Source organism: Eutrigla gurnardus, assembly GCF_963514095.1.
Source record: "Eutrigla gurnardus genome assembly, chromosome: 24".
Classification (NCBI taxonomy): domain Eukaryota; kingdom Metazoa; phylum Chordata; class Actinopteri; order Perciformes; family Triglidae; genus Eutrigla; species Eutrigla gurnardus.
Genome location: NC_139935.1, coordinates 770308 through 1050870, shown reverse-complemented (window position 1 = coordinate 1050870; position 280563 = coordinate 770308). Strand labels below are relative to the sequence as shown.

The 280563-nt window shown below is 44.3% G+C and overlaps 18 protein-coding genes and 1 long non-coding RNA gene across 47 annotated transcripts; 14 read left to right on the top strand and 5 right to left on the bottom strand.

Annotated features, from left to right (window-relative positions):
* Positions 1–39734: 39734 nt before the first annotated feature.
* Positions 39735–43792, top strand: LOC311009924 (uncharacterized protein). Of its 3 annotated transcripts, none has more exons than XR_014596712.1 (5): positions 39735–39794; positions 40084–40370; positions 42639–42901; positions 42980–43132; positions 43206–43356. XR_014596712.1 is itself a non-coding variant. In XM_084004370.1 (5 exons), the coding sequence occupies exons 2-5, from the start codon at positions 40097–40099 to the stop codon at positions 43364–43366; spliced, it is 855 nt and encodes a 284-aa protein (XP_083860496.1). In that variant the 5' UTR covers positions 39735–39794; positions 40084–40096; the 3' UTR covers positions 43367–43792. The 3 variants fall into 3 exon arrangements, 2 of the variants coding, with proteins under 2 accessions (XP_083860496.1, XP_083860497.1); XM_084004370.1 differs by having other exon boundaries at positions 42639–42905; positions 43206–43792; XM_084004371.1 differs by having other exon boundaries at positions 42980–43348.
* A 1015-nt stretch (positions 43793–44807) lies between these two features.
* On the top strand, positions 44808–56050 carry gart (phosphoribosylglycinamide formyltransferase). 2 transcript variants are annotated; one of them, XM_084003948.1, is made up of 22 exons: positions 44808–44864; positions 45066–45151; positions 46466–46619; positions 47251–47346; positions 47415–47589; positions 48458–48569; positions 48870–48938; positions 49040–49165; positions 51173–51260; positions 51347–51432; positions 51505–51673; positions 51918–52149; positions 52360–52454; positions 52552–52661; positions 53139–53673; positions 53830–53982; positions 54202–54405; positions 54505–54663; positions 54802–54932; positions 55147–55288; positions 55376–55491; positions 55568–56050. In XM_084003948.1, the coding sequence occupies exons 3-22, from the start codon at positions 46475–46477 to the stop codon at positions 55763–55765; spliced, it is 3141 nt and encodes a 1046-aa protein (XP_083860074.1). In that variant the 5' UTR covers positions 44808–44864; positions 45066–45151; positions 46466–46474; the 3' UTR covers positions 55766–56050. The 2 variants fall into 2 exon arrangements, with proteins under 2 accessions (XP_083860074.1, XP_083860075.1); XM_084003949.1 differs by lacking the exon at positions 44808–44864 and having other exon boundaries at positions 45041–45151; positions 53139–53337; positions 53422–53673; positions 55568–56049.
* Positions 56051–56123: 73 nt separating this feature from the next.
* Positions 56124–57718, bottom strand: hemk2 (HemK methyltransferase 2, ETF1 glutamine and histone H4 lysine). The gene is made up of 6 exons (XM_084004321.1): positions 57376–57718; positions 57020–57106; positions 56833–56923; positions 56669–56752; positions 56447–56588; positions 56124–56360 (listed from the first exon to the last, which is right to left on the bottom strand). Exons 1-6 carry the CDS (start codon positions 57510–57512, stop codon positions 56254–56256), a joined length of 648 nt encoding a protein of 215 aa, XP_083860447.1. The 5' UTR covers positions 57513–57718; the 3' UTR covers positions 56124–56253.
* A 3774-nt stretch (positions 57719–61492) lies between these two features.
* als2b (alsin Rho guanine nucleotide exchange factor ALS2 b) lies at positions 61493–76667 on the top strand. 4 transcript variants are annotated; one of them, XM_084004692.1, is made up of 35 exons: positions 61493–61627; positions 62024–62072; positions 62388–62533; positions 62779–63755; positions 63896–64220; positions 65629–65803; positions 65956–66052; positions 66165–66242; positions 66324–66536; positions 66709–66880; positions 66964–67153; positions 67235–67300; positions 67398–67560; positions 67671–67802; positions 67894–68022; positions 68158–68181; positions 69572–69642; positions 69735–69801; positions 69884–70086; positions 70169–70234; positions 70318–70416; positions 70549–70713; positions 70805–70916; positions 71294–71371; positions 71491–71624; positions 71720–71884; positions 71966–72083; positions 72435–72592; positions 72696–72812; positions 72894–73070; positions 73148–73205; positions 73415–73476; positions 73570–73719; positions 73871–73967; positions 74056–76667. In XM_084004692.1, exons 2-35 carry the CDS (start codon positions 62059–62061, stop codon positions 74092–74094), a joined length of 5037 nt encoding a protein of 1678 aa, XP_083860818.1. In that variant the 5' UTR covers positions 61493–61627; positions 62024–62058; the 3' UTR covers positions 74095–76667. The 4 variants fall into 4 exon arrangements, with proteins under 4 accessions (XP_083860818.1, XP_083860816.1, XP_083860817.1 ...); XM_084004690.1 differs by having other exon boundaries at positions 63896–64265; XM_084004691.1 differs by lacking the exon at positions 68158–68181 and having other exon boundaries at positions 63896–64265.
* Positions 76668–77304: 637 nt separating this feature from the next.
* Positions 77305–86414, top strand: LOC311010132 (MAGUK p55 subfamily member 4-like). The gene is made up of 22 exons (XM_084004657.1): positions 77305–77624; positions 78617–78738; positions 78817–78938; positions 79033–79110; positions 79217–79300; positions 79563–79694; positions 82066–82147; positions 82562–82647; positions 82764–82838; positions 82912–83108; positions 83233–83291; positions 83401–83418; positions 83520–83561; positions 83655–83675; positions 83799–83813; positions 84217–84258; positions 84367–84540; positions 84690–84770; positions 84900–84993; positions 85174–85282; positions 85379–85513; positions 85684–86414. The coding sequence occupies exons 2-22, from the start codon at positions 78681–78683 to the stop codon at positions 85870–85872; spliced, it is 1893 nt and encodes a 630-aa protein (XP_083860783.1). The 5' UTR covers positions 77305–77624; positions 78617–78680; the 3' UTR covers positions 85873–86414.
* A 118-nt stretch (positions 86415–86532) lies between these two features.
* LOC311009745 (transmembrane protein 237A-like) lies at positions 86533–90809 on the top strand. Of its 5 annotated transcripts, none has more exons than XM_084004095.1 (14): positions 86533–86724; positions 86975–87040; positions 88114–88145; positions 88260–88273; positions 88359–88424; positions 88732–88860; positions 89021–89114; positions 89255–89412; positions 89490–89622; positions 89710–89901; positions 90011–90084; positions 90181–90268; positions 90353–90474; positions 90577–90804. In XM_084004095.1, the coding sequence occupies exons 1-14, from the start codon at positions 86704–86706 to the stop codon at positions 90639–90641; spliced, it is 1254 nt and encodes a 417-aa protein (XP_083860221.1). In that variant the 5' UTR covers positions 86533–86703; the 3' UTR covers positions 90642–90804. The 5 variants fall into 5 exon arrangements, with proteins under 5 accessions (XP_083860221.1, XP_083860223.1, XP_083860219.1 ...); XM_084004097.1 differs by having other exon boundaries at positions 86975–87010; positions 90577–90803; XM_084004093.1 differs by having other exon boundaries at positions 90011–90268; positions 90577–90809.
* A 475-nt stretch (positions 90810–91284) lies between these two features.
* cyp20a1 (cytochrome P450, family 20, subfamily A, polypeptide 1) lies at positions 91285–96267 on the top strand. The gene is made up of 13 exons (XM_084004409.1): positions 91285–91457; positions 92095–92144; positions 92309–92475; positions 92602–92747; positions 92839–93006; positions 93160–93238; positions 93772–93884; positions 93993–94047; positions 94589–94709; positions 94981–95092; positions 95281–95345; positions 95493–95582; positions 95668–96267. Exons 1-13 carry the CDS (start codon positions 91386–91388, stop codon positions 95816–95818), a joined length of 1389 nt encoding a protein of 462 aa, XP_083860535.1. The 5' UTR covers positions 91285–91385; the 3' UTR covers positions 95819–96267.
* A 591-nt stretch (positions 96268–96858) lies between these two features.
* LOC311009901 (abl interactor 2-like) lies at positions 96859–112190 on the top strand. 8 transcript variants are annotated; one of them, XM_084004332.1, is made up of 11 exons: positions 96859–97019; positions 99870–100037; positions 100148–100324; positions 101397–101500; positions 103810–103956; positions 105373–105497; positions 105736–105936; positions 106881–107045; positions 108131–108214; positions 109161–109349; positions 109666–112190. In XM_084004332.1, the coding sequence occupies exons 1-11, from the start codon at positions 96903–96905 to the stop codon at positions 109839–109841; spliced, it is 1653 nt and encodes a 550-aa protein (XP_083860458.1). In that variant the 5' UTR covers positions 96859–96902; the 3' UTR covers positions 109842–112190. The 8 variants fall into 8 exon arrangements, with proteins under 8 accessions (XP_083860458.1, XP_083860457.1, XP_083860460.1 ...); XM_084004331.1 differs by having other exon boundaries at positions 108128–108214; XM_084004334.1 differs by lacking the exon at positions 103810–103956 and having other exon boundaries at positions 108128–108214.
* A 369-nt stretch (positions 112191–112559) lies between these two features.
* On the top strand, positions 112560–117832 carry LOC311009835 (lymphocyte function-associated antigen 3-like). The gene is made up of 7 exons (XM_084004244.1): positions 112560–112769; positions 113621–113776; positions 114794–114922; positions 114990–115150; positions 115236–115320; positions 115397–115483; positions 115926–117832. Exons 1-7 carry the CDS (start codon positions 112694–112696, stop codon positions 115955–115957), a joined length of 726 nt encoding a protein of 241 aa, XP_083860370.1. The 5' UTR covers positions 112560–112693; the 3' UTR covers positions 115958–117832.
* Positions 117833–119100: 1268 nt separating this feature from the next.
* LOC311009952 (uncharacterized protein) lies at positions 119101–148033 on the top strand. 8 transcript variants are annotated; one of them, XM_084004406.1, is made up of 43 exons: positions 119101–119347; positions 135402–135943; positions 136833–136913; positions 136987–137046; positions 137238–137313; positions 137772–137822; positions 138673–138812; positions 138892–138909; positions 139042–139248; positions 139325–139351; positions 139432–139494; positions 139577–139660; positions 139743–139793; positions 139873–140004; positions 140089–140142; positions 140243–140287; positions 140397–140459; positions 140660–140791; positions 140920–140985; positions 141071–141097; positions 141190–141288; positions 141380–141415; positions 141622–141705; positions 141886–141918; positions 142029–142064; positions 142150–142209; positions 142609–142686; positions 142805–142840; positions 142918–142971; positions 143094–143165; positions 143257–143322; positions 143499–143529; positions 143634–143687; positions 143773–143807; positions 144369–144494; positions 144587–144734; positions 144897–144961; positions 145051–145179; positions 145268–145300; positions 145381–145965; positions 146069–146266; positions 146408–146517; positions 146601–148033. In XM_084004406.1, exons 1-43 carry the CDS (start codon positions 119248–119250, stop codon positions 146806–146808), a joined length of 4395 nt encoding a protein of 1464 aa, XP_083860532.1. In that variant the 5' UTR covers positions 119101–119247; the 3' UTR covers positions 146809–148033. The 8 variants fall into 8 exon arrangements, with proteins under 8 accessions (XP_083860532.1, XP_083860531.1, XP_083860526.1 ...); XM_084004405.1 differs by having other exon boundaries at positions 135399–135943; XM_084004400.1 differs by lacking the exon at positions 119101–119347 and adding an exon at positions 128340–128833.
* A 413-nt stretch (positions 148034–148446) lies between these two features.
* On the bottom strand, positions 148447–150729 carry LOC311009941 (PI-PLC X domain-containing protein 1). The gene is made up of 7 exons (XM_084004388.1): positions 150462–150729; positions 150174–150310; positions 149690–149815; positions 149398–149553; positions 149170–149282; positions 148985–149055; positions 148447–148917 (listed from the first exon to the last, which is right to left on the bottom strand). The coding sequence occupies exons 1-7, from the start codon at positions 150568–150570 to the stop codon at positions 148661–148663; spliced, it is 969 nt and encodes a 322-aa protein (XP_083860514.1). The 5' UTR covers positions 150571–150729; the 3' UTR covers positions 148447–148660.
* Positions 150730–153863: 3134 nt separating this feature from the next.
* On the top strand, positions 153864–156254 carry LOC311009931 (four and a half LIM domains protein 2-like; the record flags this gene model as incomplete). Its single annotated transcript, XM_084004379.1, has 5 exons — positions 153864–154019; positions 154199–154373; positions 154727–154896; positions 155122–155308; positions 155917–156254. 5 exons carry the CDS (start codon positions 153864–153866, stop codon positions 156066–156068), a joined length of 840 nt encoding a protein of 279 aa, XP_083860505.1. The 3' UTR covers positions 156069–156254.
* A 519-nt stretch (positions 156255–156773) lies between these two features.
* Positions 156774–163161, top strand: cUnh7orf57 (chromosome Un C7orf57 homolog). The gene is made up of 8 exons (XM_084004778.1): positions 156774–156891; positions 157796–157861; positions 158098–158271; positions 159099–159189; positions 159515–159641; positions 160370–160434; positions 160539–160639; positions 160743–163161. Exons 2-8 carry the CDS (start codon positions 157804–157806, stop codon positions 160799–160801), a joined length of 675 nt encoding a protein of 224 aa, XP_083860904.1. The 5' UTR covers positions 156774–156891; positions 157796–157803; the 3' UTR covers positions 160802–163161.
* A 1641-nt stretch (positions 163162–164802) lies between these two features.
* LOC311009591 (plakophilin-4-like) lies at positions 164803–190433 on the top strand. Its single transcript, XM_084003868.1, is given in 23 exon segments — positions 164803–165165; positions 165797–165923; positions 165925–166005; positions 173076–173188; positions 173716–173750; positions 174293–174403; positions 175274–175428; positions 176716–177157; positions 181425–181598; positions 182212–182413; positions 182534–182666; positions 183455–183668; positions 184611–184794; positions 186073–186190; positions 186413–186607; positions 186693–186866; positions 187003–187153; positions 187434–187626; positions 187725–187809; positions 188210–188327; positions 188414–188545; positions 188652–188725; positions 189045–190433. Coding segments are annotated over 22 exon segments (3390 nt in total). The 5' UTR covers positions 164803–165165; positions 165797–165875; the 3' UTR covers positions 189303–190433.
* Positions 190434–201430: 10997 nt separating this feature from the next.
* Positions 201431–213529, bottom strand: LOC311009592 (kinesin heavy chain-like). Its single transcript, XM_084003869.1, has 26 exons — positions 213393–213529; positions 212197–212284; positions 212046–212119; positions 211855–211959; positions 211552–211600; positions 211364–211419; positions 211191–211278; positions 210731–210855; positions 210545–210649; positions 210312–210460; positions 209738–209886; positions 208817–208998; positions 208547–208615; positions 208230–208436; positions 207941–208093; positions 207666–207863; positions 207325–207442; positions 206593–206663; positions 206400–206509; positions 205944–206045; positions 205792–205852; positions 202578–202649; positions 202390–202494; positions 201977–202193; positions 201788–201895; positions 201431–201664 (listed from the first exon to the last, which is right to left on the bottom strand). The coding sequence occupies exons 1-25, from the start codon at positions 213516–213518 to the stop codon at positions 201810–201812; spliced, it is 2865 nt and encodes a 954-aa protein (XP_083859995.1). The 5' UTR covers positions 213519–213529; the 3' UTR covers positions 201431–201664; positions 201788–201809.
* A 1212-nt stretch (positions 213530–214741) lies between these two features.
* orc4 (origin recognition complex, subunit 4) lies at positions 214742–218523 on the bottom strand. The gene is made up of 13 exons (XM_084004227.1): positions 218490–218523; positions 217731–217808; positions 217572–217648; positions 216847–216937; positions 216689–216764; positions 216461–216546; positions 216177–216377; positions 215932–216105; positions 215753–215839; positions 215555–215663; positions 215381–215476; positions 215211–215278; positions 214742–215072 (listed from the first exon to the last, which is right to left on the bottom strand). The coding sequence occupies exons 2-13, from the start codon at positions 217788–217790 to the stop codon at positions 214890–214892; spliced, it is 1308 nt and encodes a 435-aa protein (XP_083860353.1). The 5' UTR covers positions 217791–217808; positions 218490–218523; the 3' UTR covers positions 214742–214889.
* Positions 218524–220114: 1591 nt separating this feature from the next.
* On the top strand, positions 220115–240465 carry mbd5 (methyl-CpG binding domain protein 5). 3 transcript variants are annotated; one of them, XM_084004437.1, is made up of 10 exons: positions 220115–220232; positions 224740–225295; positions 227306–227408; positions 229109–229280; positions 229403–231811; positions 234654–234874; positions 234969–236090; positions 236412–236485; positions 237118–237193; positions 237274–240465. In XM_084004437.1, exons 2-10 carry the CDS (start codon positions 225183–225185, stop codon positions 237334–237336), a joined length of 4353 nt encoding a protein of 1450 aa, XP_083860563.1. In that variant the 5' UTR covers positions 220115–220232; positions 224740–225182; the 3' UTR covers positions 237337–240465. The 3 variants fall into 3 exon arrangements, with proteins under 3 accessions (XP_083860563.1, XP_083860564.1, XP_083860565.1); XM_084004438.1 differs by having other exon boundaries at positions 220196–220331; XM_084004439.1 differs by lacking the exon at positions 220115–220232 and having other exon boundaries at positions 223777–225295.
* Positions 240466–240828: 363 nt separating this feature from the next.
* On the top strand, positions 240829–243454 carry LOC311009899. 2 transcript variants are annotated; one of them, XR_014596709.1, is made up of 2 exons: positions 240829–242788; positions 242865–243454. It is a non-coding gene; the product is annotated as an uncharacterized lncRNA (long non-coding RNA). The 2 variants fall into 2 exon arrangements; XR_014596710.1 differs by having other exon boundaries at positions 240829–242794.
* LOC311009898 (activin receptor type-2A-like) lies at positions 243149–278974 on the bottom strand. 2 transcript variants are annotated; one of them, XM_084004328.1, is made up of 12 exons: positions 278090–278974; positions 262100–262307; positions 260788–260921; positions 259299–259453; positions 255275–255298; positions 250883–251026; positions 250309–250452; positions 247976–248121; positions 247762–247876; positions 247280–247418; positions 247059–247189; positions 243149–246861 (listed from the first exon to the last, which is right to left on the bottom strand). In XM_084004328.1, the coding sequence occupies exons 1-12, from the start codon at positions 278142–278144 to the stop codon at positions 246667–246669; spliced, it is 1590 nt and encodes a 529-aa protein (XP_083860454.1). In that variant the 5' UTR covers positions 278145–278974; the 3' UTR covers positions 243149–246666. The 2 variants fall into 2 exon arrangements, with proteins under 2 accessions (XP_083860454.1, XP_083860455.1); XM_084004329.1 differs by lacking the exon at positions 255275–255298 and having other exon boundaries at positions 278090–278967.
* Between the last annotated feature and the right edge of the window lie 1589 nt (positions 278975–280563).

The following is a 280563-nucleotide window of genomic DNA, read 5'->3' as shown; positions in this document are numbered from 1 at the left end:
GATTGGTCTACGGCCACACAAAAACCACAATGGGACTTATTATCAAGTTATAAAGTTTAATGCCATTTAGTTTGTGTGTTTATGTCGATTATGATGATTGTTTTGAACACAACCTTTGCAGCAAATCGACTCGTATATGGTGAGAAATGTGACTTTGAGGTACTTACTTCCTCTAACGGTATTTCTAATCATTTCTTACCTCATATACTGTGAGACGGAGAATCCATTGGAAATAGTGTGTGACTGATAAAAGCACTGAGGGGTATTGGAGACGCGGTAGGTGATTAAATCCCTCTTAACTTTACAGTTTATGTTCCTCATCCTCCTCCCTGAATCTATAAAAGTCATCTTTAAGTCGCCCTGCGTGGAAACCTGATATTCACTCTGCAGGACGAGCTCGGCTCCCATCTCCTGCTCCTGTCGTTTTTATGGATATTCATGACTATTATCGGCTTTTTTACATGTTTCTGTTGAAGTGAAGCTGCAGTCGGTCGTGAAGGAACACCTTTTCAAGTTTCTATGTAGATGCTGAGGCTGGTGGCCTGTTAGCGTAGCTTAGCATAGAGGCTGAAACTACTGCAGATATGCACGTTTCCTCAAGTTAGGGTTCGGCAATGAAGCTCTTTTCCCCTTTTTCTTCTTCCGGTGATAAAGTTCTGAGATTCATTGTTTGTTGTTTGCTTCTCAGAAGAAGTGTCGTTACAATCGACCCTAAAGACCCTGATCTCATAAGAATTATTAAGAGTTAGATTATAAACCATAACCTTTTCTGCCACCTCACTCCTACACTCTTGCAAAGGTAGTTATTTGCATAATGAGCTTACTTATTTGCATAACTCATTTATTGATGATATTTACTGTATACTATAAGTAGTTCATTGGTTGATTGATTAGTTTCTTTTTGGCTTTTAAAACTGTGAATTAAGAAGTATTATTAAATATATCATGACCATTTAAACAACATAATGTGAATAATGTGATACCATTGGCTAGCCCATATTGCTGGTGTATGACTTTAAATATTTTTAATATATTTCTATGTGCTCTTTAAACATTTAAGCACAGCTTTATTTTCTCCGGGGTGAAACGAGTTTATTTACAGTTCCTCTTTTCATTTTGGAGAAAAGTCGAAGGAGTGGAGGAATTAATTGAGAAGCACCACTATGTCCACTGCTCTTTCCACCCCAATCTTTATCTCTATCTTCCACATTACTCTCTCTCTGTCTCTCTCTCTCTCTCTGTCTCTCTCTCTCTCTCTGTCTCTCTCTCTCTCTCTCTCTCTCTCTCTCTCTGTCTCTCTCTCTGCTGTCAGTCCACCTCCTGTCCTTTCACATCATCTATCTTTCCCTCCTTCCTCTCAGCAGGGAGTCACGCCTGCGGCTTTCTACTTCGATTTGATCTTCACTTTCATCACAAGTCCATTCTTCCAGCCTCGGCTCCTCGTCCTATAAATATTCCCAACCAGTTTAGCCGACATGCTAAATCACGTCGTCTGCTCTTCGTGTGAGGCTTGACTTGACAGATTGCAGTTTTTATTTTAACACTAACAAGTATCCCGTCGGGAAACGATTTAGATGTCAGCGTGCTTTTCAGTAACAAACATATTTTTGTATCTGGACCGACTGATGTGTAATTATTGGAGCCTTTTATTCCCTTTCATACAAGTTTAATCAGCTGATTGTTTGTGCAGCAGGTTACGTCTTTAGTTGACATTAGCACCGTGGCGTTATGGCTTTGTCTAGGACTCCCATCAAAATACATTTTAATGTTGCGCTTGTAAAGCTTTCTCCTTCCTGCTGCTGTAATTTGGACTTCCAGACCCAAAATGGATTTTGTGGTTTATTTAACATGACAGTAGTTGTACGCTACACACTCATTATCAACCTCAACGCCACCACGAGGAAACAAAGATGTGCATCCCAAACAAACACATTACCTGCCTACCGCATTACCAAAATCACATTTGACCATGAGACCTTTTTTTTATAAATAACCCCCTGGAGCGTCCGAGTCACCGAATCAGCATCCAACATCTGCTTGGGTGGGCTTCCAGCCAGCTTCAGCTGGGCGAATGCAGCGCTCTTCTTGTACTCCACCGGCGTTCCTGTCGTGGACGGCGTCCTCTCCGGCTCATTTCCTCCCCGAGCCCCACGCCGAGCTGCCTCTCAGGCCTTCTTGGTGAGCCAGCAGCCTGCCAAGCCAACCCCGGGGTCACACGCGGTCACGGCTAATGTGACAAAGCCAGCTGCTCATCATCGCCCAACCAGCCTCTCGCCAGCTGTGATTGGATGTAAGGGGTCGCCCAGCCTGGCCCATAGGGGCCCCCCGGGGCAGCAGCCACCTCAGACATGTCCTCTACACCGAGAAGAGCTGCACCAACTAACCGAACTCTGAAGAAACAGTAGTGGGTAGTTTATCCTTCTGTCTTTGTGGAAGTAGATGAGAGACGAAAAGGTCATGAACATGAAATATAACATCCTCCAAATGTAGACTGATCTCTCCAAGCAGATGTCTTAATATTTCAGGCAAGTAGTTTAATAAGAACCACTTTCTTATACACAGATCTCATCCATGTGAATCCGTAGTTTGAGTTTTGTCTGAACCCAGAAAGGATATTTGTCAAGGTTCCCTTCAGGCGCTGACAATCAGGATGGAAGACAATAGTCAGACAAACCAGCCCAGCTGCCCAGGACGCCACTCTCAAAACAATCAGCCACAACAGAGGCGAGAGAGAGAGCCCCCTCACCGGCTTTGATTGTTAATAAGGGGTTTGGGCATAATTGATTTCTTCTTTCATTCAGTTCCCAATTTGCTCCTGTTGCGCCGGTGTTTGTGTCCCTCGGGTCTAATTTAACGTTTCCGTTTCAACCCGCAAATGTTTTTGCAGCAAACAACCCTGAGGAGGAAGAGGAGGAGGAGGAGGAGGAGGAGGAGGAAGGGAGGAGGATGTTGAGCTCCACAAACCAGCTGTATTTCATATGGAAATGTCAGAGGGCCTGGGAGACTTTGTTGCACGTGGAGGATGAAGATGTCGTGTAGTCTGAGTGTACGTCTGCGTGCATCGGCTGTCATCCTGCAGCTTCGTACTGTGCTGCATCACATTAAGTGGTACTACAGGTAATTCATGTAAATCAGGTTGGGTTAGCCGACTACACAGTTGGATACCAGGCGCCTGGGGTTTGTGCAGCTTAAAAAGCTCATCATATGCATGATATGCATTTATCAGCTGCTTGTACTAATATTTGACCCTAATGTTTTGCAGCAGGAAGTTGCAGTTTTGCACTAATGAGCTCTTACAAACAAAGCCGTTGAATTAATTGAACACAAATGTGCATTTAGAGCTAGTTAAGAAGGCAAACATGTTGATGATGATATCTCACATCGACGACACGTTGACATCCTTTGAGTTTCATGTCAGATTTGAAACAACATATTGAATCCGATTCAAAGCACTTCCTGTTTGTTTATTCCTCCTTAGACATTGGTTTGGATGAAAGAACAGCTGTTTTAGTATTTTATGCCGTTTTCCTGCTTGGGGAGGGGGGATTCTGAAGGAGGGTTTTCCTGAGGGGCCGGGTGTAACTGGGAGCCAGATGCTTCTCTAAATCTGTTGAATTGTGCTTGAGTTCTTTTGAGATAAGGCGGCGAGCTATCTGGGAGCCGCCACACATAAACAAGCCCGGCGTACATGTGTGTCGATAAGCAGCCCGGCCTTCTATCTACCTTTGCTGTGCTTTATCTCCGTATCGCATGAGTGTGTTTAAAAACAGGCTTATTTTTCCCATTATTTCAGCTGTATTTATCCCTCTGTTCCTTTTTTCTGTTGAGCTGCTCACTTCGTGTTGGAAGCAGCGACGTGAGGTTTTGATGTAATTAACCTATAGATAGATTTGACTCGTGCTCTTGGATAGCCTGACTCATTTGCTGAGTTATCCATGTGAATCACGCCCTGTAATTACAATCAACACAAATGCATTCATCACACTATCAGATCATTTAATTGAGGCCTGGAATAAATAGAAATGTTCATGGTGTCTTAACCTAATTGAGCGTTTTATGGTTTCTGTACCACTTTTGATCCCCTCAGTAATAATTAGGCAATGGGATATTCTGGATATGAAGAGTAGAATAAATGCTCCAACAGATGAGGCTTCTTGTCATTTAATTTCGAGAAGTTAGATTTACTTACTGTCTGATGTAATAAATTAACAACATTAAGATTTAGCTGAAGGAATTGAGAGGATTATGGCTCATCTATACAAGCTCTATCTAAAAATTCAAACGTTAGGAAGTAGAATCTGTTGGCTTTCATCTGGTCAAGTTTTTATATCTAAATCTTTCACAGTAATATTATGGCATTATGCAAAATAACATCGAGGATCCAACTTGGAATTCATAATAAAACACAACAGAACCACACAACCGGCAGCAGTAATAAACAATAACGTGCTACGTACCAAACTCTGTCTCCTACGAAATCACGTTCCCATCAACTAAACTGAACTCTCAAGCCTCTTCTTGGTGAGAAGCCCCCCAGGATGTTTACATGGACGCCTGCAGCAACAAGCAGCTCTTTTTAAGAGTCTTTGATGCAAAGTGAATTCTTTGTGCACAGACGGACCTTAACTAGAGCTTCGATGAACACGGGGGAGCACAAAGTGCACTCATGAATGTATTTGAGGAAGATCAAAGACGGGTCAAAGTGCAGAAGATTGCTCCTTCGTGGCGAGCTCTGTTGCAAATGAATGAACGGTCTTATAAAAGGTGTTGGAATCCTGCCCTCTCCCTTCTTCCTCTGAAGACCCACGTTAAACAAACCACCAGCTCGTCTCCTGGGAGCTTGTTACTCATTCGCTCCCTGGAAGATGGAGGTCAACAACCCGTTTTGGGGAAATTGAGCACCCTGTGGCGAGCTCATTTTGCCAAAGCTCCGACAAAAACAAGATTTCCTTCCTCCTCTCTTTACCAGCCAAGTCGAATAAAGAAAGAAAAGCCTCAGAGCCCTGTAACAGTAAGGCATTGGTATTCAAACCCACGTAATTAGATGAATTAATCATCATTCATGCTGCTACATCTCCTGGGAGATGCCTTTTCATCTGCTCTACAAGGCACCTTGATAAGATATATTATATATGTATGTATACCGTAACTACCTCTGCAATAACTCATTGTGTTGCACTAAATCAATGAAATGCTGCATGTACTGTGTGTACAGTTACCTTGATATTGTTATTCTGTGATCCAGCTTGTCCGTGCATCAAATGATGCGTTTGTGTCCAAACCAGTGTTTCGACCAATCGGCGCCCCCTGCAGGCAGCTACTAAAATGCTCCTGTAGCATCGGTTAGACCAGAACAGGAGAGCGTTGCTTGCTTGAAAGAAGAGCAACGTTGGAGGTCAATGGAAAACATGTTTTCACTTGACGGGTTTGAGTTTGATTGACAGATGGTTCATCCAATCACCTGCCAAGTCGTTTTTTTCGTTTATATTTAAATGCCGGCCCTTTTCCAAACGGTTTCCAATCACGGCTTCTCGGATGTTCTGTGTAACAAACCATCTGCTGCGTCAGGTTGCACTTGAAGGGAGGCTATGCAAATTGTTTCATTGCATATTTAAAGTTGTTCATATCAAACTTTTAGCTGCCAGCATTTTTTCAGCATTGCATTCTGTGATTGCTTCTTTATATCGTAGAAAAGGGGAAATCCAACTCTCCTGCACAGAATGCTTCATTCTTGACCTTGGAAATAACAGTTTGACAGAAAATATGTTCTGTCAACACACACACACACACATATATATTATATATTATATATGATATATTCGATATGGTGATCACCGACAGGGGTTTTAATTACAGAAGTCAATTGTCTGGTGTAAAAGCTAAAGAGAGCTCGGCCTGAGTGGGCGATGAGGGGTCAACAGGTCAGACAGAGTCTGAGTGGGAGATTTGATTTTCTGTTAACTAAATTCAGAATAATTCACTTGTTCCTTCTTTGCTCCATGGTAACCATAGGAACCATACACTACTCTGGAGAGTTCCTGATGTCCCAATCATAGTTTTCCAAGGCTCCTCTTAAAGATCCGGCCTTACTCGCAGATAAATACACATTTGCAAGGGCTTCGCTTTCAAACAGTTGCACTCCTCGTTTAAGGAGCTTCTCTTTCCCCCCGCCAACGTATTCATCACACCTCCTCCGGCGTCCCCCGCGGTCCGTCTCCTCCTCCAGAAAACGGCCATCAAATAGTGTTTGCTGCAGCAAACACTAGCAGTATACGTCTGCGTTGTTTATGCCTCCCATTGTTGGAAATAATGGGAATTGAATGGGTTGGATGTAGCTGTCAACTTTATATATATATATATATATATATACTGTATATATATCTCCTCAGGTTTCATTATCCCCAGACCATAGCAGCACAGCAGCAGAGAGTTGCAGCGTCTGAGCATTCATTAAGGGGTTGTCAGAACAGATGGTGAGTCTCCCTGGCCGAGGGACAGACGATGCTTTTTATCTGTTTTGATAACTGATTTGCTGAATTGAAAATTGCGCGAAGCCACATTCATATTGAATGTTTTTTTTTCCTCTGGTGGCGACGCCTCGGGGAGTGCTCTGAGAATGTGACTCCCTTAACTTCTTTGCATCTTGTTTTGAAGAATGGGATGCAGTTGCTATGGCAACCCGGCCCGGCGGAGGACAGTTGGCCAGAGTGGAAATAACCTGGAGTTTGCCTCCGTGAGTAGAAGAGGGGAACTATCAGATTCTCACCAACAGCAGGTTTCTCTTTGCTTCGAAGGGGCAACCCTTTAGCAGGATGATTCAATCAATAAATCTTTTCAGATGGAATTGCCTCTGAAAAACATTCCCCTGCTGAAACAAAACATCTATTGACAATACAAATGCGGGGCCTGTTGAAGGCTTTCCTCGCTCTCATGGGAGCCACTCTGAAAAGAAATTACTTGCTGAGGTTGGAGGAGGAACGCCACAAGAGACCAAATTAAAGGTTTTGCCTCTCAACATAAGACCCACATTGCATGAAAACAACGCGTTACTCCTTTTGATGTTTTCATGCAAAATGCCTTAACGCTTAAAAAAAGTGTTTATCGTCAATATGTCAGACATGGCGTGCTGATTGGGAGCGTAATGTTCGGGTTGTCGGTTAAAACATAGGAGACGTCGTTTGTGCCGGTTCACTGGGTGCAGTTGTGTCATGCATTTCAATACAGACACTCCATTATCTCTGAATGTGTATCATCAGTTTGCAAATAAGCCAATTAAACAACATGAAATGGACTCTGCTGTTGTACAAACAAGTCCATCCCAAGCTTTCGCTATCGCAGTCTATTCACTCCTCATTAAGGCTCAGCGGGGATTTTTGCCACTTGGAAGCGTGGCCTGTTTTTTTTTGGTGCAAAGCAACGGCTCCTGTGTATCTCTGCTCACGTCTAAAGGCGGCTAAGCTTCCTTTCCTCTAAGCAAGGAGAGACGGGGTTTATATATATATATATATATATATATATATATTGCCTCTGTGGTGATCTGGTGTGCAAGTAAGACCCAAGCCGGGGCTTAGCCTTTCTGTGCTCTATTACAGAAAATGGACGATCCTATTACATCGCTGGTAATCTCACCGGGGCCAGACGGGGCGCGGGGGGATATCCCATCCACCCCTTCGCCTCCTCTGGCACCATCATTGCCCGCTGACCTTATGGAGTCCATTTCCCAACAGCAGATCCCGTCCACTAGTAATTTCTTTGAGGCTGCGGCGGTGCTCCGTGCAGACCACGCCATCGCAGATATGATGGGAAATGTCGGACACTCTGAACTCGTGAGATGTGAAAGTCGAGAGCAGTTAACTGCTGTGATACGACACGGACAGAACCAAAGGTGGGCAAGCCACTATGCAATAATATATTTTATTATCTGCAAGTAGTTATTTTGCTGTAAAGTCTTCCTTGCTCTTGTATTTTTTGCACAAGGAAAGGCTGCTGAACTTCTCCTGCCACTGAACAGTGTTGAACTGTGCATATCAATACGGCCTGCCCTCGTGTTGAGCATCTTAATTCTCCTCAGATAGTGTATATCCTGAAATATGACAAGTGTGCCAAGGGATTCCCTGGTCCGCCTCCTTACAGTAGCAGATGGCACGCTGACTTACATGTGAAAATCCAAATGTGAAGCTAATGATACAACATTTTGGCAGCTTCGGCAGACGATCCGGGCCATGAGATTTCACGAGGATTAAATACATTTTGCTTGGAGTTGTAATTAATATATTGGGTTAAAAAGGAGCCTTGATTGTACTTCAATACAAGCAACAAAAAAACGATTTGTAATCGGTTGCGTTTGTGTGTTTTGCACTTTGATATGATCCAGTAAGAGAGCGCTTGGTTTTGAGGAACCGTCTTCATAAAAGAAAAGCCTCTTTGATTAAAAAAACATGTTTAATCCAAGATGATGGGTCCGGATCGTTCTCAGGGGGGCACTGAGTCTTATTTATTCAGTTTCAAACTCCTCAGGCGTTTTATAAATTATTGATAAAAGGTGTTTTAGTGTTGTGATTTGTCTTAATCACACCAACATGCTGTACTCCTTAAGCAAACAAGTGTTTTCTCTGTCGATTCTGCTGGATTTCTTCTGCAAGTATTATCTCATCTGACAACCTGTGTGTTTGTGGGATTGTTGTGATGCCCCCCCCCCCCCCCCCCAGCTCTGTGGATGACCCGACATCAAAGTCCAAAATCGAGTCATTCGAGTCATGCATTTTAGATGTGAATCTTCCAACACCATGCACCCTTTTGACAGAAACCGCCTTTCCAACGGCCACCTTGTTGTCGACACAAGTGAATATTTATTTGTTCAAGCAGGAAGTGCAGCTCGTCCCACACTCATAATCTCTGATGTCACGCCAGCGTGCGGCGCACCACTCCACGGGGAATCAATTAGGAAAAGTGTGAGTTAAGACTTTGATACTAAGCAGGATGACGTCGGAGGGGATGTGAGAGCGTTTCCTGGCTCAGCCTCGGCGATGTTAATGAAGAATTAAAAGCTGCAGTGATAAGCCTGTAAATTCCTCTGTGGACTGGAAGGAGGGTTTAAAGAAAAAGACTGTAAAGAATATAGGTGTAATTTGAATAATTCTTTAAATTGAGGTGCAGGTTGTTTATGTCTGTTGGTTTACATGGAGCTGCCTGCCAGCCTCCTTCTATTTGAATCCAATGAGTTTTCTTCCCGAGGAAAGAAAAAGCTCATTTGCACTGTGAACATTACCTACAGATCCCAGGTCTGCATCGTGGAGAAATGACAGCGTCTGACAACATGCACTGTAGAATTGATAGCAATGGAAAACCTAACTGGCAGCCACCGGTTTGGTCTCCCTCATGTAAGTCATATTATTAGCCAGTTCAATGGACTGGTTAATGACATAGTGGTCTATTACACTCCTGTCTGTAAACAGAAGTGTATGTTGCTGCTGCCAGGAATCTGCCCGTCACAAGTTTGGTACTTTATGATGGGAGTAAAGAGCTTGTTTCATAAGAAACATTTCTAAAAAGCCTCCGACGTGTACGTCAAATCACTTAACGAAGAGAAGTTTGTAACTTCCTAAGGTTTATCTTCCATTATCATCCATTTGAAGATGAAAGCATAATTTTTTAGGATATCAATTCATGCATTTTCAGTCAAACCTAATTCATAGTTGAGAGATCAGACCAGAGAAGTGGAGGAACATCACCATCAACATTTCAGTATAAATGTCTTTATAGCACTTTTGCTTTCTAAGATATTTTAAAGTAAAAAAAGAAGATGAGAAACCTGAAATAGAAGCGGGCAGTAAAGGTTTTTTACATGGTCTGTCCACACTTTACCCTTTCAGAGAAATGTCTCCATACCTCTGTGTCTGTGTACGTCTCTGTGAAATAGTGCTATCACCCCCATAAGTCAAATTAATAACTTCTGAAACAACTGTTTCCAAACGCTGACCTAACATTAAATCTCCTCAGCTGCTCTCAATTTACAGTATATTTCATTGTGGTTTTTCTTGCCATTTACAATATGTAGGGCCATTTAAAAAATAGTATCCTTCACAATGGAGGCGATCTATCACCTCTGGCTCGTTTTTAATCGCGGCTGACTGAAACATCTGTCAGGATGACTGAATGTCGATGGAGCAGGGAGGCAGGAAGCAGAGAGAGGAGGTGGTGATGATGCAGATGCAGTCAGGAGTGATGACTTTGAGACGACGAGGATCTCATCTAGATGTGATGAGTATCACTCAACAGCTAGCTAGCGTGTGTGTGTGTGTGTGTGTGTGTGTGTGTGTGTGTGTGTGTGTGTGTGTGTGTGTGTGTGTGTGTGTGTGTGTGTGTGTGTGTGTGTGTGTGTGTGTGTGTGTGTGTGTGTGTGTGTGTGTGTGTGTGTGTCTGTGTGTGTGTTACATACAGGATACAGGAGACACACAAACTTCACAAAATACATTAATAGACTCTCGTTTTTCATCTGATGGATGTTTTTATCCACAACAATGTGGTGACTGGATGTATTAAGGTGGAACCAACAACCCTGGAGGAGATAGTGTCATATCCACTGATGGTATATGGGACCCCCATGGTGCATTCGAGGACACTCAGAAAAGTCTACTCTACAAGTAGAGCCCATGTTCTGTCCCACAGCACATTTCTTAGTGATGACATATTGATCTAATTATTTTTGTGGTTTATTTAAATGTGTTTTCGGCTCTCAAGTTCATCTGCCCTCATCTCCGCTTTATGACGTTTCCTGCATGACTTAGTGCAGCTTCTTCCTCTGAACTTCCCGCCTCTGATGTCTGAAATGTAATTTAGTAAACTGTGTGAGTTTGGGGAGAACTTTGCTTTAACACTCCTGCTCCGTCCCTCGTGTAGATCTGCAGGCCGGTCCAGCACCGAATCCCCCAGAGTGCACTGCTAAGCAGCGAGCTGGGTGACCTGTGAGGCAGGAAGTGAGTGTGTGGAGGTCCCAGTGGTGGGTGGATGTGTAGCACATTCAACATTCATGACTCTAACCGAGACCCTTCCGTAACCTTTAAAGCTGCCCTGTGGGGGGTTTCTTGTAAAAAAACAAGTTATGTTTGGATTCAGTGTTTCTCACCAAACTAATTGTGCGTATCCTTGAGCTCTAACCACATTTCCTTCCTGCATGAAACTTTTTCAAAGCAGATGTTTAACTCCTGCATTATTTACATCCATATTTGCTCGCTTGTTAGCTATAAGGATGAACTTAAAGGCATATTTCTCCCACAAAATGAACCTTTGAATATCATTTACTCACCGTGTGTTATCTTGAGTTACTGTAGCAGACTGTGATTTTGTCTGATGCCTTCATGGTCAACAAAGTTTTCCAAACTAAAGGACAAAAATGGAACCACTTTATTGAGGTGGTAGGATCTATTATCTTCATGGTTCCAATAATAACCATCTATTTTAAGTGATGCCCATAAAGGAGAGGCTTGTAAATGTCATGACAGGAACAGAATGAATGTTTAAGATATGTAGGACGCCTACAGCTGTCTCACTCACACTGTTAATTGATTAATTGGTTTTCTGTGTCTGTAGTTGAAATATGAGTCTACCGTTCATTTAATTTGACAACATGAGAAACATAAGCTAGTAAACCAAATAACAAATGTCCGCTATTAGCATCATTGCAATGATGGATCATATGTGTCTATTAAAGTAAACTTGTGGCATGGTCGTCCAATCTGCTCTCACAATAGCTGAGCTGCAGGCTTTTTACACTCGTCATCAATTAACACACACACACACACACACACACACACACACACACCTGCGCGCCGTGTCTTTCATACGTGAGTTCCTCTGGTCAAACCGTCACGTGTAAATGTCAGGAAACCAATTTGCTCAACCGTTCGTTAAGATACACCGAGAGAGGATGTTAAAATTCCAATTACACTCAACATCGCCACAACCTGCCGCCCCTCCCCATATCTCCAACCGCTTGCATAATTGATTAATAATAGTAATTGCTTCTACATAATGGATAATAATGTAACCAAGGACACTTCCCACCCCAACCACAGACTCTTTACCCTCCTCCCCTCCGGCAGGCGCTTCAGGTCTCTCCGTTCCCGGACCAGCAGGTTCAGGAACAGCTTCTTCCCTGCTGCTATCACACTGTTGAACTCTAAACCACGGTGATAGCAGGACTCACTCCACCCATAGCACCCCTATTTATTTAGCTATTTATTCTGACCATAATGTACATTCTTGTTCACTGGAAATCATATTCATATTAGTATACTCTTAAAGTGTTTTCCATTTATTAGTGTATTCATACTGCCTTAACTTAATAAATGTATATATAGTGTATAATACTGACATAGTATATTCATATGTAAATAGTGTAATCATACTCACCCAGCGTACTTAGTGTTATAGTGTATTTTTCATACTGTTTTCTGCCATATTGCACTCGCACTCATCTAGTGCACCTCCCATACTTGTTCCTAAACTGTATATTTGCACATACTTGTACATACCCCACTGCAATACTCTTATTCTTATTTTTACAGTGTACATTTGCACATACTCTGCACTTTACTGCTGTTTTGCACTTCTGGATGGATGCTAACTGCATTTCGTTGTCTCTGTACTTGTACACTGCACAATGACAATAAAGTTGAATCTCATCTCATCTCATCTCATAATAGTAAAATGATAATTAGCGACGAGAAGGCCTTCAGCAGGTTCAACTGTCATTGAAAAGGGTTGTGGATACAAAGAATGGAGAGCATATTTAATGGCATATTATCTCAGAAAGGATGTCGTTTTAAAGACTTATCTTTGCTAAAATGTGAAAGATTGTATAGAAGAGAAAATGATCAACTTAATAGCACAGGTATCTATAAACAGATGGAGCTGACAGGCATTTATTACGTCAAGTCAATACCTGAAACATTTCCCAAATAAGAAAATGTTTTGCATTGGCAGCATGAAGAACATGGACCGTATAAGAAAGTGGTTTCATGTGATTTGTTCATGCAGTCTCCTTTAACATTTTGTCAGATCTTCCAGCGTTGTGAGTGTATTTGCCTGGAGGACAGGATCATGTTGGATCATGTTGTTCAGGTCCAGAATTTAAAAGACCGCAGGGTCTTGAGGGTTAAATCGCCACCTTCCCATAACAAGCGTGTTGGAGCAGCGGCATCATCCGAGCTGATTAGCAACCCAAACAGACTGCTGCTCGCTGCCCGGCACACCTTATAAAAGTTGTTAAAACCTCAATAAAGGTGAGAGGGAACGCTGCCTGGATGCTAAAGTGGCCCGGCCTGGAACGCCACCTGCATCTATTCCTGTCTTCTTTTGCTTAATTAAGATACAGATGTCGGTTAATGAGAGCGGACGCCGCTAATGAGTGATGCTAAATCCAATGGGTCACAGTTGGCAGTGCCACATGCGCTGGCTAGTCTCTCTGCCTCTGGAATTATACAGAAATGATAGCCATGCCAGGCTGTTTGCTTACTAATTTATTTATTCATTGTTTGTCTAGTTTAATTTTCCTTCCATTGCTGCCTTTTTTTTCTCCAATTTGGTTGTATTGCTGGCGTTAAATCACAATTATTTGCTATTTTAAATTCAGTATTTTGTCACCAAAACTCCTGTCCCGCACATTTCCAGCCGAGCAGCTTCATTTGACAGGATAGAGAAACTCATTTCATTCCACCTCTCACACAGAACATCGGCATTAAATGACTTCTCCCTTTTTAAAGCCCGGCGCAGCACTTTTTCTTTACTCTGTGTATTACTTTTTTTTAATGGAAAACAGTAAAGTTGATGTAAGTATTACATTAAATTGCCTGTAAATGTACGCACGAATGCATCCAGCCGAGATCCCCGCCGACTCCCAAGGTGGAGAAATGAGGAATTCATTTTTTTGGGGGGGACGAGCTGTTAAACCTGCGTTTGCACCCTTTTCTGCATTCCAGACACTTCCACGCTGAACTAAACTGTGAGATGGCATCACGATGCACATGGCGTCCCGCGAAGCACGCACACAACTCCCACTATGCCGGAGAGTTCTGGCTAATCCAAAACCTTCATGAAGCATGTGTTGGGCCTTAGCGACACATCTGTCATTCTAGCGTGGTCTGGACTGTCAGTTTCTAATCCATCTGTGCTCTGCAGAGGAAGTCTGCTGCCAACTGGATCTTTGCTAAGCCTTTGGAGAAGCTGACTGAACAGCAGCTCCTGCCAACTTGCTGAAAGTTTTTATTCCTATCTTACCACATTTCACCTATCCCTGATTCCCCCCCGTTTCTTCTCGATCTTGAACACTTGTCCGGTTAAGTGAGTGTGTTGACAAATGTTTTCCGATGCTTTTGCTATTTGCTTTGATGTTGCCTAGGCGATCTGGAGTCCATGGAAAGAGGCTAACTTTAATCCCGAGCACCAAAGGCAGAATCAGGCCAATGACTTTGATCTCCCTCTTGCAAAAAACCCCCAGTAATTTTCCACTGCAATGCCACCATGCTGGTAATATTGGATTAAAAACTCCCTCTTTTCTTCTGCTGTCCGCTCATGTATGGCCTAAGGTGTGGATGAGGTCTGTCAGGGATGCTTCACCATGCTGCACAATAGAGATAGGGAGTGAGAGAGAAAGGGAAGTCATTTGGACAGAGCCACGGTGAGACAATTCAGCACCGGACAGCTCCCTTTTCATACCTGTTGGTGCTATGTTGCCTCTTTCAGGCTGCATCAAGCTATAAAGTGGAGACGTATAGAAAGATACATGTATGGATTTCTATGTTTGTGACTGTAGGAATCACGGGCTTCTTTTTTTCCCAAGCAACACTCGAATTCTTGTGAAATTCTCCAGCCGGGGAGTCAAAGGGTCACAGCAGTGTGACGTTCAGATAATGAGTCATTATGGAAAATTAACAGCCGTGGTGATGGGCCATCGAATAGCAGACGATGGATCCGCTAATAGGTTCTCAACAAGTGCTCATATTGTCATAACCGCTATAAGCATCTCGTGCACCGCTCAACCTCGGAATGGTGTGGATATGAAAAGAGCCAGTTCTGCAGTTCACTTCTCTGCCAAGATAATGAAGACAAAGTCGGAGGCTCTACTGCTGCAGAGTCCTTGTCTTTAGAAAACCACTTCCAGCTGCACTAATGAATATTTATATATTGTTGATGGATGAAATGACTGTGTAAAATAAAAAGGATCTCTGCACTCATTAACCTCATTTGCAACAAGTTCAGCTGAGACACCCACTAGTAGTTTTTACAGTTCCTAACCAGAACCATATAGGACCTCTAACCCTTGAGGATCCTTTATTTCTAAGGCTCGGAGTGGAAATGTGCATGTTTTATACCTGGAGCTATATGACTATACTTACCATACTGAAACAAAAACACAGCAGGAGGTAGATGAGTGAGCTACTTGAGAATCCAGGTAGTAATTTAAACTGTACTATGAATTGATTACCATCTATGATTAGGTAGCGTGAAATTAATGGTTTGTGTAAAGCTAACGTTGACGTCATCTGGTGGTTGCCTAGCAACAATGATATAGAAAAGACGTCCCCAGCGTATGATTTGCCTTTTTATGTGTTTTGTCTCTGTCAAGATATTCACATTCAGACATGCAGCCTCACTGCAGATTTCACTTATCTTTTTAAATATGTCTGTCATCCTTCCATGCTCGGGTCTGATATCCAACATCAGATTTCAGTATCGGATGTTTAAAACAAGATCAGTCATCCGTCACGGTTGCCTAAGTGATCACAGATCTGCGTGTCCGGTGCAGACGAGCTCCACGTCGACGTGAACAGATGGAGATGTACTCGATGTTTGTTTATGTAAAGATGCAGATATCTTTTTGGGGCTATACCGTGTGATCTGGTTCCCAAACATATGGCTGTGAAAGTCGAGTATGTATTGTGGCGCCGCATCAGTTGCTTCTCAGAGATCCGCACAGAAAGAAATGACAGATTGCATTTGAGGGAGGAAGAGACTGAGAGGCTTAGCCTCTGACACGGCGGAGGTACCGAGAGCAGAGCAATCTCTCTTCAGGGTGAGCGGCTTTCCTTGTTTGGGGTGGAACAAAGATTCAGGGGTGAAGAGGAGGTTAAAAAGGGTAAAAAAAAAAAGTCAGAAAAGATGTGGCGGTGTGAAACAGAACAGGATTTGGAGTGGTAAGTGTTTGAGACGGCGAGGAGAGAGGTGTGACGGAGTGCAGCCGAGACAGAGATCAGGTCATATTTCATCACTGTGTGGACAGAGAGAGGTGGAGGGAGGCCATGACGGAGGGTCACTGTGTGTGTGTGTGTGTGTGTGTGTGTGTGTGTGTGTGTGTGTGTGTGTGTGTGTGTGTGTGTGTGTGTGTGTGTGTGTGTGTGTGTGTGTGTGTGTGTGTGTGTGTGTGTGTGTGTGTGTGTGTGACCCGTTCACAGAGAGAGAGGGAGGACTCGTCAAACAAACGGATGTATTTGCTGAGTATCCCCAGACACCCTCAGTGTGTATGGTTATCTGTGTGTGTGTATTTGTATATATATATTTTACAGGGATAACAAATGAATTGCTCACGTGTGCAGTAGTGTGAGATCAAGTGTGTTTACTGCTTTGAAATCTCAATGGAGGAGCCTCAGCGAGGGCTTAATTATAAAGAGAGCAGTGCAGTTAATGAATGAGGAAACGCTTTAAAAGTAGCTCACATGTTGTGATCGCATTACGATGAGATCTATAAATCTTAACACCGCTGCAAAGAATTCAAACAATGGGTATTTTTATTCAGAAATGCATACATTTCATTTATGCAGATAACCTTTGGATCAAACTCACTAATGACGTATCGTTGTAAATTAGCTGTGAACAAAAATGAATTCTTATAAATAAAAGTCATGGACATTTCAAGCTTTCTCTGTGGACATTTGGTGTAAAGTCAGAGAGCAGGGTCTAAATTTATCGCTGTGTGATTCCATAGCCAACCATTTTTCAGTGTTGCCCCCCCCAACTCCATATCTGCCCTCATCGATCACAGCGCATGGTTTGGTCCAGATCCTCCCGCCTTTAAGATGGATGAATTTGCTTTCCTCGGACCCTGAGAGATATGGTTTATTCCATACCACATGAAACGAAACAATCGATGGCACACACACAGACACACACTTTATTCCTCAGTCCTGAGATGGAATCTACACACCAACATCCCACATGTGTATTCTGGGAGAGGAGGTAAAAAAAACAAAGTGTTTTGAGCAGCGTTTTGATGTTTTGACTTTCCTCCCCGTCTTTCGGCTGTGCCGCGTTGGCAATGACGAGAGGCAATTTGTTGGCGAGCAGCAGGTGGTTGGGTTAATTGCTGACAGCGCCGGTCGGAGAGAAAGTGTCTCGCTGAGTGTGGAAGCTCCTTCTGCAACTGGCAGAGCCGGAGTCTGGATAAAGCAGCGAGCGCATTGTCGTCTCCCACCTCGCCACCCTAATCAGCGCCGCTATGCACTCCCATTGTTCAGCTGAACTGGCTCGCTTCCCGGGGGAATCCTCTCTGTCTCCTCCATCCCACCCACATCCTCTTCCTTTCATTCCCAAATTCACTTCCTCCATCTCGGTTGCTAATGCCACTTGATCTCCGATTTCTCCGGATCAATCCTCCCTTTGCATGCCTATTACCGTTCCTCCTTTCTCCCCTTACTTCCTGTTCAGGTTCCCCACCCGGCTCCTCTCTGGCCTTTCTTTTCATCTTCTTCCCAGAGGAGCAGGATATTGATGTAAACACACACAGAGCCCTGAGTGCTTGTTAAGCTGCTCTGACCGATCCAGAAGAGACTTGATCTCCAGCAGACTTATCCCACCAGTCCTCCCAGTGCCACGTCCATAAGAGATGGACTGGATGTCCGTGGGGGTCGGCTGGACTGTCGGTGTCACGCCTCCGCCGTGGTAATGGATCAAAGAGGCGAGGGCGGCGGGCGAGAGGCAGCACTGTAATTAAACGTTTGAGAGCACACTGGCAAAGATAGAAGCAGAACTAAAAGGACGGTCAGGGCGATGACGGCGAAGGGAAGTGACCTCACGGGAATCGAGTCAAACTCTGAACGCAGGTTATTCACGAGGACAAGAATAAGGTAGAGATCGTTGATCCTTCAGCTTTAATGATTATGTGAAAGAGCTAAAAACAACAACTTTTCTGTGGTGAGAAATCCTCCCTCTGTAGCCACGGTAACGCAACGTCACCAGACATCCCAGAGAGGAGTTCAGGGTCAACATGGTGATTGACTTTGACATGACTATGCCGTCTATGCAGTGCTTTTCTAACCTCAACCGTGACTCCAATCTTCTACTTGCTTCCCTTCAGATTTCTAACCACTCGGTCTCCCAGTTGTTTCCATTTTGATGAGAAGTTGTTGTTTTTTCTCACAAATCTGCCCTCCAGAGAGTCATTCCCAGTGTTTTTTGTGATTGTTTATTGACAGTATTGAGATGTGGCTCTGTTACATTCACTACAGTGTTTGTTGGGGTGATATGTGGTAACTTCTATTTTACGTGTCCACAGTAAATAGTTTCTTATTCTATATGGGATTATCTATGTCATTTGGTATAATGTAAATGTTTCCTTGAAGGAAAAGCTCATTTAGTTGAATATGGAAACCATATTATTCAGTGTATTGAATTTGATATGTGTCAGTTTGGAATTATTTAGTCATTTTGGATGTGAGGAAATGTGAAATGTGTAGAGACAAGAACAACATCTGATGCTTTCACTGTGTATTTGTTGTCGAGACTCGCTGTTTGGACGAGGATAACGATGGGATTTGGCGTACAGCATGAGGACGGTGAAGTGTATCACAGGAAACAAGTTTGAACAAGTTAAAGGACTGTTTGTACTCCAGTGTAGTGTATGAATCACAGCTCTGGCTGCTCAATCATTTCATTTATTCAGAGAGACTCCCACTGGGAGAGCCAACACGTTTGCTGCCGGCCTGGTGGAAAGCATTTTGAAATACTGCATAGAAATATCTTGTCCTCCTGCCAGTTACATTCCTGAAAGTTATTTAAAATGTATGCATTTAAAGAAATGCTGGCAAACAAACACTTGGATCTTTATTTTACATCCATTTAAGATTGTCTGCATTGCAAGTGTCCAGTATTTAAATCCCACTAATAATGTTTTTAATAGCAGCATTACATTGCTTTTAAAATAAAAATGTATTTCAGCCATACTTATCTGTGGAAACATTGCGATCTTGACCTGAAGCTGAAGTTGTGTGCGGTATGAAAGCATGGTGGGCATGCTCCATGCATTTGTAATGTGGCGGTGGGAAGAGGGGGCAGACGAGGTGAGAGTTGGGACAAGGAAAGTCCACAACTACCCCAACATGTTTAGATTTTAACCCGTTAGCGTGTCATCTTTTAATGCTACAGCGGCAGTTAGCTTCCCATCTCCACCTGTGGATGTTTGCTTGTTTATCCAGGCCTGAATGTACCTGCATTCTCCCCCTCACTCTCTATACATAGTAGAGACTGCAGACGTATTTCAGGACATGTCTGACATTTCTTGTCACAGCAGATAGGGTCTGCGTTAGTATTGATGTTGTTTTTTTTACTTAACACTTTGTCTCGGTATTTCCCTCCCCAACCTTTCGCTTCAAAGTGGCACATAAGGCAGCCGTCATCTCTGACGATCAAAGAGCGACAGCCAAAGCAGAGGGTCTCTGTGTGCCGCTGTCAGCTTTGCTGTTTTAAACAACAAAACAACAAGAGACCTTCAAAACTCACGGCCACTCTTGATGAACACGCAGTCGCTTCACGCGGTTCCACTCTGGAAATCTCGGCCTTGTCTCAGATTTATATATATATATATATATATATATATATATATATATATATATATATATATAGTGAATCCTGCCTCTCTTCCCCATGTTTTCTTGAGCATTCAAAGGCCACAGCTGCAGTTTAACATTGTTTCCATGGCAATAAAACCACAGTGTTTAAGCCCCGGACATGAGAATGAGCCTGGCAAAAACATGATAAAACCTCCACATTTGCACCAAAAACAGTTTGCACACACTTGAGTTTACAGGGTTTTGTTATTGTAACATGTCTGATAGTATTTCAGAGGCCTTTTCTTCGTTTGCAGAACATTTTGTCTTCAAAGCTGAGGCATATTTAGCCGTTCAGGATGTGCTCCGCCGTGGTAATGCGAGCGTTGCTTGTCGTGGATGTCACGGCGTCGGTGAGGCTGTCACGGCGTCGGTGAGGCTGTCAGCGGCGGCTGTCAGCGTCTGCAAGGACGTGGACTCGGCGAGCGCGGATCGTCCACACCGCCAGCAGCCGGACTGTCAGAGATGCATCAGAAGGGGATTGTGTAGCTCTGACGGGGACACAGAGGATAGAGACATGCTTGAAAGGTTGAGGTATTGAATTTTACTTCCCGACAGCTGAGTGACCTTTCGGCTCTCAAGGGGGACGAGACAGAGATGGATTTCACAGCCGTCCGCCTTCGCTCCCGACCGCTCCTCCCACAGGGTTAAGAATTAATGCTCCTCTCCACCTCTCTGCTGAGCAAGGCGGCCTGAGCTCAACCACATCTACGAGCATCCGTGTGCGACGACAAAAAATCCACCTTACAAGTGGTTATTCTCATGTGAACTTAGGCAATTAAAGGAGAATCGTATGAATACGCTCGACATAAGAGCGTTTTCTACATTTGCATTGCAACAACCGTGCACGCTGTTGAACCTGGCGGCGTCGGAACAGTTCAAGAAGGAGGGCAGAGCACCCACACAGCTAATTGCACCCTGTTCTCACCGATGCCCCCGTTCCCCTCTTCACACCTCAACAGGAACTGCTATTCATAAATATATGCAGCATGACTGGGCCGGGTCCTGTGCTGCTGCACAGAATACCAATGAGACTCCCGGTCTTGACTCTGAGACTGCGAGGCAGCTCTCTTCTTCTTTGGTGCCTGGAGGCAGAATTTACAGTCTCACATCCTCTTGCTGGTAGCTGCGAGGTGAAAGTTATAAATCACAGTTTCATCAGACAGGGACCCGGCTAACTCTCTACAGGATCACCTGGTGTCTTTAGGACATACGAGATAAGAATACGCCTCGATAAACAGACTTGTTTTATCTGGGCTGTACTGCAGCGCTGCCTGTTGCTGGCGCCGTCCTGCATGTTCCAGGGAACGCCTCAGTCACGTCCCGCTAGTCCTCGTGGCAAAGTGACCAAGTGCTGAGAATGATAGAGTTGAAATGACAGCAAGTGATTTCTTTCTCTATCTATCTTTCAAGGCATCACATGTGGCGGGGCCAATGGCGTGGCAGCTCTGTACGCTCCATTAGTCCAACTGGCCAATGAGCCATCTGCATGAAGGGCCTCATTGATTCCTCTTCACTCATGCTTTGTGAAAATATACCGAGTCGGGCGGCGTTAAATACTGATACATCAAGAGGCGGCTCACTGGACGAAGACAAAAAACGCAGCCGGCGGAACGACAGAATGCTGAAAACACTCTGTTCATAATGTCTTTGTGCTTTTTCATCGGGGATTTAATTGACGGAGCGCTGAGCCCGGTGCTGAGAGATGGAGTGTCTTATAGGACGCCACAGCAGGATGTCTGCTCGCCAGCACAAGGGACTGATCCCAGATCATCCAGCTGAAAGGACACTCCGCCACCGCTGCAGTGTTTACCGCTCTCAGAATCCACCATACATTCTTCATGTCAAAATGTTGTTGTGAAAAAAGCCACTTCTATATGTCGTCTGCTGGAATATCCATAATTCACACATTAAAATGCATGCATTCTCTCCTGCACAACTAATGTGTTGTACATTGGAAGTACTTTGTTATAGACGTCGGACATTAATGTGTTTAACATCACGGCAGCCAGCCATGATAAATATGGATAGGTGCTAAAAGGTTTTCATGGTAATATGGAGGCAGCTGATCAGAGTGTACTTCAGTTTAATTTGTAGCATTTATTTTCCCCATCGCTCTCTTCATCTGCACCCTTTGCAGCTGCGTTTAATGAGAGTGTAAGGAGCCAGCGACAAGGTGTCAAGTATAATGCCACCTCAAACTGCCCTCAGAATAACCTGCCACCCCCTCGGCGACCCGCTCATCCCCGAAGCTGTGAAGGCCACTTTCCTTGCGCCATGAAACGTGTCCGATGGAAGGTCAAAGGGGAGGCTGGGAAGATTGACGGGCCGTCTTCGTGGGGAAGAGAGGGAGGATTCTCTGGTGTTTCATGGTTTTTTGTGGGTGTGGAGGAGCTCGATCGGAGCCCTGATGCCCACAGGAGTGTCTGTTTCATGACCCGCTGTCCATCCGTCATATTTCATATTTCTCAGTCTTTATGCTGATGCAGCGTCTTTCTAATGTAATGTAATGAATAAGTCATTTATTGTTTCACATGTTTGATCTACCGCTCTACTGCTCTCAATTCTATCAAATCAAATCTACCAAATTCTATCCATTCAAATCAATAGAAGAAAGGAGCTACAGAGAAGAGCTACAGTACCAATCAGGTAAATAATAAATGTTACAGTTATAATATCTCAATAAAGGTAAAGCTACTGGTCTTTTAATTCACTGTTAACAGAAATAAGTCATTAATGATGGGGATCAGATAATGAACAACAAAGATGTCTTAGTTTTCATCCATAACTGTATGCTGTGCATTGATTACTCTAAACATTATGATTTGACTTTACTGTCACTCTTTCTATAATGTAATAGTTTATACCTCCGAGTACAGGACGTGAACCTGTGATCTTTAAATCAAATTAAATCTCATCCCAACATAACCGTCTTGTTGAGGCAACTTTCATGGTGGTTTCATTATTTTCTTTAAAAAAAATCAAACCGAGCGTAACAACAAAGGCTTCTGCAGAGCTGCGTTACATAATAACTCCCTTCAACATAATGACAAAATACTCGGTTCACTTCTGCTGCTCGTGAAACACAATATTAAGAGGAAGTGGTTTATGTAAAAATCCTTTGATTTAAATGTAATTCTATAGTTTCATGACAAATGGCGCTGTCTTTGTTTCTTGAACTCTCCTTTCTGACATTTTTTTTAATTTTTTTTTCATCCCCGGAGCCCTGAAACATCCGTAATTACATTTCCCCATCTGTCTCCGCACACAATCCCCCATACATCACCATCACAACAATTCCATTAAGTCCCGCTGCGTTAAATGAGGAGAAAAAAGGGAAGAGGGAGCATACATAAACATAAGAGATGATGCCATTGATGAGGTGCGGCCCTCGGAGCCATTTGTTTGGAGATATCTGGAAAGCGATGCTATTGTAGAAGGGAAGAGCATTCAACCCCGTGCTCCCTCCTCCGTCTTTGTCTCGGTGCCCTTGGCTCCGACAAAGTGTGAAGTCATCGCGGCGGAGCTTAAAGCGTCAAGTCTTCCAATAAGTAACCAATAATTACCATATTGTTTAAGACTAATGAGAATCTCCTGATGAATTACCGTCAAGGTTTTTAGGACACAAATCCACACATGCAGCTCCCCGTAGTGTTCCACTTGCTTCACGTCTTCTCTGTGTGGATAGATTTAAGTATTATAACCAACACCTGTTTTAAATCAACGACACTCCAAAGTGGCTTCACTAGAGACGAGCATCCCTCCCTTGTTAAAGCACTGGATGGTCACATCAGAATAATCAAACATAGTAAGCTTTTCCATTGCTTTAAATTAGCTCGGCCACCTTTCATGTAAAGGATAGATGGATACTGTAAATGTAGAATCACGTGATTTCTCCTCAGAGCAGAATATGAAATGTTAATTTCAGCGCTGACCCTCATTAGTGATGTTGCTAAGGAAACAAAGCATTTTCTATTAAATTTCCAGATTTCTCCGGTTAGTCCATACATTTTAAGTGGCAGCCCTCCAGAGTTTAAGAGCATTCAGGTGAGGTGTCGAGCACTAACGAGGCGTTTTGGACCAATGGAAATAAATGTGTCGCTCATTTGCTGTGGAGAACAAAAGAACTAAAAATATCTTAGATTAGATTTCAGAGTGTTGTATGCATACACACTGTTGCCCATAAAGATGGAATATTTTTGTTTTCAGACACAATCCTCTGTCTATTCCTATTTAAATGCATCAGTAATCACTTTAGACCAGGTCCAATGATTACATTATGTGTCCCAATCAACCAGGTGAAATTAAGTCATGCAAAACATTTGTTTGTCTATAAAAGACAAGACATTTGCAAATGATTCCAACTTGGCTATATATATATATATATATATATATATAGCCAAGTTGTAATATATATATATATATTACAACGATATACACTTACAGCTACCTTCCCTATCTGTTTTTTTCAGAGGTCCATGAGAGCATCAAGGCTTAAACAGGTGAAAAACAAACAACATGCATCACACACACACACACACACACACTTGTGAAATCACACACATGCACAGCGGTGAGCGAGGCCCGGAGATGGATAGTTGGCTTTATATAGTGTGCTTTAGACAAGGAGGGATGGGGTACAAATTGGAGACGGATGTACAGTCTGAGCCAAAATCAATAATAAAGACTTTCATTTCCAAACCAGATGAGGCGCCGAGGGTTGATGTATAGACGTGGAGCTGATGTACGGACTTGGCTCCTGCACGTCCATCAGAGAGAGACGGGAAGCCAGACCTGCGCCCGACGTATGACAAATGACTGACGGAGCCGATGCAACATTAGCTCCATATTGGTAATCGGATCAGAGTGGAGGGAGAATAAACACAAAGCTTGTTTACTAAAACATGCAACATCATAATGGCTGTCTTTTGTGAAGCTCATACATATATAACCTGTCTGCAGTGACTGATCATGCTTTCATGCTACAGGCAACATAATCAAGTAACATCACGATCCTGCAGAGCAGAGATTTGTTTTGATCAGCTGTGAGATGTAACCGCGGTAACGCGTACCAATACAGCGATACAAGTATTCCCATGGGCATAAATATGATTTGACTTCATCTTTCTGTCTAATAGCAGGATGAATAAAAGAAGTCCATGAGTCACAGTTTTCTTTAGATCATGTTAATGGACAAAAGTAAAGGTAATATCAATATGCAATTAGCAGCAGGAAAACACAGACTTCTGCCAATTAATCCAGTATTTTTATGATTAGTTGATTCATCTACAAGATACATTTTCCTCCAAAAATAGATACATTTCAGGTTATTTTATCTCTGAGAACATTTTGGATGTTATTGTAAGGCAGCACACAAGAAAACGCCTGAAATCTTAAAAGATAATTGGGAAATCATTTCAAATCAAAATGTGCTCCCCATTATTTCTACAGTACACTGTTCCACATCAACATGGACAGACAAAACACGCCGGCTCTGTGTCACGGCGGCGAACAATGCTGCTTTAAAAATAATAAATACATAATAATTGGCTTTGGAAATGAGGGGAATGCATTCAACACTTTTGTTGGACCTCAAGGATACACACAATGCAAAACAACATAACTTTTTTTGTGTACAAGAAAAACTCCACAGGGGTCTTCAACCAGAGTACACACATTCAGGGCAGTAAAAACACCTTTTTGTGTTTTTCTTCTTCTTGTTACCATGAAAATCCAACTGGAGGTCCTGGCAAGGCTGGAAATAATATAAATAATGATCAGGCTATGAACAATGTTCAAACTTTTGTGAAAAGCAGACTGAATCCACAATCCAATATCCAAATAATGCTTGACATTTCCAGCGTTTTCAATAATGTGAGTTATCATCATTTCCTCCGTCTCTAATTGTGTGTGTTGCTCTCTGTTTCGCAGCAGACAAGACGTTTGTCGTAGCTTTTTAAAGCTTTCCACTCAGGCACAACTTTTATTTCCTTTAATGGCTCCAGCAAATATGCGTCTTGTCCATTATTGTTCATTGACTTTTCTCCCTCTTATTTTTTTTTCTTATTTATTTTTTTTGGTGTAAATGCAAGTCGTACATTAGCAGCTCTCTGTATTAAGTGCTACATTAAAAAGCACATTTAGACAGGAAAGTCAGTACATTTTCACAGTTTTCTTTACACTTATGTCCTTATTGTCAGCCACTTTGGAGAAATGCCAAATGGATAGAATACAATATGATCGCCACATGAAGCTCCGCAGCAACGCACATGTTCAAAGAGGTTTTTATGTCACACAGTCGTAATAATAGTCATCTGACGGCCTGCGTAGTTGGACATGAAAACTCTCTGCAATCGTCTTGGAGTGATTTGAGTCATTTGTGAAATTCAACGTGGAGTCTGACATTTGGAGGGTGTGGTGGAGTAATTCCAGCTCCAGCCAGTTTTATCCACGCTTAACAGAGATTAATAAGATAATTTCTGCATGCGGGGGAAATTAATTAATGTACAATGACCTCGGTGTCTACAACCTCTAACATCCCGGAACACAGCAGGCCCTTGAATTACATCAGAGAGGCTCTTTTCATTTCCTGGATCTTAATGATGGCAAAATTAGATTCCAAGTCGCAATTTCAGCTGCTTCTCACGTTTGTGTTTCTTTTTGTGTGTGTTTTCGTTCTGCTAACACCGTGATGATTAATCCCTGCACCCTTTCCTTGTTGTTCCTCGTGCTGGCATTTCATCCCGCTGAATCAGAAACAGAGTGTTAATAAAGCTTCACAGAATGTTAATGTTATCAGTGCAGATGGATGTATCCTCGTCCAAAAACGTCTCATTACATTCTTGTGTATATATCCCACATTAAACTTACTATTTAGTGTTTGTGTCATGCATGTTTAAAGTATGCACATTTTATGTGGGGGAAGGGAGGCTGAACAGTTTTTAAATTCTTCAAAATGCATGATTTTGAAGGAATTATTGCACATTTTGGAATATTATTGGTCGATAAGTCAACCTAAAGCCAGTTAGCCTGATAGTCTGGAAACGGGGAGTCTGATATGTCTGAAAGTATCAAAACAAATCATCATTTTCTGTGTGGTTATGTGCTGAAATATTTAATATATTTACATTCTAAGCACTGCATTTTGTCTTAACTCAAAATGTTAGACATGAGAGGAACTAGATTCCTTGTGTATTTAGTCTTCGTTTCATTATTCAACCCTTTCCTGCTCTCTCATCCCTCCTCATCCTCCTCCAGTCAGATATTCATCCTTTATCAACCACACATTCAGCCCGCTTTGTGATTGTTCTCAACTTAAACAAACGCATGAATCTATAAAGGCTCCCTGCAGTAAAGCATGAGTTCAGGGGTCATTCTGCAGCGGTAGGCAAAGTGCTGTCAGCAGCAGCTGTAATTATGGTGAAGAACATCTTGAAGGTTGTTAACACATAACGAGGCAGCGTGATGCTTCAGTGTTCACATGTGGAAAAAAAGCAGAAAGAGAAATTAACTGTTTTTGCACAATTCATAACGCAACGTCAAAACAAATCTGAATAACTTTTATCACTATTATTGCTTAATGGGACAACTGGGAACCCAATTTGGAGATATTGAATCTGTATCCAGTGATATTGTTTCCATTAGAGAGGTGTACGTGTGTTCGTTCTGGTTTACAGGGATTCTGGGGGGGAAAACTCATTTCTTTGACAAGGATTGTGTGATAAAAATTCCAGTTTTAAATGAAAAGTACCTGCGGGAGAGTGAGGGTAATGTGATTAAAGTGTGGCAATTAAGTAGGTTGGCTTAAATACCCACCACACTTAGAGTTAAAACCCGGCCCCTCTGCACAATGAATGGCTGTTTCAAGTGAAATGAATAATCTTGTTGTTTGCATTTGTTAAATCTGCTCTCGACAAAAACACCCTGATCAGTACAAAGGCATGAGTACTATAGCGTGTTTGTGCCACCCTCCTCACCCTCCTCACCCTCCTCACCCAGCCACTCCACACACTCCACACACTCACACACACACCGTATTACTTCCATAGTGCTCCGTATCGCGTTAAGCCTCTCATCCCCATTCAAACCCAGCCTCCTTGCTCTTTTCCCATTTCAATCTGCACTCACTGTAATAGAGTTCGCTATCACCTTCTCCCAATGGGGCAACTTTGCCTCCAAGCCAATCTCTTTAGCTCTATGTTTTATACTGTCCCTGGGTGTGAGTCAGGGGTCAACAATGAAGCTGTGAGTACCCCCCCTCCCCTCCTCCTCCCCCTCCGTCGGCGCTCCGAGACCCCGGCGCCTCGCCGAGCGTGGGCCGCCCCCATGTTGGATCGTTGGAGCGCTACAGAGTCAACAAACCTCTTCATGCTTTGTGGAGGGGTGAATAACTCCGGGCGTCCCAGCTGAGCTGTGTTTTACTTAGTCGTGCCGTGGTACTCCACCCCGGAGTAATCTGCAATGATGGAGCTGTTGTGCTGCAAACAAAAGACCTCCAGTGCTGGTGTCTTTTTTTTTTTACTGAGATTCATGGAGAACTGCAGCGCCAGAGACAAAACAACACTATATAGATACCAAGAAAATACTATATTTACTCTCAGAGGATGCAGAGATTTAGAAAAGGAATATAAATCCCCATAACTGTGATGAAGCGGTTATTTTTCTTCTTAGCAAAACGTCCTTTTGTGAATTTTGCTGTTTTATATCATGAAATATAAATATATGGTAGGAATAAAATCACATTTTGAAGATGTGATCATTTTCCGAACGATTAATCAGGAAAATAACCTGCAATCACTGATGGAGATGACTGTTAGCTGCTGTAATTTTGATCAAACACACCCTCTTAATTCCTGTGTGTTTTAATGGAAGAGATTAAATTAATTCCCTGAAAGTTTTATGGTCTTCCAGTGAAGCTTCCACAGCAGATGAAACACTATTTAATGGGTTTCTGTTCTTTCTACGTGTCGGTGAAGTGTCTGGTTTTCTGATAGAATATCACCTGTTTGCAAAAACTTTCCCCACATTGGGCAGAGTCATGGTCATCTGGCAAAAAAAAATCCCCCAATTTCAGATGTAAATCTGATTGGAGGCTTTCCGGAGGGCGTGACAGAGCGGAGGCAGTGAAGCAGGCTGATTGGAAAGATTTGATGTTGTTGCAAGTCGCTGATGATCAAAACCAAAGGCCACGCTGTGATGCGTTAATCAAACCGTGTGTGGAAACGGGGGACGGAGAGGTGTTTCCATATCCATACAAAGCCAAAATAAGGAATAAATGCAGCTTTTATTTGGACGTCGTCGTTCAGCACTTTGATCTGGAATCTCCATTTGTGGAACATCTGCGCCGCTTGTTAATGGCTGCTTTAAAGAGTGATATTTCAGTGTGAAATGCTGATTTAATCCCATTAGAGTGCTTATAATGAACACCAATTCCCACTCCTATTTTCGGGATTGCATTATAATACAGCAGCGATATAATATGTAGCTTAGTCTGCACCCAGAAGGCTCTCTTCACACAATATGGAAAGCTGCTTTTTTTCTCTTCTTCACATCTTTGTGCCAAATATAAGTTGGACCATGTGTTGGATTCTCAACCGAGGCATATATAAACACTCGTCTGAAAATGAAGTGTAATATAGAAGTCATCAGCTAGAACGGTAATCCTTTCAAAGGAGTGAGATTTCCTGTTAGTCAAGTCTGATTACCTGCAGTCTGCAAATAAAGTATGAATACATTCAAACTCCACATTTACCAGCTGCAACATTATAAAGATACATAACACATGAATGCATCATTAATTAGAATACAATATGTATTTTAATGTATCTATCAAAATGAATTCTCGACATAACAGAATGCCCCCAAAAGGATTCATTCGCATATTAAAATCACTAAAAATGTTTATCCAGACTTTGGAGTGAAACCCCTCAAACCCGCCTGTACTTCCTCACCTCATGGCGATTAAGCCCATTAGTGTCAGGAAGTCTCTCCAACAGGCAGTCCAGTCTCCTGGCAACACGTTATTCTTTTCTATTAGAGGCTTTGGGATTAATAATTACACTGTTTAATCGGAAGTGTGTCCAGTCGCTGCAGCGCCGGGCTGCAGAGGGTTCAGGTCTGGAGCGGCCGAAGGGCCGCGGAGGGTCACGCAGGTCTCCGATGCAGTATCTGTTTACTAAATGTCAACGGCTGGAGGAAAAAAAGCAAGAGGAGCTCCAAATAAAACAATTTACACACAACTGGGGACCTTGACTCAAATCCTCCGAGCTCGGAGCTAATTAAAAATGTGACCTTGCACAAAGGGAGGCATAAACATTTTTTATCTCCTTTGCTCTGGTGCCATTTCTTTCTCCTTCTCTTCGACACACACACACACACACACACACACACACACACACACATTAACTGTGTGAGTCTCGGGGGAGTCTGGCTGAGAGAAATGAATTACTGATTTCACTCTGACAAGCAGCTAAGTAGCTTACAGGAGCAGCGGCTGCACTCTTTAGGCTGCAGGGTTTCAGCAGAGGGGCTCTCACTGATCATTGTCATAATTAATGTCTCTGAGTGTATTTAATTTTTGTGGAAAAAGACACTCTGCACAGAAAATGTTATCGCACAGAAAAACTCTTAAGTTCTCTGAAGTTACTTCCCACTGTGCTTTTTCCCACCATGAAGTAAATTAATCACAGCAGCAGCCGGTGTAAAATGGGTCAGTTGATACAACGTCGAGCAAAAAGCTTTTGGGGGAGAAATATTGGAATTTGTCTTCCTGGATAACTCCCACTGGGGTTGATTGTAAAAGAGAGGCTGACATTTGATGAATACCTCCATCAAACGAGTCGATTGAACTGGATTCTGGTGCATGTGAGAGGCTTTGATGTGTCCGGCACACTTTGTACACGTGAGTTGTTGAGGCTTTGCTGACTCGCTGAATGTGGAGCCCTTTAATGTTCTGCTCAGCTTGTTTGGGAGACGCCGTATAGAATATAAAAATGTGTTGAGCTGGATTGAATTTGCATCAGAAAGAATGTAAACAAAAAATAATTCTCTGGGCGGCAAACATGCCCGACAACATCACGTTATCAGGGAAATAATAAAAACTACTGGTTATACTACTAATTTCATTCATTTTCACTAAGCAGGAGATGCTTTGTATTTTACTTGGAGGCCTGTGGCTGCATGAAACAAACAAACAAAAAAATATATTATTTCCCAGAAATGAAAAATACAAAGAAAGAAAACAGTGAGGAGAATGAAATCTATTCCAGGATAATCGTGACTCGGTACTGATCAGTGTATCCTGCTGGCTTTAATGTTTTACAGATACGTAGCTGTCTGCCGGAGTGATAGTGGCGAGCAGGAAGCGGCCCGTTGTCCCGCTGAAGGACATTTTGGAGAGGATAAACGGCTTTTGATGGATACACACTGGCTGTCGGCTGGGAGAGAACCTGTGACCTTTCCCATAAAGGAAGGTCTCTGTCGCCACCCGGCCACCTCATCTCCTTTTTATGGACAAGGACCAAGGTCAAGAACATACAGGTGTTCAGGGCATGCATACTGGAATTTAACACTGATCTCTGTACAAATAGGACGAATGGCTTCCCACAAAATATCTGCACAGGATAGATAATTACCAGTAGAGGGAAATAACTAATTCCAAGACTCTCTTTACTTAAATTAAGTGCATGTTTTATGAATTACTTCATAGGATAATTCAAATTAGTTGTAGTTTTCTGAATTACATACTTTTACATCCAGAGCAAGGCTATAAAATGCTTTCTAAAATAGCTATCTTTTCTTGACCACAGTATGTTTAAGGTTTGGGGATGATCCCCATTATGGTGACATGAAGTCCTGCTACTCATCCGTCCACCTGCACCTCAACCTCCACACTATTACTTTCCACCTTGGGAATGTAAATCTCAGGAGACTCAAAATGTTACCATAACCAATGGAAATGATGGAGGAAACCATAAAAATCAGATCTGTCATGAACCAGCACGTCTACTTTGAGGAGGATTTATTAGCCCTTCTGCCCTGGATCATCATTAAAGACAACTTTGACCTTGAGTACTTACTTTTTCCTGCCCATACTCTTTCTTTTGTGTGAAAAAACCTCATTAACATTGACATGATCAAACGGTCTCCATCTTTGGCTATTCTGGTGTCTCATTCCCTCACGCGGGATCTTTTAATTCTAGACATTTGAGCTACAGCGTGCACCGTGATGAATCACATCTTTTATTGCGGCCGCTCTAACTTACCTGTCTTTGTTGATTATTTAGATGGCCTACGATGTGACGTCTAGGTCGAGGTTGAGGAAAGTCATCGATTATTAATGAGACTTTAAGTGGAGGCAGTTTTGAAATGTCCATAGGTGGGGCTGCAGCCTAATGAGACACCCTGTTAGTAGAAAGGAAGGCAGTGGGAGAGAGACAGCAATCTTCCACTGAGCCAAAGATCTCAGCAGCAGCCTGAGAGGCGTCACTCCTCTGACGCTCATTAATCATGGGACTGGAATGAGGTTAACGACGCTGAGTGGCTCACAAACTGCCATCAGCAGCGATGGTGTGATGTTGATCAGGTTTTTGAGATGTATGTGTATCTGTGATTTGAAATGAATGTATTCCTCTAAAATGACTGACAACAACAGATTAAAAGTTGTTTAAATGGTATGAATGTCTGGTTGACGAAAAACAACAGCAGAGATATGTTTCTAGTCTAAGAATCAATGTCACAAAATTCAATAAACAAACAATTAATATAAAATGAGTTAACAGCAGTGGATGAGAAATCATAAAGTAGTGACAACCACTTCAACCTCTGAATTACATCAATCATCTCTGATTAGTTCAGCTCATTCAGAAGTATGTATATTAAATATAGTCTGTTTATTGTGTCACCCTGTGTGCTCATCCTCCTCTATAATTGTCTCCGTTAATCCAATCCACCTTTCATGGACATGACGGGGTTTTTTTGTGCACATTCTTATATTTGAAGTGTCAGAGTTACATGCTTTATTCTTATGCTCTCACGCTCCTTGCTTATTTGCTTTATGTTTCTTAATGCATGACATCAAGTGGAAATTTGCTCATCCAGGCATAAATTATTGCCTCAATAATTTGCATTTTATCCTACTTTGATTTTAATCTGCGAGGGCGGAAATGAAGGGCTGTAATTTATTACTCCTACATATCGGTGTTGCTTAATCTGATTGTATGGATCATATTGAAGATGGAATCTGGGATATTTTTTGATCGGCCAACGGTGTGTTTCAGCTCGGCTCTTTGCTTCGGGTATACGTCCAGCAGCTTTCCTGTTTTTACTCTTTTTACTGTTCCCGCTGCTCTCATTCCAGATTTCAGCCAGAAAGCTCTAAGAACCCACTAATCACTCGTCCAGTGTAGCCAAAGCGTGCAAAATGGGAAAGACTTAATTGGGCTATAACAATCAGCATTGGAGCGAAGAGTATTATAATAATGCAGCAGATTATGACTTTAAAACTGGACTCTCTGTCTAAGTTTTTAAACACTGTTATGGATCCTGTCACACGGACGTAGTTCAACAGCACACGACCAGAACATGCTTCCTGAAAAGCCTTTCACGGGGCCGAAGTGGGCCCTGGACGGGACTGAAGTACCACTGAGCTACAGTACCTCGTGCCGGCGAGACCATCTGAGCACGTAATTAACTGGAGGAATTGGCTCCCTTGCACTCGCCACCAATGGCACGAGTTCAAACTTCTCCTCTGTGCATGTTTGCATAGTGATAAGTAACATCTCACTGAAGGTGTGATATGGTTTCCCCCCCACGCAGGATGGTGGCGGCTCACATCAGGACCACAACAATGTGCAGGGGCAGCGGCGTTGCTGGTGCTGCAGGCGAGATTGCCTTCTCTCCCATCGGCGTCTGAACTCATGCAGGAACACGCGAGTGAAATAGGGGTCATCGCACTTCTTTTAGTCGGTCTGTCTGTGTGAGAGTGTGTGAAGGCACGAGTGTGTGAAGGCCAGCAAGTGAATGGGGAAAATGCGAGGCAGCAAATCTCTGAGCAAATCCTTTACAGTCTATTTATATATTCTTTTGAAAATCCCGGAGCTCCTCTCTCTTCCACTTTCATGCTAGACACGGCCCAGAAATGTAGCGCCGCTGCAATTCTGCTCAATCGACTGCTCCATACTATTTTTATGGAGCAACAACCGCTAACCATCGCGGCCAGCAACCATTAACGGCAATGGCACACATGGTTTTGGTGCTACGTCCCCCGTAGCGGTCGATGAAAGGTGCTGCCCGCTTGAGCAACGCTGCAACAAGCAGACGGTGATATCCGTTACCTGCATGATGCTTCGGGCGTCGGCGTAGTGGCCAAGACATATGAGCGCCCGGCTTTCTGCCCCATTGGCTAAGGGGAACATTCCCCCGCAGTCCCACGATTACTTGCCCCCCCCCCCTGCGAGGTGTTATTCTCCCCTACATCTGTTTGTCACGGTGAAGTATCGCCCTGCAGGCACACGCGACTGCACTCAAAATGCATCACATGGTTTGTCAGTTGGGAGGAAATACGAGCATATGTGGTGCTTTATGTGTCGCTGGGCTGCCGAGTGTAGCGACACCTTAAGCCAGGCACTGCCTGTCCACGCCGAACAATGGCCGCTGCTCGAATCAGGTCGGAGCATTTGCATAGAAATTGGTTCTAGATGGGGAGATGGGCCCACAAAAATGCTCTCTCTCCTCCTCCTCTTTCTGTTGCACACACACACACACAAATAAACATATAGAGAGTCTGTCCCTTCAGAGGCCCAATCACTTCGACACATGGAGCGCTCCTCAATGAAGTCAGAAGGGAGGGCATGATGAGAAATAGATCTAAGGACGACCCTTCATGTTTACCAAAAGGGTGAGTGGCAACCGGAGAGGATTTATCAGGCAGAAATTCATTCTCTCGGCATTCTCTTTTAAGATATCTGTAATTTACATGCCTTTGGTCCTTCCATTCCCAGTTGTTTCATATTCATATGTGGTTATATAAGAAGGTCGTTAGAGTTTATCAGCCTTTAACAGCAGATATGTCATGGCTGCTTTCTTGGAGAGTAAATAGAGGTTTGTCTGGGCAGAAAGGGGAGAAAGAGAGCCTTTAGCAACAAATCCTACAAAAGTCTGTTTGTCATCGCCTCCTATAATGACATATTCATGTTTTTTAGACATCTCTATCAACAGTTTCTGACACTTCTATTGTTGCAGACATTTTAGAAAATACGCTTACAGAATACCAAATTTGCTTTCTTGCTGAGTTTGATGAGAAAATCTCTTATCTGTCTATTAAATACAAGACTATAGACTCCAACAGCTGGTTAGCTTAGCTTATCACAGTTTTCTTTGGGCGTCCTCTGCGCTCCCTGCAGAAGAGAGCAAGCAAGAGCTTTCCCAAAGCCTTCAACTGCTGCCTTCATCCTTCACTCTCTTTGCCAAACTCACAGGCGACTGGTGCATCATCGCCCCAATTAGAGCTTTTTGACCTTCTGACCTTTCACCAGTTTCATTCTCTGGAGAGTGGAAGCACGTCGGAGGCAAGCTGATGAATGTCAGAGGTTGGTAGCTAAACTGTGGACGGCGTCGAAGCAGAAAACGAAGCAGGGAAAATGGCCTTCTGCAGCGCAGACACTCAGCTGTGGTGACAGCGGCCGCGGCGGCCATCGTGAGCCGACGCCGGCGCCCTGATACAAGTGTCTGAACCTGAAAGAGCACCTTTCAGTCACCTGCCGTATCGGCGCGTGGCGGCTTCGCCCATGTCCGAGTCGAAGCGGGGCTGCAAGATGGAGAGTTGTCTCCTCGCTCTGTGAATGTCACATCTGTCGTTGGGGACCGCGGGCCGACTATTTTTGGCTGACATCTTCAGAAAAGAGCTCATCACTTTTTTTGTGCTGTGATATATGAGCGAGGAGCAGGAATCGTCCCGGTGTCAGAGAAACCTGACAAATAGAGGAAAATCAGCCGGCTCAAGCATCTGTATGGAACATTATCTGCCAAGGACAGTTTGTTTTTGTAGATAGGTGGTGATGTATAGCGTTTCACGGCTGAGACGAGACGTTTCTTCAGTCTTTCTGCGAGGTGGGAGTTGAATCTGATCCTGATTTGACACAGTAATGGGAAATCTAACCTTTTTACAACAATATGTACAAAGGCCTTAACAGCAGCTGCACCTCAGCTACACGAGGCATTCATTAATAATGACTTTACACTGCTTTCATTCATGTACTGTATGCAAGACATAATAGTATTTGATAGTAATAGATAGTGGCATACAATTTGATTTGTATTCATGGACGCGTCGTGCAGCTGCTACTTCTTGTTCATGGAGAAGTTCAAGTATATTCCCGGACAAAAGCAACTCTGAGAAAAAGCATGTCTGCTTTTTTAATTAATTGTAAGCCGTTTACATCCCCCAGTGGCTACATGTTATCATTATTAGAGACACTTTCCAGGACTAAAGCTGGGAAAGATAACATTATTCCAACTGGATGGATTTTTTTGGAGGGGTCAATATAAATACACATAATTCATCTGCACTGAATGTCTTAAGGTGTTATGTACCATGATTGAATGAGCTATTTCTGAGGCTGACACCCAGCATGCTGCTGCTCACAGAACAGTGGGATAGCTTCTCAAATAAAAGAGCAAGAAACGGGCAGGAAGCGTCATTAAAAGAACAATCTGCTGTAATCACTTGAGAGAACAGACCATTTTGAATAAAGTGAGCTTTTGAATAAAACTAAATCTGACACCTGAGCTTTGCAGGTAAAGAACACCTCATACCCTGTTGCACACTGTGATTATCATTAAAGGCAGGTGGGGATTTGTGCTCTTATTTGACTTTGATTACAGACCTGTAGAGCTGCCACTTACATGTTTCCTGGGGTGCAAATGACTCGTTTCTATGTCTAATAAAAGACAAAATGCTGTCCCTGCAGGAACTAAATGCTCTTTCTTACTAATGCACTTGTCTTTTGAATTCCCAGAAAGCGTTTAGACGTTAAGAGCAGGAAATGAGGCTGCCTGCTGTCATGGCCCATATAAATGTAAGTTACAGCGTGACATGTTTCACGGACGCTTGAAGAGCAGAATAGAATCACACACACCTCCTGGCTTTGTATTACATTTTTGTATGTAGAAAAGTTGAGCGTGGCGAATGTGAAGGGTTCAGGTGAATTCTGCTCCAAGATGGATGCCTTCCAGCTCCCTGAAAAAATGCTCTCCTCTGCTCCTCCTCTGCCAGCGAGTCAGGATGTTCCCTCTGTTGACACTGGTGATGTAGGCGTCGGGGACGGGCCAAGTGCGTGCCCGAGTCCCTCCGGCAAGCATTCAATGTTTGTCTCTGCGACCCAGAACTACCTTCTGACAAAACACTCCCTCATTTCAATGCTAATGTGCTGTTATGGGTATTTCCAAAGCGTTGCTGCTATTTATTATGAATCAGCTTACCTGAGAGGCGCCGCTTAATCCTGCAGATCCCTGCACAGCTGCTGTGTGCCAAGAGGTCACGGAGATGGTGTTTAAATAGACTCCCTTGTTATTCCAAGGGGGCGATTACAGACCTGCACACGGCTGACAGGTTCACTATTTTCTGCTTTTTTCCCTTCATATCCACTAAGTGGCAAAGAGGTAAAGATCAAATAAGATGCTGTTTTCACATAACAAGACCTCCATGTGATTATATTTTCTTATTCAAGTCTGTGGAAGCGTAAAGAATCTTTTATGGAGAGCAAGCTGTCAAAACCTGGAGGCTCACAGGAAGCTATCATCGTCAATGACACTTTGAGAGCAGGTTTTGAATAGAAGACAGTGAAATATAATGAATACGGACACTGTGTAATGGAAGGAAAACACAATCTCAAAGGGCCGCCGGCTATTTACTTTAACAGACATGATGATATTGGAAAATAGCTGTGTGGACATGCCTCCAAGAGTCGATGGACGAGTGGATCTATTTGGCAAAATGTCAGAATAAAGTGAAACAATTGATTACATTGGTCGTTGTAGTCGGCGTAACATTTAGATGTCACCAAAACGGGAAGTCTTCATCCACCAGGAGGAGGGTTTTTTCAAGCATTCAAAGAAATCACTTATTTATGATCAGTGTGGAAATATCTAAATAAATTCAGTAGTAGTAATACAGTTTGATAGCTCAGCAGCGTCTACCTGCAACCGTGCCACGTTGATTTGAAGAATTTGGTGTTAAAGATAACAGATTGTGGCGATTAGAGCAGAGATGGGAAGCTTCAGCATCCCTCAGACATGCCGGTTAATTAGTCCGCTAAGTGTTGAGTGGCACTCTGCTGTTTGAGGCTCACACCGACAGCATTCACATTATCCATACGCCTTTTCAGAGGGATATTGATCTGTATACTTGTTGACAAATTCTGTATGACGACTTCATAGTGAGAAAACTCCCTACAGTGCTTTCATCTCTTCTCCATGTCTGCAAAAAAGCAAATGTTGAGGTGAAGGCTGCCTGTGAGCAACGCGGAGACAGCCTCTCTGTTTCCATCTTTCATCCCAGACATGTGGAGACATCCCCTCCCACCTCATCTCATCGTTGACGCGCTTCATATCTGCTGCTGGATCACGTTCGGAGAGCTGCAGTCAGTTGTAATCACCGCTCTGCTCTTAGTGCTGCGGCCGTCGCTGCAGCTGTGGACGGGCGGGGGAGAGAGAGAGGAGGCGAGGCGAATACCAAGTTCATGATTACAAACTGATCCTGGATCCTGCACGGATAACGTAACTGAGGAGGAAAGATCAAAGCAAGGTGGTCCAACCGACTCTGAAAGTGTTTTTTATTTCCCCTTCCACCACCAGATGGTGTTACGCACTGACTTGACCTATACTTCACTAATTCAGCCTCTTTGGGCCTCATTTGTACAATTTATGTCAGAAATAATTGGGGGATAATTGTTGTCGAGTTTTGGAGGATTTGGAACTAAACAGTCTGTTTAATTTGTGCTGCCCTAAATCATTATAGGCCCAAATTGAAATCTATTGAGTCGCCACGAATAAACCATTGTTCAACTTCAGTACGTTTGCTACAAAACGTATAAATGGAAATTGGAATTGGTGTGAAAATGGGAAACTGCAGAAAAAGGGAGCAAAACTAATGAAACATCCTCCTTTTGGCGTTTCTTGGAGAGCGATTGTGCCTCAGGAGAACCGAAGCATCCAGCAGGTCTGCAGCTCTGTGTTTGTTTCAGCCTGATGCCTCCTTCTCGTCTGATTCCCATGCATGACGTGAAGAAGGCAGCGGCCGTCAGCAGCACGCCTCAGGCTGTTTCACCAAGCATCAACCATGGTGACAACACATTTATAGGCTACTGTACGTGTCCAATGTAGCAACACTGACATCTCTTGGCCTGATGAGAAACCGTCAGGACAGTTGGGATGAATCATGGAGGAGAAGTCTTTATCTCTGGATCTGCTTTAACTGGGTTTGCATTATGTTTGAGCGTTCTCTATGTGATCTGAGATATTATTTTTAATATTGGAGACTTAACTTAAGCCTGAAATTCGAAGTTAAAAACGGTGGGTGTATTCTAAACTCTTGTGCCCAAAACAAGCTGATTACTTCTTAAAAATACAATAAACCGAGCAACCTTTAGATCTTTGTATCTAAAGTATCTGCTGTATTTGATATAGCTTACATATCGCTTTTTTTATTTGAAATAATGTTTCTTAATACGTTTCCAGTACTTTTCTCTCTCTTTGTAATTGTTAAAAGCGACCAGCAGGGGCGCTAGTTATCACGTTGCCTCTCGGTCCAACCGATAAAGAAAGCGCAGAGTAGAGTCGAACCACGTGTAGTCTGCGCATGCGCCGTGAGCGCTGCTTGTTTGTTATTGTCCCTGCCGGCTCCTGTCACTTTTGGAGATGGTAAGAAAGATTTATAGTTACTGTTTTACGGTAAATTTCACTACTTATTCACATTGAAACGATGCAGAGACGTTTGTTAGCAGAAGTGTCTTTGAGAATCATCACTTAATATTATTTAGGACCTGCTAATGGGATTTAGTGTGGTTTTAAACACTTTACGTGGTTAAATGTAGCTCATATTGAACTGTAATGTAATGCCACGCTACATGTACGTCACACAGAGGCTCAGGATGTCGATAACGCGTGTGTGTGTGGAGTTTTAATTAAATTGTAACCCCTCTCTCTGCAGCTAAGGCTCTCCTATGGAGGCGGTCTGTGAGCAGCTCCATGGAGGTGATGAAGAGGAGGAGGAGGAGGCAGGAGCAGATGAAGCCATGCTGTGGTCCTTCAAGGAGGCTCTGGAGAGGCAGACCCTGCAGATAGGAGCGTCAGCCTGCGGGGCCACAGCTGTGGTGGACGTGCTGAAGGCCCTCGGCGTGGATGTGGCCCCCGAAGACGCAGACCGCTGCGTCCAGACACGCCTGAGGAGGACCGAGTCCCCGCTGCCCGACTACCTGCTGTCCCGGAGCGAAGCCGGTAAACGTCCGGATGTACAGCCGGGGCCAGCTGTAACTTACATCTCCTTAAATACACATTCAATGTGGTTGCACTTTCTGAAAGGGGGGAATCCAAACGTGCCTTAAACCTGCATCCTCTCAGCTGGCCACCAGGGGGCGACTCCTCTCTGGTTGTATAGAAGTCTATGAGAAAATGGTCCTACTTCTCTCTGCTGGCCACCAGGGGGCGACTCCTCTCTGGTTGTATAGAAGTCTATGAGAAAATGGTCCTACTTCTCTCTGCTGGCCACCAGGGGGCGACTCCTCTCTGGTTGTATAGAAGTCTATGAGAAAATGGTCCTACTTCTCTCTGCTGGCCACCAGGGGGCGACTCCTCTCTGGTTGTATAGAAGTCTATGAGAAAATGGTCCTACTTCTCTCTGCTGGCCACCAGGGGGCGACTCCTCTCTGGTTGTATAGAAGTCTATGAGAAAATGGTCCTACTTCTCTCTTGATGTATTGTCTCAGTAAACATTGTAAACATGAGTTTATGGTCTCAATCTCTAGTTTCAAGTCTTCTTCAATCCAGCATGATGTTCATTTAGTACATTATGGTCCATTTAGAGTCCACCAGACCAGAAAGCAGGGGATGCTTTAGGGGGCGGGGCTTACCTGCTGATTGACAGGTCCATTTAGAGTCCACCAGACCAGAAAGCAGGGGATGCTTTAGGGGGCGGGGCTTACCTGCTGATTGACAGGTCGCTACCAATGCAGTTAGCTACTAAGATGACGTTCTATGCTCTGACCAGAAGATGTCTGATTACTGGACTTGATTGGCATCCTGGCATCCAAATCAGTCTCTAGGACTTTGAATCATCTCCTTTTTTAAAATTGGCTTTCTGCTTTGAGCTAATAAAAATCTAATTAGATGCTTCCATCCAAATTCTCTTCATGTATGCAGAGTCGGTTCTCTTCCATTCAAAGTCATAATAGCGGTACCATTCCTCCTTTTCAAATCTCAAAGTAACCTTCATTTTACCATTTATTTTTTAGCATATTTTGTGGAATGAGATTTTTTTTTCCGTGAAGCTCTCATTCAGTCTGAATATAATACCTCTGTTTGACTCTGACAAATAGGCCCTGAACACTTCTTTCATATCTAGAGGGTCACTTTTAACGACTTATCAAAATAATGACACAGTTCTAATCAAGGCTTTGCTTTGCCAGAACATATTTATCTAACATTGGAGTCCTAGCCAAGTCATTTAATTAGTGGGATATAAATGAATGCATTTATAATTCTGCTAAATAGTTGAACTGCAATTTTTATTATTTGACTCACTGTTTATAAATGATCCCAGATCCTTATTGCCTAATACCACCTGATTCCATTAGTGACAATTCAATATCTTTCCACATGAAGCAGATTCATTTAATTATCGTCATTAATTTGTGCAAAGTAGAAGTATTCTTTAAAATCTGGCACAGCGCTACCTCCACCGTCCTTTGGGAGTTGTAAAGTTTTACGTCTAACTCTCGGGAGGGTTTCTCTGCCAAATGAGCTGGGAAATAATTCCATCCCACGCAGAGAATTGTTCAGTGGATATTTCTACGTGGGAGCTTGAATTAAAAAAAACAAATTCTCTGATTTTATTCTAAAACATTTAACAAGACAGACTTTTGATACTTAAAGTACATTTTCTGATCAAACTTTTACTGAAGTAATCAGGACTTTTTACTTGTAGTGAAGTATTTTCACATTTAAAAGGATTTATTACATTGTTTGACTTAAGTGGACTAAACTATTAAATTGACAGATATTACTCTTTAAACACTTAAGTTTGAAGCTACCCTCTCCAAACTGCTCTGTGACATTTCAAGTAATGAAATATTAATACATAAAGCGTGACTTTGTATAGGTGGCATATCTTAACTGGGCTCCACAGACATTTCAGGTGTCACAGATGCTCGCCGAGACTATAACTTCCCCCCGCTGAATGAGGCTCTGTAATGTCTTGAACCCATAAGTGCGGTTTCTTGCCAGCGTGACAGCTGGCTGCACTGCCAACCAGGCAGATTCAAAAGTACCCTCTTGAATTAGACAAAGAGTTTTATGCCTCTCGGAGGAGCGACTGTAATTGACTTTTTCAGCTCTGTTACACATTTTTTTTGCATTGATATCTCAGGTGTTTCGGCTCAAGCTGTCGTCTCACGTGAGGCTCTGAGTGGAGAAGAAACACACCTTTAATCATTGATTTCTACAAGTAGAACACACTAGAATAGAAAACCATATTATATCTTCTTGTAGGTGCGACACACTGTCAGCTCATCCAGGGAGCACAGGAGGCCAGCGAGGGGAAGGTCGCGGGTCGCTTCTTCCACCTTCACCCTCGGAGGCTGGTCCGACTCGTCCCCTGGCTTGCACGCTGGATCCGGAATGGCGCCGTCCCCGTGGCGACCATGAACATGCAGCTGGCCGTGCCCGAGGGCGAGGAGGTGCCCGACGCGTGGCACCATCAGCTCATATTTGGCGTTGCACCTCATGCTGTTTTCATGACCAATCCTCTGGATGTAGGTGAGTAAGGGGCAAAGAACACCATGTCCCCTGATGCATTTTAAACATATAAATATATATTTATGTGTTTTCAGGAAGTGAGGAAGAGGTGCACCAGAGACTCTGCAGTGAATCGGTGTTGCTGATTCGTCGAGAAGATGTCCTGCAGAGACTGGCGCCAGATTGCTGTCTGTCCAGCTTATCAGACAGCCAGTCTGACCCCCGCTGGAAAGCCCTTGATATCGAGGGTAGAAGCAGTTAATTAGGGTTTAATTTATGTAGATGTAGGCAGATTTCTCACTCTTACTTTCTTCCTATTAGGTCAAGTGAGGCAGATTGCCCTGGAAGAGGAACAAGATGGAGTGAAGTCAACACACATCACGATCCCCGCGGCGTACAAGTCAGGCATCACACTCTTTGCCCTACGAGAGTCCGAGTTAGGACGAGATCTCCTCAGAGCTCCTGAACTCCCTCTATTGTGACTTATTTTTTAGATCTTTAGGTTCAGCAGATATATCCACCCTCTGCTTTCCTGGAAGAGATGCAAAAACAAAGATGTGAAATTTTATCAGGCAGGTTGGAGCCATATGAACCACATAAACATTTGCACAGTGAGAGAATGCATTACAGATGTGTGCAAGTGCTATAAAGGGACTATGAAATCATGCTCCACAGAAATCAATTGTTGATACTCATTGTTATTACAGCAGCTGTTCTCTAACCTCAGCTGCAGAAGCACCCTCTCACACCTTTTGCAGCAAGTGCCCACATGTGGGGCTTCATTTGCCAGCTGCTTTCCTGCCGTCAAACAGCTGCAAATATTTTCACCAACACACTCGTGCATGATCATTTCTATCTCTGATGCCTTGTTGTTCTGTTTTCACCATGCGTTATTATTAGTTCTGTGTCGGTTAATCACTCAAATAAAGGATGTTTAGATAATGAGAGGAGCGTTCAAGCTGGCTGTCTTCTTTTTGCTTCATCATCTACTCTTGCATTGATTGTTGTAACTCCCTCATTTGCTCCTTTCTGCATCCAGACTCTGAACTGGAGAGCAGATCCCATCAGTCCCTATTTGGCTACTTCACACCGTCTTCCACTTAACGTTAAGATTGACCGTCAGAACGTATTGATTTCTTTAAAGCAATAAATGGCACAGCTCCAGCTTATATTTCAGAGCTTGTTATGTCCCGATGGCCAGAAGCTTATATCAGTAGACCCAAATACTGTGATTGCTCCAAAGGCCACATTGAGCTGGAGGTGGACAGTCGTGGCTGCCAGGCTACTTAGGTGTTGGCACAATAAAAGAATAATATCCATCTGTTCTTCCATACTTAATTCTGTATTATGTAATCTGTATTATATAAATGTGCCAACAATTGAATTTAGATATTCACCATAAGGATGGCAAAGCCACTTTATTTATTTTTGATTTAACCTTTATTTATACAGGCAATCTGTAGGATTTATTGGATGATTAATTATGTTTTTTTGTGTTTTTAAGCTTATTTAGTTTACTTTATGTAACTGTCCATTTAGAAGCTCGTGTTAGGTTTAGTATGTAAGTTAGTAATTGCTGTAAATACATGTCGTGGAGGAGTCAAACTATGAAGTAGCACAAAATTACTCAAATACCTCAAAATTATATTGCAGTACTTTAGAACATGAACAAAGTGTCTCTCAGTATTTGTGCAGTACAACTGGGGTTATTCTGCCAAAATGATCAATATGTAGAGCAGATATGGCTCTTATTTGTTGTAAATATATTCAATACTATTTAAAATATTTTGTGCCACAGGATGACACAAATAAACCATTAAAATATATATAAATATATTGAAAGCGAGGTATTGACCAACGCTATCGGTAATTAACTACAATTCCCATGATGCACTCGACAGTGACACCCCGAGGAAGTTGAAAACCCCGAAAACCCTCCCAAAAAAGCTTGCCAAAAAGTCTCTTGTGCATCAAACGAAGGTAAGACACGTCAACGAAACAGGAAACAACGTTGAGTTTGAATGTTTTTGATTCTTTTTAGTACTTTTAGCTAACTTTGCGTAGCGTTTTGTCAGCGCACGATGGACATCACGTTATATTGGATCCACGTGGTGTGTGTGTGTGTGTGTGTGTATATCATGTGTGTGTGTGTGTGATAACACAGTTTGCATCCGCGGTCAGTCAGCAGGCTGAGAGCAGAGGAGACTGCAGTCCTGAACCGGGCTCCGGCTATTTCCTGCATCACACGTAAACCACTAAACACACAGGTAAGCGTCCAAACAGCATGCTAGGTTGTTACTTTCATGTGCTAATGTTGCTAAAAACAGAGCTAAAGTCGTCATTATGTTCATGCAAAAGTATATAAATAAATGCATGCCGCTTATGTGCTTTACTAGCTTGACAGGAAAAGTCATTAAAGTTGGTTGAATGTTCCTTTTTGCGGATGTAGACGGCACCGTTCCTGCTGAACTGTACAATAAGTGCATGTACAGTCGTGCATGTGCAGCCATATTGATGCATGCTGTTAGTGAAACGCTTGCATCACCTCATTGGACATCTTTTACACCAATAAGCTGCAGTAAATGATTTGTAGGTGTAGAAACAACCCATCGCAGTGATATTAAAAAGGAACGCTGTTAAAGTCCCACATAAAGCAGGTTTCTAAGGAACATGCATTGTTGGACTCATGCATTTGATTTTCCCTGTGACATGTGAGTCACATGAGCAGTGATCTCATGAAAGCCAGTGGTTTTTGACTAATTGTAGAGCATGTGCACCCACTATGCAACACTCACCCCTTTGTACTGTATTTGTGTTCAGGGCAGATAATTATCTGCACATGCAGGGCTTTACTATAGGAATCTCTTACACAATCCACAGGTTACTGCAGACTGGGCTGACCTCTGACCCTTTGTTTGAGTTGATGGGGCTAAAGGGTCCTTGTTTTTTAATGTATAATGTTATATGGTGGAATAGTGTTTTCTTAAGTAATGTTTTGGTTTTAGTCTTTTTTATTTTTTTTTATTTAGGAAGTTCGGACAACAAATAATCCCCAAAACCAGTCAAATAATTCAGGCTTTTCCCAATAATGATATTACATTGATCCAGATGTGTGTCATGCTCTCTGTTGAGTGCACTGTGTGACACCATGAGATACGAAATCCTTTAATTATTGAATCCATTTTTACACGGTTGCAGGGCTCCAGAAACAAACGTGATGCAGTCTTTGTGTTTGGGAGATGACGCACCCAAAGAGGGAGAACTTTACTGTATATCAACCTGATTATGGCTTTGTTTTTCCATGCAAATGAGCCCGGTGACCATGCCATTTAACTGTAGATGACTTGTGTTTTTGTTCTAGTTAATTGGATCCGTGTTAGTGTGGCATTACAAGATAATGTAAGACCCCGGGCCTCGTAAAAGGTCAGCGCTTCGCCACAGCTTCGAGGACTCCTTTAGTTATAGGTCATTCTTCGCATGCAATTAAATGGCTACTTTAGGAACGGCCGGCTGAAGGAGAAGCGCTGGAGGCTCTGCAGAGTCGCTGTGAAGGTGTGACGTGTACTATATCTTCTCCTCAGTCGGGTGCCATGGCAGAGAGGGTGCTGGTGGTTGGCGGTGGCGGACGGGAGCATGCGATGGCCTGGAAGCTCGCCCAGTCGCCGCAGATTCAGCGGGTCCTGGTTGCCCCGGGCAACGCCGGCACGGCCAACTGTGGGAAGATCAGCAACTCTGGTAAATGCACGCACCACGTCTCTTTTAGTCCAGTTCACTCCTAATTTTAGAATTAACAACTTTTAATTACATTAAAAACATTGAATCATTTAAGGCTGGTTATATTTTTATTATTTTCTTCATGAATCAATAAACTGTGTGGTCTATAAAATGTCAATAATATTAACATTTTAGGATCTGGAACGAGTCAATTACTTCAAGACTGGTTGATTTTTTTTATTGTAGAATGATATTTTGAGAATACATTCATTGGCTTTCTTGCTGAAAAATAATATGCTACTCCTGGTTAGCGTAGCTTAGCATAAAGACTGTAAATGGGGGGAAATAGTTAGCCTGCATCTGTCGGAGGGTACAAAACCACTGATTCCAAAACAGTGACATTTTTACACTTTAAACAAACGTTTGGGTATTTGTCTGTTAATCTATATTGTCTTTACTATTAAAACTCCAGAATAATAGAAACTAAACAACACAGGTTCCCCCTATGAAGAAGATGAAAGATCATCCTCAGGATTTGTATAAATGTATTCATGGCACCTATGTGAAGGTGAAGAGATGTGCATTAACACATAAAAGTGTTAATTAATGCACCCGCATCGGTGTTAACGATCCTCTCGCTTCCTCCCTGCAGAGGTGTCGGTGAGCAACCACGCCATCTTGGCTCAGTTCTGTAAGGACCACCACGTGGGTCTGGTGGTGGTCGGACCTGAGCTGCCGCTTGCAGCAGGTGAGTAACTCCATCATGTTAGCGGTGGTTCTTTCTCCGTCGTCTCTGAGCTTTAACGTCTTCTCCAGGTATGGTCGACGACCTGACGGCGGCGGGAGTGCCGTGTTTCGGCCCGTCGGCCAAAGCCGCTCAGTTGGAGGCCAGCAAAAGCTTCTCCAAGGCCTTCATGGAGCGTCACGGCATCCCCACGGCCCGTTACGGCTCCTTCACGGACCCCCAGGAGGCCTGCAACTACATCCGCACGTCAGTAGATGGAAGTTCCCTCCTTTGGGAACAATTTACCATTTAAAAAAAGGCAAAGAGGGTCCCACCTAGATTAGTATTTGTCACACACACAGTAGGAACATAGTCCACACTGAACAATGAAATTCTCTTTTTGAAGTTTGCCTTCACACAGTGACCTCAAATAGAAAATATAAACTAAAGATATAGTAAATACATGTGTGCGTATATATATATATATATATATATATATATACTAAAAAGGCATGAACGTATAAACATATGTACAAAAGAGCAAGAAGGAGTATTCAGTTTTCAATATTTGTATGAGTCTGAAGTTATGGATAAAATGTGCAAATATACAGTTCAGATTAGTAATTAGTACTAAATGCATGGTTGTCACTGTTTCTGCTTAAACAATAACATACTTTTTATCATCACCATCAAAGCCACAGAGTTTTGTTTTCACAGCCATTAAACACAGAATTTTGCACGGTAATAGAAAATGATATCTCCTGTGAGGTTTTGTTTCTCCGATGGTTTCATGAGTTAATGGTCTAAGATGTGATGATTGCCTTCCATATGAGAGCTAACGGTCCACAATAGTTGAGTTGCATCTCTTCCACACAGAGGACGTCAGTGAAAGTGATTTCCTTTGGTCATATAAACCATCTTGGGCAGAACAACAGCTGCCATATTCTGCCAGCCTGCATCCATAAAACGATATCCTGCGCTGCAAATGTTAAATGGTCCAAACAAAAAAATAATAAAAAAAAGCTCCGTATCAGCGATGCAGCATCTGTTCCAGATGTGTTGTCTGTGGGAGAAGATGGTGATGCTTATTGCACATTACACTGAGTGTAGCTCATTGTTTCTGGGGGGTCTCCAGGGCTGACTTCCCAGCGCTGGTGGTGAAGGCCAGCGGCTTGGCGGCGGGGAAGGGAGTCATCGTGGCCGGAGACCAGGACGAGGCCTGTCAGGCTGTGATGGACATCATGAAGGTAGCAAAGACTCCATCATCATCGTGGCCGGCAGTATTTAGTAGAAGTAAAAGCCTCTTCATCATTTGAGATCTGGCAGCTGACCACCCAGCCGTCCCACTAGAACACATGTTGCCAGTTTGTTTTTAGGCTGTTTAACTTTCCCCCAAACCGGTCTGCGGTTTCAAACCACCTTCTTCTCTTGGCTGGAGTTTATGCATGGTGGTTGAATTCTGCAGTGGATATTATTTTCCTAGCCAATTAATTGTTTGAAGTTAACATGGTGCTCACTGGGTGAACGAGTCTCTCTGTGCATTACAGGACCGGGCTTTCGGCTCTGCCGGGGACACGGTGGTGGTGGAGGAGCTGCTGGAGGGAGAGGAAGTCTCTGTGAGTTGAAGCTTTTTATATCAGAATGGAAGCAGCTTTACCTCGAGGTACGACTTAGCAGGAAATTGGCAGGATGTTAATCCTTCGCTCTCCTTTTGTAGTGTCTGTGCTTCACCGACGGCTCCTCGGTGTCACCGATGCCTCCAGCACAGGATCACAAACGGCTGCAGGATGGCGACCTGGGGCCCAACACCGGCGGCATGGGGGCCTACTGCCCCACCCCTCAGGTACACCCGTCCTCTCCCCGTCTTCTGGGTTTATACTTGTTTGCTGCCGTGTCTCGATGCCGTGACTCAGCCGTGTCTCGATGCCGTGTCCTCGATGCCGTGTCTCGATGCCGTGTCCTCGATGCCGTGTCTCGATGCCGTGTCCTCGATGCCGTGTCTCGATGCCGTGTCCTCGATGCCGTGTCCTCGATGCCGTGTCTCGATGCCGTGTCTCGATGCCGTGACTCAGCTGTGTCTCGATGCCGTGACTCAGCCGTGTCTCGATGCCGTGTCCTCGATGCCGTGTCTCGATGCCGTGTCTCGATGCCGTGTCTCGATGCCGTGTCTCGATGCCGTGACTCGATGCCGTGTCCTCGATGCCGTGACTCGATGCCGTGTCCTCGATGCCGTGTCCTCGATGCCGTGTCCTCGATGCCGTGACTCAGCCGTGTCTCGATGCCGTGTCTCGATGCCGTGTCCTCGATGCCGTGTCTCGATGCCGTGTCCTCGATGCCGTGTCTCGATGCCGTGACTCAGCCGTGTCTCGATGCCGTGTCTCGATGCCGTGTCCTCGATGCCGTGTCCTCGATGCCGTGTCCTCGATGCCGTGTCTCGATGCCGTGACCTCGATGCCGTGTCTCGATGCCGTGTCTCGATGCCGTGACTCAGCTGTGTCTCGATGCCGTGTCCTCGATGCCGTGTCTCGATGCCGTGACTCAGCCGTGTCCTCGATGCCGTGTCCTCGATGCCGTGTCTCGATGCCGTGACTCAGCTGTGTCTCGATGCCGTGTCTCGATGCCGTGACTCAGCTGTGTCTCGATGCCGTGTCTCGATGCCGTGACTCAGCTGTGTCTCGATGCCGTGTCTCGATGCCGTGACTCAGCTGTGTCTCGATGCCGTGTCTCGATGCCGTGACTCAGCTGTGTCTCGATGCCGTGTCTCAATGCCGTGACTCAGCTGTGTCTCGATGCCGTGTCTCGATGCCGTGTCCTCGATGCCGTGTCTCGATGCCGTGTCCTCGATGCCGTGTCTCGATGCCGTGACTCAGCTGTGTCTCGATGCCGTGTCCTCGATGCCGTGTCTCGATGCCGTGACGATGCCGTGTCCTCGATGCCGTGTCTCGATGCCGTGTCCTCGCTGCCGTGTCTCGCTGCCGTGTCTCGCTGCCGTGTCTCGATGCCGTGTCTCGCTGCCGTGTCTCGCTGCCGTGTCTCGCTGCCGTGTCCTCGCTGCCGTGTCTCGCTGCCGTGTCTCGCTGCCGTGTCTCGCTGCCGTGTCTCGCTGCCGTGTCTCGATGCCGTGACTCAGCTGTGTCTCGATGCCGTGTCTCGATGCCGTGTCCTCGATGCCGTGTCTCGATGCCGTGACTCAGCTGTGTCTCGATGCCGTGTCCTCGATGCCGTGTCTCGATGCCGTGTCTCGCTGCCGTGTCTCGATGCCGTGTCCTCGCTGCCGTGTCTCGCTGCCGTGTCTCGATGCCGTGTCTCGATGCCGTGTCCTCGCTGCCGTGTCTCGCTGCCGTGTCTCGATGCCGTGTCTCGCTGCCGTGTCTCGATGCCGTGTCTCGCTACCGTGTCTCGCTGCCGTGTCTCGATGCCGTGTCTCGATGCCGTGTCTCGCTGCCGTGTCTCGATGCCGTGTCCTGATGCCGTGTCTCGATGCCGTGTCCTGATGCCGTGTCTCGATGCCGTGTCCTCGCTGCCGTGTCTCGATGCCGTGTCTCGATGCCGTGTCCTCGCTGCCGTGTCTCGATGCCGTGTCCTCGCTGCCGTGTCTCGATGCCGTGTCCTCGCTGCCGTGTCCTCGCTGCCGTGTCTCGATGCCGTGTCCTCGCTGCCGTGTCCTGATGCCGTGTCTCGATGCCGTGTCTCGCTGCCGTGTCTCGATGCCGTGTCCTCGCTGCCGTGTCTCGATGCCGTGTCTCGCTGCCGTGTCTCGATGCCGTGTCCTCGCTGCCGTGTCTCGCTGCCGTGTCTCGATGCCGTGTCTCGATGCCGTGTCTCGATGCCGTGTCTCGATGCTGTGCAGGTGAGCCCGGAGCTGCTGCAGCAGATCAGAGAGACGGTGCTCCAGAAGACCGTGGACGGGATGAGGGAGGAAGGGGCTCCGTATGTGGGCAAGTCCAGAGGAGCTGCTTCTGTTCTCATGTTTGTGATGCTGAGATCGTAGTTTCAGGTGAATAACCTGTGTGTTTTTCTCCAGGTGTGTTGTATGCAGGGCTCATGTTGACCAAGCAGGGCCCGAAGGTCCTGGAGTTCAACTGTCGCTTCGGAGACCCCGAGTGTCAGGTGGGTTTCTTTCCTCATAAATCTCCTCATAAAAAAAACATATATTTATTATCTCTGCTGTCGCTCTGTCAGGTGCTGCTGCCCCTCCTGCAGAGCGACCTACATGAAGTGATCTTGAACACCATGAGCGGCAAACTGGTGTCCAGCGCCCCCGTGTGGCACCCGGACAGCTCTGCGGTCACCGTGGTGATGGCCAGCGCTGGTTACCCCGGCTCCTACAAGAAAGGAGTGGAGATCACAGGTACGCCGGAGGGAATCTTCACGTTACTTTATTAATCTGCCATGCATTGGAGATTTAATCCAAATTAAAATGTTTGTGTCAAGTGTGCAGAAATGTATCGATAAATGCAGTTGATTTAGTTTGTTTCTTCAAGTACGAATCGATTAAGATTGTTTGTCATCATAGAAAAGCAACAAATCCTTACATTTAAGCAGCTGTTGGAACAGGTCTGGTTGGAATCTTTGTGTGATCTGTTCATCCTCAGGCTTGTCCCAGGTCCAGGACTCGGGGGTGCAGGTTTTCCACGCCGGCACGGCTCTGAAGGAGGGAGGTGTGGTCTCCAGCGGCGGGCGGGTCCTGACCGTCACCGCGGTCAGGCCGTCCTTGGAGTCGGCGCTGCAGGCGGCCAATCAGGGCGTGGCGTCCGTGGGCTTCCCCGGCGCCGTGTACCGCCGTGACATCGGCCACCGGGCCATCGCCCACCTAAACCAACGCAGGTGTGTGTGAACGAGAAGCACACTAAGCACTACAGCATTCCCTTTTGTATACGATATCCATGAATAATAAACGTTGGGATGTACTCGTGTCCTAGTGTTTCTTCAAGTCCACAACCAGATACATGGAAGCCTCGCTGTAGCTTCATGATATAAGACGGGGACGTAGCAGCTCATCAGCTGAGTGAGTGTATTTCACTGTGTCTCTGACAGAGGTCTGACCTATAAGGACAGCGGGGTGGACATCGCCGCCGGTAACAAGCTGGTGGACATGATCAAGCCGCTGGCCAAGGCGACGTCCCGCGCAGGTAACCCAAATACTTCTAAATGCAGATCATTAGAGTAACAAACAAGTAGTTGTAGTTTGACAGGATGAAGCTGTAGACCTGATGTTTGATTTCCCAGGGTGCAATGCAGAGCTGGGAGGCTTTGCTGGGCTGTTTGACCTGAAGGCAGCAGGTTTTGTGGACCCGATCCTGGTCTCTGGGACGGACGGAGTGGGGACCAAACTCAAGGTGGGACTCATCCCGTCTTTTGAAGGAGAATATGGAAGATTTGCAACGAGAATCATTCTTTTCCTCGTCATTTCTTTTCCATGTGCAAATACGTGGCAGCCTTTGTAAATGTAAAGTCCCGGAACAAATGAGAATGAAAGTACTAAAAACCTCGACTCTCTCCAATTTGGCTTTGGTAGACGCCAGATCGGCCAAAATAATACCCATGCCAAACTGGATCCAGATTGGGCTCAGATGTAATGGAGCAGCGGGGGGCGTGGGGATAATGCTCATCTGTAAACGGATTCAAAGGCCTCTAAAAAGCCTGAACAGAAATACAAATGTAATTAATTTAAAGTGAAAGATCCGGGATTCTTTCATGAACTCTTGGAGGCAGGTTCAGCTCGTTGTTGCAGTTCTAATCTGTCATGGTGTCGAAACCAAAAATCTGTTGGAAGAAATGAGTTTGTTGTGTTAAATGCTCACCACTGTGGTCAGATCGCCCAGGCGTGCGGCCAGCATGGCGGTCTGGGTCAGGACCTGGTGGCCATGTGTGTGAACGACGTGCTGGCTCAAGGCGCCGAGCCGCTCTTCTTCCTGGACTACTTCTCCTGCGGCAGCCTGGACGTGAGCGTGGCGGCGGCGGTGGTGGGCGGCGTCGCTAAGGCGTGCGAGCTGGCCGGCTGCGCTCTACTGGGTGAGGGAGGAGGAGAAGTCCTGGTTCAGGGTCATAGTCCTGATGTGTTGGGCCCCTGTCTGAGTTCTGTATCTTCCCTTGCAGGTGGGGAAACGGCAGAGATGCCGGGCGTCTACGCTGCGGGCGAGTACGACCTGGCCGGGTTCTGCGTGGGGGCTGTGGAGCGCGGGGGTCTGCTGCCCCGGATGGGGGACATCGCCGTGGGGGACCTGCTGATCGGACTGGCCTCCTCTGGGGTCCACAGCAACGGCTTCAGCCTGGTCCGCAAAGTCCTGGAGAGGGCCAACGTGGGCTACAGCTCCGCTGCTGCTTTCGGGAAGTCGGGACAGACCGTCGGTAAGCCACACAGCTGGAATATTTCTCTTTAGACATAAAAAAATGCCCAAAAGTTCCAGCGTCTCAGATGTGAGTTTTTTCCACTACTTTCTGGCATTTCCAGACGAGTGGCCTATTTAAGTTAACCCCACCGTGTGACTGTATCTCTGCTTCCAGGCGAGGTTTTGCTGACGCCGACAAAGATCTACAGTCGTCTGCTGCTGCCGATCCTCCGCAGCGGCGCTGTCAAAGCCTACGCTCACATCACAGGGGGGGGGCTTCTGGAGAACATCCCCCGGGTGCTGCCGCAGGAGCTGGCGGTCGATTTAGGTGAGAAGAAAGCACGCTGACACTTTTCCTCTTTTTTTTATGATTATGAAAAAGGAACAAAGACTGTTTGGTGTGTAAGTGAAGAAACCGCCTGCTTTTCCTCGTCGGCTTAGTTTCCCTCCGCTCTGCAGATTCTAGCAGTCTTTGGATCATTTCAAGGTCAAGTTAGAGGTCACGTTGTGTTGAGGCCCTCATTAATATGTGGTGTTTCTGACTCAGACGCCTCCCGGTGGAGCATCCCCCCGGTGTTCTCCTGGCTCCACAAGGAGGGCGGTCTGAGTGAGGAGGAGATGGCCCGGACCTTCAACTGTGGCCTGGGGGCGGTGCTGGTGGTGGCCCCCCTGGATGCTCAGAGGGTCCTCCGCCAGCTCCAAGCACACGAGGAGGCCTGGATCGTGGGTTCGCTGGCCCACAAGCAGCAGGGTGAGACTCTGAAACACCGATGCTGTAATGCAATGAAAACAGTAATACTTATTCTCATTTATAGAATGGAAAACAAGTTGTTTCTGTTCATCCATGCAGGGGCAGAACCCGTGGTGGTCCGCAACCTGAAACCCAGCCTGCAGAATGCAGGACCCGCCTCCAGCGGAGAGCTGGAGGTCGGGAGGAACGGTGGTTGCCATGACAACAGCGTCACGCCACACAAGAGGACCAGAGTGGGTGTTCTTATCTCTGGCTCAGGTTTGTTTGTATTAATCTCACATTTAAACACTTGCATTTGAGTTCCTCCAAAGTTCTTTTAAAGGAGTAATTCAACATGTTGGGAAAGCTCTGTGCAGCATCGATAGACTTCCTCATGATGACGTCGTTTGTCACCAGGCACCAACCTCCAGGCGCTGATGGAGCAGGCCAAGCGTCCGTCCAGCTCTGCAGAGATCGTGGTGGTGATCTCCAACAGACCTGGAGTTCAGGGTCTCAAGAGAGCATCGCTGGCCGGCATCCAGACACGGGTTTAAACATTAATACTAATCCTTAATGTCTTATTTAAAGTGCAGGAACATGCACCAGGCTTTTTTTGTATGTATGACAACTTCATCTTCCATCATTTAAAGATATTTCCAGATGGTAAAAACAGAAATGGAAGTTCTTGAAAGGAATAGGCTCTGTGATTACAGTATATCATATAGTGAAAGCCCGAATTAAGTGTGTGTGTCCTGAACTCAGGTGGTGGACCACAAGCTGTACGGGAGCCGTGCGGAGTTCGATGGCACCATCGACGGCGTGCTGGAGGAGTTCGGGGTGGAGCTGGTGTGTCTGGCCGGATTCATGAGGATCCTCACGGGAACTTTTGTCAAGAAATGGACCGGTGTGAAAAATGCATGATTATTATTAGCATTCTGAGGACGTGGTGGGGTCATACGAGGGTCTTTCATGCGGTGTGTTATTGTGACAGGAAAGCTGCTGAACATCCACCCATCGCTGCTGCCCTCGTTTAAGGGGGTGAACGCTCAGAAGCAGGCTCTGCAGGCCGGGGTGCGGGTCGCCGGCTGCACGGTCCACTTTGTCGCAGTAAGTATGACATCGACATCAAACCAAAGAACCGGATTAATCTCCCCCTGAACTGATGGCTTTGTTCGTGCTTTAGGAAGAGGTGGATGCGGGAGCCATCGTGGTGCAGGAGGCGGTGCCGGTGCTCAGCGGCGACACGGAGGAGAGTCTGTCCGACCGGATCAGAGAGGCCGAGCATCGAGCCTTCCCCGCCGCTCTGGAGCTGGTGGCCGGCGGCGCCGTCCGGCTGGAAGAGGACGGACGCATCACGTGGAAGAGCAGTTCACAGAGTTAAAGATTTACACTATTACCAGCCATAAACTGGTTTTATGATCCAGAAGAGACACTAAGGTGTAGATTTCATCATCATGGGATTCCTAAAGCTCGCAAACATTCATAGATTAAATAGCATTTCAACTTGTCGTGTGAAGAAGTATCATACTTAAACAAAATGACATTCCAATGGTAGCTTTTTCTTTTTTTACACTGGAAGAAACCTCCAAATGTGTCACGCTGTCTGGACGGAGTCAGAGTATAATTATGAATGTTTGAATGTCTGTGAAGCTGAAACTGTTATTTCATTATTAAACCTGTCTGGTTGAATGCAAGAAGTCATTGTGTCATTTGTTTTATGTATTTATTTAAAAAGTGTGCCAGTACATCAGCGGCAGTACTAAATATATGTTTGGTGCATCTTCCAGGAAACATTTGTCCGTGCTTGCAGATAAAACTGCATCCTGATCATATTTCTTCTTATCGGCTCCTGTAATCCTTCCTGCACAGTTATCTCCGATGGAAGCGCAGAACGGACAGCCTCTCGTTTCCAGCTCTCGTCGACATGCACGACTCTCCCCTCAAACCACGTTGGCCCAGTAAACGGATGATCTCATCTGGGGAGAACAAAGGAATATCACTTTAGTTTTGAATCCAGAAGGTATCCTGCAGTAAAACATGAATAATATGAAAGATAAATCACCTGGATCGTTCTCTGCGATGGTGATGAGGTAGAATAAGCCGTTACTGGAGAGCAACGTTGCCACCAAAGGCAGGAACTTGTCAGTCACCTCCCGTCCTCGCCGCCCGCCGGCCCAGGCAGCCTCGATGCCCGTGCTGCCAACCTGCTATGGGGAAAAGCCCACATTGATCACATGCTCATCATCTGTGAGCTGAAGATACCTGCAGCAGAGAGCTGGACCACCTCTTCTGAAGGCGTGACCACGTAGGGAGGGTTGAAGAGGAGGACGTCCACCTTCCCACTGAGCCGGGGCAGGAAACTCTCCACCTACAGTAAGGACAAGAAAGCAGCCTTTAGATTCAACATTGCAATTAATGCACGTGAACACCTGAAGTGTGGAGTCTCACCAGTGACGTCATAACGGGCTGCAGTGAAACGCTGTTGCAGGAAGCCGTCTTTGCTGTGCACTGTGCTGCTGCAGGATTCACATCAGTGCACCTGAAGGAGGAACAGAGATTGGTTTGCCTTTTCTTTGCATGCATTTGCAAAAAAAAAAAACCCCACAGAGGCCGATTGTGTTTGTTTTGAACTCACAGATACAGAGCTGAAGGTCCCACCACTGATGCCAGAAAAGCCGAGACCACCCCCGAGCCGCTGCCCACCTCCAAGCACACCCCCGGGCTGCAAGGCGCAGAGGAAACCCACATGTAAAAAGAAAAGCCACATTCATTGACACGTGTTTTCTCTGAAAGTTTAAAACCCGGGGTGAAAAAGTACAAAACGCCCTTGCGTCTCGTGTACGTGTATACGGTAAATACGCATATGATGATGTCATAGCCCACCCCTCGACCCTCCAGCCTGACTTCTTCAGAAGATTGTCTTAAAACGACGCCAGGGAAAGCCGGGCGGTTCATAGAAATACATGATCCGCATCCGGGATCCAGTCTGACCTCATCAGCTGCAGCCGCTCCGCGTCTTTCTCCAGGGCGTCGATCAGGAGGAACGAGTCCTCCGCCGGCTCGTACACGTCCCGGAAGTCTCCTCGTCCCGCATGCGAGTACACCGGCGTCGGGTAACTCGCAGACATGTTAGCCTCGCGAGCAGCCCGCACGTGCTCCCAGCTCCCTCACCAAGCATTACGTAGTGCTGCTACACTTTGACGTCACTGCTGTTAAACGCACAATGTTTACACGAGGTGCTAATAATCATAAAAGTTGTCAAGCTAAGATATTTGACGAAAACGAGCGTGTTAGCTAGAGCGTCCAACAATCCACTTCCTTGTATACAACCAACGTCACGATGACGTGTGGGGGGCGTCACCGGTAATCTGCCGTTTCCGAACATCATTACAATATTTTAAACAAATACTAGTTCATATAAATACTGTTTTGTTTCATTGTTATTTGTTTTATGTGCGAAATAAATCCTCCATTCTGTATGCCGTGTTGTTGATGTACTGTGCGATTGCTGCCACCAGGCGGTGCCGCTGAGTAAATATACTACTAAATTAAATAGTAGAAGAAAAGATTCGAAGAGGGCCCGAACGGTAAGAGGTCCCACTCCGTTAAGTTTGGTGGACCACGGGATTGGCTGGTCACAAAGTTTTTATTTATGCCTTAAAATCTGGGAATATTTCTACAATGTTCTGATATCCAGATGTCTGCACACAGCCTGTACCTGTTTAATGACTTTTAATCATGTTTGTACAACATTGAGTGACTTTGTTTGTGAAAACTCACTTTTTAAGTGTTTTTTTTTTTTCCTTTCTTTGCATGCCAGTTGTGTGTTTTCTCCCCCTGTATGCCCATCATCAGCTCATTTGCTTTCCTGTGGACGATGATGTTGTGCCGACGGTACATGTACATATATATATATATATATATTTATTGTCTACCGCTGCTGTACTTAATGCCTGTAGCCACCAGAGGACTCGACACTGCCCTCCGGTGGTCACGGCGCGTAATTACACGTCGTTGTAGTTGATTATGTATGATTCTAACTGCTTGTATCGTCTACCTTGATAACACCACTGATGTAATAAACGGCTGTGGCCACAGGAGGGCGTTAAAGGTCATGATCTCAATCTAATTTGAATTAATATAAGATTGGTGAATTACAATACTTGTAGCTAACGTTAGCTAATAAATGACTAGTTTACCTTTAGTAGAACATGACGTTAATAGTATTTATTGTTTAACTCTTCGGTCAGAACGTTGTGGTCTTTACAATCTCACGATTAGCTTACAGCTAACCGGATGTGTTCTCACTGCTTTGAGCTCACAGGGCCACCGTAGTGCAGGACGATTAGATTACATTAGCCGAGGCTAACAAAAGCGTTCGCTTCCCCCTCCCGCCACAACGGCGTGGGGTTCTGTTCTTTTAGTTAGTCGAGAAATTACGTTTGATATAATATATATTAATTATCGGTCAAACATTCAAATGAGAACGACATGTTTTTAATCTCGGTTGTACGCTGTAATGACAACTCTTCTTTTATTTTGAATGACTCAACAGGAAGTACTTCGTGTATGTAATCTGTCTACCTTGATAACACCGCTGGTGTATTTACCGGCTGTGGCCACAAGAGGGCGTTCAAGCTACATTAATGACTGAATTAACAGTTGGAGGCGAAAAAACTCAACAGGAAGTACTTTGTGTATGTAATCTGTCTAACTTGATAACACCGCTGATGTATTTACCGGCTGTGGCCACAGGAGGGCGATAACGTTCATGATCTCAATCTAATTGGAATAAATATAAGATTGGTGAATTAGAATACTTGTAGCTAACGTTAGCTAATAAATGACTAGTTTACCTTTAGTAGAACATGACGTTAATAGTATTTATTGTTTAACTCTTCGGTCAGAACGTTGTGGTCTTTACAATCTCACGATTAGTTTACAGCTAACCGGATGGGTTGTCACTGCTTTGAGCTCACAGGGCCACCGTAGTGCAGGACGATTAGCTTACAACATTAGCCGAGGCTAACAAAAGCGTTCGCTTCCCCCTCCCGCCACAACGGCGTGGGGTTCTGTTCTTTTAGTTAGTCGAGAAATTACGTTTGATATAATATATATTAATTATCGGTCAAACATTCAAATGAGAACGACATGTTTTTAATCTCGGTTGTACGCTGTAATGACAACTCTTCTTTTATTTTGAATGACTCAACAGGAAGTACTTCGTGTATGTAATCTGTCTACCTTGATAACACCGCTGGTGTATTTACCGGCTGTGGCCACAAGAGGGCGTTCAAGCTACATTAATGACTGAATTAACAGTTGGAGGCGAAAAAACTCAACAGGAAGTACTTTGTGTATGTAATCTGTCTAACTTGATAACACCGCTGATGTATTTACCGGCTGTGGCCACAGGAGGGCGATAACGTTCATGATCTCAATCTAATTGGAATAAATATAAGATTGGTGAATTAGAATACTTGTAGCTAACGTTAGCTAATAAATGACTAGTTTACCTTTAGTAGAACATGACGTTAATAGTATTTATTGTTTAACTCTTCGGTCAGAACGTTGTGGTCTTTACAATCTCACGATTAGCTTACAGCTAACCGGATGGGTTGTCACTGCTTTGAGCTCACAGGGCCACCGTAGTGCAGGACGATTAGCTTACAACATTAGCCGAGGCTAACAAAAGCGTTCGCTTCCCCCTCCCGCCACAACGGCGTGGGGTTCTGTTCTTTTAGTTAGTCGAGAAATTACGTTTGATATAATATATATTAATTATCGGTCAAACATTCAAACGAGAACGACATGTTTTTAATCTCGGTTGTACGCTGCAGTGACAACTCGTCTTTTATTTTGAATGACTCAACAGGAAGTACTTCGTGTATGTAATCTGTCTACCTTGATAACACCGCTGGTGTATTTACCGGTTGTGGCCACCAGAGGGCGTTAAAGCTCCATTAATGACTCAATTACCACTTCGAGGTGAAAAAAAAACTCAACAGGAAGTACTTCGTGTATGTAATCTGTCTACCTTGATAACACCGCTGATGTATTTACCGGATGTGGCCACCAGAGGGCGTTAAAGCTACATTAATGACTGAATTAACACTTCGAGGCGAAAAAAACTCAACAGGAAGTACTTCGTGTATGTAATCTGTCTACCTTGATAACACCGCTGATGTATTTACCAGTTGTGGCCACCAGAGGGCGTTAAAGCTCCATTAATGACTCAATTACCACTTCGAGGTGAAAAAAAAACTCAACAGGAAGTGGTGTACCGGTTCACGGTCTCGCAGCTGGTAGAGGGGGCTGGACTCGGTCTGCCACGGTGGGGGCTGGACTTGGTCTGCCACGGTGGGCGAATGGTCACATTGGTATTATTTATGCCTAGCATAACCGAGCCTTTAGCATAAATATTTCTACAATACTCTTATATCCAGATTTGAGCGGGATTCCTGCACATTAATAGCCTTTACCTGTTTAAAATGAGAACATACTTATTTGTATTAACTGACTACATGTGTACGCTAATCCTACGTTATTAAAATGTCTTCATAGACCCGCATTCTCTTACTTATTTAGTTAATTTTGCTCAAACGCCTTCAGTGGAGAACTGACACATCCATTTGCAATGACCCATTTGTACCACACGAGGGAGCCACTGCTATTCACCGCAGCCTGGAACCACATCATAGCTCCACCGTATGAGATTTATACAGCGAAGAAGACTACAACCAAAACAATATTGCACTCAACCGAAAGTACCACTATATTTTTAAAGAAGTAAAAGTGCCTACTGATGAAACATGTTTTCTACGCTGCAGTGTTCATAATTTAGAAAATTAATATGAATACTTTTTGGTGCGAAATAAATCTTCTAATCTTCTAAACTGTATGCTGTTTTTGTTTATGTACTGCGTGATATCGGCCACCAGGTGTACCATTGAGTAAACCTACTACTAAAAAATAGTAGTAGAAGAAGATCAATTCGAAGAGGCGTTAATAGTAGGAGGTCCCACTCCGCTGAGTCTGGTGGACCACGGGATTTGTTCGGTCTCGCTGCTCAGCCAGCCTTCTCCTTATAGACGATCTTTGGCTAGCGACGCCTCTTTCTCTCTGTCAACATCAGAGATGAACAACAAACCAGCGGCAGTTAGCTGCCCAACGACTTAACGGACGTGTGTTTTTCTTGCCTGTCTGAGTGAACACATCAAGGAGTGGTGTGTGGAGCCAGCTGGTAAGAACGGGGGTCTTTTATCGTAATTATTATCAATAAAATGAAGAGGAGACACCTGTGGTTTGAGCTAGCTGCTTGGCTAGTAGCGACGCTGATTAGCTAACGGTAGCTAACGAGATTAACGGTCATCTAGCCAACAACAGTTAGTGGCAGATGGGCACACACCAGTCAGGTACTGCATGATATACGTTTGTGGATACATTTAGATGTTAGAAGTGTTTTAAAACACGCATGAAATGAAACCATAGCTGCTTCTGTTTGTCTGGTTTTTAGTTGGATGTGAACTACCCTAAAATCCAGACAGCCGTTTGACTTTGTTTGCTTTGACATTCAAATGTCAGCTAACAAGAGTGTTTCCCAGCTGCCAGCTAATGAGTGTGTGTGTTTGCTTACCAGCAGCAGCGCCAGAGATGGAGACATAGACCCCGCTGATGGAGAGGAAGAGGTATCCAAAGTCCTTCTACAGAGGATTATTGTTGCTCAACTGTTGCTTTCAAGTTTCCAGGCTTGCAGCAGCTGGATGTGATTACCATGTGACACACAGCCTGCAGATGGAGGTCACTTTCACCCACAAAACATCTGTTGTTCACATGTGTTGCACAGGAGAGAGAGGGTGGGAGGGGGGTGAGGTGTTTCTGAACATTATGTGCCTTTTACATATTATTTTTTAGAAAAGACAAATGATGATGATGAATAGTGTTTGATCATCATCTGATCAACCTTTCCTGCTCATTATGTTTCCGATTGATCGATCCTTCAGCTCTGGGGATGATGCTGGTGGAGAGCGAGGTCTGCTACACACCTGGAAGGGGTACTCCTGCAGCGTCACCCCAGAGAGGGTGCTCCTCCCCGGGCCGGTCCTTCAGGTCGCCCTGGGCACACGGCATGGTGTGCTGCTGGTGGAAGGTAACTTAATTTAGTTTTTTTCAACTACTTTTGGGGTATTTTATTGCCTACAAATTTGGGATGTTGCATCATGATTGGAGTAAACATATCGAATAACATTTATTATGATGGCTGGTTCATATGATAAGTAGTCCAGATATTGCTGTAGTAGTAGTTTCCATTTTTCCACAACTGAGGAAACTAATGGCCATGTTCGTCTTTGATTAATGCGCTTTAATTAATGCGTGTTTGTGCCCCCAATTCAGGAGGGCAGGTGTACAGTTTTGGGGAGTTGCCATGGAAGCAGAGTCAAGTGCCCGAGCCGGCAAAACCCACATTGGAGAGCGCGCTCAGTGGACAGCGCGTGGTCGCCGTTGCGGCCGGAAGCTTCCACAGCGGGGCGGTGACCGAGGACGGTGGCGTCCACATGTGGGGGGACAACGGCTCGGGACAGTGCGGCTTGTCTGGCCTCAGTACCGTCCCCAACCCGACTCCGGTCGCTCTGGTGGACTCCGACACCAGCCCCCCGCAGACCGTCCCCGTATTGGAGCTGTCCTGTGGGGAGCGGCACACCCTGGCGCTGTCGGTCCAGCGGGAGGTGTGGGCCTGGGGCAGCGGTTGCCAGCTGGGCCTCAACGTCACCGTCTTTCCTGTCTGGAAACCGCAGAAGGTTGAGCACTTGGCGGGCAGGTATGTATTACAGGTGGCCTGCGGGGCCTCGCACAGCCTGGCTCTGGTGCGCTGCTTGGGCCCTCGTGACATCCACCGGCCCCCTGTAGACAAATGCAGACAGTGTAACCAGCTGCTGTACACCATGACGGACAAAGAGGACCATGTCATCATCTCTGATGGCCACTACTGCCCCCTCGGTGTAGAGCTGACGGAGGATGACGGCAGCCTGGAGGCGCCTGCTCTGACAAAAGGGCTCACGACATCCCCGTCCGAGCCGGTCTTGCCCTCCTATACCTGCTCCTCAAACCCCCCAGCACCCTCTAAAGACGCTGATCCCTCATCTGACGCCACACAGGACTCGGACAAAAGGGAATCTGCTTTGGCTAATGGAGCGCTGCTGGCCTCGGGCTCCGAGACACCGCCTCAGTGCAGAGGTGGTGTTGTTTTGGGGGTCAAGAGTTCACCGTATCCTGATGAGCAGGCTGTCAAAGAGTACCTGAAGAAACTGTCGGACAACACGCAGGCTGAGCAGACAGCGAAGGCGACTGCTGGAGGATTTCAGGGTGCGCTGGTGAGTTGGACTGTGTCACATGAAAACGGAAACATAAAACATCAGTAGGGATCTCATCTGATTTGGAGTGCCAACACTGATGCTGCCAGAAAGACTTATACCTGAGATAAAAAAGTGGGTCTCTTTTGTTTGTGTTACAGCTCTCAGCAGAAGGACTCACCTCCTCCTCCCACAGCTCCACACTCAACAGCCTGGTGGCCTCCTGCGCCTCTGCAGTGGGCGAACGCGTCGCCTCCACCTACGAGGCCTTGTCCCTCAAGAAGATGATGAACTACCTGCCCTCAGGAGTGGCGAGGTCAGGCGGCCCCATGGGGTTTACGGGTGTTATTGGCGACAACACGACAGAGCGTGTCCGCCAGGAGGACTCCATGCAGGCCAAGAAGAGCTCCAGCACGGGGGACATCCGCGAGGAGGAGGCTGAGGGTCTGCGGCGCCGCCTCTCGCTGCCGGGACTCCTCTCTCAGGGTAGATACGCTGTTCACCTCTTATCCTCCTCCTATGCGCTGCTGCGTAAGTACTCTTTACGCATGTGCGGGTTGATGTGTTTGACTTTGCTTCAGGCTTCCTCATCCGGCTTGTAAGCACGTCTTCACGTCACACACTTTTTTTATTCAGAGTATGTCACCTCCATCGAGCTGGATACATGAAGTTGTGAGCAGTATGTTGTGAAATTTCTTCCCCAAAGTCCTTCTCAGTCGTGGTTTTTATTTATGCTGCCCTTGCTGTCCCTGGTCAAACATGACATTTTTAGGGCTGCAGCTAAGGACTATTTTCAATATATGTTAATTTCCAACTTGTGTCAAGACAGACTGGAGACCAAGCCATTTTTAAAATGCTCCGAACAGGAAATCACTGCGTTGCCAGCTTCCTCAAATTACTCCTTTAGAAATCTGACTCTGGCACACAACGGCATAATGAAACGCCAAATTCTCAATCTTCGTGTCCTGCTTTGTGCCTGCGAGTGCTGCTCACTTGTGGGTCCAGTGTGAGCAAAGTGAGCCTGTCTGAATGGTTGCCTTTGTGTGAGTTTTAAAACCACTCCAGGAATGCAGATTGATATTTAGCTGCCAATTTGACAGAGATCTTTTTAGAGATCAAGAAAACATAGAGAAGGATTAAGCAGGTTTCATGGAGCAGAGTGAAGGTGTTGGGAGTGAACAGCTGGTGCATTATGGGATGTCTGTGTGAATAAGGAATAAGCAGGTATAGGAAATAGGTTGAAGGATGGACTTTTACACCTCCATCAACACATCTCTTATAGATAGAGATTATTTGCTGTGGATTTCATCACCTGTGTTTGTCTTCTGGGTTATATGAGGCTTTAAGGCTAAAAGATCAGACTTACGCCGGCATATTAAGCCCGTTGTTTAACATCAAATGAATATAGTGTCGGGGAAGGGGGTGCATTACTGTCTGAATTTCCACGATAAAGTTGTACATTTCCCCCAAAAAATATTGGATATTTTCTGATCAGTCCTTTAGTTTCCAGCAGGAAGCAGAAAGAATCTCATATGTGTTTTTTTATCGTCCGTCATTGTTGCTGCTGCTGCTGCTGCTGCTGCATGTGTTTGAAATGACCCGGCTGATCGACACGGTTCCTGCACGGCCATGTTGTTTTTAGTTTTTGTTCTAACACTCATTGATTTCTTCAGCTGAACTTTGCACCTCAGATACATTCAGGTCGAGTTCGTTTCCATTGCTTTGGCTCGAGCACTTTTTACATTTTACTACCTTGCACGGATATAAACTAAGTGTTATATCTCACCACACACATGTTATATGCAGTGATAGCTAATGACACTCAGCCTGAAGCTGATTAAACATCTTCCAGTGGAGGAATGAACTTTCTTTTTTCCTGTCATTGCACCCACAGTGTCCCCGCGGCTGCTGAGGAAAGCCGTCCGTCCGAGGATGCGTGCCTTCGCCCTCACCCCACTGGGAGGGGCGGTCCCCGAGGCCCAGGAGGTGTTTCCCACCCTGCAGACGGAGGTGTGGAGTTGGGGCCACGGCGAGCAGGGACAGCTGGGACATGGAGACAGTCTGGCCAGGTTGGAGGGAGTCTCTTGGCAATGCAATTACTTTTCTGACACAATGATATGATAATATTGGCCCAAATATAAGATTCCAACACCTGCTTTTTGGATGATACATAAAACACTAAATATAACAAGAAGTCAAATATGAATATATCTACTTGTAGATTACAGCCGCTGTGCATCAAGAGTCTGAACAGTAAGGAGGTGGTGCGGGTGGCGGCTGGTGCTCAACATTCCCTCGCTCTGACTGCTCAGTCTCAGGTGAATCACTTTATTCTTTTACTTGTACACATTTTTGCAAGACCCCTGAAGAAACAGCTGCATGTTTGGGGGGTTTACTTCCAACGTTTCTATCCTTGTGTGAATCTTCCAGGTGTTTTCATGGGGAAGTAACAGTTCTGGTCAGCTTGGACACATGGAGTCACCCAGCACTGTCCCCCGCCTTGCAAAGGTGAGTTGACCTCCAATATTGTGCAAACACACATAGAGAAAGCCATAAAAGGTTCACGTTCTTCTTTTCTTTCCTTCCCAGCTGTCCGAGGGCATCCGGGCCTGGGACATCAGCGCCGGACAGAGTCACACCCTCCTGCTGGCAGACGGAGACTGTTTCCGGCCCATCATTTATTACAGCGGACAGCAGGTGAAAGAGGAGGCGGAGCAGGGTCAACAGGAAGAAGGGGAGGAAGAGGAGCAGCGGGCGGGGGGCTACGCCCAGCAGCCTGTACTGCTGCCTTTCTGCATGGACGTAAGCACAAATGCAGATTTAGAGAGTTTGAATGCACATAAATATGATGAATGATGCAGAAACCTACTTTTTGCTTTGATTATATTCCCAATATTCCAATAGATGATGCAACATGAGAGGTCCTAACCGTAATATATTACAGATATTCTCCGTTATCTCCCGTGTCTTCCAGCTCGGTTACGTGAGCAACGTGTTTGCGGGCGGCCAGCGTTGCGTGGCGCTGTCGGACAGGAACGTGATGGGCTTCATCGCCAGCCTCCACGAGCTTGCCTCCGCCGAGAGGAAGTTCTACTGCAAGCTGTGTAACATCAAGACACAGATAATACGCCCCCTGCTGGAGCTGGGTATGTTTAACTTCAGGGAGTCTGGATTTTTAAATCGACATCTTTATCTTTATCTGTTTTGTTTGTGTGCCGTCCTCCTCCAGAGTCCCTGAGTTCGGTCCTCGGCCAGGTGGCCACCGGGCTCCTGCACACTCTGGCCGGCCGTTTCAGCCTCTTGTGTCACCTAACCGGGCAGCACACCGCCAGCCTCACCGCCAACCTGCGCAGAGTCCGAGACGTCAAGAGCCTGCTCATCCTGGACCACGCCAGCATCTTCCTCGACTCCTACAGCGAGTGTGTAATCGCATCGGCATCATTTCATCAGTTGTAGATGAAACGATAGATTTACTTCTATTTTTGTCTCTCTCATCAAAGGTATTGCAGCGCGGTGGGCAACTTCCAGGTGATGGGAGGTTTCCAGACCCTGACCAAACCCTCACTGTGAGAACACACACTACTTCATAAGTAGTACTATAACAGCCAAAATCTACAAAGATAACACATTACTTATTTTGAAGAATAATTTCCTTTTTTGAAGAGATTTCTTTGGGAAGAGTCCCGAGCTCCTTAAGAGGCTGTCGGAGTGCAGCGAGGAGAACCCCGCCCTGGCCGACCTCCTGGTGGCGCTCTTCTATCTCCCGACTCGCCACCTCCACGAATACGGACGGCTGCTGCTCAAACTGGCCACCTGCTTTGAAGTGGTGGGTGAAACAAACACGAGCCTCAGTCAGAATGATCATTTACTAATAAATGACATAATAAACATAAATAATATATATGTGTGTGTGTGTGTGTGTGTGTGTGTTGCCAGAGCTCCAGTGACTACCAGAGGCTGCAGGACAGCTGCTCCAAGTTTGAAGCGTTGGCCCTCCAGCTGAAGAGGAAAAGGAAGGACGCCGACTACACCTGTCATTTCTGGAAGAGCTTCCCTGGCAAAATGACGGTAAACTTGTGTGTCCGTGTGCTTCGCGTTGGGTCCTCGAGGTGCCCCACGATGTCATGTGTTGCTGAACAGTGTCATTGCGTTTCACCAGGACTCTCTGCGGAAGCCGAACCGCCGGCTGATCTGCGAGAGCAGCAACAAAGCTCTGACGCTGCAGAACGCCGGGAGGTTCTCCGTCAACTGGTTCATCGTTTTCAACGACGCGTTGGTCCACGCACAGGTCAGCTCCACACACACACACACACACACACACACACACACACACCACTTTTTCTATCGTAAAGCCCTCCATGTATCAGACACTGTAACTTGGTGTGTTTCAAGCGTTTGTGTGTGCTTGCCTCCGTGCTGTCAGGGCGTGGCGCCTTGTAAAAATCTTGTAAGTATTCGGCCAGAAGCAAATATCAGCACAGCAACCTGCTCTCTTCCCCGTCCCCCTCCCCACCCTTTCTTGTGTGTGTGTGTGTGTGTGTGTGTGTGTGTGTGTGTGTGTGTGTGTGTGTGTGTGTGTGTGTGTGTGTGTGTGTGTGTGTGTGTGTGTGTGTGTGTGTGTGTGTGTGTGTGTGTGTGTGTGTGTGTGTGTGTGTGTGTGTGTGTGTGTGTGTGTGTGTGTGTGTGTGTGTGTGTGTGTGTGTGTGTGTGTGTGTGTGTGTGTGTGTGTGTGTGTGTGTGTGGCTTAGGGCTCTGTGTCATAGGATTCAGCCCTTGATAAACAGAACACATGACAAACACTGGTGAAGTTATGTTGAACGGGGCCACCAAAATATGAATGAGGTCTTGTTCACAATAATTAAATAATGAAAGTGATGTTGGCAGATATTTGAGATTATCTCCAGTTTACTTTTGATTATATAAACTAATCTTGAGCACATGTTTTGGGGTGGGTGGGGGAGGTATACAATACAAAAAAGTAAATTAAATACCTGACAAATTAAGGTAGTTCATCAAATTGATGAAAAATAATAATAATTCTGAAATAGGAGATAATATCCAGTGTTTTTAATTGCGGTTTTCTTTTCTCTTTAGAATAAAACATATATAGCTGATATTTTTAGCTGTCTAGAATACTCCAAGCTGCTTGAATTGAAGTTTGTAATGCAGAATATTTTCTGAAACAGTATAAGCAGGCTACAACTTAATCGTGTCCAGTGATACCCAGCCCTATCCCCACCTTCGCCCTCTGCCTGCTCTATGAGACTGCATGGAAGGATGAACACACTGTAACCAAGGCTCAACCTGTTCTAAATTCATTTCACCTCTATTCTTTTACATTACTGTTCTTGTTTGTCATTTTAACCAACCCAGCTTGAAATCCCAAACTCAAAATAAACCTGTATTCTCAGTGTTGAAGCCTTGGTTTTTATTGTTGGTTCACATTTAATGCTATGTGTAGGATTTGAAAGGAACCAACAGTTTATGGTTCACCTTTCCAAATATTTCCTTCCCTCTCTCCCTGTTTTCTCCCTTTCCTCTCAGTTCTATTTGCATTTCTGTTCACTCCCCCTTCCTCTTTTATTCTGCACCAGTCCTGTGGTTGTCCCGCACACTTCCTGTAGTCTGTAGTTGTAAACATTAAATGGTCTGAAGGTTCAGTTTGTGCATTCCACTTCCTGAAGCTGGTTGTAAAGTCGCTGCTGAGGAAGAAGTGACAGCGGTATACTGTGATCGTCCTGTTTTCGTGAATCTGTAAAGAAGTGTCGGTGAAAAAGAGAATGCATGCTTTCCCTCATTCCCTCCTCCTTTTCCATTCTCCACATCTGCTCCTCCAGTTCTCCACCCATCATGTCTTCCCCTTGGCCACACTCTGGGTGGAGCCCATCCCGGAGGAGAACACCGGCCTGTAAGTGTGCTTGATATATATATTTATCATGCATGTGACCTTATATGGTGACTCATTATGTGCTGACAGTAAAACTGTGTGTGTGTTTACAGACATGGATTAAAGGTGATCACACCAGAGGAGACGTTCACCCTGCTGGCCTCCTCTCCCATAGAGAAGGTAAATCTTTCGATGCGACGGATCTTTTGATGCTCATCCTGTGTGATATCCTTCTTAAACGTGTGCTCGTTTCGTTTCCTAGACCAAGTGGCTCCGTTCCATAAACCAGGCGGTGGACCAGGCCTTGAGCGGGGCGGGGCAGGACTGCACATCAGTCGGCTCGGGGTCGGGGCAAAAGCTGGAGCCTCCCATCTCCAGGACGGCCTCTTACACTTTCTATAAGGACGGACGGCTGAAAGACGCAACGTATGAGGGACGCTGGCTGGCAGGGAAGCCCAACGGCAGGTTGGACACACATTCTTCAGGTCTGCATTTTCATAGAATGTTTTAAACACTGATACGTAGTGATGACTGGGATGTTTTTCAGGGGAGTGTTAAAATGGCTTGATGGGAGAATATACACCGGGGCGTTCAAGAACGGACTGGAAGACGGGTGAGTGCACATATTCAATGTTTTCAGAGTCAGGTGATCAGAGTCAGGCGTCTGGTTCTTCATTCATGTTTGTGTTTTTGTAGCTTTGGTGAGTTTGTTGCTCCCAATAAGACGCTCAACAAGAACGATCACTACCAAGGTCACTGGAAAGACGGCAAGATGCACGGCCTCGGGACATACAGGTAAGTGTGTGTGAAAATGGTGAGCTTCCTACTTATTCACATATCGGCATGAAAGAGAGAGGATGTTCAGCAGGACTCAAAGCTGTGGATTGGTCACTTGTGAGAAGAGAATTAACACCCTCACGTCTGCAGGTATGCCAGCGGCGAGGTTTACGACGGGTCTTTCCAGGAGAGCATGCGACACGGACATGGCATGCTGCGTAGTGGCAAGCTCAACACCTCCTCCCCCAGCGTCTTCATCGGCCAGTGGCTGCAGGACAAGAAGACCGGCTACGGAGTCTTCGACGATATCACAAAGTACGCAGACCAGGAAATGCTGACAGACGACCATCATCATCACTAGTCCCAAGGCTTGTTGTTTTATAGAAGTGTCTGTTTTTCCGTCCAGAGGGGAGAAGTACATGGGCATGTGGCAGGATCACGTGCGGCAGGGCACCGGCGTCGTCGTCACTCAGTTTGGCCTCTACTACGAAGGAGCCTTCAAAGATAATAAGATGACGGTGAGCGCTTCTCTCTCCGATCGCATTCAGTGGAAGCTTTAATAGCTTGGACAGATAGGTGGAGAGGATCAGTAACTGGGACTACAAAATACATTCGTGCTCACTTTATTTACAATATTTGTACGATATATCAGATAAGATTTGTGGTGATTGTGAAGCTCTCAGAGAGAGAGTACCAGCATTGACTTCTGTTTTTAGTTAATCAGGATTTTAGGACAAAAGATACTGAAATGATGGTTGTTAATCGTCAGTGTCTTGAATATTTGGGTCTGTTCTGCGTTACAAAAACTTCACTCCACGGCTCCTAAAACGCTGGAGTGCCACTTAAGGTAATCGAGTCGGAGAGGGAATTAAAGGGAGATGCCGTCTGTATTTAGGGCACTGGGATCCTGCTGTCAGAGGACGACACCACGTACGAGGGGGACTTCTGTGACGACTGGACCCTCAACGGGAAGGTAACCAATGAACATAAAGTGCCTGCATGTTTGAACCAGCATTACATCATTTCAGGACTGCAAAGAGGCAAACACATTCAGTCATTGTTGTTTGATGTACTGATTGGCTCTCCGCTCAGGGCATGCTTACCATGGCGAACGGTGACTACCTGGAGGGCTCCTTCAATGGCGAATGGGGCTCTGGCCTCAAAGTGGCGGGGTCCTACTTCAAACCACACCTGTTCGACAGCGACAAGGAGAAAACCCGCGCCGTGTAAGCTCGCAGAGTTCCTGAAATGTGCAGGAAATGTATTATCATAATGAATTCACATGTCCGTTGTTATATACTTTTGTTGTGTGCTATGGCAGGAAACTGGGCCGTCTGTGTGTGTGCGCGGAGGATAAGTGGCAGGCGGTGTTTGAGGAGTGTTGGAGTCAGCTGGGCTGCGAGGCACCGGGTCGAGGAGAGAACTGGAAGGCCTGGGAGAATATCGCCGTGGCCCTCACCACCAGCCGGCGACACATCCAGGACAGGTACACACACACTTTTGACATTTATAGCATCTTTAGTGTCTTGTGAGCAAGTCAAAGAATAGATTTTGTTGTGTCTCCCAGTCCGCAGATGTTGTCTCGAAGTCACAGCAGAACCCTGGAGAGCCTGGAGGTCATCCCGCAGCACGTAGGACCGATCTCCATGGAGAGATATCACACCGTCCACCTCTATCTCATCAAGGTAAGCCCAGCACGGCGCCTCACCTCCAAGAACGCATACATCGAGCTCAGTCGGAGCTTAAAGGTGTAATCCTGTCACCTGATCTCATACTGCGCATGGAGAGAGTAGATCCCCTGCGACTGCCACGTTCTGTACTTTTAATGAGAAGCAGCAGGAAATGTTTTCTATTTAAATGTTATTCATATTTACTTCAGGACCATTCTGTGGAGGTTGGTGTGTTTTTAAGCTCACCAAATGATCCATGTGTAAAATGATGTCTGTCTGTCTCACGGTTTTACCATCTAAATCAAATACTGCTGAACACAGGAGTTACTTTGACCAGTACCAATAATCTTTCTCTCCTTCCTCCAGGCGTGTGACACCCCCCTCCACCCGCTGGGCCGGCTCATAGAGACCCTCGTGGCGGTCTACAGGATGACTTACGTGGGCGTTGGAGCGAATCGTCGGCTGCTGCCTCAGGCCGTCAACGAGATCAAGTCTTACCTCAGCCGCATCTTCAAGATCGTCAGGTACAGTAAAGTTCTGATCGCAGCTTAATTTCAAAGTAATGTACAAAACAAACACAGTATATGCTTGTAGCTTTATTTACGTGTGCTCTTGAATGCTCTGCAGGTTCCTTTTCCCAGACCTGCCAGAAGAGGGCGGTCTTATTCCTGAGCCGACAACCAACCCCCAGGACAAGAAGGAGCCAGGCTCAACCGATGCCCCACTGGAGTCCCCAAAACCTGGGTAAAGACCAGGCAATGTCCCCCTCCTGAAGCCTCGGTGGTCCTCGGTTGGATCACATTAAATTCTGTTGTGTCTCCTCAGTCGCGTGGTGAGCAGCTCAGCTCTGCTACTTCCTGTCCTGCTTCCTCGTCTCTACCCGCCGCTCTTCACCCTCTACGCTCTGGACAAGGACAGGGAGGACGACGTCTACTGGGATTGTGTGCTCCGCCTCAACAAGCAGCCCGACCTGGCCCTGCTCGCCTTCCTGGGTGTTCAGCAGTATGTCACAAACCGCTGCAGTATGGCCATATGATGATATGCATTTAAATCTTAAACGATTTCTTCCTCTCCTTTAGAAAGTTTTGGCCAGTTTCCTTTCCCGTCTCTGTGCCTGCACTGGGGGAGAAGCAGCAGGTACGGTTTCAGTTCAGCTTACTTTTACGTACAAGAAAACAACAAAATCCTGTTATTTTATTTACAATTCAAATCTCTAACTCTATCTCTTAATCTAATGATTGTGAGTTAAACAAATACAATAGTGGATGTCCTTGTATAATACGGCATGTGACAGTCCGTCCACCACGAGTACAATGATGTAGTCTTTGTTCTGGTCTCTCCTCCAGGTCCTCTCCAGCACTAAGGACGCCTGCTTCGCCTCTGCAGTGGAAACGTTACAACAGATCAGGTAGGGCTCTGCTCAGCAACGAGTTGAAAACAAAGTGCTATCGTGGATAAGCTGCGCTACATTTCCTTACAAGTGCTCTTGTTTTATTTGCAGCACCACGTTCACCCCGTCGGACAAGCTGCAGGTGATCCAGCTCACCTTCGAGGAGATCACCCAGGAGGTTCAGTCGCTGCTGAAGCAGGACTTCCTTTGGTCCATGGACGACCTTTTCCCCGTCTTCCTCTACGTGGTGCTGCGTGCGCGGTGAGGCCCCGAATTAAACGCATCACTCTGGAAATTATAACGGGCATTTTTCTGACATATAACGTATAACGAAGAGATTAATCAATCATGAAAATAATTGTAGTTGAAGCAGTTTAGTGCAGAAAACAAGAAACCATTTTTTTGTCCTCAGAATCAGGAATCTGGGGTCAGAGGTCAGCCTGATTGAAGACCTGATGGACCCCTGCGTGCAGCATGGAGAGCATGGAATCATGTTCACCACGTTAAAGGTGGCAAGCACACAAAATAAAAGCATTAAACCCACCATGCACTGGTCTGCAGGTGTTTATATTTACATGATTTCTTTGCCACCTTCAGGCTTGTTACTACCAGATCCAGCATGAGAAGATCACTTAATGAGCGCGGTGTTACTTCCTGATGTCCCGACTGTACCACATCACAGCCAATCACGGGGCCTGGATCTGCCGACCAATGGGAACGGGAGGTTCATATAACAGGTTGCCAACAACTACATCTGCTGCTGTCATGAAGACGAAACCACCTCCTCCACACGCTCTGTCCCCTTTTTAGTGACCTACCAGCTTCTTATCCACTGACCATGAAGGTACACATGTGAATGTTGTTACACTGCCAGAGATGAGCCACTTCATACCGTCCTGTTTCAGACAGTCCCGTGGGAAATCCCCATGTAGATGAGCCGTTACCTGGGAGAGATTCAAGCTTCATACTAGTGTTTTTTGTTTGTTTTTTAGTGCCAATGGGAGTGTTTTGTTCTCTGGTTTCTCTGCTCACAGTCGGCATGCTGTGAGACACCACAGGTATATTTCTTCCTTCATAAGAATCAACTTTTTTGGCAAGAAAAGCTTTTTTAGCCAGCAGTGTTTGGGGTCATTTCTGCCTCTCGTTATTCACCGGACACAAGCATGAAGAAACGGACACAACAAGGAAACGATCTTCTCAGCATGCCACTTTATTGAACTGACAAACGTTTTATTATTTAGTGTCATTATCATGTGAGAATAGTGACACATGGGTGAGATTCCCGCTGTAACTACAGTTTAAACGTTTTACAACAGAGAAGCGATGAGCACTGACTCGTTTAAACTCTTCCGGTTAATTTTCCAACCTCGCAGCTGCTTCCCTGAGCTTCTCTACGGAAACAATAGGGACTAGTTCACAGCGGGGTTCGATACTGTATTATAAATGTAAACTGACTTGACTCTTAATTATGCTAATATTCTCCTGTTACACCAGCTGACAGCGGAATAAAGCTAAACCTAGTTAGACAGATTGTTTCTGAAGCCGAACACTTTAAAGAAAGCACATTTATGTTTTTCTTGGACTTATACAGCATCACAGACATTTACTTCCCTCAGCTAATTCTGCTTCTCCGAAGTTGGTAGTTTTTCATTTTACTCTGAAACATTGAAAAACTAGCTGTTCCTTTTTACATAAAGCTAAATAAACCACTTACATGCTTTGTCATAAAGAAAACAGGGCTGTTTTATTGGTCCTGAGAAGATTTGGAGCTTCATATATTTTTTTGTTTCTTTCCTGTTGCACTCATGTTGTTGTATGCAATCTTGTGACCTGCAATCATGATTATAAATCTTTCTCTTTATTTTTTTAACAGTGTGGACAGATTAGTTGAACTGCAGGTTGACCTTCAGAGATAACCTTTATTCTCACTGACATCCAGTAGAAATAATCTCAAGAGCTTGTATTAATTGTATTGTTGTGGATAACACTGTTTATTGCATGCAGGCAGGGAGAGAAGTCGGCACAATCTTTGTGAAACTCACCACCGCATCAAATGTTTATCTGTAAAAGAGAATCAATGCAAAAGGTATACTTTAAGGTTGTACTTTATTTTGCAGTGCAGGTGGAGTAGAGAGCAGAGAGCTTAATGCAAACACAGTTTTCATAACTGTGATGTTGAAAGCTGGTTCTCTGCTCCATCTGTTAACGCTGTTAGCTGTTCTTTTTTTAAACCATTCACAGAGCTAACTGTCTGACATCGTTGCTTATTTGTGATTTGCCAGTTTATAAAAGGGCTTAAGAGAGGATTCAGAGGATGACCAAGCCTTTTTTTAATATAATGGCTTTTTGTTTTCTCAGATGGTTTAACAATAGAAAAGCCAGTGGATCAGAGGCCTTTTTCTCAAAGGGACTAAATTTAGGTGAAGCTGCTGTTTTGTTTTTTCTCCGTTGAAATTCTCGCAACAGAAAAGCAGCAACTTTTCTCTTTGGCTGTTAAACCAAGATTGATATACGGTTTTTATTTGGAAATGTTGGGGAAAAGTTCACTCCCAGTAATAATCACAAACAGCCTCTTGTTGACTCTCTTCCATCCCTGGTTATGAGCTCTTGTTACTGCTGAGACCGTATGTGCCTGACACTTAAAAAAGTGACGCAATATTGTGTAGAGAAATATTGTGTGTAAAAGAAAAACGTTCTCCAGGTACAATAACATTATTTTGTCAACCAGAGACTCTGAAGTTTCCTGCTATTCTTTAAAAAAATTGTTAGCTGACTGAAAAAACGAGGCTGCTTGTTCAGTGTGTCTTGTACGTGTGATTTGGGATTCAACCCTATTTTCAACACAACTGACTTTGCAAAACCAAATCGCAAAATACAAAACGGGGACATTTGTTTGTTGTAACGGTTTGTTCCTTAACTGACTGACTCACTTACATGAAGTGTTATTTTAAATCCAAACTGAATGGTTATAAAGAGAAACTGAAGATAATATCCATAAGCTCATGTTGGGTTCATGTCCTCAACACGTGTTTACTGACGTCCCACGCAGGTCACCATGTTGTATTGTGTGTTTAAATGGCTGTTTACTAGTCGACATGTTTGTGTTTCAGCTGGCTGACGTGAGTCCCACCTGTGTGACTTTTTCATGAAGTCAAATGTGTTGTACCTTTTAAATAATAACGGGGCAATAAACTCATCCGATGGACGTTGCTAACTAATCTGCTCCCTCAGTTTTATCCTCAAACTTCTGTGTTTTATGATTGAAGCTTTGAGCCTCAATAACTCAATATGAGAAATAGAAAAGAGTTGTGGGAGAGCAAGAGAGGGTTTCAACTCTTAATTGTAAATGTTTCTTTGTGCAGGTCACGAGGAGCTCTGGTGTTCTTCTGACAAAATCCTCTCGGTGTTCTTCTTTTGAGACTTAAGGGTGAGATTTAGTCAACAAAGGTATATTTAAATCAAGTGCAAAGAGATAATCTGAGTGTTTGTGGGCCCAATAAGTCATTTTACGCCTTTTCAGATGGAGGGAGGGAAGATTTTGTCGTATTTCCTTGGGAATGAGATTACCAATCAGGAGATTACCCTCATTCCTGACAGATTTGTGTTTGAAAGAGACGAAAGATTGTTGATCCGATGTCCACTCTCCATTAACCACAGCTGGCGAGGCAGATTAGCAGATGCTTTGATTACCCCCTAATGTCTTTTTTACAAGTGTTAAATCACACATCTCCCTTTCCAAGAACAGGAAGAACAAAAATCCTGAGGAACGTTTATCATCTTGTAAGTCTTCCTCCTGACACCTAAAGTCTCTCCTCCCCGGTCAGAGTCGCCTCCTCCCCACACGGCTCCTCCTGCGTGCTGCAGAAAGCTGAAAGAGTTAAGAAGATTTGGCTGCTCTACCGGCCAGCCGGTGAGGGAGTAACTGGTTTCCGGTGGCCAGAGGCGGGCACTTGCCTGGGATTAAGTGGGATCGGGAGAGATTACAGCCCTCTCTCTCTCTCTCCCTCTCTCCCTTCCTGCAGCTAGATGAAAGTGTAGCGCTGCGTCCAGTCTCCAGGGAATAGTTTCCCATCATATGCACATTTCCCTGCACAAGTGTTGGTGCTCAAACCTGCAGGAGCTGAAGGATAGCAGCTTGTAACATCCCTAAGGATCCAGACGTAAAGGTAAGAGGCTTTTTTTACTGAAGAGTGAAGGGCTTCAAGGAGGGCCACAGGGATCAGCCTCCCCCCACCTTTCACAAGCAACCACTTGAGGAGCTGCTCTTGTTTTATTTCAGATTTTAACAGTTTGATGCTTTAATACATCAAAGCTTTTCAATATAGTTTAATCACAGCCATGATTAAGGAAAAAGAGGTGCCTGAATTTAGTTTATTGACTTAAGGAGAGTTTTTCTGTTCCGGTGTGTCACAGAGACGTCCTTATATGTCAAATTGCTGAATTATCTCCTTAGAAATAACATATTTTAGTTGATGGCGGTGTTTGCGTTCTCCTAATGGTTTGCAAACCGGAGATTAGGGTCTGCACATTTCTGTGTTTACATCACTGTTGCTCTCACAAGCCGCCGTGAAGTGTGCCATTAACCCCTGACCCCATTCACACTAACTGCCGATGGAGTTGTGGCTTCACCTCCCTACCTGATCCGCCTGCATGCTCACGCTGGATGAATGAAGTGGGAACCAAGTCTCGCATCATATCAGACGGTTTAGTAAATAAATAATGTCACAGCTCGTCTTGTGCACTGGTTTTAAGACTTCTTATTTTTAAAACATGGTGCACATTCACAAATGAAATCAGTCAAGTCACCACAAAGACAGACGGGGCTTTATATAATGGGAATGTGAGACAACAGGTTTATGTATTTAATTAGAAGGTGAGGAGGATCGATCAGGGTCCAACATCAACAATTTAATCTGGGAGAAGAAAAATATTAATGTAGTGATTTCAAGATTTCTGAAGAGGAGAAAACAAACCAGAAAATCATTGTTTCTCATGTAGATTTCAGAAGAAGATGCTTTTTGATAATCAAGTATTATCATTTAAATAATTTTGGTGTGTTTTAAACTGTTGGCAGAACCAAACATTTGAAAATGTCACCTGTGGGAAATTGTTATGGCCATTATAAAAGTGAGTGACACCGTTCCCTTCACTTTTCCAGGTTTGTCCTGTCCTTGTTAGCGGTCAGCGGGTAGTTGGGGTCAAAGGTCAGGGGTCCAGTGACCATGAGGCAGGCGGTGGAGGCTCAGGTGTTGAACCCCCACTGTGAACTCGGAGAACAAGGTCGGTATGGGACTCTGCAGGTGCATTTCGTGCCGTTCTTCCTGTTCGTGCTCTGACGACCCTCCTGGTGCGTTTCAGGTCTGCGTCAGATCCTCACTGATGTCATTGATGAGGTGAGGAAGTCCGTGAACCAGGACATCGATGGAGCTGAGGTCCTCCACAGTCTGCTGAATGCATCCTGGCTGCAGTCGCTGCTCAAGGTCTGGAAGCTCACTTATTCTTTAATTAAAAAATTTAAAATTTAATTTAATTGTTCACTGCTTTTGTTATTATAGTTTTAATCATTGTTTTCAGGTTTATGACCGTCTCCAAAGGCAGCTGAGAGATTCTCCAGCACCATCTCTGGACTACGCATCAGGACTGTCACTTCAGGTGACACTTCAGATTGTGTTTTAGTCATCATTCATTGCTTCCATCTGTTATGTGGAAGTCTTTTTTTTTTTTTTTATGGTAAATGTGTGGTTTGTTGTCTGCGTAGCTGCTGATCGACATCAGAGCGTTGCCGGGCTGCTCTGAAGAGGCCAAAGAGCTCTACCGCCTCCTGAGACAGCCGCACCTGCAGGTGGGAAGTCTTTATAGTAACATAACTGTATTTCTTTTTCCTGTGTAATATTTTCACTGATCATACCAAAAGATTTGTACATTTTTACACACACCTGGGTCATTCTTCTCATAATTTGGGTTTCTGGCAGCCTTATACTTTGTTATATTGACACAATGATGAAAAGACTTATAGATGAGCATGCTGAAAAAAGGGAACCATGCATAACCTGAACTACTTCCAGATTTTAATTAAAAAAAAACAACTGTTTGATGTTTTGTAGGCTCTCCTCTCAGCTCACGATACGGTGGCCCAGAAGGACTACGAGCCGGTGCTGCCGCCGATGCCAGATGACCTGCCGGACGATGAGGAGGCCACCAGGATCGTCTGTCTGGTCAAGAACAAACAGCCTCTGGTGAGCTGCACAGTCTCCTTGTCGCTTAAAATGTCCATAGTATTTAGGCCTCCGGTGGATATAAAAAAAAGATTTTGTATTTTGGTGACCTGACCCTTAAAGCTGCTCACAATATATTTGTGTGTTTTGAGTATATTTAGAATAAACTATTCACATTTTCAGTTGTGTATTTGTCTGTAAAACATACACATATTTCAGTATATAAACTAGACCATAATAGAATCGAAGCAGATGCTCGTGGATATATATATATATTTTTTTTTTTCTTTTTTTTTTAATATGTAGGCTTGTTTTTGTTGTTGCCAAATATAAATCAAACAGCTGACTGCATCCAACGGAGGCCAGATGCTTGAATTTCATAATCTCTCATTTGAGTAATTGTCTGTTGATGCTACAGATTTTCCTACAGATGGAAGGAAAGGAACTGCTGAAAAAGATGGATTTAAAAAAACTAGTTTGGAGTTCATTTATAACCAATGTCTCCAAAGTAAGTTGTACGTTGTCTTTTGGGTCTTTTATAACACAACTCTTTTAAGGGAAAGTATTGTTGTGAGACTGATAAGCGATGATTGATGAAGCTGTTTTTTTCCAGTGGTTTTCCAAGTTCTCAGTCTCTACTTCCTGTTTTGAACTTGTCTCTCTACCTTTGAGTGACTCTGTTGTCTCGCAGCCTCCCAACCACAGAGTCGGACTGCCGCTGCTCATTGCTTCCCCCCCTCGTGCAGAAAGCTCCCGAGGGGGGATCCACAGTCACTGGGACACCCTGAGGCATCTAACCCAGCGGAGGCTACACCAAGGCGGTGCCTTCAGGGTCCAGAGCCCTGCAGCTGTGTGCCTGGATGGCAATGATTCGTCGTGGTGTAGCGTTCGCAGAGGCAGCTACCCGCCGGCCGAGCTGCTGTGTCACGCAGCAGCAGCTCGGCCGGACCCTCCACCTCGCTACAAGCCCAGTCGTAGCTGTCAGATGTGCTGCAGCAAGACGATGAGCCGGTGTAGAGTCTGTTACTCCAACCTGCTCTGGGAGCAAAGTCTGAACCGCTCGGCGCCGGCGGTCTACAGCTCCGTCCTGATCGGTAAGAAAAGTTTCATCAAGCGGCATCAGTCTTCATCCATCATCCATCACAGCTACTTTTTCATGGATAAGTAACGCCTGTTCTTTCATTGGAGACAACGTCATCGAAGAGCTAGACAGTGGAGATGAATATGAAGCAGGAGAGTCCAGCAGCACTTCATCGCCACATCCCACAGCCCGGCGGTGGACTATGTCTCCCCCGTGTCTCACCGGTCCCGACTACTTCCATCCGGGTCTGCCTCCCCGGCTTCGAAGCCAAAGCCCTCGCATCCACACTGCCCCACCAAGCCCCATGCGCCCTCGCCGCGTGCTGGATTTGCCCCCCGTGGAGCTCGCCAAGCAGGAGAGTCTGGACGAGCTGAGGACGACGGTGCAGCTGGCTGCCTGCTCCATGGAGAGCAGCACCAAAGACATCAAGCTCCTCGGGGAGAAGATGGCAGCTGCGACTGAACGCATGTCAGAGACGGTCCAGGACAACTCCCAGGCCTTGGCCCTTCTCACTCAGGTGGTGGATAGGCTGCAGACGCTCCTCGCCGCCACCAGGGCTGAGACCAACACCCCGAATCCTTCTGAGCAAGACGGCACACCCAAGAAAGGCCAAACTCAGAAGCGTCCGTCTCTGACACACCAATCCAGATGTTTCTTCCCCTCGCTTCCTTCCTCCTCCTCCAGCTCCCTCGGCAGCTCCCTGGAAGCACCGTCCACCTCTCAGGGGACGAGCTGTCTGTCCGTTTCCTGCCACGGGTCACCCCGAACCACCCTGAACACCAAGAATGCCCCTTCGCCACAGAAGAAGCACCCTGAGCTTCAAGCGCCCAAGCACCTCCTGATGAACGGCCGGCTGGATGAGCCCAAGGAGACCAGCCACGCTGTGAAAGGAAGTCGTTCCAACCAGCGGAAGAAGAGGAGGAAGAAGAAGAAGGCAACGTGAGAGACACCGAAGAGTGTCCAAAGAGTGGACTTCTTGGGTCCTTTCAAGTCGTCTCTGCCGAGTGGCTGACCTGCAGACGCACGCGGTGGTAGCTGACATTTATTACCTACTTTTTGTTGCATCTCAGCGTTTTCGTCCATCGTGCTGTCGGCCATTTCATTCTGGATCCCTCATTTCAGGACCTTCATCAGCTTCCATTTGTGTCATTGCTATTTTTCTGCCTACACCGTCATAATTTAAACCCTCCAATCTCATCCTTGAGTCTTTAAATCCTGTTTTATTTGTCTTCATTTGCGTGTTTGGGTTTGACCTCTATTGCACATTACAGCAGCTTTATTTATTCTCTGTTTTCATCCTTTCTGTTCCAGGGAGCGACTATAAAGAGGAACGAGATCACAGGGGAGATTTTTGTTGCCCGGGTGATTCACGGAGGGCTGGCTGATCGAAGTGGTGAGCCTGTCATCTCCAGGATAATGTCCTCAATTCACTGTACATGCCAGCTTGAACTAGAACGTTTTAGACTTGTATTTTATTTAGAATATGTTGGTGATATGACACGGTAACAAATACAGTACTGACTTTCGTAGTATTTAGAGCATCAAATTAAATTCAAATTGTATTGTTTCCTGTTGATTATGCACATTTATTTTATCTTATTTGTTCTCTCTATTCTAATTAGAACATATTATGGTATATATGAGGTAAAAGGCAGTATGATATCAAGAGTAAGGTATACATATTTCTGTCAATTTAAAAATAACCAGGTTTTTGGAGATGTTCACGCCCTGAAAGAAGCAGTTTAAGGTGAACAACTTGTCAAGTTGATACCATTATTTAAATGTAAGGTTTTGTGTGTGCGTGCAGGTCTGCTCCATGCAGGGGACCGGATCATGGAGGTGAATGGTTTTCCTGTGGATGGGCTGGAACCTGAGCAAGTCATCCAAGTTGTGGTACGTCTTTCCTGGATTTCATTTTTTTGTCAGTGCGCTGAATCCATTTTCCAGAAAGTCTAGGAGTTGTCAATATCTGCAAACTAATCCATGTTTTTTTTATTCCAACCAATCAGCAAGCGAGGTCACAAGGCACCATTATGTTCAAGGTCATTCCCATCACAGAAAGGCCGGTCCACAACCGGACGATGGTAAGTCATCATCCATACACACATTAAAAAAACACATGTATATGTCATCATAATAAAGCAACGTCTCTGGTAGCTCTACGTGCGGTCCATGGCAGACTACAGCCCCCAGCAGGACCCGGCTATCCCCTGCGCTGACGCTGGTATGAGCTTCAGAAAAGGTGACATCCTGGAGATCGTGGACCAGACAGACGCCCTCTGGTGGCAGGCCAATAAACTGCCCTGCAACACGGGCTGCGCCGGCCTCATCCCCTCCGCGAACCTGCTGAAACGGTCAGGAGAGTTGAGATGTCTCTTATTTATTGGCTTATATTTCACTAAAACCATATACATGTATGAGCAGTTAGTGTGTGATGTGGCATCCATCATTTGAACGGTAATGTGCATGTTGTACCAGGAAGCAGAGGGAGTTCTGGTGGTCTCAGCCTTATCAGCCACATGCCTGCATACACACCTGTAAGTTCCCTTCACTTAAAACGTCGTAACAGTGTCAGAGTTGACGGCCTCTCTACAACCGGGTTTCACATTTGAGTTTCCGTTGTGTTTTACCCCACGCTTACTGAAGTGAGCACTGTAGAAGAAGGTAAGGAGATTACACTTCATGTAGTGTTTGCATCGTATAGTTTTAAAATTATATTAATTACATGTTATAGATGTAACTTTATTTTCATTCTCCACCATCAGAGGAAGACATGATGGCCATCGATGATAAATGCATGGAAGCAGGTAAAGCCCCATATGATCTTTGATACGCAGACTTGTCCGCATCTTTGCTGCTCTGTGATTAATTTCCCTCATGTGTTGTTTCCTTTCTGCCAGATGAGGAGGCCTTTGAATCTGGTAGGTAAGTCTTTGTTGAACTTATCTGGTTTGGAATTCGGTGTCGCCTTGTCTACTGTTCTTCATCTGCAACATTTCTTATTGCTTCTTTTCCAAACTCTCTGGCTGTCGGGGAAATGTCAGAAGAGCTCAGAGAAGGTGAGAAAACCCCAGTTGTTTGTCCTTTTATCTGCATGTGGAGAGTGAACTCCCTCATTTAGGAGGTCAATGTTTCAAATTTGATGCATTGGATTATGGGAATTGTAGGATAGACTTTGTTTTGCCTCTGCTGCTTCAGTTTCAGTCCTACAACTTTACTTAAGTCCAGTAGCAGCCAGATTCCTGGAACAGCCTTAGCCAAAATAGTGTCACATTATTGATTAACTCAAAAATATTGCATAATTGTCTAGCTCTAATTTAAACTGTTAATTCTCAGGAGATCCGCCCCTTTTATGGTCATGAAATGACAGTTCACACTTCCTGTTATATAGAATATTTTCTCGTTTCTGTATGTATTTCTGTGTTTATCTTTTTACCGTCTACTCTGCTTCTCTTCAACCAGAGGAGGATGACTTCTGCAGCAACTCTCAAGGGATCTACGTAGGTAAGTCTGAGCAAAGATTTGACACTCACCTGCACTGATACGTGCATCAGAAGTCATTTATATATAAGTTATGTTGATTATCAGGGTTTTCTTTGATTTTTCTTTCAGTGGGCTTCCGGCGCAGCATGCGTCTGTGCCGGCGGCGGTCTCACAGCAACACCCAGCCGCCCTGCCACACCCGCTGCCCCAGCAGCTGCCACAGCACCCTCAACAGCCCCTACGAGGAGGTGGTGCGCTACCAGCGCCACCCGCAGGATGCACACCGCCTCATCGTCCTCTTAGGTACAGCTTCAACACTCACATCCTAGTTCCCCTACAGTCTCTAAAAACACGTATTTCTTACAGAGCATGTAAATATATTTTAAAAAACTACAGTTTCATACATCAAACGGAAAATTCACTGTGATTAAATCCTTTTTTTCTATTCCCAGGTCCATCCGGCGTGGGCGTGAATGAAGTCCGGAGGCGATTCATTGAATTGAACCCCAACATGTTCCAGGGAGCTGTACCTCGTACGTACAAATCATCATCATCTTTTTTCTGTATCGGTTTTTTTTGTTTTATGATGATCATTCGTCAGCTGTTGAGTGATTGTTTGTCTCCAAGAGAAACAAGAACAATATATTATCCCCCTTCACCAGACACCACAAGAGCACCCAAAGGATACGAGGAGTCTGGCAGAGAATATCACTTCACCAGCAGGGAAATCTTCGACAACATGATGTATAACAACAGGTGCAAATGTCTCCCCTGTGAATCCATGAATAATGAATGACACCCACTGAAATTCTAGAAAGCTGTGATTGTGTATATCACAACTAATACATATTTCTCTATATTTATATAATGTATTCAGAAACATCAAGTACTAGTCATTTATGTGTGTTTGATTAAAAATACAATAATGTCCTGCAGGTTTTTAGAGTACGGGGAACACAAAGGGAACATGTACGGCACCACCATCGAGTCTGTGAGGGACGTTTTAAACAGCGGAAAGATCTGCGTCATGGACATCGATGCGAATGTAAGAACAGCGATGATGTCACTGTCCTCTTCCCAAAGCACCACTAACTCGTATCACTCTGAGGCTTTAATTTGTATGTGTCACTTCTCCTATCAGGCTATTCACGCCGTGAGGACTCACGAGCTGAGGGCTTACATCATCTACGTGAAGCCTCCTCCATCGGAGCGCCTCAGAGAGACGAGAAAGGACGCCTGCATCACCACCAACTACTACACCAACCGACCGTTCAAGGTAAGTCCAGATTTTATCATTAATATACGTTATAAGCTGGCATTTTCACCTGAAGAAGACCTGATAAAGGTTGCCAGTAATTATGCTTACATTCCATACATTTCCACAACAATCTATTTTAAGATACTCTGTAGTATGGAATCAGTTTTGACTTTTGTTTCCTCCAACAGGACGAAGACTTCCAAGAGATGGAGGAATCCGCCCGCAAGATCGAGTCTCACTTCTGTCAGTACTTCGACCACGTGATCATCAACGATGAGCTGCAGGACTCCTGCGTCCAGCTGCTGACGGCGGTGAGGAAGGCGCAGGACGAGCCGCAGTGGGTCCCGGCCAGCTGGATACGACCCACCAGCACGTGAGAGAGGACGGAGGCGGAGACAAAGGGGACGAGAGAAATGTGACCCTACTATCATGGCAGCAGTTATTGTCTGTTTATTTAACAGGTTCCCCATTGTAAATTATTGGCATGTTTAGGGGAGTAGGGCAGGAAAGGAATCTAACTATTTAGATCTTGATGTTACTTGTGTGTTTGATCTGGTTCTCAAATTAAGAAGGAACTTGAGCCATAGCTCTCTCTCTTATTACTGTAGTACTTTATTATTGGTGCAGCTTTCTTGCCCTTCTCCCCCACTGTTTTACAAAGACTTGCAATAAGGAATGTGATATTTCCCAATTCATGTTTACATAAGCAAAGAGGTTTCATGATATATATTTTGTTTTTCATTCTGAATTTGTGTCATTTCTTTTGTGGATTGCTGTAGCCTAAAATATGTCATTGTATGCCAAAAGGCACAGAAATTACACTTTGTGTCCTTATTTAATAAAAAATAATGTGATGATATGCAAAAGTGCAAGCAACTATTATACTAATATTTTAATATTTGTACCTGTTTGTGAAATTAATAAATTACATCTGATAGTTAGTTATTTATTCATGAAGTTTATTTCATCCGTGTTATTGCTATGAATGGGAGCTCTTATTTTGAAGTTACCGGAAGTATTTTGTGCTACGCGGAAGTGCATCCGGGTTACAGCTCTCATCTTGCAGACCGTAAACAAAGCAAATAATCATAATAAGAAGTAGTTTACTCGCCTTTTAACGGCTCTAATCGTTCAAATATACGTATAGACTGAAGATCGTTTAACTGACTGAATATTTAAAGGTTATTTTGTAGGAAAAATTACATAGTATGGATACGAGAGACTCGAAGGTAACTACTTTTCATTAATAACGGTAACTTAACGGTAACGGCAGCTTTAACTGTAACAGTTATTGTAGCTATAGCGATAGCATTCAGTGCTATTTCGAGGAAATTGTAATATTGTGCAAACTTTTTATGCGTGATTTTTGGTGTAAACTGACTCAAGCTAACTGCCGATTAATTGCCTCAGACTAGTCGTAATAAGTTAAATGTGGGATACTTGTAAACTGTTAACATGTTTTCTGTTTTTCTGTGATAGAAAATGCGACCCAGGGAGCTGCCGCCTCTTCCGCAGGTAAATCCGGGTACTCCAGGTGTTATTACGGTAACCTAATGTTTAAGTAATTGCAAGTTAACGTTACAATAATAACCTTATCAGCTCATAACCAAACCATATACATGTTTCACAGTTCAAATTAAATGTGTACTGTGTCACATACATACATGTATTGTGATTGTTTGTGGATTTGGACAAAATAAAGCAACAGTTTAAAAGTGACTTCATTTCTTACGTCATCTAAAGAAATATACCTTCTTATACATTAATTGTCACCTCACAAAACCTTTAAAGGTAATTTAGCAGAGTATATCAGGCTGGTGTTTACAAGCATTGTCAGGAAGATTAAAACGGACTCCACAGATCAACACTTTCCCCTGGACATTTCACTCACACACACTCTAAAATGTTTGAGACGCATGACCTCTGCCCTGAGTAATCCCCAGGCCTGGCGGATGTATGAACACAGATTTAGCCGAGGATCAGGATTTAACAGCCACGGCCAGGATGTTACGTGTAGCCGCTCTCCACTCTTATATTGGTTCTTTGGTGAAATGACCAGAAAGACATCAGTACAGTCTTATCTGACTGTATGCTATACAGCTCTCACGACATCTGAATTTTAATCTCTTCTTTGCATCCTGGTGTATTGCATCTGACGAGAGGTAATTTGTTAATGTCTTTATGCTTCGTTTGATTAGACCTTCTCAATCCAATTTTACCAACCGTAAAGCAGATTTCTTATGGTTGTGGGTTGTAGAAGTATAATAGGTCAACTTGTAATATTGTTGTACAAAACTTAATTTATTCCTGTTTTCTTTGAATAAAAGCTTTAGAAAAAGGCTGAAATCAACTATTTTTTGTATTACTTCATCCATCCATCCATTTTCTGCTGCTTATTCCATGTCATGGATCATGAATGATTAGCGATGATATTATGAATTATTGTTATGAACTACTGCGACGTATTGCCCTCTATGTGGTATTACCTTGGTTAATGTGCTGAGACGCTGTTAAATCACAAAAGTAACCAAAAGAAGGGAAATAAGGTAAGGATTGAGGTTATTATTCAAACACAAAGAACAAAACTTGGACTCACACTTCTCTTTTTGTCTCTTAAGCAAGGACAGAGAGCACTTCCAACAATGCCGAGGTAAGTAAAAGTGTCTTTCTATCGTGATGTAATATATGAATCTACGGTATTTATGCCGAACAGTCAAACTAAACCTCTTCTTCTCTCTTATATCTGGCGTGTGGAAACATGAAGTCAAGACACAGCGGGTGAGTCAGGATTTGGTAAATTCACCTCATCTTTTACTGACAACTTAATGAACTTTTCTTGATTTCTCACCTTGTACATGAGAAGTACCAGCACTGAAACAGAAGAAGAAGAAGGTTCGAAAGGAGACGAATGGAGTCGATGATACGTTCGGTGCGTAACACATAAATGCATCTTTGCTGCATCATAAGTGTGTTTGTGTATTGATTAATGGGCCAGTTCACCCCAACATGAAGGCTCACATGGTCCTTTAAGACTGACTTAACAATACTTAAGATACTTAAGTAGGCCAGTGGTTTGAATCACTTCTCACATGAAGTTTTTTTTTTTAAACTTCAGTTTTATCATTTAAAAACAAAAACATTCAATATAATGTAGCTTTGAAATGTAGAATCACATTTAGATCATGGACTGCTGCAAGGGAGCAATGTCAGTTGTACTTCTGCTGTTTCCTGTTTAGATCACGGGGTGGAAATGGGAGGACTGGGCAGCCGGACGGAATCTGACATCGGAGAGCAACTTACCCTTGAACCGGCGACAGATGCGCCACCTCAGAGGAGGAGGAAGAAAAAGAAAGCTGCCACTATAGGTAAAGACCGAAAATATAAGTTGACCTGTTTATGCTTTTCGGCCATCACAAGAAAACAATTTCCCTCAAAAGGGTCTTTCAGACTGATCTCTGCGTTGGTAACTACGAGCAGCCCAGGGTTCATCATGACATATAAAGATGTGTGATTTCATGGTTTCAGATCTTGATGATGACCAAACCGACCTGGTAAACGGAGATGCAGCAGATCAGACCACTGACGGAGAAGAAGTGGTCAGAAAACCCAGAAAGAAAAAGTAAGAAAATAACACTTAGTAGAGTTATCATTAAGTCCAAGTCCCATGGACAAGTGTAGGTAAGATTGGATATGAATTCAGAGAAAAGTATTTCTTATATGGTACATTTTTCTCTTTGACCATTATTCTTGTCATTTCAGGAAATCCAAAGTTGTTGAATCTCAGCTTCCTGATGAGTTGGACATAGAAGATGATGATATTATCACCGACACCCCTCCTCCTATCCCCCAGCATTCCCTTTTCTCGGCGCCACATGGTCAGAGCCAGCCAGTGGGAAAAGTCTTTGTCGAGAGGAATAGTGAGTAAAAACAGAAGAAGATGTAGTTGCGTATGTTAAATAGCAAAATGTGTAATTCTTGTGTGTTCGCACTGCAGAGCGTTTCCAGGCTGCTGAGCGCTCAGACTGGAGGAAAACCAGCGACCAGACGGAAAACATGACAGATTTCCAGCACATCCAGCCGCTCTGGACCACCAGAGACGTTTCTCTCAGAGTGCACGGAGGCTTCAGGTGAAGGAAAGGTGTCTTATACAATGAAAATAAAATGCCTGCGGCCCCCTCCCTGAATGTCTCTCCTCTACTTTCTATGTGTTGCAGGGTGTTCGGTCTGTATTGCCATGGCTTCCTAGCGGGCTACGCCGCGTGGAACATCGTAGTGGTGTACATGTTAGCTGGGCAGCACCTCACCACTCTGTCCAACCTGCTGGAGCAGTACCACAGCCTGGCCTACCCCTCCCAGTCTCTGCTCTACATGCTGCTGGCCATCAGCACGGTGGCCGCCTTTGACAGGTAAAGCCCCCAAATAAAACCTCCGGTGAAGCTGCTCGGTAAAAATGTATTTGTGTGTAAAAGTATGAAGAGGAATGACGCTGAAAACGATCAAATCTTGTGTTCTCAGAGTGAACCTGGCCAAAAGCTCCGCGGCTCTGCAGGATTTCATCACACTGAACCCGGTTGCTCTCGCCTCATTCTGTGAGTCCACACTATTTCTTATCGCTTCAACACAGGTTTCTAAACAAAGCTGTTTCACTTCACACTATTTGTTTATTTTTCTCTGGGTTCCTCCAGTGTATTTCGCAGCGTTGGTCCTCTCTCTGAGCCAGCAGATGACCAGCGATCGAATCAACCTGTACCCAATCCTCAACACAACAGTATGGTGAGCTCGCTGGAATCAATCGATATTTCTGTCTTACTATGAAGCCTGGATGTGATGCATGAAGCACCCTTTTTTCTTCTCTAGGCCACCAGGTTTGGAGCACCAGATTCTCCACCCATGGGTGACAGTCAACCTGGTGGTGGCTCTGCTGGTGGGGCTGGCCTGGATCTTCATCGCCACCCAACCAGACACAGACTACACTCAGGGTAAAAGGAAATAGTCTGTGTTGAATATTTCAAATCCACCTTGAATATTATTTTTAAAAGCGAGTTTTATGATTGTTTTATTATCATGTCCTTCTTCCTCAGATTGCCTGAATGACATGAGGATTGAGCCTCCCCAGCCAGAGGACAAATCAGAAATGATTGCCTGACAAAGAAATAATCTGTTCATCTGCTCTGACACGTACTAGTTTTGTTGTCATTTTGCACATATTTTTGCACTGTATAACTCTGAATGTGTTTTAGATTATTTTTGTATTTTTAAAATGTGAATGTGTCATCTCTTTATAAATATTTATCGAAGAAATCCAACGACTCTTTATTACATACTGAAGGAATTATGTGAAACCTGTTCAAACATATGGGAATTGTGATTTTATCATACTTACTTAAATATTTACGGTATATCTCCTATAGCCTATCATCATTAGATGCAATAACTATATGCATAATTGTAAGAATTATAAGATGCATGGGAGCATCTGTATCGGGCATCTGTATCGGATGCCCCCTGGACGCCTCCCTCGGGAGGTGTTCCAGGCATGCCCCACCGGGAGGAGACCCCGAGGAAGACCCAGGACACGCTGGAGTGACTATGTCACCCGGCTGGCCTGGGAACGCCTTGGGGTCCTCCCGGAGGAGCTAGGGGAAGTGTCCGGGGAGAGGGAAGAGAGAATAAATCAATTTTTATTTAATTGTATTCAATATAATTGATCCGCTGGATCTGATCCATCGATTCTTACTGAGTTCGATTACTTTGCTCTGCCTCCGCTCCAGGCCGTGTAGTCAAACACAGAGTCAATCGTGCCCGTTCAGGTTCTGTTGACGTGGTAACTGTCTATTCAGATATTCATGAAGATACGTTAGAAAAGTTGTGCTATTATAACTGATAAGTCATGCTGGACTTTGCTATCTTTGCCGTCACGTTTGTCATAATTTTGGTCGGCGCTGTTTTGTATTTGTACCCGGTAAGTCGCTGCAAAAGTTAGCTTCAAGTTAAGGCTAACGTTAGCTACGTAGAAGTTGTTGCGCCAATAGCCCCTCAAAAAAGTGTTGATTCAATTTCCTTTCATAACCGGTCAGCGAAAACGTGTCTTATAATATCATTCAAGGTCTTCAACGAAATGTGACAATTCTGTTCTCATTTCGGCGTACCTCCAACACACTAATAGATAACTTGGTTCTGTGAAATACATTTGCAAGGATGGGTGTGGGCGGTAACGAGCACCCATGATTCCTTTACCCAATCTAGCCATTTCCGTTACATTTTAGAAAATATATGGTGTAAAGTACGCCATTTGTATGCCGATTTCACCCAAAGACCTTAAGTATAGATCAGATGACAATGGTGATGTATCATACAATGTGTGTGTTAGTTTGTAAGCGAGGAAGTATTAAATCGTCATGTTATTCAATGAGATTCCATACTACTGAATGGCACAACAACTTTTCCACGCTATTGGGAAAGGAATAACCAGTCAGTGTTGGAAGTACACTATATTGTCTGTATAAATAAATAAATTACATTTCTACTCTTGTTTTTAGTCACCCAGAAGAGTATTGTCTGTATAAATGTATAAATATAATGTCTACTCTTCATTTCAGTCATCCAGAAGGGTATCTGGCATCCCGGGTCTCAATCCTACAGATGAGAAGTAAGTCTTCAGGATGATATGAAGTCAATTACATCAAAACAAATAAAAATATTGTGTCAAAACTATTATTGACAAAACATACATGGCATATGGGGCAGTGTGCAGTAAATGCACATAATCGGTTATTCACATTAACCTAACACTATGGCTGTCTGCTCCCTCAGGGATGGGAACCTGCAGGACATAGTGACCAGAGGCAGTCTGCACGAGTTCCTCGTCAGTCTGCATCAGGAGTTTGGTTCTGTGGCTTCGTTCTGGTTCGGTGGTCGGCCGGTGGTCAGCCTCGGCTCTGTGCACCAGCTACGGCAACACATCAACCCCAACCACGCCAGTAAGTGCACCGGCATTTTCCATGCAGCTTGGATTTGACTGTTGTCCAACTGAGTGAAGATGTCACAGAGACTGTGTCTGTGTAGTAGACAAAAATAAACAAAGCCTTGCTATTTTTGCTCGTCAGCTGACTCCTTTGAGACGATGCTGAAGTCGTTGCTGGGTTACCAGTCGGGAATGGGAGGCGGGGCCTCCGAGACAGTAATAAGGAAAAAAGTGTATGAGAGTGCCATCAACAGCACACTGAAGAACAACTTCCCTCTTGTGCTCAAGGTTTGTATCACACATGAAAAGACATATTTACTACTGCAAACCGCTACGAAGCATTCAGATGTATTTCCAAATACACCCTCTTTTTACGTAGCTGGTGGAGCAGCTGGTGGGGAAGTGGAAGTCATTCCCAGAGACTCAGCATACCCCTTTGTGTGCCCATCTGCTTGGTCTGTCCATGAAGACTGTCACCCAGCTGGCACTGGGCGAGAGCTTCAGGGACGACACTGAGGTCCTCTCCTTCCGCAAGAACCACGAGGCGGTGAGATGGAAAAGTGACAGTGTACTAGTTGAACAGTCTCATTTTACTTCTTTGGGGTTTAGAAATACCTATGGACCGTTTCTTTGACCTCATAATGTTCTGCTGAGATGTATCACTTAATTTTTTGTTTTCTCTCCTCTGCCATTTCATCAGATCTGGTCAGAAATTGGAAAGGGTTACTTGGATGGCTCCCTGGAGAAGAGCTCCAGCAGGAAAGGACATTATGAGAAGGGTGAGTGAGGTTTGCATCATGTGTTTTCTCAGCTTCAACAGAACTGACGTAATATATGTCGAGTTGTTGACGTATTTATGGACACTAGCTTCTGTCCTCTTCAAGTTGAGCTGTTGTCTCAGCGTCCTGCTGTGTGTTGACATGCAGGAGCAGGAGGAAATCTTTGCAGAGGCTCAGACACAATCTGTGTGGAGCAGATTTTTATAAACAGACAGATAACAGACCTTGTGCACAACCAACCCATTCAGTATTATTGCCTTAATCAGTAAACAGCCACTGCTTTGGGGGACTGTTATTGATTATCTGCCAAGGACGGTTGTTCCTGGGGCTTGGTTCTTGCTGGAGTTAATTTCGGATGCTGCCTGAAGAGCTGGAAAGCGAGACGTATGCATCAAATTCAGTCTTTTTTTTTAACTTGTGACCCCAGTGTGAGTTTCAGGCAGCTGCCAAAAATGTGGAAAAAGTAACTGAAGTCAAATGACAATGCTTTTTTATTTTGTATTACTTTTTTTGCTTCCTGCCTGGATGTTCAGCTCTGTCAGAGATGGAGTCTGTGCTGCTGTCGATTGCGAAGGAGAGAAAAGCCCAGAAGAAGCAGGTGGCATTTGTTGACGCTCTGCTCCAGTCCAGCCTCACAGAACGACAGGTGAATACTGAATGAGGTCATGAGTCTAGTTTAAAACCCAAAAGGCAACTGAGGGATCGTCTTGGTTACCAAAAACGCACTGAAATATTTTTTTCATATTTGTTTCAGATCATGGAGGACTGTATGGTTTTCACTTTGGCTGGATGCGTCATCACTGCCAATTGTAAGTTACAATCATTAAAAAATGTGGTCTGTCTGTTAATTAAATAATTCCATCCATCCATCCATTGTCTTCCGCTTATCCGGGACCGGGTCGCGGGGGCAGCTGCCTGAGCAGGGACGCCCAGACTTCCCTCTCCCCGGACACTCCCCCTAGCTCCTCCGGGAGGACCCCAAGGCGTTCCCAGGCCAGCCGGGTGACATAGTCACTCCAGCGTGTCCTGGGTCTTCCTCGGGGTCTCCTTCCGGTGAGGCATGCCTGGAACACCTCCCGAGGGAGGCGTCCAGGGGGCATCCGATACAGATGCCCGAGCCACCTCAACTGGCTCCTCTCGATGTGGAGGAGCAGCGCCTCTAATTAAATAATTGATTAATTAATTATTTCAGGCGGCAGTCAACAACTATTTAAATTAAATTACATTTTAAATGGCACGCAACAGTCAACCCATGTCCATAAATAGCAACTAAAGTATCTGAGAAATCAAACCCCAAAACTCTCCTTTCTCAATTCTCTGAAGCTTAAATGTTAAATGTTTCGTTGACAGTGTGTATTTGGGCTCTTCACTTCCTGTCCACCTCAGAGGAAGTTCAGAACAAACTGTACCAGGAGATGGAGGAGGTTTTGGGTTCGGACCCAGTTACCTTGGACAAGATCCCTCAACTCAGGTAAGACGTTTGGACCTGGCTTAACATGTAATCCATAAAATGTCCCATCTATTCTATCTCAGGGTAGACACTTGGTTTTGGTGCACTTTTAGAGGAAAAAGGAAAGATAATGCATTTAAAAAACGACATAGATATGCCAGGAGGAGGTGTAATAATTCAAGATTATGATTTCAAAGATCCAAAGATACTTTGTTCTTCATATTTTTGAACATCCGGGCACAGTTGTTGTGTTCGATAACCTTGATATTATCACATTTCTGTCCTTGGAAAGATACTGCCAGCAGGTCCTCAACGAGACGGTGAGGACCGCCAAGCTGACCCCCGTCGCGGCTCGGCTTCAAGGAGTGGAGGGCAAAGTCGATCAGCATGTCATCCCCAAAGAGGTATCTGGTTTCCTGCTGCCTGTGGCTCTCTGTTGATCTATTTCTCTTCAGCTCATCACGATTATCTCAGCCAGACAATCAGACAAAGACAGAATGCAAATAATTATTATGCAGGTGATAAAGAAATTGTTATGAGGTTATGATAAGAAATGCAAATCATTGTGAGTTTTATTCTTTCCATATTTCAGACTTTGGTAATCTACGCTTTGGGAGTGGTCCTGCAAGATTCTGACACCTGGAGCACGCCATACAGGTTCACTCTACATACATTTGCTATTGACATGATCAGTAATCAGTATCTAATCTGTATGTCCATCATTTACTGGAACCGTTGTAAAAACGAAATCCTGGAACATAGGAAACAATATATTGATTTGTCAAATTTCTGATAATCCCTCAGGTTTGACCCGGATCGGTTTGAGGAGGAGTCAGTCAGGAAGAGCTTCTGTCTGCTCGGGTTCTCTGGGAATCAAACGTGCCCAGAGCTCAGGTAAAGACTAAAGCATCAGGATTAACTCTCTTTGTTTGGGTGTCTTCAACGAAACCGTCACAATCAATTATATTTGGTGTGACAGGTTTGCCTACACTGTCGCCACTGTCCTGCTCACCACGTTGGTGCGCCAGCTGAAGCTTCACCCGTTGAAGGGACAGGTCATGGAGGTCCGATCCGAGCTGGTATCCACGCCGAAGGACGAAACCTGGATCACTGTCAGCAGAAGAAGCTAGAACTAGTTTTTAAAAACCTCTGCAGGCAGAAGACCTGACGAGTTCCCTTTTATTCAACATCTTAAAAGAATTACCAGCAAAACATTTCTTGAATGCAGCAGAAACATAATTTCTCACATTAACTCGTGTCTTTTTAAAATAATGATAGATGCCACTTTTTTAAAATACAATTCTCACCATTTTTCAAGGCCTTTTCCCCAAATTGGTGGATTTCTTTTAATACACAATCATATTTGCACCACACCGTATTCCCACAGTTGTCATAGTTTTTAATGTACAGCAATCTTGAGCATGTTATGACCATGTCTGTTCACAAGTACAGCTCAAAGTAAAAAAATCCTGATAACATGGGACTTGTTTGTCCTTTTATATGATGCCCACATGGCATTTACACTTTTCATAAACACAGTTACATCTTACATGTTATTAAATATGTATGATGATTGTGAGGCTTTGTGTCATGTTTTTTCTTTTAATTTCCTCCAACAAACAATTTTCCTACATCAAATACAGCATTTTGAATTTGTGTCAGTAGGAAATGGGATCATCACTCATTACAAATTAGGTTTCAACTTCAATATGGAAATTTAATTAATTATTACAAATGCCACTTATAGCATATATATATATATATATATATATATATATATATATATACAGTATAGCATTATACGTAATGTAATATGTGATGTAATACATCTTCTTATGAAGGGTGCTTGGCCATATTTCCACACATGATTCAGGCCTGTTGCTCTGTAACTTAGCAATGTGGGGAATGAGGGTTAAAACAATAAAAAGGTATTTCCCTAGGGATATGGATATAGTTTATTATTATTCTCTGGCTTGATGTTAAGGTGCAATATACTGGAACTGATGTATTTAAGTTCACTACTTAATTAAACCTATTTAGTTAATCCCGTACTCACAGTAAATAGGGAGTATGCTTTAATATTGTTTTAAACATTAATTTTGGGAACCCCAGCTGCTGGGAGAGTCCCTGCAGTACCACACACCGCCGCGGTGGCGCCAGAGAGCACGCACACACACACACACACACACACTCCGCTCCGCTAAAGATGTGAAAATGGCGGAGCTACAAATGCTTCTGGAAGAGGAGATTCCAGCTGGACGAAGCGCACTACTGGACAGTTTCACCAATTTGGAAAGAGTTGCGGAGTACTGCGAAAGTAACTATGTCCAGGTAGGCAGCCACGTGTGCGGAAGAATAAACGGTGTAGTGTGTTTTTTGAAGGGTGTCACGGTGGGGCGAACTGATGCTAGGCTAGCTAGTTGCTAACGCTGCCGATGCGATGCAGTCGCGTTCGCTAGCTAGCCTCGGCTAAAGCGAAAACAACCCACTAGCAAGGCATTAATCCGCGTGTTTGCCACCACAGTCGTGTAAAGGGGTTTCACCATCGCGCGTGGGTTGATATTGCTATCCACATGACTGCGTGTGTGACTTGTACATCTATCGTGGGCTGTGGCGTTAGCCGGATAGCTTGCTAGCCAGCATCACCCCACGGGTCTAAATAACCACACAGGCACTATGGGAATCGATGTATCCGCTCCTGTGTGGATCGATCCCGGCCGCTACAGCAGCCAGCTGATCGTGTGCGCGCCCGGAGATTTGTAGGACGTGATATCAAGGCAGATTAATCTGCGACGAGTTTTGGCTTGGACAGGAGATTAACCGTCGTGACAATATCAGCAACAAGCGCTGCTTTATGATGTTGCTCTGAACGTTGGACGATCCACGTGATTTATCATTTTAGCTTGCATTAAAAAAAAACATTCATGCATGCTGTTTATGGGGCTGTTACGTTGATTCTGTCAATATATTTACGTGAACGATATGATTTAGTTTGCACAGCAGAGTGTTTTTACGAGTGTAACCCAGAGTTTTTGATTTGATAGTGTTCTGCAGGTGGGAAGTCCGTTATCACAGGGGTTTAGATTGTGTGACCACACTGTTATTAGGGAGAGGCTTTTGACAAAGGTGTGAAACTGAAACGTGACGTGATGAACGGGGCTGATCAGGTCTGACAGGTTGGCCCCGTGAAGGCAGCGACGGCCCTGGATGTTGGCTGCTTGCTGTCTGTCTGCCCTGGTTTCCTTCTCGCACTGCAGGGCTGCTGTCAGATGGGTATTACCACTTATAGATCAGCTGGACTCAAGTATTTGTCAGGGGGAGCGATATTTACTGCCCCGTCATATCTATGAAGCCATGTGTCATGTAGGACACTTGTTGAACTTTAAGTTATATTTAGGTAGGTAGTCATTTGTTACCTTATACTGTACATGAATTGTGATTTTTCTTAAATCTACCCAACCATTACTAACTGAAATTACCCGCCAGATCAATATACGGTTCAATACTGACCTTATTAAGGGTGGAGTTTACGCCAGATGTGGCCGATCAATATTAAGTGCTGTTTCCGAATGCTGAATGCCTTTTTAATCTTTTTAGATCACATCCCCTCATATTGTGCATCTATTCAACAGCATGTGCAAAATGTAGTGTTTTTCTTCCTGGAAAACAAACTATGACGCTTGCTTACATCAGCTAGTACCAACCAATAATATCATAATATCCATCCATCCAAATCAACCTGCAACTTCGGCTGTGTGCAGAGACGGTCACGAGCTAATGTTTTGGATAATCAAATCAAATTCCTCCCAACATATGTCCCGTCTGCTTGTCCTTTTTCACTTGGAAATATATCACCATACGGAAGATAGATGCTCTGGAAATTCAGATTCTTTAAGCAATGACTTATAATTCAGTGTTTCCTCCCATCAGTTTAAGGCGTCACAGGCCTGCATATCAAATATGTTGAAAGCAGCTGCACTCCTGACATTTGCCACATAACCTGTTTGTCTTCATACTCGAGCAATGCTGCACCCTCCACGCACCTTTTAAATGATGCTGTTTGTTTGCAGACTGTGTTTACCGAGTTGTTGGGTAGCATTTCAGATTTATCTTGCATCACAATTTCACATAAAAGAGGTCACAACAGAGGATGCTGCTGTAACCTTATTGTGCTGCCTCTTATTATTGTTTTTTTTTATGTTCAGTTTCATAATTATTTAATATCACTTCAACCCCCCCAAAAATCATCTGATTCTTAAGTTATATGATTGAGTTTCATGTTTTCATTATCTTGGATTGGAAATACAAAGAAATGTATAAGAAGCTATAGGGGGGCTATCCTCACAGTGAAAAGGTGTGATTTTAAATAGAAAAGAGTGGAATAAAATCAATCAATCACTCCATATCCAATCACAACCCAGAGGATGCTGTGGTCTGGAGTGTGTCGTAATCAATCTGCTGCTGCGCACTCGGAAGGAAATGCATGCTGTTTAGAAATAGATAATGAATTGTTTTGTTTCAGGGCCACAATTAATTATAAGCCTATCGTTTACTCTGCAGCAGACTATTTTAAATTGATTAAAACATTAGAATATAGTGGAAAAGGCTCACCATAATTTTCTTTGATGTGGCTCATTTTGTCTGGCCAGCCACCAGTCTAAAAACCAAAGACAATATATATTTTTTTAATGTTATCAATAATAGATTGGTTCAGCTTGCTTACAACAGTGTACTCGTAGTGTACTCATATTCTGTACTTCAGCCTTGCATGCTGGGATACATTCAGTCAGGAAAGAACACAGTTTGCCAGCAGAAACATTTGCTGATCCATCTGCTCTTTGATGCTCTGGTTGATGTGCCTGTGCTGCCTCGAAAGTCTCACTTCCCATTAAGGTTTTTTTTTTCACTTAAAATGTTACTTCTTAGCACTAAAATCTTTGCAGCATGTTTGCTCCATCCTTCTGCCACAAATTGCATTCAGGTTCCCGTTGGTGTTTAATTGTTTAAATGCATTATTTGCTTCAGGATCATGTCTACACGGCAAGTAAGAGCATGTGGTCATAGTTTGCAGGTTTGCACACTATATTTTCACCCACTTCCCTCTGGACAGATGGCTTTCTTTTGCACATGATAAAATGAAGATGTATCTGTTTAAAAGTCAAACATCTTTCTCCCGTTCAGTCTCCAGACAAGCAGAGGGCGCTGGAGGAGACCAAGAACTACACCACCCAGTCTCTGGCCAGCGTAGCCTACCTGATCAACACGTTGGCCAACAATGTCCTGCAGATGCTTGACATCCAGGCCTCACAGCTCCGTCGCATGGAGTCCTCCATCAACCACATCTCACAGGTTACACATTCAACATTACATCCTCTAAGTTAACTTGCACATAAAGTCAAGCACGTAACGTTACAAAAATACATGACATGAAATAAAATACCTCTGCCTCTTGTCCTCAGACGGTGGACATCCACAAAGAGAAGGTAGCCCGGCGGGAGATTGGCATCCTCACTACCAACAAGAACACATCCCGCACACACAAAATCATCGCTCCAGCCAATCCGGAGAGGCCTGTGCGCTACATCCGCAAGCCCATCGACTACAGCATGCTGGACGACATGGGCCATGGAGTCAAGGTGGTCATTTTGTCCCCCCCCCCCCCCCCCTTAGTTTGATCAGGTTGACTTAATTGTGTGTCTGAATCGCTGCTGCCAATGGAAGTAGTTTATATTAACTGTCGACAAGGCAAAGAAGGGTCGAGAACCACCGTGATCTTGCATTTTAATACACCTTTTTAACTTGAAAGTTAAAAATATTTCTGGAAGGATTGTTGAATCACAAAAATGGGTTTGTGTTGTAGCATTAATGTGGGTTATTCTTTGCAGAAAATCTAATGAAAAGGACTCTTAGAAGTCAAACAATCCCTATTGGGGTTTCAGTATCACGTAATGAAAGAAAAAAATTAATTACTTTTCAGCATGTTGGGAAACTAATGTCACCCAGGACATAAATGATGTGGTCGTAAATCTCCTCACCTCACCTGCTACTGCTAACAGGTCCCTGTGCAATTATCTTTTTATTTAATAAAATGGTGAAAGTAGCTGATTTTGAAAAGCTAGTTTTCCCAACGACTTTCTGAATAAAGAGAAGCTTCTGTCCCAAAAAATCAAATCCTTCCCTTCAACCTCACAAAGGTCTCAAAGAACAAATTCCTCAGATTTTAACACTGAGCCATTGTTGCCTGAACCTAATCGGCTGAGCTTCATGTGCCACATGCATGAATAATTGTTTTCCTCTCCTCCTCTACACACTAATCCTCTGATTTCTTCTTCTTCTCTCTCTTTTCCTGCCTGCCTAATTGCTTTTGTTATCAACCATAGTGGTTGCTAAGGTTTAAGGTAAGACTTTCAAAGTAAGAGACTCAAAGAAAGAGAGGAGTTTTGGTGATTTCTGGTTAGATTGTTTTTTCCTTGTTTTGAATTGCTGTGAGAGCTGTCTTTTATATTTTTATGTATTTCTTTGTTTGTTTGCTGTTAAAGGATTAGTGTTTCTTTTGGGAGATATGCTAATTTGTTTTATTGTTGAGAGTGAGATGATTAGATTGATGCTTCTTTCATTTGTGCCATTAGTGAGCAATAGAGCTGCAGGAAGTAGTTGGATCTTGTTGCCTTTTGACAGATTTCTACAACAATGTTCTCCTCCCAATAGGCCAGCGCTCAGAACATGAAGGCTGGAGGAGGTGCACTCCCTCGCACAAATCCCCCCACGCAGAAGCCCCCCAGCCCGCCCATGTCAGGGAAAGGGACCCTTGGGTATGTAACGGTGACGCGTGTTCAGACGGACATAAGGATTGTGGAGTTGTGTGTCCATCAGATGCTCACTGTAGCTGTTTTTGGGGGGGATTTAAGCCAGAACCACACGCCCTTCAGATGGGCCTGGTTTCTCCCCGTTTCATCATCATCACCCCTTTTACATCCTTGTTTAATTAGTGTCCTTGGAGTGGTTTAAAATGCACTTCAGTGCCACTTCTGGATGCAGTGGTATTCTTTGTTTCAGTTATTCATTTGCGCTGGCGAGAAAGGGTTGGCAGTATCCCTTTTTTAAAGGAGCTTCTCAACCTCATATGTAGGAAAGATTTTCACACTTTAAGGGAAGAAAATCTAGGAAGGGGAGTTGATAGCTGTGTTTCTGTAAAAATAACAACAATGGTTTTAGAAATGTAGACATTTTTTGCTTTTTTATTAGGAAAGGTAGCCAAAGTTCTCAAATATTAAATGTCTGAACACAGGCAGTTATATAAGAACTTTTTAGGTGTTTTATTGCACACAAGGACACACAACTAGGTTTCATGGATGCTGCATGTGTTGACGTATTAAAATGCCACCAGTGTATCAAAAGCACTGGGTGCATTTTAAGGCATTTCTTGAATTCCTGAATTGAAACGATCTGATTTTTAGATTAGATTTTAGTCCAATGTGAAAGCAGCTGAAGTTTAGAAGACTCACATTTTTTATTTGTGGTCAGGTCTGAGTCTCCAGGCCACCTGACGAGCATGTCTTTGGACTGCAGGAGGGAACAAGAGGAATATGCACCAGGGCCTGAAATATCCACACAGCCAGTTTGATTTTACAGAAGTAAAGGGTGCTTGAAACATGAAACAGGCAAGCAGTTTGATAAAATGTAAAAAAAAAAAAAAAAAAAAAGGCACGTAATTGATTCAGACTGAGCCAGAGTTTGAGTGGACCATTGTATGTAGGTGGGGAGCTCTCAGATCTCCCTGGTGTAATGTCGGGGACGGGGAGGGACGTGATCTTAAAGGTCACGCTCAGAAATTCAACTGATCTTCATGGCAGTACGAATCAGCAGCAAATTACCAGCAGCTATCATTATGTTAAGTTTTGACTTCACTTTGTTCTGCTCCACTTGCTAATTAGAGTGTGAACTGATAGCGGGTCTGTCTCTCTCTATACCTCGTTTTTAAGAGCTAATGATCCCTAACATGGTGATGGTTTTTGTGTTCTGTGTCTGACTGCTGAAGGTCTCTCTTATCCCACAGGCTAGCGCAGCACATAAATGTTATGTTCTTGTCACCCGTGGGACCTTCTTGGGTGCCAAGTGCTCTTTATGTTTCTGTGTCTGAGTGGTTGAGTGTGTCCACCCCTTCATGTTGACCTTCAAGGTGTGTCGGCGTGTCTGTGTTTGTGTCTCCGCCCCCTCAAGACGCATGCCGATCCACCGCAACCCTCCATGATTCACCTTCCGCCGCAGCCTGTGGCTACGAGTGGACATCTTTCTTTTAATTTGTCTTCTGTTATCCAACTTCCTCTTTGTTTTTTTTGTTTTTTTTAAATTGACTTTCAGTTGTGTGTTTCTGACCCAGCCCGCCCACTTGGCTGCCCCATCCTCCTCATAGCAACGTTTTGCCATAGCAACAGTGCTCAGAGACGGGTCACCCCGCTGTGTCAGCTGGGATATTGACATGCCAGTACATCTTTTCAGGCTCAGATCAATAAATCTCAGGGTTGTGTCTTTCTTTCCCCCACTTTAAAACCTGAGAACATCATCCGCGTAGCGCTACTGTCGAGTTAAAAACCTGCGTTCCATGTTTTTTTAATGAGTTTGCAGGTTTCACATTTGGATTATGTAAGCAGAGATTCACAGCTGTGCTCATGGACACGGTTTAATTCAAACCAGCCGTAACTGATGCTGCTTTTTCTTTATACGTGACTTTAACCTTAATGTATCGCATCACTTTGGTTTTTACGGCAAAATACAAAAACATCTGTCCATCATTGGGATTTATGTATGGCACTGCAGTAAATTTGACTCAAACCTTGCTTAATGCAGCCGCCAGAATCTTATCTACACACGACTATTAAGTCAATATAGTGTGTGTGCATCACGGCAGTCTGTTTTTTTAGCCGACAGCAGTGATGGTGCATCGTCCGATCTCCACCTGAGGATTCACCCCCAGCCTACCCCGATGTTCACCTGTCATACCCCATTTTTTTAAGTTTGCACTTGTTTGTTTCTTGCTCTCCTCCCCCTCCCCTACACTTCTCTGTGGATGTCCCCCTCTTCCCCCCCTCCCTCGATTCCTGTCCTCCTGACCCTCTCGCAGGCGCCACTCCCCCTATAGGACGCTTGAGCCGGTGCGTCCTCCCGTTGTCCCTAACGACTACGTCTCGAGTCCGACGCGCAACATGGCGCAACCCCAGCAGAGCCCTGCACGCACTGCATCAGTTAATCAGAGGAACCGCACGTACAGGTACCCCCTTCCCCCTTCCCAGCATGCCTCTCTACACTCTTAAACACAACCCCTATCTCTACCTCCTCCCCCTTTCTTCTTCTCCTCTCCTAAAGTTAAGATGCAAGTCAGCTCCTGTGAACACGACTCCCCTTCTTCCCTGAAATGACTCCTCGTGGAAATCAGTTTTACTCCCTTCTTCTTTTTTTATTCCACCTAAAGTTTGATCAACATCCACTTTTTTGATCACAAGTTCCTGTTCCCAGAGAGTTGGTTTTTATGCGGAAATCCCTCACCTGTGTGTTGCGTAAGGAAATGGAAACAAGGACGAGGTAGAGATTCAGAGCTGTATTAGCACAGCTAGACACGGGTTCCTATGGCAATAGTCATGAAATAGTCAGCGTCGCCCCCACACTCCTAACAGCCCAATGTCAGCTCCACTGCTCAAGTCTCAAGATCACTCGTCAGTGCGTCCCAAATGTTTTTTAATATTTCTGATCCCTGACTCTCCTCTCAGCACCAGTCTTTTATCTGCACCCGCTGCATCCACAGCTCATTTTCTTCATCTCTCAGCCATGCGCTCTCTTCTGTCGTACAGAAAGTCTGCCCCATGTTTCCCAATGCTTTTACAGTCATATCTTTGTCTTTGTCTTGTGTCCTTGGTGAGACTTCTGGCTGCTTTTTTCCTGTTTTAATCACTGTGACAGTCATTTCAAAGGTGTAACTGCTCACACTAACACACCAACGCTCTTGAGGGTGCCACTTTAATAATGTGAGTTATTGGGAAGGAAACAGGGCTGTGTTCTTCCAGACTGGTTGCACATCAAGATTTGTGTTGCAACTGGAATATAAGGCAGGATAAGACCGCTGAAAGAGGGGTTTTATTTTAAAAAAAAAAAATGAGAGATCCTCTCATGTGGTGTAAAATTCCACTTAGATGCATTCAATATAATTGGTCTGCATATCAGCCCTGAACTTTTCCAGGGGCCCAGGAACAATGACAGGAACTCAAGAACTTTACCTGTTGGTGTTTCATTTTATATTATTTTTTTATGTGTACGTCTCCTTTCCAATCACTGGTTGCATCCAGTTAAATGTCAGAGTAGCAACCAAACAATGCACCAAACAGCACAATGACAATGTGTCGTTCTGGCTGTCCTCTTTTTCTCAGCCGTTAGACAAATTTGCTGAATCATCATTGTTCATACGATGGAAAGCCAAACAGGAACGCTCTTTAGTTCCTGAGTTGAGTTCCTGTGGCTCCATAGTTCATAAAAGGAGCTTTTTGGTCAAAAAGGGCGATATGTGAAGAGAGAGACATTTTGAAAAAGAGCTAGGCCACAGAGGTGTGTCGTTTCCTAGAAGTGTGAGCGTGCGGCGGTGTGACGGAGTTGTGTTTGTGTGGTCTGACGTGTTTGCTGCCCTACTCACCACCAGCAGTGGGAGCAGCGGAGGCAGCCACCCCAGCAGCAGTCGCAGCAGCAGCCGAGAGAACAGCGGCAGTGGCAGCGTTGGCGTGCCCATCGCCGTGCCGACCCCAGCCCCGCCCACCGCCTTCCCAGGTAACACCTACTTCCCTTTTTCCTCAGAGCTGCAGGATAGGTCTGTGTGTGCGCCTGAAACTAACTATCTTGACTAATCTGAGTTCAGTATCCAGGATTCCTGCATGCTCTAGTGGGACATGAATTAATAGGAACCCTGGATCTCCCTCCCTTCTCTCTCTGATCTTGTCTTGACCTCCCTCACCTGTACTTTCTTCTCCTCCCTTTACCTTTGACCACTTCAATCCCCTCGTTTCAGCCCCCATCCCATCCAACTCAGCTAAACCGCCCTCAAACACTGCCACCACCCCAGGACCCCCTACCTCTGCCCTAGACGGCCCCCCACAGGCCCCAAACCCCCCTGTAGAGATCCCGCCTGTACCACCCCCCCCTCCCCAGCTCCCTGCCTCTGCAGCCCCCACTGGCACAGGCCCTGCTACTTACAGCAACCCTGCACAAGGTGAGTGTAACCCGGTGGGAGAAGCGTCCCTCCTTTGCACATCCTCCATCCCGCCTCCCCCGACATGCATCCTCCTGCTTACAAGAGCCAGATGTGTTCATCCACTGGCATGCCATCGCCCTGGATGTTCATTGTCTGACAGCTTTCTCTGCTTATTGACTGCTCAGAAACCACAAGGTTCCTCTTAAGAAGAAGTTCTGAAATAACAACACCTCAATTTAAGACTAATACAAATCAGATGGACCTGTTCAATGCATCATAGTTTTCTTCCTGTTTTAGGAGATTGAGCTTTCAGATACCAACCACAGTCTTCTGTGCTTTGTGTTCAGAAATGTCAATCAATCAATCAATCTATAATCTGGTACAGAAATGTAGGAAAACACAAACGAATGTAGCGTTGGATCTTTTATCTCTTATTTTTTCATTCAGCAACTAAGTTCAATTAAGTGCTCGAAAAGAAATTCAACTTTTAAAGATTTCACTTCAGAATATTTAGCAAGTATGTCTGGAATATCAAAAGTCTGGATCAGATTTCCCCGTTATCCTCTGCTGCTCGTCATCCCTCAGAGCATCTCATAAGCTGCCTGTGTCTGTGTTGATGATTCTTCTGATGTATAATGCATGGACCGTGTGGTGAAATGCTTGCACAGTGAAATCTTCATTCATGTGTTTATTCGGCCCTTTGTTTTTTGTTGTGTGGCTGGATATTGCAATTATTAAAGTTAATGTGCTGTTCAGGGTAGAAATGAACACGATCAATTGCTAACAGTGATGAATTATGGAATCATTCACAGAATTTAGGAATGTAGTCAGTGAAAAGTTTTTTTTTTTTTTTTCAGTGTGTTTTTATCATCATTAATGAATATTCGAATTTAAGTAAATGACCAAACAGAATGTTCCTTTCTGACTCTTTGCTGCCCCCTGCTGGTGTCGTCTCCTTTCAGGTGCTCCTCAGTTCTATAGCATGAACCGCCCAGCGCAGCCGCCCCAAAACTCACAGGTGGGAGGCTCGCTGCCGTACCGCCGGCCCTCGTCTGTCACCGGCCAACCCAACGTGGTCCTAAACCAGAGCCAGCTCAACGGGGGGCCGCACTTTGCCCAGAACCAAGGTACCGCTGCACGACAACAGACCATGAGTCTTTTAATGTAAAGATCCTAAATATAAACTTTTAATCATAATGCCTTTATGGTTTTCTCTCTCACAACAAAGTAACACATAAGCAAAATCATAAACTAAGCTACGGACATTATTTATTGTTATTTTTTATTAACAAAATCTGTAAATATGATCATCTAAAAAGAAGGTGTATTACTGCTATTTAATATGGATTACTGAGCCTCATCTCCATCTGCTCAGATGAATGGCAGCTTTTTTCTCTCCTTGAATTTAAATGAACTATCTCTCTTTCTTCTTTTTACATTTTCTGGTTCAAGGAGAGTCTAGCTTCTCTCCCAGTCTTTTGATTTGTGAGAGAGCAGGTCACCAGGGTCTGACATGTTGCTGCATCTTTTATGAAAAGATCTCCTCTCTGGTTTTGTGGTCTGTCATTTCCCATGATCGTAACTGCCTTCACAAGGCTTCACCTCTTCAACCGTCCTCACTGCTGTTTTTAATCCTTTGTCCTCCATTTGTCTTGACAAATGTCTGGTTTTAGTGATCTTCTACCTTGAGTTTATTTCTGCCATAAAAATTAAATGTGAAGTGGCTTTTCGCCTTATAAATCTTGCCTGCTGAATGTTTGGAACACTTAGTTACGTGGCATAGAAAGCAATTCAATGAATTAAAAGTAATTTAGGGCTGTAACTAATCTCCGTTAACTGACTTATCATTTCTAAGCGGTTCATTAAATGTCAGAAAATGGCGACAAATGTCCATCACAAGTTCCCAGACCTCAAGGTGACATATTTAAATGTCTTGTTAAATGTTTTTTTGTCTGACCATAAGTCCAAAACAAAGACATTCAAAGATATTAGTGTCATTGAAGAAAACTGCCAAATATCTGTATTTACGAAGCTTAGTTTTTAAGAATACTAAAGTTTGGACACATTAACCGTTTTTTTTGAGTGTTCGATTCCTGTTCTAACTCCCGACTCTGCTGTTCTTTGCTCTTCTAACCTCGTTCTCTCTTGTCTCTGCTGTGCTCACGTCGAACCTCCTCCGACTCTGTGTATTGATGCTGTTTGGTGATAGCAGGCCCGCTCGCGCCCCCTCCCCCCTCCATGCAGATCACCCCTCAGCTGCCTCTGATGGGCTTTGTGGCCCGAGTTCAGGAGACCAGTAAGTGGATTTAAGCCCCCACGCCCCCAACCTGCATGACCGCCACTCGTTTTAAGTCCTCTCCCCAACCGTTAGTGTCCGTGACTCGCCCCCTGTGGTGGAATATTGTCTTATTGAAGTAAACAAGTGATCAACCTGCAATATCAGCTGGGTCTGGGATCTGCTGCCACCACATTCAGGTTTACGTAGCCCAACTTCCTGTACATTGAACCCGAATTATGATTGTGTAAGTTTATCAGAGATGGAGAGCTCTGGAGACATTTATAGTGTGATCTGAGTGTTGTTTTTATGTCTTTATTAGGGCATAAAACAAATTTGACAGTTGGCATTTTAGCATTTCTTTTCGTATCTGTGGGTAGAGCAGTAAGAAATCAACATGGCAAATTCCAAGTGCAGGATACTAAAAGTTTCTTCTGCCTCCATGGCTGTTGATATGCACAATATCTTGTAAGCATCACTAAAATCACTCTTAAGAAGATAAGAATTGTTGATGTTTAGGGAGATAATTTCTGGTCCCTTTGGCAGCAAATGTTGTTGGTTGACCTTTTGTTTACAATGTGTGTGAACAGATTTAAAAAGAAACTCACAAGTAAACACATGATATTAAGCATGTTTCTGCATGATCATGTTTCCATGTAATTAAGTTCCCAACTTTTAAATGCACGTTAAATCGAAGTGTGTGTGTGTGTGTTTTCTTCCTGTGGCGTTTTTTCTGTGTTTTCAGTTCAGTATCAGTGAAGTTTTCCTTGATTTCCACAAACAGCGTACCGAGCATCTGAATGTTGTCTAAATGCATCCAGCATGGACTATTCCTCTTCCTTTCTCCAATGCATGAGAATGTCAGTCAGCCATGTCCTTGACTGATGCAGCCGTCTTCCTGCTCCTTTCTTTGCCTCTAATTCATTCCCTCTTTTTTTTCTTCACGCCTGTCTGAACACATTTTTAGTCTCAGACGTGCCGCCTCCACCTCCTCCTGCCGACGAGCCGGTGTTTGAGGAACCTACACCTCCTCCTCCGTTGCCGGAGGACTACGAGGAGGAGGAGGACGAGGAGGAAGAGTCGGCAGTGGTGGAGTACAGTGACCCCTACGCTGAGGAGGACCCGCCCTGGGCTCCACGCACCTACCAGGAGAAAGGTCTGCCTTGGCTGCTCACTGTAAAAGATGATCCACCTGAAATGCTGAAACAGATATCTGGGCTGCGTTAGTCCTATAATCACTTCATACATTCCCTCAAATTGGAGCCTGACTTGCATTTAGATGGGAATATTTTAAATAAAGTTCTGTGTGTTTGAACACAGGATGAGTTTGTTATTTGATGGTAGCCCTAATTAGAGGAGTATAATAAAAGTAATCTAGTTCAGAATGTAGCAACGCCTGCATTTGTCTTCCATTTGCACCTAAATCCTGATTATTTTTCCCAACACACTTCTTCCCCCTCATGCTGCTGCAGTGGTGGCCATCTACGACTACGCTCGGGACAAGGAGGACGAGCTCTCATTCCAGGAGGGCTCCATCATCTACGTGATCAAGAAGAACGATGACGGCTGGTACGAGGGCGTGATGAACGGCACCACGGGCCTCTTCCCCGGCAACTACGTCGAGTCCATCATGCACTACGCCGACTGAACAATCCCCCGCTCTGAGTGGACGAGTAAGAGGAGTGGGAGGAGCGTTTGATGGGGAAGGGTAAGGGGAGGGAGGGGAGCCAAGGGTTAAAGGTCAAAGACTTTGATCAGACAGAGCATGATCACCTCCGGGCGAAGAGAAAAGAGACGGGGTAAGAAGAAGCAGTTCTTTCGTGGAAGTTGCAACATGACAAACTGATGCCCAGTCAGTCTCTCGACATAGGCGCCATTGTAAAACAACCACTACTCTACATATATCCTTCCCTGTAATATTTCTTACTTTGTTTCTTTATTTGACTGAGGAGGACTTGAAGGTGATCGAGTTATTGTATTTTGAGAGTTTGTGTTACATTATGAGGCCACTACATCAATTTCGCTTCATTTTTTTTGTTATCTTTTTACCAATTTGCCCTTATTTTTAAAGAATATTTATTTGGATTTTGTAGTGGGATAAATGGTGAGCAGGTGGACGGGACCGCTGAGATTTAGTTGGGCTTTCCATGTCGCAGCCTTCGGAGAAAGGGCTCCAGGAGAATGCCTTGATGTGTAGTTTTCTCCTTAACACTCCAGAGACATTTTAGAGAAAAATATTCCTCTATATATATATATATATATATATATATATATATACATATACATATATATATATATATAAAGTATAATGCAACAACAATATCCTCAGTGGGGGTGAAAAAAACAGTAGTTTCCGTACTTGACAAAGTATTTGTTTAGGTACCTCAGCAGAGAGTGTGCCAAAGCTGACATTCACTAGGATAAGCACATCAAATGTCTTAAGGTGACACACAAAGCTAAAGATAAAAGTGGGTCAGAGAAGACATCTGAAAGCAAGCAGAAAGCTCCAAGAGTGCTTTAAACACAGGTTTTTTTCTTTTTCAAAGTTAATTTGCTAATCTGATATTTTACTCGAAGGGGCGAGTTCAGTCACTACATGCTTCACTTTGCTGGCCAGTGTGCATTTTTTTTAAGTGCGAAGGAATCGTCATCCAGCCCTCAAATAAGACAGGAAAGCGAGTTCCTCAATTGCACAATGACCTGGATTCTGAAGTCTTACTCTGCAGCTCCTGCAATGAATAATAGAAGTATATTAGCTCGACTGACAAGGCTAATCATTTGCAGTGTTCGTATGCTTTTAAGATGAAGACTTTTTTTGGGGGGTTGGTGTTTACCATGGGGTCCAGAATCGGGTTTTGCTTGCAGAGCGACCGACTGCATGTTTCGACAAAGAGGGAGAAAAAACATTTAGTTTCTGCTCTACTAATGATTAATGTCTTAATATTTTTAGATATGGTGTGGTTTGGTTTTTGATATTCACCCACGACGACGGTGCATTTAGGTCATTTCTGAGATGCTTGTGCCATATTGAAGTGTGTGTTGCTGTTCAGAGGTTATCACTTCATTTGCAATAAATTGGCCAGAGTGAGGTGGATGGTCGTTGAACTACAAATCTTTATTTTCCTTTTCAGTCCCCCCCAAGTTGTTTTAAATCAAAAGCACATACATTTGTAGTAAAAAGGTGTAGAAGAAGAAATAATATAAATGTGAGATGTATTATGTCCTCAAAACTGGACTTATTGAATATGAAAAGATGCCAGCTGTTGTGTTGAAATGGTTCTAACCGTCGGTCACAAGCCCCCGAAAACTTCTCAACGGCGTCCGTTTAGGCGTCGTTCGTCCTCCGAAAAAAATTCCAATACGCTTGGCTGTTGGGTGTTTGCGAGGGCTCAGTGCTTGTACTTATGTCAGAATCTTTATTTTCTATTAAAAAAAAAAAGCAAAAAGAAATAATAACAAGTGGGTCTGTATGTGAGTCTTGCATGCCATTGTTCTTATCTGTACTGGTGTCCCAAAAACCTCTGTGGCGAGATCACCCATTCTTAAAAAGACAAGCAGCCCTGCAGCTCTGACCAGGTACCGCCAGCCTCATCCAAAGAGACTGTACAACTTAATTCAAGCTCAAGTCCCAGGAGTGACCTGTGACCTCTGACCTGTGGGGGAGGAGGGAGGGGATGGGAGGGACCTGGCTTCCCCCCTCTCCCCCCATGACGGTAGCCGTCATCACGTCAGTGGTCGTGTGTTTAAGCTGCTAGTGAATCCTGCGGACACAGAAACCCCAACGGGCCCCAAGGTGATCACAAACGTATGACACTAAGACACGAAACCAGACCAGGGCCCTGGTCTGCAGGATTCACAGCTCCATGGAGTCACAGACGTCCCTCGGGAAGTTTTAACAGTCCATAATGCCATTGTGTTGCACAGTTTAAAGTTGAATTGCAGAAGTATCATATTTGTAAAATCATGAGAACAAAGACAATAAAATGATTAAGATTTATTCGTTGTAGTAACGCTTGGTTCTTGTTGATAACGTTCACATTTGTGTTTCCTGTCTTGTTTGTTGGACTTGCATGTTCTCCAGCTGCTGTAAATGGATCTTTTATAAGGTAAGTTGTTACGCTTCTGCACTAAAGTTGGTCAAATTAATAATTCTGTTTTTTTAATGTCTCTTCATGTAGTGATAATCTTATACATGCCTTCTCTTGCTCATCGTGTTTTTATGGACGCAATGCTGGAATTTCTCATCAGAAATCCCTTTGTCCCTCCCTTCCTGTTTGGTCCTAAAAATTTAAATATGTGTCGCATTTTTTTTATTTACGTCACACCTGCGCACTTAAAAGAAGCGCACTTCCTCATTCGCGTGCATTTCACGTCCTTCACGCTCAAACGCATTTCAGTCTTTTTTTTTCTAAGTTTGGTGCGTTTTTCTGTCTCCAACTATCCACTTGGAATATTTCTAAATACTTAAAGAGAATCACTGCGTTTCACTGTGTCGATCGAATGTGTGGAGCGACGTCAACGTGGAGACTCCTGACGCTGTTTGTCCTGACGAGCACGCCGATGCCGGTCAACTCTGGTAATGACATTTAATTCACTTTGACATGTTTCTGATCCGGTCCTGGGTTCGATTCCCGGGTCGGCCCGGGTTCCTTCTGTGTGGAGTTTGCATGTTCTCCCCGTGTAAGCGTGGGTTCTCTCCGGGTCCTCCGGCTTCCTCCCACAGTCCAAAGACATGCAAGATGGGGATAGGTTAGTTGGTGACTCTAAATTGCCCGTAGGTGTGAATGTGAGAGTGAATGGTTGTCTGTCTCTACATGTCGGCCCTGCGATGGACTGGCGGCCTGTCCAGGGTGTACCCTGCCTTCGCCCAATGACAGCTGGGATCGGCTCCAGCCCCCCCGTGACCCTAAATACAGGATAAGCTGTAGAAGATGGATGGATGGATGGATGTTTCTGATCCTGTTTGGAACCCAGCAGAGAAGCAAAACGTTGTTTTTATAAATCAGGAAATAATGAATGAAGATTATTTATGGGCGTGTGCACACGTCACAGTATCACATGTATAGTATAGTACATGGTTGAGATACTTGTACTTTTAATATTTCAAATGTATGAAGCTCTACATTTCAGGGGCAAGTGTTGTCCTTTTATTATTCACCGCCAGTGTTGGAAATATTAATTTACTTTTACACTGTAAAAAAAATTACATTAGAAGTGTAAGTGATCAGAAAATAATTGGTAAATATGACGGTATATCATTAAATAAATGTCATCAATACCTCAGTACTGTACTTGAGTACATGTTAAGTACTTATTCATTCTGTAATAATGGAGATAAAACATAGTAGCTTTTCTCCCACGGTCAAAGAAACATTCAGATAATTAAATATGAAGTTATAATGCTGTTTTTTTGTTTTGTTTTTGCAGGCAGACCAGTTTACAAGAGAGAAGATGACGAAGTCGTCCTCACACCGGCTGCTGTGGATCCCAGTGATCCCATCACCAGCGTCATGTGGAGACACGGAGATGACATCGCTGTGGAGTGGTACGGAAAGGAGACTTTGTCTTTCCGCCAGTTCAAAGGTACATTCACACACGTCACTTCAGATTCAACAGCCTACACTGGTTTCATCAACAAATTAATGAGCTAATTAAGTAGATTTGAAGGTTTCAATCTGTTTAAGGTGTCGTTAAGGTGGAAATGTTTGTTCTCCATCCTGCAAGATAAAAACATACAACACATGATGGCTTCTGTGCAACATTTTCCACATAATATGCACACAGATAGAGAATATTCACATTTTAAAGGGATTTTCATTCAGAGATTTTAATGGGTAAACTTGTGCTAACTGTATGGATTGCAATACATTACAGGGTTTTAATTGGTTTTCTGCATGAATTTTGAGGGTGAAAACCTTAAAATGAAAGGTATATTAAGGTGGTTTGGGGGTCTGGATATTTTCACATGTAAATTGAATATATTTGAAGGGATTTGAATTGGGGCTGCACGGTGGTGTAGTGGGTAGCACTCTCGCCTCACAGCAAGAGGGTCCTGGGTTCGATTCCCGGGTCGGCCTGGGTTCCTTCTGTGTGGAGTTTGCATGTTCTCCCCGTGTATGCGTGGGTTCTCTCCGGGTTCTCCGGCTTCCTCCCACAGTCCAAAGACATGCAAGATGGGGATAGGTTAATTGATGACTCTAAATTGCCGGTAGGTGTGAATGTGTGCTTGAATGGTTGTTTGTCTCTACATGTCTCCCTGCGATAGACTGGCGTCCTGTCCAGGGTGAACCCTGCCTTCGCCCAATGATAGCTGGGATCGGCTCCAGCCCCCCCGTGACCCTAAATACAGGATAAGCGGTAGACAATGGATGGATGGATGGGATTTGAATTGAAACATGAAGGCCATTTAACAGATACTGTATAAGGGGTTGCTTTAAGGTATTACTTTTGACACCTTAAAAACGTGCAGATGGTGGAATAACCTGAATATTTTAATCGGGTTTAAACTTCCGTGAGACTTGTACTGAATGAATCGGTAAATTAATGGATCGTGATGCATTAAGGGGTGTTTTTTCTAACCGTGTTGGTGCGTATCCGTAGACCGCAGTGTGCTGAATACTTTGACGGGAGCGCTGACCATCACTGGACTCACTCGAGACGAGAGCGGCAACTACACGGTGGAGATCAACAGCAAAGCCCTCAACGCCACCACTCAGCTGCTGGTCATCTGTACGTGGAGTAATGTTGAACGAGGTTGTGTTTTTGTTTGGTTTCTCACCTCTTGTCTTTCCATCAGCTCCTGTCCCGAAGCCCAACCTCACCATATGGTGTGAGCCTGACCTGGCGTACTGTCTGCTCACCTGTGAAGGCAACACCACGGGCGCCGAGCCAATCATATACTGGTGGAGGGAAAACGACATGATTGGGAAGGCAACCAAGGTGTACAATAGGACAAAGGTACAAGCAGGATGAGTCTGACCCCCTTAAATACAACATGTATGTTCGCTTCACAAGCTCCAACACAAACTAATCTTTCACTCAGACGATGGAGCCCAGCTTCGCTTGTCGGTTGCAGAACCCGGTCAGCACTGAAGTCAGTGACTCAGTCCAGAACCCCTTCATCAACAGTGAGCTGCCACCTTTTCTACATTGGGATACGTAGTCCTTGCAAACCATTTATTCATTCATAATTCTTTTTGGTAGGAAATCGGATGTGGTCGTTAACGTGCATCCTCCCGTTAGCAGGAATGATTCTGCTTGTATGCCTTCTCTTGAGCAAATGCAAAAACGGTAAGAAGTTTTCCTCTGCTACATTACTGCGTATAATATCTATCTATCGATCTATCTATATTTAAGTAAAGAGAAATGAAAGCTCAGTATTTTAAAGAGCGTCAGCAGCGAAGGCTTCAGCTGTGCTGCAGATATTTTGGGAACATGAAGAAAAGCAGAACTTGCCTGAGAATCGTCATTGCTAACGTTTTTCCTCACAATCAAAGGGGATCTAGGATTTTAAGTGTCTGGGTAGAAAGAGAACAAAATGGTGGCTGACTGATTGACTCTTCTCTACTTCCTTTTTGGTGAATGAAAAGACAGATTCAAGTCTGACTCAGTTTCCTGTTTGAAACGGCACGCACTTAGTTGTAATACTCTGTGATATCAAATGAAACCAGAATACAACACAAACCCTGATGAATTACATGAGCTAACATGTATTTGTTCATCTCTGGTACAGGAAACGGTGTCAGAGAAACAACAGCTCTGTAACCTTTTTTAAAAAGGTTGGTAACTTGTGAAGTAATGAAGAAATGTCCGGCCAGGAGTTTCATCTGAGCTGCATGTTTTAAATGCAGACATCGGCACTCGACCAAACGCCCACCTGGGAGGCACAGTAAGAAGTATCTTCTTCAACGTACGTTCATGTGAGCGAAGGTCTCATTTCAGCTCCACAACACGACTTTCCTGCTGCTCCTGCTGATTATTGTGATTTTTTTATTCTTTTATTTGAATTTTTCCACAACTCATTTCAATCAATGGTCCTTTTTATTGAGCTGACAACATCAGGCTGCTTGTAATATTTATATTATCAGGTGCTATATCAACACGTTAGGTATATAAAAAGTACTCTGTGATGAACTGGTGGTTTGAATGCCATTTTATTTATGTCAATGAGCTGTTACAGATATATAAACTGCAGGAAGACATCAGGGGGACGCTTTTAGTTTATTTTTTAAAGATTTTGTAAAGAAAAGAGAATAAATGTGAAATGCTGGCGTTTTTTTCTGCCTTTGTTGCATCAGTGTCTTAGTCAATAGAAGAGGAATTGTATTTATTACATGTTCTTTAACTTGGGTTTTATTCCTAATCTGTCCACCAGTGGTCGCTGGTGGACAGATTGTGAGTTTACTACACAGGCTGTAAAGATAGACCACACATGTGTGAATCCTGACTTTTTAAAAAAATCTAATTTATTTAGTTCTTTTACTGAGTTTTCATTGTTGTATTATTTTCATGATTGCTGTCATTGTTTCTCTGAGAGATGCTGACATACATGAGTGTAACACTTCAAGTTATAGTGAATATCTAATCAGATTTAATTTATTTGAAGTAATTACAATTACACTACTTGTTAAATTTTTTCTCATACAATGATTTCATATATTTTTTCTGGTCAAAAACAGAACATATATTATAAATACGACCACGTTGCCTACATCCTTTTTCTGCACATTTTGTTTGTTCGTGTCGTCCCGGCTGACTTTACCGATGTAGGACAGGTGCTGCGTGGTCATTGTCACAGCGTCTCTCATATAACAGCACTTACTCAATGACAGGTTAACAGTAGTATCTGTTCACACTGTTCTACTATGTCTGCTTTCAAGGTCTCTTTCACTTGTGTCCCTACGTGCAGTTTCCATGAGAAAAAATCACTGGACATTGGAAAAAAAAAACGATCTCATTTAGTTTGTTGTTAAATGTACAATTAAAGCACATTATAAACTGAAAACAGTCCTGCATCATTGCCTCGTCCAAATGTAGTTTTTAGATATAGATTTATTTAGCTGATATTGTGCAAACATGGTGCTTATATAATACATTTGTGTATTTAGCAAATTAGGCTCTCTGGAAGGCTCTCTGATATCTGGACGTGATGGATCAGGATGTTTGAGCTCTGTATTCTCCTCCTCGGTGGGCGGGAGGGCACAACTCCCATAATGTGTAGGCTACAGTCAGACACAGATGACAGACGTCTGTGAGTGTTGTGCTCATTTACGACATAAGTGCTACCTCCCGGATGACTCTTCCTGAGCGCTGACAGCTCAGAGCTCAGGGAGAAGATGGATGGAATTTAAATTTTGAAGTGTGTGAGTGTGGGGACTCACAGCCCCGAGGACACAGCCGATGGCGAAAAGTGGACTAATCTTTGCATGTGCACACAGGATTTACGCCAAAATCTAGACTACCACGGGGGGAGATGTGTCAAAGGGATTCTTCTATTCATATGGTTCAAGTGTTGAGGAGGGCATGTTCTGACAAACCACAACACTTTTCTCCTGCCTACTCGTATATGCAAAAACAAAGAGCAGATTCTTGACCTTGTGCGGTGAATCCTTCTGAATAAAAAGTCACATTTTTGCTTAATTTTGAGCAGAAAATATGCAGCTTTCTATAAGAAAAGTCAGATTTGTGTGAGGAGAGGTGGTGTGTTGTAGTGGTGGTCATGTGAAGCCTTTCTCCCTTGCAGGAATGCAGTTTTTAGTCGGGACCGCAGACAGGTGCCACACTGCAGGCCAACATGTCTGAACAGAGAATCAAACACATGGAAAACTGACATCAGCCCGACTATGATGCTGATGTTTCCTATGTCGCTGTAATAAAGGCTGGTTAGACTTTTAGTTTCTCTGACTTTTGAGAATCTCAACACAAGGTTTAGTCTCTGGTCGCACTTTAATATTGCATCATATTTCATTTGTTTATCACACGAGTTGTCAGATAAATGTAGCACGATAAGGCAGGAGAAAGGGCTGGATCTCTGAAGTTGTACAAAATGGAAATATTCAAGTAAAATGTATTAACTTATAAGCATTGAGTAGACATAGTTGTGTAACATTCAACTATTTACACATTAAAATCAACTGATACAATATGACACACCATCTTAGGTTAATCTCCCCGTAATATTAGGTAGACTTTGTGGGTCAGCGGAGGTTAACTCACCGAAATGCTCAAGAGCTGCTCATCTTTTCTATTTCTGTCAGCTGCCCCTCTCCTGCTCACTGATTGGACAGTGAGTTCAGCTGCTCTCTGGAGCCCGAGGGAACTTTTAGTGAAGCTTCATAAAGTCAGTTGAATTGTGAAACCTGGAGGCTGAACTGTAAACTGAATGATGGTGCATGTGTGAGGTTAGCAAGTCTAGAATACAAGTTTATATATATCAAAATATGTAAATATAAAATATATATAAAAAGTATGATGGTAAAAGTACTGTTAATTCTCTTATAATTGCATTATATTGTGTTGTATTTGTTTTTTTTATGGCTGCAGCATGGGTGGGACAGTTAATCTTAAGCTTAAAGTTGAAGATGGAGTGAGATGCCTGTTATGGTGAATAATTTGACATATCTGCTGTTTCTCTCTTTAACATGAAAGCAGGTGCAACAGTTTGTAATCAAATGATCTGAAGATGGTTTAATTGCTTGCAGTGTGGATACAAACACAAACAATATAAAATACTGTAATAGCATATTATATAATATAATATAACAATATTATTATCATTTTGACCATGTTGCTGCAGAAAGCGGTCACGAGCAGAGCTTTTACTCTGAAAAACAACGCGCAGGAAGTTGCCCCGCAGTTTGACGCCGGACTCTTTTGCGCGCTGCGCTGCTGTACGTAAAGGTGCACGCAGCCTGCAGGTAGACGGGTCGCTCGGTGAAAGTTCCCCCTCATACTGAGTGAACACGTCGGCTGGAGATGAACTCACCTCGGCGCCTCTGAAGGAATTTAAATCACGGTTTTATTCTTCTGAAGAAGTACATAAGAAACATTCTGGGATGCGTGGACGCGACAGGTGGTCGATGATGACGATGACCTCGCAGACCTGCGTCCTCCTCCTGCTGTTGGCGGTCACGCGCATAGAGTCTCAGCGCAGAGGTGAGCAGATGCTGCGTTTTATTCTGCATGTTAGCATTAAAAACCGCTGCTGGAAGAAACAGCAGAACGTTTCTATTGAAGTAAATAATTGTTATTTTTGTTAATTGGCTCTAAATAGAGCACGTCTTATAGACAACATCTCCACACTTTAACATTTCAACTAAACGTTTGTGTGAGTAATGAGCTCTGTGCTGCTGACACATGATCTCTTTTCCTGGCCGGAATGAGGATGAATATCTGGACTTGTCTATTAAGAATTATGAATATAGCCTAGTTTTTGATTTTGCATCTTTATTTTTCCATTTTTGTGGAAAAAAATAAATCGCTGTGGTCATTTAGTGTCTCTCTGTGCTTGTTTTCTATCTCTTTTAGCATTTTTCTTTGTAGTTTTGCATCTCTCCGTGGTTGTTTTGCGCTCCCGCTGGTGTTTTTAAACGTCCGGAGGCTGTGTTTTATTGACTTTCCATCCAGAAATGTTATGGATCACTTCAACAGAGGCTCTGGGTCTGAGGAACACTCTGACCCCTTGAGCCCCTGCACCTGTTCCTGGTTGGCCCATGATGTTGTACTACTGTGTGTGTGTGTGTGTGTGTGTGTGTGTGTGTGTGTGTGTGTGTGTGTGTGTGTGTGTGTGGAGTCAAGAGTTAAGGGTCCGTGCAGGGAGGGATGGTACTTGTAAAGGAGCTTTTCAGCATGTTATAATAGAGACAATAGTGTGTGTGTGTGTGTGTGTGTGTGTGTGTGTGTGTGTGTGTGTGTGTGTGTGAGAGTGAGAGAGAGAGAGAGAGAGAGAGAGAGAGAGAGAGACAGTGTGGGCGTAGATGGTGGTAATTTGCGGTTTGTTCAGATTTTCCCTTCTTCAGGGCTCCTTGTCTGTACAGACACTTCATCCTCTTTGCCAAAATGTACCCACACACACACACACACACACACACACGCTACACAAACATCGTGCTGACATTCAGGCATGCCCTTACATTCGTGTAGAGACATATGCAGAAACCCTCAGACAAACTTCACACAAGAATTCCGGCTGCTTCTTCTTCATGAATCTTGGTGAAGCAGCTCGTTGTGTTTCTCTCTCGTTGCTTTCCTGCATATCGGGACGTTTTCTCAGATATCTGCAGAGCAAAAGAAGTAGTAAACCTCCCTCTCTACACTCTGCATGTTTGCACTGATGTCCAACAATAATTTGCAGAAATTGAGAAATCTGTGTCTGAGTAGATCTCCGGAAGCCCAGAATGCAATGCAGCAACATGAGGTTGCGTTTTGAGAAACACGATGCATTATTTATTTGATTTGGTTTTTATTTTATTTTTATGACATCTTTACACATTGATATTGTTTTGAAATATGAGCCAACGCAAAGATTGCTTAATCTAAAAGCAGCCGCTCTGAAAGGTTTTCTGGGAAATAGGAGTAACTGAATGAGAGTGGCTCCACCAAATAAGGAAGTCAGTTTGGGATTTTTCCAGGAGAAGTCTTTGTTTTGTTTCTCTACATTGAACGGATATAACGGCGCTCAGATTTACGGTGTTTACCTAACATGTACGCAGTAAAGTATGCCGGGACACAACGTTTCCCCGGGTGGTCCCTGATATTTACGACTCTATATTTCATCAAAGCACACAAAGTGGTAATAAAACCCTTGTTCTGTTTATTCAGGATGTAAAGGGAATATAATACAAGCATAATTACAGCAGACTGTTTATCTCTCATCATTTCACTTTTGATTTCCTAGTTCAGCATGAGGCCCTTTTACACCATCGTCTATATTCCTGCAGGTTAAAGTCAATAAATGTGTCATTAATGAAGATATATATAATTGCCATCTTATAAAGAATGCGTTAAGAAATGTGTTTCTTTGAATGATTGCAGAAAATGTAGTTGATGGACAGAAAAGTCATCATTTCACAAAATATTTTATGCTCTTCTCTTTTTATATCGTAATAAATTCATTATATTTTGCTTTAGGGCTGTTGTTTGCACAAATAACCCATTTGAAGACTAACCAATAACATTCCTTATTTCCTGAAGAGCTGAGGTTGAAGCTCATTAAATGTTATTTATAGTATTAGTAAGTGTGGTGTGCTCTCAGTTGAACCACTAATTATGATTTGGTGTAATTAAGATGTGATGAAGACTCACTTTAAAACATGTCTGGCTCATCTGTGTTGATTATGAGATAAGATTTAAAAAATGTTTCTTATCTCCTGGGGGATGAATAAGATTGAATCTGATTATTATTGTATTATTACTCATCTTGTCGTGTCTTGTTTAGTGTTTTGATTTGTTGTACTTATGTTGTGAGTTTACTGTTTAGTGCTGTTGAACTCAGAGAGGAGTTTCTGTTATTGTGTCGGACAGAATATTGACCCTGAGATTAAAGGTTTTGGATGGCAAGTCTAGACTTGGGAGTCGGCTGGGTGGATGAATGGGGACTGGACACTGGACACGTCTGTCACCACCTCGCCATCAAAGAGCTGCTAACAGGACAGGAAGTGGGCGTTTCACCAGCCCTGTTGTTACTGGAACAACGGCGGCATGTTGGGTTTCTTTTTCACTCAATCATTTCTGTTTGTGTCATTTCACAATGCTGATTTATACTTTGATGTGTCATATTACATATATCTGTTTTTTGCGGTTCAGGGATCGCAAAGTGCTTATGTTGGTTGAGTTATTCAGGTTTTTGGATTTTATTCATTTACAATATATATATAATAGTAAAAAGAATGAAATATAAGTGGAAAAGAATAGCTAAATATTTAAAATTGAACCCTAAACAACAGACTAAACAGTGTAGAAGTGATCCTCGACTTCCCAAACAATCCGTTTATATTATTGATCTGTAATTAGGATATATCCTTTTAATTTACAATATATCAAAGCAAGCCAAACGTTGAGAACCATGGTTGTTCATAAGATTATTATGTTTGTTTTTATTAGCAGTCATGTAAATGTCAAGCTGTAACAAAACCATATATTCCATTTCCATGTCAGTGAGAATGGGATCTGTCTGCAGCAGAGGAGGCGGAGACAACGCAGCTTCTCCTTATTTTCCACATGGCCTGGAGGACATTTCCTCACCGCGGTTCACTCCCCTTTTTATGTGTAATTACAGCTTTTATCCCGCGTGCGTCTCCCATTCAGCCGTGGGACTGATCAGACCTGTAACAAATGGAACATGAAAGCCCCTTTTTGCCACAGTATGTAAATAATGACAGCTTCCCATCGAGGAGGCGAAGGGCCCCGGCAGGCAGCTGGGGGTGTTTTCTACCTGCCGGTGACAGCGGAAGTGTTGCATGATCATGATGAAGGGGCGAGAGGATGTTTTGCTTTCCATCTTCCATCTTTCTATGCAATCTGCCATCTCCACTGGCCAGGCAGACGCTGCTGTGTTCCTCTGGTCCTGGGGAATGCTTTGTTTTCCCAGCTGCAGAGCTGCTCAGCTTTGAGGTGGTGATAATGGAGATACTGGTGATAATGGTGGCTGTGGTTTGGGTCTCCCACCTGCCCCGCTCTTTAAGATCTTATCTGCTGGTTACCCACAAATCGGGTGGAATCTTTGTGCCTCCTGCCACTGTTTGATGAAGTGCCCTTGAGCAAGATATCTAATTTAAGCCTACGTGGACATGGCATCTGTTAAATCCCATATTGAAGGTCTTTGCTGTTCCTGATTCTGATGACTCGCCTGGTGATGAGACAAAGGCCGGGCGTGTCTGGACCAGCAGAAATAAAGACTCTGTTCTTCTGAATTGTTAGCCTATATTTGTCGTACCGTCTTATATTTAATCCAAACCAATTGCTGCTTTTGCAAAACATGGAACAAATCCCCCAGAGTGTGGAGAAAGTTTGACGGGAGTGAAGTTTTATTGTTGCCCGTTACTTTTAAGTGAAGCAGCAGTTTTTAGTTTTTTTTAAAGTTTAACAACAGATTAAAATGTGTAACTTATTGGAGAGCGACGCAGGTTTGTGCAGGTTTAAACAGCAGAGGAGATTAACTTGAAGCCTGAAGCTAGTTTCTTGTAAAAGGCCATAACTATCCTCCTTGCACTTGAACGCACCACGATGCCTCTCACTGCACCCTCAGAAACAGAAGCTTTTTGTTCACAGCAGCAGCTTTATTCACCGGCTCACTCATAGTTGACATAAAAAGGTTAACTGGCTCTACAGTGAATCCCTTTCAGACTCAGACTGAACCAGTGATGACTCATCCATTTTTTATATTTTCCATGTGGGCAGCGACATGTTTCACATGGCCCATCATCAGTCTTTTAATCGTTTCCACGGCCGACGGCCAAACAGACTCTTGTCATTGGGAGAGGTTTAGGTGCAGGTTTATCGTGCATGTTCAGCTCATGCATGGAGTTGTTTGTTGGCACAGCGTTGCAGGTTCACTGATATGAGGGAAGGTGATGAGTGTGACTCTGAGGAAAGTCATTCTAGACTAGACTAGACTTTGTATCTACAATATACTTTCACGGATGGGTGAACGAGGTAACTGTTTTGGAGCAGCTTGGACTTCTGTGTCAGCGTCATATTTTGGATAAAGGTTAACTTTCTAACATGCTTCGCTCCGGGATGAGTGTCTGTGGGTTTCTGCCATCTTTACGACTGGCTGTGAGCGTCAGCGGGGTTATGAACAGGACTTGCCCCCTGAGAACAGTATCTGTGCTGCAGGAATTTAAACTCACCTGCAGCACTGAGGCCTCAAGTTACGAGGCCTCGAATGTCACGTCGCTTCATGCTTCATGCTGCAAAAATGTACCTCTGACAGCTGAGATCAACAGAACAATCTTAATTTATGTCAACACGGAACCAGAATGACCTTTTAATCGCTTAAAAAGCTCCATAATTCCTTTTAATTGTCTGCTGTCGATCACTTCAGTGTTCATCTGGAACAAGACCCCTGATTTATTTTCCTACCTCCCATTATTCTTTACTGACAACAAACGTCCTCATTCAGCCGATTCTCCACACAAGAGGTCGACTGTCTCGTCTTCCAGCTCCCCGTGTTGCTAAATGAATCGTGCATTGAGGCTCGATAAGGGAACCGTCTCACCCCCTCTCGTCTGAAAATGCCCAGCTTCTGTCTGTGCCAAAAACCCACTTCAACATACCGCAGGTTGTAAAGATCGGGGGGGGGGGTGTCATGGGTGTTGATTTCTGCTGCGCTTCTGCCAAGATGCCCCACGGGGGACTTTTCTTCTTTTTTTTTTTTGCCTCTTCGGTTTGAAGAATTTGAGTTATTTGATAACTGGGAAGCGCAGCAGGCACAGATAGCAGGAGTGGCTATGATTTACTGCCACAATGGAGAGGTTTCTAGCTTCGTAATCCTAAGAGATTTACACCAAATTACACAAATATTGATACGGATTTGGTGCTAAGAGACTCATTCTTTCATCTCTGTAGTACTCCAGACTTTAAACAACAGGTGGCAGCATTTCATCTTTATATTTTGGCATTTACACTGCATTCAAAACATCGTGTATCCACTGTGCAGCAACCAAGAAATACATCTAGTTTTTAGTTTGCAGAGTACACTTAGGAAAGTAATCATACTTTTAGGAGCAGATTTTAGTAAGTTTTCTGTGCTTGTTTAAGTACACACTTTGTTAAATGTATATGTAATAGCTCACTTGTGCAGTCAGAATTGGATTAAGGCTCATGGTTAGTGGTTTGTGCTTTGCTAAGAAACAATTCACAGAAGTATGTCAAAAGAATAGATTAGTTCAAGCTGATTTTCAACCACATTTTGTCTCAGATTTTCTCTCAACATACCCACAAGTTGTGTTGCAAGCTGCAAGAAAACGCTGATCATCATAGTTTACAGCATACAAGTCGCTCTGCAATGAGGGCAGAATGAGCTCCTGGTAAAATGCATGCCATTGTTGTTAAGACATGTTTTATCCTTATATCATATGATAATTGCCTTCTATTTGCATTCTTTCCTTTGAAACCAGTGATGTCATTGATAGTATTGTGAACCTTGCAGCCTCTGCGCTGCTGCCATCTGCTGGTTCAGGGAAGTACTGTGAGCGCATGAACGTATAGCTACATGGCCAAAAGTATGTGGACACCCATTAAACGTGTCATTCCAAGGGGTTCAGGTTTATCCCCAATGTATCGGATTGTGTTTTGGACCTGGCTTTGTAATTTCACCTGCCTCAGTAAACATTACGATATGTCTGAAATGAATGCCCTTAAATTTAATATCATGTCAACAGAGAGGTGATATGAGGCAAGTGGATGATGATAAATAGCAGTAAAAGTATGTTAACCTTTAAGTGTGTGGTCTGTGCCATTACTGTCCGTGTGCAGCAAGTTGTAAAGATGGAAATGCAACCAATCACTGCCTGATTATATCCTGGAGACATGTAGGAACTTCCTCCTCCTCCTCCAGTCTTCATCCCAAATATGGGAATTTATATTCAATTAATAAGCTTTAAGCTGAATGCAGACTGATGTTTTTACAGCAAGTTAAACACACATTCACCCGTAAGTCCCCTGACAGTCTTACGGCTCTGGAGAAATCTGGTTGCCATGGCGATTAGTTGAGGTTAGGGAGATTTGGGCGCTCTGGTAATTTAGCACAGCTGCAATTTATACACCCCCTCATTCGTTTTTCTCTCTTTAAAACACAAATATCTCCCAGTGCTCTTTTGACAAAGTAGCACATTCTGTCTATGTGGGAACGTAGCATGTGGATGGATCTATTGATAGAATGCCATATAATATTCATAAGTATGTTTTTCTTTAGTGTCAGCTTAGAATGAGCCCTTCATATCTACATAGGGAGCTGGCTAATGTAGCTTAGCATCAAGACTGACGGCAGCGGGGAACCAGCATCCCTGTTGGGACAAAGGCAACATCAGCATGTTCAGATCGTGCACATTTTCTGGGGGGTTGCAGAAAGGCATTGTGGGAAATGTACTAAACAGGAGGCAGGATGGGAGGAAGCTTTAAAAATGCAGTTATAACTGTTTAAGGAGGAAGTAGACATTCCCACTGGAGCGCTAATGTGCAGCTGTAGTACTGTAACATATTGTATATAGCTGCGTGCGTTTATTTGTGTGTGTGAGTGAGTTTGCCTAATCGTCCTTATGGAAAGCACCAGGTGCTTCATAAACTGACATTCACTAACTCACTGAAGCATAAGGCCGTGGTGTGTTTACTTGCCCTAGCCGTGGCCTTCTGCAGGTCAGGGCAGCTGACAGCTGATGAAAAGTGTTGGACACTAAAGAGGGAGGGTTTACATATATATGTGGGAGAGTCTGCGGGGCGTTTATAGCCATGCATCGACTACGTTGTTGAACATGAATGCACATTATGGGAAGATCTTATCGGGGAAAATGTGTTTCTGATATTTAAAGTCTGGATAGCTGTAGAAATCTGTGCTCAGCTAGTTTGTTCTCTCTCAGGTTACAAGAATATGTGTTTATATATATATTTTAATGTCAAAGATATCCACGTTCTTCTCAGGAAACGTCTCATGCTTCCTGAAGAATGTGATGATGTTTGTTCTTCTGCTGTGGTGAAGGAAAGAGGAATCTCATGGCACAATCGCCATAAGCAAAACCAAAATAAAAGGGGGAAAACAACTAGACAGGAAGTCTAGTTTTTCCCCAAACACACTCCGTGAAATTGCTTTTGGTAATTGCTGCAAGACTGAGACATATGAGCTTTCCTTTTGTTAGTTTTCCATGCCTTCTGGTGTGCCGTTTTCCTTGTTCTGTTTTGTTTTGTATGAAAACACGTCTCATTGTTTTCAGATGTTGTCCCTTTTCACTTAGCAATGTCCACATTTTCCTGTAAAGCAGAAGATCATTTCCAACTGGTTTTGTGCGGTTTTGTCCCAGATTTTGGACCCATGCATGCAAAAGACACCAGTGAGGATCTGTCTCGGCTAATCTGCATGAAGACAAGTAAAAGTGTAAAGCACAGAATCCACAAAGCGTCCAATGTGAAGTCTTCTTTTCCTCTTCGCTGTCCAGGAGAATTTGCAGATTTGTATGAATGCACAAATGTGGCAGCTTCCAAACCTCCACATGTCATGCAGCGTGGGCGTGGGAGGTCTGAGGGCTGGAATGTGTAACAGCTGGATGTCCTTGCTTGGCAGATGAGGCGGGTAGCTGGATGATGGGGGCACACAGGGCCATGTGGAGGAGGAGGAGGCCTGGGAGAAGAAGAAGGGTGTGTTGATGGTGGTGGGGGGAGGAATCCCTCCTTTCCTTATCGCCCATCTGTGAGAACGAGGAAGTGGTACATATTCCAAGGATTTTTTCAGATGAGGCAACAGAGTCCGTCCCACGGGAGTGCAGCTTAAGACATCGACCCAATCAGATACGCCCCCTCACTTTCTCAGCTGCTGTCTTTCATTCATGCCTCACACTCCTGCTGCCTCCTCTTCATCCAACACTCCAGCGTGTAAAGCTGTCACACACGCTTAGTTATCTTCCCCAAAGTAATGAATCAAACCAACTGTTGTTGATGAACACTACTTTTTTTTATTTCCTTTTTGATGAAATCATTTCTCGGTCTCACCCTACTCTCACTTTATAATTATGACTTTAATTAGCGTGTATTCTTACCTTCACACAGTTTCTTACTTGCTGATGACTGAGGAGGCTGCTGTTCAGCGTCTCAACATGACATTCTGCTGAAGACAACGTGAACTCAACCTGTTTATTGTGGCCTGTGTATATTTTAAAAACTCCATATTTTACTGAGGTTATTTCCGTGCAGGAACGGGGTGTGTCTTTGTGGTAACATGAATGCTCGCATGCTTTTTTTCCCTTCTCCGTGCTGCAGAGAAGGTCTTAGGGGACCCATCATCAACTCATGGGAGGAGTTTTAGTGTGCGTTGGGGCAACTTTGAGCAACCAATGACATCCATCATCAGTGCAGCAAGCCTGCCTCTGCACTTTGGGTCTCCCCCTGCCCATGTAAGTGCTGTTACACGAGTCTGGTTGGCTTGTGAGCAGAGTTTGGGTTTTCATTCAGTGGATGCTGAGTGGCCTTTGAACAGCTTGGATTTAAGGGTTTTGCCGGCTGGCAACAGGTGGCGCTGGGGGAAAACCGCTGCTGCTGCACGCTGAGACACACAGAGGACTGTTGCAGGAGCCGGCAACATGTTGAGGATCCCGACGTTGTTGCTTCTCCTGGTCCTCTTCGCCGGGAGCTCGGATGCCTGGTGGTTCTCGTTGCTTAAAGACACCACAGAGGCTCCAGCTGCGGTGACAACGACGCCGACAGGGACGACAGGTGCCACCACGACAGCCAATGGCACCGTGACGAAGGAAGAGGAGGAGGACGACAACTTATCTGGGGTTGGAGAGGAAAACTTCAACGTGGTCACAGGAACTCGTAAGTTTGTCAGGGCCTCGACCCCGACCCCGACCTCGACCACGAGGACTACTACAGGCCTGACAGAGAAGGTCGAGAGTGCTATCCCTAACACGACGGGTAATACAAGCTGGTTCAGAGGTGAGAGGGTGGAGGAGGGGTCAGGGATCGGGGTGGAGGATGGGTCCGGGTCCGGGTCAGGGTCAGGATCAGGGTCAGTTTTGGAAGGTGATAAAATCCTGGCTATCAATTTAACCAGGGTTCTAGTTAATGTTTCTGAAATCAATGAAACTGTTGCGGGTGTTTTGAACTCCACGCTGACCCCCCCTGATAGTCGCACCAATGCTTCTGACCCACTTTGTCTCCCGGTGCCTTCTGATTGGCCCCTTTGCTCTGGCAAACGACCAAAGTTTTTCACGCTGCCCAACTTCTTCAACCACACGTCTGTGGAGGAGGTGGGTGCGGTGCTGCAGGAGTGGGCGTGGCTGAGGAAGGCGGGGTGTCACCACGGCGCTGAGTGGTTCCTCTGCCTCCTGCTGACACCTAGGTGCCCGTCGCCTGCCGCGCCCCCACCGCCGCCGTACCTGCCCTGCCGCAGCTTCTGCAAGGTGCTGCAGGACAGCTGCTGGGCCTCTCTGAAAGACGGCCGTCTCCCGGTGGACTGTGGCCTCCTGCCTGAAGGCGCTCAGGAACCGGGGCATCCTGCGTGCCCGTCAGTTAGTAACCCGAAAGGTAACCCGGCGGGTTAGAATGTATCCTGCCTGGCGATACATTTTGAATCCGATGTTGCATCACTTCCTGTCGATGCTTAAACGTTGAGTCTGTTTGCTTTGGTAACACACGTGTACGAGCACGTTATTGCTGTTTTTGGAGCTCACGATTCACTTTAAACATGCTTTTAGCCACGTTTAATGCAACTTTACATCGCAGCTGACCATTTTTCAAACCACATTGAAATGTTGCAAATGTTAAATAAGCAACCACTTTCATTTAACCTGCGGTGTCTTGGTGGAGGTCACTCCCTCCAACTCCAAACCCTTTTGTGATATTTTTTTAAATACCAGTCTTCAGACTGAACCAACACTGACTGAGTTCCTCTTTAAGCCGTCCATCACAGTCAACATCACGTCTGCTTTCCTCGTTGTCAGCGTTGCATTTTTGTTTGCATTTGTAGGTGCAGATTGATTTGACATGGCGTTAACGGTGATGGATGAGAGTTTCAGGTCCCTGCAAGTTGAATCTCCAAGACCTGCATTGAAATAAAAGATGCCTGGAAGGCGGAAAAATGGTTTGGCAATAATGTAAAGCTGCAATTAATGCGTTTTAAACATGCAAAACCAGCGGCGTCATGCTATTGCTTCCCGCCCACTGCACATGCCCAGAGGACGCCGTCTAGCACACGCGCATGAAGCAAAACACTGAGTTCACGTCGCCGTCCCAGGCTGCATGCCACTTTTCATGTGAGTGTCTTGTCAACTGCACATTGCAGCAACATCACATGTTCTTTGTAGCTTTTTAATTTATTATGTATTGAAGACACAACTAACTACAATGCATAACAAAACATTCCACTTTTTCTGTGATTATGTGGCTCAAACACGTAAACCCACTGAAAGTGACGTTCTGCATTAAGTCAAAGCATCCCGATGTAATGTAAAATACATAAACAGAAGCCTTCCCCCGAGCTTAGACCCTTAAGACAGGAAACGCTCCAGAGGCCCACGTCTAGCCTTCGAGTGGCGTCATAAATTGTGCAGCAAAGTCGTCATCAGTGGAGGATTGTTGCTGCACAGACTCTTCCTCTCCGGGGCTGACAGCGTGACCTCTGCTGCATTAAACCTTCTGCATCGTGTGTTTTCCCACAGGAGTACCTAATGTAAATGTTCTGGGTTGAAGTGGCTTGTTATTTTCTCATGTGCCACACATAGAGTTCTTGTTTGAATAACCTTTCATCTCAGACATAAACCGTACAGTTAAACACAGATAAGGATGTTGGATATTTAACTCTACGGTCCATTACGCGATGCAGAATTTAAGTTTACCCTGAATTATTACTGTTATTTTTATCCAGATATCGTGGTAGTGGCTTCTTGTATCCACACGTTAAACATTATGCTGCACAGGATATGAGGCGTCACTGTTCTCGTTGTTAGACTGTTTTTATTGGGTGAGAATTTCCAAACACCTGCATCGTACATTAACTCGCGCAGAAAGGAAAAAATGGGACTTTTTAGCTAAACATTATTCAGCAGACATGGACAACAACGTGTAACTTTCTCGTGGTTGGATAGAAGATTTGGTAGTTTCTCTGGTTGAACAATAATCATCCCGTTGCTCCAGTCAGATTCTACTCATGCCTTTCTGTCCGGGGTTATCCACTTATCATCATATTTCACAGTTTCTGATCAGCTGGCGAAGGAATTCTGTGTGGATTTAGAGGCGAACGCTCTAAAGCTGAAAGCTCGAGAGGGGGAAACAATCGGGCCATCTGTGGTGGGGAGGGTGGCATTTATGACGGGGGCCGTGGGTGGGAAAGTGGTCTACCCCCCCAAGACAGAGTGTGGCGATTGTGTGTTCGGTTGGGGAGAGAGGGCAACGGTGTCGCAGTTAGTAACAAGAGAGCCTTGTGACTGGGATGAGACTGGGAGGCTCGGGTCCCTGCCAGAGGTCAGAGGTCACGCCCAGTCGCCTCCCGTCTCAAACCAGTAACACTTGATGGGTGGTTAAGTCTTCAGCGGACCATTAGAAGATGAGCAGAGACAAAGTTTGACAGAGAGCTCTATGTGAGCGGGGATTCCCCGGGAAACGTGCTTCACAGACGGCCCTTCAAACACACTTTTATTCTTTTAAGCTGCATATTGAGCCAATTTACAATCAAACATCATTAATCCTTCCTGTTTGCCTGAAACGTGCTGTTTTCCAGAGCTGGTTGTGACGCCTGCAGCCATAGCAACAGTAGCAAAGGTGGAACACAGAAACAGACACAAAGCATGAAGCTTGTCAGACAGTATAATATCTTTATAATCATCACTGAGACACTATGGAGTTGCTTTGGGAAAAGAGTAGAATTCAGCGGTTTTGGAGTTTGAGGACGGAATTTTTATGGGACAGCACCATGTTTTAGAGAAAGAGATACAAGCATGAACACATTCTTCCACTAGTTCAGAGTTGATGGTACCTGTTGCAAGTTCTCCACAACATTCAAACTGGACTGCAGCCAAGAAGCCAGACTATTTCTGATCTTAAGAAAAGCTGATGTTACATGAGCTCCTGGCTGATCCCACATCAGTCAGCTTTAATTTGCTCCCAGCTCTCGGTTTATTCAAACACGGATTAAGGTCTGCCCGGGGAGCAGAGGCAGCCGTAGATGTCACAGCTGCGTTGCCTCCATTTGAAGCGTTGACTGATGCCACTCTGCTGTTCACACGTTCACACACCAAGTCTGGTTGGTTCGGTCCCACGAAGGGTAGAACTGCAGCTGGTGGTGTTAATGGTTGAGCCCGCTGGTTTAGCTGGTATGTTTGGTGTCACAAGGAGACTTTTGAAACAGAGAGGAGCAGTCTGAACCATAAAGATTCACTTAGATAAACGGTTCACTGCAGCCCTCATGTGGAGGTAAAGTAAACGCAGGCATACTTTGATAATGCTGTAATGTTTGCATGCAACAAACTAGACGCTTGCTCACAGAATAGACATAATTGTTGTGTAATTACAGACGACGAATAAGAAGGTTGCAACGGGCCTGAAGTCGTCCTCCAGAAATACCAACACTGCTGCAGCGATGCCAATAGTCATCCAAACATGTTTTGTTTGGTTGTTGTTAATCAGCTATTTCTTTGCCCCTTGAATGTTTCTGGCATTGTTTTTGTAAGATGTGGGTTCAATCCTTAAGTGTCAGAGAGTATTTTGAGGTCTAGATTTCAAATGGCGATGATAAAACTACCAAAACGACACGTGCATGTGTGTCTCTGAGTGGCTGAGTGGTGAAGGTCAAGGCCTCTTTGTGATAGTTGACTTGGGCCCTGAAGGTTTTGGGTTCAATCCTTGGGTGTCACAGTGAATTTTGACTTGTAAACCCAAACGACGATGACAAAAATAACAAAACGACAGGTATAAGTGTGGTGATAGGTGGCTTAGTGGTGGAGTTCAAGGCCTAGAGAGCTGAAGGTTGTGGGTTCAAAATATTGCAGAGCATTTTGAGGGATAGATTTTAAATGACGATGATGAAACTACCAAAACGACAGGTGAAAGGCCGCTAGCGTTGGTGGTTCGGCTGCACTGTCCCTGGTATTATTCCTAAAAGGGAAGCTGGAGGAGTCCGTCAAACCCTCAATGATGTTTCTGTTTTAACTGGCATGTTGTGTCCACGCAGGCTTTTGGGACTGACTGAGTCTGTGTGCGCTTCATCCTCGAGTCCCTCGTGAGCCACTTTCCCATGGACATCTGACACGCATTTCCTCCTCAGCCTCCATCTGTCTGCCCAGCTCTTCACTGGCAACATCTTTTCCCCCTTCACACGGTAAAACAGGCATCAGGTTTCTCCGGGGTCAAATGGTTGGAAAATACAGACACGGCACTCGAGTAAATCCTCTGTGACAGAATACATTAGGTCATTTTTGTGTTTGCCCATGCTGTCGGCAGCGCTGTGAAACACTGCTGTATGTTGTTCCTGCACACAATGGGCCCTGTTAGCATGGAGACGGGGAGGAGGAGGAGCAGGGTTAACGTGTTTCAGAGGCGAAGGTCACACCTTTGGGTGTCATGCCAGCTCCCATCTGTCCTCTGGAGCAGCCAAGTTAATGCTCAGTCATATTAAATAGCAGTAACAGCACAGATGGAAGCACTCTAAAATCAAATGTATGCTGTAGCATTAACTGCTGGACTAATTGAAATCATTTTAGAGGACTAAATGGGTCGAATTATCCTTTCGTTCATCTCCCATTATTTATCTCGATTGCTTCGCATTTTGGTTTACAGAGAAAAACACAAACAAATCCAGAGCCTCAGACTGAGATTGCAACTGCGACAAAGAAATGAAAAAAGTGTGTGTAACTAACTGGTGCGAGAGAATAGTTTGCTCATGGGAGCCTGAACTGGCCTGTTTAGTGGGAGGGCTGTGGTCGGACTGGGCAGCTTCCAGATGTTAATGTAAACATATGAAGTGAAACAGCATCTTTAGTAAAAGTTCTGCAGAAGATCGGGAGTTTCCTAAATGTCATTCATCATTTAAAAAAAATATTCAACCTGATTAGGGAAGCAGCTGCAGCAGCTGTGTCACTGTGAGATTAACCAATAGCAGGTGCCGTCAGTGGGAAGTCGACCACCCGGCGTTCTCAAGCTCCAATTGGATGAAATCCTGCAGGATCCAGCTGACACAACACCACCACCGCTCATGCAACAAGGATCTGTATCTGTATTCAAGCATTTGCGAGAACATGTGTTCGGGATTTCTCCGTGCAGGAGAGAGGAGGAGATGAGGAGTGTCGGTCTGTAGGATGTGACCTTCCTCTTTCCTCTGCATAAAGACGTCAAGATGACGAAGCTGCGTCCGATCACAAGCACTAACTGTTAGGGTGAAACATGTCCTTCAGTCCTGCAGTTAGAAGTTCTTGTTTTTGTCTCACTTTAATCAGACAACTTTTCAAAATGACTTAAATCATATTCTAGGCAAAAATGCTTTTTTGTCACAGTCATAATTACATATATTTTTCTGCTTGGTCAGACAAAACAGCAGTCTGAAAAAGTCACTTTGGCTCTAAGAATTTGTCGTGTTTCAGACATTTGATCCAAAAATCTTGTAATTTCAGTCTGAGAGTCCCAGTGAAGCTTCTAATTCTCCTTTTTAGCCACAAAAAGCTTTTTTTCTGCTTCATACTTAACATTTCCTTACATTTAGATGTTTCTGTTTCCCATTTTGCAGGCGCCTCCCAGTTAAACTGGTCCGTCTCAGAGTTACGGCTTCCTTCGACAATATGTAAAACTTTACATCATTAATAAAGCCTGGGAAAAACCCCACGACCTCTGACCCCCGTGACCCTTTAATGCACACATTGTACATTTTGGTCGTCCCCCCTCATGAATCTGCGCTGACAGGCCGTCCTCAGGAGATCGCTGAGTGGACGTGTTTGCCCGAACGCTTTTTCCCTCGTGATTTGAGATTTATGAGAATATAATCTGTTGGTCTCTTGGGCTGTTGGAATCTATGGGAACTGAAACATCAGCAGTTTTTTCCATTAATTTCGAGGCTCCCGGACACTTTGGCATGAGCTGGAATCCAGCATTAGTCAGCCGCACTCTGTTTGAAGCAGTAAAGCGATCTCTGGTCTGTGGTTTGACCTGCAGGGTCAGTGTGTTTGTTGTTCCAGAAGCTCTTGTCATGGACCAGTCGGGTCGGTGACTCCTGACTTGTTGCACACATCCTAATCACAGTAAGAGACAGTACAGTATCTTCTCCCAGTAAAGCATTCTGGGTAGTTTGTCACTAAAGCATTAACTCTTTTCTTTGCCAAAGAACTTTGCTGATCATCATGTGCTTCTGACTGAACTCATGCTGCCTTCAAGTGCACCTTGTATGCTCCTAATTCACAATCTTTTTCTGACACATTTTCCCCATTGAAAGTAGTAAATTCATGCTCACGTAATCCATGCATGACAGCTGATGCCTTTCTGTCTGTCTGTCTCTGAATTTGAATTTCCTGTGTCTTAGCAGAGGAGAGCGGCATCTCTTTGCTGCAGCTAATCGGAGACCCTCCACCCAATGAGATCAGCAGGGTCTACGGGCCGAGGGGGGGGGCCGCCTACGTCTTCACCCCCGCGGCGGTGTCGGGCCAGCCAGCTCTGGCCCACGTCCCCAACCCTTTCTACCGCCACTTCTCCCTCCTCTTCCACATCAAGCCCTCCTCTCCCGCCGCCTCCGTCCTCTTCTCCATCACCGACGGCAACCAGAAGCTCATGTACGTCGCCGTCAAGCTGAGCGCGGTGCAGTCCGGTCGTCAGAGGGTGCAGTTCTTCTACACCGAGCCGGACTCCGAGGCGTCGTACGAGGCGGCCAGCTTCGAGGTGCCGAGCCTGGTGGACTCGTGGAGTCGCTTCTCGCTGTCCGTCTATGAGGAGCAGGTGACTTTCTACCAGGGCTGCGACTCCGAGCCGCAGGTGGTGAGGTTTGAGCGTTCGCCAGATCCCATGGAGCTCGACACGGGTGCCGGCATCTTTGTGGGTCAGGCGGGAGGAGCCGACAGCGACAAGTTCCAGGTAACGTTTGAATTCGGATTCTGTTGAGTCATATTTGGGTCAGTGCACAACACATTTATGGGGCGTCAGACTTGATACACCAGCTGTGGACAAAAAGGAGGCTGCAGTTCTCAGCTGCATTTGGAGAAGCCATCATCACACTTTGGAGGATCCACATCCATGAAGTACATTAAAATATAACACATGCCTTTATCTAAAATATTCTTTACCTGACATACAAGAAGATACACAACATTATACAAATGATGCGTCAGACATTATTAACTAAATTAGCACATTTGCAGACTATAAAACCTGTATTTCAGAGAGAGTCCCATGTTCTGACCATAAACTTCAGGGTGCCAACAGAGGAAATGCTCAAGTGCTGAAGAGATGTTTGCTCATCACATTTCTGACCAAAAAGGAATGAAAAACGGCAACAAATCCTCCTCCAAATGTCACCCACGAGACCTGGAAACGTCCGAGTAATTCCCTCTGTGCTAAAAGAGCAGGTGTTGCTCGTGTGTTTGCATGTGGAAGTCTGACCTCTGGGCCGGGTCAGTTCCCTCTTTTATATCTCCCTGCGGTATCTCACGGCAGGTTTTGTGTCTCGGACACAGGAAGGGAAGGCTTAACCCCTCCCTGTTCTTGTAAATCTATGACTTGACCCCGCCTCACCTTGTGACCTCTGACCTTTCAGCTTGCACCCAGTCAGTGACCCAGGTGACCACATGTGACAATCACACGGCATTTGAAGTGGGAGGGGAGAATTTGATTCACTTTTTTTAAGATTTAAGATCATTATTCAACAGTCAGTTCTCATATTTTCTGTGGAGATTTCAGAGGAAGTTACCGACTGCAAACAATGAGAGACATACAAAAACAATTTTGTGTGTGTGTGTGTTTTCAGGGTGAGTTTGCAGATCTTAAAGTGGTGGGAAACCATCGGGCAGCAGAGCGTCTGTGTGACGACGAGGACGACTCTGACGCCGTGAGTATTTCCTTTCGTTTTAAATATTTCTGAATGCTTTTTGTGCATGACATGGTTTCTCTCTGTCTCGCAGGCTTCTGGTGACTTTGGCAGCGGTGATGGTGAAAGGAGACAGACGGGACACACTGTGAAGGTCAACTTGTCTTTTTATTTCTGCACCACCAAGTAATGCTAATTAAAAAAACAGCTTGATATGAATCCTTGCGGTTATTCGCGCTGCAAACACAATATCGCGTGCACATTTTCAGTTAATTGCAGAACACAACATTTAGATGAATGCGTAAAGACGGTGTTTGTGTTTAAACTACTGTATTCTGTTTTCAGACCACACCGCCTTCCCTCCGGCCGGTACCTGAGCCCCCTCTGATATCCTCACAGGGAAACAGACTCAAAGAAACAGGTAAAAGCTCTTCACACTGCAGATCTTCTGTGTGTCTGCAGAAAAGTGTCATGGCGGTTTTTATTCACAGCAGCCGCTGCCAAGGAAACGTCTTGCAGAATCACTGTGCTTTTATCCAGGAGTTTGTGCTTCAGGGAGCCTGTCTGGACCTGAAAGTGTGAGGAGCTTTACTGCTGGGATTCAACATCCTGGTTACATGTGAAACTCTTTATCTCCCCCTGGTGGATAGATAAAGAAGTTGAAGATTTTATTTTGACACTTGAGCTCTGGATAAGTGGCCATGAGGAGAAAGGAAATTCACTTTGGGCTTTAAACTCTACATTAAAGACCAGCATGCACAGATCAACACATTCATGAATTTTATTCTTCCGTCGCCCCTCTCAAAAAGACACAAATGAGGCACCACCCTCACCTGCACACCTCGTGCAGCCGGTAAAGTTGTGTTTGTGTGACTTTAGATGTCAGGCTTCAGCAGCCGTCGGTGGACACCGGATCACCAGGCCCAAGAGGTGGGTCATGCCTTGCCAAAGATCGGGTCGTGCTTTGCAGAAGATCGGGTTGTGCTTTGCAGAAGATCGGGTCGTGCCTTGCAGAAGCACAGATTAGGAGATTAGGATCATGTCCTAATCAACATGGCCATCCTATCCCAGTATAGAATGAGTGCTTTGTCTCTGGCTGCTGTGGTTTCTGATGTGTTGGAGCTGTGAGCACGTTGGTGGAGGTCTTGTTGTTTCTTTGCAATCTGTGCTTCATCCAAATAATTCACTTCTTGTTCCACTCAAGCAGCCAAACTCTACAGTTTCAGGTGTAAATCCCTCATTATGTTTTTATTGTGAGCTTGTATGTTGCATATTCCTTAATTCATTAAAAATATACATGTGCAAATATACTTGTTTATTAATAGACGAGGTCAAAAGGGACAATTATGAATTACGCAGCAGTGACCTCTGCAGAATTGATCGCTACACTGCTTCCACCTACTGAAATGTGTCCACTAGGTGGCGCAAGACTAAAGGGAGAAAAAGTTCTCTGCTATATCTATCTTTATATATTATATCTCTCATCTTTCATATTAACACTTTCATTATGGACTTGTTTCGCTTTTGCCTTTGGTGTTTCTTTTTTTTTTTTGCATTTTCTTATTGTCATCATTGCTGTTTGAATCTATATTCTTTCCCAATAGGATACACATGTTTAATAATTGCCAATTAACTGAATTGTATTCTTGTTGAGATGACTTAATTACTATCAAGCAGCCAAATAAACATGAATGTACATATTGAATGCCTTAAGTGCATAACATGCATGGCTGTGTTGATCCAGTTGGTCCTACCTTTTTTAATGTGACACGTCCTTCAGGTCCCGGCGGCTCTAAAGGTGAGAAAGGTGACAAGGGAGAGAGAGGCTCAGCTGGGGACACGGGCCCCATGGGGCCGAAGGGAGAATCGGGCTCCAGCTCTGGGTCCTCGGGTTCCTCCTCTCAGGCTGCAGGACAGAAGGTAAGCATCGCTCTGTGTGCAGAACTGTGTCATCAATACACAGCACTTAAACCTAATATTTACCTTTTTTTTATTTCAGGGAGAAAAAGGTGCAAAGGTATGTTTCCTTTGTTGCCACTGAGGAGGATTTATTCTCTTAGTTTGACCAAACGTACCAGGTGTTTTAATCTTAACACACAGTCTTCATCAACAGAAGGACAAAGCTGAACATGACTTCTTCGTTCCTCAGGGTAACTCTGGCTTCGGATACTCCGGGAACAAAGGAGAACGTGGGGCTCAGGGGCCTCCAGGGCCTCCCGGTCCTCCCGGACCTGCAGCTGAGGTGGTCAGACTTGGGGATGGTTCAGTGGTGCAGCAGGTGTCTGGACCCCACGGACCGCCAGGACCAGCAGGGCCACATGGGCCCGCGGGACCTGCAGGAACTGATGGAGAGCCTGTGAGTACAGAGAGATTTTCACAAATATTCTGTTTTTGATATTTATATCACTCACTGGGTGTTTGTTTTCCTGCAGGGCGATCCAGGAGAGGATGGGAAGGCTGTAAGCATCTTTTTATTGCACAGATTGAGATGTTTCTGTAAAAGCAGAATGAGTTATGGTTGTTTTGCTCCCGGTCCCAGGGTCCTGCAGGACCACAAGGCATACCAGGAAGACCCGGAGATGCTGGTGCTCAAGGCCAGAAGGTTGTAGTGGAATAAGTTGATAAACTTTTATTATATTTTGTTACAAAGATTTGTTAAGCGTAATAATGTGTGATATTTCCAGGGTGAGACTGGAGAGGGTCAACCAGGACCAAGAGGCCCCCCTGGACCACCGGGACCTCCTGGAACTGGCACCGGTGACCGTCCAGTACGCCAACACTTCGAACAGCCTTTTCTCTCATTAGTTATAGTTTCCAGACTTTTCACTGTACTTTACTCTGTTTTCACAGACGTTTTATGACATGGAGGGCTCAGGACTCCCAGACTTGGACAAACTGCAGGTTTGTTGATGATCTTTCTAATTAAGCAGCGCTTTGAACTTTTTACACGACATGATGACCATTGTGACTTGTTGTCCAGGGTTTCCATGGTCTTCCGGGACCACCAGGTCCTCCCGGCCCTCCTGGGATATCAGTGGCACTGGGAGCCAACGGGCCAGTTGCCTTTGGCCCTCCTGGACCACCTGGAGTGGATGGAGCCCCCGGTCTAACAGTGAGTTGTTTTTTCGTGGTTCCAGCTTATAAATGTAAAGATTTACTGATGAGGTTATTAAACCGTGGTTGTGTGCTGTTCCAGGGCCCTCCTGGTCCTCCTGGGAGGCCTGGTCAACCAGGACTCGGTGGAGAGAAGGTGAGAAAGCACAGATTTCTTTTTCATCACAATCCAGCTGAACATCGTTGGGACATTAATGCTGCTTGTTATGCTATTTAAACTTCCTTTTCACTTTCAGGGGGACGGTGGTGAGCTCGGTCTCCCAGGATCGGCTGGAGAAAAGGTGAATTTTAATCCTTTTATGAGTCAAATCTTGACGTTTCCTCTTGAACTTTAAAAATGAAAGGGCAACCACATGGATTCTCTCCTCCGTCTTTGTCGTCCTCCTCCAGCAAAACTCGCAAGATTCCAACTTTTTCACGGGCCTGTTTTCTTACTTTGCTCCAGCCTCTACGGTGTGTAATGGGTCGCAGGTACTGGGGGGGTCTCTGCTCTGCTTTGGTGATTTCCTTTTCCTTTTCACCACTCATCATATTTCTTTGAACCAAATGTTGCATATTATGAGGTGTTTACTCTTCTATCTCTTGCATGTCATCTTTGCTTTCTGTCTTAATTCCATTAAACGATATCTCATAACCTGTCCGTCTCACCTCAGGGTGCTCAGGGTGACCTAGGACTGCCAGGTTCATCGGGGCAGTCTGGGCTGGCGGGGCTTCCAGGTCCCATGGGACCAGTCGGACCCCCAGGACCCCCTGGGCCACCAGGGCCAGGGTACCGCGTTGGTCATGTGAGTAGAGGTTAAAGTTTGTAAATAATAATGTAGAGTTTGTGGTAAAAAGAAGACAACTAGTAGATGTTTGGCTTCCCCCCAAATAAACGTCCCGAGAGAAACCCTCTCCTCCGCTCTCCTTACAGGCTGACGAGCACGGATACGAGATGGGCAACGGCTTGCCCGGACTCGCCGGCCCACCTGGACCACAGGTACCCAATCCCCCCCCCCCATATGTGAAACCATGTGTTTACAGGAGATGCCCTGCCTCATGTTCCACTGTGTTCTGTCCTCCAGGGTCCACCTGGTATCGCGGGTCTACCTGTAAGTACAGAGTCTGCAGCAGTTGGAAGTGTTTACTCGGTTTGAGAGATATTCTTGTCTGAGTATTAGCAATGTGTTTGTATAATTTCCAGGGTAGGCCAGGTTTTCCAGGTAACCATGGAGAGAAAGGAGCAGAGGGACCAAGAGGAGCTCCTGGGATGCCAGGACTCGATGGGTTCACGGGACAAGCGGTAGGAGACCAGTTACTGTAGTTCAAACACAATTAAACAGATTCAAGTTGCTTTTCTTCATGGGACTCATAATAAATATATATTTTTAAAGGGTGAAAAGGGAGACAGAGGAGAGAGGGGAGAGCAGGTGAGTCATGTGGAAAATATATAAAATAATGTTTGTTCAGCTGTAATGAAGATCACAAACATTTACCTCTTCTACACTTTTACCACTATCTACCTATTAATATTCATGTGCAGTATGCTGTACATTCTACAACTATTATTACAGTTTATACTTTATTTGTTTGTGACTGATCTTTCGTCCGTAAATGTGATGTCATCGTGTGGCAGGGTCTGCAGGGGCGAGATAGCGTAATACCTGGACCTCCTGGGCCTCCCGGACCTCCAGGACAAGCCGTCTACCGGAATAGCGACGTGAGTCTTAGGTCCTTAACGCAGAGTTTGAATACGAGATATGAATTTAACCCCCACATGACAGCCTGCCATTTAATCACGTATTAATCTTTGTGAGTTACTCATATTGACTAACAGTCACGGGCTGCTCAGCTGTTTGCTCACCTCCACACTAACTGACCTAACTTTGTCTTGCTGTAGTATAATGACGTATATTGGAGCGAAGGGTCTCAGGTGAGTGTTCCCCTGACTGACCTCAGCACAAAGCTCACTAAACCAGAGTTATATTCACACGTTTGACCATTTCAGTTCTGTTCTTCACACGTTGTCACCCTCTTCTGCAGGGAGGGAACAGTCTCCCGGGTCGGCCAGGATTCCCAGTACGTATCACCATCTTTCAGACTGGAAAACCAACCAAAATGAGGAAAACGGACAGAAGTCAGTGTATTATTTGTTTTCATTTAGGGGCCCTCGGGACCAAAGGGAGACAAGGGAGCCTCGGGACCTCCAGGATATGCACCTAAAGTAAGGCGTTTTAATTTAGCGTTTTGCTGGAAGATACATGCTGAATGATGTTGGTGCAGCATTGTGGGCCCCCAAAGTGTCAGGGGCCCTTCTATCAGAGGCCAGAGGAAGCTGCCAGTTATCTTAGCTTACCATAAAGATGAAAAACACATGATGACTGCAGAGACAAAAAACGACCAAAAAAAAAGACACGCGATGACCTTTAAATCATTTCTAATTAAGTAATTCCATTTTGTAATTTCATCTTCAATTTAAAATGTATTTACCTACTTACTACTTGACTGTCTCTTTATGGCAGAGATTACAGGGAAAAGCATGACTTTTTTAGGGATATTATGGGATGTTTAATGTAAGTACCGCTTGTTGTTTTTGTCTCATTTTGCACGTTGTTTGGTTCAGGGCGAGAAAGGAGAACCGGGTCTCATCATGGGGCCTGATGGGAGACCTCTGTACATCGGCGGTCTGGCGGGACGTCCGGTAAAAAACATTTTTGCATCACAGCTCAAATTATAATATAATGATATTGAACATCTAGTTTTCTTTCCATCCTTCTTGTTTCTCCATCTTTTTAAGCTTTATTATTGTTCATTTCCAGGGCGACAGCGGACCCCCTGGCCCTGAGGGACCTCCAGTGAGGACCATATTTCTATTTTACCGCATGTTGAAGTTCTACTGATGAGTATTTAAACCTGTATGTTTGTTCTCCAGGGTCCTTACGGTCCTTCGGGCCAGAAAGGAGAGATCGGGTTTCCAGGTCGACCAGTGAGTAGATTTCCAAAAAATTAAATGAAAAACTCCAGACAACCACTAGAAGTCCACAAACTCAGATATGTTTAATTTAGACACATGGGTGCTTTAATCTTGTTTGTATTTGTTTATCGTAGGGTCGACCAGGGCTCAACGGCGCCAGAGGAGAGAAGGGAGATTCCGGGACTGGATCTGGATCTGGTTCCCCCGTGAGGAGCACAGATTTTGTCTCATTTGAAAGAGCTTGAATTTCAGTCTCAGTTACTTTTGAGATTTTATGATCAATATTTTTTGTCCTAGGGTGCTCAAGGCCCACCGGGCCCTCCTGGACCCCCTGGACCTCCTGCTCCCATCGACAGACTCAGAGTGAGGAATTTTAAATACCTTTAAAAACTAAATATCGACATTAAAAGTAATAAGATATAAAACTTCCCAAAAACGACTTGTGGGAAATTAGTAAATCTGCATATTCACTTGTGCTTTTATGATGTTTAAATGTTGTGGCGTGTGGATGTGAATAATAATCTCTGTTTTTATTTCAGGGTTTTGAGGATAACTCCAGATATTACCCAGGTAAACACACAATATGAAGCTACGGTTAGCTTAGCATAAAGACTGGAAGCGGGGGGAAACAGCTAGCCTGTTAACACCTTGTTGCTGTTCCCTCTTGTTTGAAGCGGTTAAAGGAGAGAAAGGTGATCAAGGACTTCCAGGGGTACTTGAAATTCCAGGTAGAAAAAAAATCGGAAAATATAATAATAAAACCAAATATCTCTTTATAATAATAATAAACAAGCTGTTTTGTTTCTGGACCAGGTGGCGGATCAACCATTGACATTTACACTCTAAGGGTAAGCCTCAACTTGTCGTTTTTAACGATTATCAGTATGATGTGTGTTTATACAAACACTGGTCAAACCTCATGCCCCGAAGCGAGCACTCCGCTCCTCTACTTCAGCTGGCCGGCTGGTACCACCATCGCTGAAATCAAACAAATGTCGCTCAGCAAAGTCCAGACTCTTCTCTGTTCTGGTCCTCAGTGGTGGAACGAACTCCCGACTAATGTCAGGACAGCTGAGTCATTTGCCATCTTCCGAAAAACGCTCAAGACTCACCTGTTCAGACTTCACCTCGACTCTGCATAGCATGACCCACTAACACCCCCCCCCCCCCAAAAGAAAACCCTTACCTATAGCACTCTGATCGTAGCACTGTTGCTCTTAAGGTACTACTTTACTCAGATGAGGACCTAACACTTGTTCTATTTTTAGCTCTTACCTATCGGTAATGATACGTTGTGGTTTCTTTGTTTCCTTTTTTTGACAAATGTACTTATTGTAAGTCGCTTTGGACAAGAGCGTCTGCTAAATGACCTAAATGTAAATGTTATACAAATTCTTTTATGTGTCCAGAATGAGTTGAAAGGTGAAACGGGCAGTCCGGGCTTCAAAGGGGAGAAAGGAGAACCAAGCGGCGGTTATTATGACCCCCGCTATGGAGCGGTCGGAGCCGGACAACCGGGATCGCCTGGACCTCCTGTAAGATCCCACTGTCAAAAATATAATGCTTCACAAAATCAGTTTATGCTCAAATAAGTGAAAATCCTAATAGTTTTCCGTTGTTGCATCAGGGACCAAGAGGCGACTCCATCGTTGGCACACCGGGCCCTCAGGGGCCACCAGGTCCACCAGGAAGAGGCTATGACGGGCAACCTGGACCACCTGGGCCACCAGGACCTGCAGGTGCAGCCTTACCTGGAGCTCACAGGGGCACACAGAGTGAGTGATTTCTTATTTAAACTTCATTACTCCTTTCGACCTTTCACAATAAAAGTCCTCAACATATACACTGTCAACCAGAGGGAAATCAAGTTCACTCAGAGCATTTGGCTGAAAGGAAACTCAATGAGAAGTTTACATTTCCTCCCTTTTGAATGACAGCTATCAATATTCCTGGACCACCGGGACCACCTGGGGTGCCCGGACTACCTGGACACTCATCAGGGGTGAGACTTGTGTCTAAAAATTCATCATGACATGCAAATGTTGCTGTAGACGAGAGCTCGGTTTACCTTCAGGGGTTTTGTGTTTGCAGGTGACGGTGTTGAGGTCTTATGACACCATGACGGCCACTGCTAGACGACAACCCGAGGGCTCTCTGGTCTACATCATAGAACAAACAGATCTCTACTTACGGGTCCGCGATGGAATTCGTCAAGTCCATGTAAAGTATTTACTTTATCCTTTAAATCTGCAGGAGAGACGTAAACACACATGTGTATTTACACAGTCGTCTTGCTTTATTCTTTCAGCTCGGGAACTACATTGCTTTGCCCAGTGAAGACGTGAGTGTCATTTTTCCTTTTTTCCCTCTTCATAACGTTAAATGTTCCCTGTTTTAACACGTCATCCTCGTTATCGCCAGGGTAACGAGGTTGCAGCGGTTGAACCTCCGCCGGTCATCCCCTACTCCCCAGACCACCGCTCCAACCCCGACACCTCCGCACACGACTCCCAGAGGCCACCTGAGAGTCCGGTCCACCCTGATCCGCATCACCCGGACCCTCGATACCCATCAAACCCTGACCCGCATCACACGGACCCTCGATACCCGTCAAACCTTGATCCAAATCAACCGACACACCCGGACCCTCGATACCCGTCAAATCCAGAACCTCATCACCCGACACACCCGGACCCTCGATACCCGTCAAACCCAGACCAGCATCATCCGACACACCCGGACCATCGATACACAACCCACCCCGATCCAAGGTACCAACCTGACTCCCGATATCAGCCGGATCCAAGGCTCCCAGCACCCACAGACCCCCGGTTCCCAAGTTACTCAGACCGGGTAAATCAGCCAGACGGGAGGTTTTCAGGCCATACGTCCCAGGAGCGCCCAGACACTCGCTACCCAGTCACTCGCTACCCAGTCACCCCTCAGCGAAGACCACCTCCGCCTGTGCCCCAGATTCCGGTCCACCATCATACCTCAGGTCCAGGGGTAAGCGAGGCCGCGTTTAAACCAACACAATCACATCTCTGCTCTACTGTAGGTTTTATTGTTTAATGCAATTCTACTACTGAGCCTGTTGGTTCTCCCGCAGCTGCACCTCTTTGCCCTGAACAGCCCTCAGACTGGCTCCATGCGGGGCATCCGCGGTGCCGACTACATGTGCTTCACTCAGGCTCAGGCCATCGGCTTGAAGGGAACCTTCCGGGCCTTCCTGTCCGCCAGACTCCAGGATCTGCACAGCATCGTCCGCAAGGTCGACAGGGACCATTTGCCAATCGTCAACCTGAAGGTAGCCAACAGCTTCAACTACTTAAAGGAATAGTTTGACATTTTGGGAGAAGTTAGCTTAGCACAAATACTGTAAACGGATGGAAACAGCTAGCCTAGCTCCGTCCAGGTCTTCACCAGATGCTTGTCTCCTCTCTGTAAGGACGAGGTTCTGTTTGACAGCTGGGACGCCATCTTCAACGACGGCACAATGAAGGACAACGTGCCGATCTACTCCTTCGATGGCAAAGACGTTCTCAACGACAGCACATGGTGCGCCGAACGACCTATAAATATAAACGCATAGACTTTAGCAGGGAATCTTACTGACTGACAACCTTTCTGTTCCATCCCAGGCCAGAGAAGATGGTGTGGCACGGGTCGACCGGCGCCGGCCAGGGCCACGTCCACAGCTTCTGTGAGACGTGGCGCGTGGACAACCCGGCGGTGACCGGCATGGCGTCGCCGCTGCAGAGCGGCCGTCTGCTCCAGCAGAGCTCCAGCAGCTGCTCCAGCTCCTACGTGGTGCTGTGCATCGAGAACAGCTACGTCAGCAAGAGATAGACACACACACATGCAAACGCACACACACTGGACGACGGGGGAATCCCCAAAGCAAAACTCATGCTTTTGTCCACACATTTCTCTGTCTATTGTAAATACATCCTTTCTTATGACTAATTAGTTCATGTTTGATGGCCCTCCTATATGGTGCTATACAGGATTATCCCACATGTTGAACCTAAGTTACGCTCAGGTGACATACAGTAACGCACCCTCTGGCAGCCATGTTGGAAGTCCACACCTTTTTAAGGCCACCGTGGGTTTCCGGAAGGACGGTTTGTTGTCTGTGAACGACTCATTTATTTTCTGTTCATGAGTTGTCAGCTAGCAGTCACTTTATGTTGATATAAATATTGCAAACTTGGTGCTTGTTAGAAAGGTGATGAGATTCAGAAACGACGTCCTGGTTAATTAACCGAACACACAGACTGATTTCATAGGGACTATTTCCTAACTAAACATATCTCAGAGAGGGATCCACCACTGTTTAATGTATAACTTCATTTTACATTTGAAAAGCAGTGTTCATGATGATTTTCAACATGGTGCCTTAAATGCCACATTTACTTTTTACATGCAGTATTGGTCAGTGCTAGAGTGGAAAACGGAGTCATTGAAATACTTGAGCATTGGTGCAGCCGTCAACACATTTCAGCGTCCGACAGCAAGATAAACATGTATATGAAATGTATGTACTGCTTTTCCTTTACACTGATCTGTAACCCAGAGCACTTGAGTAATAGCCTTTTTATTTTGTCTTACTTGGGAAGATGTTTTCAAATTGTGTTTTTTAGCAGTAACAAAGGGATATTTATATTTTATAAACCGTGCATTTTCTAGTATAATGTGATGTGAATGCTTTGACAAAGATTAACAACATTTCCAAATATATCCAGAAAATGTTTAAACCCTACACAAGGATCTGTGACGGTGAAAACGTTTGTGCACATAGTAATCAGACAGATTTATGCACAGATATCTGGATAGGACTCAGCCATAAATGTTTGTCTATATGCACTGTTGCTTTTTTTTACTTGTTTTGCAGTGAATGCACTGCAGCTAGCTTACAAACACTGGGGCAAAACATCCAACATCATCTGTAAGTTTCGGCCTAAGGAGAAGTTTTGTGTGCCATAACAAATAGTTTGTTTGTATTATTATTTGTTTTTCTTCTTTTGTGAGCAACATTTTTGAAATCTCATTGAATAAACCTGTGTGGATATTGTCAGTTGTTGTTCTCAGGTGATTGGAAAGGGGAAGGTGTCCCTCGTCTCGGCCCTCTCGTCTCACTCACACAGCGTTCCGTTATTTTCCAGCCATCTCTGATGATCACCTAACTGTTCCTGTAATCAGCCCCCTGCCTGCAGAGCTGCAGCGCGTTTGTTCATCAGCCCGTTAGCATTTCCCCTCGTGCATTGGTTGTCGTGTTGTCTGAGAGCTGTAGCTACATGTGTTACCCAACTATTTCTTTATGGGATCGTCTTAGTAGTAAACAAAGTGCAAGTTTTAATTTTAACCTGCATTTTGCTGGTTTTAGCTCAATGGTGATTAAAACTTTGACTGAAGCAGTTTTATTCTGCAATTTAACAAACAGCCTCATGGAATGACCTCATTAAACATAATTTGCAAAGAAAAAAAAGAGCTGCAAAATATATGAAAGTATTTATTTAAAAAAACACATAGAACGCAAAACAGTTTTTACAAAATTCCAATACATTTGGAAAAACTCATTATGTACAATCTGAAAAAATACTACAAAAAAATTGTGCAAAAATTGATTTGTTCCTTTGTTGCTACGGCAACAGCCATATGACACCTGAGGAAGATGCTCGTGGCATCCTGCAGACCGAGGTTAAGCGGTGAGCACACTGGCTCCACCCAGCAGTTTGTGATTCAGTCCAATCACAAGTGAGCAGAATTGACCGACGGCCACAAAGTCACAGCAGACGATGTTGACGTCGCCCGCCTCCGGCCCCGGCCGCTGCTCGCTCGCCCAGCGAAGCAGCAGTGAGAGAGCCCTCACCGTCATCTTCTTCATGCTCCAGAAGGGATGGAGGAGGACGTAGGGGGCGTCTTCTGTCAGGTTCAGACCGCTGACATAAAAACCAGCTGCAAAAGTAAAGACAAGTCAAAAAAATATGATGCATCGATATTAAACTATATATGAAGATCAAACCTGGTCTTCCTCTGTGCTTCTGGTCATCCAGGTAGGCAATCACCTTCTCGGGGTCGGGGCTGTCGGCATACCTGGACACAGAGTGCCAGTCAGTCTCATGAGTTTTTATATGATTCACGTCTCATAGGGAAGAAGAGTCTACAGCAAAGAGACGCACAATTGAAGCGTCACAGTTGTGTATTTACCAGTAAGGTATTCCATTCCAGAGCTCAGGGTGCTGCAGCACTATCTGCTGGTCGCCATAGGAAACGATGACCTGCTGACCTCTGGACCAACAGGAATGCAGAGTGGGAATGTCCTGCATGTAAACACGTGCTCACAGTAAGTATTCCATATCCCCAAAACAAACTTAATGTACTGTTGAGTCTGTTGATGGACTAATTGATTAATCATTTCAGACTGTACCGGTTTACCTGTGAGGAGCAGAGTTTCTTTCCAAACAGCTTAATGATGTGCTCTGCAAGGTGAGAGTGATCTTCTTTGGTAAGCGATTCGAAATGTGAGCAGGAAATTATTATGATCTCTTTTGGGTGGGCGTCCAACCAGGTAGCCAGTTCATCCAGGGCCTCCTACACACACACACACACACACACACACACACACATACAGTATATATATATATATATATTGTATTTAATTTCTTCTCAGCAACAGCTGTAACTTCAGTATTTTGTCCTGTTCAAACTTGAGACTAAGTGTGTGTACCATCACACTCATCAGTGTGTAGATGCCATGGGCGAAGAATAATTTTTCGCCTCCTGTTGGCTTCCTGGCGATCCGCAGGTCCAAGAAACGAATACCAAGATCACACTGATCACGGAGGGCTGATTGCTTCACGTACAGGGAGGAAAACGGAGAAAAAAATATGCACAATTATTCAACAACTCCAGCTCTAAGGCCACTTGTATTTTACTGAAGTACTTTCAGACAGCACCACTTTAGATAAGATAAGATTCAATGATGTAGTAATCAATATAGTACATTTGTACGAATATATTCTTACTGCAGTATGATTGTGAATGTTTAAGATGTAACATTCTATTGTCCTGTAGTTTGTAAAGGTGACTGTGAACACATACAATGATACAAAACTGGAAATGTTTGACAGCCCCTGAACGCACCACCAGAGGCCAGATCACCTAAAATACCTGAGTACAGGTGTTGGTGGCCTACGTGTGTGCTCCTCTACCTGTGTGGTGGCCCAGCGGTCGACACAGGGTCGAGTCCAGCAGGGGAACAGCCGGTCAATGACTCGGAGGAGACGGGGCTGCGACGACAGGACGGGGGACGAGACGTCCAGGCAGAAAGACATGCTGTCATGGCTCCCTGTGGAGGGGTTACACATCAGCTTCGTGCCCTAAAAGTATCCCCGTCCGTTCACTTTTGCCAGTTTGGTGTATATAAATACAGAGGAGAGACACGCAGGCAGGTGAAATAAAAAAAAGAAATTCAAATATCCTCGTTATTTCGCATTTACCGGGTATGGCTAGGTTCCAAAGCGGGACATCCAGCAGCCCCGCGGGCAGACGGGACATCCAGTCCGGGTTCCCCCCGAGCTGTCGCCTCTCCTGGTCGTCCATGTTCATCACCGGATTTATTTTTATTCCGTTTTACTTCTTCGCTGTTCAGCTAAATAGTTCCTGTTTCCATTGCGGAAGTATGTCAAGCATCTCTTTCCTTGTTTTTGAATACAAAAGCCGGTTGTTTACAAAGACTTCCGGAAAGCAAAACGTATCATTACTTGGGTTAAGCTAGCGGATACAACACGCTAGCACTTCCTGCGGCAAACCTTCAAAATAAAACACGATAAGTAACGCTGCGGAAGTTCATTTTCGAAACAAAAGCCTTACAAGCTACTGAACTATAATAAAATTAGAATAACTCATATTTACGTGCTAAGGAGCGATAAATTACCGTTTCAAGTCAAACTTCATATTATTTAAACCTTAACGTGTTTCTGAAAATAAAGGCTATTTTAAAATAGATTAATATATATATTTATATTTACACACCTGGTAAAAACATGGACGCATCATGTGTATGTATTGTAACAGATTATGTGTAACAGATGTATGTTACAGATTATGTAAAAAAAAAAAAAAAACTTTCTTTGATGTACAAGTTTTTAAAAGTATTAAAACAGTCCAAAAAAAGTCAACACCCAAAGAAGGAAAGTCTGTACAATGAAATAGAAATCAAAGCTACATGTTATGTAAGTACATCCTTAAATCGCTGCTGTGTTCTTTGCTTAGAGAAACATGACATTACAGATGATTTATAGTTGTGATGTTTCAGTCAGTTTACTGTAAATATGAAATAGATAATTGAAAATGTCAAATAGTCACATCAGGCTCAACGACCTCCATTCAGTGGAAAACGGTTACCTAATCATTACGATGTAATCAGGATTATCTCCTGACATTTCCTTTTCACATTCCTGTGTTCCAATTCAGAACATAGTTTTTCCTCTGACTGTAGTACATTGGGATTTTTTTTGTGAAATTGTGTACAATTAAGTCAAATGCAAATAGCTTAATGAGTTGTTTACTGTTCCCTGTGCTTGTAAAAGACACAGCGTTTTCTAAGTAAGAGCTCTGTGTTGGTCTTTAAGACTTGGGACATCAAAAGTGGACATCTCAAGGAACCAGTTATCCATTCATAAAAAAGAAGATAAATTACATTTTCCTCTGCTTTCCGACTCCTGAGTTCGGAGACGTACACTGCAAAAACACAAAATCTAGGATACTAAGTACATTTATTGAATTACTTATCCAAAATATATCATGACACTTAATGTAAGACCTAACATTTCAGTCAGATAGGGACTTGTTTTTAGACCATGCATCTTGAATATCTTGTTCAGTGAAAAATCCGACACAAAGTGAAAAATGCCTCAAGGTGAGTTTCCTTTTTACTTTGCAACGACTAATTCTTACATCGACACACATGAACTTTCATTAGTTCCAGATTGTTTCACCTCTTACAAATAAAAACGGTATAGGTTACTATGGTTACAGATGCTCATTGGAGTCACACATGGGCAGATTATGTTGTTGAACTGTACATATTAGGCTAAGGACTAACAAGTGGCTGCTGTTTAGCGCTTACATGACTTGTCATTTCCTAGAACCATTAAATAAACGGTTCTTGTCACTGCAGGTTCAAATCTGGCACACACAAAAAAAAAACCTCCAAGATGGGACTTTTTCTATATTAATACAATTTTCTCATTAGGAGTTTTTATTTGCAAGTTTCATAAGAAGGTACAAGCAAGTGATTCACAGCTCAACTTGAATAGTTTACCAAGAATACTGTGGAAAATATGTTAAAGTAGAAAACATGCTGTCCACAAACTGGACTCATCTCACAGCTCTATTAATGGTCATTAAATTGTATTAAAATGTAATCGAATCAAGATGTTTTTATGTGAATAGCAGTTTTATGATGGTGTCAAATTGAAGATAGTAAATAAAGATCAGAGAGGAATTTAGGATTTAAACACTTAAACATTTGAAGCATTATCAAATTTGCTCCGTTGTCATAACAACCCTGTGATTCCCTAAAAATACTTTCAGACGGCTTAAACCACTGAATTCTCTTGGCAGACGTTCTGTCCTTTTCTTTGAATGACTGTGATTTTCTGCGTTTCGTCTTTAATATATAGGCGTCTAAATATAATCTGACCTGCCCACTCTTGTCACACCACTGCCTCCACCTTCCTGCCCCAGTGTGTGTCACAGTAAATTTTAAAAGGCAGATGGAGGACAGCACAGTAGACTCCTCTGGTCTCAGCCTGCATGCGGCCTCATCCTCCGACAGGTAAGACTTCTTTCTTCACCTGCTTTACTGGCTTTCACCTGTTTGCACTTTCCAGTCTGTATTTCTGTCATTTTTAAAGTCATTTTGGTGTGATTTTTGTTCCTTCAGATCTTCTTGTGTGTGTGAAATGACTGCCTGATTTAGCCTTCAGTAATAGTTTGTAGTTTGACGATTGTGCTCTTAAAAAAAGCAGTTGTGTCTCTAAATTCCACATCATTAGATTAATATAATCCGGTTTCTGAGGAGGGTCAGAGGATTATTTGAGTTGCAAGTTTTTGTCAGGTATTACGATGTCAGCTTAACTACTGAGTGACATCATGTTGTTTCAGGGAAGTCAGTCGGTATGCATAGGAAATAGGTATAAAGTTAATGTATGATAGGAAGGCAACGTATTAGTCACATTAGAGGATGTTAGTGGATTTAGATGCGACTATGAGGGCTTCACAGAGGCATATTAGGGAGGTAATAAAGAGGGATTTAGCCAGGGGCATAAAGAGTAAAGGGTTTTAGAGGGTTTTAACAAAATCAAATCCACATATACCATATACTAAGGTTCCATGGAGGCCTTTTTGAAGCTGCTCACTGAAGGTGAAGTGGATGAGAAATGCTGAACCCCGTTCCTTAATAAAATTGTATATTTGCCAGGAATGTTTGCCAGGAATGGCAGGAACTTGTGAGTCCGTTAAGATTAAAAAATGAAGGTAAACTATCCACCTCATTATCTCCAGTCTCATTACAAATTCAAACTGATTACATCTTCTTGTTAGACTTCAGACTCTTTTATAGCAAATAAAATACATTTTAAAAGTCACATTATGTCCATTAATAGAGTGTAAGGCATTTATTCTGCAGTGCGTGCCCATCCAGGGGATGTTTGGGACATTCCTTTGGCTAATTTGATGTACATATAACTCAATTAGGTTTATCCGTGTCTGGTTGATGTTGAAATGGACTATGTGTAGTGTTCAAATACAAGTGTCAAAGTTCAGTCATCTTTCAGACTTTTGTTTTTCTTCATATTTTCTCTTCCGACAGAAGCCTCAAAGAGATCTCGGTCACGATGGCTGAGCGCTATGACTGTACGGAGTGCACGACATCCCTGTATGGACAGAAGTACATCCTGAAGGACGACAACCCGTACTGTATAAAGTGCTATGAGGAGCTTTTCTGCAGCAACTGTGAAGAGTGCCAGAAGCTCATTGGCTGCACCAGCAAGGTCAAATTCAGCCTTTCATATATGTTGAGATCTCACTTCTTTGTGTTTAAGGGGAAGGTTTTACAGGAAAAGTTTGGTTTTAAAGGTTGTTGAAATGCTTCCAGCGTCCAAACTGAATGCAGATAAATAAGAGTCTTCTAGCTAAAACAAGCGCTCTCTCCTTTTTGTCGACTCTGCAGGATCTGGCATACAAGGACCGCCACTGGCACAGCGAATGCTTCATCTGCAGCAAGTGCAGCCGTTCTCTGGTGGATCGGCCTTTCCCCACCAAGGACGACGTACCAATGTGCATCGAGTGCTACAGCAATGAGTACTCTTCCAAGTGCCATGCGTGCCTGAAGACCATCATGCCGGGTGGGGAGGCCTTTCTAATTTTCATAATTTTCATTCATTGAATCAGGTTGCAAACCTCGGTGGTGATCTAAAGCATCAAAACATGAGCACAGTTATAAAAATCTAAGGTTTGTCATACTGTACATGTCATATGTTTAGCTTTTTACTCTTACTACCCACGGTAATTCTGAGGGTCAACAGGTTTATAGAGCTCACAAGATATCAGTTAATTGTAATTAGCTGTAATTGGTTGAGGCTGATCCAGATATGAGTAGTGTGACCTACTGAATGTGTATACTTGTTGAGCTCTCTTCCTTCTCCTTCTCTCTCTCTCTGTCTCTCTCTGTCTCTCTCTCTCTCTCTCCACCCACCAGGCTCCAAAAAGATGGAGCATAAGGGCAACAGTTGGCACGAGAATTGTTTCACTTGCAACCGGTGTCAGCAGCTCATCGGCACCAGGAGCTTCATCCAGAAGGACAGCAACAACTACTGCCTGCCCTGCTACGAGAAGCAGTTTGCCCCGCAGTGTGTCCAGTGCAAGAAGGTGACACACGACACATCTAGAGTAGTTTTTTTTATTGTTGCCTAATGCTCTTGAGGTTGCAGAGAGGTCTCTGATGAGCAATTTATCATCCCGGAGATAATATCAAGATCAATATCCAAGCCAACTTAGAAGTCCCCAGGGTAGCTTTGAATTTAAAGTTCCAGTATGATTGAAGGTTTGGGCCTGGACGTCCAAAACATATTCACATATTAGACTGTCTTTCAGCCCATCACTACTGGGGGAGTGAACTACCGGGACCAGCCCTGGCACAAGGAGTGCTTCGTCTGCATCGGCTGCAAGCAGCAGCTGGCCGGCCAGCGGTTCACCTCCCGGGACGACTTTGCCTACTGCCTCGACTGTTTCTGCAACCTGTTTGCCAAGAAATGTTCTTCCTGCACCACCCCGATCAACGGTAAAGCTTGATCTGCACTTGTGTCAGGCCAGCCTTTGGTCGATAACAGGCAACGCCGACATCAAAATGAAGAGAGGCGTTCTGCCTCGTCACTAAATTTAGCTGCCAGTGAAATAACAGTCTTTCACTTGTCCAGCCTGTATCCTGCAATTTCTGTAATTGGAGAATTGCACTTCAATAGAGTAAAGGGACTTGCAAGAGACAGATTTTAAGGATATAATAGACATGATCAAAGCTTCAGAAACTGAGATAACCTGGAGTTTTGTCCTCAATGTCGGTTAAGCTCTTAAAGGAGCAAGACTGGACTAATGCTGGAATTTTAGATTCTAAGGAGAAGAACTGTTTCACTGTCTAATGCTGCAAACTTAGTCATGGGATAAATTGGATTTGGTGTGTCGAAATCCTTAATTAGTCCCCACATACTGTATAAAACAAGCTCAAATATGTCATGTAGAATTCCAATGTGAACAACACATTGACACTTTAACAGGAGCTGAAGCTTTCCCAGATCATATGCTTCCTTCTGTGCATTCAATCACCACCAATTAGGATTATTACATTACAGAAATCACAAGACTGTTAATTTATTTATTTATGCTCCCCCTCAGGTCTCGGAGGTAGCAAGTACATCTCATTTGAGCAGCGGCAGTGGCACAATGACTGCTTCAACTGCAGGAAGTGCTGCGTGTCTCTGGTGGGTCGAGGTTTCCTGACGTGCAAAGATGACGTCCTCTGCCCCGACTGCGTCAAAGACCTCTGAGTGATCTACCGAGACCGGAAGAAGAGTTAGTTCAAGTTGGCTGCCAATCAGAGAGCATTGGCAGTATTATCCTAACCTATCATTAATTGGTTTCTCACGCATTAACCTGTTCTCGCTGCTAAGATGTCTTAATGCATAATGTGTGATACTGTGTTTAAAATGAGTTATGTGTTTTATGTGTTTAAAGAAGGCTAAATGAGTTGAAACCTTCCAAAATGAATGAAAAAAAAGAATCCTATAGCCTAAAGACATTTTATTTAGAAAGTTTGTGGCATCAAAATAACCATTTTATGCTATATGAGAGTACATAAAGGGTATGTTACAGAGGTAAAAGAGCTAATATAACAATACTAATACTGTGTATTCTAATTATTCAAATTATGCTCAATATAACTGTCAAGTATAATAAAGAGTGGATATAATGAATGTGTATTGGCCGTTGTCATGGAAACAATAATATTATAATTATTATTAAAACTATCATGCATTATGAAAAGGTTAAAACTGAATATGAGACTGAAAACTGTGCAAAGATCGTCTCTTACTGTAGTTACAATAGATACAACGACATGGAAGAGCGCTCACTCCGTCGCAGTTCAAGTCCCGGTTTGCTATGATTCATCCACCGTGCGGGTGACAGAAACGCCTAGAGGATGACGTCAGGCGCTGTCGGACAATACACGATCTTTGTTTAGCATACCGGAAGTCGACAGCAGGTGCCACAGGAAGTGAGTGCTGCGGTGCGGTCCCGGTAGTCTGCAGAATAACAGGGAGCTAGCGGCATTTAATTACTACAAGACGAAAAGAAAATATAACATACGATGTAAGTTATGTGTTCTTATTTTCTGCGTGTAGCGTCGTTGCCTGCTAAAATAAAAAACTAGCGTCGCTGCGGCGCAAAGTCACGTTAACGGTGGAAAAGCCACTGCGGCAACTAGCTAGGCGGCTAACTATTTTAGCAAGGCTTTGTTAGCTAAACGGCTACGTTAAAACTACCGGTATACAGCTAGAAAAACATGCTCGTAATATGTCTATCAATATTGTGTGATTCATGGCGTAGACTATATATTAGTGTTTATGGTCAAACTTCAATTTTACGCCCATTATAAAAAAAACTCACTTTTTTTAATCAAATGTATTTTTTATTAGTAAATGCCTCGTTTAATTGCTGTAATTATTAGCTAATAAATCTGATTTCGCATACACAAATAGGAATTTCCCTGTTATTGTGTCAACGATGCTGCTGATGTCGATGGGGGGGAAACAGGCGCAGACGGGCCGCTCCGTCTTGCATATGGGGAAACAGAAGGCCGAACTCCTTGAGTAAATAATCGATTATTTAAGATTTGCTGTTAGATAACGGTGTCCTAGTTAAACATCACTTGTCGTCTTATTAAAATTCTGTCTTTTGGTAAATTCGGCATACATTTTACAAAGTAATAAATCATTTTCTGCAAAAAATGTCAGTTGCTCCTCCATGGTTTTAGACCACTGACCTGCTCTCTCCATTGTGGTGGAAGATGTGTGCGGGAACAAAATGTGCAAGACATCTATATTAATAGGAGATTTTTGTGTGTGCAACAAGTGATGCTTTGAGTTTTGGAGGCGTTCAGATTACAGCTACTGATTTAGGCCTTCAGTCTTGTATCTGTTTGCTATGTAAGTGGGTGCAGGCCTAAATGTGAGTCTTAAATGTGAGACTTTAATGTATTCCCTTTGGTCGTCAGATTGTGAAATGTCTTCAGCTGAAATGAGTGCTGCTGTGCCAAACCATCGAAGGACCAAGCCCGGTGGTAAGACTCAATCAAATCTGCTTAATTTCATCGTGTTTTATGGCTTCAATCACCTGTAATGAATTTAATACTCAAAGCTTAACATATTCACCAATTCCAAAATGTCCAGCTTTGCTCCCCGAACATGCAGCGTGCATCATAGCAGTGTGTTCTTTTTTCTTTTTGCAAGCGTGCATTAATTTGCTTACAGGAGGAGCAAAGAAAGCACATGTGGGCTAATTCTCAGGTGATTACAGGTATAAAGACCGGGGTTGTGACCAGTGGCGTGACTGGACCCACCTCCCAGATCCCCGGTCTGTCCCAGACCATTGATGATACCTCTCCAGTGGAGAGGATCAGCGGGAGACGAGTTGGGATCTTTGAGTCGGACTCTGAATATGTCAAGCTCGCTAAAGGAGGTGGACACAAAGGTAAAGGTGTCTTTTGAGTTTAAAATGTGTTGTGATCCTCATGTAGTTTCCTAAAGAGGTGCTCGTGTGTGAAAGTGTTGCTCTCAGTGGATGACATATTGCAGTTTCTTAAATTTTGGCAGCAGCTCTGCTCTCAATATTATGTAATGTCTCGCTGCAACAAAAATAAGCGAGTAAATCTGACAAACACACTCCTGCCCTCAGAGCAAAGAGTTGATCTTAACTGTCTAAATTAAAATGGTGGAAGTCATCACATTTTCCGAAATAATTGCTTGTTTGATGTTGTCGCTTTTGTTTAACTCTTTTGAAATGCAAATCCTGAGCAAGTGGCCTACAGGTCCACAACGTGAAAATGAGGGACACCTTATTCCAAAAATACTGTTTTATGCATTTTGGGGAAACAAAACATCACTGTTTAAGACTTTATTTATTTTGGTCTCTGTTTGGCACAATAGCTCATAAAGTAATCAATGTGTCTCAGTTAATTTATTCTTCTGCCACTAACTGCCCATTGTTGTGTGTGAGCTGGGGGAGGGAAAGTCTTGTGGGATTCATTTTATGTTAATTTTCTGAAAAAAGAAAAAAAGAAGCTGCTACAGAGTATTTTGTTTTTTGCGCACACTAAGTCTCCTGAAATGCCTTCACGTGAATTTTCCAGATGGATAAGGATTTGTTTTTCTTGTCGCCGCTGTGCCAAAAAAACACTTATTTTGTAGTAGAGTGATAAAGGCCATGAGCTGTTTAGAATGCAGTTTATCAAATTGTGCTTTCGAAGGTGAGATACAGTGCAGCGTTTCATTTTGAACGTTGTGCCCCCCCCCCTGCAGGGCTGTTGAGTCATGATGATGATAATGCTGATGGCCAACCCAAGACGTCCTACAATCCACCCAACTGGTTTGCAAACGATGAGTCAAAGGGGTAAGAGCAAACACAAATAACCAGTCTAACAGGGTGGAGATGATGGTTGTGTGCGTTTCAAAAACCCTAATCGACTTTTAATGCACACAGTCACAACACTTATCAACCTGGAGCCTTAACAAAAATGTGTTAAACAAATATGAAACGGAGAATCTGAACCGATCTAAGTATTTTATCAGCCGACTGGATTTTTTAAAAGATAAAACGCTGCTCCTCGATCCTCCGCTGGCCAAGCATTTCGGGCCACAGCCAAACATTTCCCAGAATGTGATAAGTGGCCCGCAGTAATTTCACATCGTGTGTCACCGTGGTTTTGTGCTTACAGCGGAAGCAAAGCAACGTCTCCCGACAGCGAGATGAAGCTGGGCAGGCAGCCTCTGGCTGCACCGTTTGGCACTGATAACAGTTCGTCCTGGGAAAGGGATGATAGATTTTCCCCTGATAAAGAGAAGGTGAATGGACCAAACTAGTCACCCCAATATTTATACCGTCTTTCATCCCTTTTTTTTATTTATTTTACATTTTTACCACCACCTTTCCCTTTTTTGTTTGTCACCTGGTTTTGCTCCATTGCCGCATTCGCAGTTTCGTTCAAATTAATTTGGGTTTTTTATTTTCTGCCGGTGCTTTGGCTGTGTGGTAAGTGTAGAGCGATGTATCAAAAGAACCTGATAAAACACTAATTGGTCACAAGTACATTTCATACAATGTTCCTATTTTTGTATCAACGTAACTGAAAAGTTTTCAAGACTATGTTGTGGACAAGACTAAATACAAATAAATAAAATCCTCACCTTAATTATATCATATTGAAGAAAATGGCCAAATAAAAATCTAACAGATGTGTTTTAGTAGAATTTTAATATTTAAACTTGGAGAATGAAACATGTTTGAAGTGAAATTAGTGAGTATAACATATTATTTGGTGTTGGGATGGAGCCAGTTTTCTGTTCATGGCGGTTTTTTCAATCATTTCCCATTGCATGACAAATTGCATCTCTAAACCTCCATCACTTCATCCTCTGCTTCATGACCATTGTGTTTTAGCCACTAATCACTCGCTGTGGTGTAATTCTGCAGCGCAAAGAGCCAGAATGACCCACATTAGTTTGTGTAATAAAGTGGCTGCAACATTCGTCTTGTGTGCTACATAAATGTGGGTAACACTTCCGTCCCGCAGATGTCTCCTGATGGAGTTGCCGATGAGATGGATGGTCTGTACGTGACCAACAAATTCAAGAGAACGTGAGTATTGATCGATACGCTGGGGAGACAAATTTTCATGAACCATAAACGGGTTTAAATTTGTTTAATTGCTCGCCATGACGACGTCTCATGTTCGTCTTCAGGGCTTATGAGAAGAAGGCTCTCCCAGTCAGCATGTCCAAGCTCCTGAGTCATGGTTATGTTGAGGACAAGAAGAAGTGTCCTAATGATGACGACACCTCAAGTAGGATTTCTTTTTTTTGCTTGCATGAAGTTAAACACAAAGTGTTTTAGGTGGAGGGACAGTTTGCAGGCGTTGGGATGTTGATGTTTGCTTTGTTTTCCAGGTGTGACCTCAGAACCGACCAGCACCGTCATGACGGAGGATGTGGACGAGCTGGAGTAGTGCACACGGGTTCACAAGGGAGAGGTGGGGGGGGGGGTCTTCCTAACACTGGTTCATGGTTCCCACGAACACACCGCTCCACCCCTCTCGGATTCACTCGCATTTATTGTACATCCACTGACTGTTAGGTTTTGTACTCATGTTTATGCAAAGGTACTGTCCTCTATTTATTTGCTTCAAATTGTAAAAAGAATTCACATGGATTTTGTTGAGTAGACATGTCGGTACTCACGGTATTATTTTTTTCTGTATTGTCGTTTCTCGATTTGAAAGACGAGTTTGTGCACAGGGCAGGAAACTAACTAACTTTGGCTCCACGGAGGCCAATTGAGCCCCAAAGTGGAGCTGAAGCTCAAATTCACCTGTTTTTGACTGGTGGCCGGTTTTAGTTTCCCTCCCTGGTTGTATGAAGATCGAGTTAGTGGACGTATAAAGTGTTTGTGCTAATAATATGTGGTTCCAGTGACGTGAAATATTGTTTTGGATGGAGGGCTCCTGCTCTCTGAAGTGATGTTGGAGGTTTGCGTGTTTTCAGCTGAGGGTGTGGAAACGGTCATTCGTTGAGACAGCCACCACCACATGCCAAAGTGTGTTCCGATGGCCATGGTTTGTTTGGTTTAAAAGTAACTTATTTAGGTTGCTGCTCTGCAAAAGGTTGCCCTACACTACTACCCCCCCCAAGTCCCTAAAATCAAGAAACATGCATACGTTTAAGCCGTTATGTTTCTAAGCTGCATTTTAGTGCAGAATAAAAAGTCCATTCAGAAGAAAAATGCCTCCTTAAAAAAACTAAATGAGCTCAAGGGATGTTTACGAGTCTCCAGACGAGTTTGAACACGACCAGGTGCCTCAAAATCAATGCATGCATCACCATTTATTAGGAAGCTCATCAGTACATCAATAACGATGCCAAATGTCTGATGCTGGTCCAAATAGGTCACTTAATGATAAAAACTAAATTGAGTCGGTGTTAATGTTATTGCATTCTCATCCAAACCCAAATTTCGTGCAACAACCGATAGGAATTCTGGGAAATTTAGGTTTGGGGGGGGGGGGGTTTAGGTTCCGCTGAAAGTGGAATGTGGAGTAATTCCCTGTGAAGATTAAGACAGACGAGTTGTTGAAGAGTGAGTTCTGAATATGCCAACCAAGCAGTTTTCCCTGCTCATGCAGTGTTTTTTATTTGTTTTCACTTTGTAGACCTCCGTAGGAGAACGTAGTGTTCGTGCACAGCCAAGTCACAACAAAACCTTTTGCATTTTAAAAACTTCAGCCTTGCAAAATGATTGGAAAGCATTTGCTGCTGGCCAGGTGGTCCCCCCCCCCCCCCCCTGACATCTGCTTTATTCATTCTTTTAACATAACCTACATTATTATTTTATACGTTTATTTTATTTGTCGGAATTGCTAGCCGGTCTTGTCTTATAGGCAAATATGAATTTTAGCACAAACACTAATTGAGCTTAATTACTAAGAGGTTACCTCCTCCTATTTTCTGCTTCTAGGTTGCATTCCTTAAATAGATTCTCATCGATGTGTGATGGGAGATTTTTACGTCACCTTTTCTCTGCTGGTTTCCGTCATACTTTGATCATTAATACAGTATGAACAGGTACTAAATATGAGTAAGTTAAGTGTTCAGATGTTGTACTCGATACAGTAATGTGGCTTTTGAAGCATTTTCATGCCCGTTTTGTTTTTACTGAAAAGTGTTTGTTTAATTATTATTATTGTTTTGCCTTACATCTTAATGTTACATGAAGGAGTCTTTGTTATAAGAAACGGGAGCTGAAGGAGTCGGTGGAGGTTCATTGGACGGAGAAGGAAGGTCATTTTAAACCACATCAGATGATGGATGTTACTCCACCTCTCCTTCCTTAGTTAGTTAAAAAAGTATTGGATTTCAGCCTCAAGTCATTTCACAGTTATAATTTTGCAGCCGTGAACCCGGCGGCGACAGTGAAACCATAATCCTACAGGGATATTTGTCAGGCGTGAAAAACTCTTGAAAATGAAAAGGATGGGAATGATTTATTTGGGTGTTAACAGCCAGATTAGAGCTCTTCTTGAGTTCGTCCTCGTAAATCCCAACTCATTCATCACCTGCGTCTTTAAAATGACTCGTCTTTAAAAGCAGGCTGTTGTTTGAAAAGAACACAACTGTCCGTTTTCGGGTTTTGTCACTTGTTTCCCAACATAATATATTTAAGCAGCGATGCATCATTCATCTCTGTGGTATTAAAAAGTGTTTGAAACTAGATGCACTGGGTTTTTATGTTGCAGTAGGAGGATGTCATTCTGATATTGTTTGCTTAGAAGAATAGGTTTATTTTTATGAACACATGTTCAGGTACAGTATTTAGTTATAAAATAGTGTTTCAGTCAAGTTGCTTCCTCTTTTCCCAGTTTGAGTTGATGGCATATCAGTTTAAAAACAAATATCAGGAACTGTTTGGCTTAACGTTGGAAAGTTCCCCCCAAAGTCTCGTCACTTTTGCCGTTTTGCTTTTTCATTAAATGTTTTATCTGCTATCAAATGCAAATGTACCTGAAGAGACTTAAGAAGGCAGCTTTTAAACAGAAGATCCCTCAAGTGTTTTGTTTTGAGGAGAAATCCACCCGACACTACTCAATGTAAGACCTCGCTTTTCTTGATGACTGCACTCAGACTGGGTTATCATTCCAATAAATGGGCATGTGCATGTACTCGTGTACTGTTTTTATTTTTATTCTTCTTCAACCAAATCTAACAATTCAGGAATTATTCTCACCAGGTTGGACATTTTTCATATTTTGCACAAAGTTCCACCATGACTTTGAGAATGAACTGATCAAATTTTGGAGGTCAAATGTCGCTGTGACCTCACAAAACATTAATTTAGATTAGTTTGGGGAGGCATAATAATTCTTGTTTTTTTTTTGTCATGAATTATGCATATTCATGTATGGAAGCACATTTTCTTTTTTTAAAGTTACAAACTAACAGATTTAGCATCGTTCCTTTTTATGTGTTGAATTTACGTCTTATTTTTTAAGTCTGTAAAGCCCGTTGAGCAGCATTTTGTCTATAAAAGGTGTTAAGTTATTTAAATAAAAATTAATGATTAAACCTGCATGTTTTTTGATGAGTCAAACATGTATGTACGATATCACTTTGACCCAAATTCACAACTATGAGCTCCGAATTACAAATTAGCTCTGAATTTTAATCTATTGTTTATTTTTGCTCTCCTGATTTTTTTTTTTTTTTTTTACTATTTTTCAATCTAATGTTTCAAAACAAATGTGCTCACGGCCTCCAAGACACTAAATACAGACAAAACTGAATAAATGAATGTTGAAACTAACGTGATTTAGTGAAATTATTGGCTGTGTAAATTTGACTAATCATTTTGAATTATCTGACTTATTCTATTTATCATCACACACTGTTGTATTGTGTTATGTAGCCTATTTGTTGTCATGGGTTTATTTGTTTTGCAAATTTGGTGCAATTAGTTTGAATTGTGCGCTCACACTGCAAAAATAAACTATAGATTAAAATTCAGAGCTAATTTGTAATTCGGAGCTCATAGTTGTGAATTTGGGTCAAAGTGATATCGTACATACATGTTTGACTCATCAAGGTTAATCATTAACTTTTATTTAAATAACTTAACACCTTTTATAGACAAAATGCAGCTCAACGGGCTTTACAGGCTTAAAAAATAAGACGTAAATTCAACACATAAAAAGGAAGGATGCTAAATCTGTTAGTTTGTAACTTTAAAAAAAGAAAATGTGCTTCCATACATGAATATGCATAATTCATGACACACTTTAACTATTTAATTATCCTTTGGCAGTCCCATAAGGACCAGTCATGCCTCCGGCTATGTGTGTGTGTGTGCGCGTGCACGTGCAGCGGAGACAACATGCACGCGCAGGTGCTGCAGGCTGCAGCCTTCCTCCAGCAGCTGCATCTCACTTGACAGCGCGACTCCCTGCAGCCCCGACGGCGACGCGTGCACCGGCGCATCGTCAGTTGATCGATTCTCGTATCGGAAACCTATCCGTAGCCGCATGGTGACGTCACGCCGCTGATCGGTAATAGTTGCTGGGCGGGTTGGTGGGCGGGTAGGCTGGACGTCAGGGTTAGTCGGGCGCGTTGAATCCTTAACTGGATACGAAGAAGGGAAAAAGACAGCAGTTGCACGACGGGCGCGTGGACGCGCACGGGACTGTTCGCCGTTTGTTTTGTTTGTTTGTCGTGTCGGCGCGTGGGAAATGTAGTTGCTGTCACGGCCGCCTGCAGGAGGAGGATGGATGCGTAACAGGACGGATCCAGCCAGCTGTGGCCTGCTTCTAACAGCAACATCTGGCCGGTGAGTCGCGCTGACAGCCGTGGCCGCTCTCCGGGCGCGCGGCTCGGCTTGTGTGAACCGGGGTGTGGGGCAGGGGGGTCTCGATTTTAGTGCAGCCCCGGCCCCTGGTCCGGTGGGTCGCGGTGACCTCGTCCTTGGCTGCCGGATGCTGGTTGAGTGATTGATGTGCACGTTAGATGGAGAGACGCGCGCATAGCCTCGGCTCTAGTGTGTGTGTGTGTGTGTGTGTGTGTGTGTGTGTGTGTGCGTGTGTGTGTTGGGGGGGGGGGGGGGGGGGGGGGGGCATGAACGTGACATGCTGTGAAAGGCTTCCACACCTGCACATGCAATGCATAACCATTTAAGGTAAAACTAGTCCGCTGTGGGGGAAATATACAATAACAGGGAAAGCATATGATTGTTTTCTATATTAATCACAAAGGGAATTGCTCCTATTGGTGCATAAATGCAACAGCCAGACCGTGTTAGTGCCATTTGGGGTATTACAGGAAATATGAGTGATAGCATAAGGTCCCTGCAGCATTATTTTAAAATAGGTAAATTGGCAATGATCCCTGTAAACCCACACTGTGACACACTCGGAGGCCCCCGGGGCACGACTTGCATCCTCCACATGCTAACCGGCTTGTAGTCCTTCTGCAGGGTCAGAGAGGAGGGCGCCTCAGCAGCCAGCCGGCGGCGTCGGACTGTAGCGGGGAGGTGGAGGAGATATGGAGGAGGGGGACGCAGAGAGGGAAGGGCCCATGGCAGTCAGAGAGGGGGCCGAGCGGTCGTGGCCTCCCACCGAACGCCAGCAGCACCACCACCACCACCAACCTCCTGGCTTCTGTCAAAGAGCAGGTAGGTGGCAGAGATGCTGCAGTCACACCCTCCTGTTCCAAACTGTTCACCTTTCATCTCGTTGGTGGCCGACAACCTTCCTACTTGTTTGTCTGGAGCTCATCATCTCTCTTTGCATTGGAATAACATTGTCTGGTTGACCTTATTGCACACAGAAACTTGTTTGATTGAATGAAAATGTGTGAGGAAACAATGAATCGCTACAATATTTAGTCAGTGTCATAAATTAATGCCAAATTAACAACTTTAAATAGTAATAATACGTAGCTGATGTTTGTATTCCAAATAATCTACAGTGATGGACAGATTATGAGAATGTGGCCCCTTTAAAAGGCCCCACACGACCCAGGAAGAGACACAAAACGGGGTTGTTTTGTGTCTCTTTGTGGTTGTTGTGCGTGTTTCTGGTCGTTTTACATCCCTTCATGGTTGTTTTGCATCCCTTTATGGTAATTTTGGTTCTCCTTATGGTTATTTTGCATCTCGTTGTGGTTGTTTTGTGTCTCTTTATGGCTGTTAGACATCTCTTTATAGTCCTTTGATATATCTTTATAGTCCTTTTGCATCTCTTTTATGGTCATTTTGTGTCTCTTTTATGGTCATTTTGTGTCTCTTTTATGGTCATTTTGTGTCTCTTTATGGTCATTTTGCATCTCATGGTTGTTTTCTGTCTCTTTATGGTCGTTTGGCATCTCTTTATGGTCATTTTGTGTCTCCTTATGGTGGTTTTGCATCTCGTTGTGGTTGTTTTCTGTCTCTTTATGTCGTTTGGCATCTCTTTGTGGCTATTTGATTGATTTTCCAATAAGACATGTTAACAGTCTCTTCACACGGAGGCTCGGGTGCAGGGACCCTGGACTTGAACCCAGTAAGCCTGTTCAGTAATCCATCCATGATAGTGTCACCTTCTGACTCTGGAGGGAGGGTGGGCACCACCCCTCTGGCTCCGCCCCCTGCTCACAGGATAAATGAAGTCTCTGATTCACTCAAATCCAGAGGATTATCTCCAGATGAGACTGCAATATAATGGGTCTCCATGCAATGCTAAGCCTCCTAAATTTTCACCCCAAATTCAATTGAAACTTCCAATAACAATTTCCGAGGACTTCCATCATTCTTTACTAAAAAGGATTGGAACCTTTAAGACGATATATAAAAAAAAAAACATCATTGTGACAGTTTGCTTTAATTCACTGTGACATTTTTATTTTTAAGATGGCAGTTTTTCACAAAATTAGGAGCAAAGACAACGTCTGCAGTTATTATAAATTGCAGGTAATCATCATCCTGTGAGAAAAAGGTCTTTATGTGAACTGACAGCGATGACACGGAAGTGTGTTTTGTTCCCGTTTTTCCTTTACACATCTATTCAGTTAGTTTTTCTTCTGCTTCTCACTGAACTGAAGATAGTTTCCCTTTTTCTTGTTGTTGTTGTGATTTCGTCCTCGCTATCACGGCTCAGGCAATGTGAGACTTTTGACAGTTATCTCTGGTTCAATTATGTAAAAATTTAAATAATGTCTCACTGACATATTTTCAGCGCTGAATGTTGATACCAAGTGACAGTCGGAGATCTGTTTTTCCCTCCCGCTTACTTTTTTGACACACGTACAAACATCGGGTCCGTGTTCCATATTAATGTGTATAAAATCACAACAGAGACCGTTGCAGCTGCTGCAGTTTCAGCGCAGCCTCGCCGTCTGTCTCCCTTCCCCGCTGTTATTTTTATGCTGCTTTCCATCGCGTCAACACCAGAGTCTGTCTGCTCTCCTGCTCTTAATTACGCCTGGACACTGGCCATGTTCTCAACTCTGGGCCGGTCGCTCTGAATCAGGCACACACTGCTATTTAAAGGCTTATGATGTCCAAGAAAAGAGAATCTGCTCTTACTTTTAATCTGCAATCTCTTTGGAGCAATCAGACTCAAAATGTTGGCCTCTCATTGCTCTCCAAGTCTCAACTGAAGTGGAGTTAAGTCTGGTTGGCTTCCTTGATGTTACTTTGGGTTTTTGAGCACCGGAGGAGCTGTTTGGTCACCTCTTGATCATAATTAACACCTCAAAAGATGGTAAAGCATGGACTCATGAGAATCCATGAGCGCTGCATCGTTTCCCTGCATGATGCATTGATTTTAGTGAAGGAAATGCATGTGTTGTGTTATGCATGTGCCGATAGCAACATTCCAAGTTGCTGTAATTCATAGATAAGCTTAATTGAGAAACATCAAGTCCATATAAAAGGCCCTGATTTCTTGATTTCTTTGATCTGAATCTTGATAACAAGAAACGGAGCAGCTAACCAACACCTTCACAATGTTCGTCAGGATTTCATTTCTAAACTTTGCCAGAGAGAAAACATTTAATCATGTAGCTTGTCTCAGACTGTTGAACACGCTGCGAACAGAAAACATAATCAAGTTGCTTTACCTTTCCGAGTGTTGAAATGCGAGCGCCGCCGCTGCTCGAGCGTCAAATCTACCGCCTGCAGATCCTCCACAGAAATGTCAAATTAGACATGCTAAATGGAGCACATCAGGTCTCCCCTTCCATTGTGTTCGGGGGCCCCCGACGCTCTGCCACTTTGCTCTCATTTAGCCCATTAAAAGTCTGATAGTGATAGACGTGAGCTGAGAATTGCCAGAGCTGGAGGACGTGGCGACTTTAAAACCTACACAGTTTAATTTCGTCACATCTTGTGCAAAATACTGTGAGACAGATTAGATGTTGAGACAACAGCTTGCAGCAAAGATGCTTCCCAAATGAAAGATGAGACGTTTGTTGCTTCTATTTGCATCGTTCTGTGAAATACAAAACATGTCCCTGATATTAAATCTGAGCAGTTTGCAGAGATGTCACAATATGAAGTTTTACCACGCTCATGTGTTATCAGAGTCTGGGCTCGTTTGCATTGACATATATCGGCATACTTGCGTGGGTTTGACGGGCTCGGAGGCTGATGTTGTTGTCTTTGGACAGAGCCAGGCTAGCTGTTTCCCCCTGTTTCCAGTCTTTGTGCTAAGCTAGGCTAACCAGCTGCCTGATGTAGCTTCAACTTGACAGAAAAGCCTGTTTTATCCCTTTAAGCATGAACAAACACATGCTTAGAAAAAAGTATTTCAATTAACAAATATTACAACTCTAAATATTCTAGATATCTATTTATCTGTTATTAGATATTTCATATATTTAGAACTTGACAACAAGTTAAAATGAACAATTCTTGGCCCCAACAATAACATAATATCCACATAATATCCCCCTCGTTGGTCTGTTTATTTAAAATCCTGTTAGGGAAAACAAAGCAAGTTAATCTTACATTATTTCCAAAAATATTGAGGAACCGTCTGCCAAAAATGTTACCAGATATTCACCCAAGGACTGGTTTGGCTCCTGCGGCCGACAGCATCGGACTGCTGTTGTGCAGCTACCAGGTGTAAAAGCAGGGTCCCGCTCGATGGATGTAACACATGGTGCAGTCGAAAAAGAACATGCACACACAGCAAAATCCCTCCCTGGATAGAGAGAGGGAGAGAGGGAGAGGGAAAACAAGAAAACAACAACAACCAGGCCTCGTCAGCGCTCTCCACACGTTCAGCGATTAGGGCCAGAAGCATGCCAAGTAAATTCACCGAATGGCGATGTGGATGATTGATGCAGCCTTCCCTGCAAAAAGGTTCGCCTCGCATGAGCTGGAGGGTCACGGTCTGATTGGGAGGGTTAAACCGGCTCTGTCAATCCAGTTACATCACCGCCCGCCACACAAAACGGTTGTTGTTTGACATCTGCCTGCGTCTGGATGCATGCTGTCTGTCATATCTGTGGAAAGAGAGCGTCAGCGATTGGTCTGGTGTTTGGGGCCTGCCTCGTATACTCAAGATCACGGGGCCGCTCAAGGTTGCGTGGCACGCTGGCGGTCTGCAGCAAAGTCACTGCGGTGGAACTGAAAGCTGATTTCTCTTGTGGAAATCAAAGAGGAGAATCCACCCTGGGAGATTTTCAGATCGCATCAATCCACAATGCTCTTTTCCAGGAGTTATTTACTCTGCTAGCGAACCCAATTTGTCTCCACCTGCCTCATCTACTTAGCGACTTCCACCATGTCCCAGAATGCCTTTTGACAGCCCTCAGAGAGCTCGCACTACTTGTTGCTTTCCATCAGAAGTGGGCGTATATACAGACGCGTTAAGTGCATTAATGCATCCGCGGGTTACATGTGTAGGCGAAGAGAGCAGCATGCATGACATTCTGGTCTATGAGGCTATTGTGGGTGTAGTAACTGGTATTCTGCTTTCCCTGATGATTTCACTCTGCACTCTGATTGTTGAACTATCCAGCAAAATGGTGCACAATTAATGTTGGCTGTAAAATTTCCTGCTGTGTCAGACGTGTCTCGTTGCGTCATCGAGATATTCATTAAAGAAACGCTTCCCTGTGCAGAAAAATGGGGCCCGAGAATGTCTTTAAGTGTGAGTTCACCCTGTAAGATGGCGATTTATAGCGAGAGCAGCAATGTGTCGCCGCGGCAGAACTAGGCCGAAACATTTCACGGATATCACAGATGCAGCCTGGATAAGCAATCCGCCGGGCTATGATTAGACACGGCAAGAAGAAATAAGGGTCTGTGGTTGGTGTCACTGGATAAGAGTAGAGAGAGGAAAAAAACACTTTGTGACGACGCACAATGAGGGTGAATGGTTCCTGCAGCCCCCGAGATGGTACGAGCCGTCGCCTGGCGTGGCTTTGCATCGACCTGGCAGGGCCGAGACCACGGCTCCGCTGTCCCTCGAGGCTGAAACAAGGAGGGCTGTGTGCTTCCCGTCCCGTCTCTGCTGCCCTGAAGGAGATGTCAGCGGCTGTGACAGCGTGCCGCATGTTTGAGCCCCACGCCGTCTGAACGGCCCGCTGTTGTGTCCCTTAGAGCACCGAACGTGTCGATCCGCATCTGACGCTGTCACGTCATACTGGAGGTGACCTCTTCCCGGTTCCTACGTCTCATCTCATTGTCGCATCTTCAACGGCTCTCTTCCATTTAATCCAACTGATTTCACACCGTGTTGCATTTGGTTTCATTCACATCATCATTTATGTCTCACACATCTTCGTATGTGCGGGTCCTATTTCATTCTTCATCACCTTGACAACGAGAAATTTATAATCTTGAACTACACAACGGTGTGAAGTTTCAACACGGTGCCACTCTTAAACAATCAAGGAGCTATTAAGTGATTTTCACTGGCTTTCTTGCTTTTAATACATTTTCGACCGAATGATCTTGAAATATATCAAAACTACTTCTTTGAGCAGGGAAGTCTGGACGTCATATATTAGCATTTTTTTTCTCCCACAGTTGCACAATTAAATTAACAATACATTAGTATTTTGGAGCCGGCGCCTCAGAGCTGTATGAGCCATAAGCGGACAAACATCTCTCCAATTAACTTTGGAATAATTGCTGGGGAAAAATCAACACTTACTCATGCTGCAAAAATGCCCAAGAATTTTCCTCACAGAAATCATCATTAAAGTTTCATGCAGTCTGCGCTGAAGTAATAATGTATAGACAGTGTCTATATATGTGTGTGATTACAGAATCAAACCCACAGAAAACTGTTTCCATCTTTGCATGCAGATATTCTGAAACTCAACCTGAGTGTGCATCAAAAGGCCAAAGCTGACCCAAATACAAAAGAGCTTTTAACTAAGAGACGTAAACAGATGAAAAGCTGTGTGGAGTCTTTTGTAGTAACGGATTATGACTTGAAGGGCTTTTGCCCGACTGTACTATTAAAATGAGTAGATGGATACACTTTAACCTCTGTAGTATAAGATCATTTCATCTCAAATATGCTTATTGTATTGGTACATCTGTTATGTCCCTGCAGACGTTGAACCACTTTGTGTTTTAATTTGTTTACACTTTTATTTGTTTGGTGACATGGGTTTGTTTTCCATGCAGACACAGGGAGAGGTCAGAGGTCAGGTAATTGTGAGATTTCAGAACTGTCTGTCTTCTGCAGCAAGGTTTCCCTGGGAAGCCGTGTGCTCTCCAGCAGGTGTTTTTATATTTATATATTTAGTTGTTACTTGCAGACAGCTAATTCTCCAGCGGACCTCCATGATGACACCAGCTGTGGTTTCCTAGAAGATTAATGAAGCAGCTGGGAAGCCTCGTCTGTTACGCAACAGAATATAAATGAAGCACTGCCAAAACTATACCAGCTATCTCACCACAGTCGGCAAACATCTGCTCGACTTGCATACCCTTGAGCAAGGCACCGGATCGCTCCCAGCTCGTAGGGCTTTTAATAAGCAGGGCATATTTTAGTGTTGTGATGTTTGGGCTGTCAAAACGGCCAAATCTCATGCAGTATGAGATTGTATCGTATAATTTCTATGCCGAAGCACATTTTGGAAATGGATAAACAAGTCATTCCCGGTGAAATGTGTGCTTTGTAAAGTAGAAGTTGTTTTTTCAGTAGGAAACAAAAGTACGTGTGGCCCACGTATTCATTTAGATCATTAAGTACTGAGCCAAGAAGCGTCTGACTCATATTAACCTTCTGTTCACATACTCAGTCATCCCTTGTTCAGTAGGTGGTTCAGCCTGAAGACAGAGACCATAAAACACAGAGGCAAGCAGACCTACGAGTCTGCATGGATAAAAAGCTAATCATCCTCATTCAAGGGCTTTAAAAGCTTTTGAATATGTGTAGTTTTGAGTCTCCAGAAAAATCAGAGAGCAAGCTATTGATTTTAACTGCCATCAAAAGTTTGATTCTGATCTTGCAGTATGTCTTCTGTCTTCTTCTGTTTTGTTTTTATTGGATTGTTTCCTCTTAGCCTCCTTTAAATGTACAGAATAATGAATGTAAGCTTTCATGCTTTAATGTCCAGGCGTCATTAGACGACCAATAGAACCGGTATAACATGTGAAATGATGTGAAGGCCACTAAAGGTCCCGGACCAGGTTTCTGTAACGGCCTCTCTGCCGTCGTTCAGAACAAATGCAACATTGGTTTTTACATTTAACTGTAACGGCCGTTGAATGGTGTTAAAAATGTCCTCCCGCAGGAGCTTCAGTTTGAGCGGCTGACTCGAGAGCTGGAAGAGGAGCGGCAGATTGTGGCGAGCCAGCTGGAGAGGTGCATGCTGGGAGCTGAGTCGCCGGCGGGAGACAGTAGCAGGTGAGCATGAGATTTTACATATGTCGTGCACCGAATGACAATTTATTCATAAAAAAGGCGAACATATTGCAAATACATGGTGATATTTCTTTGCTAAGTATTTACTTGCATCCTTTATTATATGACTTTATTATCGTCGTCCCAGACATGAATTCTCTTGTGTTGCTGTGAGTCATGCATGATTGTTAAAACTTTGGAAATGTGTCCCAATCCATAAAATAATAGTGTTTATTCTTAGCCCAGATACGTGCGTCATGTGTGATAATGGACCCAGCTGGGGTCAACCGCCTTCCATTTTATATCAATTTGAAAAGTAAATTGAAATTCACAGAACACAGACAGAGGCCTCATTTCTTTCAGAGTAGATTGAATGTGAGGAAAATGTTTTTGCTTCCATAGATACATATTTCTTCTTTCTTCCTCTCGCCAGATTGATTGAATAGTGTTCGACCATGACTCATGATTTGATTTATGTCTCTCTCTCTCTCTCTCTCGCTCCATTCACTCCTCTTCTCTTCTCGCTGAAGCTCATCTGAGAAGTCGTTTGCGTGGAGGTCTGCAGGTACGATTTCTCACTTTTAACCTTTTAGATTGTATGTTTGAAAGCTATTTTAAGAAGGAAAGATGCACCCTTCAGATTTAAAAAATCCACAAGGGATAATATTAAGTGTTACCACTTTATAGTGCAAACAAAAGGTCCCTAAAGTTTAAAATATGATAAGATCTTGTCATTTAGGCTCTAAAGCATTTTGTGTTTCCAGAAAGACAATTTAGCCAAAGGGCTGGGAATGCCAGAATGCAGCACTGGCGGGTGAAGCAAAACAAAGCAGGGTTAGGGTTATATATGTGCTTTGAAATGGATCCATTTACTATTCTGTCACAGATCCCTCTGCTCTGTTTCCTGGATCGTTCCTCACTGTCACATTTCCAATAAAACAAAAGCACCGTTGTAAAATGCTGTTTTTTCTAGTGCCAAAGAATCGATACGTTTAATATATTTGATTAAGGAGATTCTGTCTACGAGGGTGAAGGTGTTCATACAGCCTTTTGTGGGGAAATGTGTTACTTGGCTGTGTTTCTGATGTCACGGCGATGCTCCTGCAGGTGGAGAGGTGCAGGGCGGAGCCTTGGAGGCGTCCGGATGTCCTGGACGTCTCCTGGAGACGGAGGAGGGACTCTTCATGCCTGAACCGGACCGCGCCTCCCTGCATGACAGTGAGGGTCTGTTAAATGTACACACAGTCTGAAAGCAACCTCTTCTTTGTATATTTATATCGATATATATGGTTGCCACCCACAATCAGACACTTTTCCTTTTATGATGCCAAGCAGGAGAAATCCCACAGATCCCACCTGTAATTAACACCACAGTAGGAGGCTGATGTGCTTGTTATTCTTGGCAGTTTCTCAGATTTACATTGAGTTGAATGTGGTGGCGTTTTTGCAATTAAAGTGTGAAGAATACGTCCATCCAGCTTCCTCAAAGGTTGAGTCAAACCACAAAAGAGTCGAAGCTCTGCTACAGTCGCTGCAGCTGCGAGGTCTTATTTGTTTTATCTGTTTTTGCAACAGATTAAACAAAAGGAAGCAATCGATTTTTTACACATTACCATAAAACTGTCAAAACTGTGCATGCATCTAAAAAGGAAGCCTGAAGCAAACCCCCCGAGATTCCCCCGCAAAAATGGCTCAACCACTCTCTTATTACAATAAATTACAATATCATCCGTAAACATTTAGCTTCTGAGAAGCTGTTTGAAATGTTAAAAACACATTTGCCTTCCGTCTCATTTATATTCCATAGAGTCGCCGCGGTCCGATCGTGTATAAATACCCGTCACATGCTCCCTCATCCTACAGGGGAAAGTAGGCCAGCGGTATTGAAGCTATATGCAGATTGTTCCGGGGAACAGCGTAAAGGCTTAATGCGGATATGCACGCGCATGTATTTAAATGCATAACAAGTGAGATAATATGCGAATCATTAAAACCACATCTGACTGATGAGATGGTGGCTGTGCTTGATTAGCTCAAACAATAATGAGGATGCAGCGTTTCTTCCTCACCGCCCCTCTTTCCTCTCAGGCTCCGGAGGTCACTCGGCCCAGATGACCTCGTATTCAGACAGCGGCTACCAGGACAGCAGCGTGAGCTACTACAGCAACCAGAACGTGGTGCGTTCGGAGCCCCGGGCGTCGTTATCCAGGAGCCCGAGAGCTGAGGGTCAGGCCTCTGGACAGGTAGGGCTTCTCCTTTGAATGCTTTTTTTTTCTGGCTTAAAAGCTGAAATGCTAAAGATTATTCTTGACCTTCAAAAAGCTGTTGAGCAAACGCTTTCACCACAAGGTCGATGTAGCAGCTTGTTCAGGAGCTTTTCAAATTAAGGACCTTTCATGCAAGGACTTAACATGTGAACTGGGCAAACTCCCACTGCTGATGAAGATCACATAATATGAGTGAAAGCTCCAGTACAGATCCTTAATCCTCTTCTACTTCTCTCAGTGTCACCTGAGATATTTGGTTGTTTTTCCCACTGAGAATAAAACTCTTCATCCAGCAGCGACAGCCGGGAGGAGCACAATAATTACTGTCAGCAATGATGAAGAGCACCAAGCTCAACCCTTCAAATCAAATCAAGTCTTTACCTTAAAATGGTCTCAAACTGAATCATATTATCCTTTCTTTGTGGCTAATAACGGTGTGCTCTGACAGCAGAGGCAGGAATGACAGATACTAGTGAGCCGTTTGAATTTTCTGCCGATTTATCCCGACGCGAGCAGCCGCGCCGGATGGGCTTACATGTCTCGGCTCTTAATTTCCCTCCGAGGCGTTGGAGGCTCTGATGGATTAAGGCGGCACAGATCGGCATCCAGTTGGTTGAGTCTGTAATTGAGGGACATTTTACATTTGGTAATAAGGAGGAAAAGTAAATGTTTGCCACCGTAAATGATATATTCTGTCAAATCTCCCTTGAAACGTAATATATTTACGACCAGCAGAGCTCCATCGACAGTATAATGAATGTAGTCAAAGGCACGCGTGTTCACTTACTTGGAAATCAAGCCCTTCATCAGACGTGATAGAGCGTCATGCCTCCAAGTGCCACATTCATGGCAAATGAAAAGTATGTTGGCAGAGTCCAATTCTCATTTTTCAGGATTTTGATTAATTGTCAACACTGTAATAGATATCATACTTGGCATTTTTGTGGTTTTAGGCCCAGAGGGCTCAGGAATGCCAAGAATCAAGTCAAACCAAATCAAAAACTAAGTAAAATGTCATGTTATAATGTCGTTAAAGGATCGTCAATAAATCCTGTTGCTGTAAATCTGGTTAAACTTTTTCAAAACAAAATTATTATTTTCATATTTCCTTTAGGTTCCTTTTAATATTGATTTTCTTTAATGTTTCCTGCAGCCACATGAGTGGTTCTGCAACTACACTTAATTGCATTCATGCATAATTGAATTTACTAAAGCAAATAAAAGAGCTCAAATAAAAAGTATTGAATGTATATTTGCTCCCAGGTGTCTGGCAGGGTGCTTCGGAGGATGGCCTCCCTCCCCTCCAGGAGCCAGTCTCCTGGTTGTGGCACCGTCTCGCCCTCCCGCATCTCCCTGAGAACGTCCCAGGGCAGCACCTACGACTCTCCCATCCTCTCGGAGCCCAAACCTCTGGCCGCCGTGTTCCCTGGCACCGCCATGCCGCCCTCCTGCCCCTCGCCGACCTCCCCGCCTGATGGCACGCAGGGAGTCGGGGTGCTGGGAGGCAGCGCCGGCCGTCGGGGCTCCACCCTGTCTCTGGTGGAGGGGCGGTGTTTGACGGAGTCACCGCTGCGTTCGGGGATGACGGCAGTGCCGCAGCACTACGGATCCACGCTGCCCAGGCAGAGCCAGCCGCTGGCCTACGGAGCGGATCCATACGGCCTGTACCAGAGGAGCGCTCTGCCCCGCCCCGACAGCCTCATCGGTCAGTCCGTTATACATCATACACCACACATGACCTCTCGTGTCTCATGTGAATACATGTTTGACAAAAGTCTAAAACATCAACATTGTGGTAGAGAGTTTATCTGTTAGTTTTTAAAAACAGGACCTGGAAAACACTGATCACATTGAAAGTTATATTCAGGATCATATCAGCATTTAAATGGTAGTCGATGGACTCTCTGAACAGATAAGCTGCTCTGGTTTGTGTCGTGGAAACGCTGTGACCTCACCCTCATGTCACATGGGAGCGGATGAGTAATGTTTAATTGGTTGGCATGTTTGGTTCAGTTGCTAAAGTTGTTGGCTCACTCGTTGTCGTTTTGTGACTCAGCAGTGGTTTCAAACATGTTTGTTCAGAGAGTTGGATGATAACAATGATGGGAAGCCGGGGTCAAAACAACGAGTCAGACTTCCACAGACGGGGACACATTAGTGTGTGGCACCAGCCCTGTCATTTCCTTCCCTGGACCATCGCGATATTATTCCATATCCTGGAAAACCCTTGGACCCAATCTTCATGTCAGTTCAGTTATTGTCCTTTCCCGCAACTCATCCAGTTTTAATGACAAGATAAAACCCTCACAGCTGCATTAAACATCCGTGAGAGATTATATGCGCATACATATCTGCAGTCGCGTGTGTGTGTGTGTGTGTGTGTGAACCCCATGGGACCTTTACATCCTCGTCCTTGGCAGTGTTTTTCCTTTCTAATGTCAGTTTGATATCATATTCACATAGACATGGAGGACTAATGAATGCATATCGAGTGGAAGGTGCAGCCTTTAGTCGGTTTATGCTCTGGAGGGTTTCCCGGTCAAATCCAAGCAGGTCAAAATCTGGGCCGTAAAAAAACTGCATGTTAAGTTTGCTTTAAGAAGAGTTTCAGCGTTTCGCCGCTGCAGCTGTTTGAATTTTCAGCTCCACAGCCTCACCATCGCTTCCTGTTGATTTAATACCTTTTCCTTTGTCCCGGGAAAACAGCGCTGATTTAATATTGTTGCACACAGCGCTCTCACTGAGCAGGAACTCTGCAGAGCCTCCTGTATCTCTGCGAAGCAGCGAGAATCATTCAGTAAAGCCGCGTGTTGAACAAAATAACTTTCAGGCAAAAACTGCAAGCTCGGCAGGGGATTCTTATCTGGAGCCGGGCTGAGGGAGCTCATTTCATGGGAGTTTTTAGTCAAATTATCTTTCAGCGCTGACAGATAATGCTGCCTGTTTTGATAACGTTTCATTTGATGCATGCCAGTGTGAAGAATAAGGAAGGAATGTAATCTTTGAGGAGAGGGGAGGAGGATTTCACTTCCACCAGGTAGACGTTTTGAACAAATCTTGTTGGGGCGATTGATCTGCAGCCATCTGACAGAAAACAAGAAAAAGATTATGATGCTGTGAGAAAAACACACATCTGCAGTATAAACGGGCACAAAACGGTGGATCACAGCTGTGCTTCTGCTGGCAATTCTCTCTCATACGCTGTTTAGTAATTGATGGCTGGGAGAACAAACACTGTTGTATCAATATGAAGCCGTGGATGAGGAGGCAGCGGGAGACTTTGCTCCAAAAAGCTGAATCAAATTTGGATTCTCAAGGCCAATACTATATGAATATTATATTATGTTGTTATATTGATACTGGAAAGTGTGCAATGTGTCATAATTGCATGGAAAGATATTTGCTGCCTGTTTTTCTCTGTTTTTAAAAGACTAAATAATCAATGAATTGATGAAATAATAGGCAGATTATTTGATAATGAAATTAACTGTAAGTTGTAGTGCTAGACCTCAGAAGTTTTGTTTAATGAAGCAACCAATTGTCATCAAGATATTCAGTTTATGGTGTTTTAAAATGGAGAAAAGCAGCAAATTCTCACATGTAAGAATCAGGAAAATCAAACGTTTGTCCTTTTTGATTATCAATAAACAAAACAAACTTAGATTAGTTGTTACTGCTCTTCCTAATGAAAATATGAACAGCATTAATATATCACCGTTACGCACTTAGATATTAAAATGACATAAACCCAAATGTATGACAAACATAAACATTGGAATGAAAAATGGAATTGCTTATTTATCTGCAAATGACCACTTTAATTGTTTCTTACAGCCATTAAGATCGATGCATAACTTGTTTTTTTGCAATTAAAATGTTCTCTATAATGATACACCTGCAGGGATAATGGTTTTATCAGGAGGATGAGGATGAATGATGACGTACAACCCTTGAGTTTCTGACTGCCTGAGACATTTCAAACTCAGATAGTGGCTTTAAACCTGATGCATTGGTTAAAGACATGACCTTTCTCCTGCAAAGTAACATCGGCAACATGAAAGATCTCCTCCCCTCCCATTCAGCCGGCCGTTCACAACTTCCTCCCGACACTTTGCCGTGTAGCTGCTGCAGGATTTACTGTTTGTGAGGCGCTGCCGATGCCGATGCTGCAGCAGCGACACAGATTTATTCCTCCGTCCTGCCCGCCGTCACTTTCCCTAAGCCGCTCCCACTGACCCATATAGGGGTGTTGCTATCACAAAGCCCCATGGAGCTTCAGTGTGTGATTATCAGCTGACGGCGCTGGAGGGCTTTTTCTATGCTGCCGTCATTCAGTCCATTTTCATAAGGTGTGTGTGTGTGTGTGTGTGTGTGTGTGTGTGTGTGTGTGTGTGTGTGTGTGTGTGTGTGTGTGTGTGTGTGTGTGTGTGTGTGTGTGTGATGCAGAGTCAGTGAACTCCATGAAATGCCTCTGATTCTCTAGCTGGCTGATTTTTCCCCCCGTGCTGCTAAGTGGCCTAATACGTCGCCTAAGTCCTTATTCCCAGTTATCCTGCCGATCCAGCATAATCCCAGATTACATGAGGGAGATAAGCAATAGATGTTTATACAAGATTAGGCTATTACTGATCAGCGGCACCCGTAGATTATGTAGTGAAACCTGGTGGGGCAGCCAAAACACCAAACCTAAGCTGTGAGATGATCTGGGTTTGTTTTGTTGTGGAATTGGTTAAAATAAAGTGCAACGTCACCGTGCAGAGATGGATCTGTAATGGTAATGATATCCAGGTTATGTGGAGGGATTAGAGAATTTGACAAATAATAAGATGGCAGATCACAGTTGCAGCAAAACCAAGCTGAATGTTGACAACAGTAGATATCCACTTGTGTGTAATCGATAGAGTTGAATAAAGTCTATTTTGAAACCGTTGGCAGACTTTGACTCAAAGCTCTGCCACTCTGCAGCTTTTTGGTATTTGAAGCAACCCATCACCTGAAGGACGGCATTCTTGTCTGCGCCCTTCGCCGCTGAAGAGCCCTTCAGGAAGAACGAAGCGGAGGCTGTTTATTTTCACAATAAAAGAATATTCTTTGGGATAAGAGACCACAGTTTCCAATCTTATGTAAAGAGAGTGCTGCAGAAACAAACAGCGCCTTCATCTCTTGCTCCAAGTGCAAACAGTGTGCTTCAGCTTGTTGGACTGATCCGCCGATGCCCCCCCCCCTCCTCCTCCTCGTGCCCTAAAGCCTCTTTATAATTGGAGCGCTCTTTGAACTGATCTGCTCTGAGATTGGAGGATGCAAAAAAAAAAACCCTCCGCTCGGCTTGTTTGACTTGCTGATGCCGGCGCCTGCAGCACACTCTCAATGACCAGAGTCTTCATGCGTTTAAAAGCACACAAACAGCAGTTGCAATGAGTCGGCCTGCATGAAAATCATCCCCATGTTTGGTGTAATCTCCATTTGCATGGCTGCACCTGTACAGCTGACCGGTATGTGAGTGTGTGTGTGTGTGAACGTGATAAAGATAGCTGATATTACGCAGCTTTGTTTCACTCTCCTGTCAGTGAAGTATTACTCTATTTCTATATATTTCAAATAGGAGTTGCAGAACAAGCTGCATTTGTTTTAAATGCAACACGTGTCCCAGCAGCTTCTTGCTGTGTTGTTTTTTTATCTTCTGACCCAAAAACGTTGCTTCCACCGTGATGAATGTCTACAGTAAATATTTCAGCATACAAAGCATGTTTTGTTATATTTTTTTAGGTTCTTTGCAGCATATTTTATGTTGTGCCCCTTTTAGAAATAACCATTTATAACTTCCTACATTGCTGGTAAACACAAAGGGTGCTTTTGTGTTTTTCTTTGTGGAGTTTTACAGCTCTGACCACGAGTGTTAGTCGACTATCGAGGATATATATTATATTATGTATGTATTCTAGCAGTGATGGTGGTTTCTCGTGTACCTGCAGGGCTCCACAGCTCGTACGCCGGCGGCCACGTGGGCCAGATGGATCCGGAGCTGAGGGCGGCGTTGTCTCCTGACTGCCACATGACGCCCGTCTTTGATGAGCGCTCCTTCCACAGCCCCCTGTACCACAGCCCCACCCACGACCCCCAGGCCTCCCTCTACAGGACCAACGCAGGTACTGCAGCAAGCGGCTAACATTAACATTAAAAACTGATTATCTCACCTGCAAGCAGAAACTCTTGACTGGCTTGGAGCACAATAAAGTAGCTGATATGGGGATATTAAAGGCAGTAGCGGTACTAATAGTACTGTAACCAGCATAAATACTAATTCAAGTACCAGAGGTGCAGCAGGAGGCATTCACACTCCCTTTAGGTGACTCAGTTACACATCTGCTCAGAAGATTGTTTCTCTAAAAATCTGTGGTGGAAATCAGAGTTTACAGGCGCAGGAACTGTTGTTATGATCGTCCCCCGAGGTCAGAACTTAATTAGGCAGAAACCTTTCATGTGCTCGGCTTCTTAATTGAGGCCTTTGCAGGATGATTTAAAGCTGGGAGCTCTGTGGAGGTTGGTAGTGGAGGATCTAAGGAGCCATTTTATTTCCGTTTAGTCGAGATTTTAAACAGGCTCGTTCCTGCTGCTTTTAAATGCCTGTTTGAAGCAATTACATAACATGATTGTTTGTTATGTGACCTTGAATGTATTTTCTTGAACCCCAAGAAAGCAACACCTGGATTCCATTTCTTATTCTGTTTCTAAAGAGTCCTGGTTTTGTTGTTTTCTCAGGTATGGGGACGCTCCCTCGGACCTCCAGCCACTGCGGCACGTTGCCGTACCAAAGAAGCAGCTACGGGCTGAGCACTGCAGCTCTGTACGTGGACTCCTACCGGGTCTCTGGCGAGCCCGTCTTCTCCCACCGCCACTCTGGACTGCTGGAGCGGGCAGCCACGCGCACGCCGTCCATCGAGAGCATCCACAAGGACCCCCGGTACGCGCACACTCAAACACGCACCGGACGTTTGTAGATGTATGCATGTGTCCAACGTAGATCATTTCTCAGATTACAGTCTTCAATAAATTCAGTGTTGTTGATGAATTAACCCCTCAGGGAGTTTGCTTGGCGTGACCCCGAGCTGCCGGAGGTCATCCACATGCTGCAGCACCACTTCCCCTCCGTCCAGGCCAACGCCGCCGCCTACCTGCAGCACCTGTGTTACGGGGACAACAGGGTCAAGGTGGAGGTACGGTAGAGGTCTGGTAGTTTTTCCTATTCGGCAACCAGAGTGCAAACAAAGCACCAATTCATAAAAGCTTTCACTTATTTCAACATGTACCTGGACTTTTGATTTACTTAATACTCAAGTGTTGCTTATTTAAATTGCCTCACATCTCCTTTTGTATCCCTACGCTGCCTCCAAGAGTTTATTCTCAACTTTGAAATGTGATTTTACTTTGCTGCCAAACACCATCTGTTCCAACAAAACTTAAAGCAACCTTGGTGCCAAATGTGCCGCCGCTTGCTCTCTCTTCGCTCCGCTTCCCCGTGCAATAAATAACTCAACGGCACAACGGCGGAGCTTTACGCGAGAGCCATTTTAGTGCCGTTTTGGTTTGTTTGGTGATGAGCTTTTAATTGGCCTTTTGGAGGCGCCTGGAAACGCGCCTGCTCATTTTGCCAGAAACAGAATGTTTTCAGTGACGGTTTGAACATGAAATCAGAGAGAATCGGGGAGCGTCTGCTGCTCTCCTGAGACGGGTTTATTTTGAGAGATGACACAATCAAGTTCAGCATGTTTCAGCCCGGTTTTATTCCAGGAAATATATCAGAGAATCATTGCTGCATGAAATGAGTGCAGAGTCATTTGTATTGATTAAATTATGTTTGTTAAACATTTTGAATCTGCCTCAAAACATCATCTTATAGTGGACTTTTCTGTGTGGAGGATATTCAAACTGTAGTTTGAGACTTTTAACTGTTACCAGCTTCCTCTCGTCATGAAGTGTGATATTTCTACATATTGGTCTGCAGGTGTGTCACCTGGGAGGGATCCAGCACTTGGTGGACCTGCTGGATCACAAGCTCACCGAGGTTCAGAAGAGCGCCTGCGGGGCCCTGAGGAACCTGGTGTACAGCAAGGCCACTGACAACAACAAGGTGGCGCTGAGGAACTGCGGCGGCGTGCCCGCCCTGCTCCGCCTCCTCAGGAAAACCACCGACAATGAAGTCCGCGAGCTGGTCACTGGTACGTCGGATCAGCTTTCATTGAATGTGGACTTTTCTCACCTGAATGTGACATAAAGAGTGTTCGTTTAATCCTCAATTAGTATTTAATGGAGAATGCTAATGAACCAAGATGATTTAAAAATGATGGAAATATTTAGTTTTTATAAAAAAGAAATTATTGCTGCCAAGGCTGCACAGCAGAGAAAATACAATTATATGACATGTTGGATCATTTTATTTCAAGTTAGTCCAGTAGTTCATGACAGCAGAAATGCTTTCATCCATAGCCAAACCTCCCACCAAGGTTTCTCATCAAATCCTACTAACAATCAAAAACTGTATAGTAATATTAAAATATTATAATAAAAATCCAGCAGGTCAGATACAGAATGGGAGCTTCTAAAGCCACCTGCATTGGGGAACTGTCGACTCTTTTATGCCTAAAGGGGTAAACTGAGGTGGAAGCAGCATCCACATTGATAAAACCATTCAACAGTGGCTTGTTGCCGTGGGCGTCCGTCTGCTCCCGTTGGCCAGCCGGCCGTCCGGCTGCCCGGCAGCCCGGCAGCCCGGCAGCGTGTGAATCTGTGGATCGGCCTGACTGTGGGAGGTGAGAGCGGCGGCGGCTCAGACACTTGGCGTTCTGTATTGACGGAGCAGATCTCGGCACGGTCCTGCGACAGATGCTAAGATAATGTGCTTTGGAAACAAGGATGCTGTGGGCTCTGCAGTCACATCACACATTACTGTTTGATAGCTGCTAGACGCCTCATATTCCTGGGAGAGACACGATCAGTTTGATGTAAAGCTTTGAGGAAAGGTTATTAAAACTATGCTTCATATTTAGTGCACCCAAACAGCTGCAGGTCCATACTGTTTTTCTCTTTTCACATGAAATACACCTAATATAAAAATACAATGCGCCGCAGTGCAACATGTTTTGATATGTTCTTCTTCACAGGCGTCCTGTGGAACCTCTCGTCCTGCGACGCGGTGAAGATGACCATCATCCGTGATGCCCTAACCACGCTGACCAACACCGTCGTCATCCCCCACTCGGGCTGGAGCAGCGTGGCGCACCGCGACGAGCACAAGGTCAAGTTCCAGTCCTCGCTGCTGCTGCGTAACACCACCGGCTGTCTGAGGTGAGGGAAGAATCAAACGCACCCTCACCCTCTAACTGTAATCATGATCTATGCTGATGATGTCTGTGTATGTTTAACACCACCATGCTTACACAGCTCAGCCCCACAAATTCACTCTCATTTCTACAAAAAAAAAGCAGATTTTTAACAAAGCGCTTGTTTGCTCATGAAATGGATTCTTGTTTTTCAAATGCAAAGATGAGTTTTGTATTATTGCGGCGCCTTTCTTTCTGTCTGCTTTTCATTTGAATGATTCTGTAAACATGATAAGTCGCAGTCACATAATGGTCAGTGAGAGCCTCGATAATGGAGATGAAATGCAGCCATGAAGTCTGTAAGTGTGTGTTTGGCCTTCAGAGGCAAACCGCAAAGTGATATCTGTGTTTTTAGACGTCATTAATCTGTTTGCATCAATACATGCAGTAGAATAGTGTTGAGAAAGATATTTTATCTGATATTTTAGAGATATTTTATACCCATGAAAACCACAAAGATTAGTTGGATAATGATGATTGGGGTTTCTCATCGCTGTGATACTGTCTATCTATATTATTATACGATATTGTCAGTCTTTCTCCCTTTTAAGGCCGATACGACCGTCTGTGCAACTACAACCGCCTCTCGTTGTCAGATAAACACGGTAAATCTGTCCGGCTCCCTCGTGACTCGACTGCTGCCTGCATCAGTGTTATTTCCTGATTCAATTTTACTGAGAGTTACACTGCAGCCTCAGAAGGAGAACATCTAAAGAATTACACTTAATTGCAAACTGGCCTGGTTATTTTTCAGTGTCGGGAGCCACTCAGGGTCGAGGCCAGGTATTTTCCCAACTACTAACTTTGAAGTACTCAAACGGAATACATTTGAACGTGACTCATCTGTAATCATGACTCTTCACAAAGTGGTGATTATTTATTCCCTCTAATAGCTGTAAGTGACTCGGTGCTGCAGGGAGTCTCTTCCAGCGTTTCTCTGCATTCAGGCTGTTGATTGATGGTACGGAAAGAAGTGCATTGTGGGAGTTATGTGCCCGTTGTGCAGTCGTTTCATGTCAGCTCTCCATTAGTAGTAGCAGAAGGTTCCTATTGGAGGATCAGCCCCCTCCTTTACTTGTATCCGGGCAGGTTTTAAAGCCACCCTGTGGGGGAATCCACACACTGCACCTCGTCTGAATTAACTCTGTGTGTTTGTGTGTGTGTGTGTGTGCGTGCGTGCGTGCGTGCGTGCGTGCGTGCGTGCGTGCGTGTGTGTGTGTGTGTGTGTGTGTGTGTGTGTGAGGAACCTGAGCTCAGCAGGGGAGGAGGCGAGGAGTCAGCTGCGTTGCTGTGAAGGTCTGGTCGACTCGCTGCTTCACGTCCTCAAAGCCTGCGTCAACACCTCCGACTACGACAGCAAGGTGCGTGCACACACACGCACACGTGTTTATTTTTATTCCCAGGAGACTTAAAGTAACAGAAATCATCACCAAAATCTAATATCACCAGTTGATAACTTTGTTTAATTATATTTTATATTCCAAGTTTTCAAGAATATAATGTTCGCCTTTGCAAGTAAAGTAAAAAGTAATAACTAACTGTGTGGGATCGGCTCGGCATTAACTGAGATTCATGCTCCTCAGATCGTGGAGAACAGCGTCTGCACCCTGAGGAACCTCTCGTACCGGCTGGAGGTGGAGATGCCCTCCTCTCGCCTGCTCGGCAACCAGGAGCTGGACACCCTGCTGGGCTTCTCCTCCCCGGCCAAGGAGCTGGACTACCTCTGCTGGGGCAAGAGGAGGCGTGGCAGGAAGCGGGGAGGCTGGTCGGACGACAAGGTACCAACTCAGGAATGATCCAAACATTTCCTGGAAGACACCACATTTGCCAACATCTGCATCGCTGTGTTTGTGTTTGGTGCAGTGGGACGGCGTGGGGCCGATCCCGGGTTTCTCCCAGCCTCTGAGGGGTGCGGAGCTACTGTGGCACCCGATGGTGGTGAAGCCGTACCTCAACCTGCTGGCCGAGAGCTCCAACCCCGCCACGCTGGAGGGCGCCGCCGGGTCGCTTCAAAACCTCTCTGCTGGAAACTGGAAGGTGCACGAGAAAAAACCACGATGGAAACACTAGAAAACATCAAGTTAACTGGATTAAGAAATAAAAATGTGTGTGTGTGTGTGTGTGTGTGTGTGTGTGTGTGTGTGTGTGTATGTGTGTATGTGCGTATGTCCAGTTCTCAGCCTACATCCGAGCAGCGGTGCGTAAAGAGAAAGGTCTGCCCATCCTGGTGGAGCTGCTGAGGATGGACAACGACCGGGTCGTCTGCTCCGTCGCCACCGCCCTCCGCAACATGGCGCTGGACAGCCGCAACAAGGAGCTGATAGGTACACACACACACACACACACACACACACACACACACACACACACACAGATCCAAGCGTGTGTTCACACTTGAGTCCGCGACAGCAACAGCTTGTTCCAAAATAGGTTTCTATATTTATTACACAGCAAGTTCATTCTTTCCAATCAGACTCAATTTAGAAAGTGTGAACACGTCGCCCCCTTGTGGACAAAAGTTGTATCAGAATCATTAAAAAGTACATCGATAGAATACTAAAATGAATATCAAACATGATGATTTGTTTCTGTCTCCTGCTGCAGGGAAATACGCCATGCGGGATCTGGTGAACCGGCTTCCCAGCGGCAGTCCGCCGCTGCTGTCGGACGAAACGGTGGCGTCGGTCTGCTGCACGCTGCACGAGGTCACCAGCCGCAACATGGAGAACGCCAAAGCTCTGGCCGACAGCGGGGGCATCGAGAAGCTAGTGGACATCAGTAAAGGACGAGGCAAAGGGTACGAAGCGTCACGTGGAAGCAGTTTTCTTTGTCAATAGAGATCCTTTTAAGCACCTGAAAAAAAAGAGTAACTGATATGTGACGTTGATGTTGCAGGTACTCGATGAAGGTGGTGAAGGCGGCAGCTCAGGTGTTGAACACGCTGTGGCAGTACAGGGAGCTGAGGACCCTCTACAAACAGGTAGAGCCTTTTTATTAACCTCAACCACCAAATTATTTCATTATTTAATGGTTTAAAAACCTACTGTGTAAACACACTCAAATACATGAACATGAACAGAAAGTGGGATGAATTTAAGGGAACTTTTTTTGGTCGAAACTTCCCCTTTATTTTAATGCATTTATGTTACTTTTATGTGCATTCTTTTTAAATTTCACATAAGCAGATTGGTGTATAATATTCTTAAAGTGCTGAATATCGGCGCCAGTAATCGACCGACCCCTAACTGATAAAGATTTATTATTGAAGAGACATTCATGCATAATACAATTGACTATCTCGGCCGAATGTGCTTTACGTTGTATAGGAAGGATTAAACAGAAAGAATGTTAAAAACACAACAACTTCTTGGTGTTTGCAGGACGGCTGGAACTACACTCACTTCGTCACGCCCGTCTCCACTCTGGAGCGAGACCGCTACCTGTCCCAGCCGACGCTGCCCACCAGCCCGCTGCAGATGTCCCCCGTCATCCAATCAGGTGAGAGAGGTCGAACCGACGCTCTCATTATGTCCACGACACATTATATATACATTTAAAAGAAAAATAACAATCGTTTTTCCCAGGTGGAAGCGCCACATCCTCGCCGGCGATGCTCGGGATACGACGGCACAGTACGAACTACCAGAGGGCGCAGTCATCTATGCAACTCGACACATATTATGGAGACAACAGTTTACACAAACGGCAGTACACAGGTGAGTACGGCGGCGTCCCTCAGGGCACACATGCTGATGATCAGGATTTAGTTAGTCATATCTTCACCTGGTTTCTCTTTCTTCTGTTTGTGCTGTTGAATTTCAGGGTCTGAGAAGAAAACTCCATATTTCATTGGGACGTATTCTTCCCAGTCAGGAGAGGATTTGAGAAGGTCCCAGGTAAGACGTTCAAACACTGAACATTTACTGCAGGAAATGAATCAGTGAATTGCTCAAATCTTGTTTTTATTGCAAACATGATGTAAATCATGCATATTATATGCAGTGTGTTTTGAAACCCTAACATTTTAATTTATTATATAAATTCTGAAAAGAGTGATGCACAGTAACAAAGTGTTAGTGTTGGAGGCGTTCCAATTATGTGGCTTATCTTGGGGATGCACACATTGTGGGATTATATTATTGAATTGGAATGTATTTATTGTTTTTCCTTTAATTAAAGCTGCTGTATTATTCACAGTAATTGTTGCTCTCCCAGCACACAGAGCCATTTTACGACGAGCCCGACAGGAAGAATTACAACAGCTACAGAATGTACCTGTCGTCCCCACAAGGCTACGTGGAGGAGCCCTACGAGGACGAGCCGGGCCACCTGACCCCGACCTCCCCCGACGGCTACGCCACCCAGGCCCTCCAGTTCAAAGCCAACACCAACTACGTGGACTTCTACTCCACCACGCGGAGGCCTTCAAACAGGGCCAACAAGTTCACCGGCTCCCCCGACTCCTGGGTGTAGGAAACCAAATGGACAAGCTTGTGTTTCCCCCGTGGGTGTTTGTGTGTGTGTGCGGAGTGCATGTTGGGTGTGTGAAAGGTTGAGGATGCATGTGAATGTGTGTGTGCATCTGTGTTGAAACTGTACTTAATGGCCAGGGATTGGTTTGCTTACGTGCAGCTTTTTACCAAGTTAGACCGTGCGCCACGATAATGCAGATAAAGTCGAGAACTATGGCACAAAAAAACATCAAATATACACTGGAGTTTCCCGGCAGCCTAACCATTAAAATAAAGAGATTTGTTTGTATGTTATATGTTTTACCCCCCACCCTCAGTCCACATATCAGACTTTAGGTAAAAGCATCAAACATGTTCCTATTGTTCGGACTCACGATAGAAAATATAGCAAACAAATACAAGGGTATTAGGATATGACAAACATTTCCACTTTATCTGCATTACGTGGCCTTTGTGAAAAGGTGCTTAGTGAGGAGAACCCAGCCCGAACCTTGTTGTTTACCAGAGTGTTTGTGAAGGTCAACTGATTTCATTTTTCTCTTCAGTAAAAATGTGCAGTTTGCTGGCGTTTATAACATAAATATCGTTAGCCAGCGTCGTCGTGAACATGAGAGGAAAAAGGAAGCTGAGGGATCGTGTAACAAGGACAACACCTGGGACAAATCTAAAGGGATCCAGATATCGGCAGTGCTGTCCGAGTTCCCTGAGAAAAGTCACTCTGACTTAAATCTGATCCAGGTTTGGGAGAAACGTACCGATGAGCTCCGTCACTCCTGGGAACCTTTAAAGACTCAGACAACCGGGTTACGCCTGTAACCTTTTGCTTTTCTGTATGTTGGCCAAAAGTGCAGTAATATAAAGTATGTGAAATATGTGGAGAAGAAAAAAATCTATTTGTACAGATACAATGGTCTAACCGTCCTGTTACATTGTTGTATTCAATATGTGGAACTTTATGTGATTGTGTGAAGAAGATTTTCTATTATTTATTGATTATTTTTTGATTAATTTACTTGTGACCTGACCAAAATATCCCATCTGTCTGTTCTGTCCAAAACTGATGACGATAATGTGCAATGTTCACAGAGGGGAAATATATGTATAGAATTAAAGATTATATCATGACAAGGAATCTGAAAGTCTTATTTTGACAAAAGGACTCCTGAAAGTTAAATAGATATATATCTTTATTAGCTTTAATTGCATCAGTTGTAGGTATATTCAGGGATATGATGCCACAACCAAAACAAACAAAGGAACGTAAATGTTTTTTTGCAAACTGTACATCAAATGTACATTGTGATGAGGTAAATGCACGGTGTACACAAATTGCCTCCGTTTGCCTGAGCATGCCTTCAGCACAAGCTCTAGTCCATGCAGTTACATTCATATATTCGCCACCGTGACTGCAGCACGCTCAAAACAGCCACAATCAAACCCATGAAAGTGAAAAAAAAAAAAAGTTGCCATTTGTATCAGCAAACAAAAAGTAATCATCATGAGATAATACTGTGCATTCAAAAACATGCTAAACTGGCAGCACGAAGACAAAGAAGCACATCTTATAGATCTTTGATTAGAGGATGAAATGGGTCTCATTGATTGAATTTGGACTTGTAAAACCCATATGACGATGACAAAATTACCAAAACGGGAATGGTATGTCTGTCTCTCAGTGGCTGAGTGGAGTAGGTCGAGGATTAGAGACCTGAAGGTTAGGAGTTCAATCCTTAAGTGTCACACTCCAAAACCATGAAGATGATTTTACATTTAGGTAATTTAGCAGACGTTTTTGTCCAATAGGACTTACAATAAGTACATTTGTCAAAAGAAAGAAACAAAGAAACCACAACATATGGCTGATAAAGTAAGAGCTAAAAATAGAACAAGTGTTAGATCCTCGTCTGAGTAAAGTAGTAGCTGTTCAGCAAAACATACCTTAACAACAATAGTGCTATCATCAGAGTGCTATAGGTAAGGGTGTTTTTTTGTTGTTGTTGTTGTTTTTTTGGGGGGGGGTGAAGTCTGAACAGGTGAGTCTTGAGCCTTTTTCAGAAGATGGCAGTGACTCTGCTGTCCTGACATTAGTCGGGAGTTTGTTCCACCACTGAGGACCAGAACAGAGAAGAGTCTGGACTTTGCTGAGCGATATTTGTTTGATTTCAGCGATGGTGGTACCAGCCGGCCAGCTGAAGTAGAGGAGCGAAGTGCTCGCTTCGGGGCATGAGTGCCAGTGTTTGAAGGTAGACGGGTGCCGTTCCATTGATGGCCTTGAAGGCCAGTGCTGATGATTTAAAAACAAAAGGTAGCACAGATTGTGGCGGCTTCAGAGCCGAAGTTTGTCGGTTCATTCCTTAAGTGTTGTGTTCAATTTGAGGGCTGAATTTCAAATGGCGATGATCAAACTACCAAAACGGCATTGGCATTAGTGTCTCTTGGTGGCTGAGTGGAGTAGGACCGGTTCTAGAGACCTCAAGGTTATAGGTTCAATCCTTGGATAGCTCAGTGAATTTTGGCTTGTAAAACCCAAATGACGATGACAAAATTACCAAAATGACATTGGGTTCAATCCTTTAGTGTCATACTCCAAAACCCCAAAGATGATGTCAAAATGACCAAAAGGTAGCTCAGTGTGACAGGTGGAGGCCTACAGAGCTGAAGGTTGTAGGTTCATTCCTTAAGTGTTGCAGTTTTGAGTTCAGGTCTAGATTTCAAATGGCGATGATCAAAACGACACATGCAGGCTTATCTCTTGGTGGCTGAGTGGAGTAGGACAGTCTCTAGAGACCTGAAGGTTGTGGGTTCAAGGCTAGAATAGCACATTGCATTTAGACTTGTAAAACCCAAATGATGGTGACAAAACTACCAAAATTATGACAGCCTGCTGTCTTTCAGTGGCTGAGTGGAGAAGGTCCAAGACTGTAGACCTGGAGGTTGTAGGTTCAATCCTCAAGTGTTGTAGTTTTCATTTCAGGTCTATATTTCAAATGGCGATCATCAAACTACCAAAGCGACATGTGCATCTTTGTCTCTTGGCTGGTGGTTGAGTGGAGTTGGAGAATCTCTAGAGACCTGAAGGTTGTGGGTTCCAGCCTATGAAAGTGCAGTCTGTTTTGACTTGTAAAACCCAAGTGACGATGATCAAACTACCAAAACGACATGTGTATCTGTGTCTCTTGGTGTTTGAGTGGAGAAGGTCAGGCTCTAGAGACCTGAAGGTTGTGGGTTCCATCCTCAAGTGTTGCAGTTTTGATTTCAGGTCTACATTTCAATGGCAATGATCAAACTACCAAAACGACATGTGTATCTGTGTCGGTTGAGTGGGAAGTGTGATGGACTGGAGACCCTGAGGTTGCGGGTTCCAGCCTTTGATAGTGTAGTGCATTTTGACTTGTAAAACCCAAGTGACGATGACAAAATTACCAAAACGACATGTTCACATGTGTCTCTCAGTGGCTGAGTGGTGAATGTGATGGGATTGGAGACCCTGAGGTTGTGGGTTCCATCCTGAGGTGTTGCAGACCATTTTGAGGTCTAGATTTCAAATGACGATGATAAAATTACCAAAACGACATGTGAAAGGCATGAAGCGTTGGTGGTGTGGCTGCACTGTCCCCGGTATGGTCCAATCCCATGTGTACGGGGTTCAATCCCACACCTTCGCAGGAACCTGGGGGAGGTAATGTCCGCCTCCCCCTGGGAAATTTGGGGACATGAATGCAGGGGGTTATACAACAGCAGCTGAGAAAGAGGTGACATTTTTGATGGGCTCCCTTTCTTGACTTCCCTCCTTGTTTCTTTCCCTTTCTTTCCTTCACATTCCATCTACTGGTCCTCCTAAGTGTCTTAAATGTCCCCCTGGCGACAAGAGTGTCCCCGGCCACCGGACGGGGACACTCTTGTCACCAGGGGGACATGCATGTGCGTCCATTTTAGTGTTTTGTTGTGTTAGTTTCTTGATTTACTAACATAAGTCAATTAATCTAGTAATGTTAGAAGTTGTGCCCTTCTTGTTTTAAAGGGATAAGAGTGTCTTTCAGCTTCCATCAAAATGGCAGTTCTTTATCAGCTCCTGTTGTATAACCCCCTGCATTCGCATTCCCAAATTTCCCAGGGGGAGGCGCACATTGCCTACCCCCAGTTCCTGCGAAGGTGTGGGATTGAACCCGGCTCACATGGGATCGGACCATACCGGGGACAGTGCAGCCGCACCACCAACGCTTCATGCCTTTCACATGTCATTTTGGTAATTTTATCATCGTCATTTGAAATCTAGACCTCAAAATGGTCTGCAACACCTCAGGATGGAACCCACAACCTAAGGGTCTCCAATCCATCACATTCACCACTCAGCCACTGAGAGACACATGTAAACATGTCGTTTTGGTAATTATGTCATCATCACTTGGGTTTTACAAGTCAAAATGCACTGTGCTATCCAAGGATGGAACCCACAACCTCAGGGTCTCCAATCCATCACATTCACCACTCAGCCACTGAGAGACACATGTGAACATGTCGTTTTGGTAATTATGTCATCATCACTTGGGTTTTACAAGTCAAAATGCACTGTGCTATCCAAGGATGGAACCCACAACCTTCAGGGCTCCAGTCCTTAATCTTCTCCACTCAGCCACTTACAGAGAGAGAGAGAGACACATGTACATGTTGTTTTGCTAGTTTGATCATCGCCATCAGAACTCAAATTGAAACACATCTCTTAAGGAATGAACCGACAAACTTCAGCTCTGTTGGCTACCTTTTGTTTTTAAACCAGCTTTGGGGTCTGACACTTAAGGATTGAACCTACAACCTTTAGGTCTGTAGTTCTTGACCTACTCCACTCAGCCACTGAGAGGCACACATGCACATGTCGTTTTGGTAGTTTCATCATCGCCATTTCAAATTCAGAACTAAAATTGAACTGCAACATTTAAGGAATGAACCTACAACCTTCCGCACTGTAGGCCTACACCTATTTTGGAGTCTTGACCTTCACCACTCAGCCACAGAGAGTCACATATGAGAGAAAATGTTGTAAAAATGATGTAAAAGTCCTAACATATGCTTCTATATCGCGTGTCAATCAAAATCTGAGTGTAGTGAGTGCAAAATAGTTATAAAAAGGCTTAGTCATATCCCCCCCACCCAAAAAAAAAATCATACTATAGCACGTCGAAAATTCACGAAAAAGTCAGTCAGGATATATTCATAAAAAAATATTTAAAATTGTTAAAAAGGCATAAAAATCGCTCATCTCGCTTGACGCACCTAGTCTCAGTGTAGTGAGTCCAAAACAGCCATAAAAAGCCATGGTCAACTTTTTCAGGGAAAAAAAAAGTCATACTATAGCATGTCGGAAAAAAAGTGAAAAATCGACAAAATTCATAAAATGTTGTAAAAATGATGTAAAAGTCCTAACATATGCTTCTATATCGCGTGTCAATCAAAATCTGAGTGTAGTGAGTCCAAAACAGTCATAAAAAGGCTTATTCATGGTGGACAGGTGGTTGAGTGGTTAGAGTGCATGCCATTTACCCATGTCTGCATATATGCAGCAGCCTCAGGTTCGAATCCCGGCTGGAGATCCTTTGATACATGTCACATCCCCCTCTCTATCCACCGCTAAATACAAAGGTGTCTACGCAAGGAAATTATCTTTAAAAAAAAAAAGCCTTGATCATATTGTTAAAAAAAGGTCTTACTATAGCACGTCGAAAATTCACGAAAAAGTCAGTCAGAATATATTCATAAAAAAATATTTAAAATTGTTAAAGAGTCATAAAAATTGCTCATATCGCTTGATGCACCAAGTCTCAGTGTAGTGAGTCCAAAACAGCCATAAAAAGCCATGATCAATTTTTTCAGGAAAAAAAAAAAAGTCATACTATAGCATGTCGAAAAAAAAGTGAAAAATCGACAAAATTCATCAAATGTTGTAAAAATGATGTAAAAGTCCTAACATATGCTTCTATATCGCGTGTCAATCAAAATCTGAGTGTAGTGAGTGCAAAATAGTTATAAAAAGGCTTAGTCATATCCCCCCACCCAAAAAAAAAATCATACTATAGCACGTCGAAAATTCACGAAAAAGTCAGTCAGGATATATTCATAAAAAAATATTTAAAATTGTTAAAAAGGCATAAAAATCGCTCATCTCGCTTGACGCACCTAGTCTCAGTGTAGTGAGTCCAAAACAGCCATAAAAAGCCATGGTCAACTTTTTCAGGGAAAAAAAAAGTCATACTATAGCATGTCGTAAAAAAAGTGAAAAATCGACAAAATTCATAAAATGTTGTAAAAATGATGTAAAAGTCCTAACATATGCTTCTATATCGCGTGTCAATCAAAATCTGAGTGTAGTGAGTCCAAAACAGTCATAAAAAGGCTTATTCATGGCAGGCAGGTGGTTGAGTGGTTAGAGTGCATGCCATTTACCCATGTCTGCATATATGCAGCAGCCTCAGGTTCGAATCCCGGCTGGAGATCCTTTGATACATGTCACATCCCCCTCTCTATCCACCGCTAAATACAAAGGTGTCTACGCAAGGAAATTATCTTTAAAAAAAAAAAAGCCTTGATCATATTGTTAAAAAAAGGTCTTACTATAGCACGTCGAAAATTCACGAAAAAGTCAGTCAGAATATATTCATAAAAAAATATTTAAAATTGTTAAAGAGTCATAAAAATTGCTCATATCGCTTGATGCACCAAGTCTCAGTGTAGTGAGTCCAAAACAGCCATAAAAAGCCATGATCAATTTTTTCAGGAAAAAAAAAAGTCATACTATAGCATGTCGAAAAAAAAGTGAAAAATCGACAAAATTCATAAAATGTTGTAAAAATGATGTAAAAGTCCTAACATATGCTTCTATATCGCGTGTCAATCAAAATCTGAGTGTAGTGAGTCCAAAACAGCCATAAAAAGGCTTATTCATGGCGGACAGGTGGTTGAGTGGTTAGAGTGCATGCCATTTACCCATGTCTGCATATATGCAGCAGCCTCAGGTTCAAATCCCGGCTGGAGATCCTTTGATACATGTCACATCCCCCTCTCTCTCCCATGTGAAAAGTGCGGAGTTCAACAGCAGCACCACGTCACGTCGTAACGGCATTCAGGCAGCTGCGATGACAACTGTCACTGATCTGGGTTCATTAACAGACTGTACTGTCCGTACGTAAACGTCACTCATGTGAGCCCGCTTTTAGTGTATGCTCGACACAGAGACAGCAGGCTCCTAGTGTGTAAGCTACCTGGCTCTAGCAGTTCGCGTTAGCGGCTTATAGTCACTCACGTTAAGTTAACGTTAGTAAGCTGGTCAAAATTGATCATGCATACATTTGTTTTTAAACGTCGTCGGACGGAACAACAGATGGCGGTGGCGGGCGTGTTGGATAAAACTACGGACGCACCGTTGACACCTGCAGGGGAAGATGACCACTCGGGTCCCGGCTGTTAACGGAACCATTCACGTTTCGCTGTCTCTGTCTCTCTCTCTCACTGTGTGCGTGATTATAGCTGTGGGAGGGTGTTGTCAGCGCCGCCGCCAGGATTCAATTTCAATGTACGCACAGAAACGGCAAATACAACAACAAATGGAAAAATACTTGTTTAAGACAAAATCTAATGTTTTCAGTATCAGTGAAACAGTAGTGTATATCATGGTGATAGGCCCCGGTGCAAATAGTTTTTTGTGCCCTCCATCCCCGCCCTAAACACAAGCGCACGCTTGTGAGCACTCCACGCACGCACACACACGCTTGGACACGCACGCACAGTACGGTATGATAACTCTGCCGGCCCGGGGAGAGAGACATGCATCGGCTCGGCCTACAGTGCTCAGCAGCAGAGAGGTGACGAGACTAGAGCCGAGCTGTATTGTGTAGTGGAGAGGGGCCAACACACGCTATGCGTAATTGCGCACACACGCGCGATCGTCCTCTCAAATGCGGCTGCATCCGGCCCGGTTCAGCAGCATCAAATTTTTTTTTCCACCTTCAAAAAAAGTCCTCCCAGTGCGTACTGGATTCCGGCTGGCAGCGCCACTGGGTGTTGTTATATATTCACATTGAAATTCTGACATTGATTTGAGCCCCACCGTCGTATGAGTTAGCCCCACCGTAGTTGAACCAGAAAAAATACTCTGGCGCCGCCACTGCCAACATGAGAGTAACAGCCTAGCATTAAATATTAGACTCACACAGGAATTTTAATTTTCTACTAAACGTGCTGAAATATATCTAATTAATTTGTTGATAATTTTATTGAAATGTCATATTGACAAAACCAAATTCAGTAACTCTAAACCCTCTTTTTTCGCTTTTGGAAAGGAAACAGAACAGTACATCCAAACCATTTATGATTTAAAAAATATGAAAGCTGCTAACACCATTTAGTTATGCTCTGTTTTTATTGTGTTTATTTGATACTTCCCCTGGCTCTGTTCTTGACCAATGTCATTTCTGTATTAATGACTCTGTTAGCTTGTTTTTACCGATTGTATCGTAAAGATATAATAAAGATAAAACATTTTAAAAAAACACACAAAAAACACAAAACTAACCGGCATGCATTTTGCAGCGATCGAAGGTAAACTAGTAATGTATTAGCTAAAGTTAGCTAAGTTATTCAAATTCAGCAATCCCAGCAATTAATATTCAAAATATATTGAGATAATGAGCTTTAACGCCCTCTTGTAGCCACAGCCGTTTATTACATCAGCGGTGTTATCAAGGTAGACAGATTATATACACAAAGTACTTCCTTTTGAGTCATTCAAAATAAAAGACGAGTTGTCTCTGCAGCGTACAATCGAGATAAAAAACAATGTCGTTCTCGTTTGAATGTTGACCGACAGTAAATATACATTCTATATCATATAAAGCATCATTCTTCTACTAACTAAAAGTAGAACAACACGCCGTTGGGGGGGGGTTGCGTACGCTTTTGTTAGCCTCGGCTAATGCTGTAAGCTAATTGTCCTGCACTACGGTGGCCCTGAGAGCTCAAAGCAGTGACAGCACATCCGGTTAGCTGTAAACTAATTGTGAGATTGTAAAGACCACAACGTTCTGACCGAAGAGTTAAACAATAAATACTATTAACGTCATGTTCTACTAGAGGTAAACTAGTCATTTATCAAAGTAGACAGATTAAATACACAAAGTACTTCCTGTTGAGTTTTTTCACCTCTAAGTGTTAATTAAGTCGTAATGTAGCTTTAACGCCCTCTTGTGGCCACAGCCGGTAAATACATCAGCGCTATTATCAAGGTAGACAGATTAAATACACGAAGTACTTCCTGTTGAGGTTTTTTCGCCTCTAAGTGTTAATTCAGCCATTAATGTAGCTTTATCGCCCTCTTCTGGCCACGGCCGGGAAATACATCAGCGTTATTATCAAGGTAGACAGATTATATACACGAAGTACTTCCTGTTGAGTCATTCAAAATAAAAGACGAGTTGTCACTGCAGCGTACAACCGAGATTAAAAACATGTCGTTCTCGTTTGAATGTTGACCGACAGTAAATATATATTCTATATTATATAAAGCATCATTCGTCTACTAACTAAAAGTAGAACAACACGCCGTTGGGGGGGGGGGGTTGCGTACGCTTTTGTTAGCCTCGGCTAATGCTGTAAGCTAATTGCCTGCACTACGGTGGCCCTGTGAGCTCAACGCAGTGACAGCACATCCGGTTAGCTGTAAGCTAATCGTGAGATTGTAAAGACCACAACGTTCTGACCGAAGAGTTAAACAATAAATACTGTTAACGTCACGTTCTACTAAAGGTAAACTAGTCATTTATTAGCTAACGTTAGCTACAAGTATTCTAATTCACCAATCTTATATTTATTCCAATTATATTGATATAATGAGCTTTAACGCCCTCTTGTGGCCACAGCCGTTTATTACATCAGCGGTGTTATCAAGGGAGACGTTACATACAGGCAGTACTTCCGGTAGAATCATACATAATCAACGACAACGACGTGTAATTACGCGCCGTGACCACCGGAGGGCAGTGTCACTGCAGTAACTGTAGGCGAACTAGATTCAGGATGCAAAAGATTCATTGTCAGATTTCGGTTCCACAGAACGCCAAATCTAAATCTACTAGCAATTCAGCTAGCGAGCTCTAACGCCCTCCGGTGGCCACAACCGTAAAGCGGTATCATCAAGACAGACACATTACATACACGCGGTACTTCCGGTAGATTTCAAAATAAAAGACACCGGAGCGTAATGACATACAAGTAGTACTTTCGGATGAATATTTCAAAAATAAAAGACGAGTATAATTATGCACCGTGACAGTGTATATAGTAATGATTATTGACGCTGGTGACAAAACGGTCACATTGTTAATAAATATCGATCGATCAACAATGCGATACATAGGCAGGCTCGGTGGCAAAATCAAAAGGACTCTTACCTACGGGGGGGGGGGGGGGGGGTTACATCGCGTCTTTATATTTCAGAATTTAAAACAGGTTAAGGGTACTAAATGTGCAGAAATCACACTGAAAGTCTTATTTTGACAAAAGGACTCCTGAAAGTTAAATAGATATATATCTTTATTAGCTTTAATTGCATCAGTTGTAGGTATATTCAGGGATATGATGCCACAACCAAAACAAACAAAGGAACGTAAATGTTTTTTTGCAAACTCAAAATGTACATTGTGATGAGGTAAATGCACGGTGTACACAAATTGCCTCCGTTTGTCCTTCAGCACAAGCTCTAGTCCATGCAGTTACATTCATATATTCGCCACCGTGACTGCAGATCGCTCAAAACAGCCACAATCAAACCCATGAAAGTGATTTGTTTGCTGATTTGTATCAGCAAACAAAAAGTAATCATCATGAGATAATATTGTGCATTCAAAAACATGCTAAACTGGCAGCACGAAGACAAAGAAGCACATCTTATAGATCTTTGATTAGAGGATGAAATGGGTCTCATCGATTGCAATTTGAAGAGGGGAAGTTAATCTGCAAACATCTTGCAAGGTGTTTGTACCGGTGAAAATATATTTGAGTTCAGGTGTTCCTAAAGGCACAAGGTGTGGCAGAGTACGAACATCCTGGACCGTTTGAGGGACATGAATCGGCCTGTCATAAGCTCTGTGATTTTAAGGTCTCTGATTGGCTGATTGGGATCTTGACAGTGCAGTACTTAACTAGTGTAAGTAAGTCTTTTTCCTGCTGTAGTCTTCTATGATATCAAACCGGTCAGTCATGCTGCTCTGAGTCCTGGAGACACCTGATTGGCTGGTCAGTGTCCCTGCAGGACTTTACAGATACAGATCAATCACAAATCATTCAACTTTACAGCAGCGTCCTGCAACTGTGACACTATTCAACTGTAGTTTAATCCCAGGACAGAACAGTAACAAAACAAGAGCTAAAGTACAATAATCTAATGTGCAGTTTACTTGTTGTGAAACAAGTCTGGTCGTATTTGTTTTTTTGACAGTTGTCACCAGTAAGAAGATGAAAGAGGACACAGTTACTGGGTAAATGTCCCACCACAAGATATTAGGTGTAAGTCAATATTAGTTAATGCCACCAGGGGTTTTCAGATGGGGGGGAACAAGCTGTGTGTCAAAATGCTTCTGCTGAAAGTTTGTTTACAAAGTGGCTGAATTTAATTTCCACCTTTCTGACTCGAGCTGTAACCTTCAAACGTATCGAGGGAAGAACCTCAGAGACTTTCACTGAGGAGACTGATACCGCTCTTCATGTGAGACTGGTATAAATCTTCTCATCAAGAAAGGGATTTTCCCAAAATATCAAACTATTCCTTGAAATGAATGAATGCTGGTTGGAGATTAAATAATAACCCTAAAGATCTACCTGTTACCTTCAGGCTCCTGGAAAGCTGTACAAACTTATAGTCACAATCCCAAATAATGCTGCTGAACTTCCCAATCCTTCAGAAAGAAACTCAGGGCCTCATTTATAAATGGTATCCTTGTCATTTTTAATTATTCTATTTTTTTCACTTTATTGTATGACATGTTATGATGTGAAGCACTTTGAGTCTGCCTTGTGTATGAAATGTGCTATACAAATAAAGTTGCCTTGCCTAATTACAAATTAAATCTCAAAAAATTGGTTTTAATTGACAATGTTTCCAAAAAGCATAATTTAGGACATTTTTAAATGAGGCCTCTGGTACTTGCGTTCAGCAAATTAAATATGTTTACATCTCATATCAGTATTTACACCTTGGACATTGCTTCTCTGAGCGGTGACAGTCTGTCGTGATGGCCTCCCATTGGTGCGTCAACGGGAGGGGCGGGGCTTGTGGTTCCAGGTGGGGCAATGGGCATGCGTCAGTCTTTTATGGTCTGTCTGCAGGAAAAAAACAAAGCTTTAGGTTGAAGGAAATCATGAAACATTCTATGTTCAATTCAAATAATTAAAAAAATAAAAGCAAGAATGTATTTGATCAGACCACGAAGCCAGAGGACTCACATGGTCCCTTGCTGTTGTGGTTTTAGTTGTGGGTGTAGATGCCTCCGGCTCTGATGGAGCTGCTGATGGGGGATGACAGTGGATGATGGCCCGGTCGGATGGGCTTTGCTGAGGCACACACAAAAAAGCAGAGTGGTTATTCAGGAACATATTTTATTTTCAAACTAATGCTGAATCCGGTCAGCTCACCGATCTGTGCAGAGAACCCCCTTCTGGCCATGTTCTTGGCCCGGACGGCCTCTTTGATGCGGTCCACCTCCTGCTGGTAGCGCTTGCGGTCCCTCATGGCGCTCTCCTTGGCCTCCTTCAGGGCGTTCTCCAGGGCTTTGACCCGCTCAGCCGTGGCCCGCAGACGCTTCTCCAGTTTGGGCAGCTCGCAGCGAAGGTCTGCGTTGTCTCGGACCAGCTGGTGGTGGAAAGTGCATTGTATCTCCATTAAAGTACTTTATTATCCATACATACACATTGATGCATTCGTTTTATCATGCTATGCACTCTGAGTACCTTTTTTTAATGTTTGTTTGTTGGATTTTGAATGCAGGACTTGGACTTGCAATATTCATTTCTCACTTCTCGTGCATTAGCCAGAGTGATTGTTTTACCTGTTTGTGGACCTTGGTGAGCTGTTCCAAGTTGTTCTCCAGGAAAGAGATCTTCTGTTTCTGGGCCACGTTGCCAAGTCCCTCCTCACAGTCCAGCTCTGCACTCTGTGTGGGGGGGGGGGGAGGCACAGGTTAGATGTTAATCTGGCAGGAGAATGACACTGAACAAGCAGAGGAAAGTGATGTACCTTCTTAACCCGCGTGGTGAGGTCCTGCACAAAGAGTTTACGCAGGTTGTGCAGAGTCTGCAGCTCCTTGGCCTAAGGGAACCAAACAAAAATCAGATAGTTCAAATCTGAGTGTAGTCTGTAGAAAACAGTGATAAAGAGCCAAAGTTAGTTAAATCATAGAATGTTTTATTATTAAAAAAACATAAACAAACACTTAGAAAAACACACCTATACTCAGACTTTGCTTGAAATATCACTATGACTGGTTTGGTCTGGTTTTGACTTGTGAACTGAAGGTTGTGGGTTCAATCCCTAAGTGTCAGACTCCAGAACCCCAAAGATGATGTCAAAATTACCAAAAGGTGGCTCAGTGTGGAGGCCTACAGAGCTGAAGGGTGTTTGTTCAATCCTGAAGTGTTGCAGAGCATTTTGAGGTCCAGATTCTAAATGACGATGATAAAATTACCAAAGTGACATGTGAAAGGCATGAAGCGTTGTAGGTTCATTCCTTAAATGTTGCAGTTCAATTTTAGTTCTGAATTTGAAATGGCGATGATCAAACTACCAAAACGACATGTGCATGCGTGCCTCTCAGTGGCTGAGTGGAGTAGGTCAAGAACTACAGACCTAAAGGTTGTAGGTTCAATCCTTAAGAGATCTGTTTCAATTTGAGTTCTGATGGCGATGATCAAACTACCAAAACAACATGTACATGTGTGTCTCTCTCTCTAAGTGGCTGAGTGGAGAAGATTAAGGACTGGAGCCCTGAAGGTTGTGGGTTCCATCCTTGGATAGCACAGTGCATTTTGACTTGTAAAACCCAAGTGATGATGACATAATTACCAAAACGACATGTTCACATGTGTCTCTCAGTGGCTGAGTGGTGAATGTGATGAATTGGAGACCCTGAGGTTGTGGGTTCCATCCTGAGGTTGTGGGTTCCATCCTGAGGTGTTGCAGACCATTTTGAGGTCTAGATTTCAAATGACGATGATAAAATTACCAAAACGACATGTGAAAGGCATGAAGCGTTGGTGGTGTGGCTGCACTGTCCCCGGTATGGTCTGATCCCATGTGAGCTGGGTTCAATCCCACACCTTCGCAGGAACTGGGGGTAGGCAATGTGCACCTCCCCCTGGGAAATTTGGGGATGTGAATGCAGGGGGTTATACAACAGGAGCTGATAAAGAACTGGCATTTTGATGGAAGCTGAAAGACACTCTTATCCCTTTAAAACAAGAAGGGCACAACTTCTAACATTACTAGATTAATTTACATTAGTAAATCAAGAAACTAACACAACAAAACAATAAAATGGACGCACATGCATGTCCTCCTGGTGACATTTAAGACACTTAGGAGGACAAGTAGATAAAATGTGAAGGAAAGATAGGGAACGAAACAAGGAGGGAAGTCAAGAAAGGGAGCCCATCAAAAATGTCACCTCTTTCTCAGCTCCTGTTGTATAAACCCCTGCATTCATGTCCCCAAATTTCCCAGGGGGAGGCAGACATTACCTCCCCCCAGGTTCCTGCAAAGGTGTGGGATTGAACCCGGTACACATGGGATTGGACCATACCGGGGACAGTGCAGCCACACCACCAACGCTTCATGCCTTTCACATGTCATTTTGGTAATTTTATCATCGTCATTTGAAATCTAGACCTCAAAATGGTCGGCAACACCTCAGGATGGAACCCACAACCTCAGGGTCTCCAATTCATCACATTCACCACTCAGCCACTGAGAGACACATGTGAACATGTCGTTTTGGTAATTTTGTCATCGTCACTTGGGTTTTACAAGTCAAAATGCACTACACTATCATAGGCTGGAACCCGCAACCTCAGGGTCTCCAGTCCATCACACTGGACACAGATACACATGTCGTTTTGGTAGTTTGATCATTGCCATTGAAATGTAGACCTGAAATCAAAACTGCAACACTTGAGGATGGAACCCACAACCTTCAGGTCTCTAGAGCCTGACCTTCTCCACTCAAACACCAAGAGACACAGATACACATGTCGTTTTGGTAGTTTGATCATCGTCACTTGGGTTTTACAAGTCAAAACAGACTGCACTTTCATAGGCTGGAACCCACAACCTTCAGGTCTCTAGAGATTCTCCAACTCCACTCAACCACCAGCCAAGAGACAAAGATGCACATGTCGCTTTGGTAGTTTGATGATCGCCATTTGAAATATAGACCTGAAATGAAAACTACAACACTTCAGGATTGAACCTACAACCTCCAGGTCTACAGTCTAGGACCTTCTCCACTCAGCCACTGAAAGACAGCAGGCTGTCATAATTTTGGTAGTTTTGTCACCATCATTTGGGTTTTACAAGTCTAAATGCAATGTGCTATTCAAGCCTTGAACCCACAACCTTCAGGTCTCTACTCCACTCAGCCACCAAAAGACAAAACTGTGTGTGTCATTTTGGTACTTTGATCATCGCCATTTGAAATCTAGACCTGAACTCAAAACTGCAACACTTAAGGAATGAACCTACAACCTTCAGCTCTGTAGGCCTCCACCTGTCACACTGAGCTACCTTTTGGTCATTTTGACATCACCTTTGGGGTTTTGGAGTATGACACTAAAGGATTGGACCCAATATCATTTTGGTAATTTTGTCATTGCATTTGGGTATTACAAGCCAAAACTCACTGCGACAACAAATGATAGAGCCCACAACCTTCAGCTCTCTAAGCCTTGCCCTTTACCACTGAGAGGCACTCACGCACATGTCGTTTAGGTATTTTGTCGTCGTCATATGGGTTTTACAAGTCAAAATTCACTGTGCTATCCAAAGTTTGAACCCACAACCTTCAGGTCTCTGAGGCTGACCTACTCCACTCAGCCACCAAGAAACTGAAATGCATATGTCGTTTTGCTAGTTTGATCATCACCATTTGAAATTCAGACCTCAAATTGAACTGCAACATTTAAGGAATGAACTGACAAACTTCAGTTCTGTAGGCCGCCACATATCAATCTCAGCTAACCTTTGTTTTTAAATCATCTTTGGGTTTGGGAGTCTGACACTTAAGGATTGAACCCACAACCTTGAGGTCGCTAGTCCTTGACCTACTCCACTCAGACACTGAGAGAGACACATGCACGTGTCGTTTTGGTAATTTTGTCATCGTCATTTGAAGTCTAACCCTCACAAGTCTAGACCTGTCGACGGACTCAACTATAAAATGTAACTTTCAGACACTCACCACAGTCTCCTCCAGTCCTTTTAAGTCCTCTCTGGCCTGTTCTGTTTCTTCATTCAGCAGTCTGATCACAAAAGTGACATTAACACCAACATGTACAAATCAACTTGTATTCCATCTGATACGTATCAATAACAGTGCAGTTAGATGCCTACATGAGTTTCTGTAGCTTTGCATCTTTCTCCTGCTCCTCAGCCTTCAGTTTGTCATAGTCCGACATGAGTCTCTGCTGCTCCAGTAACAGACCCTGGTTCAGACTGAGAGGAAGACAAGTGACAGTAAGTGTGACCTTTCTTGGACAGCAGAGAAATGGCAGACAATGAAGGGGAGAGAAAATATACATAAATAAACAAAAACAGGGTTTTCATTTAAAGCATTGGACTAGAAATTTTAGACAGCGCTTGAGCACACGTCCCACATTTGAATTGAGCTTCTTAACCTACTGAACTGATTCCCACATGTCTGAAAAAGTCAGTCTCTCTGTGAGCTTCACCTCACACACACTCATGCACTCTGAGCTTCCTCTTCTTCACGCATAATTCTACAAACTACGAATAATAACGTCCCTGGTGCTTTGAATGTGTGTGTGTGTGCACTGATGTTTCCTTTACTCTGTCAGTTCGTCCAGCATCCTCTGCTTATCTTCGATCTCGTCTCGGAGGCGGCCGAGCTGCTTCTGATGAGCCTCCCTGTGGTTCTCCAGCTGCTCCTCCAGTGTTTTCTGAAGGACGGATGGAGGCAGAAACACAGAAACATTAGAAATGAGTTGAGTGTTTACAGTTTCCAGCTAAAGTTTCAGATCACCTTGACGTCTCCATCCGGTCTGCTGATGTCCTCCTTCTCCCTCTCCTCCCCCAACACCTCGTGTCTTTTCTCTGTGAACCATCATAGAATAAAGATTGTCCCATCAATCTGCGAGTATATAACTGGATTACTTGGAAGAACACTGACACTGACTGACGGGAACACTGGTAAATAAAGGAAATGTTGAAACATCTGTCTCGTAGTGAACCAAAGCTCTGTCGGGCTCCACATATCAGCCACAGCTACCTTTTTGTTAGTTTTTAAATCATCTTTGGGAGTCTGACACTTCTTAAGAATGGAACTCACAACCTTCAAGTCTCTAGTACTTGACCTACACCACTCAGCCACCGCAAGACACACATGCACATGTCGTTTTGGTAATTTTTCATTGTCGTTTGGGTTTTACAAGTCAAAATTCACTGTGACACCAAAGGGTAGAACCCACAACCTTCAGCTCTCTAGGCCTTGACCTTTACCACTGAGCCACTGAGAGAGACACACATGCACATGTCGTTTTGGTAATTTTGTCATTGTCATTTGGGTTTTACAAGTCCAAATTTCCAGATACCCAAGGATGGAACCCACAACCTTCAGGGCCCAAGTCTTATCACATACAGGCCTTGACCTTCACCACTGAGAGGCTGGATACTGGACGAACAACGCTGACACTGACTGGTAAATAGGCTGGTAAATAAAGGAAATGCTTAAATGCTTGTCTCGTGGTGAACCGACCCTGAGCCTGCAGTTTGGCGAGTTCGTCGGTCAGAGCGTCCTGACTCTCCTCCAGCTGCCTCTTCTTCTGCTCCATGTTCTGCATGTAGTCAGTCAGAGATTTGATTTTGGCCTGATGCTGCACACAGAATGGACAGTTAATACAAATAGAGCATTTGGTCATTTTCACATACATAAAGTATATTTCAAATTCTAGTCAACATCCAGGAGTTTCCACAGACACACAATAAAAGGAATTTGGATAAATTGTGTGTAAAATAACACTTCATCACAACATAAAATGTATGTCTTCCTCTGCACAATATATGTCAGGCAACCGTGGTTACCTAGGTGATGGTTACCTGGGAGATGAGTAGCTGACAGGACGCCAGCTCCTTCTCATTCGCCTGGATCTTGCGGTGGCCGTCGGCCTGAGCGCTCTCCAGCTGCTTGCCGCGGTTCACCAGAGACTTGATCTCGGACTTCATCTTGCTGATGTAGAGGCGAGCCACGGTGAACTCCTCCTCCACCGCCGAGCCGTTCCCCTTCGCCTCTGAGGACTGAGGGGGGGGGGGGGGTGTTAGTGTGGGAGTGCCAGAGATGAGGCGTGAGTGTGCGTGTATGTGTCCGTCCTCACCGCTGCGATCTTCACGTCACTGGTGCCGATGATGGCGCCGATGTCGCCGAGGTCCCGCAGCAGCAGGTTGAGGACCTCGGTGGCTCTCTTCCTCTGCAGGCCGTTCAGCTCCTGCAGCTGACTCAGCTCCCTCTGCACCGCAGACAGCAACACCTGCCCACAAAACACACACACAGAAAACACACACACACACACACACACACACACACACACACACACAGTGAAGTAGCTTCAAACATCATTGTTTTCATCTTTTTACATATATAAATAAATATCAGGATCCACTCACCGTCTTGTGCTGCAGCTCCTCAAGTAGCTGCAGATTGGTTTGATCCCTCTCCTCCACCTCTTGGCTCTTCTGGTCGTAGTTGACGGCCAGCTCCTCCAGAGCCTGCAGCACCTCCTTCACCTCCTCCTTGGCCAGCTCATTCTCCGTCTGCAGCCGGCACAGCTCCTCCTGGATCTTCTCGTGGTCGCGTCGCGTCGACGCCAGCAGCTGGCAACAAAAAAAAAAAAAATGAACAAAAGCACATTTATGCCAACTTAACTCAGATGCATATAAAGAAAACAACAATAAAAATCTATTTTATGGGCTGGAAGATGAACCTCCTCCTGGTCCATCATCTGCTCCTTGAGCTTCTCAGCCAGCTGACTGTGTTGGTTGATCTCATCATCCTGTACAAACAACCAGAGCAAACTGATGTATTATCATATACTGCAAGTACAACATTATTAAGCTCAATGTGTCTGGAACTTGAACGTTTTACAGTGTAATGACAATAAAAATAATAAATATTCAACAGATAGAAAATCATCAAAACGAGACATTTCAAATTAATTCAGAATAGAGCAATTCAATATAGTCGTTGGTGTGACCTTGTCATCCAGCTGCTTGTAGAGGTTGCCGATGTCCTCCTCGTATTTGCCGCGCTCGTCTCCGGGGGCCGAGACGCCGCCGACGGGCGGCAGCAGGTTGTCGATGATGGGAGTGTTGTCGCACGGCTCGATGCTCTTCTGATCTTTAGCGCTCAGCTGCTCCTCCTCGGGAACGTTCTCCCCTGTCAGCAACAACAACACCTCATCGGTTAAATCCTTGTATTCCTTCTAAGCGTGTCGCTTTTTATTGCCTCCAGATATCAGATTATGTCAGCAGATTTTTAGGGATGTACAGTAGAATGTGTGTGTGTGTAAAGACATATCCTTTTCTATCTCATGGTTATGTGTTGCTGTGAAACAGAACGCAGCTTGTTAGCAGCAGATAAAGTCGTGGTGCTGTAATTATTTTTAGTGTGATAATGAAAGTCATCAGCAAATGAGGAGGGAGTGAAAACAGTGAGCGGTGCTCGGCACGGAGCCAGCAGCTGAGTCACGCCAGAAACACTGCATCAGCAAAATGTGTGTGTGTGTGTGTGTGTGTGTGTGTTGTTGTCAACCTGATTAACTGAAGGTACAGGAAATAAAATAATTAAAGAAAACAATGGCTAGAAAGAGAGGGAGGAAGGGAGGGAGAGCGGTTACCATGCAACCGAGATGGGGGGAAGGGGCGAGGATGCTGCGAAGGCGACACCAGTCTCTAACGACAGACGACGCCCTTCATGTGCATCTACAGCTAGATAGGGAGCTTTACTCTAATCTACAACGCCCGTATTTCACACAACTGCACAAACTAACCCACGGAGGCAGCAGGAAAGACCAGCAACTCCTGTGTAAAATCACTGTTTTTGTCAATGGAGTCTGGTGTCTTCCAGTCCCCCGTTTCCTAAAAGGCATCCTTGGACTCGTGTCTTGTTATCTCACCGTTCCTCCAGCGGTTGAGTTCGGCCTCCAGCCTCTGGATGATGTTTTTTAGGCTCTTGTTCTTCTCCTTCTCCTTCTCATATTTCTTCTTCCACTCCTCCGCCGTCAGCTCCAGGTTCACCGACACCGTGTTCTTGATGGTCTTAGCCCTGAGGTGGAGATGGAAGTTAATATTCCAAACTGTGATCTATTGACATCATTCTCAGTGGAGGGTCAAAGTAATTCAGAAATATGAACCTTATTCTTAAATCAACTTTATAGAATACTGATAATGTTTCCATGGACTACAAACCAACATCTGCTTTAAAAACAAGTTATTTGTATTTGATTATTTTAGCGTGCATGTTATAATATCTGCTGCAAAAATAAAGCCCAAAAATAAAACGCTACCCAATAAAAAAATCATTAAATTCTACACACTATCAAACGTTTTTAAGCAGTTTGCAAGAAATTCCTCGTGCATTACATCAAATTAAATCACATCGGGAAATAATCTGCTAATCTGAGTGGGAAATAATCTGCTTGTTTCCAGCTCTGACATCACCAGACGTGTCACCAGGGTGCCAGCGGGTACCTCTGTCCGAACATGAGCGTGGTCTTGGTCTCGGCCTCGTTGTAGATGGACGGCGAGCAGCAGATGATGATGGTGGTGCGACAGTTTCCCCCCAGAGAGTCCTGCAGGATCCGGGTCATCTTGCTGTCTCTGTACGGCACGTGGGATTTCTGGGAAAACAAGCAGAACCGCTGTCACACCTTCACTTCACTCCTGCAGGCACACGGAGACGCACTCGGCCGCCAGCGACTCACCGTGCCCTCGGCGAGAGCTGAGATGACGTTTCCCAGCGCCGACAGGGATTTGTTGATGTTCTTGGCCTCGTCCAACACGGCGCCCTCCGCTCCCGTCTTGCTGACCTGTTCACAGAGCCCACAGATTAGACATCACACATCCAACGTCACATGACCTCTCCCTTCCCCACTCTCGCTCAGAATGACCTTCTCGCTGCCCGCCAGGTCGACCAGGTACAGCTTCCCCGACAGCTTCTTCTCCGTCTCCACGTTCTCCTGCTTGATGTTGATGAGGAATATGCTGTGGCTGCGGGAGCTGTGCTCGTTCATGTCTGGAAGAAGTAACTTCTGGTTAGTACGCAGAAACCTGCAAAGTTAGAGGTACTTTTATGGTACTTTTAATTTGGCATTGACTACAAGGGAGTTTGCTGCCTCCAGAGCTGCAAACCTGCAGGAGGTTAATCAGCAGTGTGATGGGAGGCTTTTTAAAAAGCACTCCATAAGATCTTGTAGCTACAACTATTCCTTGAGAGATTATTTCCTATCCTGTTGGGACAACAGAGCATCTAATTTTTGACTAAACTAAACCACCTCACTGTGTATAAAGAAGTTATACACAGTTATTACTATTACCTGTCACATAAAAGATGAGTATAAATATACGTACTGGTCACGGCCACGTGCCGGTTGTTTTTGCCCTCGTCGATGACGTCCATCACCTCCTCTGGACTGGACACAAAACGCTCGGTGCAACCCTGCCAACGTCATCATCATCATCATCAGAGTCAACACTTATGAATGTTACTCATCAACATCAAAGCTATGCAAAGACACACAGACCTTGACATAGGGGACTCGGTTTTTGTCTTCGTGCACAGCGAGGTTCGTCTTTGACACTGGAAAGAAAGATCACCAACGTGACATGATTATTAAAAACATAAATTACTTTTACATTAATAAAGCAGACATCTTAGCAGACAAAGAAATAAATAAAAAATACTCCAATCATCACTTCAGTTGCTCCTTACCATCCAGCAGGTCTCTGATCTTGTCCAGGTAGATTTCAAAGTAGGAAACCTGCAGAGAGGAGCGCCGAACGATTTGTGTCGACTCATCAACTCTGAATGTTTGGACGGGTATCTATTCATTTTATTGTAGCCAATTTGAGAACTTAAAAGTAAGATATACATATATACACATGACATTTTTTATCCTTAAAACCGGCGTGAAAAGAAAGTTAAATTCACATTCGATGTGAAGAGATAAAAGCTGACGAGGGAACATTCTGACTCATCGCTGCAGCTTTAGTGTTTCTAATGTTTGCCTCGTACCTTGATGTGGAACTCCAGGTTCTCGTCCATGGAGTAGATGTGGTCGAAGATGTCGTGGGCGATGCGAGGGATGATTCCCATCAGCTGGTGGTCGTGCAGTTTCCCCTGAACACACACAAGTAAAGACAGTTTTTCATCACAGACCAGATCAGAGTATAAGAGACTGGTTGAAAGCAGAGTTTGCGTCTCACTTCCATGGTGTGTGTCTTCCCAGAGGACGTCTGTCCGTAGGCGAAGAGGGTCCCGTTGTATCCGCCGAGCACATCTGGAAACCACATCAGAACATGATGCTTTCATGCTGCACACACACCAACCACTGTTATTCATGCAACCGCCTCCTACCTTTGACTATCTGTTTGCAACACTGGTCGTACACTTGTTCCTGCGACGTGTTGGGAGGCAGCACGCGGTCGAACACGTAGGGTTTGCTCTGTTTCAGACACAGGGACACATTCATGACAGCAGCAAACACCTTACCACACATCAGAGCTGGCAAGATGCTTATGTTGCACAAAAACAGGTAAATGTAGCATCTATCATCCCTCCTGTCTCTCGGGTGTGAAGGCCTTGTTGAAATGCAGCTCTCAGCAGGGAAAAAGAAAACGCCTTCCTGCACTTTGACTGATGGCACGACGGCGACGACGGCGTGCAGTTTGTGTGTTTCTGGGCGATAATGCAACACCGTGAATAATGCAGGAGGTGCTGATCCTACAGGGCAGGGTTAATTTCCTGTCTGCCTGCCTGTCTGTCTGCTAGCACACAATTTTGTTCAATGACAGGAAAATAACAGCCATGACATCATAAATAAACTTGTCTTCCAAGTCATGTATAACGGTGAGTCAACGAGTTTGACCTTTGACCCCTGACCTCTTAATTAGCACTCCTATTAATTGTTTGGCCATCACAAAGCCATAAAAATGACCTTTAAAGACTATTGTTGTCTCCAGATGATTATGAGCTCTAAAGTCTGATTTTACAGTTCTATTTTCCTCCCTTTCTAACGCAGATTTACTTGAATCCTTTGTGATCTGTTGGAATTTATTTAGTATTAAATATATAATTATTTGTATTTTGACGATATATATATATAAACACAGTAATTCACAGTTTGTTGCTTGTTATGTTAAAATGATGGTTATTGCATGAATGTGTTGATGAAATATTGAATTATTTTTGCCATTTTTTGAACTTTTTCACATTTCTAATCACGTATCATCTTTCTACATGATCACTGTTGGAGATAACTGCTGTCTCCTGCGGGACTCCAGCTCATTGCGCACTTGGCATCCCCAGCCTTGTTGCCTGCCTGTCTGTCTGTCTGTCTGCCTTGCTGTCTACCTGTCTGTCTGCCTTGCTGCCTGCCTGTCTGTCTGCCTTGCTGCCTGCCTGTCTGTCTGCCTTGCTGCCTTCCTGTCTGTCTGCCTTGCTGCCTGTCTGCAGAGCTCAGGTGACTCTGTTCCCTTTAAAAAAAAACACTGCAGTGTTGGCATTTCCAGCCGCACACAAACGCACCACCACAACAACACAGACACACTTGCCGTTATGACCACCGTGTCGTCCTCTTTGAATTTGGGGATGTATTTGTCTCCTCTGGTGATCTCGGCCTCGTTCAGAGGCCTGAAGCGGCACATCACCCTCACCCCGCACTCCGCCGCATCCATCATGGCTGCTGCTGCTGCTGCTGCTGCTGCTGCTGGCGCTGTTTACACCGCCCAAACAAATAGTGCAAACAAGTAAACACACAACAGGCTGAGACGCAGCTTTGGCAAGGTGGTGCCCAAACAGAGGTTCGGGGACCAGCAGCGTCCCGGACCCGGACAGTTCACAATTCACGAGAACAGAGACTCAAATCAGAATTTGTGTCCAAGGAGATGAGACGGTTTCCTGGTTTCCTCGCCGCGACAACCTGCCGGGTTTATCCGCCGTGTGTGTCCTTCACCGGGGACGAGTGAGTCCGGGTCTCCTCGGCTGCGCCATGGCCGAACCAGATCAGCCGCAGCGCTGCGTCCCGGTTGAGCAGCTCGGACAGACGCGTGCAGGTCTACCCGACGCCGACGGACGAGCAGAAAGAAGCGGACTGATGCGTGTTTGCACGTCTCTTAGCGGCGGGGACTCGAACTCACGGGGTCGCCGGCCGGTTCGCACACGCAGGGAGAGTCCGGAGGATGCGCACAGACATCCGCAGAGCACTCACACTGCCAATAAAGGCGCGCTCCAGGCACGGTGCCGCGGCGCGCGCCCGCGCCCTGCATCAGCACCACCACCATCAACGTAGGCACACGCGCGCGCACAAAACTGCACTACGAATCCCTGAATATTTAAGCGGTCAGTAGAATACAGCTGATCATTAATTATTGATTTATTTTCTCACAGTTGTGTTGCAGATTCTGATGACCTGAATTTCAATCTTATTAAATTAATCTTATTAAAATGTATCAAATTATGCTACACATTATGCTGTTATTATATTAATCAACTCAACAGTGATTATAAAATAGATTATAATAGTACTTTTACTTTTGGTACTTCAGTTGGAAGCCTTTTATTTAACAGGCTCATCATTTCCTTGGAAGTAAAACATTCATTCATTATTTGAAACTGTTTTTAAATGTTAAATTGTATGTTCAGCTTTCCTGGTGTGTACAAAACTGAAAACTGCAAAACTAGGCTGATGGTGACTCTGGAAGTCCACCACCAGGTGGCAGCATTTAGCAGATGCAGTGCTGAAAACAGCCTGATCACCTGTTTCCCAACCTATCAATGTTTTTCCAAGTGAATTTCGGCCCAAAAGATGGCCATAATTACATAACAGGCATCTTCAAATTAATTTTCAGAATCTTTATCAAATCAGTGATTTCTTTGCATGACAAATTAGATCACTTCATTCAATGAAATTCACCATTTCTTTTAATTGCGTGATAATTTACAGTATATTTACATTACAAGTAAACTCATCCTGACTTGAAACATGTGCTCTACTAGTGTAGATTTAACTCTCTGACAGACTGGCAGCCATGTGTTTCTTCTGCAGAGTGCTAGCCGAACGCCGACATAGCCCACTGCTTGACGTCCGTGGGGCATTGTGGGTACTTCTGCAGGGCCTCCATGATCTGGCTGTGGTCCAGCATGAGTCTCATCAGCTGGTATTCCTTCTGAGTCTTGGCAGAGGAGCTGTCAATTGGCCGGATCAGCTCCAGCTGCTGCAGGTGCTCGAAGGCCTGAGGATGGGACGGGAAGTGTTGGTGCCAATAAATCAATGTTAAATATTGTATTTTTCATGGAAAAACATATAAATATGTATCTTTCTTCCACAACACATAAAGAATCCCAGGACTCGTTAAACGCCTTGAACATACCTTCATGATGACCGGTTGCTCAAAGTTGTACATGGAGTTCGTCTTCCTCTGCAGGAACTTCTTAAACTCTAAAAAAAAGAAAAAGAAAAGAAGCATTAATATCAAATACATCATACATCATCATCCACAGGTAAGAACAGCTGATATGATTGATCTCTGTCCGGTCGTACCGTTGTGAACCATCTGCAGGTTGAAGGGCTCTCCTTCGTAGACGTCGTTGAGGTGTTTCATGGCGATGATGAGGCACAGCTCCAAGATGGACAGACCTACGGAGAGAGAAGAAACCACTGATGTAGCAGGTGTGAACTCATTATGTCAAACGTTTTTTATGATTTTGTTTTTACCGTGGAGCATATTCGCCTTGGCGTCGGCAAAACACATCTTGCTGGCCTCCAGCACGTCTGCAGGTCTGATGGCAGGCTTGGCGACAGACACGCGGCTCAGACACAACATCTGGAAACACAGAGTGAGAGCAGGGTAGCAGCGCTTTTCCCTGGTTTTTCTGATGTAGTTTGTAGCAGTGAAAGTTGGGTGTGTTATACCAGCAGCATGTGCATGGAGCGGAAGTCGTTGCTGGAGTTGAAGTGTCTCTGTAAAACCTCCTCCACCGATTTGTCTTCACATAGTGTCTGAAGAAAGAAAACAAACCGTGTTTGATGGTGAACACCTGATCCGTCTAATTTCAGTTTGGAATGAGCCCAGATCAGTCCCCGTGATTCACCTCGATGCCGGCGTTCCAGTCCTGAGCAAACTTGCTGTCCGGGAAGTCGTCCTGCAGGCTGAGTCGGGATCGGAGGCGCTCCAGGTACTGAGCGAACGTCGGGCTGCTCAGCAGGTGGATCTGACGGTGGGAAAACCGCGACTTCACACGCTTCTCCAGCAGCTCCAGAACATCCTGGAGGAAAAAAATCAACCACTCTCAAAACCGTCGGCTTCATGTTGAAAGGTGGGTCGAGTGAGGCGTACCAGTCTGCAGGTGACGCCGACCACAGCGACGGGAGCCTGGGCAGACTGGGAGACGTCCAGCAGGTTGTAGAGCAGCGTCTGGTTCTTGTGGTGGGCGAACAGATCGAACTCATCCAGGACAAACAACACAGGGCGGCTGCTGCTACGATCACCTTTCTTCAATGCCTCCAACAAGAACGCCAGATTCTCTGCAAAACTTCCCTAAAAATCAGAACAGAAGCGGTTATTTAGAGTCGTTTTATTGCAACATTAACTGTTGATAAAAACAATTTCCAAATACGTACAAACACTTTGTCACCGACAACGTTTTCCAGGTGGAGCTGCCGCGTTATTTCCTTCAGCGCTATCCTGTCGTCGGTCTGCAGGAGACCTACAGCACACAGGCAGGAAATGTGCATTTTTAAAATACAGATATGTGCATTTTTAAAATACACAGATAGAAACTGAAGACAAAAAGATCCTTCATTTCTGAACAGATAGCATTACGCGTGATGAGGAATTAGAGCTTGTACCATTGAGGTGAACCTGCAGCAGGTATTTTTCAGCTTCGGTCTCCTCTAGCAGGTCTCTCAGCACACACTTCAGAAGCTTCAGACACAAAACACCATCATCCATCATCTTTTTACCCAGAAGCTCGTTGTAAGCATGCGTTCTGGCTGCAGAGGCTCACCATTGTTTTTCCGGCTCCCCTGGGACCGACGATTAGCACCGAGTTACTCTCCCCGTGGACGGCCGTCCGCTTCAGCAGCTCCAGAAGGTGTCTGAAAACACAGTGTTTGGACTACAATATCCACAATGCTCCTCCAGTTGGAGCAAATGAAGATTGTGTGAGCTGAAATGTAATGTCTGTTTCCTACTCAGGAGTCAGTAAAAGGCCTGCAGTAACAGAAGTGTGTTTATTTCACTACAGGTTCTGGAGAGCAACACCTGGGATGCATGTGTTGTGTTCAATTCAGCTGGGAACTGGAGCTTTTCCAACCTCCAAACTGGGACAGAGGTGTCAGCCAGGTAAGACTGAACTGGGTCACTGAGACTCAACGCTGAGTCCCAGATCCTCTCTTTTATACACACGAACACAACAAACCTACTACAGTTTCAAGGATTTTCCTTTGATTGTGTGAGTCTTATTTTCATCTCGCACCTTCCAGCCACACTTTCTTAAAAGAGGAGTTTTCTTCTTTGATAAATACATTAAACGAACAAATGATGATGGGAAAACAATCCAATGGATAATGACAATAACGGTTGCAGCACGAATCTAACCATGTCTAGACCTGTAAAAATGTGATTTAAGTTATTGTTGAGAATGTGATTTTGTGTGTAAAAGCAGCATTAGATCCAAATCTGAACCTTTCAGAAAGATTTTCTAACCAGCGTTAATAAAAAAAAAACTACTTGTGCTGAGCTTCCACTCCCTCCGGCCTGTCGGGAAGCTGCTGATGACAAAGCCGCTCCCTCAACGTCTTCTGCAACTGAAAATGAATAAAGACGCTGCAGTGACACATCTTCTATGAACACGTTAGAAGAGAAGAAGTCAAGTTTGCTGACACAAACCTGTTCGATGCATTCTCCAACTGGCAAATGAGCATCATTTATCATCTTCCTCTTACTCATGGTGCTGCGACTCTGAAACTGCAAAACGTGTATGGGTTAAAGTGCTTGTGGTTCCAGAAACGTGCACCAGGGACTTCCAATGGTCCTTACTAACATCCCAAGAAAACCACTTCAGTGTGTTTTTAAATCCCAAACACACTTTCGAGGCGCTCGTTTTACTTTCTCCTCGCGGAGAGTCCAATTATGTGTTTTTATTCTCATGTAAATCCTATCTACTTTGTGGACTCGACAGCCTTATAGCCTGCTGGTAATCTGTGCATTAATGTTGTAACATTGCATAAACTCGATTACAAATCGTCGTCCAATGTTGCAATAAGAAACGTCAATTTCAACATAATGTCCACTGTAATAGCTGCCTCAGAGGAGTGTTTACAATGTAGTCTGCAGCATTACGACATATTAACGAGGCTATAGTGGATGGTATGTATGCCGAATTATAAAATGACTCCCAAATATTCAGAAACGGTCACAAATTGTGTCAAAGATTGTATTAATGCGTGTCGTAAAACAACGAAATACTAATATTACATAATTTAGAAATAGGGTTTGGTATCACGCTGAACTGAACGTCAGGGGCTCGTGAGAAGCACGCGGAAGCGTCAAACTAACAGCACGTGTTGTCCTCGCGAGGCAAGATTATGTATTTACGTTAATATTAGTTTCACAATGCAAACACGTCAAATAAACAACGAGGAATACCTGGAAATAACAGTAGTTCACCGGCTGAGCGCTCTCGATCTTCGCGGGAAATACTACTCCGCCAGCGATGACGACTTCCTGCTTGGACGGATTCTCCGGCCCTGATTGGCCGAGGCTCAGAATAGAAAGGAATGGAATAGAAATGCACTGTCACCATTATTATATACCCATGGCTGTGTAACACAGAACATGCCAGCTAATCACAATTACACAATATAATAATAATAATAATAATAATAATAATAATAATAATAATAATAATAATAATAATAATAACAATAATCATTTTATATACATAGAAGAAACGTTGGTATTTTATTTTTTTTTAGACAACAACAAGCAGTTTGTCATCCAATAATTATCAGCAAGTAAGCCTTATTAACAAGTTCAATAACACCCAGGGTTATTAAAGTTGAAATACCATACAACTTAATACACTTTCTTTTCAAGTCTAAAAAATAGTGCAGATATTAATATCCTCTCTTACTTTCTTAGGAAATACAAAACCTACTCGGGACTCTTCTGACTAAATTTGGAGTTTTGTTGTAGCCTATAGCGTTTAAAAGATGACACAGATTTCAATGTAATAAGTATTTATTTTTGTATTTATCTGTAATAACCACCACTCTGACTTGGATAAAATTAGGATGGATGGTTGATCTGGATTGTATCTTTTACTCACTCACAATGATGGTGAAGCTCTGTGGCTTTTGGTTGACATGATGAAAAAAAAAAAAAACTAAGCACAGTAAACCACCAGAAACCGAACAAAACCCAGTCTCCACTCACATTTAGCCTGTCACATTATTCTAAAATATGACTCTCCACCCACACATTCAGTCCTGTGTTTGCCCTTAAAAATACATGAAGTGGTCCTTTTACAGCAACCATACACTGAATTAATTTAATGTCTCCTCAGGTTTGACCTTCAGACAAAATTTAAGCATTTTGCACCCTGAGCTGCATCTGCTTTTGTGACCTTTATTTATCCAGGGAAATTATTTTGCTGAGCATGTTTTTTTGCTTCAGTGCCACTATGTTCTATATTTCCACACACTTTACCACCATACAACAGCTGCTTACTGATTAGTTACCCTGGTGTTTTGTTCCATATATCTAGCTCAAAATCATCAAATTACGTATTCATTATAATTAATGTATTAGAATGAATTTTAAATGTTCTCAATTTAAATGCTGCCCCCAAAGCATTGTCACCCTGCCAGAAATAAAAGGCAGGTGTCAACATAATAGCTGTATTTCTGCACCATTTTTTTTTTTAAGCATCAATCATTTTAATTATTTGCACGCCTCAGCCAACACCAGTGATATCAGTGGATCCCTTCTGTTATGAAGGGTGCAACATCATGATATCAGAGGTCGTTATGTGATATTCCTTCAGAGGCCTGAAGTCTACGAAGTTAAATAACATAAACTATTCTTCATTTTGCTGGAGCTCTATCAGGACGCCCTCAGACCCCATTGAGCGAGCCTTTGCTGGAAAAAAGAAAAACTCCTGCTTCGTGTGAGTCACCCCACCCACACATCCAGTTGTTCCTCATTCATTTCATTATTTTATTCCCAAATGTTTGCCATGCAGAGCTTCTGTGTCTGAGCTCCGGCGGTAGTAACGTGCATCACCTCTCCTATCTGCTGACTGATCCTGCCGCGCGTGCGCAGTGCGGCTCTCCATCATTTCCAATATCCCAGTGTAGGAGAACCAGCAGAGGCACAGAGAACTAATGGGTAGGCTTCTTATTCTTATTTTTCTAAAGGTCAGAAACGCGCCGATGCTCGCCCGTTTCACGGTTTCGGCGCCGGCGTGCATTCGCCGGGATGCCCAGGGTAAGAAACGGACTGTTTACGGTTTGGTTTGACGCAGACAGAAACGTTAGTGGCTGGGAAAACGTATCTCTCTCTCTCCCTCTCCCTCTCTCTCTTCTTCTTCTTCGCTCTCTCTTCTGCAAACGCAACGGGTTTTGCACGGCTGTTAGCTAGCATGCTAAGCTAACCCGTGCTAACTCGGCCTGTGTGGCCCTGGCCTTGCCTTAGCCTGGCCCCCTTGGCTCCGAAAGCCAACACGGATGGGGGGGTTGGGGGGGCTGATTTTATAACGTCGACAATTTGATGTCGGTAACCGGGCGGGCGGATCGTCGGCGCGCGCGACGCCAGTTACGCTTCGCCAGTTAAATGCTAAACCGTTATTAGCGTAGCCGAGCTCGCCCTCTAATTCATTTTCGTTACAACAAGCTAGCTGGCTAACTAGCGGTAGCTAGACAGCTGACGCTTGGCAGGCTAACCTCCCCCCCCTCCCCAGCTAGTTCAGATGCTGCATCAAAAAACACAGTCGGGACGGGGCTGCTTTCGCTTGTTGACACGGTCGCTTTTTTAACGCGGAGACCCGTAGACGACCGAGCCCCCTCCCGTGATGAACCGGGCAACAGTTAACGACACACGGCGACGTTTGGGGCACAGTTGATGGGCAGTCTAGCTAAGGCTCACCAAGCTAAGTGGCTAAGCTAACGCTCAGGCTCCTATGGTTGCTTTGGCAATGTACACAAGCGGTTGTCATGTTTCTTTCGGTTTTGGAGAAAGTGGTGTCTTGTCGCCAACTTGTGCAGCTGTCAACATGAAGGCTTCTTGCAGGACTGTGTGGGCTAATTTACACCTAAAGCTAGCCTTAGCCAAACTCCATGGGGTTTACAGCGAGATTTAAATGCTAGGTTGAGAATTAATGGATTTAATCTAGTTTGTGAAAAGGTAGTGGTGGAGGAGAGCATGCACAGTTTGTCCTTTTCAGCATGCCCAGGATTATACTTCCCAAACAGTACATGCTTTGTGCAGGTAACTTGCATGGCTACCTTATTCCCCCACTCTTGCTTTATTTGACACAACACGACCCTGTTCTCTTAGTACCAATTGCATTTAGTAGACAGCTCTAAATGCAGATAAAATGCACCAAAAAAGTAGCATTTGCGACTGTAAACGTTAACCTGACTGTCTGGTCAACCTTATGTATAGTATATGTATACTCTGTGTAACCGTCAAGGCTGCATATTATTAATTTAACACCTACCTGTGTGGCTGAACACAACTGTCCAACAGATAATAAACAAATATGAGCAAATTCAGACAAAATAATCAGACCGTGACAGATTATGTACCCTTGATCTTACTGGTTTTAAAAAAAAAGGCGTTATCCTCACTGTTGGCAGTCTAGGTGTTACTACAAGACTGCAATCCAAATGCTGGTAAACTTTTGTTGTGTTCTCCGACAGCCGTCATTTAAAGATCTGAATCGTGAGTTTACCAGCTGCTGTACCAGCTGGTCGATTTAAAAAAAGAAAAGTTTGTTTTCTTGTTCTGGTCAGCATGAGTCAAGAAAATTAGACATATTTGTGGGTTGGAAAGACTTTTATTACGCACAAAGTTAATACCAGACATGAAGCTCCCTTGATCACTACAGGAAATAAAGAAGATGCATTCATTTCACTGGTGAAACTAAAACCCCCAACATGTATCACAATGAGAACCGCTTTAATGCTAGGAGAACGAAAAATGCTTCTTGACCATATAATGAGATGCACACAAGCTACTTTGTCTGATCATATTCTTTAAAATTTGGATGCTGAGAGAGAACATTTTCATTTACTTAAGCTGCCATCCTTAATGGACTGCAAATTCAGTTACTCAAGAACCTTTGGCTGCAGTTCCACTTGTCATTTTGATGCGATTTCTTATCTAAAGCATTTTTTCTCTCTGAGACTGCATTGCTGTAAGTCTGGAGTGGCTGTATTTGTCATTTTCTCTGTATAGACTCTCATTCCATACTGCTCGTATGAAGTTTGCAGCTGGATTGAGTACAGGCTGTGTAGAATTCCCATCACATAAAAGGCAGTTTTGTGCCAAAAAACTTTCCTCCAAAATGTGTTCAATGGTGCTGCTTTTCCTTCCTCAGTGTTGTGTTTGGGTGGAACAGGGTATATACTTTAGTTTTTTGTTCATTGCCTTCACTTTCACCTTTTCAAATAGGTCAGATTTATTTCACTTGGGACTATTTTTGCCATCTTTCTCAAATTGACTCTGCAGTGACGTCAGGCTTCATGTTACTATCCTTGTCATTTATTCATAAAAATTCTTACCCAACCCCAATGCTGATGGCAAATCAATAATGACAACAACAGTATGCTACGGACAATATGAGTCCATGGGGGGGGGGGGGGGGGGCAGTTTATTATAGGATTAAATTCTGGGTCTACTTCCTTATTTACTTCCCACTGCTTTTTGGTGCAACCACGCAATTTCCCTTTGTGTTTGCAGAACATCCTGAAATTAGCATAAGTTATACACCATCCACGGTTGCTTATTGTGATAGCAACGAGTGCTCATCAAGCTTGCTGCATCTTTGGATTTTCAATTTACTAATTTTGAAGAGCTGTTGTATCCAAAGATTATAGATTTCGCCATAGCTGCATACAGCCTGCTTTAACCGGACATGTAGACTACTTACGTTTTTGAGGAGACGTACGTCAACGATGACCTAGCTACAGCTATATCGCACAATTCTTAGCTCGTCCACCTCTCCCTGCAAGCTCCAAAGCAACTGTGCGAAAGCCTACTGGCACTCTTCAATAAAAACAACCACAAATTCACAATAGCTGCACATTTATAAAGACTTTTGGTAGTCTTTTATGTATTGTAACTCCCTCACCCTTTCTCTCTGTCCGTCCGTCTCTTTCTTGTTGCTGTGAACAATAAATGTGAAAAGGCTAAAAACACAATCTCAATAAAGATCTGCCTGCAGTAAAAGGTTACAGATTAGCAGGTACCATATGTAATTTGGACCTGGTAGTTCTCAAGAGTCAGGAAATGGTGGGGAGAGATGGGCAGTAAAATGGAGAGAGCTGAGATTTAATTTTGTGCTTTCACATTAACAAGGTGACAGATTTTGTGTTGCCTTGCCAAAGGTTAACATGAAAACGTTTGGCTGTGGCACCTGTGTCATTATTAATCAAAATGTCTTTTGGTTTGAATCCGGTCCAGGACTTTTGCTGGACATTTTTCCAGAACGCTACCAGACTGTCTCTCATTTAAAATACAAAATCCCAATCTTCAAAATGGAGATAAAAAAATATGTTGCAGCCGGAGATGTCCTCAAACTGCAACTCTGCACTGAGCACTTGTTGGAAAAATAATTTGTTTTCTCCTCTAATTTGAACACAGCAACAGAAATTATGTTTATTTTATCGAACCTCTGCATTTTTCGAACATGGAGCTCTGGGAAATGAGATTTTAATGATGCAGTGGTCTCTGATAGGACACTACGCACCTCTACTGAGATGATGAGGTGCGACTGTTGCTGCTGCGTATTTCCAGATAAAACGGCCTACGTTTACATGCTGCCTCATTTTTACTGTGCCAGGGGTAGCACACCCTCCTTACCTCTCTCTCTTCCTCTGTGGTGGTGTCACTGGGTTTGGTCTCAGCAGCTCACAGGGCAGTTATGAGTCAGCAGCACCGGCGGCTGAGAGGAGGCTTTGCATGGAGCGCCATCACTAACACGCTGATTTGATGGGGCTTCAACTACGTCTGAGAGAGGGGCGTAAAAGACAATAGTGCTGCATGAAAAATATATTATTTTTTTTCCATCCACAGCTTCACATTTTGATCATACAATGCTTCTTCATGACACAATTCTGACGTCTACATTTTTAACAAGTTTAATTTTAAACCTACAGGAGTTGCACCACGAGATGGAAATGTTTAATGTTGTATGCACTGACATCTGGAGCTGATCTGCCACGAGTATTTTGGCACATTAAGATGATTTGTTTAATTGGCTTCAAGGCCCGGTCTGGTCCTAATCTCTGAGATTATACTAAAACATTGTAGTCTAGGTGCTGCACCAAGAAGAGCTATTCCCAAGCAGGCATTTAGACTCCACAGTCCTGTGCTAAAACAGCTTAAATGGCTGCGTCACTGGGGTTTTGGTGCTTCAGGCACTTGTATGACATGGAACATGAGCCAGTGTCATTGATTAATACCATGCTGTACCCCAAAAAAGTGTTCGAACTCTCCCAGACAGGTGAACTGGATATTTGGTGCCCTGTGCAACTGGATTCAACCTGTTTGTGTCTAGGCCACTCCTGCATGCACGGCACTAATCTTGTCAGTTAATGGCTAATAATGGCTTAATGAGGAATCGTGTTGACCTTTAATTTTTGTGCTTTCTTCTTCTGTTGTGCCCTCACAGGAACCATGGGAAAACCACTACCCAACTGCGTTTGGGAACCAATATGTTGAACACACTCGATCAATGGTAAAACATTATTAATTAAAGACGGCACAGCTACTCCTGACACCCACTTTTTCAGCCCGCATCTTCCCGAGTCGGATGGCTCTGAATGACAAGATGCAGTAATGGAAGTCCATGCACCGTTCAGCACCGTAGCCATGAAGCAGATGAAAGGGTAGGGTCTGCTGTGAGCTCGCCTCACCCTGCCTGACCACCTACCCATCAACTCCACCTGAGAGCAAAGTCCTACGTTGAAGCATAATCCTGCAGCTCTACCCATCTCCTTCCCACCACCTCCTCCACCACGGCTTTGGAAGACGAACATGACGTGCATTGCGAAAACACTGGTTGATGTCTGATATATATACCTCTGAGGTGTCGAGCGTAAAACCAGTGGAGCAATGAATGGCGGAAAGGACTGTGAGTCGGGAGATGAGAGGCAGGCCTACCCTGTCCAGGTTCCCATTGGCTGGCAGCGCAAGCCGGAGCAGGGCGGCGGGGTCATATACGTAAGGTAAGAAAAAGAGCAAGCAAGTCTGCTTCTTGAGGTTAAACTAATAATTCTCATTATCAGTTTGTCTTGTCAGTTAGTTTTCTCTCGTAATTGTGAATTTCACAAAGCCCTGATGTATTTTTTTGTTTCGCCACCAACCAAAGATGCAGCTTTCTACCAAATAAACACGTAAACACCAATCGTGAATAATAAGTGACACTGCAAGGCTTTTGACCCCTGCAAAAAATGGCCTTGCCAATAAAACTCATTGCGTTGAATTTAATTGAAAAAAAGCTGTGTGTCTTTAATGTTCTCTGAATGACTTGGCATTGTCTTGAAGTCTACAATTGCTCATTTTGCTCCACAAATGGTCTGAAAATTCAAAGATATTCACTTAGAGGAGAAGCAAAATCCTTCCATCACAGTAGCTGTAACCACAAATTGTTCCCCCTTTCTTGTTTCATCTCTAGTGCATAATGTGGCCAAAAGTAGGTCAGATAGATTGATAGAAATCATGTCATTTATGTCATATATATCAATAATGAACGGCAGGCTTTGGTGACAGGCCCCACGGAAATCATAGAGTGCCCAACAGGTTAGCCTCCACACATTTGGAAAAAAACAGATTTTATAGGGCTCCATAATTGTCTCAGCAGGAGGTAACGTGATGACCTTTTGATGGTGTTGCTCGCTGTGTGGAGTCATGGTTATTCCCCGGCTTACAGCGTATTGGGCGTCCAGTAGCTGTAAAAGTCTCTTGGACAGATTGTTCTTTGGGTGAATGCTGCATGCTGCTAACACTGCCATAAAGTGTTCCCTTGACACATGCTAACTGCAGCCCACGTGTTTGCATGGACAGTAAATTTTGATTCTGATTTCACAACACCTCCGCTGAAACAGCTCAAAATCCCCTCCGCTTGTGCAACAGAGGCTTCGACTAATTGGTGGGATCCATAACCAGTCAACGCGTTACATAGAGTGGAAGTTGGTGTCCTTCCCAACACATGAACACCAGCACGGGTATTTACCAGCCACAATGAACTAAAGCAGTTGGCTGGTGTCAGGTTTATTTTGGGGGTTGGAAAGAATCCTGTGTACTTCTGTGACCGTGGCCTGATACTGTCACCACACACTTGCTCATGTTCTTTTACATTTAAAGTGGGCTTTTGCTTCGGGGGTTGTGCAACTGATTTTCACGGCAGCTGTGACTGATGATTTTAATCACTGGTTGTTTTTTCAACTTATCGGCGTTTGATAGGATCAGCTAAAAGCACATAATGTTCTTCAATCATTGGTGGCAAATTGGAAACGTTTCACCGGATGTATTTTTCTAGATTTACCCCAGCGTTTTTGAGCCCACAACTCCTTATTTCTTGTGGATTTTCTGCAGCTGTGACCTCCTTTTTACATTTGTGATGTTTCCTTTTGGTACTTCAATGTTCCTGGGTCTATAGTTACAAACTGGGTAAAAAAAGAAACGCCACAATAACATAAGTGGTATATTTCAGTTTGGTTCATTTTAACAATGTTTAAAACCTTTACATGCATGTATAGGGTAGCGACTGCATATTGAGGGTAAGCTAAGGTTTTGATAAAGAATGTCCCGTTGCTGTTGTCTACTGCCAAATATGGTACGAGCTCCTCCTTCTTCATAGTAACTGAAAATGTTTTCAATGATTGCTTTTATTTCATGTGGATGGCAGAGGAGTGGGAGGATTTCACTGCTTGATTTCATGGTTACAAGATCAAAATCTGCCTCAAGGAGCTGCTAACCCACCAAAAACTATTTGTACGTCTGTCATTGGAGCATTTCAGTATGAAGTGGTTTCTTTTCATCTTCTAGGTCAGGAGAACTAAGCCCTTGTAACATTTCCGCATACGACTATTCAGTTAAATGCCAAAATGAATTCAGTCCCCCCAAAAATGATGAATGTGCTGCCACATATGATATCATAGGAGCAGTATTTGTTCTCTGGAGCTGCACCAGCTGATGTCTGTCCTCAGCTGAACGTTGTTGTTTTCTGTGTGCAGTCCCAGTGGCTCGGTGCTGTCCAGCTTGGAGCAGGTGAAGACCTACCTGCTGACAGATGGAACCTGCAAATGCGGTCTGGAGTGCCCGCTCATCCTCCACAAGGTAATGTGTTTTTGTCCCGATACATTTAAAAATGCAGCAGTCGTGATGTGGATTTTAACAGCTGCCTTATAGCTGGACTGAATTAAATATTAAGTTGGAAGTCCCAATTGGCAAATAAAATTTAAATGCTGTTGCCCAAAAATCACAGCTAAACAAAGGCCCCTCGCGGATGAAAAACTGTCAATCAAACCTGAAGTTGCATTAGCAGGTGGCTGTCGCTCTTGGCCATCTTTTACCACACAAGCTTTGTTCATCAGCTGTTCTCAGATCGGTTAAAAAAGTGGAATCAAAGATGTGAGTCAGTTTAACTCTTGGTCGGTGAGAACATTGCATCCTTGGCTGTGCAGAAGTCTTAACCAACCTGTATTCTGCAGACTTGAATTTTAATCTTCGCCATCTGTTTGATTTGATTGTAATAAATTAACACAAATGGGGTAAAACAACATATTTACATTCCATAAGCCTTGCATTATTTTAAGGTTTGTTAATTTTGACAATTGTTTGTTTTGCAAGAATTAAAGGCTGTCTTACTGTTTGTTGCTTTTGGTAATTGCTTGTTAAAATTGATTGCAAACTGGAGCAGCTGTTATGTTGGGTGATCAGGAACTCTTCCACTTATTACACATTTGCTGCAAATCACTGAAAAATGAGTGTTGGCTAAATGCCTCTTCAGACGACGTTATGTTTTTAATTTAGAGCAGACGATCGACTCATGATGCGTCTTCGCCTTGGGATGGGATGCATTACTCTATTTGACATTTGTCACGGCGGCTATGACGGAGGAGAAGGGTATAGGGAGGAATGAGAGCGTAGTAAACATGTCTGTGAGGTGGAAATGGTGTCACACAAGTCAAACCAAGGTGAAAACAACTTCTGACAGGCTATTGTTAAAGCAATGCTTTTTTTATTGTTGTTGTTGAATTGGTCTTTTGAGGATCAAAAAGTCATCTTGAAAGGTGGCTTTAAGAAGTTTGTAGTTTTGTCCTTCACGGAGCACATTGGCTGTGGTCAGCTTGGATTAATGTCAGTTAAAATCCAATTCCAATAGTGACCAGTTTTCACCTCAGAAAAGAGTAGAAAACTGTCCAGAGAAAGCTGTAAAGCCACTCCGGCAGCATAATCCACTTCTCCACTCCCATTCCATATGCTAAGCATGTATGAAATACATTCAAGCTGACCACCTCCACTGATCTTTGTGAAGGTCCAAACTAGAAATGTCGGGGTGTCTTGAGGCGTCCACTGTATCACATTACATGGGGTAAGCCGACCAATTATCCTTCTTGAAGCTAAATTTGTCCCCAACACACTGTCTGTGGATCAGGACATTATCGGGCTGATGTAGTCTCGCCTGGGGGAAATGTTGACTTCTCCTGCTTTATTATTTATGTTTTAATATAGCAGATGTAAACCCCCTCCCCTAAGCTTAAACATTTTCCTCCGTCCCCTTTCCCACTTGGCACCTAAATTGTCTTCCGTTGACAGAAAAATACGAAACAAATTTAGATTCTCTGACATTCCTAACCATCCTAAGATGTGTGATATAACTCCAAGGTGCTCGGGATCACCACGTTTATCTGCATGTATTCACACGACCATACCACCCTTGTCCCTGGACCCACCCAAGTAAAAAAACAAACAAACAAGAAATATAAATTAACATAGGTAGCTGTGAATTTATATCCTGAAATCGTTTTCCTCAGGTGTTCAACTTCGACCCAGGGGCAGCTGTCAAGCAGAGGACAGCGGAGGATGTGAAAGCAGATGAAGATGCCACCAAACTCTGCATTCACAAGAGGAAGCTTCTGGCTGTGGCAACGCTGCACAGAAGCATGGGGACGCATCCACCTCTGACGCTGACCAGTCCAGGGGGAGGTACAAGTAGATCCTTGTTGCAAGTTTAATGGCAGATTTGAGTCGCGCATAATATAACGTGTTTCTGCTGAATGAAGGTGTTGGGATTGCTTTAACTCATATTTGCTTTGTTTGGCCTCAAGGTACATCATCTGTGGTCGTCGCGCATTCCACGTCTCAACGAGCAATAAGGACTAAACCCCACGATGGCCTGCCCAATGCTGTTGGCCCAGACTGCAAGAATCCTTTCAAGATGATGATGGCAGCTGGACAGCAGCAGCAGCAGATGCTGTATCCACCCCAGGAGATGGGTGGAGCCCAGCAGCCCGAGCTCTATTCTGGATACGCCAGGCCTCAGAGACTGGTCAGTGGGGAGCCAGGCCCCAAATCCCCTTATCGGGTTGGGTATGGGGGCATGCTGAGCCCACCTCCCTCCAGTGCTAAGCTGTATGGAGATGGCTCACAGTCTCCCAGTACAGAAACTCTGGGCAGCCCTGATGGCTTTCCAAGGACCAATCCTTGTGGTTTTCCAGGAGCTGGCAGTCCTGGCTCAGCCTCCATCCATGGGAACACAAGGACACCTCTTTCCTCACCCAGTGTAATGCTCCATGGCTCCCCTGCGGGCCAGCTATCTTGTGCCATGACAGGAAGGACTAGCACGCCCCTCTCCCCCACGGCCACTGCCAAAAGCCCCGTCATGAACATGAACATGCCTCGGGGGAACTTCCCCCCTGGTATGGATATGTCCCGTGCAGCATTTCACCATAAAACACAGCCCCCTGTCCATCCCGTACCGCCTCCTTCATCCATACCACCATCCTGTGCCCTTCAGAAAAGGCAGTTGACTTCTGAAAAAGACCCATTAGGCATCCTGGACCCCATCCCTAGCAAACCAGCCAGCCAACCCCCTACCAGTGCCCCAAACCCTGCCAACTTCCAGCCCAACATCCACTCTCAGGTACAAATGATGAATGTAAACATACCCCCTCCCGTCATTGTTCCCTTGCCAAGCAACTTACCTTTACCCACAGTGAAGCCCGGGCCTGTGGGGCACGGTGGCCATGTTCAAAGGACTCAACAGGGTGGTCCGGCTTCTTCCATGTCCCCCTCCCCCGTCACTTCCCCTGTCCACATGGCAGGGCCTGTCCTGGGAAGAATGGAGGCCTCCCCTCATCGCTCACGCTCATCCTCGACCTCCTCTGACCATGGGAACTTTGCAATGCCCTCGGGGCACCAGGTCCCATGTGGCAACATGAAGGTCCCTCCTCGTTCCCCCAGGTCTGCTATGGGATCTCCCAGGCCAGCCATGCCCTCCAGTCCCTCCACAAACAAAACTGACCCGCACCACCAGTACAAAGACTCCCAGATGCTGCCCAGTATGGGCAACTCGATTGGCACCCAGCAGCACAGCAACCCCATGTACTCGCCCACCTCTTCCTCCTCGTCGTCGTCGTCATCATCTCTGGCAACCCCCACCGCTTCCCAGAAGGGCCACCCAGGACTCCTGGGGATGCCCCTCAACCAGATCCTCAACCAACAGAATGCCGCTTCCTTCCCCGCCAGCAGTCTCTTGTCAGCTGCAGCCAAAGCACAGCTAGCAAATCAAAACAAACTCGGCGCTGCTGGCCCCAGCCCTGCTGGCCTGGCTGGTGGTAGTGGTGGTATGGCAGGCATGGGGGCTGGTGGTGGAGGTAATGGAGGAGGTGGCGGACACCCTGGCTCTATGAGCGTCCCTCGAGGCATGGAGGGACACAGCACTTTAAATTCAATGCTCCCACCAAACTCCACCATGCTGCTCAACACTCCCGAGGGCCAGAGTGGTCGGGCGGCCCTGAGAGACAAGCTCATGGCCCAGCAGAGGGACCCCATGCGCAAACGGAAGCAGTCATCGGGCAGCGGTGCCGTAAACCATGACAACAGTAACAACATGGTCTACAACATGCTCAACAAGAGAGGCATGGGAGGACCCCACATGGCAGGGCCCAGTGCCACTGAGCAGCTGCGTAAAGTGGGCCGCCTTGGAAACCTTCCCCCAAACACCTCCATGGCCCAGCTTCTCCAGTCCATGAGCTGCCAGAGCTCCCACAACCTAGGTGGGAACAGCCATCGTGCAGGTCTTAGCCCCGGCACGGGGCCTCAAGGATCAGCACAGCTTCATTACAACGACGGCACAGGTATGGTTCCTGGTGGCCCTCAGCAGAACATCCTAGTTCAGCAAAGGCTGCGGGGTCCTGGAGATGCAATGCAGCACTGCCAGAACATGGACACCTCTGGGGGCCATCTGGGCTCTCGCCAAGGCCAGTTCCCTGACATGATCGCTCAGATGCAGGCTTCCTCTATGAGTAACTGTGGGCCTATGGGGCCAGGAGGTGGACCGGTGGGCCCCGATGGCATGCCACTGGGACGCCCTCACCCTAACCCCCCACCACTGTCCCATCCTGGTCCTCACCCCTCACAGCAGAACCTCCTTCACGGTATGGGGCGAACTAGCATGGTGGTGATGCCACATGGAGGTGGTGATGGAAGCTGTACACAGACCATTCCTGATACAGGTGAGATGTGTTAGAGATGTACATGAGTTACTAAATATTTTAATATTTTATACTAATAACACAATGGCTCAATTGCATTTCATGGATAAAATAATTCCAATTAATTATTATGTGAGCACAATGAACCCAAAATGATTGATTGTTGAAATGGCATTACAAGAAATAAGATAATTAATGACGATAACACCCAACTGTAGATTTAAATCGTTACTTTAATAATCCCACTAATTCCATTTGTACGAATCCTAAAATAATGACGGTACACAAACTCAGCAGCCCAAAGTGACCACCCTCTGGCCGTTAGTGACTGCATATTCCCATCTCTTCCTCGCGATAAGCCAGTTGTTGGATGAAGATGTGGTTTCTATGGTTATGAGTGGACAAAAACCAAAGGATTTAGCTGATAGGCCCTGAGCCGAGACAGTCGGGCTCCTCCAGTATCTCTGAGCTAATGAACAGGCCCCTCATCTTTGGAAGCTCAGCTAATTGTCAGTCAACCAGTGTTTCTCTTTGTTTTATTTGTATGCTAGCATCAGTCAATGGTGTAAGAAGATGGAAATGGGATCTGGTTCACGCTTTAAGGGAAGCAGCCCAGATAGGGCGCTCTAAAGAGCTTCTCGCTGCTAGCTGGTCGCTATAGTAACGATAGACCCTGAATAGGGACCAGGGTAAAGCCTTTGATGAGGCTTTAGGCTTGTGTGTGTGTGTGTGTTTATATTTGTGTGCATATGAATGAATTTGTGTGTGACTGTATGCTTTCTGTGTGTGTTTGTGTGTACTTGCATTCATGTGTTTGTTATGAAGGACCTATATCTTGTTTTTCCCTCCCCTGCCTGCTGTGGGACTGGACTATGAGTTTATGTATTCATTGTGCATATGTGCCATATGGTTTGTAACGGAGATACCACCAGGTCACTAGGTGTCCCGTTATTCTGTAAGTCAAGTTGTCTAAATTCAGGGGATTCCATGTAGGTCAGGAGGTGGAGCGTGACAGGATGTAGAGATGTAATGTAAAACTAATGTACATTTTTGCAGCACTCGCCTTCTTTTAATCCAAGCGTTGGCCCACAGCAGCGTGTCTCCTGTTGTATGTAGACAATGTGATAAACAATCTTTATTTATTGGTTTGTGGTCGTCTGATCCTACGTATTTATTGCTGCAAAAATATGCTCATGCACGTACATCCTTTTGTCATAATCATAGAACAGGTGATGCAAAGACAGTCATCGCATCAGTCCACTGCAGTGCCTCTAATAGGGTTTGTTATGGAGCCAAACACTGGACTGGACTGGCATATCAGATTTTACAAGATGTCGCTGGTGACTCGGCAGGAAATTACGCACGGCCTGTCGGACACCAGTCCAGTTGGTTCTGTTTATGAACAGCATAATATGTCAATCACGTTGCCATATTGCTTTTTTTTAATAATGCAATACAGGTTGGATTTAGTGCTGTGACGCCGTTGGCACAGGTTGCTGCTGTAGGGCATTGTGGAGCTATAATTTGTGTCATAATGACAAATGTCAGTTTGCATAAAGTAATAAAAAAAAGAAAAGAAAGCAATGCTGATCTTAACAGAATGACTCACCTCAGCTCACTCACAGGCTCATGGGATACAAGGATAATCTGTCCCCAACTAGCAGATGTTATGTCTCTGTGGAGCTGTGTTGATTTTCCCATACTTGAAGCTAATTTGGATGACATGTTCAGGATCTTAAGAGCACTGAAAGCTCTTTGAAAGTGGCCTAGTCAGTGGCTTTTTAGCATTAGCCTCTCACCATCTGTTTCTTGACAGCTAGCAAGCTTTGAACGCCTCCCCTCGTCATCAACAAATACCCCAAAGTTCATTGTAACCCCCCCCCCCCCCCCAGACCTCCTGCCACCCAGCTGACCCCCTGATCCCCCCATCCCCAGCAGAGTAAAATCACACCACCCGACCCTCGTAACCCCCCTCATCCACCCACCCAACTCCCCCAACAAGCTTCCTGGCAGTGGACAGCACCACCAATCATCACTCGGTTCCCATGGCAACCTCCCCCGGCAACAGCCGTCACTATATCATAGCAGTAGCGGAGGATGTGGGGAGGAAGGGGGAGGGGGTTGGCCGAGTCGTGGCTCTCAGTGTTGGAGAGGAGAGAGAAGGGAAGAAAGAAAAGAGGAGAAAAAAATGGAGAACACACACAGCTGCCCTTCAGCTACGTAGCATCGCACCAGCTGCTCCAGTCGCCACTCGCACACACACCCACAACACACAGCGTTAGGCCTCGGAGATTTTCTATTTGTTTCGGCTTTGTCTGCATAACATTGCTGCTGGGCTTTCTCTTCATTCATTGATACATCTGTGGCCTTGATATATTTTGTTCCTGCTCTGTCATTCAACGCTTTGCTAACTGGTCTGTCTGGACCGTGCAGCTTGTCCATCTGTTAGTTTTGGCTGCAACAGATTGTTAATGTGCAACTTTTTCTTTTATTCTGAAAGTCTTTTACACTCAAACAGCTTTCCCCATTCATTTTCTGGCCTCCTGTGTATGGAATGTATCCGGGCTGCCCACGCAAATAGATCTGCTTCCTTTCTGGTTTTATTTGTATACAGTAAATAAAAGCCTGACTGGAAATGCAGTTATTAATGAAGTTTGAATTGTGCATTGATCTGTGATTATAGAAAAAATAATGGTATATGTGTTGTCCTGTGGGAGACACTAAATGCAAGTCATTAGAAGCATAATTTTATAGCAAAAAGTGATTGTACATTGCATTATTGCTTTGCTGTTTGGTTGACGTACTGAAGTGCTCGTGGTGGAAATGGGAGACAATTCTGATTTATAATCCAATGGTTTTGCAGGAAACTCCTCGTCCCTTGGCTGTGGTATGGGCGGCATGCAGCCACACATCAACACCGGTGGAGGTCCGATGTACCAGCAGCAGGTCCACCAGGGCATGCAGCAGAGGGTGGCCTCCCACCCAGCCTACCAGGGACAGCAGCACTTCTCTGACAACCCACCCTACACAGACGGCAGCAACTCCAATGCTGGCTCCATGGCCTGCCTCTACCAGAACTATCAGGTGGGATGATGATATGTTTTGTCTTTAATCTCTGTAGCATTTCAGATAGTTTCATAAAAAAACTCTCTTCATCACCTTGCTTCTGTGTCCACAGCCTGGGATGTTGTCTCACCCACAGTTCAGGGAGGAGCGGCAGCCCCAGGGCGAAGGGCTTCCACCGGGTACGCCTGGTGGTGAAAGGGGCCCAGAGTCCGTGGACGCCATCTACAGAGCCGTGGTGGATGCCGCCAGCAAAGGCATGCACGTTACCATAACCACCACGGTGAGCGGGACCACACAGGCGAGTCCGGTGCCTGCCCTCAGCGCCATGAGTGCCTTCACTGCTTCTATAGGGGAGCCGGTCAACCTCCCGCTGGCGGTTAGCACAGTCCTGCACAGGCACCAGGAAGGGGAGGCGTTACCCCAGCAAGCCAGGCCGAGGCAGGTGAGGCCGGGACGGGGTCAAAAGACCATGGATCCAGGGAAGAGCACTCCAGATGGCCCAGAGGCCAACGACTACTTCCGTTCTCCTGGCCGTGGGACTCCCAGGGGGCAGTGGGACGGAGAGACGCAGCACGGGGGAGGCTTCGACGCTCACAGCAACAACAGCACCTGGGGTGGCGAGGAGTTTCTGGAGTGCTCCACTCAGGTGAGGAGCAGTCCCTGCATGGAGCACCCCGCCAGCCTGGCCCCTGCCCCACCCTGCCCCACTGAGGGCTCCAACGACCACGTGCTGGTCATGGCCCACGATAAGGCCTTTCTCGATGACGGCTACCGCTTCAACAACTGCAACCGGACACCCACTAACTACAAGGAGCGTCTGGAGCAGACGGTGGAGCGCTGCGTCCACATCAACGGTGCCACCCCCCACTTCAGCACGCGGGGTTACGGGGAAGTCCTGGGCCCGTCACGGCAGGAGCTGACGGGGGATGACCAGTCACCCAGCTCCTCTACGAGCCTGGAGGGACCTCTGGCCACAGCCAAAGACTACAGCCACTACAACGGCCACTTTAACGGGATGGCACCCAGCCCCTCGGACACAAAGAGCCTCAGCAGCGAGGAGGACCTGCGACAGCCGGACTCTCCCTCCTCAGAGCTGCTTCACTACCGCTCCAGGACCTTCAACATGGGAGAGCTGGTCTGGGGCCAGCTGAAGGGCTTCCCACCATGGCCTGCCAAGCTGGCGGGGGACGAACAAGTGCACAGCGCTGCTATGCAGCTGCGGGAGCAGGCTAAGGTGAGGAACCCGTCTGTGACCACATGTCATTATTTTACAAGCAAACTTGAATGTTCTCACTAAATACATTAACAAAACCAGCCAGTTCTTAGAAAGCCAACGTCTTCCAGGGTTGCAGCAAATTCTTTTCCAGTGTCAAATAGATAGAAAAGTCATAGGAAGAAGACGCTTAACTCATTTTACCTGCCGTATCAGAATCTCAGAATGGAGGACTAATGATGACTGCCAAATGAACTGGTAGTCCACCATCATTTTAGATTCTCAATCTTAGAAACAAACAGTGCTGAAAGTACTCAAAGGTTTGGTCTTGTCTCCGTCCAGGTTGAGCCAGAGAAGCTAAAAACACTAACTCACGACTTGGAGGCGCTTGACCGAGCCGCCAAAAGAGGCCTGAAGTAAGTACAGTTTGTTGTTTCAGTAAATGATTCTCTCGATGGCTTGTGATTTTTGAGGACATGCTGACAGTTTGAGACTGTAACTGTACCTGCTTTCAGTCTTCCTTAATTGACCTTAAAGGCCCAAATGCATTGAGTGCATGCGTTTTGAAGTACACCTATGGGTTTTAAAAGACTGAACTGCCATACTGCTTCGATGCCTCTACTCCGACCTCGTTTTGATTTTGGGTGTGGAGGACCCATCAACCAAATCGATTGTTTTTTTGTTTTTTTTTGCCTGTTTGGAGAGAGCTTAAGGCGAAATATTTTCCCCAGAGGACGATATTTTACAAAAGGAATAAATGATTAATAGTAGAAATGGTAGAGGCTCATATCAGTAATTAAGGGTTTTCTATAACGTACAGAACTGTTGCCTGAATAGTGAACTCTTCCTAAAACGCTGCTTCTTCTGCTGTTCTGTGGTGTTGCCATTACAAGTCTGCTGCCTGCAGTGCACCACAGGAGCATCAATCAAATGAGGCGCGTCATTTATGGCTTTCAGTGTCGGCGTTTGTCCGCCGTGCTTGTTGAGGGTGCAGCAAAGCAAACCTACCTTTTTAGTAAGCTGTGATGTAAATCTAAATGTTCAACAGACCGGGGAAACTGAATAATCACCTGGAAGCTGCTATCCACGAGGCCATGAGTGAGCTGGATAAGATGTCGGGCACGGTAAGTTGATCTCCATCCTGGTTTTGCTTTGACTCCCGGCCGCCTGTGCAGCTTGTCACAATAACGTTTCTGCCCGTCAGATCCCGTCGAGGGATCGTCAGGTGAAACTCCCCAAGCCCAAGAGGAGGAAGATATCCAGATAACATTGAATGTGTCGGCCCAAGAACGTCCTCCAAGCCCTCGGAGAGCTCTAACAGGTGCTACACACTCTTCAGTGGGACATCCTCGTTCCATGATCTCTTGAACTTGACTTAAAGACTGAACACAGAAGGTGCTGGAAAAAACCAACCACCGATACAGTTTCAACTGTAGAGAAGAAGAAAAAAAGACAAAAAAAAAGAGAAAAACAATGGTTGCAATTTGTCTACAGCTCACTGAATTAACTATTTTTTTCTAGTATAAGATAGTAAAACAAACAAAAAAAAGCTACAAGCATTACATATTTAAGAAAAATAGACAGTCCAAATATTTCTGATACATTTTCAATATGTATATAGATAATCCTGAAATTTCATGCTATTAAGAATTGTATGTAAATATTGTACAATGTCATGTACAAGCATACCTAATGCACATTTTATCTTTTATTGTACAAACAAAGCAGAAGTGTACCAATGTCTTGGTTTCTATTCAGAAATGCGGTTGCGTACGGCCGCATGCATAGGATAAATAAGAATACAGCCTAAAGCTTTTATATGATGAACTGTAAGACGTGCTGTTTGTTTGGGTTTTTTTCCTTTGGTTTTGTTTACTTGTAAGGGAACAGCAGTGGAACAGGCATGAGTATATGAGTTGTCCATTATGAAATCACTTGAGCTGAGGAAAAAACCAGAATGAACTTTACCAGCAGAAAGTGTTCAGTGTTCCCCGAAGCAGCCGGACGAATGTTGGTCGACCTGCATCCTGTCCAGCAGTCGCTTTGTCGGGGAATCACTTTGTGATTTATTTACCAAACATGTTGGTTACCTGCCGGGTTTTCAAAGAAGGAAAAATCCACCCTCCGCCCGCCATTTTTCCATTTAGCTTTGTAGTAATAATTAAAATGTTTGGGGCGAACAAGAAGTTTTCTACAAGGAAGGCTCAGGAGCTGCAACTATTTTAAGCAACAGTGAAACATGCTTTACATTTGTTGCTTCACAGCTGCCTGAAATGTGAAGATTTCTCTGCTTTAATATAAGTTCAATATTTGACTTTTGAAGATGTCAAATTTCATAATTGATTGGTTCAATTAACAAAAAAAACAAAGAATTGGCAACTATTTTTAGGTAACGTGGAGATGTGGCACGTTTCTCTGAGGTTAATAATACTAATAGTTATGGTGCACTGAACTAACCTGCGTAGACGCAGCAGGGCCATATTCTCCTCATAATGGAAGCGTGACCTACATATTTTTAATTGCATAAAACAAATCCAGCGAACATGAAAATCACGACTAAGTGCTTTTGGGTGGATTTTTCCTTCAACCACAAGCAAGAATCACAGACTGATTGATGAATTATGTCATTTTGATTGTTGTGATCATGTTCTCGTGCTCGTTTGTACAGTGATTATTTTTCTTCCCATGACTGTAGTCGTTTGTTTTTTTGCCACAAATATAGCTTTAGGTCTAGATCATCAAAAACAACACTAACTCGATTTACAAGAGCAGTGAAAGCATTTCTCACATTTAGAGGCCTTGTTTGTTTTTTGTTTTTCTTATTGATGTAAATTATTTATGTACAGTACTCCATATTTATTTTAAGCTTTACAAATATGCTAGATGGCAATAATACTACCAAGAGTTGAGAACTCGAGCCTTATATGTGTATATGTATGTTTTTGTTTTTGTATTCATTCACTACAAAAAGGTCATGTTCCCTTTTTTATTTGAGAAGTGAGCATTTACAGATTACACGGTTCTGGTTTTACAGCGAGGCTTTCTGATCTGCTTCTTCTTGTTACAGATCGTGTTTCTGAGCTAAAGGAAGAAATGTCATAACGTCTGCCTGCAAACACCACACTATTTATGAATATGCACAGCCAGGAAAAAGGCAGACGCCGTTATAACACTACTAGCTATCAGTCTTAACTGTGATGCACAGTATTGGAAACTCTGGATCCACACACACACACACACACACACACACACACACAGCTGCTCCTTCAGATCAAAATCACTACAGAATTATCAAAGTGCAATATCGTAACCGACGGCAACGAACAACCGTTGACAAACATTTCTGATTGTTTGAATCCTCTTTTCTGCTTCAACGCGGCGACATCACACTCAAAACCTTTTGTTTTACATTTGTTTTTGTTGGTAACAATATTTCTTCTAACCTAAGAGCCATGAAGTAGTAATTTATTTGTAGCTTTACCTTTTTTATTTTATGTTAACTCCCCGGACACAAACTGAAAAAACAAACAAATAGTACACTGCTTTAGACTTGTTCCTTCCTCTCCAAAACACGGAAACACTACTACGGAAACATTTCCACCAATTTTGGTTTTCTAACCTCAGAAACCTTAAATCCTAAACAAGGAGCCAGAAAAGTCAAACTATGAGTTCAGCCAAGTAAAAAAACGTCCTCATTTTGTTCATGTGTACTCGCTTTTCTCTTTTTTGTGTGTTGTTGTGTGCACACTGAAGAATGTTGGGGTGTTTTTTGAGAAATTTGTGGCAACAGTAACGTAAAAAAAAAATCAGTATTTAAAGATGAATATCAGACATTGTTACCAGCTTCTCAACACGTGAGCTCTTTTGGTAAAGTTCATTCTGCCTCTGCTTTTCTTCCGTTATTCATTTGTTTTGTGTGCAATGCCATGCAGGAACCCGGCTCATGTCGGGAACCCATGCGTTCTGGATCTGTTCTATCAGTTTCACCTTATTTGTGGTGGAGAGTTCAAAGCATTTTGTGCATTTTTCTTCTTCCTCCTGCGAGTGTGATGTTTGTTTCCTCTTTCCACCCCTCTCATTGTCAGTATTTTATTTTTCACCTTGTAATTAAGTATATATTTTCTCACTAATATATACTTAACAAAAAATAGACTTGCGTGAAGTATGATGTGCACTTGATTGCTCTTGTTTATTTTTCTTTTTGCATTAATGTGGGCTAGGGATAGTTTGTCAGTCCATTATTTTGAGATTGTTTGGACTTTTTTTTAATGGTTTGATGTAAGCAGCATTTTTTTGTAAATATTGTGAAACATTACAGGTCATGCAGTGATGTAACATTTTGAACAATGTTGCACAGATGTTTAAGATATTAAAAACATGGTCACTCTTACTTGAATTGTCTGGTTTAACGTGTATTTGTTTCCTGAGAACGTTTCTTCAGCTTATTTCAATTAAGTTATAAATGCTAGTTGGTTGAGTTTTATGTGTAATTCAAAACTCAAAAATAATCATTTATTAGCCAGTGTTTCTTGTCGCACACTGCCCTCTAGTGGGCGAATAAAAGACGGGTTGGAAATATAATGTGTATAATAATCATGCGAATAGATATTATTTAATATACAATTTACTGTAAGTAAAATATTGATTGACTTAAGTTGTTATAAAGGGAACATAGGTCATCCTAATAAACTAATAATCACCATTTTCACAATTTAACTGCCAAATTGAAGGCATTGAAGTAATAAATTGATCGTCAGTGGAAAAAGGAAGACAACATGGGCATTCACAATCTAAAAACACATTTATTTACATCACGTGGATCACTTCAGCTGATAAAAACCATGAGCCGAGAGTCACAGCGCTGATCAGGGATCAGTTTTGTCTCTCCAGGGTTTCTGAAGGTTGCTACAATACTTTTCAAAGGGAATAGTCTTTTCACTAGTCCTCCCTTGTCCCTTCACTGGGAGGTCAAAGGTCAGAGGTCAGGGTGAGAACCCCTGGAGATGGTTTAAAAACCCACTTCTCACTCAAGAACACCTAGTGGGATGCTTTTTTTTTTTTTCCAGTTTCTTGTCCTATTTTCACATCTTTTTGTCAGCAACATTAAACGCACAGTCACGTGTATCAGGAGCAAAGAAACGACACACTTTCAGCATTTTAGAGACTTTTTTTTTTTCCTGACTACAAAAAAACAAAAAAAGTGATCAGATTCATCACTTTCTTCCAGGCTTGAAAACCAGAAACCCTGTGAGCATCATTACCGTTAAGAGGTCGTGTTGGCAGATCCTGGATCAGCGCTGCAACTCGAGAGCCTTGAGAAATGTGGGGTCAAAAAACGCTTGTAGTGTTTTGGTTGTTTTTTGTTTTTTTTGTACGAATTTCTAGCCTGGCATCCAGACTCGTCCTGCTGCCAAGACAGTCTTGGAGGCGAGGTCATTGGAGTTCAATGTTTCCTCTAAAATTCTTACCAACAGAGGGGGAAGGAGGATTGAGATGCTGGAATGAAATACCTGCAGTGGGAGATTGCATTAATCACATATGGAGTATTGCAACTGACCTTTAAGAGCTTTGGGGATTCTTCACATTGCAACTGTCAGGGGACCCGAGGAGGCTCCTTGAGGACTCCTCTTGGCTGAACGCTCGTGTTTCGTTTTTCTGCCAAGGAGCCATAAGTGCTTTCCTGGATGCCTTACAAAGTACTCCAATGAGCCTCAAGCTTTTAGCTTACACAAAGCTCAACTTAAAGTTATTTTTCGCATTATGAAGGACATTTTTTTTTTTTATGCTGCCGAGGCAAAAACACAAGAAATGAATGTAGAGGAAACACTGAAGTTCAACACGCACTTATAAAGATTCAGCTCAGAGTATATAGTTGATACAGGTATTTATGTTCTCATGTCTGTACAGATCCTAGACTGCTTAAAATAGTGGGTGGGGGGGTATTGGGGCAACAAGACACGAATGTTTCACTGGTAGTTAATATGCACAGCAATGTGAGGTGCTGAGCTAGAGGGAGTCGAGATGGAGAACCGTGAAGCCAGCACGCTGAGGAAACCCCATTCATACACCTTTAAATTAGAATAAAGTCGGGAGCTGAGGGGAAGCAGAGGTTTGATTGGTCACCTTAACGAGGCGTTTGATTTGTCCACATGTGGATGCAGGTTCAGACTGAAAATAAAACATGTAGGTGAGATTTAAGGACGTACTTTAACCAAAAATAATGCACAAAATGTGTGCATATTTACCGGGAGGCGTATGAATGGATCTCCGAGTGCGTCGGTTTGACCGGTTTCCATGGCGACGGGGCACAATCACACGAAACCAGCCAAAAACCCAAAAGCCCTCTAAAAGTTACACAGGGCCGGGGCTCATTCCACCAAATACACACAACACTGGAATCCAGGAGTCTGAAGAACATTCATTCTCGGTCGTTTTGTCCATAGACTGAATAGAAAGAAGCATGTTACAGTTTATATATTTTCTTTTTGAATCAATGAAAGTATTTCCTGAATTACAGCTGAACATCCCTCCCTCCCCTCCCGCCCCTAACAACCATAAAACGGGCCAACTCTGAACAACTTTATTCCGAGTTGCACCTGAGTTCTGATCCCCGAAACCTCAGGCCTGTAAATTAAAAAATAAATACAACATATCAATATGCAAGGATTAAAAAAACAAAAAACCCAATAAAAGGTGTGTGTGTGTGTGTGTGTGTGTGTGTGTGTGTGTGTGTGTGTGTGTGTGTGTGTGTGTGTGTGTGTGTGTGTGTGTGTGTGTGTGTGTGTGTGTTGAAAGTCACTCCTGCAGCTGATCCTACAGAAGTGTAGGGTAATTTGCGGCACTGGTTGCATATAACTTGCTAGAACTTAGAAAAGCATAGTACTGAATCCCTGAATGGTGTTTGTTGGTTTGGGACGGTTTCTCAGGCGCAGGTTTAAACTGATTAACACTGAAGATGTTCCACCGTCTGCCTACAGTACTGGGATGTGAGCAACACACTGGCACGTTTTTCTTTTGTGTTGGTGCTGAAAGGTTTGTCGACTCGAGCCGCCACTTTGGCATTTGGAGGACGTTTTAAAAAAAAACACTTGGCTGCTGAAATACTGAGTAAAAAAAGAAAAAGGGTAATACTGTTTTTTCCGTTACGTTCGTCACCATATAGATCTTAATTCTGCTATTATTCAGTCTTGTACAGAAATGGATAATCATAATAAAGCCTCTCAAACTTTTTTGGGGGAAATAAAACAGGAGGTTATTACTTTATCTCTCCTCTCCTGGAGGAACCCTGGTTATGATTTTGGTTTTATTTGCCACACTTCCTGCCCCAAACAAATCCCTGTGAGTGAGGTAGAGCTTTACTGAAGGGCTGACACAACGGCTGCTGTTTTGAACAGCGGTGAAGAAAAAATAAAACAGCAACAGCAAAAGGAAGCAATATTGAAAAATAGATCATACTTCTGCTACGGTAAGTAAATAACAAGATGGCTTTAACTTCCTTCAGGTTTTGCTGTGTGTGTTTTCTTGCAATAGTCTTTTATTCTGCACTGAGATAACATCTCAAACCTGCCCCTCGCTTCTAAACTTTTACTTTTTAATTCTCATAGTTGGGTTCCTTGGGAAAGTGTTAAATGTCTGGCCCTGTAAAGATGTGATTTAGAAAAGTACAGCATGAATACCAGAGGAGTTGGTGTACATTCAAGCCCTCTGAATGTTTATCTCAATTAAAGACTTCTTTAATTGAGATAAACATTTTTTATCAGGAATAAATTCAATTTCTTTACTTATTTCCTAGAGCACTACAGTTCGGCTTTAAAAAGTACAAAGAAAACATAATTTTGCCCTGAATGTGAAAAGGTTAGATTTATAATGTTTCAGTATTTTCCAAAATGCACCACATGCTTCTTAAACCGCCTCTTGAGAAACCGTCCCAAAGCTTGAGGAGAGACTGCAGGTCTGCCGGCACCAGTGTTCGATGCCCCTCAGAAAAAAATGAAGACTTAAAAAAAAGTCATTGTCGGCATCACGACAACAACAAATACATCCGTTTTGCCTGACATCTACAAGAGACCTATGGACACGTAGAAATGGCACCAGGATGAAGAAGAGGAAGCTTCCTCGTCTCAGCTCGTCTGACTGCGGTGAGTCCTTCAGATGGGATTTCAACACTGTTCGCTTGAGCTCATGAGTGGCAGTTGATTGTTTTATGAATCATAATACTCTAGCCGTCCAGAACAACCAACAACTAGGGGACAATCGATTCTTAGGTGCAGCAGAAAGGGGACGATTCTGAATCGATTCACAAATATCTAAAAATCGATTTTCTAAATGTTAATTTAATGATTTAATTGAGAATTAAGAATTGTTTACGGAACGCAAAAGGCGGAACCCGGAAATGCAGCGCCCGGACAGTCTATGGCGTTGCACAAAACAAGACACACGGCATCCGCTGCATTTACAGCGATAATGTGTCATCCTTCATGGCCGAAATAAACACTAGTACCGCTGTGTTCGCGCTGCGGAGGTCCCGGACGCACCGGGGAACTGAACGGCGTCCTGTCTGAGTTTCTACCGTTCCCCGGAGGGGGATCGGTGAATCTCATAGAGCTGCATTCACTCAACCAATCAATACACGACGTTGTGATTTAATATACGGTAAAAAAAGGTATGCCGAAGTAACGACCGTCAGGAGAAAGTCAGGAGACATGGTTTGTTGAGTCTGTCCGTTACGATGATACGCAAATAAATGTAAAAATGCTTGTTTTGGCGTTCGGTGACAAAGAGTACACAAAAGTAGGAAGTGACTAGCAAACTCAGATTTCATTATTATTTTTAAAATCGTGCTTGGAAATGTACACAAAATATAGATAATCGAATAGAATCGAATCGTGAGGTGCCAAGAGACTCCCACCCTACCTCCAACAGCTGTTGTCTTGGTTACCAAGACAACAGCTGTCGGACTATACACCAGCATGAGGATGGGCAAGAGCCCGGCCAGAAATCGTACAATTTCCCTGTCTGGGATTCGTGTTTTTGAGAGCTCAACCGCTACGAGAAGAGATGAGAGCGAGAGGAAGCGTGAGAGTCGGCGATAGAGGAGATGCTCCAGTCCAAGATGGGTGAGGAGGATGAGGCGGGAAGGGGATGTGAGGAGGTGGCGAGTAGCAAAGATTCCTGAGGTGTATCAAAAGAGAGCAGAAACTCTTGATAGTAATAAAAAAAAAAACAGATGTGTGCAATCAAATCAAAAGCAAGCTGGCTCAGCTAAATACAGGTTTGGTTCCAGATCAGAGCTGGGTACCCCTGCATGCCTCTCCTAAAAATAAATCTGCCTGTTTTCTCTAGATAGAATGAGACCACGCAGGACTGATCTCACAGCATGAAAAGCAACAAGGTGAATATGCTCCGAGAGTTTGACAACACCAAACATCAGAAGGGATCAGTAGTTGGTACCCAGCGCTAATCCAGAGAGATATAAATACATACAGCATATATCCACATCTCACAGCCAGAATTAGGCTCGTCAGCGAGAGATGTTATTACTCCGTTGACAGTTGACACGGCAAACCAACAAAAATAAATGTAAAAATCACTTTAAACGACAACTTCATCAAGAAAAAGTTATTATTCAGTCAAAAATCTAAACGTGAGATCCTGAAAGGGGGAGGAGAAAAAAAGGGGGAGAAACACGTGACGTTTACGGTGTGTATGGCCATGTACATGGAGGCTTTGCTGACTACATTACCCATGAGCGCCACGCGGCCGACGGCCGGTTGTTAAGCCAAGATTGTGGAGAGTGTGAGCTATGACTGTGAACAGGGAGAGGGACTCGTTTAAACTGTGTCCATCTGAACTGAGGTATACCTGGTTGAAGGAGGTTTATGGTTTTATCGTCGTAATGCTTGAGAATGGACCCCCCCTCCCCCTGACCCCTTTAGAATTAGCATGATTACCAAGATGTCTGGGTCCATAATACACTATGTACAGCAGCATTACACTATAAACATTCAGAAGCCGTTGCTTATTGGCAGAACGATAGTCGTTTCTTCAGAAAAACGCACACGAGAAAACAGCAAATGAACGAGAGCCAGGAGCTCGTCTTTTTTCTTTTTTTGTTTTACACTAAAATGCACCGAGAGTTCTGTGAAATTTCGCTGCCAGATCTTCTCTCTCCATAGAAAAACTGAGCAGAACAGGTCGCCCTCCTGTGTGTGTGTGTGTGTGTGTACAAAAACAATACATGAGAAAAGTGTTTGCTGAGTGCCGTCGTCCCAGCGCCTCAGCACTGTCACTCACGTTGTCGTAAATATCCTGAACCGTTTGCTCGGGGTGGAGAGTTTCAAACGTTAAAACGTTAAGAATCCTCAGGCACGCATATCAAAATGAGGTGGAGATCAACTGATGTGGTGAGGTTGGGCGCAGGGTGTTTCCTGAACGCGAGTAGCGGCCCGCACTTAAAAGGAGAGAGAAAAAAAAAGAGAGAAAAACTGAAAAAATGGAAAAAAAGAACAAAAAAAACCCACTCCAGCCAACCAACCAGGGTCGGCTGCTCATCCATCTCGCGTTGATCCGTGTTTCTGCTGGCGGATCGATCGCCCGATCACAAGCTGGACTCCTTGGGCTGGAGGTCCACGTTGGTCACCATGGTGACGACGGTGACGATCTCCTCGGGGCCGATGACGGGAGCCTGGCGCTGCATTTGGCCGATGCGCTCCTCCACGCAGCCGGCGGACAGGCGGGCCTCGGCCTCGTGGTCCCAGCAGTCCTCGATGGTTTCACAAAGCATCGCCAGACCCTGAGGGGGGGGGGGGGGGGGGGGGGAGAAGGTCAACATTACCACCTGTCAGAGCGTCACTCAGATCAAAAGTGACAAATATTAATATAAAATATGGTTATTATTTGTCTCAAAATCCAACAGAGGTGCAGATGTGGACTATGTTTTGTAGATTACAGCACACTGCCCCCTAGTGGCCATCTCTTCTCGGTGCTCACCGCGTGTTTCTGCCAGCAGTCTCGCAGGACGGGCCTCAGTTTCTTATGAACGACGACCTCCTGCATGTCCTCCAGAGACGGATGCTGACCCACCTCCTCCTCAAACGGGAGCATGTACTCGTCCACCGGGCCTGTCCGCACACAAGGGGACACACTTTCATTCAATCTGGAAGTTCATACGGCACAACGAGGGCACAAACCACGACGGGCTGGAGTCTCACCGTCAGCGGCGGTGCACCGCGCCGCCAGCTCCCAGAGGACGAGGCCCAAGGCATACATGTCGATACGCAGGAAGGAGTCTCGCTGGAAGTTGATGGCGCCCTCCAGGACTTCGGGAGCCATGTAGCGCCGCGTCCCCACCTAAGGGTGCAAACAGAACGGTTCAGGAGGATTAAAAAGTCAAACACGAAGAGCAGCGAGGAAGTGATGACAGATGATGAACGATGATGCTCGTCATCGAGGGGGTGTTGTTGCTTCGCTGGCCGATGCATCAAACTGTGTGTCACACAGGAGTCAGTAGGCTGGTGCCTCACATCATCCTGATATGTATGTTATCAGTTTATTCTATTCTATCCTATTGGCCTACACTGCCACCTGCTGGCAGTGTGAGGTATTTTCACAAACACTGCCACGTTAAAGTGGCACCAGAAAGGGCAGAAATCATGGTGAAGATCATATTTGAATCTTCAACTGGAAACCGTACCTGTCCGTGTGTGTCTCCGGCCGATTTTCCCGCTTCGAACTGCAGGGCCAGGCCAAAGTCGGCTATGCAGGCGGTCAGGTTCGTCTTCAACAGCACATTCTTACTCTTAATGTCCCTGAGAGATGAAGAGAAACCGGGATATACGTTGAGGCAAACAGATCGGGGAGTGTACAAGGTTTTGGTAGATGATATTATAGATATCTCCACAGCATACCTGTGGGCGATGGAGGGCTTGTGTCCGTCCTTGTGTCCCGGGATGTCTTCATGGAGGTAGGCGAGGCCGCGGGCCGTCGTCTGAGTGATGTGGCAGAGCTCGTTCCACGACACCACGTTCGCCTTCAGGAAATCCGTCATGGAGCCCTGGGCAGACAGGAAGAGAAATGTATGTATTACATGCATTACGTATTTATTTTCCTACTCAACACATCTAGAAATGCAGGTGAAGTTGAGAAAGTGATTTGAACCCATTTCCTGAGCTTCATATTCCGAAGAGGGGTGATAAATGAAATTTACAACCCACTGAGTGTCCTCTTAAAACCACAGTGAAGTCCTTTGGCCACATCTGTCACAGAGCCAATGTTTCTGTGAATAATGGAGCGCTGATAAATGCTGCTCATGCATCTACTCGTTGTTGGCGTTTGTTCTTTAATCTGTATCTATCAAGGGAAGCTATGCGAAGCGAGCAGGCTCCTTATCAGCCACAGACATATATTCATATTTCCACATCGTTTTCAGTACTATTTTACTTGCAGAGATAAAAACAATCCAAAAAAAAGGAACCTTTAAAAGCATGGAAGCTGAGTATATTTAGATACTGATCACAGAATGCATTTATATTCAATATCGTCGGAAAGAAAAACAGAAATGCAATTGGAGATTTGTCGGAGAGGAAGATTTCAACACAGACGTTCGAGCTGCATGGGTTTCTTTCCTTATCCTTTATACATCCTCTGTTCTTACATAATGTATGTCAATATGTGACAAGGTCACTTCTGGCAAGGCCAAAGACAGGTGTAGCTGCATGAGTGGCCACTAGAGGGCAGGCAGCTCCAACAGATGTAGATGCTAAAAAATCTGATCAATCTGATCACTTCAGTTGTTCTGCTCTTGAATAAATGCTTGAGTGTTTGTGTTTAAACCTTCAGTATTATCAATGCTGCGTTGATTTCTGTTAAATTCTAACAAAGAAAGATGCCTTGTCTTACAGGTATTAATCAATGTGCATTTTTCCAAGATATGAAAAGATTTAAGTACAGGGAGTTTCAGCGTGGGCCTGCATCCGTTAAAGCAAGCCGCTGCATGCTACGGATACGGCAAACCTCCACGCATGAAGCTGCTTCCATGCAGGCATAAATCAGCTTGTCAAGGAGCCTGAACTCTGCAATCACTGTTCCAGCTGTGTTACACAAGCTACGTTCAGCCCAAACTGGCGTGGCCAACACTTTCACACCTGCTCTCACAGCCTGGCAGGAAGGAAAAGCATTTTTATGAGTTAAAGTTGAAGTAATGCATCGTCCAAAAGAAACTTCTGATTTCAGAAATAAATCAAAGTGCATGCTTGACATGTATAACTTTTCATAGAACTCCTTTAAAACCAATTTCTTCAAGTTATTTCTACTTGAAGGGCTTCTGCACACTTGAGGAGCTGCTGCAGGGTTAAGTGGCTGACTAAAGAGTCGTATTGTTGGGTTAAAGCCTTTAATTTTTCAACCTTAATTCACACAGGGAAGGTCTCTTAAGCACTGTGATTTAAATTCTTGGCCCGGCTGAGAAACTCAAGCAAGCGGAGCGTACGAGAATCACTCTCCACTTCCTCGGTAAGGACCCTCGAAACACGGAGGCACTCAAAGCCCCAATGCTACAAAAGACTGGTTGAGAGGGTGAATGGAGCACCATGGGGCTAACAAAGCTCAAATCCACCTTCTCTGGATAATCAAGGCTTTTGAAAGAAAAACCCAGCATGAAGTATATTGTAATTATGGATTAGCTCCTAAGGCACCAAACACAATCAATACAACGCCAGGCTTCGTGCATGTTTTCCCCTTTTGCTGGTGTTTATAACTTTGTTATCCGCCCGTCCTGGGGGCTTTTAGAACTGTGTCCTCCAGAGACACAAAGACCACTGTATGACTGTCTCTACATGGTGTAACAACCTGGTTATTTACTAAGTGAAAACACTCTCCTGTCTCCAGCGGCGTACAAGGCAGCTTTGTGTTTATTTGTTTCTTACGATGTGAGTGTGTCTGAATTTGACAAATAACCTCCTGTTGAGTTGTGTTCTCAGACTTAGTTATCTTTAGCATCGTTGCCACAGCAATACTTTCCCATCTAATGTCAGTGTTTTTGCTTGTAGAAGTAGTTTAAAATCTGATTTTCTACTTGATGTAATCAGCGGATTAGCTTTACTCATGTGACCTTGTTAGGTGAGAAGGAATGCAGATTATGTAAAAGAAAGCCATCAGGCAGCATGCTTTTAAATCCAACACCTATACATTCTTTCCTGCATCGTGTACATTATGACTCAACCAAATCAAAGAGTCAGTGTACCTTTTCGTGGTAGGCGGTGATGAGCCACAGCTCCAGGTCCAGGTTGTTGTTCCTCTTCTCCGCGCCGATGAAGTGGAGGATGTTGTCGTGCTTCATGCCGCTCACGCTGAAGATCTCGTACTCGTTCTGCCAAGACAGCTTGTCCTGGTGAAGAGCAGGGAGACGGTGCACACGTTAGTTCTGTCATCGCGCCACCTGGTCGAAAGGTAACTGTCATTTATAAATCAGCAGTCTTTCCCAGGAAGGGTATTTATGGGGAAATCGTCTCACCTGTTGTGAGATTTCAGAGCGAGAAGCGAGACTTGCTCTGACTAAATATTCAACCGGTGTTCAAACCTGTTGTCCCCATTCGTCACTTAGACATTAAAACATTACCATTAGGATCAAATGTACCTTGTAGATGAAAGGTAAGGTGGTGACAAGTAGAAATGATTAGATATAATAAATCCGCTCATCACTCAACACAGGACTGAAGATAAAGGCCTTCGCCTCGTCTTAATCTTTCATGTCAGGAGGCCTCTTTTACATCCGTCCGTCTTATCATCCACACATCAGGCAGCCTCCAGTGTAATACCTGAATGGGGAAGATCTTAACGGCCACAAAGTCGTTCAGCAGCTGGGCCTTCCACACGCAGCCGAAGCGCCCCCTGGCTTTCAGCTCGATCAGCTGCAGCGGTTTGTGTCCCAAAATGGGGGATGGGGGTGAGGGTCCGGGATCCTGTGGAGAAGAAAATAACAGACAGGGACAGAGGACAGTGTTATTCTTCTTTCTTGTTTTTGGTTGTTGTTGCAGGGCATTGAAATGGCTTTGGCTTACAGTGAAGGTGACCGGCCGTTTGGCTCAGCAACAACGTGCCTGAGGAGCTTAGGCAGCAGAATCATCGTCTTCATCTCGACCGCAGTGCACGACTCTAATTTATAGACTCACTCTGATGTGACGATGCTCCCCTTAACGTTTCCGGTTTCTCTTGCTTCTCTTTGCTTTGCTTGTTTAATGGATCTGCTGTTTGCTTTATTTGATTGTTGAAGCACTTTGGAAAGTCTGGTTAAGGAAGTGCTGCATGTTAAAGTTCAGCTTTGTTATCACGGGGACGCTGTGTTTTTGGCAGCGAGGACATGGCATACTAAGCAGGGGTTGGATTCATTCATTTTAAATTCAATTAAACCCCTCGGGGCCGCTTTTGATTGAGTTTACAGATGCGGGATTGTAACTGGAGAGTTGCCAGCTTGAATCCGACGGAGCCACTGAGGAGGAGTTGGTGGGGGAAAGATCTAAAACCCCGCGACTACCACTGAGCAAGGCACACAAAGATCGGACACACATATGAATGCCGAGCACGTCGATTAAAACGGGGACTACTTTTTTGGGAGCGGTCGGGTCAAACGCTCATGCGTGCGCGTGTGTGTTCATGCTAATCCCATACAAACAAAAGTGAAAGCAAGGACGCCAAGTGTTCCAGATCTAAAGTAGGTTAAACACAGCTGGTGATCGGGATTAAGCTGATCACTTTCACATGTGACTTTACAGGAAGGACGGGGGTGAGCGAGGACAGGGAGAGAGAGGGAGTCACATTTCCAAAGGATAAACGGGAGAGGAGGAAGACTAGCGTATGACTGATGGCCTTTGATGAAACCAAATATGCTACTGTAAAATATCGACTTAACTTCCACGCCTCAGTGAAAAAGAAAAAAGCTTCCCCCTGCAACGCCGCCATGTTCATGTTTTTACTTGAACCGAAGGCTTACAAGGCTGCTTGATAAGCTGGAGCAAGTTTTAAGACCCCGAGGCCCACAGGCTCCGTTCAAGCGGCGTGATAATATATCAAACGCTGCCGTCAATCCCAGCCCTGTTTCTCAAACTTCCAGTAAAAACGCCCCCCCCTTTGGGTTCCAGGGTTTGCTACCGATACAAGCCGCAGATAGAGTTAAACATATACAGTAGGTTATCTTTGCTTGTGTGTGGAAGACGGATACGGTTGCCTGTCCTGACAAGATCAGTGGCAACAGAAGCAAACTGTACCTCATTTAGCAGCATTGATGGGTTTAATTTTCATGCATTTGAACTTTTTACACCTGGTCATGAACTTTGTGGCCTTAAGTTCACACTTAAAGAAGGTACGATTGTTTGTGAGGAGGGCCACACTTGCAGATATTTCTGTCACTGCAACATTTTCTGCATAAATAATGCTGCTTGAATGCTTCTCAATGAGAACGTTAACAGCTGTGAAATTAAATCAACAAGTATCAAATAGACACATATTAGGCACGGACAAATGCAATCGAAGTTTTCAGCTCCGGGGATAATTTTTTTAGTTTTTTTGTTAAATAATCATGCAGTCTTTCACAGATAAGTTTTGTAATATTGATTGTATCCGCTGGCAGAGTGGTGGTAGTCTACTCAATATCTAATACCTGATTTCTAATTGTTTGCTCCTGAATGCTCCCCAGGAGTGGTGAAGTTTCCTCCAGTCTGTTATTGAGTGGTAATGGTAGCAGCTGCTGCTTAACAAGACGTTTAGTCAGAATAAAAGTAAAAACTCTTTTCTTTAGTGGTCGAAGCATGGAGCAGGGTGTTTGTGTCTTTCACTAGCTGCCTGGCAGTGCAAAGGGGGAGGAGATGGTGGGTTGGAGAGGGAACTGCTGTGTTTACTTAAAGCCTTTCCCCTCTAACAGAGAGCTGCAAGGCAGACCTGCTGTCTCTGCACACCGCTTTCACACCCAACGCCAGCCAAATGACGGGGAAAATGACCACGGCCGTGCCGAGGTTGGATTACAGAGCGGCCCGAGTTGGCACCTTGGGGAAAAAACATCTTCAAGAACACATTGTACCAACCAAAAATAATCATCGGTTTATTTCATCACACGTGTCTTCAATGCGGTTTTGTATATATGAGAATATCGGATTGGAAAAGTAGCTTCCAGTTTGGTGAGAGGATTTGATGCAGAGCAGGCTGTAATTACAGACCTTGTGTATGTGTGGACTTGGCAGCCCTCGGTCACTTGGCAGCAGCGTCTGAGCTTAAAGAATAACTGACACTGAATGGACTTTAGATAAACTTGCAGCAGCAGACCTGACAAGGCTGAATCTGGCTTTTTGGGAGTTTGGGTTTGTAGCACGGCACAGTTCTGCACCACGGAACAGGTGAAGGCATGTACAGCAACAGTAAAGTTATGTAGACAAATGCACAGCTATGAGAAACTGTGACCCGACTAAAGAGAATATTTACGTCAAACAGCAATGAACTTAGTCTCATTCTTCTGATCTGGATTTGTCACAAAGACAAGTCGCAGCCTTTGAATGCACGTGAACAAGTCTGTGGATTCAATGTCCTTTGTGATGAAAAGATGTTGTGATGCTGGCGTGGTGAAGAAGGTCATCCTTTCCTGTTCCATCTCAATGCCACTGTGGCACATTGGAAGTCAGCGTGTCTGCACAAATGTCACCAAGACTAATTCCCGAGCGTTCATTGTGTTTGGTGACATATGTCTGTTCATGACATGCATGACAAATGAGAAGAGAAGCCTCTGGCGCGCTCGGCATACCAGTGATGTTCCAGAGTACAATGGGAGTCCTCGTTAAGGCCGGCGATATAAGAGCAAGGCGAATTCCGGCACAGCTACTCTGCTGCTAAGAGATGACTGATTCTGATGAGAACGATGACTGATGGATGTGATGGCGACGGCTTCATCCTCGATACCAGCAGTGCTTCGTGTTACAACGCAAGTCATCACCATGATGACAGCTTCCCGGCATTCCAGATGATCCTGACGACGATGATGCTGATGAGGTGGAAAAAACAACAACAAGTCATTGCAGGACTCTTCTCTTTCTTCGCGTCTCGATGGTTTCTGGAAACTCTCTCGTCTGCCTTCCGGGCTTCGGCCTGACGCGGCGGCCCCGGCCTGCCCGGGACCGGCCGGCCTCCCTCCCCCGGGAGTCACCGGATCCCTGGTCCGATCACAGGGCGCCGCGGCCTCAAAGGGGGCACATTACACTTAGTCAGCAGACCACAGGAAACGGGAAGACAGAATCTGCTGCTTCACGCCGTTCTTCCCAACCCTCAACCATCTCCCATGGCCTCATCGCATTACACCGTCATCTATGACATCAGAACCTTTAGGCCCCGTTTGCTTTCTCCTGCCTTTAGGTGCAGATAAGCATACATAGAATCAAAATGCTAAAATTAGATTTGTCAGACATAATGGGCAGCTATTCTGGATTTAAGCCTCCTAATCTCACATCTTTAGGTCATATCTTGTTGTTGATATGACCTTAAAAATAGCAAACCTGGAAGGCTGAACTGACAACAAGCCAGTGTGTTTTATTCAGCGAGCTCCTCTTTTTTTATGAGAACTTTCTGCAGCCATAGTTCTACTCCAGTTTGATCAAATTTGAGCCAAAGTACATTTGCAATGGCTTATGCTACTCTTGTACTTCAGTAATTTACACCCTCTGACTTGAAAAATGTTCCAGGTAAGTGGCAATTCTCCTACTTATGCAAAATGTGTCTGCACTCCTCCTCCGTCTGCATATAAGATGAAACGCATGCAGCGGTTTGAACACTCTGTTCTGTCTCTCTGCATGGGAGCCATAGGTCTAGCAGACACCATCTGAAAACTGGGTCACATCGGGCACAATGCGTTACATAAACATCACAGGTGGACATTCATAGAAAAGAGGGAGGGAGGGGCTGCATTCGGAGCCGTTCTGGCCTCTTTCCACCATGCACAATACATTTTCAGCAGGAAACACAAAAAAGACATCCATCCATGCAATAAACCCAGGCAGGAAAAAACAAAACAACAGAGATGTGCTACCAGCCGAGTAAACAAGACGCTGTCGAGAACGCAAAGAGAAGAACAAAATGGTGGTCTGGGATTGAGGTGGAGGATTCATACCAAGCTCTGAACCCAAAAAGGAGGAAGAAAACTAATAGTGTTTCAACTGCAATGGAGCTGCTCTTACCTCCACCATAATGTGAAAGGCGTGCTTGTTGAAAAGGAACATAAGAAGAGAATTATTTTCTGTCAGTCAGTGGATGAAATGGAGGCAGATAAAAGGTGCGATGGCGGCTCGTCCCGGATCAACCTTTTGTTCTGCCGACCGGGGCTTGGAAAGCTACAGTTTGGGACATGAAGGCCAGCAGGTCTGTGTTGTTTGTGATCCCACGTTGGATCACAGAAGGTGTTAAAAATAAGGCAATTACGCAAGATGGTATTTATTAGGAACTCAAACGATGCTCTTAAGCAGAACAACAGCCAACGGACTGAACAATGTGCAAAAGGAGTTCACAGTGAAACCATAAAAAGCAAAGTTCAGATAATCAGCACCCTGATGCATGAATGACACTGTAGGAGAAGGGGAATAAAGGACTAACACAGAGCTCAGACTATCATTTTAAACACATAAACCTTTACTTTGAGATGTATACATTTGTTTTTCTACAACGTTTTATTAAAATGAAATATTCTAAAATATGTCAATATAAGACGAATAAAATGTTGGGTGAAGAAAGCAAATTAAAGTCCCTCGCTGAGGAGATTTCAACCCCCAAAAAACCACCCCAGCACAAATGTGCATTAGAGGAACTAAGAGTGAAGCAATCAAGTCAAAATCAGAACCGCTTCAAAACTCTAAATGGTGCCTGAATCATTTGTGAGCAGTCAAAAAGGTTTTGGCAGCGTTTCAGAATATTTGGAGTCCACCGGCCCATTAGGAGTCCCAGACAAACAAGATTCAAGTAGCTCCATAATAACAGATGAGATTTTGGTCAGAATCGATCCGGGAGACAGAAAGAGATAAGAAAAATAGGGGGCATGGTGGAAAAAAGGTCCAGACTTAGGGTTTAAGTGCTGCAGGCCTGCGTGTGAAAGCTGTGGGTCTGTGTACTCAGACTGAATCAACCCCTGGTCCTCCACTTCGCACTGCGGTGCCAGTGGCCTGGTGGCAAACACGCCCTCCATGACGACCACCACCACAACGGCGGAATGACGCCATGCAATTAAGTTGCTTTGCCGCACGTCAATAAAGCAAGAATGTGTGCATGCAACTCTAAAAATCCCCCCTCCATGTAACGCTATATGTGAAAGTACTGGCTGAGTTTCCTTTCTTCCTCCGCTTTCATCGCAAAATTAGAGACGGGGTTTTGTGATAATGAATCCATTAACGATCATTAAGTGGGGACAATTACATTCGCATTGTGAAGACGGCGCCTTTCATTACGCTGCAAAAAGGAATTAATGGCAACTTGGACCCAACTTTGTTCTTTTTCACTGAATATGACTGAATATAACGACAGATCGACAAGGTTAGGATCATATTGATTTGCATTGGATCATAAATATGAACGGTTCAGTGCCATAAAATAAAATAAATCAGCAAATGTGTATGCTACATCTTTGTGATCAGACTGCAGCTGCTCTCATTCCTGACATAATCACACTCCAACTGCTCTTAATTAGAGATTCAGATTGAATCTGCACAGTGTGAAGCAGAGCTCTGCCTGTTTTAATAGAGCAGCATGTAAATGTGAAGGAATGGGAGAGAAATGGTGTATTACTACCGACACCTGTGATGAACCACCATAATGATACTCGTACACAGGGCACTTCTCCATATCCAACTGGCAACAAGTGCAGGCAATTTGTTACTGTCGCATTAAAAATACATGAGTACGTATGGTGCATTATGCTCTGATGAACGCAGCAAAGCACAGAAACAAGCATGATGAAGCAGAAATGAAAAGCCCAGTCTACCGGCCTGAATCTGTAAAATATCAAGGAACATAACAATGAGGGTTTTTATGCAACTGATAAGATAAGACATCGTATTCAAAGTTCCTCTTGCAAAGTGTTTTAAATTGTTGTTAAGTGCCTTTGACAATACTTTACCAGAGAGCGACTTCACAGAACTAGTTTGGCGTTTTGTAGAATCCGCCTCTTCGTTTGTTATACGAGAGGATCGGTACCACTCTCATGTCAGTATGTTCAGAACGCCATCGGTTTTGACTTTGTGCCATGGGTCGTTTTTAAGAGTAGGCGTCAGGTGACATATCGAGTCCTCAGTGTATTAATATATATGTATATAAATAAACAAATGAGGCAGGTAGTGTTATTACTCACAGCAGTGTAAGAATCGCTAGAAGCTGTCTTCGGTGACTTGGCATGAGTGACCTGTTTGAGTGTCATAATCATGGCTGCTTTTTTTCTAAATACAGCCTATAGAAGATAGATATAAATCCCTCCACATGTCCCCTCCCGCTGCATCCGTCTCTCTCCTGTTCAAAACCTGTATCACATAGTGGAATACGGCTGCGTTTGTTTCATCCCCCTTCAAGTCGCAGGCGGGAGGGTTTTTACTGCATCACCTCCTTCCAGAAGCATAGAGCTGGTTCCTAAATACCTTCCTGTACGAGTGTCCTCCTCCTTCTCCTTCTCCTCCGACTCATTCATGCATTAAATACTTCTGCACACACGATTATACACATGCGGCATGACTTCATTTGTTCCATCTGGCTATTTGATTTCCTTTTCTTCCCCTTGTCATTTTATGAATATTTTAGCTGCTCGTTGTTTCCCCCACTGTATCATCATTAGTTATCCGATCCACTCGTCTTTGGCCACGATCTGGTTTTTGTTTTATGTCGTTTATTTATTCATTTATCCGTTTCCAGGTAGGATGATTCATAAGCCTCTTAGCGGTGTTGTTTTTCCACCGCACATTAGCATTTGTTTCCTGCTTGTATTGTGTCACTGTCTTCTTTATCTCTTCCCCGCGATGCTTTGGCACTGCAAATACAGAACTAAGTTGAAAGAATTGCATGTCTCTCCTCACTCCAACCCACCCACCACCACCACCACCCTCCCACCTCCCACCACCCACCACCCACCACCCACCACCACCCTCCGCCCTCCCACCACCCACCACCCACCACCACCCTCCGAGGCAGAGCTGCGAGCGGCTCTGTGTTTAGTTTTGTTTGCCTATATAAAGCCTCATCAATAATGCAGAGGCCCCTGACTCCTCTTCCATACGGTGGAAGCTCTGCTTGGGTTTTCTTTTTCCCCTGCTGCCGAGCAGCAGAGAACATAGCTCTGCTGCCGCTGCCGGGTTAAAGCCTCCTTGAAATCTTAAAAAAACCCCAGAATGAATCAGGAATATGCAGGCTTATTCTCAGTCCTACAAGAATGGAGATGTCTAAAAGGTTGTGAAACTGGCCGATTCAAGTGAAGACATGAAAATGAGCATAAGACAGACGTTTTTCCAACTAAGCAGCAATAGGAAAAGAGCCTGATGGCAAGTTTTGCTGAAAAGGAATTGTGTGAATAAAAGGTGAACATCTCGATGATTATTTCCACCGTGTGTGATTATCTGACACATTAGGGACCATCCCAACTAAATAGTGCTTCTTTAACTCTTTAACATGTAGACTGTGAGTGAAGGAACTGAAAAAGCAGTTATCCCAAGGTAAACCCTCCACAGACCGTACTTCTGTCCCTCCACTGCTGCAGGAGAGGCCAAGGCCGTTCCAGCCCGCCGACAAACTAGATCAGTGCTAAAGTTCAAGGTTGGTTAGATGGAGCTGGCAGAGCACAGTGTTTTACTGTAACGTCAAACAACACAGGAGCAAATAGTGAGCATTGGCTGCTAGTCATTATTTGAGATGTTTCACCAGCGTTCTGTGCATTCTGCATAACTTTGAACCATCTCGGTTAGTATTTCTGCGTTTTCAAGAGGAAATGATTCGGGAGGCAGCAACCGATGCGTTTTACATTTCCCCGTTGTTTGCAATTAACAGATGAAGCGGGACGCGGCGGCCACCGCGGCTGACCAGACGAAAAGAGAAACTCTAACTGCATCGGCAGCAACTTCGAAGAAAGAGGACACCGCAGTCCACCGCCACGCCGTGTGATTGACAGGTGACCTCTGGAAACTCCACCACAGCAAAGAGCGTGGTGGACCATTTTGTCCTCACCCTGGGATAACTTACATGTGTGGGGACCAGGGCTGCTGGGTAGGCCAGTTTGTGATGTCTCCACATCCAGAAAGAGAAGAGGACGACAGCAGCCAGGCCTATGATGGGAACCAGGGAGTAGAGCAGAGTGCTGAAGAGCTGGGGCTTCGGGGAAAACGGGTTGGAGGTGGCTGCGGGGAGGGAAAGAGAGAAGATAGTGGACAAAATAGGAAACGTTACAAGATAAGACTTCAAACTGGTTTATCTTATCTCCATAGAAACAACAATAACATAATGAAATATAAAAAATGATGGACAGTGTCGAGGTGAAAAGGAAAAAAGAAAAGGAAGCAGCATCCCTGATTGGCCTGCCATTGTGCTCCATCATCTCTAAGTGCAGCTCTGCCTACAGCTTACTGCCACTGTGTTTAGGGATCATATCTATGCACGCACACACACACACACACACACGCACACACACACACACACACACACACACAGCAGGATTAGCAAATCTATCTCGTGACATAACGTAATCCGCCTGCCAAAAATAACAGAGCTCTGAACTGTGCCCGACCCCTGCAGGCGTCGCTGGGTGACGCCTGCTGGCTCAGCCTGTCCTGCCATCACAAGGTGTGACAGTCTGATTCGGCAGTGCTGTCAAAGCGCCGCCGCTCGGACGCCAACCGCCGCCGCCGACCTCGTGGTGGGCGGGGGGTTGAAACGGGGGACAGGGAGGAAAAGAACCAACGGGGGGCCGATGGGGTGCACCAGCTGCATCATGGGACACTCAGGGCGCTTGTCATAGAGTTTTCCTCCACAGGGTGTCTGCAGGTTTCAGAAAGTTAAAGCAATATGAAAAGACAGACGGCCTGTTGGACGGCTCAGCTGGGAGGTGATGATGTTATTTGTAACAGGCAGTGGCATCGTTTTGCATTCAAAAGAGTCCCAGTTGCATCCTCTACAGATACTCTCACAACTCTCGTGTTATCATTACACTCTTATCACAGTTGTTGTTGTGGTGTTCTGTAGAAACTCACTGTATTGAGTCACAGCAGGCGAACTCAGATTATTTGGATAGATAGCAGGTCAGTGGTTAGAGCCGGCTATCAATTACACCATATAAAGTGAAAGTAAACTGCATTATAACGCATTAGCAACTAGAAATACATATCAAGGCTTCAAGCTGACAGCGGATGATGATGATGAGAAGCACAGATATGGATTTAACACATCGGTTTAGCATAATGCGAAGATTCAGTCACCAGTTCAACTCCGGCTGCAACGAATAACCTGCAAACACCTGGAAGCTCAGCGGCTGGCGAATATCCAGAGCACAAGAACATTACATCCTCTGTGGAGGAGGACGTCTTCAGTGGAAAAGCCTGGATGTTGTGTAAATGTTTTGAAATGGTAGACAAAAGATAAATATATATATAACTCCTGGTTGGCTTTTCAGCTCCAGGTGTGGCTGCGATGCAAGCCTGGTGTAAATGTTCCGTGCTGCTGTGTGGACGGTACGTACTGTAGGCGGTTGAATGGTGCGGGACGCTCTGCGGGGTCGCTTCAGGGGCGTACAGGAACCTCTCGTTGCACATATTGCCTTCACAGCAGCAGAAGAACACGTCGGGACTCTCCTTCCTCTCCACACACTCGTTACTGCAGAGGACACGGAGGTGGAAATCACAAACAAGCATCTCACCAATCTCTCCTCCACGCACACGGCAAAGGACATGGAAGCAATTTATTTTATTTAAGTGCTCAGACGTGCAAAGAGCCATCATCTGCATGTGCACAGACAGAATGCATTCGCTCACACACTTCTCCAAGCACTCACTCACTCACTGCAGCAGACATGATGCTTTCTAAAAAGCATCAACAGACTCCCTCTGCAGCAGAAGACATGAAAGAAAACATTTATAAAATATACACACACATGTACACTCACTATCACACACCCTCGCTCTCTTTCACACTCACACAGTCATCAGATAAAAGCCAAAGGAAGTGGCAGCCGCCCTCGACTTGCTCTGGACTCTCCGGGGAGGCGAGGCCGGCGCCGTCTGAGCAGAGGTACCCAAACTGTGCGGCTGCAAAATCTACAGCATCTTTATGGCTCAGGACTCAAAGGAAAACACAAGCAGAACTGGCTCAAACCAGCATCTGGTGCCAGGCTGATGTTCTAGCAAGGAACAGACTATAATAACGCCACATATTAATATCTGTTTACTGCTGGAGAAGCACACAGCTTTGCAATTTCCTCTGCCTGGTAATTAAAAATGCAGCCTTTTGCCAGTCATTCGGATGAAAAGCACCCCAAGGAACAAAAAGTGTGCTTTGAGTTTATGTAATGAATAACTATGAAGCAAGGACGTGTACTATAAGTACAATTAAAGTCAATAAATGTCCATTTGCTTGTGTTTGAGGATTGGATAGATACATTGGTAGTAAGGATGCATGGTGTTGGGGTTTTGGTCTTTGATATATATCAGTTGGTTTGTAGTTTGACCTTTTTTTGTTATCTTTTTAATCATGGGTTCAGTTTATTAAAAATACCCTGTAACCCAGCTGATGATAGGATCATTAGACGATACTATTTTAACATTTCATTTCCACTATTCTTATTCGATAAGTGGTGTGTCAATCAGTCAGTCAGCATTGAGTCGGTCATTGGTTAGATTAAGGAATGCAGGTTCCTGATTGGATGGGGAGATTAAGTTCATACTACAGAAAAGGGTATCTGGAGGTGTAAACCTTCATTTGTTTGAAGAATCATGCCTGAGGAGAGCCAGACGTTGACTATTATTTGCCCGATTTTTGCCCCATTTCCCGCGTACCTGTCGTAGCAGTTGACGTCGTCCAGCCAGCAGCCTTGCTTGACGACCTCCACGTTGCCGGAGACGTTCTTCCACGTGGCGAAGCAGTGCCGGCGCTTGTCTTTCTCACCATAGCACGGCTCGATGCCGCTGCGGTTGGTGCGCTCCTTTTCCCAGCTGGAGTTGTAGTAGGCGCACTCCTGCGTCTCCGAGCGTCCGAGGATGGCACCTGGAGAGGACAGGAGGGCAGAGGTTCAGTTTTCTTTCAGTGAAAACAGCTTTTGAATTAGAGGATTTATAGGCCGCTGGTTTGGAGATGAAAAGGTATTTCCTCCACTGTTGTTGACAAAGAAGATAATTTAGTTTTATATAACTGGTGGTAACAGTGAGGCCGTCAAGGTCCCAAAGTTATAGAGGAACACACAAGCAAAGCAGAGAAACCAAACATTCTGTTCACACAACTGACAGGTGCAGATTGACTTCCCTCCCCGCCAAAATAAAAGAGACTCTGATTTCCTGCGGATGAACACAGGCAGCAGGTTTCCGCAAACCGATATCCAGGGAAAAATCCTGCATGACAGCTTGTCAGTTTAGCGTTGCTGCCGCCGCCTCTCGTCACCTGTCAGAGAGCTGGTCCGGTTTAGACTGCTGACAAGACTGAAGGTAGTCAGCCGCCGTTTGCTTGCTTCCAAAGCACTGCGAGCCAAACGGTTCAGGCTAACAGGAAACCGGGACGGCTTCCTAGGGATTATTTTGTTTGTGCTCTCGAAGGTGCAATAAGTAGGTTTTTACTGCTTATTGTTCACTCTCATTCATCTGGAATTCAAAGTGCATTGCCAATATCCGGTACTTATCAAGGTGATATATTTTTTCTTTTTCCACTGAAGACATTTCTGCTGAAAATGTGGGGATTGCACTGATACCAGTATCGGGTTTAATACTGTTCTCATGTACTCTTAATCGTACTCAAAACTACTACTACTACTAGAGTGAAAGTGTAAGTACTTGTACTCCCCAATCACAAGCTGCAAACTGACGGCCGTGTGAGTGTAAAATGCTTATGAACCTCCTCAGGCTGATGAATGTAAAAAGGTCTGCAAAGTCACGCACCGTTCTCTGCCTGCAGCTCTAATCCTGCAACGTGTTTAATGGTGTGTAATGTGTGTCTAGTAAAATTTAGTTAGTTCAGGAAAACTTTTAATGTCCATCATATCATTTTTGTGTCTGAGGTCTTAAATGCTGTAATTTGGGTTGTAATGTGCGATTACGGAGATTTGTGATCTACTTAGGGCTCGCCAAAAAAAAAAAAGGAAACCCTCCTCTGCAGACATCAGGGCCGTTTCCAGAACTATTCTGTTTCACAAATAGGCTCTCTTATGTATTTAAAGGCGTGTTATTCATTTTAAATTCCCATTTTTCCAGCCTGCGTGGATTTGCACTGTTGACCTTACCAGCTTTTTTATTTATTGTTGCTTTTAACGTTTCAAAAGTGCGCCATCATTTAACGGAGAAATGTGTGACAAATACAGAATAATGCTCCGATTGATGTGCTCCTTATTGACTTCTCCTTGAAATAACGTGGCAGAGGAGAAGTGTCCTCCGTGACTGCGCCTCCACTCAGCGTAGCCTGCTGAAATTAGGGCTTTGCTTCGATAATGGACGTCACCCTTAGAAGAATAATCTATCTCTCAATAAAATGGCTGCTTCAGAAACGCGAGGTAATGTCAGCCCGGGCTGTGCAGCGCTGCAGGTCTCTTTTCACCGACATTAACAGCTGCAGATGGAAGACCGAGGAGAGTGGCTATTTCACTGGCAGGAGAGGTCACTCCGCCTCTTAGCAGCGCTGACAGCACTTTCTCTCGTTAAATCCATTTCCCATAAAGCCTCAAACTATTTCACAGCAACAGGTGCAACTGTTGCCCGTGTGTTGGAGAGCAAATGGCTGAAGCAAAGGGAGAGAAGAGGAAAAAAGAGCCCAAAGCAAAATGTACAGTTCATAGGAAGGAAAAGAACAAAAATAATAATATATATATATATATATATATATATATATATATATATATATATATATATGTGAGGATGAAATTGCATGTAGACAAGGAGCTAAAAATATCACAAGTAAATACAAAAGGAATATTATATCTGCTTGTGGGAAAAAACAAGTCATTCGATGTCTGCATCAACTAAAAAAAAAACACCCTTAAGAGAATTGTGAAATATAAACACTGCATTGAACTCTTGATTAGTGAGTCTCCAGATATCCCATCATGCCGTGTTGCTCGCCTCCACCCACAGATCACCTGAAGGCAACAAAAGATAAAGCAGGGTTTGATGTTTCCCTCGGAAGATCCTGTCCTCAAACAACCTACTCTGGTGCCGCCACACTGATGCATGCAACGGCTTTGTCTAAAACCATCTCTGGCTGTGTTTGGTAAATGCATCCACTCCATCAGGCCCTTCAGCAGTTTAAGTGTCCATTGTATGGTGCCTGGTTTCTCCTCGTTCTCCTCTTCCTGGATGGAAATGAATGCACCGCTCCCTCCACCGGCCCTCGTGGGAGCCGAGGCGATAATTACGGAGAGGCATGCGGAAGGTAAAGCGGAAGGTTAGCTCATTAGCCACTTCTGGTGTAGCAGCATTAGACGTGCTAGCGCCGATCCCCACGGACGCTACATGGAGTCGCTTGGCGTCGGCATTTCCATTTTACTCGGGAGTGATTTAAAAATGAATGCAGCAGGAAGTATGAGCAACTCATAATATTGCAGGTTAAGTTAACAGAAAACAGGTGAAACTAATACCGTTGCTAGAGATCAGATGTAAATACATCCAAGGTGAAGTAACAAAAGGACCAGATAGTCTTTGGGTTTATTTACATTTCAGTTTGTCACTAAAATCTGTAATATAATAAAAGTTCTCTTTCCACTGTCACACTTATGATGTCCAAAGCACTGAATCTACCTGTTGTTTAAGTTATGCAGAGGCAAAACATGTTTTCCTATAATGAATACACACCTAAGCGAAGCAAAGATCGTGATAATTGGCAGTTAACTGATGTTTTTTCTAAATAGGACATTATGCAAATGTATAAAAGCAAGAGATAACGCCTGCCGTCTTTGTTCTAGTCAGAGAAGTCAAGCTGCAACACCTCGACAGCTCCTTTAATAACGCCTCCGTTCAGGTAGAACACTGTGAGAACGAGCTATGTGAACTGCAAATACAGTGCCTCGCTGTAAATACAGCCATTATGAGCTCAAATCAATCACTTCTCTGAAATGAGGTGACAATACAGGCCGGCTGCCTATAGAGCCGTGTGCCAAAGGTGGCCAGGAGCTACCCGACAGTATGGCGGATATGAAGGATATAAAGCAGAAAATCAATCTTCTGACTAAGTCGCAGCTCGGAGTTCACTAAAGCGGATAATGTCAGAGCCTACACAAGCGATTGTGCAAGGACATACAATAGGGCTTCCACCCACATGCACACATCCAGGCAATAAAGAGAGAAGCCGCTTTGTCTCCAAGAGTTTTCACGCGTGGAAATGTCAAACATGAGTGGCTCGCTTCGTTTGCCGTAATAAGGTTCGTGGGAGAGAAAGATCAGAAAGAATAACGTCGCGACCGGAGCAGCTTGCCCATAATGCAAGGTCGCTTTTCTTGCCGATGGTGTGCTCGTTATGTATATTTAATTCATTACGCACTAAAGGAACAAAATTAAAGAGTGAAAACAACAAAAGAAGAAATGCAAACAAAAGGGTGGACAATTAAGGGCTAAAAGCCATTTAGCTGAATCATCATGTCTAGTTAGTTGATGATAATGGCTGATTGAGAGGCCACACGAACCAGAGTTTTTGTGCTGTTTTAAATTATCGCCCCATTAAAAATGAAAGCCTTGTTTGTCCTTTACTTCATCAAAAGATGTACATTTGCATCACAGCGAGAAGCACAATCAGTCAAACCATTACAGCACCTTAAAGAATGCGTGTTTTCCCCGCCTCCGCCATTTCCTTTCTTCTGGTGAAGAGAAATTCACCGTATAACATTTGATAGGCGCTCCTTTCTCTCTTGCAGCCATACAGCAGATTTATCAAGGTTAACCACGACCTACTTTATCTGCGGACATTTCTGCAATGCCTCCCCTGCAGAACGTCTAAACACCCGACCCACTTCTCAATCCACTGGGGCTTTTTGGAAAAAACTGCTCCTCGCCTGCCCCCACCCTCCTTCCCCACCCCTCACTAGTTGCCTTGTGGCTCTGGAAATACAATATGACGTTTTAAATTTGACATTTTTGGGCATTTAGCTGATGCTCCTTTGCACTGCGATTAAGAACTTGCAAGAAATCAACTGTAAGGTTGCAAGATTGTCCTGCAACCACAGAACTATCTGATAAGGCGAATAGACCTGTTTGTTAAAGAACAATTAGACTGCACGTATGGGATGTGATTCACTAGAAAGAGTAATGTGAAGATGGATAAGATTGTGAAGTTGGCGGAGATGCTGCAACTGGAGATTACTGATTATCCGATACCGGCTTTGAAAATTCAATCTTTTGTATGGCGGCCAAGAGGTCATGTTAGGTAGAGGCAGATCTGAGAGGCTGAATGTGAGCGTTGCAGCCAGACACAGAGAGCAAGACAAGGCACAAGTCGATGCTTCCCTCTTTGATAGCGAGATGCGCTGCGATAGACCCGAAAGGCTGACAGATAGCCAAGCTCCTGCTGGCCCCGTTCACCTGGAGCTTCAACAAGGAAAAGTATCAGTGAGATTGATTTGAAGGTTCAATTGTGGTGTACAAATTCACAGCAATGCCACGGAAAATAAACGAAATTATAGGAAACAAGCTGCAAAGGCTGTCGTGATTAAGCCAAGTTAAAGTTAGCAGAATGGGGCAGCCTGAATTTCTAGTTTTCACTTTCCTGCAACCAAATTCGGATTATGTTGTATTAATATAGTTCTATTACATGTAGAAGTTATTAGATCCTGCATGAAATATCTAATTATTACTAACTATACTACTATAACTACTATTGTGTTTGTGTTTTGGTGTAAAATCAAGCAACAAACAGAAATAGTATCGGCAGTAACACGGCTGTGCAGCAATGAGAAGAAGCAACATATTCCTGGAAGTCTGGTTGAGGTATTAAATTCCTGAGTTAGACTTAATTATAACTGAGACAGTCATCCATCCTCCAAACATGTCAAAGAACATTTTAAACTCTTCATTAGCCTGAGAAACATGTTCACATATCATATAGGCACTGAAATACTGCATTATAGGTCTGACCCACTGTATTTTTCCAATTGTGAATTATGACCATGAGCAAATCTCCTGCAAGCATTTATTTTCACGAGACAGTAAGTAGTCCGAGCTGGCACAAATTCACTTTCTGTCAAACGACATGCACTCACTCAAGCACCACTTCCATCCCAAATACAAGCCAGACTTTGCGATAGAAAACAAGAATCAGGAGGGAGATCTCCATCAGATCCTGTGTTTTAGCACATGTCTCTTTTAGTGGCAGAGCGAGAGGCCTACAGCGTTGAGCCACGCAGCAGCCATGGTTCTGGTCTGATCCGCGGCCAGGTCAGTGAGGTGCATGCTGGGTGGGAAATGACCACCAACCACCTGCCAAACGTTGGAGAAATGTCGACTAAGACTCTTTGGCGGCTCGCCAGCCAACGCCCGGGGGTTTTGTTCTCTGTACTCTAAAGCTGGCTGGAGAAACAGATAAAGTGTCTGATTAATTTAGGAATCCATGGGCTTGGGAGTCAGGAAAGCAAAACAGTTTGGTTCCTCAACACCGACTATAAGCGGAAAACATCTGCCAGAAAGCAGGTTTAAACACGTACTGTTTATCTTTATATCAATGTATATTTGGCTTGTCTCCATTGCCAGTTGTCTTAACACCACGATGATTCATCCAATCTCTGTTATTATCTCTTCCAGCCACATTGGCAGTAATGACTTCAGGTGGTTAAAGTTAAAAAAAGGCGACAGTACAGTATCAAGAGCTGTCCATCAGGCATGTTTTGCCTGACAACTAATGTCCAATTTCCTCTCCATGACTGGTCACAGGGGCAGCCTGGGCTGCACTCTGCGCTGCAGCCTCATAATGAAAAGGCGTTTTGGCGGGCCGGGCCTGCACTCGGCACTGCATGCACCCAAGTAGGTAAACAACTCATTCATCAAGGCTTTTTTTGTGTGCCTGCCAGGAGCAGGGATTGTTCGTTATGATGGAATTTGTTCCAAGGATCAACTTATCATCTGCGTCCAGGCACAGATGAAGTAGATTCGAGGTGATGTATGGTTGTCCGGGGCGTTGGTTTGTGTGGGAATATGTGCGATTGTGAGTGGTGACGTTAGGCTGAGGTCAGGGGTCAAAATGACGTCTGCAGAGCCGGCCTCATGGCCTTACATCAACACTTGTCGTTGCTTCTGATGCAACTTGACACTCCTCCCCCACATCACCGGCTCAACTCACAACTAAATACGGCTTTTGCACATGTGAATAACCGCATACATTTAGCAGAAATCTTCTAATCATAGCAGAGTTAACACCTTAGCACCAACTAAATAAAAGCAGTGAAAATGTCTGGAAAAAGGCTTCCATAAATCCTGAGAATATCAATTTTAGACTGTGTGAGGGAAAGATTTGACATGGCTTCGAGGGGATGTCGGGTTCACGCAACAAATATTTTTAATATTATATAAAGGTGGCTCCGTAAACAGATGAATCCTACGTTCACTGACTTGGGTCACGGGGATGGGGCAAGCGGATGACTTTGTCCGGATGGCAAGAAACACACAGCATGTTAGAAATGCATCCCACCACTTGCCTTGAGGGCACCTCCTGGCTGCTTTTCCATCATTTATAGCCGTTTTCTACTATCACAGGCATCCGGGACCCAGGGGCAGCATGGGAGACCACTTGCCAACAATGAGGTTACCTTATCTTAGAGCTGGCAGCGGATTCTCAAATCCCACTGCACAAGTTTGATCAGAAAGTTAGCCACAGTGCTTAAATCACTGCTTTTGGGATGCTCTTTATCAGCCTGAGTATCTGATAATAAAAATAATAATCAGCATAAGTATTATAGGAGGAGATGTAGGGAAAATAATAAGTACAGATGGTTCCGACAGATGTTTAACTCTTTGGATGAAATGATGGATTTTAGTGGAAAATGTGTCAACGCTGTATAATTTCCTACTTTCTCCAGAGAGAGCGGTGATCTTGTTGCCGAGGCTGGATGAATAGAGAGGTAACAGTCTGAGGACAGACGCTCACAGCCAGACACTACTTTACAGTAGACGTCGTTTTACAGAAGAGCCTGCTTCTTGCTGGAGTGCTACATTAATGCTCCATCAGATGGTGTCGTGACATGGCAGGGGTGGTCGGGTTGGCTCGGGTGAACTGGTCACAAAGAGTGCAGTCTTTCCATGGCTAGGGGGGGGCATGGCGGGGGGGTGGGCATTAAAAACCACAGCACTCAGCAACTGAATCCAATCCCTTTAATCCCCGCTGGTATGCCCGAGCGACAAACACCCGTTGGTCCCCGCCTCAATTAGCACTGATGGGGCCGGTTGCCGGACAGGTCAGGAGAGCGCCCACCCCCCCCCCCCCCCCCCCTGCCATGAATCCACGACTGTGCCGTTTGCACAAGGAGCACATATCCTGTGTCCCTGGGCCTAATGGGCTGCAGTCATCCACAGCATTCCTTACATTCTTAACAGCACAAGCAACTTAAAACTCCTCGTTATCTCTCGCAGGGTGCTGCATGAGGATTTGCAAAATCCCCCCCACCGACCCCCTCTGCACTTGAACTGTTTGGATTTATGTGAAGGGTGTGTTAAGTGCCATTCGGGCTTAAAGCTGAACCAGGTATCCAGTTTGCCGTGATATTGTGATATCACAAAGCCAGCGGCATGACATTTCAATTAATTCCATAAAACATAACACACACATATATATATATATATATATATATATACATATACATATATATATATAAAATATATATGCTTGGTCCTTTGTGAATCCAGTCCAGTTCAGTAAGACAGATTTCCCAGAATCCACTGCTGTAGAGCTATTGAGTGTGCTTCAAGCAGCCATCACAAGGCAATGCAGGCTTACAATAAAACCTTTAAAAACAATATCACCATTCATGCTGCAAATACCAGTGGTGTCAGTGTAACCAAAATATGATATCATGCGAGAGAGAAAAGTCTCATTGAACCCAGAGAAACTCACTCTCTCACGGTCAAGGTTAACCCCCGCGCCGGATCACGGGCTGCTGCTGCTGCGTGCAACCAATGACGCCGCCCATTCTGAGTCATCTCACGTGGCCCCCGCAAGACATGCCGTTCAATTACGCTCTCTGTTTGCAGCTTCACGTATGTACAAGACACACCAATAAAGGATGGAAGTCAATAAATCCCCCTCTTTCATGAGTCCAGGCATCAGACGACCTCGCTGACTCCTGTCTTTATATTTAGTGTAAACTAATGACACATACCGGTCACGAGGCCCCTCGCAGCCAAACTAAAACAACACTCGTCTATTTTTAATTGAGATTAGATTACAGGTGCAGTCAGTTAAGAATTCCACTCCCTTCCTAATATCTGCAGGGTTTAATAGTTGTGTTTATCAATACCAATGATGACTCAGTGATTACCAGGCACTGCTGCTGACATTTCAAAACTCTCTTTCCCGTCAATACAGCCTTGGAAGAAAAACTTGTCAACTGACCAAGAGTTTCAAGACTGAACAAATCCTCTCTGCACCTCACTGGAAATTCAGATACAAGTGAGTAGCTTGTGTCAAAACACACTGAAGAGCCTTATATTTAAAAAAAAACAGCGTATTCCTCCGTGTGTTGATCAGAGGAGAACAAACGTCGGACTAAAGACCTGTTGATGTTTCAGCCGTTCGCATGGCTGCTGCTCAATGCATCCTAAATGCCATTTTGAGGTTTATCAGATAGTAACACGAAGTGACAGCAACAATAATGGCCGGATAACAAACCCACAATATCACGAGCAAACAGCGCTCACGCCGGCCCCCGCCGAGCGCCCGAGACACCATTACCCTTTAGTGGTTTGGTGATAAGAGGTTAGAGCGACCTTCTTGACAGCGAGGGATGTCGGCATGACACAGAGGAAGGCGCGGAGGAGGAGGAGGAGGAAGGAGGGCGTAAAGCAGGCGAAGACCCTCGAGAGAGCCTGAAACAAGAGCATGATGAATGTACAGCTCGCAGTTTTTAATCAAGGATCAAAGCAGGGCCTCTCCGTCTGAGCAGCCGGCCTGTCTAGACTGAAACTCTCCCAAGCACATAAAGCAACATCTGCAGGATGCATTAATTACAGTAAAGGACTGTTCTGGACCGTTCTCTGGGGTACCGACACATCAAGAGGTCTAGACTAAGATAAAATAGTCCCGTATATATGAATAGTTTTATGCAAAAAGCTATTAAAGTATATCTATATCCTGGGACTCCAATAGCTCAAGTTAATCACCAAATATCTCAAAGATGACACATTAAAGGTGATGCTGTTGTTTTTTTTCCAACGTGGATTGACCATCTTCCCTATCATTTGATTTAATTTGACTCAGTAATGGTTACAGGGGCGATTCATCGACTTCCCATTATTGAGGTGCGGTCGGCCTGCATTTACATTTTAGGCTTTTAGCTGATGCTCTTATCTGGCGTGACTTCCAATAAGCTGAGCAGGTTGGAGTTTTTGCTCAAGGGCGAAGGCGCTAACAGGATGAATGCCCGCAGCGTGTCGCACATGTGACCTCCTGGTTTCCGGGTGGACTCGGAAACCGGTCTGCTGCAACGGCACAATTCATCAGATACAGTCATGTAGTGACCACAGAAAGTAAACATCAGCAATCGAGACTGTTTAAAGGTGCAAAAGAGTCTGATGATCACGTGATCAAGTTCTATGGCTACAGTATTCTGCAAGAATAATAAGCAGCAGGGACAGCGTAGCTCAAACTCATTCCCAGCAGACACCTCTGCCTTCCCCCACGGAGGTGAAAGCTGAATTAAATATGTTATTTTAGTCCCTTCACTGGCCCTTCCACACCTATGATTAAAAAAGTTTCACAGCATTTGCAAATAATCCCTTGCATTTGCTTTGACACGATTTATTGCATCAGATGACATCAGCCTCGGAAAACTTCCTTTCAAACGGTTTCCTCTCTGTACTTAAGCTAACCATGCTGCTCTTCCAGTGCATTGTCCTGTGTGGCAAAACGCAGCCCCGTGACACCGGGAGCAGGTTCAAACATCGCTGCTGCCGATGAAAATCCCCTCAGTAGCAATTATGGTGTTTTGATGATTCTTAATTGCAGTGAAAGTTTAGATAGGTCGTTTATGTGTGTTTTAAGAGGCCTTGGGCCCGTGAATACATCATTGTGTAACTTTTAAAAGGTTACCTGCCAGGCCTTTCACACATGATAAGCATCATCAATCAAGGGACTCAAAGTCAAGTTATTGTCAGTGTAGTTCATTGAAAGAAAACAGAAAATAGTGATCATAGCTGAACTTTACAAAAGGTCACCTACACATCTGTCTGGATTCATTAACGCATTTCTCCTGCAAAATAATGGAGACAAGTCGACGGCGGCTCATCAAAATGTACCATTCTGTTTGCAGAGAAAGCCTTGGCTCTGTTGTGTGGATCGATAGTGAGCTCCAAAGTACTTTTTTGGGTGGATTATTATTATTGACTTCCACCTGATAAAAACGTCGCTTTAAAGCATTGAACCATCAGTTCCCTCAGAGCAACTGCCAACACTGTGTGCACACACGGATTCCTACAAGGTTCATTTTCCACGGCAGGAACGAGACGTTCCACAAATACACCTAAAAACCATCCGTGTTGCTCGCAAAACACCTGGCCGCGGTCTAAATTTAGAGGGGTCATAATCCCCCCTCCCTCCCTGATCCGGCACCATGCTGCTTTTTGAGTGCAGTCCTTTGTTTTTATGATGTTAAAGCACGGAATGATACACGGCCCTGGAAGGAGGCGGTCCGACTAGTTGGGCCCGATGGGAAATCGAGGCTACATCTGGCCTTGACTAATACACCTGTGCTTTTGGAGCCTAATGCATAATGCAACAGAACATATAAGAAATAGATAGGGGGGAGGAAAATGGGACAGAGCCTCTGACCGCTCCAGCAGACACCCAGAACTCTGCAGCAGAAGGCCAGGGTGGTTCAGGATGGAGGTTTAGGCACACTAGAAGGTTTCAGTGTTTGCAGACCTTGTGTGTGTTAAATAACCCAGATTTAAGGTCACATTTTCTACCACTTTTGTACTTTTGAAAGCCGGTCTGTGTGTTTATATTTTGCAGACAGAAAATATAGCCTTAAGCAACACAACAAAAACTAATTTTAAGCAAATCTGTTTACATTTTTTTGGAATGGAAGTTCACCCTCCACACTTCGGTTCAAGTATAATCATGACAATAACTCAGAGTTTCAGCTTCTTAATAACTGGAGATGGTGTTTCTAGGTCGAAGGTTTTAAACTAATGATTAACTTTTCCTGGAAAAGGGAGATTTGTGCCAAGAACAACTATGTTGCATTGGAATGACTGAAACACGATAATCGATTCTTCCAAAGCCCAGTAGACAAGTGCAAACTATAAAGTAGAATTTCATGAAAATAATCTGATAATTAACTGCGTGTTGGGAGGAAAATGTCTCTTTTGGGGAGTCAACCAGTTCTCCCAGTTAATGCAACTGGTAAATGTTAGTTTCCCCCCAGTTGAACGGGACAGGATGCAGAGTCGATGACTGAGGTAAGATACCGTTTCAAGTTGAGTTTGAGGTGTAGCAGAGCTGAAAATGAATCATCAGATCTGTTGTGCTGCTGAGGATTTAAAAAAACAAAAAAACAGAGAGGCTTCATCCTCACCAAATTGATGTAACCTTACACTGGTGTGCGAGAGGATCAATGACTGCGTGAAACTGCTGCAGTGAACAGAAAGGGGGGGCTAAATGTGAAGACAAAGCACTCCATTTGACTTATCCATCCATCAGTCTCCACGGAGGATACTCGCAGAGATCTAAACTGCCGTTTGCCCCCAAATTACAAGCAAAACATGACATTTACACTGAGGTGTGACCTCTGCAGCCAGCGGTGGATTACTCTTGTTAGGTCTTGTTGCTCCAACTTAGACCGATTAACACTCATTAGGACAAATGAGACGGTCACGGGGTGAAACGCTCATGTCAAATATTGCTGTTATCCAGCACATAGAGCAGATATGGCCTGCTTCTAGTGTGCATAAGTGACTGTGATAGCGTGGCTATGATTGATCATATGGGTTATTATGTGTTGACACACATTCACCACGTATCATTCTTAATCACCGCTGAGTTCCTCTTCTCTTATTCACGTTAAATCTGACTGGATCCCAACGTGCCATAACTCATGAGCCAGCACGGTAAATATTTACCTATTTGCAGCATAAGCTCACATGAGATCTAAGGCAGAGATCGCATTTCAAACACATGACCCGGGTTCAACATCCGCCCACTGCGGTGTCGCATTATCCTTAAAATGTCACTTTCCAGCTCGGCAGAAGGGGTGCTTGTCAAACTCGCCCCCCCCCCCCCCCCCCCCCCCCCCCAGCAGCAGAACTTACACAAGAAGCCCATCTACTATCCTGTCACATCAACACGTTGGCAGACAACCTTGACCCACCATGTGTTACAGCAGCATTTACACATGCCAGCATGGATCAAAACACTGGGCAGCTGCTGAATGCAACCTGCAACCGGCTCAAATTTCACGTCTATGCCTTTTTTGTGTGTGTGTGTGCAAACACGGACACTCTCTATTCCAAAAATAACAGCACATTACAAAAGCCAGTCATGTCTGGTCTTTAAGCTAAATTATGAGGCAACTTTGAATATTCAGAAATATCCAGAAACCCTGTAAAGGAAATCCCATGAAGCGCATATAGCAAGCGAATGCATCATGTACGCCAGGTCACTGATGTAAGGGAATGAATGCATCAACATGTAAACGTGGATGAGATCTCATGGTGAAACTGATCCCTAATCAGGGGCAGCTGTGTTGAATGCAGCAGCAGGTACGCATCACTCAGGTGATTGGTGCTACTGCAGCCTGGCTGCAGGTCAGTGAAGGAGAAGTTGGATTTAACAGCAGCTTTTAACCAAAAACTGTCTCACTTTAAGTGTAAGTGTAACTTTAAGTGTGCTACAACTGCTAACTATGCAGAGCTGAACACAGTACGATGTAAGGTTTACACTATTATATGTATTATTGTGTAAGTTCTGTCACATTAAAGAGGCAGTATGAATATAATGCTACACAGTAGTAAATAATAGTGTTTAATATTTAAAGTATATGATTGAAGTTTATGATTGTACTTTTGTATTTGTCATTAAGACAGTAGGAAAAACACATTATCCCTTCCCTAATGACTTTGACCCCACATGACTACAATAACAATGGACAAATACTTAAACTTTCCCTCTGTGCATAAAAGAGTTTGGTGCAGGTTTACATTCTGGCTGGTTGGTTGATCTGTTCATCGGTGATACTAAATCAACAAAGCACTTAATTGTAGAATATAAATCCTCTGGTGTGAGAACATCCAACTAGAGCATTGTGGGACGTGGAGTTTAAATTGAAACACCTGTACTGAATGTTTGGTTTTTTTGGTTTCTATCTTCTGAACAATCTAGTCCACACTTGGAACTAACTACTGTACTTTCTGCAAGTCTATACAGTAAGTGGATGTTCCATAATTTGGCGAGGTAGCCAGGAGGAGGTTACTGATGCTACACGGAGGTATTTGTGTTGATTGTAGGTGAAACGGAAGCAGAGGAGGCTGAGGAGGTAGTGGCAGCCTTAGAGCCACTGCTACCGTACACTTCTGTTACTGAGGATCAAGCAAACATCTATTATGTTAAATCCCGAGCGAGTGTTTATGCAGCAAATGGAGGAAATAGTAAGACTTGATCATATCTAGCTGACTTGAAACTGCTCGCTGACTCCATGGCTGATCTAAACACTGACATCCATACTGGAAAAACCCTAAAAACTTCACCCCAACCAGCTCTCACAGTCTCTCTGGTGCTGATTACTACTGGTTACAATAACAACTTTAATGGAACCATATTCACTTTTTTTTTAATGACGAGCACTGTAAATTATTTTTATATAACCACCATAACAAAAAATAATGACGGAGGCTTCAAATGTAAAAATAAATGACATTCAGCACAGCGTTTGTTGCAAATATCAATTAATTAATCAGTGCTTAATCTGCCAAATGCTTTGTCCATCACCTAATTGTTTGGTCTCTAAAATGTATTGAAAAATAATTACAAAGTCCACATTCAGTTTAAAATGCATCTCTGGGGCTGAAACACATTTTGACTTGCAGCAACAACTAATCCATCACAACTGTTGCTTATTAATTTTACGTCCATTGTTAAAGCTCCTTTCACATCATCGTATCAGGGAAAATGTTTTAGCTCACTGCTGGATTTAATTTGAACTAAATAAAAAAGAAAACTGTTGCTTCAGATGATGTCAAACAACTACAGTTCTTACAAACAGTCGTCCACATTGTGAACTTTTTGAATACAATGTTACCTTGAGTATTTTAGTAGATTGCATGAGGCCCCATCAAATAAAACCACTCTGGGCTGAGTGCCCTGCTATTATCAGGGCTTTCTTGGTGTCGTCTTTGACTGCCAATTCAGCGTGGATTTCACAGAGGATTATTATTCCACCTCAAGAAAGAACCATTAATTTACCCACTTCAGACACTAACGAGCCAGTGGAATAATCACCTGCTGCACTGCAATAAAGACCTGGCTTACACTCCTATTACCGTATTCGAGCAGCCTTTTAATTTCTACTGAAAGGCTCAGACACCCGAGGAGTGACTGCATAGGCCTATACCGCTGAGATGTTATTTAACCTTTTGTATTCGTTAAGCCATAATTGGAACGATTGTTATATATGTACACTGGGTATTTTATAAGCAAGGTCAGCCACAGCAATGAAGCAGAGAAAACAATCCCTTTTATTTATAGTAATTTCTGCTTATAAACTACAATAGGAACAAAAAACTGCCTCCGGGTCAGATTTGAGTTTTCTTTAACAAATTAATCTTTCAACGGGTACAACGCCGGAGTTTGCCTCCTGTCAATCACAATCCGGTCGCCAACGGATACAAGTTAAAAGCTGCAGGTTCACTAATCGTCACCTTCCTGGCAGGTGATGACTTGTTATACGGCTTTGTTGACCCAGTAGAGGAACTGTGCACGTCGGCCCCGTATGTAGTTCTGGTGTTCCGGGAGGGGAGACGGTCTCATGGAGGGTTCAGGACAGCACCCACCACTGGGAAAATCAAACCCACGGACTGGGAACTTAATCATTTGTATAAAAGCGAAAGCTTTTAACATTAAATGCTTTAAACTGATGTGACAATGAGATCGTCTTTCTTACAGAAATATTCAATCGAGAAAAAACTTCACATGTATCGATCCGTGTGAAGAAGAGAAAGAAATGTCTTTAGGTGTTTTAAACCATTACAAAAAAGACCACACAAGAAAAACCGCCTTTTGCAGTCCTGGCCTGACCCTTCTCAGCACACCAGCACCTCGCTGACCCCGATGACATTCATTATGCATCCACCCCCGGGAACCAGGACCCGAGGAACATTCTCCAGCAAAAAAGCCTGAGAATTACTCTGCTGTGAAGAGGTTTGGCAATTACAGTGTTATAATACACATTGTTAAAGAATGGGCTGCAAAAGAGAAAAGGATAACACCTGTCCCCCGTCACGCTAGAAGCCCCCTTGAGGTCCCCATGCCTCGTTTTGGGCTCACTACAATGCATTTCAACACCTGCATTCTCCACGGATAACAACAGGCTATGCATTGCACTCTGCAGAGATAACGGCAACCATCACAGTGGATTCTCCACAGCTGACAATAACCCTCCAACACACCTGAAGAGCAGGAGATGAGGAACACGGCGAAGGCCAGTTTGGTGGCGTCTCCCATTTTCCATCCGAATCTGATCCTCTGACTAGAAAGAGAATAAAAACAAAAACAAACAAAAAAAAAAGAGAAGAAAAATCTCAAATTCAAGAGTCAAATTAAATGTCTTGCTGCTCCAGAGAGAACTGTCTCTGCAAAAAAGGACATGTCAATATTGAGTCTTAATCCAAAATATTCCAGGTACTAGTCCAAAAAAAAAAAAAAAAACAGAAGGAGGGAGGAAGAGGAGGGGGTGAAGAAGAGGAGGGATGGTTGGAGGGATGTCCAGGTTTACAGACGAGCAGTGGAGGGCGACTTGTTGGCGCTGGAGCCCGGGCTGTCATGTACTTGCCATGCCTGCAGCATTGCTATGAACAGACGTTCACCTGAGCCTCCTGCTGTTTGACCTGTTATTATCAGACGAGCGGAGCAGAGAGCCGAGCCACAGCCGGGCAGGGCGACCATCCATCGGACTGGAAATCAAGCGCACTCCGCTCTGCAATCAAACTTCTCCCCCGACAAAAAAAAGCTCTGTCGCATCGCTTTGAACGCCTCAAACAGCGTTGCTAATGCGCGTTTCGGATCTCCCTGTCTCGCTGTTGTTATATTCCGTGGGGTAGCCTCGGTTTCATCCGACAGTCCGGCGGCGACAACCGGAGCTCCGTCCGCTCCAACGGGGGAAACAACCGATTAAGAGGCTCCCTCCGCGGTCTTTACCCTCCACCAAAGTGGGCCAAACAACCTTCCCCCCGTCCGATTCACTTGGATGAACGAGCGGAAACACGATCGTATGTCAGCAATAACCCGCAAAGCTGCCGTTAATCCGTGGAGCGAACGGTCGCGTTCAGGACGAGCTGCTCCCCCCCCGAAGTCCGTCTCCTCCTCTCTCTGGTCGGGACGATTTCAAGATGGCGTCACTGACCCGCGGCAAGCTACCCACACTCATATGTAGAGCTTCCGGTAACGCATTTCAGAATAAAGTGCCACCCTGTAACCGGTGATGCTGTATAGGTCATATATGCGCTTAATGGGTTTTAATGGGAACCAAGTACAACATTATACCATAGTTTCGCCACGTTATGCATTTTATCTGAATGTATATAAGAATAATTAGGGGCACAGATAACGTGGTGTTTGAGTTTAACACAATGTGCAGTGTTCATGGTCCCCTGTCAAGTCAAATTACTGAATATGTTGGTTTGTTTTGTTTATTTTCATTCATTATAGTTCATTTATTGTAGGAATTGCATCAGCTACGGTTGGTTCTGCATGGTTACCTAACGGTGACGGTCTAATTTTATGACCTCCATTATTTTTAGTTCCGTTTATAGTCTATTATGGGGGGCTTGGCAGTACATTTTAGAGGCTCCTGGCATGATGGAATTGGCACTCACAGCTACTTTTAATTTAACGTTTTAAATGAACCTTTTAGGCTGAAATTAATACATTTTAGTAGTTTGTTGGCATTATTTGAAATGTCATATTTTTGTTGACCATAATTTTGAAGCGCGAATCGTTCACTTCCGGTATCGAGTTGAAGCGTCCTTCGACAACTTGCTAAACAGCTTTACGACTAGGGATTGTTTTTATTCGGGAAGGCTGCTCGTTTTCTACCCTGGCGTGTGCTGTAGCAGGAAAAGAGGGGCGGTCGGAGTCATCTTTAAAAACAAGGAATAACCAAAAGCAACGTGAACCGTGTAGGCTGCTGTTATCACAAGTAGGTGCTAATAAAGTGACATTGCGTGTGCCAATATGTGTGTACGTACGTATTATTAAGCATCTATGTATGTTTATTGTCCAAAATATACAGTACAAATAAATAAAAGCTATGCAGGAGATCCTGACCAGCACTCACAGCCAAGTATCGTGATGTTTCATGAGTTTTAGGCCATAAAATATATCTTTCTAAACGACAGCATGCTCATAACATGTAGCTGACACTATGTAGGTCAACACGTATTGCATCTACATATAACTCCATGCTGCAGTGTATGTGCTACTATACGGTCCCATATCAGATTTCAGCATTGGGTTGGGTGCTCAGCAGTAAATGCTGAGAATGCCATGAAGTACAGATATAGGCTTGGCCCACTCCCAAATCTGCGTGACACTAATCTCTCTAATAGCCTGGAGCAGATCTCCAACCATAAGCGCTGCTAAACGATTAGGAGGTCAAAGGTCTCCCGGGGATTTCTCTGCCAAGCTGGAAGCTGAGTCACCTGTTCTATATCGGAGGGTTTGGCTTTCATCTAAGGCGAAACACACGGACCTGTACACGGCTTAATGGTCAGAGCTAGAGGCACTAACGCCGGCCCGGGTGAGGAGTTCAGTTCCTGTCGATGTTATTCCCCTGGCAGTGATTTTGAACTTTCATCACAAATTAACTCTCTCTCTCTCTTTGGAAAGAGCAAGCACTGCTGGTCTCTGTCCAGGAAGTGTGTGT

What these genes read in the sequence shown, in the direction of transcription:
- LOC311010132 (XM_084004657.1), top strand. Translation starts at nt 78,681, where the DNA reads ATGAGGCAGGCGGTGGAGGCTCAGGTGTTGAACCCCCACTGTGAACTC. An exon ending in CGGTCCACAACCGGACGATG is followed by an intron (nt 82,839 to 82,911) that starts GTAAGTCATCAT and finishes CGTCTCTGGTAG; the next exon opens with CTCTACGTGCGGTCCATGGC. An exon ending in AACATGATGTATAACAACAG is followed by an intron (nt 84,994 to 85,173) that starts GTGCAAATGTCT and finishes AATGTCCTGCAG; the next exon opens with GTTTTTAGAGTACGGGGAAC.
- LOC311009835 (XM_084004244.1), top strand. Translation starts at nt 112,694, where the DNA reads ATGTGTGGAGCGACGTCAACGTGGAGACTCCTGACGCTGTTTGTCCTG. An exon ending in AGGTGTACAATAGGACAAAG is followed by an intron (nt 115,151 to 115,235) that starts GTACAAGCAGGA and finishes TCTTTCACTCAG; the next exon opens with ACGATGGAGCCCAGCTTCGC. An exon ending in CTTGAGCAAATGCAAAAACG is followed by an intron (nt 115,484 to 115,925) that starts GTAAGAAGTTTT and finishes TCTCTGGTACAG; the next exon opens with GAAACGGTGTCAGAGAAACA.
- LOC311009941 (XM_084004388.1), bottom strand. Translation starts at nt 150,570, where the DNA reads ATGAACATGGACGACCAGGAGAGGCGACAGCTCGGGGGGAACCCGGAC. An exon ending in TTGGAACCTAGCCATACCCG is followed by an intron (nt 150,311 to 150,461) that starts GTAAATGCGAAA and finishes ACCCCTCCACAG; the next exon opens with GGAGCCATGACAGCATGTCT. An exon ending in TGGAATGGAATACCTTACTG is followed by an intron (nt 149,056 to 149,169) that starts GTAAATACACAA and finishes CTCTGTGTCCAG; the next exon opens with GTATGCCGACAGCCCCGACC.
- LOC311009745 (XM_084004093.1), top strand. Translation starts at nt 86,704, where the DNA reads ATGGATACGAGAGACTCGAAG. An exon ending in GTACTCCAGGTGTTATTACG is followed by an intron (nt 87,041 to 88,113) that starts GTAACCTAATGT and finishes TTGTCTCTTAAG; the next exon opens with CAAGGACAGAGAGCACTTCC. An exon ending in AAAGAAAGCTGCCACTATAG is followed by an intron (nt 88,861 to 89,020) that starts GTAAAGACCGAA and finishes TCATGGTTTCAG; the next exon opens with ATCTTGATGATGACCAAACC.
- als2b (XM_084004690.1), top strand. An exon ending in CTGTCCCCCGCCTTGCAAAG is followed by an intron (nt 66,243 to 66,323) that starts GTGAGTTGACCT and finishes TTTCCTTCCCAG; the next exon opens with CTGTCCGAGGGCATCCGGGC. An exon ending in CGCATCTTCAAGATCGTCAG is followed by an intron (nt 72,593 to 72,695) that starts GTACAGTAAAGT and finishes AATGCTCTGCAG; the next exon opens with GTTCCTTTTCCCAGACCTGC.
- mbd5 (XM_084004437.1), top strand. Translation starts at nt 225,183, where the DNA reads ATGAATGGCGGAAAGGACTGTGAGTCGGGAGATGAGAGGCAGGCCTAC. An exon ending in GCCCGCTCATCCTCCACAAG is followed by an intron (nt 227,409 to 229,108) that starts GTAATGTGTTTT and finishes CGTTTTCCTCAG; the next exon opens with GTGTTCAACTTCGACCCAGG. An exon ending in ACAGACCATTCCTGATACAG is followed by an intron (nt 231,812 to 234,653) that starts GTGAGATGTGTT and finishes ATGGTTTTGCAG; the next exon opens with GAAACTCCTCGTCCCTTGGC.
- cUnh7orf57 (XM_084004778.1), top strand. Translation starts at nt 157,804, where the DNA reads ATGTCTTCAGCTGAAATGAGTGCTGCTGTGCCAAACCATCGAAGGACC. An exon ending in ACCAACAAATTCAAGAGAAC is followed by an intron (nt 160,435 to 160,538) that starts GTGAGTATTGAT and finishes GTTCGTCTTCAG; the next exon opens with GGCTTATGAGAAGAAGGCTC. An exon ending in TAATGATGACGACACCTCAA is followed by an intron (nt 160,640 to 160,742) that starts GTAGGATTTCTT and finishes TTTGTTTTCCAG; the next exon opens with GTGTGACCTCAGAACCGACC.
- hemk2 (XM_084004321.1), bottom strand. Translation starts at nt 57,512, where the DNA reads ATGTCTGCGAGTTACCCGACGCCGGTGTACTCGCATGCGGGACGAGGA. An exon ending in AGCCCGTTATGACGTCACTG is followed by an intron (nt 56,753 to 56,832) that starts GTGAGACTCCAC and finishes TCCTTACTGTAG; the next exon opens with GTGGAGAGTTTCCTGCCCCG. An exon ending in TGGTCACGCCTTCAGAAGAG is followed by an intron (nt 56,589 to 56,668) that starts GTGGTCCAGCTC and finishes TCCCCATAGCAG; the next exon opens with GTTGGCAGCACGGGCATCGA.
- orc4 (XM_084004227.1), bottom strand. Translation starts at nt 217,790, where the DNA reads ATGAGTAAGAGGAAGATGATAAATGATGCTCATTTGCCAGTTGGAGAA. An exon ending in GCTCCATGCACATGCTGCTG is followed by an intron (nt 215,664 to 215,752) that starts GTATAACACACC and finishes CTGTGTTTCCAG; the next exon opens with ATGTTGTGTCTGAGCCGCGT. An exon ending in CCTGCAGATGGTTCACAACG is followed by an intron (nt 215,279 to 215,380) that starts GTACGACCGGAC and finishes TCTTTTTTTTAG; the next exon opens with AGTTTAAGAAGTTCCTGCAG.
- LOC311009924 (XM_084004370.1), top strand. Translation starts at nt 40,097, where the DNA reads ATGGAGGCGGTCTGTGAGCAGCTCCATGGAGGTGATGAAGAGGAGGAG. An exon ending in GCTGTCCCGGAGCGAAGCCG is followed by an intron (nt 40,371 to 42,638) that starts GTAAACGTCCGG and finishes ATCTTCTTGTAG; the next exon opens with GTGCGACACACTGTCAGCTC. An exon ending in GAAAGCCCTTGATATCGAGG is followed by an intron (nt 43,133 to 43,205) that starts GTAGAAGCAGTT and finishes TCTTCCTATTAG; the next exon opens with GTCAAGTGAGGCAGATTGCC.
- LOC311009901 (XM_084004331.1), top strand. Translation starts at nt 96,903, where the DNA reads ATGGCGGAGCTACAAATGCTTCTGGAAGAGGAGATTCCAGCTGGACGA. An exon ending in ACATGGGCCATGGAGTCAAG is followed by an intron (nt 100,325 to 101,396) that starts GTGGTCATTTTG and finishes TCCTCCCAATAG; the next exon opens with GCCAGCGCTCAGAACATGAA. An exon ending in GCACTTTGCCCAGAACCAAG is followed by an intron (nt 107,046 to 108,127) that starts GTACCGCTGCAC and finishes GTTTGGTGATAG; the next exon opens with CAGGCCCGCTCGCGCCCCCT.
- LOC311009898 (XM_084004328.1), bottom strand. Translation starts at nt 278,144, where the DNA reads ATGGGAGACGCCACCAAACTGGCCTTCGCCGTGTTCCTCATCTCCTGC. An exon ending in CCTCATCTCCTGCTCTTCAG is followed by an intron (nt 262,308 to 278,089) that starts GTGTGTTGGAGG and finishes TGTCCTCTCCAG; the next exon opens with GTGCCATCCTCGGACGCTCG. An exon ending in TTAAGATCTTCCCCATTCAG is followed by an intron (nt 250,453 to 250,882) that starts GTATTACACTGG and finishes GCTCTTCACCAG; the next exon opens with GACAAGCTGTCTTGGCAGAA.
- gart (XM_084003948.1), top strand. Translation starts at nt 46,475, where the DNA reads ATGGCAGAGAGGGTGCTGGTGGTTGGCGGTGGCGGACGGGAGCATGCG. An exon ending in TGGGAAGATCAGCAACTCTG is followed by an intron (nt 46,620 to 47,250) that starts GTAAATGCACGC and finishes TCCTCCCTGCAG; the next exon opens with AGGTGTCGGTGAGCAACCAC. An exon ending in GCCTGCAACTACATCCGCAC is followed by an intron (nt 47,590 to 48,457) that starts GTCAGTAGATGG and finishes GGGGGTCTCCAG; the next exon opens with GGCTGACTTCCCAGCGCTGG.
- cyp20a1 (XM_084004409.1), top strand. Translation starts at nt 91,386, where the DNA reads ATGCTGGACTTTGCTATCTTTGCCGTCACGTTTGTCATAATTTTGGTC. An exon ending in GACAAGATCCCTCAACTCAG is followed by an intron (nt 94,710 to 94,980) that starts GTAAGACGTTTG and finishes GTCCTTGGAAAG; the next exon opens with ATACTGCCAGCAGGTCCTCA. An exon ending in AGCATGTCATCCCCAAAGAG is followed by an intron (nt 95,093 to 95,280) that starts GTATCTGGTTTC and finishes TCCATATTTCAG; the next exon opens with ACTTTGGTAATCTACGCTTT.
- LOC311009952 (XM_084004400.1), top strand. Translation starts at nt 128,479, where the DNA reads ATGTTGAGGATCCCGACGTTGTTGCTTCTCCTGGTCCTCTTCGCCGGG. An exon ending in CCGACAGCGACAAGTTCCAG is followed by an intron (nt 135,944 to 136,832) that starts GTAACGTTTGAA and finishes GTGTGTTTTCAG; the next exon opens with GGTGAGTTTGCAGATCTTAA. An exon ending in CAGGACTCGGTGGAGAGAAG is followed by an intron (nt 140,143 to 140,242) that starts GTGAGAAAGCAC and finishes TTTCACTTTCAG; the next exon opens with GGGGACGGTGGTGAGCTCGG.
- LOC311009592 (XM_084003869.1), bottom strand. Translation starts at nt 213,518, where the DNA reads ATGATGGATGCGGCGGAGTGCGGGGTGAGGGTGATGTGCCGCTTCAGG. An exon ending in GCAAAGCTACAGAAACTCAT is followed by an intron (nt 205,853 to 205,943) that starts GTAGGCATCTAA and finishes TTTTGTGATCAG; the next exon opens with ACTGCTGAATGAAGAAACAG. An exon ending in TCACCAAGGTCCACAAACAG is followed by an intron (nt 202,194 to 202,389) that starts GTAAAACAATCA and finishes TTCCACCACCAG; the next exon opens with CTGGTCCGAGACAACGCAGA.